The sequence below is a fragment of the Nerophis lumbriciformis genome, linkage group LG13 (assembly GCF_033978685.3).
Source record: "Nerophis lumbriciformis linkage group LG13, RoL_Nlum_v2.1, whole genome shotgun sequence".
Lineage (NCBI taxonomy): Eukaryota > Metazoa > Chordata > Actinopteri > Syngnathiformes > Syngnathidae > Nerophis > Nerophis lumbriciformis.
Window position 1 is genome coordinate 37628531 of NC_084560.2, and position 288358 is coordinate 37916888.

A 288358-nucleotide genomic window follows, 5' to 3' on the forward strand; every position below is an offset into this window, starting at 1 on the left:
AGATGTAAATATAAACGGAATACAATGATTTGCAAATCCTTTTCAACCCATATTCAATTGAATGCACTACAAAGACAAGATATTTGATGGTCAAACTCATAAACTTAATTTTTTTTTTTTGCAAATAATAATTAACTTAGAATTTCATGGCTGCAACACGTGCCAAAGTAGTTGGGAAAGGGCATGTTCACCACTGTGTTACATCACCTTTTCTTTTAACAACACTCAATAAACGATTGGGAACTGAGGAAACTAATTGTTGAAGCTTTGAAAGTGGAATTCTATCCCATTCTTGTTTTATGTAGAGCTTCAGTCGTTCAACAGTCCGAGGTCTCCGCAGTCGTATTTTACGCTACACTACTGAAATGCTCTTACATACACTACTGAAATGCTCTTATAAACACTACTGAAATGCTCTTATAAACACTACTGAAATGCTCTTACATACACTACTGAAATGCTCTTATAAACACTACTGAAACACTCTTATAAACACTACTGAAACACTCTTATAAACACTACTGAAATGCTCTTATAAACACTACTGAAATGCTCTTATAAACACTACTGAAATGCTCTTACATACACTACTGAAATGCTCTTATAAACACTACTGAAACACTCTTATAAACACTACTGAAACACCCTTATAAACACTACTGAAACACTTTTATAAACACTACTGAAACACTCTTATAAACACCACTGAAACACTCTTACAAACACTACTGAAACACTCTTACATACACTACTGAAATGCTCTTATAAACACTACTGAAACACTCTTATAAACACTACTGAAACACTCTTATAAACACTACTGAAACACTCTTACATACACTACTGAAACACTTTTATAAACACTACTGAAACACTCTTATGAACACCACTGAAACACTCTTACAAACACTACTGAAACACTCTTACATACACTACTGAAATGCTCTCACATAAACAACTGAAATCTTTTTCTCTCACACACCCTACTGAAACACTCTAATACACACTACTGAAATGCTCTTACATACACTACTGAAATGCTCTCACATAAACAACTGAAATATTTTTCTCTCACACACCCTACTGAAACACTCTTATACACACTACTAAAATGCTCTTATAAACACTACTGAAATGCTCTTATAAACACTACTGAAATGCTCTTATAAACACTACTGAAACACTCTTATAAACACTACTGAAACACTCTTATAAACACTACTGAAACCATACTTGCCAACCTGAGACCTCCGATTTCGGGAGGTGGGGGGTGGGGGGCGTGGCCGGGGAGGGGCGGGGGCGTGGTTGGGGGCGTGGTTAAGATATATATATATAAGAAATACTTGACTTTCAGTGAATTCTAGCTATATATATATATATATATATATATATATATATTTTTTTTTTTATTTTTTTTTTATTTTTTTTTTAATTTATTTATTTATTTTTTTTATTTATTACATAGCTCTAATTTGGGAGTCTGAATTAGGATCAGAAGTTCCTATATAAACATTGCGCACTCACGTCGCCTTTTTGTATTGATTACTGCAGCTGTGCACTGGATTCATTCACAAATACAAACTACAACTCACAAACACTTTAGAGTTAGGCTCCGCCATCAGAATGTGTACTTAAACTTATAAAGATCACATGGATATTATTCAGTGAGTTGATTCACCAAAACTAACCTGTTATACAGGAGGAAAAAGCACACAGGACGTTTCAATTGTTCACAGACTGGTCGCTCTCATCAGAATGACAAGACACTTCCGGTCTGCAGGTGATAGCATTCAATTGGGAAGAAATGCCCTACTGCCCCCTACTGACCAATGTGAATACTGATAAATGTGTAATGACAGCTCCAAAAACGATTTCAAACCACAAAATAAAATAAATAAATCAACACAAAAATGTGACACATTATGGGTGGGTCACATATGCATGTACAGTAGATGGCAGTATTGTCCTGTTTAAAAGTGTCACAACATTGCTGTTTACGGCAGACGAACTGCTTTATGGTAGACGAAAACTTGACTGCTGTTGTGTGTTGTTACTGCGCTGGGAGGACGTTAATGAAACTGCCTAACAATAAACCCACATAAGAAACCAAGAACTCGATCATTAGCTGTTTATTTTGTGGGAAAGCGGACGCGTGAACAGGCTGTCAACACGTCACTCAGGTCCTCATGGAGCTGGAGGGGGCGTTGCCTCCAGCTCCGCCTGAATTTCGGGAGATTTTCGGGAGAAAATTTGTCCCGGGAGGTTTTCGGGAGAGGCGCTGAATTTCGGGAGTCTCCCGGAAAATCTGGGAGGGTTGGCAAGTATGACTGAAACACTTTTACATACACTACTGAAACACTTTTATAAACACTCTGAAACACTCTTATAAACACTACTGAAACACTCTTACAAACACTACTGAAACACTCTTATAAACACTACTGAAACACTCTTATAAACACTACTGAAACACTCTTACAAACACTACTGAAACACTCTTACATACACTACTGAAACACTCTTATAAACACTACTGAAACACTCTTACAAACACTACTGAAACACTCTTACATACACTACTGAAATGCTCTCACATAAACAACATTAACGGATTTCACCTGTGTGTATGTGTGCTTTTTACACGTGCGTGTGTAAACGCGGGGGCGTGGTTGGGGGCGTGGTTAAGATATATATATATAAGAAATACTTGACTTTCAGTGAATTCTAGCTATATATATATATTTTTTTTTTTTTTTTTTTTTTTAATTTTTTTTTTTTTAATTACATATATATATATATATATATATATATATATATATATATATATATATATATATATATATATATATATATATATATATATATAAAAGAAATACTTGAATTTCAGTGTTCATTTATTTACACATGTACACACACATAACACACATTGTTGAGTTAAGGGTTGAATTGTCCATCCTTGTTCTATTCTCTGTCACTATTTCAGAACACACACATTATACAAATAAACATTATAAAATCAATAAGAAAACGGGAGCTCTAATTTGGGAGTCTGAATTAGGATCAGAAGTTCCTATATAAACATTGCGCACTCACGTCGCCTTTTTGTATTGATTACTGCAGCTGTGCACTGGATTCATTCACAAATACAAACTACAACTCACAAACACTTTAGAGTTAGGCTCCGCCATCATAATGTGTACTTAAACTTATAAAGATCACATGGATATTATTCAGTGAGTTGATTCACCAAAACTAACCTGTTATACAGGAGGAAAAAGCACACAGGACGTTTCAATCGTTCACAGACTCATCAGAATGACAAGACACTTCCGGTCTGCAGGTGATAGCATTCAATTGGGAAGAAATGCCCTACTGCCCCCTACTGACCAATGTGAATACTGATAAATGTGTAATGACAGCTCCAAAAAACGAATTCAAACCACAAAATAAAATAAATAAATCAACACAAAAATGTGACACATTATGGGTGGGTCACATATGCATGTACAGTAGATGGCAGTATTGTCCTGTTTAAAAGTGTCACAACATTGCTGTTTACGGCAGACAAACTGCTTTATGGTAGACGAAAACTTGACTGCTGTTGTGTGTTGTTACTGCGCTGGGAGGACGTTAATGAAACTGCCTAACAATAAACCCACATAAGAAATCAAGAACTCGATCATTAGCTGTTTATATTGTGGGAAAGCGGACGCGTGAACAGGCTGTCAACACGTCACTCAGGTCCGCATGGAGCTGGAGGGGGCGTGGCCTCCAGCTCCGCCTGAATTTCGGGAGATTTTCGGGAGAAAATTTGTCCCAGGAGGTTTTCGGGAGAGGCGCTGAATTTCGGGAGTCTCCCGGAAAATCTGGGAGGGTTGGCAAGTATGACTGAAACACTTTTACATACACTACTGAAACACTTTTATAAACACTACTGAAACACTCTTATAAACACTACTGAAACACTCTTACAAACACTACTGAAACACTCTTATAAACACTACTGAAACACTCTTACAAACACTACTGAAGCACTCTTACATACACTACTGAAACACTCTTATAAACACTACTGAAACACTCTTACAAACACTACTGAAACACTCTTACATACACTACTGAAATGCTCTCACATAAACAACATAAACGGATTTCACCTGTGTGTATGTGTGCTTTTTACACGTGCGTGTGTAAACGCGGGGGCGTGGTTGGGGGCGTGGTTAAGATATATATATATAAGAAATACTTGACTTTCAGTGAATTCTAGCTATATATATATATATATATATATATATATATATATATTTTATTTTTATTTTTATTTTTTTATTACATATATATATATATATATATATATATATATATATATATATATATATATATATATATATATATATATATATATATATATATATATATATATATATGTATAAATAAATAAAAGAAATACTTGAATTTCAGTGTTCATTTATTTACACATATACACACACATAACACACATTGTTGAGTTAAGGGTTGAATTGTCCATCCTTGTTCTATTCTCTGTCACTATTTCAGGACACACACATCATACAAATAAACATTATAAAATCAATAAGAAAACGGGAGCTCTAACTTGGGAGTCTGAATTAGGATCAGAAGTTCCTATATAAACATTGCGCACTCACGTCGCCTTTTTGTATTGATTACTGCAGCTGTGCACTGGATTCATTCACAAATACAAACTACAACTCACAAACACTTTAGAGTTAGGCTCCGCCATCAGAATGTGTACTTAAACTTATAAAGATCACATGGATATTATTCAGTGAGTTGATTCACCAAAACTAACCTGTTATACAGGAGGAAAAAGCACACAGGACGTTTCAATTGTTCATAGACTGGTCGCTCTCATCAGAATGACAAGACACTTCCGGTCTGCAGGTGATAGCATTCAATTGGGAAGAAACGCCCTACTGCCCCCTACTGACCAATGTGAATACTGATAAATGTGTAAAGACAGCTCCAAAAACTAATTCAAACCACAAAATAAAATAAATAAATCAACACAAAAAAGTGACACATTATGGGTGGGTCACATATGCATGTACAGTAGATGGCAGTATTGTCCTGTTTAAAAGTGTCACAACATTGCTGTTTACGGAAGACGAACTGCTTTATGGTAGACGAAAACTTGACTGCTGTTGTGTGTTGTTACCGCGCTGGGAGGACGTTAATGAAACTGCCTAACAATAAACCCACATAAGAAACCAAGAACTCAATCATTAGCTGTTTATATTGTGGGAAAGCGGACGCGTGAACAGGCTGTCAACACGTCACTCAGGTCCGCATGGAGCTGGAGGGGGCGTGGCCTCCAGCTCCGCCTGAATTTCGGGAGATTTTTGGGAGAAAATTTGTCCCGGGAGGTTTTCGGGAGAGGCGCTGAATTTCGGGAGTATCCCGGAAAATCTGGGAGGGTTGGCAAGTATGACTGAAACACTCTTACATACACTACTGAAACACTTTTATAAACACTACTGAAACACTCTTATAAACACTACTGAAACACTCTTACAAACACTACTGAAACACTCTTATAAACACTACTGAAACACTCTTACAAACACTACTGAAACACTCTTACATACACTACTGAAATGCTCTCACATAAACAACATAAACGGATTTCACCTGTGTGTGTGTGTGTTTTTTTACACGTGTGTGTGAGAGACAACAATTTCAGTAGTATGTGTGCAAAGATTTCAGTTATGTGTATAAGAGCATCTTACCAGTGTGTATGCAAGCATCTTACTAGTGTGTGTGAGCGATGTTGCATTCCGGTTCCGGTCACCAATAATCCCCGCCCCTTTTCAGACAAGTTTTTTGTTTTTGTTTTTGTTTTTTTAAAGCCAAGTTACAATATGTCTGCCTGACTGCCGACAAGTAGCTTAACCGAGTCAGGAGCTCTACTTCATAATTTGAGGGCTTCAGCGGAGAATATAAGAACACTTTCAATGCAACAAGGGTCGGGCTGCCGCCATGGCTGGCCCCTGCAGGACGCGGCACCTGAGAGGCCACACAGCGGTGCCCTTCTCCTCCCGACAATCAACAATGTCCCCACAAAGAAGGATAGCGTACGAACAACTTAAATAGTCTTGATTGCCAAAAAAAATCAGGTGCGGGCAATAGCACTTAAAGGAAGGCGTGAAGCTGCTACAGGAGAACACCAAAAAAAACAGGAAAAGTCACCAAAATAACAGCGCAAGACATGAACTAAAGCACTACACACAGGAAACAACAACAAACTCAAAATAAGGCACGACAACCTGGTGGAGTTTCATTTTTTAACCTTTTCTGCTGGTGGTGTGCCTCTGTATTTTTTTAATGAAAAAAATGTGCCTTTGCACCAGGTACACATGTCTTTGTGGCTTTGGACATGATTTCCACACAAATGTGATGAGTAATAATGAATGTATGTAAAAAGGATAAGAAATCACAGGATATTAATAATAATATTTACCATGACATTCTCAACAAACCATGAGATATGTTGATTTTACACAATGAAGTCTGGCCATTTGTTTCTTCATAACATGTGTCATGGAATGCCCTTCCAAGAAATACAAAAGTACATGTCATGATAGTTTATTGAGGTGCAGCAACTGTCAACAATTACAACATTTTATATTTCCTATCAATGGTAGTGTTAATGGCTTTATTTGTTTCAAACATTTATTTAAGATATGTCATATTTACATTTGCACAATTCATAAAATGATTAAATATTACTCATTTCATTTAAGGAAAACAAAAAGAAGATAGAAAGTGTGACAATACATATTGCAGATGACTTATGGAGTGATGTAAGGGGGGAAAACATGTTAAATTATATACATGAATTTGGAAATTAGTAAGCACAATATTAGTAATAATATTGATAATAATAAATAGTTCATTCAAAAGAATATATAGGATTGAATAGAAAAGCACATTTAGAAGTAATTCAAGGATATAGACCAAGCCATGAATTATTAAATGGGATAGAAATACATTTAATCAGAAATCATGATTCTCAGCGTTCTTCTTCCATTTATACATTTTGTCAACACCATATGTAAATGTCAATGACTTCATCTCAGGATTGCAAGGAGAAAGAAGAACTTCAATGTGTGATCATATTCTTTTGTTCACCAGTTGACAAAACAATCTCTTGATGTGTTTAGAGATTTCCTTCATTTTCACTCCATATATGATTGGATTGAAGAGAGGATTATACACAAGTATTTGTAAAGTCATTATTAAACGCTCAGTTTTTTGAAAGTATGACTCCACTCGAGCTAAGATGACGTCAAACAGACACAAACCAAAAATGCCGAATAAAACCATCAGGTGAGGTAAACATGTCTGTGCAGCTTTTTTCCTGACTTCTGCACAACTGTAATACGTTATTATAAATATCTTTATGTATGTAAAAAGGATGAAAATCACAGGAACAACAACAGCAATCATCATGATAAACAAACCATAAATTGTAAGAAATAGTGATGTTACACAGTGAAGCTTGTATATTCGATTGTTACAAAAAATTCCCTCTGTTGTGAAACTACAAAGTTTTTGTTTGGAGTTAATTACAACAGTAATTACAAACTGGCATGCAGGGAGAAACCAGGCCAAAATCAAGAGGACAATAACAGTTTTTTTCCCCATGATAGTTGGATACTGCAGAGGTTTGCAGATAGACACATACCTGTCATAAGCCATGGCTAACAACAGTAAGTAGTCCGAACCGCCGAAAGAATAATAAAGAAAATATTGAAACATACAAGCAGAATGAGAAATCGTCTGTTTTTGAGATAAGACGTCAATTAAAAGTTTAGGGTAGAGAACAGTGCTAAACAAAAGAGAGTTGAGTGACAAGGCTGCAATGAAAATGTACATAGGCTCATGAAGGTTCCTGTGGATGCAGATTAGATATATAATGGTGCAATTAGAGAAGAGGATGAGAACATATAATGTCAACAAGATGACAAAGTACACATATCTGTATTTGTCCATTTCTACAAAGCCACCAAGAGTTATAAATGTTCCATTGAATTCAGCATCCATGACGTTAGTCCACCTAAGAAAGCTGTGTCAAAGCAAAGAAGAGACTTACATGGAGATAACATTGATTCATGTGCTGGTAGCTGATCTTCCTCTTCCTCTCCACGATGCACACTGTGAAGTGTTGACGCAAGATCACATCTTTTAATAGACTTGTTCACCCTCCATGGATGTCATGACGTAGTCCAACAAGAGTTGCTGTCATGTCAACAACCCCTTCAAGTCTTTAGGGCCTCCTGTCACTCAACATTTTTCACCTTGTTTATGCTATTTGGTCTTAAATTTACACGTTAGCACATCACACATGTAACCACTAAGATGCAGATTGCAGCGAGCACCATGTACAATATAATGCTATTTCCTTATATTTATTTTTTTCAATATTTCAATTCCATTTCCATTTTATTTGTAATTGTTTTTCATATCATGTGTAAACATATGTGATATCTCTATTGCTTGGATTTTGGATTGAATATGCGTGGTGGTCAAGCCAGGGTCCGTTCTCAATGGGTACTAGGCGCCATGTCAATGGTCATCATGTCGATATTCCAATGCTCAGAATGGAAATGTTAAATACAGGTAAGTCAATAAGTCAACATGTTAATGGTCAACATGTCAATGGTCATCAGGTTAATTGTCAAAGTTTCAATGGTTCGCTTGTCAATGGCCCTTATGTTAATGGTCATTATTACAACGGTCAACATGTCCATTGTGATCATGTCAATGGTCATCATCTCAAAATCAACATGTCCGTGGTTATCATGTCATTTCCCTCATGTCAACTGTCACAATGTCAATGTTTAAAATGTCATTGTTATAATGTATATTAATTGTCATCAAATCCATGGTCCTCAGGTCAATGGTTCTCATGTCAATAATCTTCATGCCTAAGGTCATTATGTCAACGGTTCTTAGATAAATTGTCAAAAGTCAAGGGTTCTCTGTCAAGGTCATCATGTCAGTGGTCAGAAGTTCAATGGTCATCATGTCAATGTTTGAAATGTAAATGATCATCATCTCAATGGTCCCAATGTAAATGGCCCTCATGGTAAAGGTCATCAAGTCAATGGTCATCATGTTAATGTTCAAATTGTCAATGGTCAATATGTCAATAGTCCTCTGGTCAATGGTGCTTATGTCAATAGTCAACACGTCAATGGTCAATAGGTCAATGGACATCATTTCAATGTCAATGTGTCAATGGTCAACATGTCATTGGATATCAGGTCAATGGTCAACATGTAATTGTTAAAACAAATATATTTCCAAAATATGAATGATACTACTGTCAATAGTCAAGGTGTCAACAGCGAATAGGTCAGTGGTTAACATGTCAATGGTCGACATGTCATTGGACATCAGATTCATGGTCAAAATGTCAATGGTCACTATGCCAATGGTCCATAAGTGATCATCATGTCAATGGTGAACATGTCAATGGTCACCAGGTCAATGGTCAACATGTCAAAGGTCCTCATTTAATGGTCAACATTTTTAATTACAAAATATCAATGTGTGAATTGTCAACATATCAATGACTAACATGTCAGTGGTCAACATGTCAAAGGTCGTCATATCAATGTTTTTTCTATATCAATGGTCCTCAGGTCAATGGTCAATATGTCAATGGTCATCATTTAATTGATCCAAATTTCAATGTTCAAAATGTCAAGAGTCAACATCCATCCATCCATTTCCTACCGCTTGTCCCTTTTGGGGTTGCGGGGGGTGTTGGACATGTCAATGGTTATTGTCTCAATGACCTACATTTCAAAGGTCCTCATGTCAGTGTTTTTTATGTCAATGGTCATCATCTCAATGGTCCCAATGTAAATGGCTCTCATGGTACTGGTCATCAAGTCAATGGCCATCATGTTAATGTTCAAATTGTCAATGGTCAATATGTCAATAGTCCTCCGGTCAATGGTGCTCATGTCACTAGTCAACACGTCAATGGTCACTATTTCAATGTCAACGTGTCAATGGTCAATAGGTCAGTGGTCAGAATTTCAATGGTCATCATGTCAATGTTTGAAATGTAAATGATCATCATCTCAATGGCCCTCATGGTAATGGTCATCAAGTCTATGGCCATCATGTTAATGTTCAAATTGTCAATGGTCAATAGGTCAATAGTCCTCCGGTCAATGGTGCTCATGTCAATAGTCAACACGTCAATGGTCAATAGGTCAATGGTTACTATTTCAATGTTAACGTGTCAATGGTAAATAGGTCAATGGTCATCATGTCAATGGTCAACATGTAATAGTTTAAAAAATATATTTTCAAAATATGAAATGGTACCACTGTCAATAGTCAACGTGTCAACAGCGAATAGGTCAGTGGTCAACATGTCAAAGGTCCTTATATCAATGTCACCATGCCATGGTCCATATGTGGTCATCATGTCAATGGTCAACATGTCAAAGGTCCTCATTTAACGGTCACCATGTTATTGGTCAACATTTGTAATTACAAAATATCAATGGTCACGATGCCATGGTCCATATTTGGTCATCATGTCAATGGTCAACATGTCAAAGGGCTTCATTTAACGGTCACCATGTTATTGGTCAACATTTGTAATTACAAAATATCAATGTGTCAATCGTCAACATATCAATGGCCAACATGTCAAAGGTCCTCATGTCAAAGGTTTTTATATCAATGATCCTCAGGTCAGTGGTCAATATGTCAATGGTCATCATTTAATTGATCAAAATGTCAAGAGTCAGCATGTCAATGGTTATTGTCTCAATGGCCAACATGTCAATGGTCATCATGTCAAAGGCCAACATGCAATTAGTCTTTTTTATTTTAAATATCAATGTTTTATATGGCTATTGTCAACATGTCAATGGTCCTTTTGGCCTGCCAGGTCTGTCCGGCATCAGAGCCAGCTCACCACCAGGTGGCAATCGGTAGAAAGCTCTGCCCCTCTCTTCACCCGAGTGTCCAAAACATGAGGCCGCAAATCCGATGACACAACTACAAAGTCGATCATGGAACTGCGGCCGAGGGTGTCCTGGTGCCAAGAGCACATATTCCAATGGTCTTTGTATCAATTGTCAGCACGTTAAGGGTCCTCAAGTCAAGCTCATCATGTCAATGGTCAAAATTTCAATAATCATGGATGGATCACGTCAATGTTTTCGTCATCACGTCAATGGTCCCAAAGTCAATAGTCATCATGTCAATGTTCAAATTGTCAATGGTCAACATGTCAATGGTCCTCAAAGAATGTTCTTATGTCAATGGTCATCATTTCAGTAGGCAAGGCCCGCTTGTCCTAAACCAGGGGTCACCAACGCGGTGCCCGCGGGCACCAGGTAGCCCGTAAGGACCAGATGAGTCGCCCGCTGGCCTGTTCTAAAAATAGCTCAAATAGCAGCACTTACCAGTGAGCTGCTTCTATTTTTTTAATTTTATTTATTTACTGGCAAGCTGGTCTCGCTTTGCTCGCCTTTTTTAATTCTAAGAGAGACAAAACTCAAATAGAATTTGAAAATCCAAGAAAATATTTTAAAGACTTGGTCTTCATTTGTTTAAATAAATTCATTTATTTTTTTACTTTGCTTCTTATAGCTTTCAAAAAGACAATTTTAGAGAAAAAAATACAACCTCAAAAATGATTTTAGGATTTTTAAACACAAATACATTTTTACCTTTTAAATTCCTTCCTCTTCTTTCCTGACAATTTAAATCAATGTTCAAGTATTTTTATTTATTTTTTATCGTAAAGAATAATAAATACATTTTCATTTAATTCTTCATTTTAGCTTCTGTTTTTTCAACAAAGAATATTTGTGAAATATTTCTTCAAACTTATTATGATTAAAATTCAAAAAAATTATTCTGGCAAGTCTAGAAAATCTGTAGAATCAAATGTAAATCTTATTTCAAAGTCTTTTGAATTTCTTTTAAAATTTTTGTTCTGGAAAATCTAGAAGAAATAATGATTTGTCTTTGTTAGAAATATAGCTTGGTCCAATTTGTTATATATTCTAACAAAGTGCAGATTGGATTTTAACCTATTTAAAACATGACATCAAAATTCTAAAATTAATCTTAATCAGGATATTTTGATTTCACAAGACTGTCTTAGAAGTGATCATTTGAAATTGTTCAATTTGAAAAATGTGCGCTTAGAGAAAATATAAAAATAAAGTGTTACATATTGATATTTATCTGTTTCTATACATATTTATTGTGAGAAATCATTAAGATGATCAGTGTTTCCACAAAGATAAATATAATTAATTATTAATAATAACGTAGAGTTAAAGGTAAATTGAGCAAATTGGCTATTTCTGGCATCTGAATCAGCACCTCCAAGTCCAAGTCCATGGTTCTCGCCCAGAAAAGGGTGGAGTGCCATCTCCGGGTTGGGGAGGAGATCTTGCCCCAAGTGGAAGAGTTCAAGTACCTCGGAGTCTTGTTCACGAGTGAGGGAAGAGTGGATCGTGAGATCGACAGGCGGATCGGTGCGGCGTCTTCAGTAATGCGGACGCTGTATCGATCCGTTGTGGTGAAGAAGGAGCTGAGCCGGAAGGCAAAGCTCTCAATTTACCGGTTGATCTACGTTCCCATCCTCACCTATGGTCATGAGCTTTGGGTTATGACCGAAAGGACAAGATCACGGGTACAAGCGGACGAAATGAGTTTCCTCCGCCGGGTGGCGGGGCTCTCCCTTAGAGATATGGTGAGAAGTTCTGTCATCCGGGGGGAGCTCAAAGTAAAGCCGCTGCTCCTCCACATCGAGAGGAGCCAGATGAGGTGGTTCGGGCATCTGGTCAGGATGCCACCCGAACGCCTCCCTAGGGAGGTGTTTAGGGCACGTCCGACCGGTAGGAGGCCTCGGGGAAGACCCAGGACACGTTGGGAAGACTATGTCTCCCGGCTGGCCTGGGAACACCTCGGGGTCCCACAGGAAGAGCTGAACGAAGTGGCTGGGGAGAGGGAAGTCTGGGCTTCCCTGCTTAGGCTGCTGCCCCCGCGACTCGACCTCGGATAAGCGGAAGAAGATGGATGGATGGATGGCTATTTCTGGCAATTTATTTAAGTGTGTATCAAACTGGTAGCCCTTCGCATTAATCAGTACCCAAGAAGTAGCTCTTGGTTTCAAAAAGGTTGGTGACCCCTGTTCTAAACAAAAGGACCAAAGGTCGAAGACATAGGGTAAAAAGATCAGGTGAGCTACTGATATCGTTTGTATGCGCATGTTTAATGTGTTTTACATAAAATATTTAGAACATGTTTGCTGTTTAATTGAATTAAAATGTACTTTATTTGTCATCATACAGGTCAGCATCTTGGTATGTGAGGTGTGCATGTGTAGGCGAGCCTGGGGTCGAAGTGGGTGAGGTGTTTTGTTCGAGTGACTGGGATGGAGGATGTTTGATTCAAACAAGAAACCCTATGCTGCCTTGTTAACTCAGTCTATAAGTGATCTGCAAAAACGTAGGCCAATTTCTACTTGTGGTTCCTCCGTCTGAGAAATATAAGTCTTCATGATACACTTCATTCATTTTCTACGTAGCTTAAGCCTGGTGCACACATTAAAGTCATATTGGTCTATTTCATTTGTGTTTGTTTTCTCCAACTAAATCATCTCCTACAACAATGACACTTCTTACTGTCCACAGGTCTATTCAAGGTCAAGAGGTTATTGTGGAAAGTGTTGTTGGTGGTTATCTTCTCAGAAATGTGAAAGAAGCAGCGGGTCCCGCTGTGGTTAATTAGTAGTGATACTGTAACATGAGGTGAGCAACAAGGCATGTCTCGGGGGGAACTAATTATGAGCCGGTGGTCACATTGAGGCGACCTGATGAGACAAACAAGCACATTCCCCTGATGACACCATCGCAATAATGATGTTTGCCGTGGTCCGAAGCTCCTTTGTGTCAAATTCAACAGGGGAAAAGAGTGAAACCTGGACAGTGTTGCTATGAGACTGCATTGTCAAAACAAAAACAGAAAAAGACTTGGTTTTCCCCAAGACCATCAGAGCAATAATATAATAAAGACATATCAAAATGAAAATAACAATGTCTTTTTTCTAAAGCTACTTAAATTATGCAAGCCAGTAACTTACCGTAATTAATCATGATTTATCAATATTCAAAAGGGTGATTAATCGGATTTAAAAAAAATGATCGTTTGGCAGCATTACTTGGGGCTCAACCCGAATAAGATGACCGACATTTAGGCTGAGGGTGAAAACAAAATGAATCAGTTGAAATCAAATCTTTGTTGAGCATTTGTGAGTCGGTGAGAATCAAGTCTTTGTTAAGTGCCCATCAGTCAGTGAAAATCAAGTCTTTGTCAAGCATCCGTGAGTCAGAGAAAATCACGTTTTTGTCGCGCAACCATGAGTCAGTTAGACTCCAGCCATTCTCGAGCACCTGTGAGCTGGTGACAATCAAGTCTTTGTTGAGCACCTATGAGTCAGTTGAAGTCAAATATTTGTTGAGCATTTGTGAGTCAGTGAAAATCAAGTATTTGTTGAGCACATGTCCGTCAGTGAAAACAGAGTCTTTGTCAAGCATTTGTGAGTCAGTGAAAATCAAGTATTTGTTGAACACATGTCCGTCAGTGAAAACAGAGTCTTTGTCAAGCATTTGTGAGTCAGTGAAAGTCAAGTCTTTGTTGAGCACCTGTGAGTCGTCAAAAATCGAGTCATTGTCAAGCATACGTGAGTCAGAGAAAATCACGTTTTTGTCGCGCAACCATGAGTCAGTTAGACTCCAGCCATTCTCGAGCACCTGTGAGCTGGTGACAATCAAGTCTTTGTTGAGCACCTATGAGTCAGTTGAAGTCAAATCTTTGTTGAGCATTTGTGAGTCAGTGAAAATCAAGTATTTGTTGAGCACATGTCCGTCAGTGAAAACAGAGTCTTTGTCAAGCATTTGTGAGTCGGTGAAAATCAAGCCATTGTCGAACACCGGTGAGTTGGTAAAAATCAAGTCTTTATCAAGCATCCATGAGTACGTGAAATTAAACTTTCTGTTGAGCACCCATGAGTCGGTGAAAATCAAGTCTTTGTTGAGCTCTTATGTGCCAGTTGAAATCAAATCTTTGTTGAGCATCTGTGAGTCGGTGAAAATGAAGTATTTGTTGACCACACATCAGTCAGTGAAAACAGAGTCTTTGTCAAGCATCCGCGAGTCTGTGACAATCAAGTCTTTGTTGAGCACCTATGAGTCAGTTGAAGTCAAATCTTTGTTGAGCATTTGTGAGTCAGTGAAAATCAAGTATTTGTTGAGCACATGTCCGTCAGTAAAAACAGAGTCTTTGTCAAGCATTTGTGAGTCGGTGAAAATCAAGCCAATGTCGAACACCGGTGAGTTGGTAAAAATCAAGTCTTTATCAAGCATCCGTGAGTACGTGAAATTAAAATCTCTGTTGAGCACCCATGAGTCGGTGAAAATCAAGTCTTTGTTGAGCTCCTATGTGCCAGTTGAAATCAAATCTTTGTTGAGCATCTGTGAGTCGGTGAAAGTGAAGTATATGTTGACCACACATCAGTCAGTGAAAACAGAGTCTTTGTCAAGCATCCGTGAGTCAGTTGAAGTCAAATCTTTGTTGAGCATTTGTGAGTCAGTGAAAATCAAGTATTTGTTGAGCACATGTCCGTCAGTGAAAACAGAGTCTTTGTCAAGCATTTGTGAGTCGGTGAAAATCAAGCCAATGTCGAACACCGGTGAGTTGGTAAAAATCAAGTCTTTATCAAGCATCCGTGAGTACGTGAAATTAAAATCTCTGTTGAGCACCCATGAGTCGGTGAAAATCAAGTCTTTGTTGAGCTCCTATGTGCCAGTTGAAATCAAATCTTTGTTGAGCATCTGTGAGTCGGTGAAAGTGAAGTATATGTTGACCACACATCAGTCAGTGAAAACAGAGTCTTTGTCAAGCATCCGTGAGTCGGTGACAATCAAGTCTTTGTTGAGCACCTATGAGTCAGTTGAAGTCAAATCTTTGTTGAGCATTTGTGAGTCAGTGAAAATCAAGTATTTGTTGAGCACATGTCCGTCAGTAAAAACAGAGTCTTTGTCAAGCATTTGTGAGTCGGTGAAAATCAAGCCAATGTCGAACACCGGTGAGTTGGTAAAAATCAAGTCTTTATCAAGCATCCGTGAGTACGTGAAATTAAAATCTCTGTTGAGCACCCATGAGTCGGTGAAAATCAAGTCTTTGTTGAGCTCCTATGTGCCAGTTGAAATCAAATCTTTGTTGAGCATCTGTGAGTCGGTGAAAATTAAGTATTTGTTGACCACACATCAGTCAGTGAAAACAGAGTCTTTGTCAAGCATCCGTGAGTCGGTGACAATCAAGTCTTTGTTGAGCACCTATGAGTCAGTGGAAGTCAAATCTTTGTTGAGCATTTGTGAGTGAGTGAAAATCAAGTATTTGTTGAGCACATGTCCATCAGTGAAAACAGAGTCTTTGTCAAGCATTTGTGAGTCGGTGAAAATCAAGCCATTGTCGAACACCGGTGAGTTGGTAAATATCAAGTCTTTATCAAGCATCCGTGAGTACGTGAAATTAAAATCTCTGTTGAGCACCCATGAGTCGGTGAAAATCAAGTCTTTGTTGAGCTCCTATGTGCCAGTTGAAATCAAACCTTTGTTGAGCATCTGTGAGTCTGTGAAATTGAAGTATTTGTTGACCACACATCAGTCAGTGAAAACAGAGTCTTTGTCAAGCATCCGTGAGTCGGTGAAAATCAAGTCTTTGACGAGCATCCATGAATTGGTAAAAATCTAATCTTTGTCAAGCATCCAGGAGTCGGTGAAAATTAAGTCTTTGTTGAGCTCCTATGAGCGTTGGTTAGAAGGCGATCGCCGAATTCGTCCTCGCTTTCTCCCGTGTCGCTGGCTGTCGTGTTGTTTTCGTCGGTTTCGCTTGCATACGGTTCAAACCGATATGGCTCAATAGCTTCAGTTTCTTCTTCAATTTCGTTTTCGCTACCTGCCTCCACACTACAACCATCCGTTTCAATACATGCGTAATCTGTTGAATCGCTTAAGCCGCTGAAATCCGAGTCTGAATCCGAGCTAATGTCGCTATAGCTTGCTGTTCTTTCCGCCATGTTTGTTTGTGTTGGCATCACTGTGTGATGTCACAGGAAAATGGACGGGTGTATATAACGATGGTTAAAATCAGGCACTTTGAAGCTATTTTTAGGGATATTGCGTGGTGGGTAACATTTTGAAAAAAACGTCAAAAAATAAAATAAGCCACTGGGAACTGATTTTTAATGGTTTTAACCCTTCTGAAATTGTGATAATGTTCCCCTTTAAACAGTTTACTTACAGACTTATCTTTTCCAAGGCTTGTAAGAGCTAACACAACTTGTCTACTTCTCAATTGTCTCATTAACTGAACTGACATCGTCAACCCGGAAGTGCCCAAACCAATGAAGCGTAGTATTTTCATATCGCCACAAGGTGTCTACAATCAAATGAAGTCTAGATGGAACAACACTGCTGATCCAAAAATAAGTATCATAGTATATGATTGATAGTAGTGATTACATCAATAATTTTGAACAAAATCTTTTTTGGGGGGCGTTTTTGTCAATGTTTACAAATTCAGGGAATCCTGCAAACAGGTGGACTTTGAGGGCAAAAAAACAAATTTATTAAATGATGGATTGTAATTGTATCTTTTGTTTAGTTATTCTGTACTATTGACTAAATAGTACAAAAATCGGCAAAGAAACTCACCAAAGAGACCATTGCTACCTATAGCAATGGTCTCTTTGGTGAGTTTCTTTGCCGATTTCCTTGCCACCATCTCATGGACTTGAGCGGTGTATGCCACTCGCCACTCTGGTTCTTTCTTGAGCTGCTTCTCTGTTCGCAGGAAAGTGGCCTGAACTGCACTCCTGTTGTTGGGCAGCGAGGTTGGATCTTCAATCCAGGGATATTTCGTGTCCCAGTGTGGTTCGTCACTATGTACATCTGCTTTGACATAGGTGAGGCCTTTCCTTATGATTTCCAGCTCTTTTTCCTCTTTTATAGTCATTTGTTTTCCTCCTGGTTGACAGTTGCCGCACCGGCATCCCCCACACTTGGGTTCGCAGGCGGCTCCAATGCCTTCCCATTTCCACCAGTCTAAGAACTCTCTGCCAGCTCTCGTCATCTTGGTTTCAGCAATTTCCTGATATTTCACTGCTGTAGTTCTCATAGACCGGGCAAAGTGTGTTTTGGATCTATGCATAGCCACATCCACTTCTTCAAAGAGGTTTGGGTGTGTCGAATAGTCGAATAGTCGAATAGGTGAATAGTTGAATAGTTGACTATTCTACTATTCAGCTATCTACTATTCAACTATTCCACTATTCATTCTGTTCATCCATTCATTTACACCGATAACCCACTTTATTTTACTGCTTCAAATCAAACATCAATAAATCACAAGGAAAAAGGATCGAGTGGTCCCTTTGAGTCCTTCCTGAGTCCAACTGGCCCTTTCAAGTTTGGGCACGGCTGTGAAAAAACCTGGAGAACTTGACAACTATCTTTTGCTTAAGAAAGGAAGGAAGGAAAAATGCTCAGTAAACCTAAATATTTTCAAGTAAAAAGCATTGGTATCAGTTTTGGTACGGCCAATACTGCCCCTGTAACTACAACGTATTGGATCGATACCTACATTTATGGCTCACTAGTTAACATCCTAAAAAGTGAGGTGATTTTGTGGTTCCTTTTTCAGATATTATAGTCAATAACACTCACCATAAATAAATCAGGAAATGTACAGTTAATAGATGTGATTGAGGAAGATCGTAATTGGCAGAATAAAACCACAGTATATGCCACAGGGCAGCACGGTGGTAGAGGGGTTAGTGCATCTGCCTCACAATACGAAGGTCCTGAGTAGTCTTGGGTTCAATCCCGGGCTCGGGATCTTTCTGTGTGGAGTTTGCATGTTCTCCCCGTGACTGCGTGGGTTCCTCCCACCTCCAAAGACATGCACCTGGGGATAGGTTGATTGGCAACACTAAAACAAATTGGCCCTAGTGTGTGAATGTGAGTGTGAATGTTGTCTGTCTATCTGTGTTGGCCCTGCGATGAGGTGGCGACTTGTCCAGGGTGTACCCCGCCTTCCGCTCGATTGTAGCTGAGATAGGCTCCAGCGCCCCCCGCGACCCCAAAGGGAATAAGCGGTAGAAAATGGATGGATATATGCCACAGTAGAAAAAAGGTCCATGTAGGTTTGTACGGTATAATAAAGTACCGCAATATTAATGAATTAAAACAATACTATACTACTTCTGAAAAATACAGGTATTTTCTTTCAACGGACATGATGACGCACCGTCTTCACGTTGTGACATTGCTGGTAAAACGAGCAGACTGCCGCATGTTAAGCTACGCATACGTATAGTGCAGGGGTCGGCAACCTTTACCAGTCAAAGAGCCATTTTGACCAGTTTCACAAATTATAGAAAACAATGGGAGCCGCAAAAATTTTTGAAATTTTAAATGAAATAACACTGCATACAAAGTTTTTTTTATTGCTTTGTGCTATGTATAAACCAGGGGTCTCAGACACGCTGCCCACACCTTTTATGGAATTTTTAAGCTGGTGCGGCACGCGGGTTTTATGAATATTGGTTGTCAACGACGTGCGTGTCGTGATGATACAGCATATAGCGCCCACTACAGCCAGCGTGCCTGATCAGCCACATGTTGAATGGGGCTTCCGCTTGCTCACGTGGGTGACAGCAAGGCATACTTACTCAACAACCACACGTTACACTGACGGTGGCGGTAAAAAAAAAACTTTAACACTCTTACTAATAATGCGCCACACTTTGAACCCACACCAAAAAAGAATGACAAACACATTTCGGGAGAACATCTGCACCGTAACACAACATAAACACAACAGGACAAATACCCAGAATCCAATGCAGCCCTAACTCTTCCGGGCTACATTATACACCCCTGCTACCAAACCCCGCCCACCTCAACCGATGCACAGAGAGGGGGGGTTTGATGTGTGAGGGAGCAGGGTTGGGGTGGGGGCGGGGTTTGGTGGTAGCAGGGGTGTATAATGTAGCCCGGAAGAGTCAGGGCTGCATGGGATTCTGGGTGTTTGTTCTGTTGTGTTTATGTTGTGTTAAGGTGCGGATGTTCTCCCGAAATGTGTTTGTCATTCTTGTTTGGTTTTGGTTCAAAGTGTGGCGCATTATTAGTAAGAGTGTTAAAGTTGTTTTATATGGTCACCGTCAGTGTAACCTGTGTGGCTGTTGACCAAGTATGCCTTGCTGTCACATATGTGTGCAAGCAGATGATGTATATCGTAAATGAAGTGTTGGACTGGCACGCTGTTAATACAGATTGTAGAGGGCGCCAAATGTCGTACCATCATGGCACGCCCTTATTATAGCTGTAAGGGTGAAAATCGGTGAATAATAATCCCGGAAGTTTTCTGCGAGAGGTACTGAAATCCGGAAGTCTCACGGGAAAATTGGGGGGGTCAGCAAGTAAGCTGCTGAGCCGCATCAGAGTGATCAAAGAGCCGCATGCGGCTCCGGAGCCGCGGGTTGCCGACCCCTGGTATAGTGTAACTACTTGGTATGGGATTGGTAGCAGAATTTGTGGTATCACCCGAAACTTATGTAAAGTACCCAAACAACTAGAAGAATAAGAGATTATTACATTTTAACAGAAGTGTATACAGAAACAGAAAGCAAGCAGACATTAACAGTAAATGAACAAGTAGACTAATAATCAATTTTCTACAGCTTGTCCCTCATAATTTTGCCAAAATAATAGAATGATAAATGACACAATATGTTACTGCATACGTCAGCAGACAAATAAGAGCCTTTGTTTGCTTACTTACTACTAAAAGAGTAGTTGTCTAGAATGGTCACTATTTTGTTTAATACCAAAATTGTTCTTTGATTGCAAGAAAAAAAACATATGTTTAATGTAGGAGTGTCAAACGTACGACCCGCGGGCCGGATAAGGCAGGATGAGTATAGTATAAAAGTGAGCTGAAAGTTTTGAATGAAAGAAACTGCTCTTTTAAAAGTATGCTGAAATAATTTGTATATTCTTCGAACTGTATGTGTGATTAACTAAATTAGTCCAAATTTAAAAGTTTTGTTGTAGATGATGCTACATGCGTACAGAATAAACTATATGACGTTTCTCCGTATGATGTACATACGGAGAAAATCCATGATGATCGGTTGGTGTTCGTATGATGAGTCACAATTGGCTACGATTACGGACTGGCCAATCAGAGGCAAGAAAAGGCAGGTCATCGAAACCAAGACGGAGTCGGAGACAGTGGGATGCTTCAAGCTGACCACTCAAAAAAAAAGAACAATATTGAAAACGGCAGAGGGATTCTCTCCCGCAGATTAGATTTTTCCTTTAGTAAGGAAGACAATGTGCAGGAAACCCACAATAATGCGTGTCCTTGGCCATATTTACACCCATTCATGCGTTTAGAGCAGTGGTTCTTAACCTGGGTTCGATCGGGTTTGGCAGAAGGTCAAGACACACCCGACTCATCGTGTATTGTGGATACTCCCAAACAATGTTCCTTCTAATTTCCATCTGATTTGCAGGTGTGTAATTTGTTGTGAGTTCATGCACTGTGTTGGTTTTGTTATTTGAACAAGGTGATGTTCATGCACGGTTCATTTTGTGCACCAGTAATAAAACATATAACTTTGTCTTGAATTTGAAAAAATATATATTTTATTTTTCACTAAAGAAGGGTTTGGTTAATGTAAATATGAAACTGGTGGGGTTCGGTACCTCCAACAAGGTTAAAAACCACTGGTTTAGAGAAAGCAACGCCCCAAACCTTGGATTTTAGTTTTTTACTATGTCTTCATCGAAGACGTCCAACACAAATTTAGGAACACACATTAAGGTGAGTTTGTCATGATCCGTTGCCCAGATCATGTGTTATTTTTCTCCTGTTATGGCGTGGTCGCATGTTTATGCGTGGATCGTTCTCCCAGGATGCAGACGGAAACTCCGGAGGCAAGGTGCAGGTGAGACAATGATTTATTCTCATAAATCATACAGGATCCAAAACAAACAAAACAAGCGTGCCGATAGCACGGGAAGCAAAACTAATAGCCAGCGCGAAAGCTTAGCATTGAAACAGGCAAACCAAATGGCGAAGCTTAGCTCAGGAGTGAAATAAGGTCAACCAAGTCACTGTTGCACATACTTGCCAACCTTGAGACCTCCGATTTCGGGAGGTGGTGGGGGTGTGGTCGGGGGTGGGGCGGGGCGTGGTTGGGGGCGTGGTTAAGAAGGGAGGAGTATATTGACAGCTATATATATATATATATATATATCTACATCCTGAAAATATGCAAACAAAACTGTGTTTAGAGAATTGATACTTCAAACTTGCATAAATAAATCTTAAGGAATATAACATAACTTGGCTTCTGAGAGCTTCAAAATGTAATGAATAAAATGCTAAAGTTGTTGATAAACAAGCAATTATTTTTAATAATTAAATATGGTCATTTTAAATTAATTATTATGATAATTTAAAATTAATTATTTCAAATATGTTTATCAATCAATCAATCAATCAATGTTTATTTATATAGCCCTAAATCACAAGTGTCTCAAAGGGCTGCACAAGCCACAACGACATCCTCGGTACAGAGCCCACATAAGGGCAAGGAAAAACTCACCCCAGTGGGACGTCGATGTGAATGACTATGAGAAACCTTGGAGAGGACCGCATATGTGGGTAACCCCCCCTCTAGGGGAGACCGGATGCAATGGATGTCGAGTGGGTCTAACATAATATTGTGAGAGTACAGTCCATAGTGGATCCAGCATAACAGTAAGAGTCCAGTCCACAGTGGGGTCAGCAGGAAACCATCCCGAGCGGAGACGGGTCAGCAGCGCAGAGATGTTCCCAACCGATACAAAGACGAGCGGTCCACCCCGGGTCCCGACCCCGGACAGCCAGCACCCCATCCATGGCCACCGGACCTGTGTGTCTCCCCCTCCACAGGGATAGGGGGGAGCAGAGGAGAAAAGAAAAGAAACGGCAGATCAACTGGTCTAAAAAAAAAAAAAAAAAATAAAATAAAATAAAAAGTATATACATTATAGTCTATACATTATTTTAATGCATAGATCTATGGCTGGATGTAATAAGGAGTCAGAAAAAATACAAATAAAAATACAATTAATTTTGATGTTTTTAGCAAAATATAGTAAACATTTTTATTTTTTTATTTTTTTTTTAAATTAATAAATATATTTATTTTTAGGTAAGATAAACATAATAATACAATTTATCCCTAGTCTGGATGATTTAGTTCTTGTCACCCTGGTGTCCTCCCGTAGGGAAAAAAGGCTGTCCTCACTCAGGTATGCATGGAGCTGGAGGGGGCGTGGCCTCCAGCGCCGGCTGAAAATCGGGAGATTTTCGGGAGAATATTTGTAATAAGGAGTCAGAAAAAATACAAATAAAAATACAATTAATTTTTGATGTTTTTAGCAAAATATAGTAAACATTTATTTATTTATTTTAATTTTAAATTACTAATATATTTATTTTTAGGTAAGATAAACATAATAATACAATTTATCCCTAGTCTGGATGATTTAGTTCTTGTCACCCTGTTGTCCTCACTCAGGTATGCATGGAGCTGGAGGGGGCGTGGCCTCCAGCTCCGGCTGAAAATCGGGAGATTTTCGGGAGAATATTTGTAATAAGGAGTCAGAAAAAATACAAATAAAAATACAATTAATTTTGATGTTTTTAGCAAAATATAGTAAACATTTTTTTTTTTTTTTTTTAATTAATATATTTATTTTTAGGTAAGATAAACATAATAATACAATGTATCCCTAGTCTGGATGATTTAGTTCTTGTCACCCTGTTGTCCTCACTCAGATATGCATGGAGCTGGAGGGGGCGTGGCCTCCAGCTCCGGCTGAAAATCGGGAGATTTTCGGGAGAATATTTGTAATAAGGAGTCAGAAAAAATACAAATAAAAATACAATTAATTTTGATGTTTTTAGCAAAATATAGTAAACATTTTTTTTTTTTTTTTTTTTTAAATTAATAAATATATTTATTTTTAGGTAAGATAAACATAATAATACAATTTATCCATAGTCTGGATGATTTAGTTCTTGTCACCCTATTGTCCTCACTCAGGTATGCATGGAGCTGGAGGGGGCGTGGCCTCCAGCTCTGGCTGAAAATCAGGAGATTTTCGGGAGAATATTTGTCCCGGGAGGTTTTCGGGAGAGGCGCTGAATTTCGGGAGTCTCCCGGAAAATTCGGGAGGGTTGGCAAGTATGCTGTTGCAAGAAGCAAATAAGACCGCCAGACTGAGTGTGGCGAAAAACAGGAATAAGTAGCTTTCTGATTAGTGCCCGGCGGCAGGTGAGCGTCCCGACCACTAATCAGAGGCAGGTGAAACCAATCTACACCCATGGCAACTAAACCACAAACCCAGGGGTGCTCAAAACAGAACTATGGGAGTCAAACTAAAATAACACATGATCCAGGCACCGGATCATGACAGAGTTCATGAAAAGTTTTACTGCACATAACCAATAACAACTGCTCCCAAACAACACACACGTCATTGTTGGGTTTTTTTTTGTCAACCTATAGATACAGTAGATGCATTTTTCTTACTGTAGGTAGAGAAAATAATAACATTATAGGGGTGGGCCAAAGAAAAGGCAAACTAAATAAGTTGACAGATAGTTAACACTCTCAGTGTCATTAACATTTAAATTATACATGTGGGACCATAGATAGAAAAGCTCTTAAATTTAGCAAGCTACTTTTGCTGTGTATCTTGTAGTGTAGCTTGCTACATTTAATCGACAGTAACTTGTCGCTTAGCTTACAACATTTTGCAAGTAGCTTGCCCATCAATGCAATTAAAATCTGTCTTACCTGCACGTGGTCCTCCTGTCACCTGCATCTTGGGCTCTCAACTACCTCAGCCATGCGAGTGCGTGACAACAACTCCAGGCTGAGACCGAGCTTCTTTCCTGAGGCGGTCAAACCTATTGTTCTATTTGTTTATCTTGCTGGCTGTCGTTTCTTTATCCGGTGCCAAACTTCCAATTTCATTCTGAAAGATACTCTGGCTGGATTGAATAAGAAACAAAATGGACTTGTCTCTGATGCTTGTTGTACTCCACTATACTTCAATTCTGTCTTGGTTGTGGAGGACCTAGAACATGACATCACTTCCTGTTCTCTTGGACTTGTGATGCTCTCATTTTTATTCATTTTCCGTTCATGTCCTGCCTATCTACTAGGGGTGTGGGAAAAAAATGTATTCGAATTCGAATCGCGATTCTCATGTTGTGCTATTCAGAATCGATTCTCATTTTAAAAAAAATCAATTTATTTTTGTATTTTTTTATTATTATTATTATTATTATTTTTATTAATCAATCCAACAAAACAATACACAGCAATACCATAACAATGCAATCCAATTCCAAAAGCAAACCCGACCCAGCAACACTCAGAACTGCAATAAACAGAGCAATTGAGAGGAGACACAAACACGACACAGAACAAACCAAAAGTAGTGAAACAAAAATGAATATTTTCAACAACAGTATCAATATTAGTTACAATTTCAACATAGCAGTGATTAAAAATCCCTCATTGACATTATCATTAGACACAATAGTGTCACAGTGGCTTACACTTGCATCGCATCTCATAAGCTTGACAACACACTGTGTCCAATATTTTCACAAAGATAAAATAAGTCATATTTTTGGTTCATTTAATAGTTAAAACAAATTTACATTATTGCACTCAGTTGATAAAACATTGTCCTTTACAATTATAAAAGCTTTTTACAAAAATCTACTACTCTGCTTGCATGTCAGCAGACTGGGGTAGATCCTGCTGAAATCCTATGTATTGAATGAATAGAGAATCCTTTTGAATCGGGAAAAAAATCGTTTTTGAATCAAGAATCGTGTTGAATTGGGGAAAAAAAATCGATATTGAATCGAATCGTGGGACACCCAAAGATTCACAGCCCTACGATCTACCCAATTAAGAAATGTAATTGTTTAAACACAGGAATTGAACACATTCTCAGCAACAAAATGTAAATGTCAACATGTTAAAACACACGGCGAGAATGAATTATTAGCAAGAGACATGGAGAAGGGTTATATAATTAAATATTATCTTCCTATACTTTCTTCAGACATTTTAAATTGTGCTAAAGTAAACACATGTTCCCTAATGTAACCATGGCCATATTGCACGGGGGTGAAATCAATCATGTTGACTCACTTAGTTGTATTTTCCTCTTTTTTACTAACACAACCTTCTCATTCATCCACTGCGTGCATAGATGAATGAATGAATGCATTCCAGCAAATAACATCACGTGTGGTACATTGTATTGTTGTTTTTACCGACTTAACTCTTAAGAAATACTGTATGTTGTCGTCAATCACAAGCTGCAGGGTCTACTTTTGTCCAGCAGATGGGAGTGTTGCATCGTGAACGGAATGAGCACTGGCGCAAGCCCATTAATATATAGTAGGACTATATTAGTATTTATGAATGACTATGCTAACTATAATATATATATATATATATATATATATATATATATATATATATATATATATATATATATATATTCGTGCGGGGGGTGTATAATGTAGCCCGGAAGAGTTAGGGATGCATGGGATTCTGGGTATTTGTTCTGTTGTGTTTATGTTGTGTTACGGTGCGGATGTTCTCCCGAAATGTGTTTGTCATTCTTGTTTGAATAATTGTGGTATAATATAATATTATAATTACAGGCCCTGACACATGGGACCACCACCAATTTCATGACATGACAGTGAGTCGTTTTACTGTATTTCAAATTGAACACGTCACAATTGTACTTCCTCTTCCACTTGTACGACAGTTAAGAATGTTAAAATGTGATGGCGTAAAGATCACTTTGATTGTCTTTTCAGCCATCCCTCCCATTCAATCATCCACCAAAGGAATGAATGAATCCATTTTAGTCAATAACAGATATCTGTCTGCACAGTCACAGCCTGTTTCGTGGCAGGAAAGTGCCACGAAAATAAACAAACTCGTTTTTTTATCCCAATGCGGCCCCTGGGTCAAAAAGTTTGGGGACCCCTGCATTACACTGTCAATAAATTAATTATTCTGCCTTTGCTACTTGTTTCCAGCGTGTGCAGCTAGTTAACAGTATGAAGAATAAGAAGCTCCAGTTTTTGTTGAGGATCGATGTTCCTTCCTTAGTTTTGTTTCCTTACAATTCTTCCTTCATTTATGTTTGTAAGACTGAAAATGTAAACATAAAATAAACATAACAATAGTATAACGTCTATTGTGTATTTTACATAAATAAAATCGAATATTTAGTGTGATATATGAAAGCAATAAATTACAAACGTTTACACATTTAGGAAACTACACAACATTCACACTAAACATTTTATGTGACTTATTAGCGTTGTCGCCCTCTACTGGTCAAATGTAGCACTACATGTATTAAACGAGGCTTGGTCGTTACGCTCAGACAAATAACAATACGACTACGAATACAAACTACATCACAATTTTCAAGACAAAACAAATACATATAAAATATATTCATGCACAATATCTACTTACAAATGTTTGACCAAGTTTCGTGAGGAAGCTTACACGCTGGGGTTTCTACCATTGTTGCTGCTTGTCTGGAACAATGTGTCCGTCACTTAAAAGTTCCGCCAGGAAACAATGACTCGAGCACTCGCTCGGAGTAGAACATTCACATTTTTGTTGTCCAGTCGTTGTTAAAAGTCGGATTTTTGCAATTTATTTCGATTATTTTAGAATAGTCTTCTTCTACTCACTTTACTTCTGCTTCTCTGTGACACATGCGTTTCGCTGTCGCCCTCTGCGGGGTGGCGGGAGTACTGCATACATGATCCAACTCCTGTTTTAATGGTTTCATCAAGTATTTGGGGCATGTTCGGCGGGCCAAATGAAAAGCTTTGGCGGGCCACCAGTTGAATAGGCCTGTAAATATTATATGCTTCTTCTTTCTTTTTTTTTTTTTTAGACATGTTAAATTGTGAAAATGTAAACATATGTTCCTTAATGTAGCCATGACCATAATGCACGGGAGTGAAATAAATGATGCTGGCTCACTTAGTTGAATATATTCCTCTTTTTTAGTAGCGTAACCTTTTCATCCATCCACTGCATGCACATATGAATTAATACATGAATGAATGCATTACAGTAAATAACATCACAGCGCATTGTTGTTTTTACTGACTTAAACTCGTCAGAAATACTGCATGTTGAATCAACCACAAGCTGCAGAGTCTACTTTTGTCCAGCAGATGGGAGTGTTGCATCAGAAACTACATGAGCGCTGATGCAAGCCATGTAATTAGTAGTGGTCTATAATTATGACTATGCAGGGGCGCCGCTAGGGATTTTGGGCCCCATGAAAATAATCTTTACAGGGCCCCCAACACAGTGTCATTATTTTTTCTGTATTATAATTTCATCATCATTAGGGGCCTCTCTGGGCCCCCTCCATAATGGGCCCCTAGAATCCGTCTGCTTTACACCTCCTTTTCGGCGCCCCTGTTAATAAGTATAATAAATATATATACTAATGTAAATACGTGAGACCACCCCCCAACTTCATGAGTCGTGTTACTTTATTTAACTTTGAACAAGTCACAATTGTACTCCTTCTCGGCCCTTAGATGGCAGCATATGTTGTTCCAAAACCTGTATGTACCTTTCAGCATTACTGGTGCCTTCACAGATGTGTAAGTTACCCATGTCTTGGGCACTATTGCACCCCCATACCATCACAGATGCTGGCTTTTACACTTTGCGTCGATAACAGTCTGGATGGTTTGCTTCCCCTTTGGTCCGGATGACACAATGAGTGCCAAGCAGGGAAGAATGCTGGTATGAGTTTTTAAACATAACCCGTTAACTGCTGCCAATCAAATGGTGAATAAGATACTCTTTAGGGTTCATATGTTTGTAAATCTGACTGTGATGAAGTCAGTGCCTCACCAGTCATGAACCTCACCGCACGTCACTGCTGTGCACCAGTGCACAAAGCAAGGTCCATAAAGACATGGATGACAGAGTCTGGTGTGGATGAACTTGACTGGCCTGCACAGAGTCCTGACCTGAACCCGATAGAACACCTTTGGGATGAATAAGAACGGAGACTGAGAGCCAGGCCTTCTCAACCAACGTCAGTGTGTGACCTCACCAATGCGCTTTTGGAAGAATGGTGGAAAATTCTTATAAACACACTCCGCAACCTTGTGGACAGCCTTCCCAGAAGAGTTGAAGCTGTATTAGCTGCGAAAGGTGGACCGACATCATATTGAACCCTAGGGGTTAGGATGGGATGGCACTTCAAATTCATGTGAGTCAAGGCAGGTGGCCAAATACTTTTGGCAATATAGTGTATATATGAAGTTACTGGTCAATCCCAAGTTCTTTTGATGACATATATGCTGAGTAAGAAGGACCCTCAAGACAGAATTGGAATATTTTCAAGTTTATACTAAAGCTTTAAGAGTTCAACATCACCAATACATTCATATCGGCTGCTCTAGTTGATCTGCCATTCAAACGGAAAGAGCCTACTTCTTGAATCCGCAAACAGTCCCCCCATAAAGGAATGCCTTCCTTTCCCCAACACTGATAAGATAAGGAGGGGGATGCATCTTTCTCACATTCAAAAGTTGAGACAGAAACCAGACAATCTGAAGACAAAGGAATAGTACTTGCTACTCTAAACATGGCTATATAAAAAGAAAGAACTCTGCATCCTTCCACAATATGTATGTGTACATATATGTATATACACATATATGAATATATACATATATGTATATATGCGTATATATATATATTGTACATATAATTATATATGTATATGTATATGTATATATATATACTATATGTGTATTTATGTATATATACCTCTACGTATATTTTTTTAATAGATTTTAATCGATTAACAATCGCTACAAATAAGAATCGTAATTTGGTTAAAAAAAATAAACTCTTTGGACACCCCTAATAATAATAATATGATGCATATAATAGTGACATACAGAAGAAAAGGGATTCATATGGCCCCATTCTTGGGTGGATCTCGCGTAAGAGGAATGCAGTCTGCTGAAAATGATCAAAAGTGTCACTCTACACAGCAACTGATGCTGTGGTCAAAGATAGAATTGCCACAAAACACCTTTTAAGATATTCAACACCCTACTGCCATCTGGCAGCTAAAGTGGATAGCGCATGTCGCGAATTCGTCACGTTTCACGTGTCGGGTAAACCGCCATGAATGGGGCCATATGAATCCCCTCCCTACCGTATAGTTATGGTATAATGATAGGATAAACACCAATCAGATACTTGTGATTGTCAGGTGAACAGTCCGAAGGGATAGGCTCCGCCCACAGCACTAAAAAAAAAATCACGACCGAGCTCGTTTTGACGATTTCCTCTTTAATAAAAAAAATCTCCGTATTCATCAAAAGCAAAACACAAAGATTTTAAGCCTTTGACTGACGTTAGAACAGAAAAGAAAAACATCCACCAGGATTAAGACATGAAAGTAGGCGGAGCTTGATGCCAAAAGTCCCCAATACAAGATTCTCATCAGTAGGAAAACGCAGTCTGTGTTGGCGTGACATCACACACACCCCTGCAGGTCACGGAGGTCCCCGGAGGCGGTGAACGTTCACCACCTTAGTGTCAACGTGAGCGTCGCCCACTGCGTCAATCACTGTGTGCGTGAGTGTGTGTGTGTGTGTGTGTCTGTGTGTGTGTGTGTGTATCCTGGGTCATCCCGAAGTGAGGCTGTCAAACCCACAGAACTTCCAGCGTTTCTCCAAAGTGGCTCCTACGCCGCTCAGCTCCTGCCTGAACATAAGCGGCAGTCGAACCATGAGGCGCTCCAGTTGCCCCGCCGACACCTACACACACAAACACACACACACACACACACACACACACACACACACACACACACACACACACACACACACACCACTGTGCACCAAGAACATCACTTTTAAGGAGGAGTGTGTGTATACCTTGGAGTCGAGTCTCTGCATGTAAGACCACAAGTACTCCAGGTTGGCTCCGAATGGGTGAACATGGAGGAAGGTCGAAATCACACCTGAAGTCGGGCAGGATAGGAGAGGAGAACATTGTTGAAATGTTTTTGATGATTTTTAAGCCGCGCACGCTTTTGCACAATGAGGCGTTTGAATTTATTTGACTTTTAAAACCTGTGTTCTGATGTTCACACAGTGACACGCTCACGATGGACACAGTTTGACCCTGAAGAAGACTTTGCAACCGTGATAATGAACGCAATGACATCATCACTCACCCAGAAGCAGGGCCTCTTTTTCAGAAAGGACGACGTTTCTTCTCCTGCCCATGCTGAGGTACACTGATGGGGGACACCCGCTGACCCCCTGAAACACATACAATGAAGTCAATCACAATATAACACATGGAGCAGCTCTAGGGCGGAGCCCTGTGGAACGCCAGTGTTTTAGGAAGAAGAAAACAAAGAGAAAGAAGGAAACAAAGAGGAAGAAGAACAAAAAATAATAAAAAATAAAAAAAAATAGGAGAAAGTAGAAAAGAGTGGAGAGAAGCGGATGAGGACAACGGAAAAGAAGAGGAGGAAAAAGAAAAAGAAGAAAAGCAACAATGAAAAACAAGACGAAAAACCAAAAGAAGAAGGAAAAGAAGAAAAACTAAAAGAAGAAAAACAACAACAAAAAACAAGACAAAAAACAAAAAGAAGAAAAACAAGAAGAAGAAAAAGAAGAAAAACTAAAAGAAAAAAGAAAAAAAACACAAGACAAAAAAAAGAAAAACAATAATAATAAGAAGAAAAAGACGAGAAACAAAAAGAAGAAAAACAAATAGAAAAGACAAAAAAGTAAAAGAAGAGCAAAAACAAGAACAAGAAGAAAAACAACACAACAAAAGACAAACAAAAAAACAAGAATAAGAAGTAAAATCAATCAATCAATGTCAATCAATGTTTATTTATATAGCCCTAAATCACAAGTGTTTCAAAGGGCTGCACAAGCCACAACGACATCCTCGGTACAACGCCCACATAAGGGCAAGGAAAAACTCACCCCAGTGGGACGTCGATGTGAATGACTATGAGAAACCTTGGAGAGGACCGCATATGTGGGTAACCACCCCCCCACGCCCCCTCTAGGGGAAACCGAATGCAATGAATGTCGAGTGGGTCTGACATAATATTGTGAGAGTACAGTCCATAGTGGATCAAACATAATAGTAAGAGTCCAGTCCATAGTGGGGCCAGCAGGATAGAAAAGATAAATGATAATAAATAAATGGGTTATACCTGTATAGCGCTTTTCTACCTTCAAGGTACTCAAAGCGCTTTGACACTATTTCCACATTCACCCATTCACACACACATTCACACACTGATGGCAGGAGCTGCCATGCAAGGCGCTAACCAGCAGCCATCAGGAGCAAGGGTGAAGTGTCTTGCTCAAGGACACAACGGACGTGACTAGGATGGTAGAAGCTGGGGATTGAACCCCAGTATCCAGCAACCCTCCGATTGCTGGCACAGCCACTCTACCAACTTCGCCACGCCGTCCAAAGATAAGAACAATAACAAGAAGAATAGAAATAAGAAAAACAAGAAGGAAAATGATAATAACAGGAAGAAGAACAACAGGACATAGAAGAAAATGCATAAGAAAAAGTAGAAAGAAAAGGAGGACGAGAAGAACAAAGGAGAAAAAGAACAGTAACCAGAACACGAAGAAGAAGAAAAAAAGTGGGAGAAAAAAAGGAGAAGACGAATAGGAACAAGTATAGAAATAAAAATAAAAGAAGGAAGAAGACAAATAAGAAGAAAAAGACAAAGAAAAATTAGAAGAGAAAGAGGAAGACGAAAAAAACAAGTGAAGAAGAAGAAGAAGAAGATGAATAATAATAATAATAATAATAAGAAGAAGAAGATAAGCAAATCAGAACAAGAAGAAGAACATTGATAGAAGAAAATGACAGAGAAGAAGAAAAAGAAGAAAAAAGCGAAGAAAGAGAAAAGCTAGTAGAAGATAAAAAAGCAGAAGAATAGGAATAAGTGACAGAACATGTAGAAAAGGAAGAAGAAGAAGAAGAAGAAGAAGAAGAAGAAGAAATACAGGATTCAGTTCACCTTGTCTTGGAGCGAGAGCACCTCCCCTTCCAGGAAGTGATGCTCCTCTCTCGCTTGCTCTAACTCCGCCTCCTTGCTCGCCAGCTGCTCCTGCAGTCTGTGGAGCTGCTGAGAGCCAAATACACACATTACCATGACATCGCAGGTGTGTGTGCGTGTGCGTGTGTGTGTGTGTGTGTGTGTGTGCGCGTGCGTGCGTGTGTGTATGACATTACATTTCTAAATATAATGGGGTATCGACTAATCCAAATAGTTCCTTCAACCTCCAGCAGAGGGAGACATTTCAGCTGTGTAAATACTGTATGCATACCGTTTAAATACAGTGTAAATACCGTATAAATTATGTATTAATACAATTTAAATACTGTATAAATACCGTATAAGTCTTGTATAAATATCATATAAATACTGTATTAATACTGTTTAAATACTGTATGAATACTGTATAAGTCTTGTATAAATACCGTATAAATATTGTATAAGTACTATATAAATACAGTATAAATACCATATAAATACTGTATTAATACAGTTTAAATACTGTATAAATATCCTATGAATACTGTTTAAATAGCGTATGAATACTGTATAAATACTGTATAAGTCTTGTATAAATACTGTATAAATACTGTAAAGGCACTGTATGAATACTGTATAAATACCCTAGGAATACTGTATAATAAAGTATAAATACTGGATTAATACTGCACAGTACTGTGTAAATACCGTTTAAATACAGTATAGTACTGTGTAAATACCATATAAATACTGTATAAATACCGTTTAAATACAGTATAAATACTGTGTAAATACTGTACAAACATCGTATGAATATCGTATGAATACGTTATATACACCGTTTAAATACAGTATAAATACTATGTAAATACTGTATAAATACCGTATGAAAACTGTATATTGTATGAATACCGTATAAATACTGTATGAATACCGTATAAATACTGTATGAATACCGTTTAAATACAGTACAAATACTGTATAAATATTGTATAAATACTGTTTGAATACAGTTTAAATACCGTATACTGTATAAATACTGTATGAATACCGTATAATACTGTTCAAATACAGTATAAATACTGTGTAAATACCGTATAAATATCGTATGAATACTGTTTAAATACTGTACTAAAATTGTGTAACTACCGTTGGAATACTTTTTAAGTACTGTATGAACACTGTATAGTACTGTGTAAATACCGTATAAATACTGTATAAATACTGTGTAAATACTGTATAAATACAGTATAAATACTGTATGAATACCGTTTAAATACAGTATAAATACTGTGTAAATACAGTATACTGTATAAATACAGTATGAATACTGTTTGAATACAGTATAAGTACTGTGTAAATACTGTATGAATATCGTATAAATACCATTTAAATACGGTATTTAAACTGTATGAATACAGTTTAAATACCGTATAAATACTGTGTAAATAAAGTACCAATGATTGTCACACACACACTAGGTGTGGTGAAATTTGTCCTCTGCATTTGATCCCCTTGTTCACCCCCTGGGAGGTGAGGGGAGCAGTGGGCAGCAGCGGTGCCACGCCCTGGAATAAAATACCGTATAATACCGTAGAAATACTGTATAAATACCGTTTAAATATTGTGTAAATACTGTATAAATACCATATAAATACTGTATGAATACCATTTAAATACAGTATAAATACTGTGTAAATACCGTATAAATATTCTATGAATGCCGTTTAAATACTGTACTAATATTGTTTATATACCGTTTAAATACTTTATAAGTACTGTATGAATACTGCATAGTACTGTGTAAATACTGTATAAATACAGTATAAATACTGTATAAATACCGTATGAATACTGTTTAAATACAGTATAAATACTGTGTAAATACTGTATGAATACCGTTTAAATACAGTATAAATACCATTTAAATACCGTATAAATACTCTATGAATACAGTTTAAATACTGTATAAATACAGTTTAAAAACAGTATAAATACTGTGTAAATACTGTATAAATACCGTATGAATAACGTATAAATACTGTATGAATACCGTTTAAATACAGTATAAATACTGTGTAAATACCACATAAATATCGTATGAATACCGTTATAATACTGTACTAATATTGTTTAAATACCGTTTAAATACTTTATAAGTACTGTATGAATACTGTATAGTACTGTGTAAATACCGTATAAATACTGTATAAATACCGTATAAATACTGTATGAATACCGTATACCGTATGAATATAATATAAATACAGTATAAATACTGTTTAAATACCGTGTAAATACCGTACACATATCGTATGATTACCGTATAAATACCATATAAATACCGTTTAAATACAGTATAAATACTGTGTAAATACTGTATGAATATCATATAAATACTGTGTAAATACCGCATAAATATCATATGAATACCGTTTAAATACTGTACTAATATTGTTTAAATACCGTTTAAATACTTTATAAGTACTGTATGAATACTGTATAGTACTGTGTAAATACTGTATAAATACTGTATGAATACCGTTTAAATACAGTATAAATATTGTATGAATACCGTATAAATACTGTTTAAGTACAGTATAAATACTGTGTAAATACTGTATGAATACCGTTCAAATACAGTATAAATACCATATGAATATAATATAAATACAGTATAAATACTGTTTAAATACCGTGTAAATACCGTACACATATCGTATGATTACCGTATAAATACCATATAAATACCGTTTAAATACAGTATAAATACTGTGTAAATACTGTATGAATATCATATAAATACTGTGTAAATACCGCATAAATATCATATGAATACCGTTTAAATACTGTACTAATATTGTTTAAATACCGTTTAAATACTTTATAAGTACTGTATGAATACTGTATAGTACTGTGTAAATACTGTATAAATACTGTATGAATACCGTTTAAATACAGTATAAATATTGTATGAATAACGTATAAATACTGTTTAAATACAGTATAAATACTGTGTAAATACTGAATGAATACCGTTTAAATACAGTATAAATACCGTATGAATATAATATAAATACAGTATAAATACTGTTTAAATACCGTGTAAATACTGTACACATATCGTATAAATACCACATAAATACAGTTTAAATACAGTATAAATACTGTGTAAATACTGTATGAATATCATATAAATACCATATAAATACTGTGTAAATACTGTATGAATATCATATAAATAGTGTGTAAATACCGTATAAATACCGTATGAATACCGTTTAGATGCTGTACTAATATTGTTGAAGTCCTGTACAAAGACTTGTAAATGAGTGTAGAAGAAGAAGAAGAAGAACCTGCTGCAGCAGCTGCAGGGAAGTGTCCGGGAGGTTCCACCCGACTGCGTCCTTGTTGTTGTCCTCTCTGCACGCCTCCTTCCTGGCGAGCTCCGCCTCCTTCACGTAAGCCTCCAGCTGCCATCGCAGGGAGACGTTCTCCTCACGAAGACACGCCTCCCTCTGATCTGGGGGGGAGGAGTCAAGGCCAGACGGGGCGCGGTCAGGCGCCGTACACGCCCCCGCACGCCACGCCGTGTTTTCTAACGTACCGTTGTCCTCACAGCGCATCTTCTTGCACGGGCTTTCATCGGAGTCTTCATCCGACATCTCCATCTCCTCTTCGCGTCGGAATCCCACGATCTCGTCACCGTGGACTTTGGTCAGCTCCTGGAACGCCATGAACATCATCACCGTCCACGGAGAATCGCTTCTTACTATCACTTCTGCACACTTCCTCTTCTGCAGCACTGTTGCTATGGCGACAGGTCCTCCATGTACACTTACCAGCGCCAGCATCATGCCTGCTTTCTCATTACAGCGTGTCTACTTCCTGGCCAGCTTTGTGTGGGCGGAGCCCCACAATGACCACGGACTGGGCACAAAACTCTTTGGACTGACTTCCTGTGGGAGTGGACAGCGGACAGGAAGAAGGCGTACCAACCTCGCACTGCTTGCGCCAAATGTCTAGGTTCTTGCGCTGAGCTTTAGAGAAATGGTCCCACGCCTTTTGTCTGCTGGCGGCGGCGAACACGGCTGAGATCTGCTCGACTTTGGGGTCAGCCGGGGAGGGGGGTGAGGGGGTGGGGGGGCGAGGAGGGGAATCGAGACACAAAAGAAAACATTTTTATGTGTTTGTGTGTGTGCCGTGTGACTCGGACCCAGGACTAGCTCGGCTGGGGTGGGAGGAGTCATGTCATGGCCTGGTCCCGCCCCTTGTACGTACATGTACGCAGACGGCGTGGCGCTGTTGGGAGAGTGGCCGTGCCAGAAAACCTGAGGGTTCCTGGTTCGATCCCCAGCTTCTACCAACCTCGTCACGTCCGTTGTGTCCTTGGGCAAGACACTTCACCCTTGCTCCTGATGGGTGGTGGTTAGGGCCTTGCATGGCAGCTCCCTCCATCAGCGTGTGAATGTGTGAGTGTGAATGGGTGAATGTGGAAATAGTGTAAAAGCGCTTTGAGTACCTTGAAGGTAGAAAAGCGCTATACAAGTATAACCTATTTACCAAGGTCGTACTTACACATGTACTTGCATTGTACTTACACATGTACTTGTGAAGTGAATTATATTTATATAGCGCTTTTCTCTAGTGACTCAAAGCGCTTTACATTGTGAAAGGCATGGTACTTGCATTGTACTTACATTCTACTTACACATATACTTCAGTGTACTCACACGTGTACTTACATTGTACACTGCAAAAACTGAAATCTAAGTAAGATGAAATATCTCAAATAAGGGTGATATTTGCTTATTTTCTGTCTGATAAGATAATTCTTCTCACTAAGCAGATTTTATGTTAGAGTGTTTTACTTGTTTTAAGTGTTTTGGTCCTAAATGATCTCAGTAAGATATTACAGCTTGTTGCTGAGATGTTATGACCTATATTTGTCAGGTTTGTCCCTGACAGTTTGACTGTGTTTTAGTTTTTCCTCTGCGTTTGTCTTAGTTTTCTGTCAGCGCTTTTATTTTGTCTTCATTTCCTGATTGTCTCCCTGAGTGCTGCTTCCCCTCAGCTGTGGCTGATTAGCACCTGGCCACACCTGGTGTCAATCAGCCAGCTGCTATTTAAACCTGCCTTCCCCTCCAGTCAGTGCTGGATTATTGTCATTGTCGATGTCACTACTACCTGTCATAATACTTGTTGTTGTAGCTCTGTCTACTTTTGTTCACTCTGCTCATGTCATAGTTCCTTCGTGTCACAGTAAGTGTTTTTGTTTCTTGTCGACAGTTAGCCTTTGTGCTATTTTAGTTCATAACCAAGTTTGTTCTCCGCCTTGTGCGCGCCTTTTGTTTGTACCCTTTTGTTTGTTTTTTTGCTATAGTGGTAAATTAAATCATGTTTTCCTGGACAAAGCCTGCCATCTCTGCATCTTGGGGTTCGTCACCAACATACTCTGACAATATTTAGTAAAACATGCTTGAAACTAGAATATCAACTGTTGCAAAGCTGTGTCGTCAACACTCACAAGTATAAAACTACTTTTTTAAAGTAATCATTTCTTATTTCAAGCATGAAAAAAAAAACATTTAACATGTGACATTTCAAACAATTTTGAACAGAAATAGTTCATGCACATTCAGATAAATTCTTCAAAATTACAATTAAACAATTTTTGGCCGGGCTGTTTATATGCGCACTAATTGACTGAAAGAGCACGCACTTGGCGCGATGATGTCATGTTATCAATGGAAAAATGCATTTTTAGACAATATGATTTGCCTGAGCGGCTAGGAGACCCAGAGAGTAACAAGCGGTTGCCTTGTTGCTTTTCCATTAAAGGGGAACATTATCACCAGACCTATGTAAGCGTCAATATATACCTTGATGTTGCAGAAAAAAGACCATTTATTTTTTTAACCGATTTCCAAACTCTAAATGGGTGAATTTTGGCGAATTAAACGGCTTTCTATTATTCGCTCTCGGAGCGATGACGTCACAACGTGACGTCACATCGGGAAGCAATCCGCCATTTTCTCAAACACATTACAAACACCGAGTCAAATCAGCTCTGTTATTTTCCGTTTTTTCGTCTGTTTTCCGTACCTTGGAGACATCATGCCTCGTCGGTGTGTTGTCGGAGGGTGTAACAACACGAACAGGGACGGATTCAAGTTGCACCAGTGGCCCAAAGATGCCAAAGTGGCAAGAAATTGGACGTTTGTTCCGCACACTTTACCGACGAAAGCTATGCTACGACAGAGATGGCAAGAATGTGTGGATATCCTGCGACACTCAAAGCAGATGCATTTCCAACTGGACTGGACAGATCAGCTTTCAGGAAAAGAGCGGATGAGGGTATGTCTACAGAATATATTAATTGATGAAAACTGGGCTGTCTGCACTCTCAAAGTGCATGTTGTTGCCAAATGTATTTCATATGCTGTAAACCTAGTTCATAGTTGTTAGTTTCCTTTAATGCCAAACAAACACATACCAATCGTTGGTTAGAAGGCGATCGCCGAATTCGTCCTCGCTTTCTCCCGTGTCGCTGGCTGTCGTGTCGTTTTCGTCGGTTTCGCTTGCATACGGTTCAAACCGATATGGCTCAATAGCTTCAGTTTCTTCTTCAATTTCGTTTTCGCTACCTGCCTCCACACTACAACCATCCGTTTCAATACATGCGTAATCTGTTGAATCGCTTAAGCCGCTGAAATCCGAGTCTGAATCCAAGCTAATGTCGCTATACCTTGCTGTTCTATCCGCCATGTTTGTTTGTGTTGGCATCACTATGTGACGTCACAGGAAAATGGACGGGTGTATATAACGATGGTTAAAATCAGACACTTTGAAGCTTTTTTTTAGGGATATTGCGTGATGGGTAAAATTTAGAAAAAAACTTCGAAAAATAAAATAAGCCACTGGGAACTGATTTTTAATGGTTTTAACCCTTCTGAAATTGTGATAATGTTCCCCTTTAAGAACAATAAATTAGTTTTTAGTATAAGTTTGCTGGTTTCAAGAAATGTAATGCCGAGCGCATATCATTATGTCAAGATAATGGCACTAGCATTTACTTCATTTAAGAATATTTTTCAACATATTTGAGCAAAAAGGTCTCTTTTTTTTTTACCAAGAAAAGTCCACTTGTTATTAGTGAGAATATACTTATTTTAAGGTATTTTTGGGTTCATTGAGGTTAGCTAATTTTACTTGTTTTGGAAAGTCTTGACAAGCCAACATTTCTTGTTCTATTGGCAGATAATTTTGCTTAGTTCAAATAAAATACCTCAAATTTTTGTATTTTTTTTCTTGTTTTTGAACACTGATTTTTTGTACTTACATAGTATTTACACCTGTACTTACATTGTACTCACACATGTACTTACATTGTACTTACGTTGTACTTACGTTGTACTTACATTGTACTTACGTTGTACTTACATTGTACTTACATTGTACTTACATTGTACTCACACATGTACTTACGTTGTACTTACATTGTACTTACATTGTACTTACGTTGTACTTACGTTGTACTTACATTGTACTTACATTGTACTTACGTTGTACTTACATGTGTGTTTGCCCCCACATGCAGGTGGACTTGCTCCATGGCTGACACGTGATGTCACAGGTCACATGATCACATCATCATATTTACATTTCAACTTGTTTTTGACTTTGGACCAACCTCAGTGGAGGAAAGAACATCCACGGGTTTCCTTTTCAGAGACTATGGTTGGATGCTTGGGCGGGTGGGTGGACCATAGATGGAGGATGGGTTGGATGAGTGGGTGAATAGACAGGTGCATGAAAAAAAATGAATGGGTGGATGGGTGCACTGGAGAATGGATGGATGAATGTGAAATGGATGGCGGATGTATAGATGGATGGATGACATAGGCTGGATAGAGGATGACGGATGGATAGGTGGACGGTGGGTGGATGGAGATGGAGGACGTATGGATGGATGGTAGATAGATGGAAATGGATAGATGATATATAGATGGATGGATGGATGGATGCCTGGATAGATGGATGCATATATGGATGATAGATGAGATATAGATAGATGGAGGGATGATGGATGGAGGGATGACAGATAGATGGATGGATAGATGAAATATAGATAGATGGATGGATGGATGCCTGGATAGATGGATGGATGGATGGATGTATAAATGGATGGATAGATGATATATAGATGGATGGATGCATGGATGCCTGGATAGATGGATGGATGGATGGATGTATAAATGGATGGATAGATGATATATAGATACTGTAGATGGATGGGTGACACATATATAGATACACTGATGAATGGATGATAAATAGATAGATAGATAGATAGATAGATAGATAGATAGATAGATAGATAGATAGATAGATAGATAGATAGATAGATAGATAGATAGATAGATAGATAGATAGATAGATAGATGGATAGATAGATAGATAGATAGATAGATAGATAGATAGATAGGTGGATGGCTGGATAGATGACACATATATAGATGAATGGATTACACATAGATAGATGGATGGATGACACATGTATGGATGGATGGATGGGTGACACATAGATAGATGGATGGATGGATGGATGGATGGATGGATGGATGGATGATGGGTGACACAGATAATGTATGGATGATGGATGGATGGATGGATGGATGCATGACACATAGATAGATGGATGGCTGGATGGATGGCTGGATGGATGGGTGACATAGATAAATAGACGGATGGATGCATGACACATTGATAAATGGATGGATGGATGACACATAGATAGATAGACGGATGGATGGATGGATGACACATAGATAGATAGACGGATGGATGGATGGATGCATGACACATAGATAAATGGATGGATGGATGACACATAGATAGATAGACAGATGGATGGATGGATGCATGACACAGATAGATGGATGGATGGATGACACATAGATAGATACACTGATGAATGAATGATAAATAGATAGATAGGTGGATGGCTGGATAGATGACACATATATAGATGAATGGATTACACATAGATAGATGGATGGATGACACATGGCTGGATGGATGGATGGATGGATGGGTGACACATAGATAGATGGATGGATGGTTGGATGGATGATGGGTGACACAGATAATGTATGGATGATGGATGGATGGATGATATATAGATAGATGATGATGGATGGATGGATGGAAAGATGGATGGATGATGGATGGATGACACATGGATGGATGGATGGGTGACACATAGAAAGATGGATGGATGGATGGATGGATGATGGGTGACACAGATAATGGATGGATGATGGATGGATGGATGGATGCATGACACATAGATAGATGGATGATGGATGGATGATATATAGATAGATGATGATGGATGGATGGATGGATGGATGGATGAATGGATGGAAGATACATGGATGGATGGATGGATGGGTGACACATAGATAGATGGATGAATGGATGGATGATACAGATAATGGATGGATGGATGGATGACACAGATAGAGAGATAGATGGATGGATGATGGATGGATGCATGACACATAGATAGATGGATGGATGGATGACACATAGATAGACGGATGGATGGATGGATGATATATAGATAGATGATGATGGATGGATGGATGGATGGATGAATGGATGGATGGATGAATGGATGGATGGATGCATGACACATAGATAGATGGATGGATAGATGACACATAGATAGATAGACGGATGGATGGATGGATGATATATAGATAGATGATGATGATGATGATGGATAGATGGATGGATGGATGGATGGATGAATGGATGGATGGATGGATGCATGACACATAGATAGATGGATGGATGGATGACACATAGATAGATAGACGGATGGATGGATGATATACAGATAGATGATGATGGATGGATGGATGGATGGATGAATGGATGGATGGATGGATGATGACACATAGGTGGATGGATGGATGAATGGATGGATGATGACACATAGGTAGATGGATGGATGATGGCTGGATGACTGGTTGAAAGGTTGTAATCCACGGTTGTGACAAGGAAGGACTTTCAAGATGCTTACATTGTGTCAAGATGGCCACCAGGGCGCACTTGAAGGCCTCCTTGGCGCGCTCCATCTCCTCCTCGTGCTGCGCCTTCTCGCTCATCAGCCGGCGCACGTGACCGTTGGCCGACTGGATCATGGAGTAGAACTGGTTGGCGGTGCGACGGTTGACCTCGCCACGATCCATCCAGGTGAGGAGCACGGCCGTGGCCTGGCTGAACTGGTGGTTGTCTGCAAAGAGGGGCATGCATGTTCATCAGGATGTTGCAAAGAGGAGCATGCATGTTCATCAAGATGTTGCAAAGAGGAGCATGCATGTTCATCAGGATGTTGCAGGAAGTGATCAAAGAGGAGCATGCATGTTCATCAGGATGTTGCAGGAAGTGATCAAAGAGGAGCATGCATGTTCATCAGGATGTTGCAGGAAGTGATCAAAGAGGAGCATGCATGTTCATCAGGATGTTGCAGGAAGTGATCAAAGAGGAGCATGCATGTTCATCAGGATGTTGCAGGAAGTGATCAAAGAGGAGCATGCATGTTCATCAGGATGTTGCAAAGAGGAGCATGCATGTTCATCAGGATGTTGCAGGAAGTGATCAAAGAGGAGCATGCATGTTCATCAGGATGTTGCAGGAAGTGATCAATGAGGAGCATGCATGTTCATCAGGATGTTGCAGGAAGTGATCAATGAGGAGCATGCATGTTCATCAGGAAGTGACCAATACTGATTCATCCTGCAGCTCCACACAAAGTCACTGTGCTTCTCTTCCTGCTTCCTGTTTCCTGCTTCCTGCTTCCTCTCCAAAGAGCAGGCGTCACCAGGATTGGATGTGAGCGTTCCTTCATGGGACCTTTAGCGCCCAGTCAGCCTAAACCAACGGCGGCGTCCAAATTGTTCCCCAGACGTCACAGCTGAGAGGCGCGCCGCCACATTACACGTCCGTCACTTGAGAGCGCTCCGTCTTATTTCAATGACAATGGGAGCGCGGGAGCACCGAGGCGAGGACGTGAGTGAATTAGTGAGCGTTTAAAGGCGCTGCGGCGCAGATGAAAAGCTTCTGGAGCGGCAGATTAAAGTCACATTACACGACGTCGCACAACGACACTCGACAATAATAACCGCTATTTTTTTTTTTTAGTTTACGACAAAGACTCTACAAAGGAAACACCTTCAGCTCGTGTTGCCGTTGGCGACGAGCCGCCGTACGGCGCCACAAACAGATGTCAGCGCGCACGCCGCCGACCGATAGCGATCTTAGCATGAAACGACGGTGACGGATGGTCCGTGGGTCATACTTGCCAACCTTGAGACCTCCAAATTCGGGAGATTTGGGGGGGGGTTTGAGGTGGGTGGGGCCGGGGGGCGTGGTTAAGGGGGGGAGTATATTTATAGCTAGAATTCACTGAAATTCAAATATTTATATATATATATATATATATATATATATATATATATATATATATATATATATATATATATATATATAAATAATTGACTTTCAGTGAATTATATATATATATATATATATATATATATATACATACATACATACATACATACATACATACATACATACATACATACATACATACATATATATGTATATATATATATATATATATATATATATATAATTGACTTTCAGTGAATTCTATATATATATATATATATATATATATATATATATATATATATATATATATATATATATATATATATATATATATATACATACATACATACATACATACATACATACATACATACATACATACATACATACATACATACATACATACATATATATATATATATATATATATATATATATATATATATATATATATATATATATATATATATAAATAAAATAAATACTTGAATTTCAGTGTTCATTTATTTACACATATACACACATAATACTCCTTTCTACTCATTGTTGTATTTGAAAGTGCAATGCTTTGCAGCCAGTAGCACAGCCTTTGAAGGAGCGTAGGTATGGGCAGTGTAATATTCTGGGTTGGAGTCAATAACCAAGCGAGGTGATGAAGTTACGTCTCTTTACTTCATACTTCAGAACCGACTCCCACACTTGCCGTCAATACAACGTAAACCGTTGGCCAACCAAAAAGTAACCACAGAACACTATACGGTATAGTGTTCTGTGGTTACTTTTTGGTTGGCCAAGCGGACGTGACGACAGGCTGTCCTCACTCAGGTCCGCACGGACCTGGAGGGGGCGTGCCTTAAGTCCGGCTGGAAATCGGGAGAAATTCGGGAGAATGGTTGTCCCGGGAGATTTTCGGGAGAGGCACTGAAATTCGGGAGTCTCCCGGAAAATTCGGGAGGGTTGGCAAGTATGCCATGGGTGCGCACTACCGTCAACGTGTGGTCTGGTGTCTGCATTGCATTGTTTTCGCACCCAGGAGCAACTTTGCCAAAAGACCAGAAAAATGCAATAAAACTAAACTGAAAATGCGTAATTACGGGAAAAGTAGAAATGGTGGAGTGTGGAAAATATATAACCTGTGTTAGAATGGTTGGAACCATTGAAGATGTCAGGCTTGTCCCTGACAGTTTGACTGTGTTTTAGTTTTTCCTCTGCGTTTGTCTTAGTTTTCTGTCAGCACTTTTATTTTGTCTTAATTTCCTGATTGTCTCCCTGAGTGCTGCTTCCCCTCAGCTGTGGCTGATTGGCACCCGGCCACACCTGGTGTCAATCAGCCAGCTGCTATTTAAACCTGCCTTCCCCTCCAGTCAGTGCTGGATTATTGTCATTGTCGCTAATACTTGTTGTCACTACTACCTGTCATAATACTTGTCATTGTAGCTCTGTCTACTTTTGTTCACTCTGCTCTTGTCATAGTTCCTTCGTGTCACAGTAAGTGTTTTTGTTTCTTGTCAACAGTTAGCCTTTGTGCTATTTTAGTTCATAGCCAAGTTTGTTCTCCGCCTTGTGCGCGCCTTTTGTTTGTACCCTTTTGTTTGTTTTTTTGCCATAGCGTTAAATTAAATCATGTTTTCCCGCACAATGCCTTCCGCCTTCTCTGCATCTTGGGGTTCGTCACCAACAAACTCTGACAGAAGAAATATCAAAGTAGTAGGAATTCTTGAGATCAAAGGGAATTTGTGTAATATATAACAATATGTATAATATATAAATAGTCTAATTACTAATTTTGAGGATCAGTCATAGACTGTTTAGAGTGAAAAGCAAATTTTATTTTCACTCTCATACAAAACGTTCTAACTTGGATTGTTTCCCTGGCTTCGAGACTCTCCCGGAGGACAGTGTGGCGAAGACACAACAAACTCCCTTCTCGTCTCTCATGGACACACACCTGTTGTTGTTGACTTTGGACTAGCGACTGCACGACATCAAGGCCGCGGAACAGGGACACGCGGCAGGCTTACACACACACACATGCATCCACAAAAATATACGCCACACACACATACCCTACCCCCCATCCAACGCCCTTGATGTGAATCCCTTAGGGGTGATGGACGGATGGGCAGCGCCTTAAGAGCTGCACCCTGCCACCGTGGCCCCCATTCCCTCCCCTCTGTTGCAAGTCTCGAGATGGATGTTGTAATATGTATATGTGCTTTGCAGACTGGGCCCCTCGGCAGGTGCGACTTATACTCCAGTGCGACTTATACTCCGAAAAATACGGTAAATAAATTACTGGAAATGTGAAATTTCAGGAATTTAGGAAACAAAATAAAGAAATATGACTAACACTAGCATAGTGTCATGATCCTTGGTCCGGATCATGTTTTTGTGTTTTCTGTTAGTTTTGGACTCCTTTAGTTCCTGTTTGTGCAACTCCTGAGTTTGTTTTGGTTGCCATGGTTGCTCATTATGTTCACCTGTCTCTGATTAGTGTTCAGCCGCTCACATACTTGCCAACCCTCCCGGATTTTCCGGGAGACTCCCGAAATTCAGTGCCTCTCCCGAAAACCTCCCGGGACAAATTTTCTCTCGAAAATCTCCCGAAATTCAGGACGGAAGCCACGCCCCCTCCAGCTCCGTGCGGACCTGAGTGACGTGTCAACAGCCTGTATTCACGTCCGCTTTCCCACAATATAAACAGCATGCCTGTCCAAACACGTTATAACTGTAGAATGATCGAGGGCGAATTCTTGGTTTCTTATGTGGGTTTATTGTTAGGCAGTTTCATTAACGTCCTCCCAGCGCGGTAACAACACACAACAACAGCAGTCATGTTTTATTCTACCGTAAAGCAGTTCGTCTGCCGTAAACAGCAATGTTGTTGTAATATATTGAGTTGGAGGCAATAAACAGGCGAGGTGATGAAGTACGTCTCTTTACTGTAGGCTTCAGAACAGACTCACACACTTGATGTCAGGTGCGCAACACCACGTAAATCGTTGGCCGACCAAAAAGTAACCCCAGTACGCTATAGCCAACATTCACCAGGAGATGGCAACAGACAAACATAGCACAGCAGCTCAATTAAAAAACTGTACTTAAGCCACATTCTTTTTTTTTTTTAGTACTGAACTCTTAACCCTCATTTGTAAACAATAACATGCTTATTAAACAAACAGTATTTGTACACCTTTAACACAGATTTTTATACTGTCTTCAGAGATTCAGTTTTTTTGGTGGTACTCGAAATCTTTCTGGGTAACTGCGAAAGGGTGTTCAGCATGGTTAGAAAAATAGTGACAGAGAATAGAACAAGGATGGACAATTCAACCCTTAACTCAACAATGAGTAGATGAGTGTTATGTGTGTGTATATGTGTAAATAAATGAACACTGAAATTCAAGTATTTCTTTTATATATATATATATATATATATATATATATATATATATATATATATATATATATATAAATAAAATAAATATATATATAGCTAGAATTCACTGAAAGTCAAGTATTTCTTATATATATATATATATATATATATATATATATATATATATATATATATATATATATATATATATGAAATACTTGACTTGGTGAATTCTAGCTGTAAATATACTCCTCCCCTCTTAGCCACGCCCCCGACCACGCCCCCGCCCCACCCTGACAACCTCTAGGACGTAGAACAAGTGTCAGCTGGAATGTTTCGATGCTGGGGGGGACATGGGACTTTTGAGAATGTGGAAATTAGGTAGACTGACTGCTTCGTAGGAAATTATTTGACTTGGTTGAGAAATATGGAAAGGGTCAGAGAACCTAAGACCAAGGTACATTTGAGTTATGGTAAATGTGTGATTTCGAGAAAAGTGGGAATTTTAGGGATGTTGAAAAAAGTTAGTCAGAATCTCATGAATGTCCTCAACATTGGAATGTTTTGAATCATTAGAGAAATGTGTGACGGTCTTAAACATTAACAATAAACAAAATGGCTTCTCACCTTTCAGCCCCTCCGCCAACATGGCCGCCTCGTGCTCAGAGAAGTGCACGACAGGCGCCGGAGACGGCGGCTGCAGGCAGTCCTCCCAGAGTGTCCGGCGGTGTCGTTCTTCTCTGGCCAGAAGCCGCTGTTGACACTCCCACTCGTACAGGTCGTCTCGTGCCTGAGCAAAGTCCACATGGATCTTCCCCGAGTCCTTCTTGTCCGTGCTGGACCCGATACGCATCCGGTATCCTGGGAAAACATTGGCTCATAGTACTTTGCTATTATGAGACCATATCAATTGGGTGTAGCACCGAGCACTGGACTCAACAGGAAGCAGAATACAAGAAGTATTGTCCTCAAGTCTGTCAATGCCTCTAGTAGTTTAGTATTCTAGTCGTATGGCATTCTAGTGGTCTGGTCCCGTAGCTGTCAAGTCTTCTAGTCATGTAGTTCTCTACTCCTCCAGTCGTCCAGCAGCCTAGGCCTTGTTCTCTTGCCCTATAGCTGTAGGTCTTATACACGTCTGGTTCAGAATCTTTCTAGGCTGTAGCTGTCTAGTCTTGTCGTCTAGCCCTGAAGTTCTCTAGGCCTCTGGTCGTCTAGTCAGTCCCAGAGACAATCCAGTCCCAGAGCCCCAAAAAAGGCTGCAGGCTCTAGAGTGTTTTCTTTTCGGGCTCCAGTACTTTGAAATGCCCTACCGGAAACAGTTAGAGATATCACCTCGGTAGAAGCATTTAAGTGCCACCTTAAAACTCATCTATATACTATAGTTTTTAAAATAGACTCCGTTTTAGACCAGTTGACCTGACGCTTCTCTCTCTTTTTTGCCCTGCTTACCAGATGGCCACGGATAATCCCTGGAGAGAGACCAGGTGGTGCTAGCTGTTCTAAGTCATGACCTAGTGTGGACCACTCCTCTATGACCTGGATGGAGACCTCCTATGACCCTCATCTTGACCCCAGTGGACTGGACTCTCACATTATCATAAAAGATGATTGATAGTCCTCGTTCTTTAGTCCTGTAGGAGTCTAATCTTCTTCTTGTCTAGTCCTGTAGTCGTCTCGTCCTTGTTATGTAGTTCTGTAGCATTAAAGTCTTCTTGTCTTCCACTCCTGTAGTCCTCTAGTCATCCAGTCGTTGTTCTCTATTCCTGTAGAAGGCTGGTCTTCTTGCTGTCTAGTCCTGTAGTTCTTTTGTCATTTAGTTGTGCTCTCGTCATCTAATCACATAGTGGTCTAGTCTGTCCGTGTCTCACCTGACAGGTAGATGGCTTTGTCCACCATGAACTGTTCGCTGAAGCGAATGTGGCAGAAGTTCTTCTTGCTCTTGCGGATGGCGATGATCTCGCCACACGGGCCGAAGACCTCCCTGATGATGTCGTCGGTGGCGTTCTCTGGCAGACCCCCCACAAACACCGTTCTGCACCCGGGAGGCCGCTCGCGGATCGAAGGAGGGGGCAGGTCTGCGGCACAGTGACGTCATGAAAGTGAAATACCTGCTAGTGGTTCTAGAATGTTCTCCAGTGATCAAGTCAATGTCATTATGATGATGACTAAATGGCTGAGGGTAGAATTTGGACTTCTTACTCGGATTCTGAGGGAAGAGAGTGCAGCTCTTGCAGTGGATGATCTCCTTGGCCGGCTGCATGTCGGGGGGCATGATGGGGTTGACTGGTACCATGAGGTCCAGCGGGGACTCGAACCCCTGGATGCACAGAGAGTCTGCAGGAGACCAGGAGAGTCTTACTTTAAAACACACTATGGTTATCTTAATCTGTGCACTAATGGACGTGATAAGGGAAAAAGGCTCCAAAAGGAAGATAAAGAAGCAACGTCTCAGCCGCCAAGCTGGGGGTGGGGGCAGAAGCCGACTAAGGGGGCAGTCAGATGTGACCAAAAAGGAAGTCAATAATCAAACGTCGCAAATTGATCAAATTAGCTAACTGCTGTCAGCATGACATGCTAACAACATTCTAGCTCAACACTGCTATTCTAAACTAGCTGCTAACGTTAGCTCACCTTGGGCTCTGCCTGCTCTTCACGTTGTTTTTGTTTGATTTGCATTCATGTTCATTTCAGACGAGTCCAAGGCAATGAAACAAAAACAAATGAGTCGTCATCAAAGAAAGTCGCCATGAATAATTTCCGTCTAATGTGTGTCAGCTTTTATCTGCTAGCTACAGCGAGGCGTGTTTGGTCACAGAAAAACAAGGAAAGGCGAGTGTGAGCGCTTAGCTTTTAGCTCTTTGGAGAAGCCATTAAAGTGGTGTGTGCGATAACCCTGACAGCTAAATTACACTTGTTGGCGCCGCACATTCATCACAGTCCAGCCGGGCCGCTTTTGCTGGCGGCCGCCATGACTCACGCCGCCTTCACTCTGTGCCGGCGAGACCAATGTGTGTTTATTTCTTTATTTTCTTTTACCAGACCCAAATACAATGTTTGATCCTTTGGCAACCTTTTGACTCATCAGACGGCGAGCGGCACGTCAGGATGTGTGAGGTCAGCGCCGCTACGTGAACAATTGTGCCTCTTTGTGGAACGCAACATGGACAGAAGTTCTGGGACGTCTTGTCATCCATAAATTAGGAGCTGCGTCCGAGTACTTTGGTCTTTTTGCCAAGTTCTACATGATGACCTTGGTATAATGTGCATACCTTTGTGTATATGCGGTGGACAAATTATATTTTGTACCATTAGAACAGCTAAATACTAACTTTCTAAGATTGACGCATTAGTGTTTTTGTTTAATGAAATTACTTTCCCATCCATTTTCTACCGCTTGTCCCTTTCGGGGTCGCGGGGGGTGCTGGAGCCTATCTTCCCGTCAGACGACATCCCAGCGAGAGTGGAAATATTACAGTAAGTGTTTGTTTTATTATGGTTTAAAATGGTTAGTTTGTATGTTTAGCAATGCTATAGTGTTAGAATTAAGCTACATCCCTTTAGCACTCGGCTTGTAAAACTTATTGCTCATCCTCTTTGTGTTCGGGCTCAAAAATATAAGGTCCTAGATCAAAATTTTTCAAAAATTAATATTTTTTTGCTCTCACAAACTCTGCTTGATTAGCATTGTTGCTGATGGAGAAGGGATCTGTGGTTCCTAACGCTTCCTCATTAACTCTAAAAAGGGCTTGGGAATCTCCGTGAAATTGACACTATTTTGATCATATCTGTTTGTTCGCAAACTTTGGAAGACTTTTGGTGTCATAATCAGGACATATCTAATGATAGCTTCAATGTAGAGGCAACTTGTTTTTCCACTCTACTGCTACTTTAAGTCTGTGGTATAAAACAAGTAAAAATTCATAAAATCACAAGTTGATTCAACGTTACTGAAAAAATAAAATCACAACTTTCTGAAAAAACGCCGCAAATTCAGGCATTTTAGGCAACAATCGCGGAAAAAAAAGCCTGTAAAATCCCAGAGGTTTTTTTTCAAGTGTTAGTGGTATGAATTGTCCTCTGTTTTTCTAAAATTGGCCTTGAAAAGCTTTTAGCTAATGTTCTCCCGGTTAAGTGGATGTATAGCATCCCAGCAGGCACCAGACATTGATACAACGTTGATTATACTTTATACCTTTAACACTAACTTCGAAACAACGTTGCAAAATAGTTGTATTTGTAAATTGAGACAACGTTGATGTCCAACGTTGGGTCCACGTTGTTGGTTGGGAAATTACCAAAATTTCAATGTTCAAATCAACCTCAGAACCTAACATTGATTAAACGTCGTCAAAAGCATGTTGTTTCAACAATGTATTTGTGTTGTAGAATATTGGTTGGGAAATGACCAAAATTCTATGGTCAAATCAACCTCAGAACCAAACATTGATTAAACGTCGTCAAAAAGCATGTCGTTTCAACGTTGTGTTTGTGTTGTAGAATATCGGTTGGGAAATTATCAAAATTCATTAGTCAAATCAACGTCAAGGCCCAACATTGATTAAATGTCATCAAAAAGCATGTTGTTTCAATGTTGTGTTTGTGTTGTAGAACATTGGTTGGGAAATGACCAAAATTCAATGGTCAAATCAATGTCAGAACCCAACATTGTTTAAACGTCGTCAAAAGCATGTTGTTTCAACGTTGTACTTGTGTTGTAGAATATTGGTCGGGAAATGACCAAAATTTAATGGTCAAATCAACCTCAGAACCTAACATTGATTAAACATTGTCAAAAGCATGTTGTTTCAACGTTGTATTTGTGTTGTAAAATATTGGTTGGGAAATGACCAAAATTCAATGTTCAAATCAACCTCAGAACCCAACATTGATCAAACGTCGTCAAAAAGCATGTCGTTTAAACGTTGTGTTTGGGTTGTAGAATACTGGTTGGGAAATGACCAAAATTCAATGGTCAAATCAACCTCAGAACCCAACATTGATTAAACGTTGTCAAAAAGCATGTTGTTTCAACGTTGTATTTGTGTTGTCGGATATTGGTTGGGAAATGACCCAAATTCAATGGTCAAATCAACGTCAGAACCCAACATTGATTAAACGTGGTCAAAAAGTAGTTTTTTCAACGTTGTATTTGTGTTGTAGAATATTGGTTGGGGAAATGACCAAAATTCAATGGTCAAATCAACGTCAAAACCCAACATTAATTAAACGTAATCAAAAAGCATGATGTTTCAATGTTGTGTTTGTGTTGTAGAATATTGGTTGGGAAATGACCAAAATTCAATGGTCAAATCAACGTCAGAACCCAACATTGTTTAAACGTCGTCAAAAAGCATGTTGTTTCAACGTTGTACTTGTGTTGTAGAATATTGGTTGGGAAATGACCAAAATTCAATGTTCAAATCAACCTCAGAACCCAACATTGATTAAACGTCATCAAAAAGCATGTCGTTTAAACGTTGTGTTTGGGTTGTAGAATACTGGTTGGGAAATGACCAAAATTCAATGGTCAAATCAACCTCAGAACCCAACATTGATTAAACGTTGTCAAAAAGTGTGTTGTTTCAATGTTGTATTTGTGTTGTCGAATATTGGTTGGGAAATGACCAAAATTCAATGGTCAAATCAACGTCAGAACCCAACATTGATTAAACGTGGTCAAAAAGTAGTTGTTTCAATGTTGTGTTTGTGTTAAGAATATACGTTGGGAAATTACCAAAATTCAATGTTCAAATCAACCTCAGAACCCAACGTTGATTAAACGTCGTCAAAAAGCATGTTGTTTCAACGTTGTACTTGTGTTGTAGAATATTAGTTGGGAAATGACCAAAATTCAATGTTCAAATCAATCTCAGAACCCAACATTGATTAAACGTCGTCAAAAAGCATGTTGTTTCAACGTTGTATTTGTGTCGTTGTATTTGGTCGGGAAATTACCAAAATTCTATGGTCAAATCAATGTCAGAACCCAACATTGATTAAACGTCATCAAAAAGCATGTTGTTTCAACGTTGTGTTTGTGTTGTAGAATATTGGTTGGGAAATGACTCAAATTCAATGGTCAAATCAACGTCAGAACCCAACATTGATTAAACGTGGTCAAAAAGTAGTTTTTTCAACGTTGCATTTGTGTTGTAGAATATTGGTTGGGGAAATGACCAAAATTCAATGGTCAAATCAACGTCAAAACCCAACATTAATTAAACGTAATCAAAAAGCATGATGTTTCAATGTTGTGTTTGTGTTGTAGAATATTGGTTGGGAAATGACCAAAATTCAATGGTCAAATCAACGTCAGAACCCAACATTGTTTAAACGTCGTCAAAAAGCATGTTGTTTCAACGTTGTACTTGTGTTGTAGAATATTGGTTGGGAAATGACCAAAATTCAATGTTCAAATCAACCTCAGAACCCAACATTGATTAAACGTCATCAAAAAGCATGTCGTTTAAACGTTGTGTTTGGGTTGTAGAATACTGGTTGGGAAATGACCAAAATTCAATGGTCAAATCAACCTCAGAACCCAACATTGATTAAACGTTGTCAAAAAGTGTGTTGTTTCAACGTTGTATTTGTGTTGTCGAATATTGGTTGGGAAATGACCAAAATTCAATGGTCAAATCAACGTCAGAACCCAACATTGATTAAACGTGGTCAAAAAGTAGTTGTTTCAATGTTGTGTTTGTGTTAAGAATATACGTTGGGAAATTACCAAAATTCAATGTTCAAATCAACCTCAGAACCCAACGTTGATTAAACGTCGTCAAAAAGCATGTTGTTTCAACGTTGTACTTGTGTTGTAGAATATTAGTTGGGAAATGACCAAAATTCAATGTTCAAATCAATCTCAGAACCCAACATTGATTAAACGTCGTCAAAAAGCATGTTGTTTCAACGTTGTATTTGTGTCGTTGTATTTGGTCGGGAAATGACCAAAATTCTATGGTCAAATCAATGTCAGAACCCAACATTGATTAAACGTCATCAAAAAGCATGTTGTTTCAACGTTGTGTTTGTGTTGTAGAATATTGGTTGGGAAATGACTCAAATTCAATGGTCAAATCAACGTCAGAACCCAACATTGATTAAACGTGGTCAAAAAGTAGTTTTTTCAACGTTGTATTTGTGTTGTAGAATATTGGTCGGGAAATGACCAAAATTCAATGGTCAAATCAACGTCAAAACCCAACATTAATTAAACGTAATCAAAAAGCATGTTGTTTCAATGTTGTGTTTGTGTTGTAGAATATTGGTTGGGAAATGACCAAAATTCAATGGTAAAATCAATGTCAGAACCCAACATTGATTAAACGTCGTCAAAAAGTATGTTTTTTCAAAGTTGTATTTGTGTTGTAGAATATTGGTCGGGAAGTGACCAAAATTCAATGGTCAAATCAACGTCAAAACCCAATATTAATTAGACGTAATCAAAAAGCATGTTGTTTCAATGTTGTGTTTGTGCTGTAGAATATTGGTTGGGAAATTACCAAAATTCAATGGTCAAATCAACGTCAAGTCCCGACATTGATTAAACGTCGTAAAAAGCATGTCGTTTCAACGTTGTATCTGTGTTGTAGAATATTGGTTGGGAAATTACCAAAATTCAATGGTCAAATCAACGTCAAAACCCAACATTAATTAAACGTAATCAAAAAGCATGTCGTTTCAACGTTGTGTTTGTGTTGTAGAATATTGGTTGGGAAATGACCAAAATTCAATGTTCAAATCAACCTCAGAACCCAACATTGAATAATTGTCGTCAAAAAGCATGTTGTTTCAACGTTGTACTTGTGTTGTAGAATATTAGTTGGGAAATTACCAAAATTCAATAGTCAAATCAACGTCAAGGCCCAACGTTGATTAAATGTCATCAAAAAGCATGTCGTTTCAACGTTGTGATTGTGTTGTAGAATATTGGTTGGGAAATTACCAAAATTCAATGTTCAAATCAACCTCAGAACCCAACGTTGATTAAACGTCGTCAAAAAGCATGTTGTTTCAACGTTGTATTTGTGTTGTAGAATATTGGTAGGGAAGTGACCAAAATTCTATGGTCAAATCAACCTCAGAACCCAACATTGATTAAAAATCATCAAAAAGCATGTTGTTCCAACGTTGTGTTTGTGTTGTAGAGTATTGGTTGGAAAATGACCAAAATTCAATGGTCAAATCAACATCAAGACCCGTTATTGATTAAACGTCATCAAAAGGCCTGTTGTTTCAACGTTGTGTTTGTGTTGTAGAGTATTGGTTGGGAAATGACCAAAATTCAATGGTCAAATCAACATCAAGACCCGTTATTGATTAAACGTCATCAAAAAGCATGTTGTTTCAACGTTGTATTTGTGTTGCAGAATATTGGTTGGGAAATGACTCAAATTCAATGGTCAAATCAACGTCAGAACTCAACGTTGACGTTAAACGTCGTCAAAAAGCATGTTGTTTCAATGTTATGATTGAGTTGCTCTACGTCAGGACCTAATTCAACAAGTTCTCAACGTGGTTTCAATGTCTTGTGCCCGCTGGGTATGTGTGTATCGATACGTGCGTCGCATAGCAGTTACCATAGCAACCATACTGGGGGCTGTAGGTTAAGGTGTTAGGTGGTATGAATATTCATGACTCTTTACAGGCTCATTAGCATTCGCACCGTCACGCTGACAGCTACGTTTAATATTTTGGTACAAAATGATGGTCAATACGTATTGATAAAGACGTTATTGACATCATAATGGACATCATAATGGCTGCTTTGTCACGTGATCGCCAGACCGGAAGTTACCTGAGAGGAGCTGCTGCCCGCCAACGCCCAGCGGCACCACGGTCAGGTTGGTCCAGGCAGGCCGCTCGCTGGTCTGCTGGCCGCCGTCAGCCGCTGAGGAAGCAACGCTGGCCATGATTGTCGTATCAACACCACCTGAACCAGGCTGGCGGGGCGGGGCCCGGGTCAGACGACCTCATGGAGGCGGGCCCTTACTGAGACAGGAAACAGCGGGGTTAGCGAAGTCATGTCACAATGAGTTAATTAGACTTGTTGTATGAATATTCTTCACACATTCATGTATGTCATCCTGACATTTAGGATAGCCACCGCAGAGACCCCAGGGGGGCCAGTAGAGGTACTGCAGGAGGGGTTTTGGTTGTTTACACTCTTTTTTTCATATATATATTTAAGTTGCAGTTTTTCCACAATTTTAAATGTCTTTAAAAATCCAAATGACCATTGATCCAACACACTGTAGTAACGATATGGACATTTCATTACACAGTTATCATGACCAAAATGACTGTTGTATTGTTGAATGTGCTCAAAAGGTTACATAAACACACACTGAAATGTTTTGACCAATTTTTTTTTTTTGTAAATAACTAAAATAAATAGACACACTGTTAGAAAAGCCATTCTTTTGTATGCTTTGTGTTTCTTTACGATTCACTGGAAGTGTTTTAGTTTGAGTATTTTAGGGCTACACTGCAAAAAGTCAGTGTTCAAAAACAAGGAAAAAAAATACAAAAATGAGTGGTATTTTATTTGAACTAAGCAAAATTATCTGCCAATAAAACAGGAAAATTTGGCTTGTCAAGACTTTCCAAAACAAGTAAAATTAGCTAACCTCAATGAACCCAAAAATACCTTAAAATAAGAATATTGTCACTAATAACAAGTGCACTTTTCTTGGTAGAAAAAAAAGAGACTTTTTTTGCCCAATATGTTGAAAAATATTCTTAAATGAAGTAAATGCGAGTGCCATTATCTTGACATAATGATATGCGCTCGGCATTGTCACGCCAAATTTCTTTTCCCTACAAAAACCTTCCCCCCCATTTACTTCCGGGGTCATTTCCTCTTACGTCATTGACAGCGATCGATAGAATCCAAATCTCCTGAAAATGGTGGTGTCACTGAATGACATTTGTCTTTATCTTTCCCAGGGGACTTATGTCAAACACCAGCAGGCTTCGAAAAGTTCCAGGCGGAGTGTTAGAGAAAATTCCAGGCGGAATGTTAGGGCCGCTGCTGGGAACTTCTGTCTTCGTGGTAACGTGCAAAAAATATTAATTAGTATATAATATTGTTAAATGTCTGTACTTTAAATCAACATTATTGTTGAAACCATTTCACTAATATTAATTAATATATAATACTGTGAAATGTCTGTACTTTAAATCAACATTATTGTTGAAACCATTTCACTAATATTAATTAATATATGATACTGTTAAATGTCTGTACTTTAAATCAACATTATTGTTGAAACCATTTCACTACAATATTGTGTGTGCTGCTGTCCTGCGTCAAAGCCGAAGTGTTATCGATCGCTGTCAATGACGTAAGAGGAAATGACGTAAGTTAGAGGAAATGACGTAAGAAGAAATGACCCCGGAAGTAAATGGGGGGGGAAGAAATTTGGCGTGACAGCATCATGATTTTTTTTTTCATGCTTGAAGTAAGAAATTATAAGAATTGCGATTAATCTTTTTCACACCCCTCGTCATATGTCAGCAGCCAAAGTAAAAGCTTTTGTATAGGGATGTCCGATAATGGCTTTTTGCCGATATCCGATATTCCGATATTGACCAAACCCTTAATTACCGATACCGATACCGATATCAACCGATACTGACATATACAGTCGTGGAATTAACACATTATTATGCCTAATTTGGACAACCAGGTATGGTGAAGATAAGGTCCTTTTAAAAAAAATAAAAAATAAATAAATAAGATAAATAAATTACAAACATTTTCTTGAATAAAAAAGAAAGTAAAACAATATAAAAACAGTTAAATAGAAACTAGTAATTAATGGAAATGAGTAAAATTAACTATTAAAGGTTAGTACTATTAGTGGACCAGCAGCACGCACAATCGTGTGCTTACGGACTGTATCCCTTGCAGACTGTATTGATATATATTGATATATAATGTAGGAACCAGAATATTAATAACAGAAAGAAACAACCCTTTTGTGCGAATGAGTGTGAATGAGTGTAAATGAGGGAGGGAGGTTTTTTGGTTTGGTATACTAATTGTAAGTGTATCTTTTTTATGTTGGTTTAATAAAAAAAAAAACGATACCGATAATTTAAAAAAAAACATACCGGTAATTTCCGATATTACATTTTAAAGCATTTATCGGACATCTCTACTTTTGTAACATGTAACTGTATTGGTCCGTTTTTTCATTATAATTTACATAGCAATAATTCTATAGCGACAACCGGTTTGAATCGAGAGTTGTGTTGAATCGACAATCGATTTTGAATCGGATCTACACACCGAGAATCGACATTAAATTGAATCGTGAATTGTTTTACATCACTATTATGCCAAATATTATCATTCGTACTCCTGTTCCTGTTGCGCGCGCACACACACACACACACACACACACACACAGACGTGCATGATAACATTTACTGAGATTTGATCCACGTGAAGCTCAGCTCACTTTCACGCATCATCAAATATTCATCACGGAATGCTTGTCCTGCTTCATTATTCATGAGCACACACACATCCATCGTCAAGCTGCTGTCTTTTTCTGCATCACATGACCTTGTAGAAAACAGGTCTCTAAAGTGCAGCCTGGGTGCCATTTTTCAGCCCGCAGCTCGTTTTCTATTGGCCGCTTGCATATCGTAAAAAATTATATAAGTATTAATGAGATATAGCAAAAGAATTTGCAAGTCCGGTTAGGAATTGCGTGTGAATGCCCTACGTGCCGGCATGAGTGGAACTGAAATGCTTGAATGTCCAGGGCGAGTGGAGTGTGTGGATGTTGGAACGGTTCAAATCGGATGAGGAATGTGGGATGTGCAGTCGATTGTATATTTCCCTTTCATTGTCAATGGGGAGAAAATTCTGGGAAATTTCGGGAAAACCAGGAATTTGGGGAAAGAGAAAACATGTTTTGCGATCGATATATCGGAAGAGTAGTGTGGGTGGATGGTTGAAAGGTCGGAATCGGGTTTAAAAATGGCGCAAAACTATGAATATGTCCATTCATTTGAATGGGAATTTCCTGGAAATTTGGAAATTTCAGGAAAACCGGGAATCTTTGAAATTATTGATACTGGCGCAATTGTCCTAGAATTTTTGGAATTGGTTGAAAAATGTTTACGTAGGAACAGTTTGAATTTAGAATGGGTATTTCGGAATTTCTGGAAAACCCAGAATTTGTACGGGGAAAAAACTAAGAGGAATGTTTTAGTCCCAACTAAGAGGACTGTTTTGAAAGCGGAAAGGTCAAAAAACCGGTTGAAAAATGTGGTCTGTGAAAACTTTCCAGGAAGAATTGAAAATAGGGCTTTGGAATACTGGGAAATCTGGGAATTTCTGGAATAGTTTTGAACTTGTAGTTTGACTGTCCAAGGTGAGTGGAGTGTGGAGTGGAACGGTTCGAATGTGGGATATGGAGAGGTTTGTATATTGCCCATTCATTGTCAATACAGGGAAATTCCTGGTAATTCCGGGTAATAAGGGAATTTTAAAAACCAGGAAAACATGTTGGCTTGATTGTCTAGGGCGAGTGGAGTGTGTGGATGTTGGAACGGTTCAAAACGGATGAGGAATGTGGGATGTGCAGTCGATTGTATATTTCCCTTTCATTGTCAATGGGGAGAACATTCTGGTAAATTCCGGGAAAACCAGGAATTTGGGGAAAGGGAAAACATGTTTTGCGATCGATATATCGGAAGAGTAGTGTGGGTGGATGGTTGAAAGGTCGGAATCGGGTTTAAAAATGGCGCAAAACTATGAAGATGTCCATTCATTTGAATGGGAATTTCATGGAAATTTGAGAATGTCGGAAATTTTAGAAAATATTTGTTAGAATAACTGTTTCTAAATTATCACAAAAACTTTGTATTACCTTGAGTTCATGACAAGAAGACAAAAGCTGTCTTTGAAAGCTACCAAGAGTAAGACTCGTAAAACTCCACTGTGTGGGGGGGAAGCAAGATGAATGTGTTCCTGTGTTCTTTCATGTATGGTAATCAACAGAAGGATGTTGTTCTGGCCCAAGGACTTCAAAGCGGAGAAATGACAGGATCTGCCCAATTTCCAGACGACCTCTTTTTGAAGTATTTTATTAACTCTTTTTGAACTATTTTATGGAACTTTTTTTGAACTGACCTTTCCTATGTATTGTTTACGACCTTTTCTGTGAACTTTTTGCGACCTTTGTCCTTTGGAAACAAAGGTGGCCATGTGGTCGGGGAGCGTCCAAAATAAAAGAAGAAGGAGTGCAATCTTTTGGCAGAGTGTGCTGGAGACTGTACAAGAGTACAGTGTGTCCAGGCGTGTCTCCTCAATTGAGTCCAAATTGAATTCTGTCTCTGTTTAATTCTTTGCCTCTTGTCTTGTTTAATAGATGTCATCAGTGTTTCAACCTGACAATATTGATACCAGCAGAATTGTCCTAGATCAGGGGTGCTCATTACGTCGATCGCGATCTACCGGTCGATCTCGGAGGGTGTGTCAGTCGATCACCAGCCAGGCATTAAAAAAATAGTCCTAAAAATGAGCGATCATAAATCTTCACTATGACGTCACTTTCGTCACTTGATTGACATTCACGGCACCCGAGGGTCTTCTGAGATGACGCTGGCTGCTGCCAGCTCATTAAAATTACCGACAGGAAGGCGAGAAACACTTTATTTCAACAGACTCTGGCGCCGTACCTGTCGTCAAAACTCCAAAGACCGACTGCACAGTTGCACAATAAAAGCTCTGCTTCATCCTGCCTGCGCTACCAAAATAAGAGTCTCAGAAAGCTGGCGTGCACAAGCTAGCAAGCTACGGAGTTTGCCGACAATGTATTTCTTGTAAAGTGTATACAAAGGAGTACGGAAGCTGGACAAATAAGATGCCAAAAACCAACCACTTTAATGTGGTATTGGACAGAAAGGAGGACTTTTTTTCTCCTACATTCGAAAATGCGGACGTTATCATCACCACTGTCTGATTCCTATCAATGCAAGTCATCACAATCAGGTAATACACCAATTTATATTATTGTCTTCATGAAAGAACGGAATCTATATGTGTTAAACATGCTTGTATTATCTTTAACCACCTTTAACTTGTTAACAATATTAACTATATGTGTTAAACATGCTTGTATTATCTTTAACCACCTTTAACTTGTTAACAATATTAACTATATGTGTTAAACATGCTTGTTTTATCTTCAACCACCTTTAAATTGTTAACAATATTAACTATTTGTGTTAAACATGCTTGTATTATTTTTAACCACCTTTAACTTGTTAACAATATTAACTATATGTGTTAAACATGCTTGCATTATCTTTAAACACCTTTAACTTGTTGACAATATTAACTATATGTATTAAACATACTTGTATTATCATTAAACACCTTTAATGTATTAACAATATTAACTATATGTGTTAAACATGCTTGCATTATCATTAAACACCTTTAACTTGTTAACAAAAACATATATTTCATAAATAAGTAAATATAAATTATATATATGAATGAGGTAGATCCCCACGACTTGATCAATTGAAAAGTAGCTCGCCCGCAGAAAAAGTGTGAGCACCCCTGTCCTAGATAATATGAATGGGTTGGTGTTGGAATTTTTGGAATTGGTTGAAAAATGTTGACGAATTGAATTGAGAATGGGAATTCCGGAATTTTGGGAAAACCCAGAATTTGTACGGGGCAAAAAACTAAGAGGAATGTTTTGAAAGTGGAATGGTCAAAAAAGGGTTGAAAAATGTGGACTGTGACAACTTTCCAGGAAGAGGTGAAAACGGGGCTTTGGAATACCGGGAAATCTGGGAATTTCTGGAATAGTTTTGAACTTGTAGTTTGACTGTCCAAGGTGAGTGGAGTGTGTGGACGGTGGAACGGTTCGAATGTGGGATATGGAGAGGTTTGTATATTGCCCGTTCATTGTCAATACAGGGAAATTCCTGGTAATTCCGGGTAATCAGGGAATTTTACAAACCAGGAAAACATGCTGGCTTGAATGGAACGGTTAGAATTGGCTGAGAAGTGTGGGAGTTGTGCATGTTTAAAACTGGCCCATTCATTTTCAATGGGACTGCAAAGACAAGATACTTAAGTTTGGGGAGCTCCCGATTCCCGGTCGAGTCGAACGTTTTGGAATGGAAACTGTGAGGCTGTGGAGCGCCAAAGTTTTGTGGCGGATAACCCTGAACAGATGATGCTATGATGTAGAACCTTCTACGTGTGAACGAACGTTATCTGAAGCCACTTTTAACGTACGGACGTGGAGTAGCACAAGATCAGTCGCGTTCTCTGGCCCGCCCCGCATGTAGTCCACCAGGACGCCTGCCACCGCGTCTCTTGAAAAGCATCGCAAACCATCAAAGCCGCTCCGCTCGTTCAGAGAGAATTCCGGAACGTTCCCCGAAGAGAGACGTTCAAAGACGACACTTTCCAGGCTAAACGCTGACACGTTCTCTGGGCGGCCGGTCGGAGGAGACGCTCCGCTCCAGAGGAAGAGGAGAGCGAGACAACATGGCGGCACAGTTCTTCGCCTTCCTCTCTGGCGCTGTCAGCTTGTGTTTGTCCTCCTGCGGGCCTTTGCCGCGTCAACGTCGGGTCGCCGCCCGGCGGCTCACGGCCATTAGCCGCCACCGCCGCCGATCAGCGGCCAGAAGGCGACCGTCAAGTCCTAATTGTCGCACGATGAGGAGGGCACCCCGGGCCTCGTGTGTGTGTGTGTGTGTGTGTGTGTGTGTGTGTGTGTGTGTGTGTGTGTGTGTGTGTGTGTGTGTGTGTGTGTTCTTGTATTTCTACCCTTCTTGAGACATCAAGAAGGAAAAGTACCTTCCATATGAGGACCGGTGAACAAGTTAGGACCAAAGTCATGGTCCCAATACGGAAAACCATTGCATCTAATAGAGCAGTGATTTTCAACCACTGTGCAGCGGCACACTAGTGTGCCGTGAGATATTGTCTGGTGTGCCGTGGGAAATTATGCAACTTCACCTAATTGGTCCAAAAAAGATTTTTTGCAAATCAATAATCATAACAATGTGCCGTTGTCTAGTGCCTGTGCTGTGTAGAGCTTGGCAGGGTAATCTTGTAATACTCCATACCAGTAGGTGGCAGAAGGTAGTTCATTGCTTTGTAGAAGTCGGAACGCGTCGAGGATGGTTTGTCGTGATCCCAATATGCAGAGCACAGCGGGAGACAGCGTGCAGGTAAAAAGGTATGTAACGCTTAAACCAAAAAAATAACAAGGCAAGTCCCGCTAGGAAAAGGCACGGAAGCATAGGAATGGCTATGTAAAACAAAAGTAAAACTGAACTGGCTACAAAGTCAACAAACACAGAATTCTGGACGACAGCAAAAACTTACAGCGTGTGGAGCAAAGACGACGTCCACAAAGCACATTCAGTACATGACATGACAATCAACAATGTCCCCACAAAGAAGGATAGCGTATGCACAACTTAAATAGTCTTGATTGCAAAAACAAAGCAGGTGCGGGTAATAGCACTCAAAGGAAGGTGTGGAGCTGTTACAGGAGAACACCAACAAAACAGGAAGGGTCACCAAAATAACAGCGCAAGACAGGAACTAAAGCACAACACACAGGAAACAACAACAAACTCAAAATAAGGCACGACAACCTGGTGGAGTTTCATTGTTTAACCTTTTCTGCTGGTGGTGTGCCTCCGTATTTTTTTTATGAAAAAAATGTATCTTGGCTCAAAAAAGGTTGAAAAACACTGTAATAGAGAATGTCTCATTTGCACCCCTGGTGGTGAAATCGATCAAAATATAGGGTGGTCCCATTGCATTCTCTATTAGATGCAATGGTTTTCCGTATTGGGACCATGACTTATGTCCTAACTTGTTCACCGGTCCTCATATGGAAGGTACTTTTCCTTGTTGATGTCTCAAGAAGGATAGAAATACAAGAAACACACACACACACACTACACAATTGTACACTAAAGAGAAGGTATACTGTGACTGTACAGTCAAAATGATATGATACAGGCCAACTGTGCAAACAGTGGTTGCTAGTAGCCGTTAGTGCTGTTAGCTTGCAGGCCTGATGGCGGCCTATCATGGCGCCAGGACCGGCGGGCGACACGGTGAGAAAATGAGTGTTGTTTTATGTGGCGGCTAAACGAGCTGATTGACGGAGGCATCGGGCCGCGGCGGCGCCGTCTGTTCCCATCCCGTCTAATTAGGATGATGAGGAGGCGGCGCGGGCGGGATTGGGGAGCTCGCAGCCCCGTGGCGTCTCGCATGACCGCCGCCGACCTGCGTGTCACCGAACCCGCTGACACGCTCCGCTTGCCAGGCCCTTCGTCTTCGCACGCGCCTCCCGGACACTTTTATGGCGCTTGCAACGTTGCCGTGGCAACAGCCGCCTGTTGGATTATGATCGTTGGTGCTGCGACCCGCTTGCTTGGCCAGTCACGTCCGTTCTGCTGCCAGTTCTGATTGTGTGGATTATTTCCATTCTCAGTTTCACGTCATTATTTCTACTGAGCAAGACAGCCGCTGTCATTCATCGCTCGTGTGAGGAGCAATCGCATGAATCAAACGACACCTCTTTAATACGCACACAAATCTAGCTGTGGTGGGTGGATGCTGTCAATAATCAATTGAGAGAGGAGCAATCGCAAGGATCAAACAACAATCTAGCTGTGGTGGGTGGATGCTGTCAATAATCAATTGAGAGAGGAGCAATCGCATGGATCAAACGACACCTCTTTAATACACATACAAATCTAGCTGTGGTGGGTGGATGCTGTCAATAATCAATTGATAGAGGAGCAATGGCATGAATCAAACGATACCTCTTTAATACGCAGACAAATCTAGCTGTGGTGGGTGGATGCTGTCAATAATCAATTGAGAGAGGAGCAATCGCATGGATCAAACAACAATCTAGCTGTGGTGGGTGGATGCTGTCATTAATCAATTGATAGAGGAGTAATCTTATTAATCAAACGACACCTCTTTAATACGCACACAAATCTAGCTGTGGTGGGTGGATGCTGTCAATGATCAATTGAGAGAGGAGCAATCGCATGGATCAAACAACACCTCTTTAATACATGACACAAATCTAGCTGTGGTGGGTGGATGCTGTCAATAATCAACTGAGAGAGGAGCAATCGCATGAATCAAACGACACCTCTTTAATACGCACACAAATCTAGCTGTGGTGGGTGGATGCTGTCATTAATCAATTGATAGAGGAGCAATCACATGGATCAAACAACACCTCTTTAATACGCACACAAATCTAGCTGTGGTGGGTGGATGCTGTCAATGATCAATTGAGAGAGGAGCAATCGCATGGATCAAACAACACCTCTTTTATACGTGACACAAATCTAGCTGTGGTGGGTGGATGCTGTCAATAATCAACTGAGAGAGGAGCAATTGCATGAATCAAACGACACCTCTTTAATACGCACACAAATCTAGCTGTGGTGGGTGGATGCTGTCATTAATCAATTGATAGAGGAGCAATCACATGGATCAAACGACACCTCTTTAATACGCACACAAATCTAGCTGTCGTGGGTGGATGCTGTCAATAATCAATTGATAGAGGAGCAATCACATGGATCAAACGACACCTCTTTAATACGCACACAAATCTAGCTGTCGTGGGTAGATGCTGTCAATAATCAATTGAGAGAGGAGCAATCGCATGGATCAAACAACACCTCTTTAATACGCACACAAATCTAGTGGTGGGGGGTGGACACTGTCATTAATCAACTGAGAGAGGAGCAATTGCATGAATCAAACGACACGTCTTTATTACGCACAAACATGTAGCGTGGGCTCATGTTGTCATTTAGTCATTGTAATAATAACCAAGTAATATTTATTCATCACCATGCTGGCTAGCAAGGTGGATGATGTCATTAACCACTTGCAAGAGGAGCGATCGCGTGAACCAACCGAGGCATCTTGACTACGCACACAAATGTAGTCGCGGTGGTGGATGGATGCTGTCAATCAATTGATAGAGGAGCAATCGCATGGATCAAACAACACCTCTTTAACACGTGACACAAATCTAGCTGTGGTGAGTGGATACTGTCAATAATCAATTGAGAAAGGAGCAATCGCATGGATCAAACAACACCTCTTTAATACGTGACATATTTTTAGTCTTTGTATCCCCCTTTTTTACATTTCTAATGGCGTCGGTTATCGTTAACAACCGGCGAGGAGCGATCACGTTTGTGACAAGCAACACAATTCAAAATAGAAATAAAATACAAAGACTCAAAATAATCCACAACGCTGCAGCAAACGAATGCTCCATTAAGTGCGTTACTACATCCATGGGGAGCGGGGGCGAGGGAGGGTGGTTAGTACCTCAGAGGACGCCTGAAGGTTGAAGCTGATGAATTATTGATCTCACACACACACACACACACACACACACACACACACACACACACACACACACACACACACACACACACACACACACCCTAACCTCATTAGAACAGAATAGTCACAAAGTAGTCAAAGAAGTGTTTGTTCTCGCTTTGCTTCCTGCAGCCGACCCAATACTTATGTCCTCACCCAACGGAAGGAACATCTTTGATTTTGTGTTCTTCACTTTATTGTGAATAAATGATCTTTGTCGCTCCAAGATGAATGCGACATCCTCAAACTCCTGCTCTTCCTCAGCCTTTGTGGCGCTACCACTTCCTGACACAGCCTCGCTCGCCTCACACTGGCTTTTTCTGCTCACGCAAACATGCACACACACACACACACAAACACACGCACACACACACACGCGCATGCACACACACACACACAAACACACACACTGTGATGTAGTGGCCAGTGAGCGCGTTGCATAGCTAACTTCCAACATCATCCATCAGCGCTGCTCTGCTGCATGCAGCGGATGCATCAACATGATCCTCCTGTGGGGGAGGGGCTGTTGTGTGTGTGTGTGCATGTGTGTGTGTGTGTGTGTGTGTGTTCATGAATGTGTGTGTGTGTGTGTGTGTGTGCGTGTAGAGGGAGGAGTGGGACAGCAGAAGACGAGCTGTAGAGAAAGAGAACATTGAGGATGAAGGAAGGAAGCTGACTGCATGATGACAACACTCATTCATTTTAACACAAACACACACACACACACACACACACACGCACACACACGCTCATAAAAGAACGGCCATCTGGGCAATGCTGACCTTTCAAAGTAAAGGTCTACGTTCACACGCACAAAGGCGGTGAGAGTGTTTTTCCTGTTCACACTGGCAAGAGCGTGGCTAACCTATATGCTACTGAATGAATACATGAATGGTGAGATAAATAGATGACTAGGTAACCACATGAATAGATGATTAGATGGGTTAGTAACTATATGAATAGATGACTAGATGGATAAGTAACTACATGAATGGATGACTACATGGATATATCATTTGATGACTGGATAACTACATTAATAAATGATTACATGAATAAGTATTTACATGGATGAATAAAAACATGAATAAGTAACTCCACCAATATGTGACCACGTGAATAGGTAACCACATGAATAGATTTTTTTGATAATTAGGTAATTACACGAATAGATGACTAGATAAATAGGTGACTACATTAATAGATGACTATATGAAAAAGTAACTACATGAATAGATGACTAGATGATAGGTGACTACATTAATAGACGACTATATGGATAAGTAACTACATGAATGGATAATAGATAACTAGGTAACTACATGAATAGATAATTAGATGGATAAGTAACTACATGAATAGATGACAGGTGACTACATGAATTCTTTATTTGATTTGATAACTACATGAATAAAGTATTAGATTAATAAGTAACTACATGAATTGATGACTACATGAATAGATGACTAGATGACAGGTGACTACATGAATTCATTATTTGATTAGATAACTACCGGTACATAAATAACGTATTAGATGAATAAGTAATTACATGAATAAATGATCACAGGAATAAGTAACTCCACCAATAAGTAACTACATGAATAGGTGACTACATGAATAGGTGACTAGATCATAGGTGACTACATGAATACATTATTTGATGACAAGATGACTACATGAATAAAGTATTAGATGAATAAGTAATTACATGAATAAATGATCACAGGAATAAGTAACTCCACCAATATGTGACCACATGAATAGGTGACAACGTGAATAGACTTTTTGATGATTAGGTAATTACACGAATAGATGACTAGATAAATAGGTGACTACATTAATAGATGACTATATGAAAAAGTAACTACATGAAAAGATGACTAGATGATAGGTGACTACATTAATAGACGACTATATGGATAAGTAACTACATGAATGGATAATAGATAACTAGGTAACTACATGAATAGATAATTAGATGGATAAGAAATTACATGAATAGATGACTACATGAATAGATGAAAGGTGACTACATGAATTATTTATTTGATTCGATAACTACATGAATAAAGTATTAGATGAATAAGTAATTACATGAATAAATGAACACAGGAATAAGTAACTCCACCAATACGTAACTACATGAATAGATGACTACATGAATAGATGACTAGATGACAGGTGACTACATGAATTCATTATTTGATTAGATAACTACCGGTACATAAATAACGTATTAGATGAATAAGTAATTACATGAATAAATGATCACAGGAATAAGTAACTCCACCAATAAGTAACTACATGAATAGGTGACTACATGAATAGGTGACTAGATCATAGGTGACTACATGAATACATTATTTGATGACAAGATGACTACATGAATAAAGTATTAGATAAATAAGTAATCACATGAATAAATGATCACAGGAATAAGTAACTCCACCAATATGTGACCACATGAATAGGTGACAACGTGAATAGACTTTTTGATGATTAGGTAATTACACGAATAGATGACTAGATAAATAGGTGACTACATTAATAGATGACTAAATGAAAAAGTAACTACATGAAAAGATGACTAGATGATAGGTGACTACATTAATAGACGACTATATGGATAAGTAACTACATGAATGGATAATAGATAACTAGGTAACTACATGAATAGATAATTAGATGGATAAGTAACTACATGAATAGATGACTACATGAATAGATGACAGGTGACTACATGAATTCTTTATTTGATTCGATAACTACATGAATAAAGTATTAGATGAATAAGTAATTACATGAATAAATGAACACAGGAATAAGTAACTCCACCAATAAGTAACTACATGAATATATGACTACATGAATAGATGACTAGATGACAGGTGACTACATGAATTCATTATTTGATTAGATAACTACCGGTACATAAATAACGTATTAGATGAATAAGTAATTACATGAATAAATGATCACAGGAATAAGTAACTCCACCAATAAGTAACTACATGAATAGATGACTACATGAATAGATGACTAGATGACAGGTGACTACATGAATTCATTATTTGATGACAAGATAACTACACGAATAAAGTATTAGATGAATAAGTAATTACATGAATAAATGATCACAGGAATAAGTAACTCCACCAATAAGTAACTACATGAATAGGTGACTACATGAATAGGTGACTAGATCATAGGTGACTACATGAAGACATTATTTGATGACAAGATGACTACATGAATAAAGTATTAGATGAATAAGTAATTACATGAATAAATGATCACAGGAATAAGTAACTCCACCAATATGTGACCACATGAATAGGTGACAACGTGAATAGACTTTTTGATAATTAGGTAATTACATGAATAGATTACTAGATAAATAGGTGACAAGATGAATATACTATTTGATGATTAGACAACTACATGAATAAATGATTAGATTAATAAGTAATGACATGAATAAATTATCACATTAATAAGTAACTCCACCAATGTGACCACATGAATAGGTGACCACATGAATAGATTTGTAGATAATTAGGGAATTACTTGAATAGATGACTAGATAAATAGGTAACTACATTAATAGATGACTATATGAAAAAGTAACTACATGAATAGATGATTAGATGGATAACTAACTACCTGAATAGATGACTAGATGATAGGTGACTACATTAATAGACGACTATATGGATAAGTAACTACATGAATGGATAATAGATAACTAGGTAACTACATGAATAGATAATTAGATGGACAAGTAACTACATGAATAGGTGACTATATGAATAGATTACTAGATGATAGGTGACTACATGAATTTATTATTTGATGACTAGATAGCTATAAGTAATTACATGAATAAATGATCACACAAATACGTAACTCCACCAATATGTGACCACGTGAATAGGTGACCACATGAATAGATTTGTTGATAATTAGGTAATTACATGAATAGATGACTAGATACATAGGTGACTACATTAATAGATGACTATATGAATAAGTAACTACATGAATGGATAATATATGACTAGGTAACTACATGAATAGATGATTAGATAGATAAGTAACTACATGAATATATTATTTGATGACTAAATAGCTACATGAATAAAGTATTAGATGAATAAGTAATTACATTAATAAATGATCACAGGAATAAGTAACTCCACCAATAAGTAACTACATGAATAGGTGACTAGATGAATAGATGACTAGATCATAGGTGACTACATGAATACATTATTTGATGACAAGATAACTACACGAATAAAGTATTAGATGAATAAGTAATTACATGAATAAATGATCACAGGAATAAGGAACTCCACCAATATGTGACCACATGAATAGGTGACAATGTGAATAGACTTTTTGATAATTAGGTAATTACATGAATAGATTACTAGATACATAGGTGACTAGAGGATAGGTGACTACATGAATATATTATTTGATGATTAGATAACTACATGAATAAATGATACGTAATCACATGAATAGATGACTAGATGAATATGTAATAAGATGAATATTTAGTTACATCAATATGTAACTACATCAATATGTAACTACATGAACAGATGACTGAATGAATATATGACTAGACTATATGAATGTATGAATAAATAACTGATTATATTAACATATAAGCACATGAATATACAACCAGATGAATGGGTAACTATATGAATAAATAAGTGACCATATTAACAGATAAATGCATGAATAGATGACTAGATGAATAAGGAACTGCATGAATAGTTGACGAGATAATAGATGACGAGATGAATGGATGACTACATAAATAGATGAACGCATGAATACATGACTAGATAATAAGGAATCCCATTGAGAGATGACTAATTAATAGATGACTACATATATAGGTGACTACATTAATAGACGACCAGATAATTAGGTGACCAGATGAATAGATGAGTACGTGAATAGATGACTAGATGAAGAGGTGACTAGGACTAGATGACTACATGAATAGATGATTATATGAGTAGGTGACTAGATGAATAGATGACTCCCTGCTTGGCACTCAGCATCAAGGGTTGGAATTGGGGGTTAAATCACCAAAAATGATTCCCGGGCACGGTAACTGCTGCTGCTCACTGCTCCCCTCACCTCCCAGCGGGTGATCAAGGGTGATGGGTCAAATGCAGAGAATCATTTCGCCACACCTCGTGTGTGTGTGTGACAATCATTGGTACTTTAACTTTAACTACATGAATAGATGACTAGATGAAGAGGTGACTAGATGACTACATGAATGGATGAAGACATGAATAGATGGCTAGACGAATAAGTGAATACATGAATAGGTGACCACATTAATCGGTGACTAGATGAACAGAGGGCTAAATGAATGAAGAAGTACATTATCAGGTGACGAGATGAATAGGTGACTACATGAATCATTGGCTAAATAGGTGAAAAGACACGATGAAGGTAATGACATAAATGATGATGGTGATGATGAAGGTGACTTTGAACGTGTGACGTCACTGAGAGGTCAAAGGTGAATGTTATGCTAATGTCTTACAAGCGTTAGCAGGGTGATTTTTCAAAATAAATGTCAGCGGCGTTGTTAATTCTTATTGTGTGTGTGTTTGATGCTATTTGTTTGCGTGACCATCAATCACTTGGGGGCAGGTGGGGGGGTGGGGGGGGGGGGGGTGTCACACCACTTGACATGTGGTGCTCAACTCCCCCCCACCCCCCCATACATCTCCATCACGAGGGGGAGGGGCCACGCTCAGGATGGCCTTTATTTGGTCTGACAGCGACGAACACGACACAACGTTACACAAACACAACATTACAGTGAGTGTGTGTCCATGGCTGGGGGAGAGAGGAGGCGAGGACAGAGGAGGCGAGGAATGAGGAGGTGAGTTTTTCCTTCGGTGCGACGAGGAAGGGCAGAGGACGCGATTGGTCGAGACGTGTGAGGTGGGGGGAAGGGATGCAGGGTGTTGGCAGACCACACTTCTAATAAAGTGAAGCTCCGCCCACAGTGACACATACTTCCTGTTTATCATCATTATTATTATTATTATTAACATGTAATTAAATGTAATTACACACTAATCGACTTTACTCAAATATATTTAGTCTTTTGGAAATGTTGGCCTCAAATTGAATTATGAAATCATCTTTCTGACTTTTATGGTTAGTGAGGAGCGCTGCCATGGAAACATTATTACATGAGAACAAAGAGATGTCACGCCGTCTCTCTCTCTCTCTCTCTTTCATACACACACACACACACACACACACACACACACACACACACACACACACACACACGCAAAGAGGATTATAGATTGTGCATCCGAGTGTTTCCTATGAAATGAATAATTTCAACCATCCTGACTCAAACAGAGTATCACTGCAGTGCACGGACAGCATTAGCGTGCACGTGGAAAAGGAACTGTCTGCATGCTGGGATGATGACCACACACACACACACACACACACACACACACACACACACACACACACACACACACACACTTGATGTGCTCCCGTCAAATAGAGGATCTTGGACAATATACTGTATATATATTTTTTTTTAAGGAGATTGGTTAAAAACGGCAAAGCGCTCTCATATAGAGGATCACTGACAAGCCTTTTTAAAGCAGGTTATTAAAAAGAGCAAAAGCTCTCCTGTCATATAGAGGATCTTTGACAAGCATTTTTTAAAAGTAGGTTGTTAAAGGGGAACATTATCACAATGTCAGAAGGGTTAAAACCAGGGGCGTCACTAGCTTTTAAGGACAGGGGGGGCTTAGCCCCCAGGAGATGCACAGGACGCGAGCGAACGTAGCGCACGAGCACAAAACTTCACAAACGGCTAACAAAGACTTAGAAATCATTCATTGTTATTATTATTATTTAAAAAATGCACGGGACGAAATGAAATGCTCCCCGGGACGATGGCTTTTAACCATTTTTTTTCTTTTTCTTTTAATGTATTTATTAATTTGACATTTTATATTAAATGTCTTGGTTTTTCCTCCCTCTGAAAATCCTATGAAATGTTTACCAAGCCATTCAATAACAATACAACAGCTATTAATGTAACAATACAATAAAACTAATATATTTAATGTTTTTTTCATTGTTTTAACATTAGACTAATGTATATTACTTTATATAGATTCTACAAGAGTGATGTGGGCATTTTCTGTATGAACAAGTCCAAGGACCGCAAGCAAGGTCGCAGAGAAAATGCGGACTGGATTTTGAGTGATGTGGGCATTTTCGGGGGGCTTGAGCCCCCCTAAAATAGGCCTAACAACGCCAATGGTTAAAACCAGAGGTGTGGACTCGAGTCACATGACTTGGACTCGAGTCAGACTCGAGTCATGAATTTGATGACTTTAGACTCGACTTGACAAAATGTAAAAAGACTTGCAACTCGACTTAGACTTTAACATCAATGACTTGTGACTTCACTTGGACTTGAGCCTTTTGAATTGACATGACTTGACATGACTTGCTACTTTCCCCAAAACCCAAAGATGAAAAAGTTATTTGGGAGCGCTCCGTATTTTTCATTGTGTACTTGTCTATCAGCGTTGCGTGTGTCAGCTGGTGTGGTCTCAGTACAACAGCCAATCAAATTAGATCTACTTTGTTTTCATCACACAGCATTCATCCAATCAAATTGCAGGACAACCAACGAAGAAGACATGTCCAAACCACACGCCAGTGAACAAAAAATGATACCTAAAATAATTTTGTTTGGGTATAAAAATTACGAGGTGGTCAACACAAAACGGTTTGCAGTATGCAACACATGCGGTTCGAAAATTACTGATGGAGAGGCAACAACTTCCAACTTCGTCTGGTATTTGAAGTTGCACATAGAACGGTAAGTTTTCAATGTAAGATAACGTTTATTGGCTAAGTAACGTGACTTTTATTTGCTGTGTAGTTAAATCAGTGAGGCTGTAAACTCACTGCTAACGTTATAACGTTATTGCAAACACGGGAATCTGTTGCAGTTCACTACCTTATTCATACTTTTTGTTCAGTGATTTTTTTCAAGCAGGGTTACGTTAGTCAATATATCACACGTAACGTTAGACGGCGGTCAGCAGCACCGCGTATTTTAGCCACCTAAAAAAAGACAAAAATAGTAAAATAAAGGTCAGTTAAAATGTATACTATACTATGAATATGTGTACCGTTTTAGCTAGCTTTCTGACATACTGTTGGTTGTTTACCTCAGTGGTCCCCAACCACCGGGCCGCGGCCCGGTACTGGTCCGTGGATCGATTGGTATCGGGCCGCACAAGAAATAATTTTTTTTTCTTTTCTTTTTTTAATTAAATCAACATAAAAAACACAAGATACACTTACAAGTAGTGCACCAACCCAAAACAACTCTCTCCCCCCTTTTGTTCTGGGCATTGAACATGAAGACTCTTCCTTCACTGTTCCGAGTGGCCATGAGAGTCTTGGCAGTGCCTGCCTCCAGTGCTCCAGTGGAGCGAGTTTTCAGCCATGGTGGCATCATACTACGCCCCCATCGTGCACAAATGACTGACAGACTCTTGGCTAATTTGGTCTTTTGCAAATGCAATGCAGCATAGGGCCCTGACATATAAAAAGTACAACTTTTTTGTTATGTTCACGTATATGTCATGTTTTTTCAATGTTAACACTTTTGTACAAATAAGTACATTTGCACTTTATTTTTCAATGTGTTTGTTCTGTAAAGGAATGAGTTAATGTTTAAAATGACTGGTTAATAGTGCTATTATAAAGTGCAATGTCAGCACAATTTTCTTTCCTGCAATTTAAAATGCACTTGTTTTAATAAATAAATACAGCGTTTGAAAAGCATACACAATCTGTGTTAATATATTAGTCTGTGGTTAAAAGGACTTGAAAGGACTCGAAACTCAAAATGCAGGACTTAGGACTTGACTTGAGACTTTCCAGTCTTGACTTTGGACTTGACTCGGGGCTTGCCTGTCTTGACTCGGGACTTGACTCGGACTTGAGGGCAAAGACTTGAGACTTACTTGTGACTTGCAAAACAATGACTTGGTCCCACCTCTGGTTAAAACCATTAAAAATCAGTTCCCAGTGGCTTATTTTATTTAAGTTTTTTTCAAAATTTTACCCATCACGCAATATCCCTAAAAAAAGCTTCCAAGTGCCTGATTTTAACCACCCGTCCATTTTCCTGTGACGTCACATAGTGAAGCCAACACAAACATGGCGGAAAGAACAGCAAGCTATAGCGACATTAGCTCGGATTCAGACTCGAATTTCAGCGGCTTAAGCGATTCAACAGATTACGCATGTATTGAAACGGATGGTTGTAGTGTGGAGGCAGGTAGTGAAAACGAAATTGAAGAAGAAACTGAAGCTTTTGAGCCATATCGGTTTGAACCGTATGCAAGCAAAACCGACGAAGACGACACGACAGCCAGCGACACGGGAGAAAGCGAGGACGAATTCGGCGATCGCCTTCTAACCAACGATTGGTATGTGTTTGTTTGGCATTAAAGGAAACTAACAACTATGAACTAGGTTTACAGCATATGAAATACATTTGGCAACAACATGCACTTTGAGAGTGCAGACAGCCCAGTTTTCATCAATTAATATATTCTGTAGACATACCCTCATCCGCTCTCTTTTCCTGAAAGCTGATCTGTCCTGTCCAGTTGGAAATGCATCTGCTTTGAGTGTCGCAGGATATCCACACATTCTTGCCATCTCAGTCGTAGCATAGCTTTCGTCGGTAAAGTGTGCGGAACAAACGTCCAATTTCTTGCCACTTTGGCATCTTTGGGCCACTGGTGCAACTTGAATCCGTCCCTGTTCGTGTTGTTACACCCTCCGACAACACACCGACGAGGCATGATGTCTCCAAGGTATGGAAAACAGTCGAAAAAAACGGAAAATAACAGAGCTGATTTGACTCGGTGTTTGTAATGTGTTTGAGAAAATGGCGGATTGCTTCCCGATCCGAGAGCGAATAATAGAAAGGCGTTTAATTCGCCAAAATTCACCCATTTAGAGTTCGGAAATCTTTTAAGCAGTTTGTTAAAATAAGATCTTTGACGAGTGTTTTTTTTTTTTTTTTAAGTAGATTGTTAAAAAAATAAAATAAAAATAAATAAAAAAGAAGCACAGAGCCCCTTCTAATGTAGAAGATCCTTGACAAGCTTTTTTTTTTTTTTTTTTACAATACGTCCTTAAAGACAACTGAGCGCTCCTGTCACATAGAGGATCTTTGACTCGCTAACTATCTTCGACTGGATACTCTTCAGCATTCACACGGAGACGACAGAAAAATGTCACGTCATGAGTACTTTCACTTTCATTCTGCAGAGGAAGTGTCCTCGGGCCAACACTGAACACACAACGACTACACAACGACTACAAAGCGGTCGTGTGTGCCTCACATTTTTTCCTCCTTAAAGAAAAAAAAAAAGTCTCCTCTCTCCTGTCAGTGTTTGCGGGTCAGTGAGGATCATGTTTACTCCAACACACACACACACACACACACACACACACACACACACACACACACACACACACACACACACACACACACACACCATACTTGCCAACCTAGAGACCTCCGATTTCGGGAGGTGGGGGGGCGTGGTTAAGAGGGGAGGAGTATAATTACAGCTAGAATTCACCAAGTCAAGTATTTCATATATATATAAGAAATACTTGACTTTCAGTGAATTCTAGCTATAAATATATATTTATTTTATTATATATATTTATTTTATTATATACATATATATATATATATATATATATATATATATAGATAAATACAAGAAATACTTGAATTTCAGTGTTCATTTACACATATACTTGTTGAGTTAAGGGTTGAATTATCCATCCTTGTTCTATTCTCTGTCAAACCAAGAACTCGCCCTTGATCATTCTACAGTTATAACGTGATTGGGCAGGCACGCCGTTTATATTGTGGGAAAACGGACTCAGGTCCATGAGGACCTGAGTCCGCCTGAATTTCGGGAGATTTTCGGGAGATAATTTGTCCCGGGAGGTTTTCGGGAGAGGCGCTGAATTTCGGGAGTCTCCCGAAAAATCCGGGAGGTTTGGCAAGTATGATATATACATATATAAAATAAATACTTGAATTTTAGTGTTCATTTATTTACACATATACACACACATAACACTCATCTACTCATTGTTGAGTTAAGGGTTGAATTGTCCATCCTTGTTCTATTCTCTGTCACTATTTTTCTAACCATGCTGAACACCCTCTCTGATGATGCATTGCTGTGTGGCACGCACAAAAGTGCTTTCATCAAATGCACTAGATGGCAGTATTGTCCTGTTTAAGAGTGTCACAACATTGCTGTTTACGGCAAACGAACTGCTTTACGGTAGACGAAAACGTGACTGCTGTTGTTATGTGTTGTTACCGCACTGGGAGGACGTTAATGAAACTGTCTAACAATAAACCCACATAAGAAACCAAGAACTCGCCCTCCATCATTCTACAGTTATAACGTGATTGGGCAGGTACGCTGTTTATATTTCGGGAGATTTTCGGGAGAAAATTTGTCCCGGGAGGTTTTCGGGAGAGCCGCTGAATTTCGGGAGTCTCCCGGAAAATCCAAGAGGGTTGGCAAGTATGACACACGCACACGCACACACACACATTTTCTTGTATTTCTTACCTTCTTGAGACCTCTGAAAAAAAGGCCTACCTCTTTAGGACCACCCTTTCTAGATATATAAAGATTTGTATTTATATCATTAATAATATATACATACTATGCAAATATAAAAAAGCTTTTTGTGAAAAATGTGTTGGAATTTCACAAGAAAAAGGTCACAATTTCACAAGAAAAACTTAGACTTTTCGCAGTATCATAATAAAAGTCGTAAAAATCAAAATTTTACAAGAAAAACTGAACATTTGTGCAATATTATGACAACATTTGGAATTGTACTCAATAACAGTCACAATTTTACAAGAAAAGCTTACAATTTTGCCAATTTTATGAAAAGAGTCGTAATTTTACTCGACAAAAGTCACAATTTTATAAGAAAACTTAACATTTTTGGCAATATGATAATAATCGGAATTTTACTTGGCAAAATGATGACAAAAGTCATCATTTTACTCAAAAAACGTCACTATTTTTCAAGAACAACAAAAAAAATTGGCAATATTGTGATAAAAGTCAGACAAATGTCACCATTTTGCATTAGAAAATAATCACTTATCATGGAAAAGTAATAATTTTACGAGACAGAAAGAATACGAGAAATTGTTCCCAATTTTATAAGAAAAAAGTTGACACATTGAGAGAAAAATACTGCTTTTAGTTAATTATTTTTTGTTTGTTTGTAATTGGCTTTTAATCTTCATTATTTACTTAAAGTTATTAGAGTATTTCTCATATTTATTTTATTTTTTTTATTCAAGGGGGCGCATTTAAATTTTTTACACACACATGTTGCCCAGAGGGGGAGGACTTTTAAAACCGACACACAGTCAATTTGTAAAATCCCTCCTTTTTGAGACCACCCTCATTTTGATAGATTTCACCAGCAGGTGTGCAAATGAGACATTCTCTATTAGATGCAATGGTTTTCCGTATTGGGACCATGACTTCGGTCCTAACTTGTTCACCGGTCCTCATATGGAAGGTACTTTTCCTTGTTGATGTCTCAAGAAGGGTAGAAATACAAGAACACACACACACACACACACACACATTTTCTTGTATTTTTTACCTTCTTGAGACCTCCGAAAAAAAGGCCTGCCTCTTTAGGACCACCCTTTCTAGATATATAAAGATTTTTACTTACAACATTAATAATATATACATACTATGTAAATATAAAAAAGCTTTTTGTGAAAAATGTGTTGGAATTTCACAAGAAAAAGGTCACAATTTCACAAGAAAAACTTAGACTTTTGGCAGTATCATAATAAAAGTCGTAAAAATCAACATTTTACAAGAAAAACTGATCATTTGTGCAATATTATGACAACATTTGGAATTGTACTCAATAACAGTCACAATTTTACAAGAAAAGTTTACAATTTTGCCAATTTTATGAAAAGAGTCGTAATTTTACTCGACAAAAGTCACAATTTTATACGAAAACTTAACATGTTTGGCAATATTATAATAATAATCGGAATTTTACTTGGCAAAATGATGACAAAAGTCATCATTTTACTCAAAAAACGTCACTATTTTTCAAGAACAACTTAAAAAATTGGCAATATTGTGATAAAAGTCAGAATTGTATATGACAAATGTCACCATTTTGCATTAGAAAATAATCATTTATCATGGAAAAGTAATAATTTTACGAGACAGAAAGAATACGAGAAATTGTTCCCAATTTTAAAAAAGTTGACACATTGTGAGAAAAAGACTGCTTTTAGTTAATTTTTTTTGTTTGTTTGTAATTGGTTTTTAATCTTCATTATTTACTTAAAGTTATTAGAGTATTTCTCATATTTATTTTATTTTTTTAATTCATTTTGGCCAAAGGGGGCGCATTTCAATTTCTTACACACACACTTCTTATTACATATGTTGGCCAGAGGGGGAGCACTTTTAAAACCCACACACAGTCAATTTGTAAAATCCCTCCTTTTTGGGACCACCCTCATTTTGATAGATTTCACCAGCAGGGGTGCAAATGAGACATTCTATATTAGATGCAATGGTTTTCCGTATTGGGACCATGACTTCGGTCCTAACTTGTTCACCGGTCCTCATATGGAAGGTATTTTTCCTTGTTGATGTCTCAAGAAGGGTAGAAATACAAGAACACACACACACACACACACTACACAATCTGTGTGACCAAGCCAACAATACATGTCATGATTCAAAAGCACACTTGGATTCTGGACCACTAAAGTCCTCCTGAACACATCTATATGACCTCCTCCAAGGCACACACTTGTTCCTGTGAGTCTGCTAATTAACAATACAACAATACATACTGTAGTGTGTATTGTGTACATCATGTAGTGTGTAGTGGGTATTGTGTACATTGTGTGCAGTGAGGTGGCAGGAAACAAACGAGAGCGTGAACATCATTAAAACTTGAATTAATTGTAGAAATTCATGTTCCGTCTGTCACAGTGACGAGGCGACATGACAACATGAGCACAACATCAGCATGCATCATTACACACACACACACACACACACACACACACACACACACACACACACACACACACACACACACACACACACACACACACACACACACACACACCTACCTGGCTAACCGTCTGTGTTTATTAGGTACTCAAAGTGCAAAAAGTAATCAGATTACATCACGATTCCTCATGTGTTCACCTTCTAAACTTTCCCAATGAGACCGAGTGGGGGGATGTGTCTAATATTTCATGTGAACACCTGCCTCGATGATGACATGAACCGTATGGCTACATTAAAATGTGCATACATGGTTACATGTAAATATATGAATAGGTGATTATATGACACGAGCAGATAACTATGAATTGATGATTACAGGAATCCAATAACAGATGATTATATAAATGTAGCCATGTCATTACATGTCGACTCGATGAACAGATGACTTCGTGATTGGATGAGATCTTGACTAGTCCACCACATTAGAACGTGAATTGATGATGACATGAATTTTCATATACACATACAAAAAGGTGATCGTGTGACTGTATGAATACACGGATGGATGAATACCTTAATTGTGTAAAGGTGACTAAGTGAACAATAGATGACTGTATGAATACATGAGTACACAAATAGGTGACTATTATCATGTGAAAAGATGAGTACATTAATATACATCCTGTTTATAAATATAGATTATAGATGATCTTATGACTGCAGATGAGGACATGAATACATATAAATACATTAATACATGAATAGATACCAACAAATGGATGATTACATGAATACATTAATTATATGATTATATGAATGGCTATTAAAAACAGCAAAGCACTTTTTTAATAAAAGGGATCTTTGAACAAGCAATTTTAAGTATGTTGTTAAAAACAGTAAAACACTCCTCTCATATAGGGGATCTTTAACATGCATTTTGTTCTAAGCAGGTTGTTAAAAACAGCAGAACAGTATAGAGGATCTTTGGCAAGCATTTTTTTTTTTTAAATAGGTGGTTAAAAACGGAACACAATCTCTCATATATATGATCTTTGACAAGCATTTTGTGTTTTCAAGCAGGTTATCAAAAACAGCAGAGCGCTACTGTCATATGGAGGATCTTTGATTAGTGTTTTTAAGTACATATTAGATGGAGGATCTTTGACAAGCATTTTATTTTCAAGCAGGTTGTAAAAAACAGTAAAGCACTCCTGGCATATAGAGGATCTTCGACAAGCATTTTTTCCAAGCAGGCTGTTAAAAACAGCAAAGCACTTTTGTTATGTAGAGGATCTTTGACAAGCATTTTTTCAAAAGTAAGTGGTTAAAAAACGACAAAGCACTCTTTTAATATAGGGGATCTTTGACAAGCAATTTTAAGTATGTTGTTAAAAACAGCAAAGCACTTATGTCATATAGAGGATCTTTTACATGCATTTTGTTTTAAGCAGGTTGTTAAAAACAGCAAAGCACTCATGTCATATAGAGGATCTTTTACATGCATTTTGTTTTAAGCAGGTTGTTAAAAACAGCAGAACAGTATAGAGGATATTTGGCAAGCATTTAAAAAAAAAAAAAGGTGTTAAAAACGGCAACACGGTCTCTCATTTACAGGATCTTTGACAAGCATTTTGTGTTTTCAAACAGGTTATTAAAAACAACAGAGCACTCCTGTCATATGGAGGACCTTTGATGTGTGTTTTCTTAAGTACATTTTAGGTGGAGTTACATGGTGACTAGATGAATGGACTACATGACTAGATGAGTACATGAATAATTGAATACATTAAAATGTGAATAGATGACGACATGAATATAAACACAAATATGAGTGTATGGCTGTATGAATACATGGATGGATGAATACATTAAATGTGTAAAGATGACTACATGAATATATGTACATACATGACTAGATGATTGTATGGATACTTGAATAGGTGAGTACATAAATAGGTGACTATTAAAATGTGAATAGATGAGTACATGAATATATATCCTGTCTATGGATATAGATGATGATATGACTGTAGATGAGTACATTGATACATATAAATATATGAATAGATGATTGTATGACTTGCATACATGAATAGATACCTAAAACGGATGATTACATTAATAGATGATTATATGAATGTAGCCATGTCACTACATGAATAGACAACTCCATGATAATTGACAACATTAAATCGTGAATAGGTGACAACATGAATATTTATGTAAATATATGAAAATATGATTGCATGACTGTATAATTACATGGGTATACGCATACATTAAAATGTGTAAAGATGACTACATGAATATATGTAAATATATAAATACATGAATGTTGGACTGTATGAATACATGCATAGATGACTACATATACAGGTGACTATTAAAATGTGAATAGATGAGTACATGAATATATGTCCTGTCTATGAATAAATGATAAATGATCATTTGACTGTAGATGACTACATGAATACATATAAATACAAACATGTGTAACTGTATGCATACATGAATAGACAGATATGAGTGGATGATTACATAAATACAATATTACGTGATTATATGTATGTAGTAATGTTATTACGTGGTGACTATGAATGGATGACACCATAATTAGAGGGGTGCATGAACAGCTGATTACATGAATATTTATACATCTACAAAAAAATTGTTGAATGACAATTGATAGATGAATACATTAAAAACAGTACTACATGATGTGTAAATATATGAATAAATGAATGTATGACTGTATGAATACATGAATAGATGAGTACTGTATATAAATAGGTGACTATTAAAATGTGAATAGATGAGTACATGAATATATATACTGTGTATGAATAGATGATAGATGATCATATGACTGTAGATGAGGAAATGAACACATAAATATATGAATAGATGATTGTACGACTATATGAATACATGACTAGATGACTACATGAATACTGTGTATACATGTATTAATAGATGACACCATGAATGGATGATGACATAGCTTAAGAGATAATTAGATGAATAGGTGACTACATGAATTAATAAATGTACTAATAGATGATTATGTCACGTCATGACACGGTGACCAGATGAATTGATGAAGACATGAACAGATGATTCCATGAATACTTTCTGCAGTAGAGCAACGTTAGAAAGCAGTTGCGTGGATGATGGCATGAAAACACAAACATTTCCATTCATCGCCGTGGCGCAAAAAGTGCTCGACACAATCACGTATTCACACAACAGCCAAAAGGACTTTTTTTTTTTTTAATTTTTTTTTACCTCCGCCAAGGAGACGCGACGATGACGACCACGAGCTGCACGCGCGCCTTCCTGCCTGCCTGCCGCTCAGCCAACTGGAGTGCGCGTGCACGCACTCGAGGACGCGCCCGTGCGTGTGCACACTCTCGCAGGTCCTCAGCCCAGTGGACACTCCATTAGGTACACCTAATGACGTGTATATACAAAGATTATAATTGAAAGAAAGCAATAATGAACAATAACATCATGACTGTCGACGTATTCAGTGTTTTGACAATAAATTGCGGAAAAATAGTTGTTAAAGTGCATATTTGATACCTTCATATACAAATGAACCTGTAAACTGATTGACGTGGTCTGGCGTCCTCTGCTGGTAAACATGACGAAGTGTCGCAAAATAACTCACGCTTCCTACTTATATGTCCAATAAAATATCATATTTTGTGGACTTTGTTCATGTTGGATACAATTTGTAATTACTTCCGTCTTTGCGTGAAGTCGAACTTCTCACGTGCCGCCGCGGTCACGCGTTCACTGCCCGAGTGGGCGGGGCGTGCGCGCAAACAGGAAACGGGGCCTCACGAGCGGCTTCATTCCAGGGCCCGAGGATGTGCGCGGTCGTGCTGCTGGATCTCGCGCACGCCTGCCGGTGCGGGTGCACCGACCGGCTGCTGCGCGAGGAGTCCGCCGTCGCACACGCGCACGTGTACGTGTTGTCCGGTGCCGGCCACGTCGCGGACGCGGCGACGCTCGCGTACGGGAGCGCGCACCGGCTGGACTCGCGCTCGACAGCCGGGTGCGTGTACGAGCTCAAGCGGGCGGCGGATGACCTGGACGTGCGCGCGCTGCGCGTCATCACGAGTGTGCGGGGACGAGAGCGGCTCCTTCGGTACCAGCAGCTGCTCTTTACGGACTTGTACACCTTCACCTACAGGCTGGGATGCCCCCGCCCCACCCCCACGCACTCACCTGAAGTGGAAGTGGAGGATGACGTCAGTAACTTTTTGCACACACTTCCGGCGCTGGGCGGGCCCGTCAGATTGCTGACGTCATCGCTGTTTCCAGGTGACTTCAAAACAAAACAATGACATAGTATCATTATAATATCTCATAGTAACACTGTACACATTTGTGACAAGATTAGGGCTGTGAATCTTTGGGTGTCCCACGATTCGATTCAATATCGATTCTTGGGGTCACGATTCGATTCAAAATCGATTTTTTTTTTTTCAATTCAACACGATTCTCGATTCAAAAACGATGTTTTTCCCGATTCAAAAGGATTCTCTATTCATTCAATACATAGGATTTCAGCAGGATCTACCCCAGTCTGCTGACATGCAAGCAGCCCTGCAAAAAATGTTCTATAGAATCTCTATAGAAATATATAGAACGCTATAGAATTTCGTCGGAATTTCTTTAGAACTGAAGATTCTATAGAATATGTATTCAAAATTCTATAGAAATTCTATAGACATCAGCTTCATGTGCTGGAAGGTCTTTTCACTGTTCTATAGAGCTGGGAATTCTATAGAATATCCTATAGAAATTCTATAGACATTACATTATCTGATGAAAAGTCCATAGATTGTTCTATAGAACTGGGCATTCTATAGAATGTCTAACAGAAATTCTATAGACATTACTTTATCTGCTGAAAGGTCTATAGATTGTTCTATAGAACTGGGCATTCTATAGAATGTCTAACAGAAATTCTATAGACATTATCCTTTATCTGCTGAAAGTTCTATAGATTGTTCCATGGAATAAAATTCTATAAAATGGCAGCAGCGCTATCACCATAGCATTGATTAATCTCATTAAGTTGATTCACCAGACTTGAGCTTGTTTTTTGAACAATGCAGGATGTCTCCCTCAATTATGAAAATGTTAATTTTGTATCATTCAAAATTGTGAGGTGTCATTTCAAGGCGGACACCCAGAACTTCGGCAGACTTTATTTTTAAAAGTATATTTATTCCAATAAATCAATTTATTTTTATTTTTAGAGTTTTTGAGTTATCTATAAGTAAAAAGTGTGAATATTTTCGTAACTTACTTTTTTATGTGATAAAATTAATTTTATTGGACTTCCAACATAAATTGATTTAGCAAAACTCAGTTCAAAGGTTTAAATCAGACCTAAAACGTCAGGACCCGCCCACGTACCTGCATGCAGCTGTGGAAGAACAAGCCCAGACACGTTTCTTCACGGAGCCCAATAGGAAAACACTTTACCGAACTCATGTAAGTAACAATTTATATTGTTAAAAGTCAGTATTTGCCAGGATTTAAATGTATACATTTTCAAAAGCATGGTGCAATGTTATATTTAGTTTACTACTTTTCCCGCCGTAACATTACAAACCCCCCCCCCCCCCCCCCCCCAAACACGATAGATAGAACTGCTCTCGTTTTGTTATAAAATAACAAAACTGTTTTAAGGCTGCAATCACAACCAAATTCATGTATAGTTGGTAATAATCGCGTTGTATCAATGTTTCTCATATCCGACACTAATAAGTGCGAATATGTTTCAAATCAACTTTTTTTTTAAATTATTTATTTTTCCCCTTCGCGCTTGCCGTAGTTGCAAAGCAGATTTCGCGGGCAGTTTGAGTTGGTGATGGCGGCCACAACGTCCATGTTGACTTCACTCGCTCTTTCTAAGCTGCCCAAGTCACGTCGGAGTTCATTGACGGTAACTTTGTTGGCTTAAACATCACATTTAGGTTTAGGGTCTTCTAGGCGCGATGCGAGACGTCACAAGCGGGCTAACGTTGAGCCAAACAGCAGCTTCGAGGCACGGGCGGAAATGGTGAGCTAGCAAAACTAGCCTCATTTATTATTATTATTATTATTATTATTATTATCATCCCTCCATTGTTTGTAACGTCAGGCTTGTGTGATCACACAGAGAAGGAGTTTGGCCCCCAGTCAGGTCGCCAAACGGAAGCAAGGGGAGGATGATCATCGAGACGAAATATAGTATATTAACCACGAGCGGTTCTCGAGAGAAGATGAATGGAGAAAATTGGGACAGTGATGAAGAAGTCCAAGTTCCATGGCCACTCAACAAAGCAGGAGGAAGGAAGCAGTCACAAACCAAATACGTGGCAAGAATTCTGAGATTTGGTGGTAATTAATAAACAGTTGAAAACTTTTCAATTCAATTCAGTAAAAAGTATACGTTTTACCAGAAGTACATATAAATATAGATATATTTAATATAGATATATTTAATGTACTTCTGATTTTACACCTTGAACTTTCGACTTTGTTTATGTAAAGTTAAATTTAAATAATATAATTTTTTTTCTTCCATGATTGATAGTAATTTCTCATCAGTGCAGCCCTGGTATACTGAATGTTTCAATCTGCAATGCTGAGGTGATTGTCATGATAGTACAGACTTAACCTTGACAATTTTTTAATATGGCTGTAAGCCTGTAAATAAGGGAAAGTAAGGTGAAATTTGTTTCTCGCTGAGGTGAATTTCTGAATCATCAGAACTGTAGGTATACCAAAGTAATTTAGTGATAACAATCTGCTGCTGAAATGTATGACTAACTGTACAGTTTAATTTAGCTTAATGTGGCACATATTTGTTTTTACACAGAAGACACACGTGAACTGACGCCATATTTGAAAGCCGCTCAGGATGGCAAGGATGTACCCCTTACTGGTGATTTGGAATATGGCAGAGGCAAGAGAAACAAACAGCCAAAGTCTTGGTCATCAGACAGTGAGAGCAAGGATGAAAGTGTTGAGGAGACTATCTGACAGACAGCAGGTACTTTTATTTCAGTGGTGTTGTCGCGATATGACCGAAATAGTGTTGAAAGCGACGTTAAACGTTAATTCACTCACTCACTATTTCAGTGGTGTTTCAACTGTGTGAGGTTTTGTAGGATTCAATCCCATACTTTTGAAGTACCTTGTCAGTTTTTCTTTATCATAAAAGTTAATCAAATCATGTTTCATTGTAGGCTTTAAAGTTATTGAATATTTTGATTCAATTCGACCAACTCAGACAGAATAATATTCAAGACAAATTGAGGTGTTGACAGACTTTCTGCATGTACTCGAAAATCTATCATTTCTGCAAACATATTTCTTCACTTCAATGGCATATAAAAGAACTGAACACGTTTTCTTGTTAATCTTGATTTTTCAGAAGAAAAAGAGGAAAGTAAGCCGTACAGCTGTGGGATATGATGCTCGGGCACAATTGAAGGCCCAACTTGCTGCTGTGAGTACATGAATAGAATAGAATAGGATTTTATTGGTTAATCAAAGCACCCTCTCGAGGCAAACAATCACAAGTACCTAGCATTCATTTGAAATCGAGGACGTAAAAATTGCATCCCTGGCAACTGGTTTAAAACACAAGTTTATACTTATATGAAAATAACACTACAAATACCTGATGAACAGTGCCTACTGTGTGAATGGCTTACTGCTACATGTACATGTAGCATATTCAAATTAATGTGCCTACAAGGTTGCTTATACATGTAAAACTTATATGGTGCTGTCAGGGCCGTATCCAGGACAAATTGCTTCCGGAAAACATATGAGCGCCCAAATTAATCATAATACAAATTATTTCATTTGATTTACTATTTTGACATTTTCAGCTGGGAAGAACTTCACCGAAAGATACATGTACAGAAATGGAATCCCTGAAGAAGGAAGTCCTCCAGTTGAGAGAGGAAAACAAATCCCTTCGAGATGCATTGAGGGTTGTTGAAGGTAGGTTTTCTTATTCTAGAAGTATGTTATTGTAATTATCATAGGTTGATGGAAAATATGCTTACATGTCGATGTATGAAATAACTTTCTTATTACTGTATTTTCATCTAACTTTGGCCTACGGGTATTGTCGTCATGTACGGCTGTCCATCCGTCACCGCAATATTTACAGAATCGTTTCATGTACGGAAACCAAACTTGTTACATCTATTTATCTTAGTGTAACAAGAAGCCTATCGAAAATGAGTCGTCTCGGACAATATTTTCCAGAGTTATGCCCCTTTTTTCCAATAAAAATCCATTTATGATTTGGGATAATTTCAGAACTGTTGCATATACAACATCCTAAGTTGTGATGTCCTCCCCTCTAAATAAGGGGAGGACATATGGTACTTGTTTGTTTGTCTGTCTGTCCGTCCGTTTTTGTGTGTTTCTCTTATATTAGCAAGAGTTACGTCCCTTCCTTCTTGATATTTTGTCTCAGCTGGATATCTGATTAATACTTGACCGACAAATATTAAATCTTCGCGTGGTCAGGATGAATTAATATATATGGTTATATATATTTTTCATCTTTGATTGCTTCCTTACCATGTTTCCCTTGACTTGAACAAGATTCCTATCAAAATACCCTTACATTATGATAGCTGGGGTTAGAGCCGAGCGGTTTGGATATCGCCAGCTTCATGTTATTAATGTATTTTTTTTTTTATTGTGTCTGCATCACAATGTACTTTTTTCTATTAAAGGACTTCCTGGCCTGCTAATGAAGATGGACGACTTATCACGTCAGGCAACAATACTATCAGCTCGACGTCCTGCTGTCGCTCTGCCAGAGAGGAGCTGGCCAACAGCAGCTTGACAGGAAAAAAATCCAATGCTTTTAAGGATAAGCATGAGAAACCAAAACTGGATGACAAGAAAGTGTCTGCTATTATTGGTGAGTATAAGTTAAATCAATCTGATTAAAACCATATCCACATCAGGGAAGTGGATCTGACCCTTTTCCTATCTCCAAGTCGTTCCGTGATCGTTTGGCATGAAGTATAGATATCCATAGCTTCCAGTCGGCTTGGTCCATGAATTGACTGCGAGATGTTCGTTTTGACAGATTTATAGGCATGGGTGGTCACATTAGCTTTGATCTCGTCGGAAACCAACATCAAGTGACAAAGCAAAAACCGCAGCGCACGGATATCTACACCTTTTTCTCGTTTGATATCTTATATCGGCATTCTCCGCCTTACTATTTAACAACTAGCGTCGGGAATTTCCGTGAGTTCTGCTGCAAGTTGAGAAGTGAACGACTTTTAGATAGGGAATGTGTCAGATCCCCTTCCCGATGTGGATATGGTTTCAATCAGATTGAAGTTAAATATTTTTATTAGAATTCTATTAATGCACTTTCGTGATTGTTCGAACGCCATTGGGGACACCCATCAGGTACACAACAAGATTCACAAGAAAGTGAAATCCTGAAAATAATTTGAAAAATATTTCACACACTGAATGGATTTTCTATATAGCTAATGAATAGTGTACATGCACTGTCAGAATTTGATACAGATTTGTTGCAGTTCGTAAAGCCTGGCATGATTGCACCACATATGATTTTGTGTGCGTCAAGCAGTGCAAGTGCCTTACAGCATAGAAACGCGTGATATGCAATGTATGCAGTGTGTTGACTATCCATTGCATTGATTAAATGATAGACATCACTCTCTTTATCGAGCTGAAAAATGCCATAGTGTAACTCATTGCATGACAGCTAGTGTCTTGGTGTCTGCAGACACTAATTCTGGTATATTTTATTGATCTTTCAGATTTTGTGAAGAAGCTCCATCCCTCAAGTGAAGCAAATGTGATAAAGAAAATCATTGGAGTGAAACTGAACATTGCGCAGAAAATGGGAAAAAAAGAAGGCCTCAGAAACAAATTCTGCTGGACGTCTAACCGTCTCTAACAGTCGGGGAAGCGCGGTGATCATGTTGATTTATGCTGCTGACATTTATTTATTACGTCAAGATTTGAGTTACATGTATATAATAAATACAAGTCAACATTCATTCAACTGCAATATTTGTCTTTCTCCATTGCCAGTGTTAGACCACAGATTTTGTAGAATGCCTGCCCAATCATTTCTACATCATTCTGAATCGTATTCCACAGAAAGCCATTCCATAGGAGCCTGTTCTATAGAACTACTCTTTAGAACTTTCTTCTATAGCACTATTCTTTAGAGGAGATCTATAGAACCATTCTTTAGAACCCTGTTCTATAGAACCATTCTTTAGAACCATGTTCTATAGAACCATTCTTTAGAACCCTGTTCTATAGAACCATTCTTTAGAACCATGTTCTATAGAACCATTCTTTAGAATCCTGTTCTATAGAACTTCGGTCCTAAAGTTCATTAGAAATTCTATAGAGATATTCTTTAGAAATTCTATAGAACTTCGGTCCTAAAGTTCATTAGAAATTCTATAGAGATATTCTTTAGAAATTCTATAGAACATTTTTTGCAGGGAGAGTAGTAGATTTTTGTAAAAAGCTTTTATAATTGTAAAGGACAATGTTTTATCAACTGATTGCAATAATGTAAATTTGTTTTAACTATTAAATGAAGCAAAAATATGACTTATTTTATCTTTGTGAAAATATTGGACACAGTGTGTTGTCAAGCTTATGAGATGCGATGCAAGTGTAAGCCACTGTGACACTATTGTTCTTTTTTATTTTTATAAATGTCTAATGATAATGTCAATGGACATTTTTAATCACTGCTATGTTGAAATTGTAACTAATATTGATACTGTTGTTCAGGGCCGGCCCGTGGCATAGGCCGTATAGGCAAATGCTAAGGGCGCCGTCCATCAGGGGGCGCCACGCCAGTGCCACAAATGTTGGAGAAAAAAAAAAAGAAAAAAAGTTGGTACTATTATTTCTAAATACAAAAAATAATCCCACGTTAATTAAAATGCAAAGTAAAGCCTATTTAATAGAAATATTATTTGTTACAACATTACGCCCCCCCCTCTCCCCCCGCACGGTGCGCCCCCTCCCTTCCCGTATCATGACTCTTTTTGGACGTCACCACATCAAAAAATCAACACAAGATGTCAAAACGGCCAAAACTGTCAGGTGCCCAGGGAAGAAAAAAGAGAAAAGAGGAGGAGGAGAAACGAGAAAAGACAGAGGTAGCAGGTAGGTAACGTTAGCCTACATGAAATTATTTGTCTGTTACAGAATGTGATAGTAGCTGGCTTTTTAGCATTAAGCTAATGTTACATGATTCGGCAATTGCTAATCAATAAATAGCTAGTTTTGTTTTAACGTCGGGTTAATATTGTTGGAGGGGGCTAAATTGTTATGGAAAATAATAATTTAACGTTAGGTAATTACAGTACTCCCACCTTACATTCCTCAGGGACATTTGTATTAGATCTTTTAAGCAGGTGTTTTTTGTTTACATTGTTTTTGCCTTCTGGTTAGCTAATGTTTGCCCTGCAGGTAATAGTCACTTTTCCACCCCTTTATATATTAGGTATAGTTGTAAGTAAAAAAAAAAAAAAGGTCAAAGACAAAGCTATTCAGTTTCTTGTGAGTATATACACTTCACTGCCGATGTGGGGGGGCGCCACCTAAAATCTTGCCTAGGGCGCCAGATTGGTGAGGGCCGGGCCTGCTGTTGTTGATAATATTCATTTTTGTTTCACTACTTTTGGTTTGTTCTGTGTCGTGTTTGTGTCTCCTCTCATTTGCTCTGTTTATTGCAGTTCTGAGTGTTGCTGGGTCGGGTTTGGTTTTGGAATTGGATTGCATTGTTATGGTATTGCTGTGTATTGTTTTGTTGGATTGATTAATTTAAAAAAATCAAATAAAAATAAATAAATGTAAAAAAATCGATTTTTAAAAAATGAGAATCGATTCTGAATCGCACAACGTGAGAATCGTGATTCGAATTCGAATCGATTTTTTCCCACACCCCTAGTAATTACACAAGTTAGTAATACTTGTGTTACAACATTGTAACAATACAATGTAGTAGAGATGTAACGGGGGTGTATATTGTAGCGTCCCGGAAAAGTTAGTGCTGCAAGGGGTTCTGGGTATTTGTTCTGTTGTGTTACGGTGCGGATGTTCTCCCGACATGTGTTTGTCATTCTTGTTTGGTGTGGGTTCACAGTGGGGGGCATATTTGTAACAGTGTTACAGTTGTTTATACGGCCACCTTCAGTGTGACCTGTATGGCTTTTGATCAAGTATGCATTGCATTCCCATATGTGTGTGCAAATGCCGCATATTTTGTGTGACTGGGCCGGCACGCCATTTGTATGGAGGAAAAGCGGACGTGACGACAAGTTGTAGAGAACGCTAAAGGCAGTGCCTTTAAGGCACGCCCCAATATTGTTGTCGGGGAGGAAATTTCGGGGGAATGGTTGTTCCGGAAGATTTTCGGGAGCGGCACTGAAATTCGTGAGTCTCCCGGAAAAATCGGGAGGGTTGGCAAGTATGCCCTAGGTTCGTGTTTTACCGGATATGTACCGCTCCGTACAGCGCGGTTTTAAAAAGTCATGAATTCTACTTTTTGAAACCGATACCGATAATTTCCGATATTACATTTTAAAGCATTTATCATGTATACATCTCTACAATGTAGCAATACTAATGTGTTAACAGTACAATGTAGTATGTGTTACAACATAGTAACAATATAAAGTAGTAATATTTGTTTGTGTTACAACATAGCAAAAAATACTAGAGTAGTAATACAACAAGAACAATACAGTGTAGTGATAATTATGTTTTTCAACATACTAACAAAACAATAATAATACATGCTGTCTTATTTACCTGCAGACTGTTTCGGCCACGGTTTCAGCACGCGTTCAGGGGGCATCTCCTACATTCCCACCTTGTCCTCCTTGAACTTGTTCAGCAGCGTCAGGAGGCGCGACCCCCCCGCCGTGGTGGAGGAGAACAGACGCCGACTGGCGCTCCACGCCGGGTTCCACCCGCATCCCTTCCACCTGGCCAAGGTGTGTCATTGCGTCGAGACGGTCAGGCTTGCCCCTGACAGTTTGGTTGTGTTTTAGTTTTTCCTCTGTGTGTGTAGTATTTCCTGTCAGCGCCCTGTTTCCTGTTTGTCTCCCTGAGTGCTGTGTCCCCTCAGCTGTGGCTGATTGGCACCTGGCCACACCTGGTGTCAATCAGCCAGCTGCTATTTAAACCTGCCTTCCCCTCCAGTCAGTGCTGGATTATTGTCATTGTAGCTAATACTTGTTGTCACTACTACCTGTCATAATAATTGTTGTTGTAGCTCTGTCTACTTTTGTTCACTCTGCTCTTGTCATAGTTCCTTCGTGTCACAGTAAGTGTTTTTGTTTCTTGTCGACAGTTAGCCTTTGTGCTGTTTTAGTTCATAGCCAAGTTTGTTCTCCGCCTTGTGCGCGCCCTTTTGTTTGTATCCTTTTGTTTGTTTTTTTGCCATAGTGTTTAATTAAATTATGCTTTCTCGCTCAATGCCTGCCGTCATCTCTGCATCTTGGGGTTCGTCACCAATATACTCTGACAGAGACACCTCGACTGCGCCCGTCTTCTAACGCATACTTGCCAACCCTCCCGGATTTTCCGGGAGACTCCCGAAATTCAGCGCCTCTCCCGAAAACCTCCCAGGACAAATTTTCTCCCGAAAATCTCCCGAAATTCAGGCGGACTCAGGTCCTCCACAATATAAAAAAAGCGTACCTGCCCAATCACTTTATAACTATAGAATGATGGAGGGCGAGTTCTTGGTTTCTTATGTGGGTTTATTGTTAGGCAGTTTCATTAACGTCCTCCTAGCGTGGCAACAACACACAACAACAGCAGTCACTTTTTTGTATACCGTAAAGCAGTTCGTCTGCCGTAAACAGCAATGTTGTGACACTCTTAAACAGGACAATACTGCCATCTAGTGCATTTGATGAAAGCACTTTTGTGCGTGCCACACATCAATGCATCATCAGACAACATGTTCAGCATGGTTCGAAAAATAGTGACAGAGACTAGAACAAGGATGGACAATTCAACCCTTAACTCAACAATGAGTAGATGAGTGTTATGTGTGTGTATATGTGTAAATACATGAACACTGAAATTAAAGTATTTATTATATATATATATATATATATATATATATATATATATATAGCTAGAATTCACTGAACGTCAAGTATTTCATATATATATATATATATATATATATATATATATATATATATATATATATATATATATATGAAATACTTGACTCGGTGAATTCTAGCTGTAAATATACTCCTCCCCTTTTAGCCACGCCCCCGACCACGCCCCCGTCCCACCCCGACCACCCCCACCTCCCGAAATCGGAGGTCTCAAGGTTGGCAAGTATGCTCTAACGGGACACGCGCTCTCTGCTGCCGCAGGTCGAACATTCCAGCCAGGTGTGGATCGTGGGTGAAGCCGAGCCAGAGAGCTATGACGCCATCGTTACCGATAGGCCGGGGTTCGTCATCGCCGCTCCGGGCGCCGACTGCATCCCTATGGTCTTTGCCGATCCTGTGACGAAAGTGGTCGGCATTGCTCACGCAGGTACGTGACACGCCATCACATGGGCGCGTGACGCAACTTTTTGCTTTGTGGTCCTCAGGATGGAAAGGAACCTTGATGGGTGTCGCCATGGCAACAGTGGAGGCCATGGTGACGCACTTTGGTTGCAGCTCCAAGAACATCCTGGTGGCCCTTGGACCGTCGGTGGGGGCGTGTTGTTTCAAGCTGGCGCGAGCGCACGCATCTAACTTCCATCCGGTTTGCATCACAGACCCCCAGTCAGCCATGCCCCACGTCAACATCCGCTTGGCCAACAGGTGATGCCGCCGCTCTTAATTCCCAGCGTTCACATCCGCTTCGAACCCCTGCAACTAACCCTCTGTGTGACTGGGTGATTGGTTGTCACAGGCTCTTGCTCCAGGAGGGCGGAATTTTGCCGGAGCACATCCACGACGACACGGTGATGGACAGGTCACACGTGACGCCGTGCACTTCCTGCCATCCCCGAGACTTCTTCTCCCACGTACGAGACGGACCTAACTTTGGCACCCAAGTGGGCTTTGTGTGGATCAGGGAGGAGGGAACGCCCCACTGACAGAGAAGGACATTTTCTATTTAGGACATGGGACTGTCGAGCAGAACAGATGAAACCAATTTTGTACAAACCTTCACATGTTTTATTCTCATCAATGACCAAATATTTCTGCTCAGATAATAAAACTGAGATGATCTGCTGAGTCATGTTTAGTGTCTCTAATTAGTCATACTTGCCAACCCTCCCGATTTTCCCGGGAGACTCACGAATTTCAGTGCCCCTCCCGAAAATCTCCCTGGTCAACCATTCTCGCGAATTTCTCCCGATTTCCACCCGGACAGCATTATTAGGGGCGTGCCTTAAAAGCACTGCCTTTAACGTCCTCTACAACCTGTCGCTTTTCCTCCATACAAACAGTCACATAAAATAGGCGGCTTTTACACACATACAAGTGAATGCAATGCATACTTGATCAATAGCCATACGGGTCACACTGAGGGTGGCCGTATAAACAACTTTAACACTGTTACAAATGTGAACCCACACCAAACAAGAATGACAAACACATTTCGGGAGAACATCCGCACTGTAACACAACATAAACACAACAGAACAAATACCCAGAATCCTTTGCAGCACTAACTGTTCCGGGACGCTACAAAATACACCCCCGCTATCACCAACCCCCCCCCCCCCCACACACACACACACACAAACACACACTGTAGCGTCCCGGAAGAGTTAGTGCTGCAAAGGGTTCTGGGTATTTGTTCTGTTGTGTTTATGTTGTGTTACTGTGCGGATGTTCTCCCGAAATGAAATAGGCGGCTTTTACACACATACAAGTCAATGCAAGGCATACTTGATCAACAGCCATACGGGTCACACTGAGGGTGGCCGTATAAACAACTTTAACACTGTTACAAATATGCGCCACACTGTGAACCCACACCAAACAAGAATGACAAACACATTTCGGGAGAACATCCGCACCGTAACACAACATAAACACAACAGAACAAATACCCAGAATTCCTTGCAGCACTAACTCTTCCGGGACGCTACAATATACACCCCCGCTACCGCCAAAACCCGCCCACCTCAAACGCCCCCCCATCTCCCGAATTCGGCGGTCTCAAGATTGGAAAGTATTATTTAGCTTTTAGCTAAATAAATAATCAAGTGTCTGGGGTTGGTATTGTCCACCTCCCTTTGGACTTCCATGTGAGACAGCAGAAGGTCTGGGGTCATGGCTGTTGTAGTGCCTCATATAGTCTTATAGTTCTCTGCGATTGACAGCTGATCAGTACAGAGTGACCGCTGGCATAGGCTCCACCCACTTCACGACGATGAATAGATCCCAACATTTGTCCCACGCTAAGGACAGACAATAAGACAAAGAACACTGGACGGTCGTCGGAACGTTGGGTTTGAGGTTAGGGTGACAATCGTTGATATAGCAATTGATTAAAAAAGGGTTTAGAGTCTTCAGTAATGCGGACGCTGTATCGATCCGTTGTGGTGAAGAAGGAGCTGAGCCGGAAGGCAAAGCTCTCAATTTACCGGTCGATCTACGTTCCCATCCTCACCTATGGTCATGAGCTTTGGGTTATGACCAAAAGGACAAGATCACGGGTGCAGGCGGCCGGAATGAGTTTCCTCCGCCGGGTGGCGGGGCTCTCCCTTAGAGATAGGGTGAGAAGCTCTGTCATCCGGGGGGAGCTCAAAGTAAAGCCACTGCTCCTCCACATCGAGAGGAGCCAGATGAGGTGGTTCGGGCATCTGGTCAGGAAGCTACCAGAACGCCTCCCTCGGGAGGTGTTTAGGGCACGTCCAACCGGTAGGAGACCACGGGTAAGACCCAGTACACGTTGGGAACCCCTTTGGGATCCCCCGGGAAGAGCTGGACGAAGTGGCTGGGGAGAGGAAAGTCTGGGCTTCCCTGCTTAGGCTGCTGCCCCCGCGACCCGACCTCGGATAAGCGGAAGAAGATGGATGGATGGATAGATGGATGGGTTTAGGGGTGGTGGGTTTGTGGCTAAGGTTAGAATCGTTGATATGGCTTTGTTAGTTGAAAGGGTTCGGGTTTAAGGGAATCGTCAATATGGGTATGTTGGTAGGGTTACAGTCCCAAGACATTCAAGTATTCTGGCTAGTGCAGACTCACATGCAAAAACAAAATACCATCAGAGAGCACGGCAATCTTAAAGCCACTTGATTGGTTGTCCTAGAACAGGAAGTGGTGAACATGTCTGCCCAGTGCAATTAGTCACAAAAAATGTGGCCGCAGTGGCGAGCAGCACTGTTTAACATTAGTCCCGCCCCTTTTCATACTTCATACAGGTAACTGACCAATGAGAAGCCACTTCCTGTTGTTTTCAAGACAACCTTTTTTAGGAAGAAGACTTTGGAATGTGTTGAGTCAGCTGCCTTACTGAGGAAATGAGATCAGAAAAATTGTTCTTTGACGTTGAAGTCGCGGCGTCACATGACTACTTCTGCTTACGTGGTCACTGTGAAGATCAGCAGCCTACATGGAAAAGTCTTCATGCAATCACACGTTGTGCCCCTGAGGAGGAGCACTTTCAGCATGGCCGACATCCTCTGGCGTCTTTGCTCTATCGTCATCACCTTCTGATGTGCCCGTTTTCTCCACTTGTTCCTGCTGCAGGGCGGCAAAGCGCTCCAGCACGCAGGGCGCTGTCAGCCGGGCCTCGGGGTCGTGATCCCAGCACTCCCCCACGGTGGAGCAGAAGACGTCCATTCCCTGAAGTCATACACAACCCATCTAAAATCTAAGTTTGTCCTGAAAAGACTTGTGAGAAGGGTCTTTATAAAGGGGAACATTATCACAATTTCAGAAGGGTTAAAACCATTAAAAATCAGTTCCCAGTGGCTTATTTTATTTTTCGAAGTTTTTTTCAAACTTTTACCCATCACGCAATATCCCTAAAATAAGCTTCAAAGTGCCTGATTTTAACCATCGTTATATACACCCGTCCATTTTCCTGTGACGTCACACAGTGATGCCAATACAAACAAACAGCAAGGTATAGCGACATTAGCTCGGATTCAGACCGGGATTTCAGTGGCTTAACACCGTCTGATAAGATAATGACTAACAACTATGAACTAGGTTTACAGCATATGAAATACATTTGGCAACAACATACACTTTGAGAGTGCAGACAGCCCATTTCAGGCGCGCTAAGAACATATATTTTTCCACGATTTCAGCACTCAGGTTAACCATACCTAAATAGACACAAAATACTGCATTACACAAGACTACCCGAATGTACTTGAATGATTGAAAAAAATTAATGTTTTTAAGCTAAATTATTGGTAAACACAGTTTATGTATAATAATTTACGTAAAACCGCGAGTAATGAATAAAGTTTTCATCAATTAATATATTCTGTAGACATACCCTCATCCGCTCTCTTTTCCTGAAAGCTGATCTGTCCAGTTACGGATGTATTGAAATGGATGGTTGTAGTGTGGAGGCAGGTAGCAAAAACGAAACTGAAGCTATTGAGCCATATCGGTTTGAACCGTATGCAAGCGAAACCGACGAAAACGACACGACAGCCAGCGACAGGGGAGAAAGAGAGGACGAATTCGGCGATCGCCTTCTAACCAACGATTGGTATGTGTTTGTTTGGCATTAAAGGAAACTAACAACTATGAACTAGGTTTACAGCATATGAAATACATTTGGCAACAACATGCACTTTGAGAGTGCAGACAGCCCAATTTTCATCGATTAATATATTCTGTAGACATACCCTCATCCGCACTCTTTTCCTGAAAGTTGATCTGTCCAGTTTTGGAGTTGATGTCAGCAGGCCAGGGAAGCTAGAGTCGATATTCTTCTCTTGATCATCTTCGGTGGCATAAGGGACGGTGTGAGCCAAGACATCCAGGGGGGTTTAGCTCGCTCGTCTGCGGGAACAAACTGCCGCCATTGCTTGCCGTGCTACCGAGGTCCTTTGTCCCTGAATAGCTCACACACTCCGGCAGATTCAATGGGGGTCTTCCGGCAGATTTCTTTGACTTTATCGTTGGAAATGCATCTGCTTTGAGTGTCGCAGGATATCCACACATTCTTGCCATCTCTGTCGTAGCATAGCTTTCGTCGGTAAAGTGTGCGGAACAAACGACTGACCATTTCGTCGGCTTTCCCCACACCCTCGTATTTTGAACAAATTTCGTCCAATTTCTTGCCACTTTCGCATCTTTGGGCCACTGGTGCAACTTGAATCCGTCCCTGTTCGTGTTGTTACACCCTCCGACAACACACCGACGAAAGTCAGAAAATGGCGGATTGCTTAACGTGACGTCATCGCTCCGAGACCGAATAATAGAAAGGCGTTTAATTCGTCAAAATTCACCCATTTAGAGTTTGGAAATCGGTTAAAAAAATATATGGTCTTTTTTCTGCAACATCAAGGTATATATTGACGCTTACATAGGTCTGGTGATAATGTTCCCCTTTAAGAGATAGATGACAGACCTGATGCTGCGTCCAGGCGGTCGGCATGTCGGGTCGTCGTCGGTCTCTCAGCACAAGATCTCGCATGCTGTCCACGCAAGGGTGCTCGCACCCTTTGGAGCCAAACGCCGGCTCATAGCTTCTCACCTCTACATACATGCACAAACACACACACACAGTTTAGTGGGTCTTGTTGCCATAGGCCCCGGCAGGGACTTATTTCGCCTACTACCTCCGACGGCGCTGCAGCGGGAGGCCATTTCCCACAGGACCAAAGCCATGGAGTACACGTCCATCTGCTTGAAGGCCTCCACATCGTCCAAGTTGACTCTGGACTCCAGTACCTCAGGAGCCATGTAGCGGGCCGTGCCCACCTGGAATGTACCACGTGGAAGGATCAGGTTCTCAGCGGCATTTTCCCAAGATACTGTTTGACTTTACCTGTCCGCTGTTGGCGTAGTCGTCTACCGTGAGGGAGAGGTCCAGTTTGAGTGCCAGGCCAAAATCGCACAGAACACATTCCCCGTTCTTCTTCAGCATAATGTTGCTACTCTTCACGTCCCGATGAGCCACCGGCAACTGCGAGGGGCGCGTTAGCTTAACTAAAATCTTAGTCTCACACTTACATCCATCCATCCATCTTCTTCCGCTTATCCGAGGTCGGGTCGCGGGGGAAGCAGCCTAAGCAGGGAAGCCCAGACTTCTTTCTCCCCAGCCACTTCGTCCAGCTCTTCCTGTGGGACCCCGAGGCGTTCCCAGGCCAGACGGGAGACATAGTCTTCCCAACGTGTCCTGGGTCTTCCCCGCGGCCTCCTACCGGTCGGACGTGCCCTAAACACCTCCCTAGGGAGGCGTTCGGGTGGCATCCTGATCAAATGCCCGAACCACCTCATCTGGCTCCTCTCGGTGTGGAGGAGCAGCGGCTTTACTTTGAGCTCCTCCCGGATGGCAGAGCTTCTCACCCTATCTCTAAGGGAGAGCCCCGCCACCCGGCGGAGGAAACTCATTTCGGCCGCTTGTACCCGTGATCTTGTCCTTTCGGTCATAACCCAAAGCTCATGACCATAGGTGAGGATGGGAACGTAGATCAACCGGTAAATTGAGAGCTTTGCCTTCCGGCTCAGCTCCTTCTTCACCACAACGGATCGATGCAGCGTCCACATTACTGAAGACGCCGCACCGATCCGCCTGTCGATCTCACGATCCACTCTTCCCTCACTCGTGAACAAGACTCCGAGGTACTTGAACTCCTCCACTTGGGGCAAGATCTCCTCCCCAACCCGGAGATGGCACTCCACCCTTTTCCGGGCGAGAACCATGGACTCGGACTTGGAGGTGCTGATTCTCATCCCAGTCGCTTCACACTCAGCTGCGAACCGATCCAGTGAGAGCTGAAGATCCTGGCCAGATGAAGCCATCAGGACCACATCATCTGCAAAAAGCAGAGACTTAATCCTGCAGCCACCAAACCAGATCCCCTCAACGCCTTGACTGCGCCTAGAAATTCTGTCCATAAAAGTTATGAACAGAATCGGTGACAAAGGGCAGCCTTGGCGGAGTCCAACCCTCACTGGAAACGTGTCCGACTTACTACCGGCAATGCGGACCAAGCTCTGGCACCGAGCATACAGGGAGCGGACTTCCACAATCAGACAGTCCGATACCCCATACTCTCTGAGCACTCCCCACAGGACTTCCCGAGGGACACGGTCGAATGCCTTCTCCAAGTCCACAAAACACATAATAATCACATCACATAATCACACTTACATAATATCATTATATTGCTAGAGGCATCACCTTGGGCACCCCGGTGGGTGTGGTGTCACTGTGAAGGTGAGCCAAGCCACGAGCAAGGCTGGTTGCCATGGTGACCAGCTCCTCCCAGCTGAGGACGTTGGTCACGAGGAAGTCTTGCAGGTTTCCTAGGTGGTAATACGTCAAGACCAGCCAATATGTGGTCATAGCATGACCTGCTGGACCTCGGGCTTCAGCTGCGCGGAATCCGACGACGTTGTCATGTTCCAGCTCGGGGTCGGACAAGATGGCGCTCTCGTTTCTCCACGAGGCGTATTCCGCGGCGAGAAACACTTTAACTGCAACCGTGTCTTTCGGCAGCAATCGTGCCCTCCAGACCTCTGCAAAGCGTCCTTTGCCCACCAGCACCTCCAGTTTGACGGGAAGCGGCACGCTCGCGCCACTGTGAAGGGACGCCACCTTGGCCGTCGACTCCTCACTTTGAACGCTACTCTCCCGTCTGCCCCCGCAAGGACGGTTACCGTTGGTCTTGGCGGGCCACCGGAGTCCGACGGGACGGCCGTGTTTACCTTGGCGGCGCGTGCGGTGGAAACAGAAGGCGGCCGTGGCGATGGCAGCCAGAAAGAGGGGCGGCAGCAGGCTGACGGCCACCACGGGGGCCACGTCCTTGCTGTGCAGCCTAGAGAAGCCTGATGGTCAAAGAAAGAGTCACATGGGCGTGATCATGTCACGTGACCGCGCTGCCTGAATGCACTCACTGTCGGTGAAGATCAGCTTGTCGTTGCATTCATGTTCGCCGCGGCAACCGCACACCATAGCCACACCCACATCTGCTGGCTGCCACACCATGTGACACTCTCTGGAGGTGACATTGCGCAGTAGCCCCGCCTCCACGCCCTCTAGCGGTAGCGCGGGGTCGTGACACATGGTTTGCACTGTTGTTGTGTCGTTCATCTTTCTCCTGGGAAAGACAAAATTACATCATCACAGTCTTCTCTGATGCTTTTGACCATAACTACGTTTCAGGAAGTGGGTGCGTGTCCAAGGTCGCAATCAGACCGAATTAAGTCTATCCTCAATGCAGTGTCAGTTCTGTTTTAATCCAGAGTCAGCTCACTTAGGTCGAGTGTATTGGTCACGTCAATCATGTTCCAATACTGTGTCAGTCAGCTTCATACCAGTTTCAATCCATTGTCTGTCAATTTAGGTCTTGTGTTAATACTGTCAAACCTGTTCCAATCCAGTGTCAGTGTGCTTCAGGTGTTTAAATCCAGTGTCAGTCTACTTAGTTGTAATGTCAGGCCATGTGGACTGTAGTGTAAATGCTGAGTCATTCTTGTCTTCTGTAGTCTAGTTTCAGTCAATTTACATCTAGTGTCAATCCAAATGTAAATCTAGTGTCAGTCCACTTAGGTCTGGTTTCAATTCAACCAGTCAATTTAGGTTGATTGTCAAAACGGTATCAGCCTATATACAGTAAATCTAGAATCAATCCAGTGTCAGTCCACTTGGTCTGATTACAATTCTGCGTTCATCCTCTTAGGTCTGGCGTAAATGCTGTGTCATTCTTGTTTCAATCCAGTGTTAGTCTTCTTAAGTCTAATGTAAACATTAGGCTTGTATCAACTCTGTTCTGATCGAGTAAGTCTTCTGTAGTCTAGTGTCAGTCAACTTAGATCTAGTGTCAATCCAAGTGTAAATCTAGTGTCAGTCCACTTAGGTCCGGTTTCAATTCAAACTCAGTCGATTTAGGTTGATTGTCAAAACAGTATCAGCTAATATACAGTAAATCTAGAATCAACCAGAGTCAGTCCACTTGGTCTGATTACAATTCTGCTGCCATCCTCTTAGGTCTGGCGTAAATGCTGTGTCATTCTTGTTTCAATCCAGTGTCAGTCTTCTTAAGTCTAGTGTAAACATTAGGCTTGTATCAACTCTCTTCTGATCCAGTAAGTCTTCTGTAGTCTAGTGTCAGTCAATTTATATCCAGTGTCAGTCTTCCACGTACCAGTGTCCATCCAGTCTCAGTCTGTTTTAGTCATTTTCAACTGGTGACCGTCTACATAGGTCTTGTGTCAGTCCACTTAGGCCTAGTGTAAATGTTGTGCCAAACATGTTCCAATCCAGTCTCAGTCTGTAATGGTACAGTGGCCAAAACATTATATACATTTGGTAAATAAAGCATCTGCAGTTTTTAATACATACTTTGGCCTATTATGCTACTGTATTTTAACATTGGTCATTATGGTGGTACTTGGGGGGGTTTGAGAACCACGTGTCTAGTGTAAATCTAGTGTCAGTCCATTTATGTCCAATGTCATTCTAATTAGGTCTTGTGTAAATCGAGTGAGTCCACTGTTCCAATCCAGTGTCAGTCTGGTTAATGGCAGTTTCAATCCAGTGTTAGTCTTCTTAAGTCTAATGTAAACATTAGGCTTGTATCAACTCTGTTCTGATCGAGTAAGTCTTCTGTAGTCTAGTGTCAGTCAACTTAGATCTAGTGTCAATCCAAGTGTAAATCTAGTGTCAGTCCACTTAGGTCCGGTTTCAATTCAAACTCAGTCGATTTAGGTTGATTGTCAAAACAGTATCAGCTAATATACAGTAAATCTAGAATCAACCAGTGTCAGTCCACTTGGTCTGATTACAATTCTGCTGCCATCCTCTTAGGTCTGGCGTAAATGCTGTGTCATTCTTGTTTCAATCCAGTGTCAGTCTTCTTAAGTCTAGTGTAAACATTAGGCTTGTATCAACTCTCTTCTGATCCAGTAAGTCTTCTGTAGTCTAGTGTCAGTCAATTTATATCCAGTGTCAGTCTTCCACGTACCAGTGTCCATCCAGTCTCAGTCTGTTTTAGTCATTTTCAACTGGTGACCGTCTACATAGGTCTTGTGTCAGTCCACTTAGGCCTAGTGTAAATGTTGTGCCAAACATGTTCCAATCCAGTCTCAGTCTGTAATGGTACAGTGGCCAAAACATTATATACATTTGGTAAATAAAGCATCTGCAGTTTTTAATACATACTTTGGCCTATTATGCTACTGTATTTTAACATTGGTCATTATGGTGGTACTTGGGGGGGTTTGAGAACCACGTGTCTAGTGTAAATCTAGTGTCAGTCCATTTATGTCCAATGTCATTCTAATTAGGTCTTGTGTAAATCGAGTGAGTCCACTGTTCCAATCCAGTGTCAGTCTGGTTAATGGCAGTTTCAATCCAGTGTCAGTTCACTGAGGTCTAATGTAAATGTCATGTAAATCCAGTTCTAATACATTGTCAGTCTGTTTCATTCCAGTTTCAGTCAACTTGGGTCTTGGGGCGGGGGACAGCCAGTGTCACTCCCTGACAACTCCAAGAGTAGGCTGCCAGCTCGGGATTTTAGCCCAGTGGTCAGCATACGAACAAGCAGGATTCGTGTATCATTTGCGGGATGGGGTAAAAATGCACGGGGCCGAACAAGCTGGGTACAGCGGTGCTGAGACCCGGACTGAGGTTTAGAAGGGTGAGTGTAACGGGAAGTGTACGTTAGTTAAACCTCACTCCGTGACTACTTCAAGAGTAGTGTTGGTTGGTAGGTTGCCAATAAACCAGTGGTCAGCGCGCTCGCCTCTAATACGAACTACCATGATTCTCTACCCCGTGCGGAATGGGGTAAAAAGGCACGGGGCCAAACCAGCTGAGTTACACCAATACCGTCAAACCTGTTGCGATCCGGTGTCAGCCTGCTTCAGTCCAGTGTCTCTTTCCCAATTCACTGACAGTCTACATAGGTCTTGTGTCAGTCTACTTAGGCCTGGTGTACCCTTGTCGCGGGTCAACTTGGGTAGTGACAAGAATGAGTTGTACGTAGGAGCTTAGCATGTTAGTGTGTTATCTCGCCATATGGAGACGCAGATCTCCTCCAGGTAGGTGCAGAAGGAGGACAAGGAGCAGTTGGAGAGGCAGACGTCGTCCTGGCACACCGGACTGGACGCTTCGCACCACTTGCACACGTTGAAGTTGAGATGGCTCAGCGACGCCACCGCCGCTGGCAGGAGAAGACAAGGGAGGAGAGGAGGAGATGAAGTCAGCACTTCAGTCCTCAACATAATACTTGTCAGCTAACGTTCTCGCCACTTATTTTTACACTTGCAAGACACGAGCATGGTCAAAGCTAACAATTGTACTCAATGGCGGTGCATTGTATCACTCTAATACTTTGTCCGACTTTAATGACACTACATTTTTGTACACACACACACATCTAGGCTTTCTTGCCGGAGAGGACAGCGACTGTCACTGCAACAACGTGTGTGTGTGTTTGTGGTAATAACAACAGTGACACACACGCAAACACACAACAATGCAGTCACTTAAAAACTGATCACCAGGGTTCACGGCAGAGGCCATTGCTCTCAGACTGCAAGGGAAGTTCAGCTTCCCCTAAAATGTCCAAAAATAAGTGATTAAATATGTAGTGTTGAGTGTACGTGTTATTGACTAAATATGCGCTACCACGCGCTCTTTTGTTCAGAATCAGCTTCTTAAACAGTGTAGACCAGGGGTGTCAAACTCAAATACAGAGTGGGCCAAAATTTAAAACTGAACAAAGCCGCGGGCCAAGGTTGAACAAATTAACCTTTTAATAGGGACCCAAACACGTTTTGCATTGAATATTGAACAAGCAAGGCTTATATAACTTTATAGTGACATGCAAAATCGAGTTTCAAATAATAATAATAATAATAATTAAAAAATATCAATTGCATATCAAATACAATTTAAATAAAAATTGAATGCCTCTTTTCTATTTGCAGCCTTCTGAGGTAAATATCAACATTAACTTTTCCCACAGGCTAATACATTTGAAAATAAAATAATAATGAACAAAACAACCATTCAGGACTTTAAACTGCTCAGTTTGCAACACAAAGATCTAATCTGATGTGTCCAAGCCAGATACCTGCCATCTTTTCTTGGATGCTAGTTCATTAATGTCGGAGCTCGGGCTTTGAGCTGAGGCAACCCTCATTATCGAACGAAGGTGTTCATCAGTCATTATATATCGTAGTCCATCCGACCACAGTCTTGGGGGCGTGCCTTAAATGCACTGTTTTTAACGTACTCTACGAGCTATCTTCATGTCGTTCAGACCCAGTCACAAGATACGTGCGGCTTCTGTACGCACACACGAGTGAATGCAACGCATACTTCATCACCAGCAATACAGGTTACACTGAGGGTGCCAGTATAACATTTTTTTTAACAATGTTAGAAATATACGCCACACTGTGAATCCACACCAAACAAGAATGACAAACACATTTCGGGAGAACATCCGCACCGTAACACAACATAAACACAACATAACAAATACCCAGAATCCTTTGCAGCACTAACTCTTCCGGGACGCTACAAAATACATCCCCGCTACTACCAAACCCCCCCACCCCACACACACACACCTTGTAGTGTCCCGGAAGAGTGAGTTGCCCAGACGTGAGCAAATTAAGGCCTGGGGGCCACATGCGGCCCATTTAGCTTTTCAATCTGGCCCCCCGAACATTCCCAAAATTTTTTTTAGATCTTTAGATGGAAAGTGTAGCTGCCATTATGATGTGCAGTGATGTTTTCTAATGACCGTAAGTCTTCAACTATACAAAGTATTTCAATGGTTGGAATCTGCGCTTATGGATGATTTGCCAGTTACTATGGTAATCTAATTAGTTACTATGGTCATCTAATTAGTTACTATGGTAATCTACGTCACAGCAGCTCAGATGAGGCACCAAGCAGTGTGGGCGGGAAGCGTTTCCACAGACGCGGAAGGAGATTTTCACAACAAAGTTCTAAAGCTTAGTGATATATAGAATAGAATAGAATAGAAAGTACTTTATTGATCCCTGGGGGAAATTCAGCAAATATCAGATATATCAGATTGTAGGTGGGTTTATTTTGTTCATATTTCACTGTTTTGTTGCGTTTCACTTGATTGTAAAATATGTCGATCGAAAGGGGGTGTGGCGTTCATATTTTGTCAATATTCAGTGTTTTATCGTTCATAGAAAAATGTAAAATTCCATTACGTTTTTTAAGGCGGTCTGCCATACCGTTTTTAGCATTCAATCAAGACATTACTGTGAGGTTTTGTAGTAGTGATCCTAAAAATAGATATACCGGCCCCAGACACATTTTTTTCTCTAAATGTGGCCCCCAAGTCAAAATAATTGCCCAGGCCTGCTCTAACCAATAGGCCACTGAGTAGGTCATGCCAGCCTCACGCCAGTCCCTAGCAGGCTGCTTATAATGGCAGATAATTAGAATGTTTTTTTTTTGGTTTTTTTTATTGAACAAAAGACATATATTTATAATACACACAGGTGTACAAACTATTGCCATTAGTGACAAAGATTGGAGCTACATCTGCAGGTCTAGAGAGGAGCTTCTCCTGTTTAAAGCAGCTCAAGTCTTACACCCGCAACACCATGGGCCAAGACCATTTAAGCAGCCTAGCTCTGCTGGCCATTGAGAGGACACTTGTCAAATCCCTGGAAAAGACGCCTTCTTGGTACGACAGGGTCACAGATCACTTTCTTAAAAAGGAACGGAGGGTAGAATTTACGTATAAATAAACCGACACATTTTATGATGTAGGCCGAAATTGAGCTTCCCCTCCCTGAGAGACAAGCTTCCGCCACTGGTTCACGGTTATACCATCACTTCCTGTTTGTGTCGAGAAAATAAAGATACAATGATGCCATAGCGCAGTGGTTCTTAACCTTGTTGGAGGTACCGAACCCCACCTGTTTCATATGCGCATTCACCAAACCCTTCTTTGGTGAACATTTATTTTATTTTTTTCAAATTCAAGACAAAGTTTTATGTTTTTGGTAACACTTTAGTATGGGGAACATATTCTAAGTAACAAAGACTTCATTTAGAGTTATTTGGTTAGGGTTAGAGCAGGGGTGCTCATTACGTCGATCGCGAGCTACCGGTCGATCTCGGAGGGTGTGTCAGTCGATCACCAGCCAGGCATTAAAAAAATTGTCCTAAAAATGAGCGATCATAAATCTTCACTATGACGTCACTTCCGTCACTTGATTGACATTCACGGCACCCGAGGGTCTTCTGAGATGACGCTGGCTGCTGCCAGCTCATTAAAATTACCGACTGGAAGGCGAGAAACACTTTATTTCAACAGACTCTGGCGCCGTACCTGTCGTCAAAACTCCAGAGACCAACTGCACAGTTGCACAATAAAAGCTCTGCTTCATCCTGCCTGCGCTAACAAAATAAGAGTCTCAGAAAGCTGGCGTGCACAAGCTAGCAAGCTACGGAGTTTGCCGACAATGTATTTCTTGTAAAGTGTATACAAAGGAGTACGGAAGTTGGACAAATAAGATGCCAAAAACCAACCACTTTCATGTGGTATTGGACAGAAAGGAGGACTTTTTTTCTCCTCCATTCAAAAATGCGGACGTTATCAGCACCACTGTCTGATTCCAATCAATGCAAGTCATCAGAATCAGGTAATACACCAACTTATATTCTTGTCTTCATGAAAGAAAGGAATCTATATGTGTTAAACATGCTTGTATTATCTTTAAACACCTTTAACTTATTAACAATATTAACTATATGTGTTAAACATGCTTGTATTATCTTTAAACACCTTTAACTTGTTAACAATATTAACTATATGTGTTAAACATGCTTGTATTATCTTTAAACACCTTTAAGTTGTTAACAATATTAACTATATGTATTAAACATTCTTGTATTATCATTAAACACCTTTAATTTTTTAACAATGTTAACTATGTGTTAAACATGCTTGTATTATCATTAAACACCTTTAACTTGTTAACAATATTAACTATATGTATTAAACATGCTTGTATTATCATTAAACACCTTTAATTTTTTAACAATATTAACTATATGTGTTAAACATGCTTTCATTATCTTTAAACATCTTTTACTTGTTAACAATATTAACTATATGTATTAAACATACTTGTATTATCATTAAACACCTTTAATTTTTTAACAATATTAACTATATGTGTTAAACATGCTTGCATTATCATTAAACACATTTAACTTGTTAACAAAACATATATTTCATAAATAAGTAAATATAAATTATATATATGAATGAGGTAGATCCCCACGACTTGATCAATTGAAATGTAGCTCGCCTGCAGAAAAAGTGTGAGCACCCCTGGGTTAGAGGGTTAGGGTCAGAGGGTTAGGGTTATAATAAGGCCATGCCGAGTAAGGCATTAATAAGTACTTAATAATGACTAGTTAAGAGCCAATATGTTACTAATTTGCATGTTGATAAGCAACTAATTAATGGTGAATATGTTCCCCATACTAAAGTGTTACCATGTTTTATTACTGGTGCACAAAATGAACCGTGCATGAACATCACCTTGTTCAAACAACAAAACCAACACAGTGCATAAACTCACAACAAATTACACACCTGCAAATCAGTGTGACTTCTGCTGTTGCCGTATCCGTAATACGCCGATGGGGAGAAGTTTTTATTTACACGATGAGTCGGGTGTGTCTTGACCTCCGCCGAACCCCTGAGCACGACTCACCGAACCCCTAGGGTTCCATCGAACCCAGGTTAAGAACCATTGCCATAGTGCTAGGGCGACATGTTTACATTTTTTAAATCAAAAACATCCATCCATCCATTTTCTACCGCTTATTCCCTTTTGGCGTCGCGGGGGGCGCTGGAGCCTATCTCAGCTACAATCGGGCGGAAGGCGGGGTACACCCTGGACAAGTCGCCATCTCATCGCAGGGCCAACACAGATAGACAGACAACATTCACACTCACGTTCACACACTAGGGCCCATTTAGTGTTGCCAATCAACCTATCCCCAGGTGCATGTCTTTGGAGGTGGGAGGAAGCCGGAGTAACAGAATACTTTTATTTACATTTTGGACAGAAAGATGAAAAACATGAGCGACTTGAACACGACTATTATGATGATGAAGTAGTTTTCCCCCCCCCATTTTACATTGTGGTTAATGGTGTTATTTAGCCAGTTTGTGTTGTTGGTAATGAAACGTTAATATTTGCAATACAAATATGATCAACATTCACTTGAAGTAAGTAAAGAACACGTCGTCACAAACTTTTGGACTTTTTCAAACTTTTCCACCCCCTCCCTGACTCCCCCTCTCCCACACACACACACACACACACACACACACACACACACACACACACACACACACACACACACGCACACACGCAGAGTCACTCACCAACGCTCAGGAGGACCACGGCGTTCTGCATATTCCAGAACCGGGCCATCGTCCTCGGACACGCTGGGGCCGTCGCTCGGTATGAGTCTGGTACCGGGGTCCGTTTGCGGGGAAAGTCATGGACGCGGACCGAGCGCTCCAGATGTTTTTCATCCAGATGCGGGGTAGCAAGCCCCGCCCACCTCCGTTTCTGCTACTGCGCCCGTGACGTCATCGTGTGTGGGCGCTTAAAACACGAGCGAGCAAAACTTTCGGGTCAGCACGTCGTCGACGCAGGTCACTTTATTCGGTACACTTTTCCAACGTCACGCGTTAGTTTACGATTTGATAACTTTTTGATGCCCCTACTTGTGATTGGTCTATCGCTGACTCCTCCCACTCAGGATTTAGCGACTCCAGTCACGTGACTTCCGTGTGGGAGACAGCTGAGACGGTCGCGATGAAGAGTGGGAGACTTCTGCTGGTGTCCAACTCCACGCTGCATGGCAGCGGCTACCTGGACCACTGTCACGAGCACATCGCGCGCTTTCTGGGCAGGTACGAGCGTGCACGCGCACTTTTGCGTGCTTGTGGCGACTATAAAAAAAAAAATTCTGACAGAAACTTCGCCATGACGTCATTATTATGAGTGTTTCTATAATGACTGTCACGTGACTATGACCCGCACACTTTGTAGAAAGGTGAAGAGGGTCTTGTTCGTCCCGTACGCGCTCCACGACAGGGACGCCTACGCCGAGACCGCTCGAAAGAAGTTGCGGACTCTGGGTGGGTGAAGTGTTGTGCTCGTTTTACGTGGCGAACGAATGACAACCAAAAGTGACGTTTTTTGGGTTTTTTTGCTCAAAATGTGCTTGCAGGTTACGAGCTCGACAGCGTCCACGACGCCGCCGACCCCGTTGATGCCGTCAACAAGGCGGAAGCCATTTTTATTGGTCAGCGGTTGTAGAATTGACTTGTCAGTCCACTTTAGTATCAAGTCCTGGGTACATCTATTGTCAAACCACTTATGTCTACTGCAGTGACTCTCAAACTGTGGTACACGTACCATCAGTGGTATCTAGTGGTACGCCAAAGAATCACTTGATTAAAGTATAGTATTTTATTTTCCGGGTTTCAAACACAGTGTTACTGTTCAAACTGTGTGTAATGGTACAGTGGCCAAAACATTATATACATTTGGTAAATAAAGCATCTGCAGTTTTTAATACATACTTTGGCCTACTATGCTACTGTATTTTAACATTGGTCATTATGGTGGTACTTGGGTGGGGGGGATATAGTTTGAGAACCACGTGTCTAGTGTAAATGTAGTGTCAGTCCACTTTAGGGCTGCAACTAACAACTAATTTGATAATCGATTAATCTGTCGATTATAACTACGATTAATAATCGGATAAAAGAGACACACTACATTTCTATCCTTTCCAGTATTTTATTGGGGGGAAAAACAGCATAATGGCACCGTACTTATTTTAATTGTTTCCCAGCTGTTTGTAAATGTTGCAGTTTATAAAATTAAAAAAAAGTAGCCTCTGCGCATGCGCATAGCATAGATCCAACCAATCGATGACTAAATTAATCGCCAACTATTTTTATAATCGATTTTAATTGATTAGTTGTTGCAGCCCTAGTCCACTTATGTCTAATGTCATTTTAATTAGGTATTGTGTAAATCGAGTGAGTCCACTTATATCTAGTGTCAATCCAATTATTCAGTGTGAATGTATGGTTAGTCTTTTTTCATCAGGTGTCAGTGGATTTATACTTAGTGTCGGTCCAATTAGGTCTAGTGTAAATCAGGTGTCAGTACACTAATGTCTATTGTCAAATTAGTCAGGACTGACACCTGATTTACACTAGAACTAATTGGACTGGCACTAGATTAAAACTAAGGCTAATTGGATTAACACTGGACATAAATGGACTGACACCTGATATACCAAAATATATCAGGTGAACATAAATGGACTGACACCTGATATACCAAAATATGTCAGGTGTCAGTCCATTTATGTCCAGTGTTAATCCAATTAGCCCTAGTTTTAATCTAGTGCCAGTTCAATTAGTTCTAGTGTAAATCAGGTGTCAGTCCACGTATGTCCAGTGTTAATCCAAATAGCTATAGTTTAAATCTAGTGTCAGTCCAGTTTGCATCAGGTGTCAGTCCCATTAGGTCTAGTGTATATCAGGTGTCAGTCCACTAATGTCTACTGTCAAATTAGGTCTAGTGTAAATCAGGTGTCAGTCCACGTATGTCCAGAGTAAACCGAATTAGATCTGGTGTAAATCTAGTGTAAATCCACTTAGGTCCTGTCTTAATTTAAATTCGGTCTATTTAGGTTGAATGTAAACCAGTATCAGTCTACATTAATCTGGTATCAGTCTACTTGGTTTGATAACAATTCAGCATCAGTCAATTTAGGTCTAGTGTAAATGTTTAGTAAATCCTGTTTCAATCCAATGTCAGTGTGCTTCAGGCGTTTAAATCCAGTGTCAGTCTACTTAGTTGTAATGTCAGGCCATGTGGACTGTAGTGTAAATGCTGAGTCATTCTTGTCTTCTGTAGTCTAGTTTCAGTCAATTTACATCTAGTATCAATCCAAATGTAAATCTAGTGTCAGTCCACTTAGGTCCGGTTTCAATTCAGCCTCAGTCAATTTAGGTTGATTGTCAAAACAGAATCAGCCTATATACAGTAAATCCAGAATACATCCAGTGTCAGTCCACTTGGTCTGATTACAATTCTGCGTCCATCCTCTTAGGTCTGGCATAAATGCTGTGTCATTCTTGTTTCAATCCAGTGTCAGTCTTCTTAACATTAGGCTTGTATCAACTCTGTTTTGATCGAGTAAGTCTTCTGTAGTCTAGTGTCAGTCAATTTAGATCTGGTGTCAATCCAAGTGTAAATCTAATGTCAGTCCACTTAGGTCCGGTTTCAATTCAAACTCAGTCGATTTAGGTTGATTGTCAAAACAGTATCAGCCAATATACAGTAAATCCAGAATCAATCCAGTGTCATTCCACTTGGTCTGATTACAATTATGCATCCATCCTCTTAGGTCTGGCATAAATGCTGTGTCATTCTTGTTTCAATCCAGTATCAGTCTTCTTAAGTCTAGTGTAAACATTAGGCTTGCATCAACTCTGTTCTGATCCAGTAAGTCTTCTGTAGTCTAGAATCAGTCCACTTAGGTCCTGTTTCAATTACACCTCAGTCAATTTAGGTTGATTGTCAAACCAGTATCAGACTGCATAAATCTGTCCGGGGTCAGTCTAAGGTTTTGGGTCAAGCCAAAGCCCGTCTACTAGTTTCAATCCATTGTCAGTCTTATAAGGTTTAATGTAAACATAAGGATTGTGTCCACTCTAAGCCTTCTGTAGTCCATTCTACTTAGGCCCAGTGTAGGGACGGCGTGGCGCAGTGGAAGAATGGCCGTGCGCAACCCGAGGGTCCCTGGTTCAATCCCCACCTAGTACCAACCTCGTCATGTCCGCTGTGTCCTGAGCAAGACACTTCACCCTTGCTCCTGATGGGTGCTGGTTAGCGCCTTGCATGGCAGCTCCCTCCATCAGTGTGTGAATGGGTAAATGTGGAAGTAGTGTCAAAGCGCTTTGAGTACCTTGAAGGTAGAAAAGCGCTATACAAGTACAACCCATTTATCATTTATGTGGCCTGTCTCAATCCTGTTCTGATTTAGTCAGTGTGCTGCAGTCCAGTGTCAGTCCATTTAGGTCTGGTGTAATCATGTCAATCCAGTGTCAGTCCACTAAGTTGTCATATGCGTGTCTTACAGGTGGAGGCAACACTTTCCGGCTGCTGAAGTGTCTCTATGACAACCATCTGCTGACTGAGATCCGGAGAAGGGTTCTGGAGGTGGGCTTTTGACCTAAAGTTAGACAGACGTCAAGGCGGTCTTTATTTCAAATTCATGTGTTCCTTTCTTGTCCGGTCCAGGACGGCGTGCCGTACATGGGCTCCAGCGCCGGCACCAACGTGGCCACTGTCAGCATCAGCACCACCAACGACATGCCCATCGTCTTCCCGCCTTCTTTCGCCGCCATCGGCCTCGTCCCCTTCAACATCAACCCACACTTCTTGGACGCCGACCTTAACAGTCGCCACATGGGGGTGAGTCTCAATCGCTGACGCCATCGAGTGCTCCTTATCTCGTCTTCTTCGTGCACTTTGACACCTTTCGGCTGATTAGACTACTCAAACAAGGTGTGTCATTAAGATCAAACATGATCAGCCCGGTCTTATCAGGCGCCGCAGAGCGAGGCCCAAAGGTCTCTGGTCACATGACCACAGAACGGGTCAAAGTAGCAGTCAGCTGACATGACGATGATGTTGGCTCATGCAGGAGACGAGAGAGCAACGCATCGCTCAGTACCACGAGGAGCCGGATACGCCGTCGGTTCTGGTGAGACCACGCTGACATTACGCGGGGCAGACGGTTCTGTCCGGCGTGCGATCATGTCTACGTCTGTCCAGGGTCTTCGTGAAGGTTCTATGCTGCTGGTGGAGGGCCAGCGAGCAACTCTGTTGGGAAGCACCAAGGCGCGACTCTTTACCAGGTAAGCGCCAACGAGCACGCTACTGTGACACGACGCCTCTTAATGACTGCGTGGCGCCCGATAGGGGACAAGCGGCGGTGGAGTACGAGCCAGGAAGTGACCTCAGCTTCCTGCTGACAGAGCTTTGACCAATCAGAGGGAAGCAAAGTTGGATCTCAGGGTTTTTTTTCCCCCTTCAAATAAACTGATGACATTTTTCTTGAGCAGCGCCCCCTTCCTTCTTTCAGCCCATGTGATGCTACCCCCTGCTGGCCAGAGGGAATGTCGGCACCATACTTGCCAACCCTCCCGATTTTTCCGGGAGACTCCCGATTTTCAGTGCCCCCCCCCGAAAATCTCCCGGGGCAACCATTCTCCCGATTTTCACCCGGACAACAATATTGAGGGCGTGCCGTGATGGCACTGCCTTAAGCGTCCTCTACAACCTGTCGTCGCGTCCGCTTTTACTCCATACAAACAGCGTGCCGGCCGAGTCACATGTCGTATGCGGCTTCTGCAGACACGTAAGTGACTGCAAGACATACTTGATCAACAGCCATACAGGTCACACTGAGGGTGGCCATATAAACAACTTTAACACTGTTACAAATATGCACCACACTGTGAACCCACACCAAACAAGCATGACTAACACTTTTCGGGAGAACATCCGCACCGTAACACAACACAACAGAACAAATACCCAGAATCCCTTGTAGCCCTAACTCTTCCAGGCTACAATATACATACGCCCCCCAATCTCCCAAATTCGGAGGTCTTAAGGTTGGCAAGTATGGTTGGCACGTGTCGAACATTGTCAACGCCTCACACAAACGTGTTGACAAAGTTTATTTTCATTGAAAAGGTGAAATCACAAAAGCGTGAAGGAATACATCAAAAGTGCGCACACGTGAACGCTAATTTTAATACTTGGTTGTTCAGAGTGGGCGCCGTGTTGCCACACTTGTTCTACCTCCGCCAAGACTCATTTGTTAAAAAAATATGTCACGGGAAGTACTGCATTATGTGGAGTTGCGGCAACGGTGCCCCCTGGTGAACAACACGGAGTGATGATTAATCAATTAAAACATGTGGAATGGAAACCCAATATGGGTTTTTAGATTTACAGATTCGGGGGGGAAAAAAAAGGATTAGCAATCGTAAAAAATTAGAATCGGGTCTGCAAACTGCATTATCAAATAAAATTTAAAAAACACATCACAGCAAGTGAATGCACCGAAGCCCCACCCCTCCAAGTCGCTTTTCGGTTTCCTTGGCAATAGTAGATTTGTTGACTTCAGTGCGAATCCGAGCGTTGCGTGCAAATGTTTGATTCTGTCAAAACAAGCACGATTTAGCGACTTTCTATTTTGTTAATGAAGCTCAAACATTAGCCTCGCTAGTTAGCCAAGACAGGGTTACACTACAAATATTTTTAACAGAAAATAAAATGACAAACACATCAGCCAAGTGAAACATTAGTTGTAAACGCTGACAAAAGTGAAATGAAGTGAATTATATTTATATAGCGCTTTTCTCTAATGACTCGAAGCGCTTTTACATAGTGAAACCCAATACCTAAGTTACATTTAAACCAGTGTGGGTGGCACTGGGAGCAGGTGGGTAAAGTGTCTTGCCCAAGGACACAACGGCAGTGACTAGGATGGCAGAAGCTGGAACCCTCAAGTTGCTGGCACCGCCCCTAAAGCAGTTAGCTAACACGCGGGAGTCATTGCTTTACAATTAACTTGGGAGTGTGCGATGGTGCTAGCTAGCTTACCAGCTAGCTGTGCTTTAAACACTAGCCTCATCAGGGCTAGCAGTCACGAGCGTTGATTGGAAATAAAAGTAAAAGTCATTATTGGCCTCGTAAATCTGAGCCACTTTTCGTAAATAATTAACGACGGAGTGTGCGTTGGTGCTAGCCGGCTAACTAGCTAGCTGTGCTTTGAACACCAGGTTGGCAGCCAGAAGCATTGATTGGCACTAGAAGTGAAAGTAATTATTGGCTGTGTTGAAATTGTTTCTGAAGTCAAAACCACTCCAAGCAGGAGGCAAAGTGCAAACGCTGGTTAGAATATCGATACCACTCACACGTGTGGGGATTTGTGCTAAGCTAAGGTGGCGTGCACGTGGGAGTGGTATCAAAGTTCTGGTCGATGGCTGCTATGATAAAGAGCCATCTTCTTTCCTGGCATTGGAGTCGCAGTGCCCAGTGTGACCACTAGGTGTCAGTGTTGCCATTCTCCTCGGGCTGCAGCTGCTCCTTCTCCATGGAGTCCTCCTGGGGGGGTCGCACCCTTTTGAAGAAGCCCAACTGAAGAAGAAGGAGGAGGAGTTTTTGCGTGTGTGTGACCTGTTGACAGTGGAGGACATTTTGCTCACCTTGTACATGATGAAGATGAGCAGCGCCAGCAACAAAAGTCCCGCCAGCACGGCCAGCGCCACCACCCAGCCTGGCACCGACTGGGGGGTGTCGGCCACCCACAGCACCGACACGCTAACCTGTTCCACGCAAACAAAGAACTTGAAGCGCCCTCAGCGTGTGAGCTAGCTGCTAGCACGTGTGTGTGCTTTTGTATTTCTACCCTTCTTGAGACGTCAACAAGGAAAAGTACCTTTCATATATGAGGACCGGTGAACAAGTTAGGACATAAATCATGGTCCCGATACGGAAAACCATTGCATCTAATAGACATACTTGCCAACCCCCTTGAATTTCAGTGCCCCTCCCGAAAATCTCCCAGGGCAACCATTCTCCCGAATTTCTCCCGATTTCCACCCGGAAAACAATATTGGGGGCGTAAAGGCCTACTGAAACCCACTACTACCGACCACGCAGTCTGATAGTTTATATATAAATGATGAAATCTTAACATTGCAACACATGCCAATAAGGCTGGGTTAGCTTACTAAAGTGCAATTTTAAATTTCGCGCAAAATATCCTGCTGAAAACGTCTCGGTATGGTGACGCCGGCGCGTGACGTCACGGATTGTAGAGGACATTTTGGGACAGCATGGTGGCCAGCTATTAAGTCGTCTGTTTTCATCGCAAAATTCCACAGTATTCTGGACATCTGTGTTGGTGAATCTTTTGCAATTTGTTCAATGAACAATGGAGACAGCAAAGAAGAAAGCTGTAGGTGGGAAGCGGTGTATTGCGGCAGACTTCAGCAACACAAACACGGCCGGTGTTTCATTGTTTACATTCCCGGAAGATGACAGTCAAGCTTTACCATTGGCCTGTGGAGAACTGGGACAACAGAGACTCTTACCAGAAGGACTTTGAGTTGGATACGCAGACACGGTACCGTGAGTACGCATGCAGCTGCGGCTTCCAAACATTTGATCGCTTGCCCGTACGTGCGTGCCGCTATGTGCATGTCACGTACGTAACTTTGGGGAAATATATGTGCTGTATGAACTTTGCGGAGGTGAACAGTACTTTGCGCTGTGGGATTGAGTGTGTTGTGCGGGTGTTTGAGTTGTATTGGCGGGTTATATGGACGGGAGGGGGGAGGTGTTTGTTATGCGGGATTAATTTGTGGCATATTAAATATAAGCCTGGTTGTGTTGTGGCTAATAGAGTATATATATATGTCTTGTGTTTATTTACTGTTTTAGTCATTCCCAGCTGAATATCAGGTCCCACCCGCCTCTCACAGCATCTTCCCTATCTGAATCGCTCCCACTGCCCTCTAGTCCTTCACTCTCACTTTCCTCATCCACGAATCCTTCATCCTCGCTCAAATTAATGGGGAAATCGTCGCTTTCTCGGTCCGAATCGCTCTCGCTGCTGGTGGCCATGATTGTAAACAATGTGCAGATGTGAGGAGCTCCACAACCTGTGACGTCACGCTACTCGTCTGCTACTTCCGGTACAGGCAAGGCTTTTTTATCAGCGACCAAAAGTTGCAAACTTTATCGTCGATGTTCTCAACTAAATCCTTTCAGCAAAAATATGGCAATATCGCGAAATGATCAAGTATGACACAGAATGGACCTGCTATCCCCGTTTAAATAAGAAAATTGCATTTCAGTAGGCCTTTAAGGCACTGCCTGTAGTGTCCTCTACAACCCGTCGTGACGTCCGCATTTCCTCCATACAAACAGCGTACCGGCCAAGTCACATAATATAAGCGGGTTTTACACACATATAAGTGAATGCAACACATACTTGATCAACAGCCATACAGGTCACACTGAGGGTGGCCGTATAAACAACTTTAACACTGTTACAAATATGCACCACACTGTGAACCCACACCAAACAAGAATGACAAACACATTTAGGGAGAACATTCGCACCGTAACACAACATAAACACCACAGAACAAATACCCAGAACCCCTTGCAGCACTAACTCTTCCGGGACGCTACAATATACACCACCAAACCCCGCCCACCTCAATACTGCCGCCCCCCATCTCCCGAATTCGGAGGTCTCAAGGTTGGCAAGTATGCTAATAGAGAATGTCTCATTTGCACCCCTGGTGGTGAAATCTATCAAAATTAGGGTGGCCCCAAAAAGGAGGGATTTTTCAAATTGACTGTGTGTCGATTTTAAAAGTGCTCCCCCTCTGGCCAACATATGTAATAAGAAGTGTGTGTAAGAAATTGAAATGCGCCCCTTTTGGCCAAAATTAATTTAAAAAAATAAATATGTATATAGAGACATACTGTAATAACATGAAGTAAATAATGAAGATTAAAAACTAATTACAAACAAAAAATTAAACAAAAAATAAATAAAAGCTTACCGGTACCTTTTTTATATTTGTATATGTGTACAGCTCCACTAATGGACATTGGAGTGTTACTTTCAAAGGCAAAATTAAAGTATTGCTAGAAACAATTTTATATGGGACTTTATTGTATTATATGTATAGTACATGTTCCAAAAAGAAAAAAGCATAAAACACAGTATATTTAAATATACTAAATGTAAAAAAGGGAATAAATATTCAAAATAATCTAGTTTGGTTACGCCATCATGAGCGCAACACAAGGTTGTAAAAGTTTCAACTACAATTCTAAATAAGATGTCAAAAGCAAACTGAAATCAAATACACACAGCTTAAAGATTGATCAATACCTATTTATGATTTATCAAAATATAAAAGAAATATACCTGAACAGAACGCTCATGATGGTTACACCAAAAAGTAACGCTATGAATCACGTTTTTCCAAGTTTTTGGGGCATTTTTATGCTATTTCCAAGCATCTCCTTTTTATTATCGTTGATTTTAAATGATCAAACTAATGCATATTATATATGCATGCCCTAGTAAACACAAAAAAAGTCATTTATTTTGATTATTACATTTTGAAGTACATTTGTGCAGGTGGGTGCGAATGTACCCATTAGCAGAGCTGTACACATAGATTATTAATGTTGTAAATAGAAATCTTTATATATCTAGAAAGGGTGGTCCTAAAGAGGTAGGCATTTTTCGGAGGTCTCAAGAAGGTAACAAATACAAGAACGTGTGTGTGTGTGTGTCTGTCTCACGGTGGTGCTGTTGGATGGCAGTTCAGACTCGAGGTTCTTGTACGGCATCTCGATGACACTGAAGGACGCCGTAGACCGGATCACATACGAACGATTCTGATTCTCAGCCTGAACACAAGGACAGTTGTGTAGCATTGTGTGTGCAATTGTTGTTTTGTGTTACATGCGTGTGTATCAGTTGCGTCGACCATGTTTGTGCGTGGATGCATGAAATTGTTGTTGCCTAAAATTGCATGTGTGTGAAACTTGCGCAGGACTGTGTGCGTGTAACTAGTGTAGTACTGTGTGCGAGTGTAGCACTTGTGTGTGTTTGTGTGCATAAAACTATTGTATAGCTTTGTTTGTAACTGTTGATTGCTTAAAACTGTTGTGTAGCTTTTTGTGCTGTGTAGAATTAGCACTGTGTGTAACTGTTTTGCAGATGTGTTTGTAATTGTAAGTCTGGGCTTCCCTGCTTAGGCTGCTGCCCCCGCGACCCGACCTCGGATAAGCGGAAGAAGATGGATGGATGGATGGATGTGTAGCACTGAGTGTGTAACTGTTATGCAGATTTGTGTTTGTGCAGGTGTTTGTAAAACTTCTATGTAATTGTTGTGTAGAATTTGTGGAACTGTTGTGTGGCATTGTGTGTATTAAACTATTGTATAGCTTTGAGTGTAACTGTTGTGTATTTGTATATGTTTTTTTAAAACTGTTGTGTAGTACTGAGTGTGTAACTGTTAAGCAGATTTGTGTCTGTGCGAGTGTGTGTAAAATCTTTTGTGTAGCAGGATGGTGTGTGTGTATTAACTGGTATCCATAATTGTGTGCAGCTGTTGTGTAGAATTTGTAAAACTGTTGTGTAGCACTGTTATGCAGATATATTTTGTGCGCGTGTGTGTAAAACTTCCATGTAGCAGAATTGTGTGTGTGTGTGCGTGCATGCAGCTGGTATGCCGAATTGTGAATAACAGTGTAGAATTTGTGTAACTGTTGTGGAATTGTGTGTATGAAACTATTGTATAGCTTTGTGTGTAACTGTTATGTATTTGTGTATGTGTTTTTAAAACTGTTGTGTAGCACCGAGTGTGTAACTGTTAAGCAGATTTGTGTCCGTGCGCGTGTGTGTAAAACTTCTATATAGCACAATGGTGTGTGTGGGAGTGTTAACTGTTGTGTATTTGTTTTTAAAACTTTTGTGTAGCACTGAGTGTGTAACTGTTAAGCAGATTTGTGTCTGTTGTTTGTATAACTGTTATGTAGCATTGTGTGTGTGACGGTAGTGCAACACTGTTTGTCTAATTCCCGTGCACCATTGCAGCCGCAGTATAGCGTTGTGTGTCTGTTGTGTAGCATTGTGCAAGTACCGCGAGGAAGTTGTTGACATCTAGTCTGGAGTAGATGAAGAGGATGGCGTTCTTCTTCCTCTCCAGACGGCCGACCTGACATCTCAGCTTCAGACACTCTGCTGTGCTGCAGTCCTACACACTCGCACGCACACACAGACACACACACACACACAATCCATCATGAAGTCATGTGACCACATTGCTTCTTAGGTGTACGTCACACTGAGGTACAAGAGACCTCACCAGGCTTAGCAGATCGTTCTGGGAGTCTCTCGTCTCCAGGTCTCGCTTGCGGACATGGTTGCGGTTGCGGCCCTCCGACTCGCGGTCCCTGGGCGCCACGCCGCTGGCGTTCTTCGCCGACGTCAGCGGACTCTACAAGATGAAAAAAGAAGAAGCAGGCAATTAGCCCCAGGCTAACAGGGTCCGTGTGTAAATGTGGAAAAAAAAGTAAGGTCAGTCTTTAGCTTCCTGTAAAATTAAAGTCTTCCCATTTCTCGGTGCTGAGCAGCAGTTACCATATATGGACTTCCTAAAGGTGTGACATGACACATTCACACAATCTCGTCAAGTTCTCGTAACCAAAGACTATAAAAATGGGACCCATTACCTCCCTGCTTGGCACTCAGCATCAAGGGTTGGAATTGGGGGTTAAATCACCAAAATAATTCCTGCTGCTGCTCACTGCTCCCCTCACCTCCCAGGGGGTGAACAAGGAGATGGGTCAAATGCACAGGACACATTTCACCACACCTTGTGTGTGTGTGACTATCAGTGGTACTTTAACTTAACCGAAGACGAGATTTCAAATGGCATAAAAATTAAAAGCAGGGATACGTTAACCCAGTGTTTTTCAACCTTTTTTGAGCCAAGGCACATTTTTTGCGTTGAAAAAATGCGGAGGCACACCACCAGCAGAAATCATTAAAAAACGAAACTCAGTTGACAGTAAAAAGTCGTTGTCGCAATTGTTGGATATGAACTCAAACCATAACCAAGCATGCATCACTATAGCTCTTGTCTCAAAGTAGGTGTACTGTCACCACCTGTCACATCACACCCTGACTTATTTAGAGTTTTTTGCTGTTTTCATGTGTGTAGTGCTTTAGTTCTTGTCTTGCGCTCCTATTTTGGTGGCTTTTTCTCTTTTTTTTGGTATTTTCCTGTAGCAGTTTCATGTCTTCCTTTGAGTGATATTTCCCGCATCTACTTTGTTTTTATCCTTCTTCGTGGGGACATTGTCGATTGTCATGTCATGTTCGGATGTACATTGTGGACGCCGTCTTTGCTCCACAGTAAGTCTTTGCTGTCGTCCAGCATTCTGTTTTTGTTTACTTTGTAGCCAGTTCAGTGTTAGTTTCGTTCTGCATAGCCTTCCCTAAGCTTCAATGCCTTTCCTTAGGGGCACTCACTTTTTGTTTATTTTTGGTTTAAGCATTAGATACCCTTTTACCTGAATGCTGCCTCCCGCTGTTTCTGATATCTACAAAGCAATTAGCCACTGGCTGCCACCTACTGATATGGAAGAGTATTACACGGTTACTCTGCCGAACTCTAGACAGCCCCGACACTCAACAACAACACTTCATTTGCAGATTATAATTATTGGTTTGCAAAAAATATTTTTTTTACCCCAAATAGGTTAAATTAGATAATCTCCCACGGCACACCAGACTGTATCTCACGGCACACTTGTGCCGCGGCACAGTGGTTGAAAAACACTGCGTTAACCCACAGGTATCAAACGCAATGCCTGGGGGCCAGGTGTGGCCCGCCACATCATTTTATATGGCCCTTAAAGGCCAGGAAAAAATATGAGTCAATAAGGTACCATATCTTTGCTTACTAAATGTATTTGTTATTTTCGTTTGGACAGAAAAAAATGTACGTACTGCATGAATATGCACAATTTTTCAACTTTAATATTAACCACTATTGCCACAAATATTGTATCGTCATACTTTCCAAACAATTTTTGGGGTTAAAGTAAAAACAAAGGCTGTAGATATCTTGCTTGAACTATGATTTCAAAGCAAGTCCATCCATCCATCCATTTTCTACCGCTCATTCCCTTTGGGGTCGCGGGGGGCGCTGGAGCCTATCTCAGCTACAATCGGGCGGAAGGCGGGGTACACCCTGGACAAGTCGCCACCTCATCGCAGGGCCAACACAGATAGACAGACAACATTCACACTCACATTCACACACTAGGGCCAATTTAGTGTTGCCAATCAACTTATCCCCAGGTGCATGTCTTTGGAGGTGGGAGGAAGCCGGAGTACCCGGAGGGAACCCACGCAGTCACGGGGAGAACATGCAAACTCCACACAGAAAGATCCCGAGCCCGGGATTGAACCCAAGACTACTCAGGACCTTCGTATTGTGAGGCAGATGCACTAACCCCTCTTCCACCGTGCTGCCCTTCAAAGCAAGTGAACCATCAAATTGTTCAATTTAGATTTTAGCAGTTACATTTATGGTGTTTTTTTTTTAGAGTATATTAACTTTAAATAAAAAAAATAAAAAAAACTTGTTTTTATTACAGTAAAATTCTGTCTACTACGCTTGTTTTTACCGTGTATTACTGTAAACGGAAAAAGAGTCGCACATTTTTTGACGGTAAAAAACTGGCAGCGCTGTTGCTAGAATAAAAAATAAAAAAACAGTGGGTCCGTTTTTCCTATTTACAGTAAGACGTAAAACCACAGTACATTTTACTGTAAAATTCTGGCCACTAAGCTGACAGTTTTTCCATTTACTGTAAAATGTTGTAAAAAAATGAGTGAGTTGCCAGTTTTTACTGTAAAATATACAGATTATTTTTTACAGTGTGCATAAAAAAATATATAATATTCAAATGTTTAGGCAAATTCATATATGAGGGCTGCTGTGACAAGCGGCCCTCTAAAGGCCTACTGAAATGCGATTTTCTTATTTAAACGGGGATAGCAGATCCATTCTATGTGTCATACTTGATCATTTCGCGATATTACCATATTTTTGCTGAAAGGATTTAGTAGAGAACATCGACAATAAAGTTCGCAACTTTTGGTCACTGATAAAAAAGCCTTGCCTGTACCGGAAGTAGCAGACGATATGCGCGTGACGTCACAGGTTGTGGAGCTCCTCACATCTGCACATTGTTTACAATCATGGCCACCAGCAGCGAGAGCGATTCGGACCGAGAAAGCGACGATTTCCCCATTGATTTGAGCGAGGATGAAAGATTTGTGGATGAGGAAAGTGAAAGTGAAGGACTAGAGGGCAGTGGGAGCGATTCAGATAGGGAAGATGCTGTGAGAGGCGGGTGGGACCTGATATTCAGCTGGGAATGACTAAAACAGTAAATAAACACAAGACATATATACTCTATTAGCCACAACACAACCAGGCTTATATTTAATATGCCACAAATTAATACCGCATAACAAACACCTCTCCCCTCCCGTCCATATAACCCGCCAATACAACTCAAACACCTGCACAACACACTCAATCCCACAGCCCAAAGTACCGTTCACCTCCCCAAAGTTCATACAGCACATATATTGCCCCAAAGTCCCCAAAGTTACGTACGTGACATGCACATAGGGCCACGCACGTACGGGCAAGCGATCAAATGTTTGGAAGCCGCAGCTGCATGCGTACTCACGGTACCGTGTCTGAGCATCCAACTCAAAGTCCTCTTGGTAAGAGTCTTTGTTGTCCCAGTTCTCCACCGGCCAATGGTAAAGCTTGACTGTCATCTTTCGGGAATGTAAACAATGAAACACCGGCTGTGTTTGTGTTGCTGCAGCCACCGGCCGCAATACACCGCTTCCCACCTACAGCTTTCTTCTTTGCTGTCTCCATTGTTCATTGAACAAATTGTAAAAGATTCACCAACACAGATGCCCAGAATACTGTGGAATTTTGCGATGAAAACAGACGACTTAATAGCTGGCCACCATGCTGTCCCAAAATGTCCTCTACAATCCGTGACGTCACGCGCCGGCTTCATCATACCGAGACGTTTTCAGCAGGATATTTCGCGCGAAATTTAAAATTGCACTTTAGTAAGCTAACCCGGCCGCATTGGCATGTGTTGCAATGTTAAGATTTCATCATTGATGTATAAACTATCAGACTGCGTGGTCGGTAGTAGTGGGTTTCAGTAGGCCTCTAAGGACAGCCCTAACTGCAATGTGGCCCTTGAGGAAAACAAGTGTGACATAATGTGGATTTTACACAGAAAAATATACTGTACATAAGTCTGAAAAGTTGCAAATGTAGGATGAACATCTATCTGCGTTAGGGCTGGGCGATAAACGATATCAATATAAATCGCCATACACACAAAATTGATATCAATAAAAAATGCATTAAATATTTATTTTTTTCTGTCGGAAGAAACCACAGGTTGGTTCCGCCGTGTTGTTGTCTGGCTGTTGATTCTTTGCATGGAGTGAGAAGAGAAAGTCAAAATGAAGAAATTGTGGATAAAAGACAAAAAGTCACAGTATGGCAGTTTTTTGGGGATTTTTTCGAATGGACCATAATCAGACCAATGTGGTCTGTAAATGACGCAAGGTGCTCGTCCCCACCAAGACCGCGCTCACCCTTTAGAGCACAGTCGTAACTTCCTGGCACTGAACCTGCAGAAAATAGTTCCCAGCTTTCCTCTGTTTACATTTTCACACTTTGCACTATTTTGTTACACTTTATTAAGCATTTGTTACATATTCCTTATTTTGCACCTTCATTTTAAAAGGTTATTGTTAAGCATTTGATTTTACAATTTTGTTTACATTGCTTGTTTTCCATGCTTGTGTTGACATTTCCTTTCCTTTATGCCTCGATAGCTGAGGGATTATAATCAGTGGAAGGTTACATTTGAAATAAAAATGTTTACGTTTAATATTTTTTCTCCTGGTCATTATTTTCAACAGGTCATATACCAAATATCAATATAGCTCCATATAAAAAAACACTACAGTTTCCAGCCATATCGCCCAGCCCTAAGCGGTGTGTTCGTCGTCCCTGTCAATGGCGGTTGTCCGTGCATGTGCGAGCGTGCGTCTCACCGACACGTTGCGAGGGTTGATCTCCACGTCGGTGGTGCAGTTGATGGGTCCTTCGGTGTCGAAGCTGGTGATGTAGAGCAACGATCCGTTCTTGTAGTGGTACGGCCAATCCACCTCCAGCGACGCCTTGCTGAACGTACTTGGACCGTTGTTCAGCAACTTCACCGTCAAACAATCACTGATCAATAAGCAACCCTTCACTCGTCACGCCAACATCATCTAGCGAGCACGTCCCAAGGCAAAGACAAACTTTTCCTTTCAATATCTATCTCTTTGTATGTTTATAATCTATCAGGGGTGTAACGGTATGCCACAATCACGATTTAATTATTATTTTTTAAATAAGAAAAAATCCTACAACAATAATTAAAATTACGATTAGGAACTTTTTTCTTGAAAAATGTGCTATTTTTTTGCGAAAGATTACAACTTTTTCCCTCATAATGCATCACATTGTCTTGTTAAATTGCAATTTTTTTGGGGGTAAAATTCAGATTTGTTTTTCAGAATACTTTTTACTGCTTACATTTTTGAATTGTTCTTATGAAAAATTATTACTTTTTCTCTTACTTTTTTCACACAAAATCACTCTTTATTATAAAATTGAAATAATTACATGTAAAATTTAGATTTTTTTTGTGAAGTATTCTGACTTTTTACCCATGACTTTGCAGTAAATATTACTACATTTTAGTGTTGAAATATAACTTTTTACAATTAAAATTACAACTTTTTTCTCAGATTTTATTGTAGCATTCTGACTTATTATTGGTAAAATTGCAGTAAATTGTCTTGTTTGGTAAAATTCAGATATTCTTTTTAAAACTCAAAGCATTTTCCCTATGAAAATTATTTTTTTCTCTTACAACTTTTTTTCTCGCTGTATGACAATTTTAGTCCTGTAAAATTTAAATTATATATTGTATATCCAGATTTTATTGTAGCATTCTGACTTTTTATTGGTAAAATTGTAGTATTCTGACTTTTTACGCATGAATTTGCAGTAATATTACTAAATTTTAGTGTTGAAATTGAACTTTTCACACTTAAAATTACAACTTTTTTCTCACTGTATGACAATGTTTGTCAAATTTAAATGATATATTGTATATCCAGATTTTATTGCAACATTCTGACTTTTTATCGGTAAAATTGCAGTGAAATGTCTTGTAAATTTAAATTTTTTTGGGGAAAATTAAGATTTATTTTTCAGAATATTATTTTTAAATTTCAAAGCATTTCCCTATGAAAATTATTACTTTTTTTTATCTTACAACATGACAACTTTTGATTGTAAATCACAATAATGTCCTCTAAAATTTTGATTTTCTTTTGATATTTTGCCTTTTTTTGACTGTAACATTGCAGTAAATATAACTAAATTTTAGTGTTGAAATACAACTTTTTTCTCAATGTATGACAATGTTCGTCCTGTAAAATTCAAATTACATGTAGATTCAGATTTTTTTGTAGCATTACGAATTTTTATCTGTACAATTGCCATAAAATGTAATATACCGGTAAATGTAAAATTGGATACATCTTTTGTAAAATTCAGATTTACTTTGCGCAATCTTTTTACCCCTCAAATTAAATTATTTTTGTAAAAAAAGATGACCTTTTCCTTTACAACTTTCTTTTGTGAAATTGGAATCATTTCCTGTAAAAAGTATTTTTTGGTAATATTCAGATTTTTTTTTTTACCTGTAACATTGCATTAAATATTACTACATTTTAGTGTAGAAGTAAAAAACAAATTACAATTTTTGCTTACTATATGACAATGTTCATCTTGTAAAATTAAAATCATATATTGGAGATCCAGATTTAATTGTAGTATTATGACTTAATAAGTAAAATTGCAGTATTTTTAAATACAAGTCAATACTTTTTTAGTGGAATAACTTTTTTTTCTTGTAAAATGACTTTTCTCTTTTCTTTGTCTTGTAAATATTGCAACATTTTCTTAAAAAATCATTTTCGACGTGAAATTACACTTTTTGCTGCAATTTTCTGAATTTAATCTGGTAAATTTCTCAAATTAAAAAAAAAAACATTAAATACATGTACCATTACACCCCTACGAAATATCTTATTTTTATAAATATCATCTATGGAGCAATATTTGTTGGCCTCTGCTTAATCTTTTTTTACAGCTTAAGACTCAAATTACACATTTGGTTCTCCCTTGGGCTCAAACACAGTACATTAAATACGTATGTTTAATGAGTGTGTGTTGCGGACACGTGTACCTCGTAGACGTGCACTATTTGCGGTCCGATGTCGTCTCCAGTGACAGGGGGTACCTTTGGTTTCCAGTTGGCAATAGGGAGCAGCACCTGGCCTGGAGACGAAGTGCTGCAACAGACAAAACAGTTCAAATGCGCGATGCTAGCAGGTAAACATACGCCTTTTACCCTCGGATGGAGACTCTGGCCAGAACAACCAGTTTGGTGATGCTGGACACTCGTGCGCTGGTGTTGTTGAACTGATTGGAGCTACAAGAAAAAAAAAGGCTTGTTAGAATGATGGCAGAGGACAGTGACGATCGGTAACTACATTTCCACCCTAGTGATCAAGATGCAACACTGCACATCAGACATCAGCTGTGTTGTATGTGTGACAGTTGCCATGGAAACCGTTGAGCATACCTGACCATCTGCAGATCAAACTGGACCGCGGTGTCCTCCTCCGAGAGCTGGTGCACGCTGAAGCGCAGCTCAGCCAGCACCTGTCCAATCACAGCACAGAAAGTGGAGCAAAACGACAAACCAGGAAGCAGAACTTAGGCCACACCTATTACTTACTCCTTCAACGTGCATGGTATGGCCGGCATTAATCATTTAATTTTGTTCTAGAGATTACAGCGGCTCCGTAATTTGAAATTTAACCACAGTTTTTAGAATAACTCAAAGTTATGTGAATTTAGCGTTCAAAACAGTAAGAATCCACAACCTATACCGGTATATATCATCCCATGTTAAGCAAATGTATACTAATTGACAACTATGACATAAATTTGATCAAAATGCTTTTGAAGGGTCAAACTTTTTTTTTTTAAACCCATTACATTTGGTATTTTTGTTTAGGGCATATACTGGGAAAATAAAAGTAAAAAAAAAAAAAAAAGATTCCAAAATGTTTTTAGGCCCTTTAAAAAATGAATGACCTTCATTCATGTCTTGCTTGACTTTGGGATATTGTGGAATAACTGCCAGTGACAAGATTGAAACATTGAAATTTAAAAACGTATCACACACAAAAACATTTATAATTGAGGAACACAATAAAAAATACAGCAAAAAATGACAGAAAGTACAAACAAGTCAGCCTTTGTCCCCTAAGGGTTAAATATCTTCTATTTGACTTTGTGGAATAATTCAGTGTTTATTATGACTCTATTATATTATTATGAATGAATGAATATTGTGTGTGACCTTAAAACAGGGGTGTCAAACTCATTTTAGCTCAGGGGCCGCATGGAGGAAAATGTATTCCCAAGTGGGCCGTAATGGTAAAATCATGGCATGATAACTTTATAATAAAGACAACTCCAGGTTGTTTTCTTTGTTTTACTTTGGCCAAAAGTAGAACAACCACATTCTGAAAACATACAAATCACAAATAATCCTCTGGACAAAACACTTCAAGTTTGTTGAAAATTCTGAGGAAATTGGTGCAGCTTCAAAAACACAATGACCTTAGACTTCGTCTCAGTGTATCTACAAAGCCAGGATTAAACTTTAAATCACAGACTTTCTGGGATCGAACAAAAAACTCAACATGTAAACTCTTCGAGGTATCAAATACCTTCTTAGTCATGTCCATGTATCAATCCAGTGTTAACTCAACAAATTGTAAGAAACGGAGGTAAAAACTATTCAAAAGGGTTAAGTTTTCTCTTTCACACTTTTCTCGTGTTTGACAGAGACATTTTGGGGGAGTAAGGGTGCCAAATAATGATGTGTTTGAAGCAGAAGACATAAAACGGCAGGTTTTAAGTTTGATGTGGGTCGAGGGGGGGAACCTTTTACTGTGTACCTCCTGCTTGGCCTCGGTATAAACCGTTTGCTTGCCTAACAGAATTGCTATTGTGACATCCAGTGGACACATTTAGAACAGCAGTTTATTTCATTAAAAAAAGCAGCTAATTGTTATACTTAGCAAACTCATCATGCGGGCCGGATAAAACCTGTTTGCGGTCATACTTAAAAGTTCCTCGGTGCTCAAACTTCCTATTTTCCCATTTTGAGGACAAGCTCTTTAAAGGCGTTTCCTACAAACATTGTGTATTTTCATCTCTTGGAAAAAATCTGTCAGGAGTCGTCTGCACTGACCTTAGTTCCTCCTTTCATGGGGTTTCCCAGGTCACACACCACCATCTTGGTCTGGTTCTCCTTCTTGTAAGCGCACGACAGTCGGCTGAGCGCCTGTCGAGCACACACGCAGGTCTTTCGTCACATGACCTACTCCGTTCGGACCGTGAGGCGGCGAGGGGTCGGCGGTCACGTCACCTGACTGCGCACCACACCGGTGAAGTCGGCCTGTTGTGGCGGGAAGACATGGAGCTCGGCCTCGTAGGCTCCTTCGCCGCGGTTCTCAGCGCTGATCTCCAGCGTCAGAGCGTTGTCGTCGCCGATGGCGATCTGCTCGCGGTCGCTGGAGCATTGAAAGAGACATGATGGCGAGTGGTTTGGGAAAAAAAACAAAAGAAAACAATAAAAATAGTCAACTTTATTCTTGCAAAAATAACTTTTTTTTTGGTCAAAAAAAAAAATTAACTATTCAAGGATCTGCAGGATTTTTTTACCAACTTTTATTCTCAGACAAAAGACAACTTTCTTCCTACAAAATACTATACATAACACAATTAAACGTTTTAATCGAAAAAATATTAAAGTGTAATCTAAAAATATTTTTGTAAAAAACGATAACTTTTCTAATAAACATCCATCCATCCATCCATTTTCTACCGCTTGTCCCTTTCGGGGTCGCGGGGGGTGCTGGAGCCTATCTCAGCTGCATTCGGGCGGAAGGCGGGGTACACCTTGGACAAGTCACCACCTCATCGCAGGGCCAACACAGATAGACAGACAACATTCACACTCACATTACACACTAGGGCCAATTTAGTGTTGCCAATCAACCTATCCACAAGGTGCATGTTTTTGGAGGTGGGAGGAAGCCGGAGTACCCGGAGGGAACCCACGCAGTCACGGGGAGAACATGCAAACTCCACACAGAAAGATCCCGAGCCCGGGATTGAACTCAGGAACTTCGTATTGTGAGGCACATGCATTAACCACCGTGCTGCCTATTTACATAACTTACAAAAAGATTCTCTCAAAAATATACAACACTTAACAATATTTTACACTATTTTTGTCACGTAAACATTTTTTTCATAAAAAATATATTTGTAATAAAACAAAAAGATTTGTGTCAAAAATATACAACTTTTCTTGCAAGATTCCAACTTTTTTTTTCAAACAAAATCCAACTCTTGTCATGAAAATATACATAAATACCGTATTTTTCGGACTATAAGTCGCAGTTTTTTTCATAGTTTGGCCGGGCTCCTGTGTGACTTATATATGTTTTTTTCCTTCTTTATTATGCATTTTCGGCAGGTGCGACTTATACTCCGAAAAATACGGTAACTTGATATGTTAGTTTTGAAAGGTTATATTTTTTTCCCTAAAAAAGAGTCAACTTTATTCTTGCAAGTTTACAACAGCTTTTCAAGGATTTGCAGGACTATTTTTCTCAAAAAAAAAAAAAAAAAAAAAAAAAAAAAAGATACTCAAAAATATATAACACTGAATACTTTATATTGTTCTTATAAAGTTGACGAAAAAAACTAATAAAATGTATTCTTAAAACAACTTTTTTGTAAAAAAAATATACAACTTTTCTTGTTACGTTCCGACTTTTTTTCTTGAACAAAACACTTTTTAAACAAAAATATACATATATAAATCATAGTTTTAATATACTAGTCTTGTAATATTATACAGTACATGTTTTCATAAAAAATAGTCAACTTTATTTTGGCAAGATTACATCTATTTTTTGTAAAAAAAAATTACCGGTACCGTAAATTCCGGAGTAAAAGCCGCTACCTTTTTAGCTATAGTGAAAATTGTTTTAATGTCTGTGCTAAGGCGTCATCTATGGCTCACTGGAGGTGCTGCGGTGCCCTTCCATTTACCGGCAGTGCATTTTTTTCCCACAACCAAAGTGTCATTCAGTCTTCTAGCCGCCCATAGCGATTTTACTCGTACGGATCTTCATTCATCACTCTAACAACATTTGTAAGTCTTACAATATAACTAAAACTGGTTATACTTACTAAGCCGTCCCTGTGTGATGTCGGTAAGAGTGTTTTCTTGCATATTAGTACGCACTATCTTAGAAAAATCTTTGTCCCCGAGGGGCAATTTGGTTTGCAGACGTAGTCATTAAAAACAAGGTTCAACAGTAAAACGAGGTACAACAGTAAAAAACAAGGTACAACAAGGTACAACAGTAAAAGGTACAAATACATCAAATACATACAACATACAAACCATCATGAAGGCATTGAGCTAAAAACTAAAAACATTTGTAAAACTATAAAAACTACCGGTAATCATCACACGTCGCTTCCCACTTAAGTGACTGCATTGCAGCTAAGATGGTTTAAGATGCTCATTTATAAAGGCAACAGCTGAGGGAACAAAGGATCTTATGAATCTGTTGTTTTTGGCCTTTCTATTAGTAGGGGCGTACCTGCATCCTGAGTCTAAACTCTGAGAAGAGAGGGTGCTGAGGGTTGACCAGAATGGCCTTTGCCTATCGTAATGTAATGATGCTGGCATCGTTCGCTAATATACTAACATGTTTAAGAGTGTCTGTGTTAGTATTATTAACTTACAATGGCATTCTTTTTGTATTGTTTCAGTTTCACAAATTTCTCAGTATATTTACCAAGATGTCACGGAGGAGTTATTGAGTCTGTTTAGCTGATTGGAGCGCTAGCTTCCACAGCTAGCGGGTCGATGACTTCTGTTTTGTTTGATCAGTCGTTTTACTGCCGTGTTACAGGCATTTGGAAACAATTACGGTAGGTAAATAACCCTTTAGAGAACCTTAATGTGTAAATAACTCGTTTCGCAACATATATATTTGCGGCTTACAGTGCGGTGCGGCTAATATATTAAAAAAAAGGTTTCTTTTAATATTTACTGGGTACAGCTTATATCCCAGTGCGCTCTATCGTCCGTATAACATGGTACTAACTTTTCCTGTAAGATCACTACTATTTATTTCTGACAAAATACAACTTTTTTCTTCCAAAATACAGCATATAACACATTTTTAAATCAAAAACATTAAACTTTAGACTGGTAAAATTCTAACTATTTTTGTTAAAAAATATACCGGTACAACTTTTATTGTAAGCTTTCGGCTATTTTTCTCTTTTTTTTTTTAATTATACTAACTTATTGTTCTCCTACAGGTCGTCCTTCCTTTAAAATACACAACTTACTACTTTACATCAATTTTGCCCCATTGCAACGTTGTTTCATCAAAAAATAATTCTGGGAAATGTGGGATTTCGAGAAAACCAGACATTTTTGGAATAAACATGAACATTATTTTGTTAGAATGGTTGATAAAAACAGAAGTAGCAAAACAAATTTGTGTTGTGGAGAATACGAAATTCGGGATAAATAGTAATTTGTTTGGGTTGTGTAAAATAAAACTGAAATAACCTAATGTAATTGGAGACTCCAAATTGTCCTTTGGTTTGAATGCGAGTGGGAATGTTTGTCTATATGCGCCGTTTGATTGACTATGAACCAGTCCTAAGTGTCTAGCCCAGGATCAGCTGGGATAGACCATAGCTCACTTGTGACCCTAATGAGGACAAGATGTACAGAGGATGGGTGGTTAACTTGAATTAATCTGTTGAGACATCTGGAATGTTTTCATTTATTTTTAATGGGAATTTGAATTGTGGAAAATATGGAATCGGAGAAAATGTGGGAATTATTTTGCACTAAAGTATGTCAATAGGTAAATCATGTGTCCTCTATGAGCTGGACATTTTGATGTTAGAATGGTTTGGATCGGTTGAGAAATGTGGAAATAGTTGAGCATGAAAAAACGTGGCAGTTTAAGAACAATGTGTGAAAGCGGTTTAGAATTTACACGAATACACCTAACTAGTGTTCAGGAAAATTACTTTTAAAAAGTAATTAATTATTGTGTTAGTTTCTTGTTACTTTACCATAAAAATAATTGAATTACTAACAGAACAACTCTTTAATCAATGTGACTAATTACTAGGTAAAGTAATTAATTTGTTACTTAAAAAAGAAAAATTCAAACATCTGGCATATGCAGTGGAGAGGTTTCACGAGAGCAGAGTGTGTGTGTATGCCCTTAAAAGGCGGTGCGTGTTGCCAAGTGATGTGTGACGTCAACGAGAGTGCTCTCAGAGCAAGATTTTAGCTCAGCTGTATTTGTTAGCTTAGTAGCAGCAATTTGCCAGCAGTGACGGCAGCTCTGTTAAATCTTTTCACTGGATTGTGTTAGCGCTAGTTCATAAAGAGATTGAATGTGCCTCAATAGCTGTCATTTCTCCTTGTCCACAAACGGGGAATTATAGTATTGCAAGCTTGTCACTTTGATAATTGATTTGTTGTTCATTATTCCCTCGTAGCAGTGGTAGTAGGAGTGTGCGCGCGTGTGTTCTTGGTCTACATGTTGTTTGCGGTGTGATGTTGCGTCTAACTATTTAATGTCAAAGGTTTTTTTTGTGTGGTGCTGGTTGTTGCTTTCATTAGTAAAAAGTTGCTATACAACCACATCAAAAGTAGCGTGCCACGCTACATCAAACGCATTGGTAATGGCTTTGTAACATATGTAAAATTAGATAACTCGATTACTTGTTACTAGTAAAAGTAACACAGTTTACCTAAAACTGCATATAACACAGCAGATTTACATTTTGGCTACTAAATATGTCCTAAAGTGTGGTGTGTTTGTTTGATAAACATTTGTGCTTCTGAATAAAGCTAATTGGACACTCCAGGTTTTCAGGAAACATCAAGGGCATTAAAAAATAATGGTATACAAAATAAATAAAGTAAAAATTCAAAGAAATAAAGGTCACCTCTTCACAGACAGCCTCAGGTCAGGTTTGCAGATGTTGTCGTCGCCGCAGTCCAGCAGTATGTGAGCCTGACAGGAACGAGGAGGACGTCAAAAGACGTTGGTTAAAGGTGGAGGCGTCAGCGTTACCTGTTTGGTGACGTTAGGCGGCGCCGACATATCTAGGATGGGCAGCAGTCCGTTTTTATCCGCAGCCAGCTGGTAGTCCAGACTGTACTCCATCACCACAGAAATAGGCGTGATTTTATCCCTGAACTCACGGTCGTCCTGGAAGAGGACACACACCTTGTTTCCTCCAAATCAAACGCTGTTAGGACCTGAGTCTAAAATGTGGTTTTACTCGAAGGAAGACGGGCTGCTCCTCGCAGGCCGGGCCGCCGCCGTTGGCCGTGGTCATGTTCTTGGAGTACTGAAAGGTGCGACTGTGAAAGAAGAGGACGCGCTTGGTCGCCTCTTTCTGCTTCAGGCGGTCCAACAGCAGGTCAACGCGGAACGCTTCGGGAGAAGTCGAGACATCACTGCTGAGCGATGGCAGTGGTGCCAGAAGGCCAGACTTTTTACTCACTTAGAGACGAAGGAGCTCCTCTGCCGCTCGCCTTCAGGCAGTATTTCACCTTAAAACTACACAAAGAGGAAGACCAGGTCAACCACGGCATTCTTAGAGACCATTAGGGGGACGGTCCTTGCAAGACTCACCAGGACACAGGCGTGCCGGATTCAGGAAGCGTGCAGGTCTTCTCCAATGGGTTGATAATCGGAGGGGTGATGTCCAACGTGGCGTTCACACTGATCACTGGGCGTGCTCTGGCATGCACGTTAACAACAGGAAGATTGTTACAAAGTAGACCACAGAGCTCTGGCAATGCCAACATGTCTGTCTGATGTGGGGCGAGTGGCTCAAGTAGGGCTGAGAGATAAAACAATACCAATATATATCGCGATATACACATATTTTATATCAATAAAAAAATGCGTTTGATAAAACGTTCTGTATTTTTTTTTTCTTCTTCGTTGGAAGAAACGGGAAGTTGCCAAGCAAGGTTGGTTGCATGAACAAAGGCATTAGCGCTCTAGTAACCGAGCAATGCCGGAAGTGATCACTAATCAGTTGGAGTGACACGCTCACAGCCAATCAGGTAACAGTATCAAATATCAGTTGGGTTGCGCCATCATGTTGTCTCGTGGTTGACTCTTTACAGGGAAGGAGTCACCTCGACAGTATGGCAGTTTTGGGGATTTTTTAAAAGGGACCGTAGCAAAGTGCTCGTGCCCACCAATACCACACCACCTCTGCCGCGCTCACTTTTTAGACCACAGCCGTAACTTCCTGCCACTAAACTTGCAGAAAATAGTTGTTCTCAGGTTTCTCAATGTTTACATTACACACTTTACTAAGCATTTATTTTTGCACCTTAATTTTAAGAGATCATTGTAAAGTTTTCAAAGTGATTTTACAATTTTGTTGACATTGAGTGTTTTCCATGCTGGTTTTCAGTAACTAACCCAACACTGGTGATAACTAAGCAGCGTGGTAGTTGTCCTATTTTACCGTCCCCAGTTATATTTTGTAATACTGTATTTTATTTCTTCCATGTGTTCTATGTATAGACTGATTGAAATAAGTGTTAATTCAGATATAATTTAGGTATAAGAAGGCCTCCTGTATATATATCAAATCCATTACTATTATTTAAACATAGGTGGCACACAAAGCATGCTTTTCTTACTTTCTCTTTCCCACTGCAGCTTCATCTGATGGATCTATTGGGTCAATGCACTGGCAAAAAGTCAAATTAAATTCCCCGGAAGTGCAAGAAATTGTTGTGGCTACTTCCGTGGCTCATCATACTCGACACTATGATGGAATATAATAAGCGGCATGACTAAAGACTTTGGATCTGAGTGCATCTGTATGGTTTAGCTCGCTTTGATATCAGGGGAGGTCTCGTTCGGTAAAGTACCCAGTCAGCAGCCTTAAAGATGGCCCAGCAGGGAGCCTGCACATACAAACACATAAACACACTTACCTGTATAAAACAGCTGTGTCAGCACCAAACACTCCAACTAGTAAATCTGTAAGACACAAACTTCAGCTGTTTCCATTGCAAGAAAGACACACCTGATGGTGTGTGTGTGTGTGTGTGTGTGTGTGTGTGTGTGTGTACCTGGATAACCATTGCGGTCTATGTCAGTGCTTCCAATCATGGAGTAGCCAAAGCTCGCAGGCATGTAGTTGGATGCCCATTTACCCTGAAGGACCTGGTCGATGACAGTCAAAATACTGTTTCATAATAGTTTTGTGGTCATCAGCCAGTTCTTAAGCTCTGTTGTCATGGCAAATAACTTTCTCTTCAAGTTTACACTGACCCCGGTTGTGGTCTTGGGACAGTAAGAGCTTTGGAGGGGATTCAGCATACACTAATCATCTACTAAAAAAAACACTTGGAGAGCGCAGACCTCCACTATTTCCCTAATCGTGAAAAAAATCCTGAATCCAGACAGAGATCCGCCTCAAAATGTTAAATCACTTGTTAAATCCCATTTCTGACATTTCCGAAAAGGTAAATGAAAATCCACCCATTGTTTTTTGATCTATCAATAGAAGCATGAAAGAAACGGTGTGAACTCTTTTGTTTGTCTCCACTATCTTTCTCTCTGCAAGTTTGCATGATGACCAGCACATACATGGATATCCAATCAGTTGTTTCTTACCCTATTTGAAACATTTACTGAAAGTTGCATGAAAATCTCCCCACACCTTTTCGAGTGATTTTGCTAGCTGACCAACTAAGTGACTGACATACAGATATTTAAACCAAAGGCAACAATTACAGTGAGCGCATCCGGAAAGTATTCACAGCGCTTCACTTTTTACACATTTTGTTTTGTTAAAGCCTTATTCCAAAATGGAATACATGTATTTTTGCCCTCAAAATTTTACACACAATACCCCATTATGACAATGTTAAACTTTTTTTTTAATAAATTAGAAAATTTATTAAAATGAGAAAAATACAAAAATCACATGTACATAAGTATTCACAGCCTTTGTACAATATTTTGTTGATGCACCTTTGGGAGCAATTATAGCCTCGAATCTTTTTGAATGCGATGCCACAAGCTTGGCACACCTATCTTTGGGCAGTTATGCCCATTCCTCTTTGCAGCACCTCTTAAACTCCAGCAGATTGGATGGGAAGCGTTGGTTTTCATCCAGGATGTATCTGTACATTGCTACATTCATCTTTTTTCATGCATTATTCATGCGTTCGTTACGTCTCGTCTCGATTACTGAAACGTATTATTTTCGGGTCTCCCTATGTCTAGCATTAAAAGATTACAATTGGTACAAAATGCGGCTGCTAGACTTTTGACAAGAACAAGAAAGTTTGATCATATTACGCCTATACTAGCTCACCTGCACTGGTTTCCTGTGCACTTAAGATGCGACTTTAAGGTTTTACTACTTACGTATAAAATACTACACGGTCTAGCTCCATCCTATCTTGCCGATTGTATTGTGCCATGTGTCCCGGCAAGAAATCTGCGTTCAAAGAACTCCGGCTTATTAGTGATTCCCAGAGCCCAAAAAAAATTCTGCGGGCTATAGAGCGTTTTCTATTTGGGCTCCAGTACTATGGAATGCCCTCCCGGTAACAGTTAGAGATGCTACCTCAGTAGAAGCATTTAAGTCCCATCTTAAAACTCATTTGTATACTCTAGCCTTTGAATAGCCCCCTTTTTTTTTAGACCAGTTGATCTGCCGTTTCTTTTCTTTTCTCCTCTGCTCCCCCCTATTCCCTGTGGAGGGGGAGACACGCAGATCCGGTGGCCATGGCTGTCCGGGGTCGGGACCCGGGGTGGACCGCTCGCCTGTGTATCGGTTGGGAACATCTCTGCGCTGCTGACCCGTCTCCGCTCGGGATGGTTTCCTGCTGACCCCACTAAGGACTGGACTCTTACAATATTATGTTAGACACACTCGACATCCATTGCATTCGGTCTCCCTAGAGGGGGGGGGGTTACCCACATATGTGGTCCTCTCCAAGGTTTCTCATAGTCATTCACATCGACGTCCCACTGGGGTGAGTTTTTCCTTGCCCTTATGTGGGCTCTGTACCGAGGATGTCGTTGTGGCTTGTGCAGCCCTTTGAGACACTTGTGATTTAGGGCTATATCAATAAACATTGATTGATTGATTTTTCCTCTATCCTGACTGGCCTCCCAGTTCCTGCCGCTGAAAAACATCCCCACAGCATGATGCTGCCACCACCATGCTTCACTGTAGGGATGGTACTGGCCTGGTGATGAGCGGTGCCTGGTTTCCTCCAAATATGATGCCTGGCATTCATGCCAAAGAGTTCAAGCTTTGTCTCATCATACCAGAGCATTTTGTTTCTCATGGTCTGGACTGGTCTGGCCACTCTACCATACAGGTCTGATTGGTGGTTGTCCTTCTGGAAGGTTCTCCTCATTCCACAGAGAAATGCTGTAGCTCTGACAGAGAGACCATCGGGTTCTTGGTCACCTCCTTGACTAGACTAAAACCAATGCAGCAATGGACAGAGACATCCTGGATGAAAACCAACACTTCCCATCCAACCTGATGGAAAGCATGATAGGTGCTGCAAAGAGGAATGTGCAAAACTGCCCAAAGTTATGTGTGCCAGGCATGTGGCATCGTATTAAAAAAGTCTTGAGACTTTTAATAAATTTGCAAAAAAAAATAATTAAAAAACCTTTTCACATTGTTATTGTGGGGTATGGTCTGTAGACTTTAAGACAAAAATGAATTCATTCCATTTTGGAATAAGGCTGTATAATACCAAAATATGGAAAAAGTGAAGCGCTGTGAATACTTTCCCTCAGAGGTAATAATACAGGAATGACAGTTTCCAGTAAAGGTTGATGATTACGCACAACGAGCTTTTAAAAGAATTTCAAAGAACCTGGGAGGGTGTCTGCTCAGGTCCCTGGGAACGCCCATTGTGGATGTAGACCAGGCCGTTGTGGTCTGGGCCTCCATAGGGTGCAGAGATGGCCACATCTGGGTCGAGACAAAGCACATGATAAATCAGCAGACAAGATGGTGGACGACTGTGTGTACGTGTAAATGGGCGATTCGCTTGCCATTGTAGCCGTCCATGTCCAAGTCTCCCAGCGCCGCGATGGACGAGCCGTACCTGGCGTAGACCTCTGACCCCGTAAGCATCTGTGGAGGGTGGAAGGAAAATCCTCCCCGACCCATGAAGACAGACACCTGGAAAACACACATGCACACAGGCAGTAAATAAAAGCGGGACGCAAATATGGTGTGCGTCTGTGTGTTTCCTACCTGCCCCACCTCCCTTAGCTTGCCATCGGACCCCCTGTCCATGAAGAGAGGAGCACCCACCAGCAGGTCCATCAAACTGACAAATTGTGAATTGGGCGACAGCATTAGTGATGTAAGCAATCATGACCCGACATTGACAATAAGTCTAACCCAGGGGTGTCCAAACTATGGCCCGCGGGTCAATTGCGGCCCGCCAGCGTCTTCAATTTGGCCTGCAAGATGGCACAAGTTCAACAAGCAATCTGGCCGGGCATATTAAATTCAATATTTGGCTGATTAATTTATGCTTATTTGTCAACACTTGAGTGACTCAAGCCAGTGCCCATGCAGTATGCTTTCTACAATAGCATACACAGCTTTTACTTATATAACCCAATCCAAACAACCTTCCCTGATCATGGCGTAGGAAAAAAAAATCAAGTAGCACAAAAAGTAAAAACACATGTCACACATAACAACCTGCTCATTGAACTTTGTGGATATTATTAAAAAAAAACAGCAAATCACCATAAAAAAATGTTAAAGGGGAACATTATCACAATTTCAGAATGGTTAAAACCATTAAAAATCAGTTCCCAGTGGCTTATTATATTTTTCGAAGTTTTTTTCAAAATTTTACCCATCACGCAATATCCCTAAAAAAAGCTTCAAAGTGCCTGATTTTAACCATCGTTATAAACACCCGTCCATTTTCCTGTGACGTCACATAGTGAAGCAAACACTAACAAACATGGCGGACAGAACAGCAAGCTATAGCGACATTAGCTCGGATTCAGACTCGGATTTCAGCGGCTTAAGCGATTCAACAGATTACGAATGTATTGAAACGGATGGTTGTAGTGTGGAGGCAGGTAGCGAAAACGAAATTGAAGAAGAAACTGAAGCTATTGAGCCATATCGGTTTGAACCGTATGCAAGCGAAACCGACGAAAACAACACGACAGCCAGCGACACGGGAGAATGCGAGGACGAATTCGGCGATCGCCTTCTAACCAACGATTGGTATGTGTTTGTTTGGCATTAAAGGAAACTAACAACCGTATTTTCCGCACCATAAGGCGCCCTGGGTTAAAAGCCGCGCCTTCAATGAACGGCATATTTCAAAACTTTGTCCACCTATAAGCCGCCCGGTGTTGTAAGCCGCATCTAACTGCGCTAAAGGAATGTAAAAAAAAACAGTCAGATAGGTCAGTCAAACTTTAATAATATATTAAAAACCAGCGTTCTAACAACTCTGTTCACTCCCAAAATGTACGCAAATGTGCAATCACAAACATAGTAAAATTCAAAATAGTGCAGAGCAATAGCAACATAATGTTGCTCGAACGTTAATGTCACAACACACAAAATAAACATAACGCTCACTTTCTGAAGTTATTCTTCATTCATAAATCCCTCGAATTATTCTCCTTCGTTGTCCGAATTGAAAAGTTGGGCGAATGTGGGATCCAAAATGTCGTCTGGCGCTGTCTCCCTGCCTCCCTGTCTTGGTGAACGTCACGTGTGTTCGCCTTCTGTCATCCACTGTTCCCACGCAGTTAGCAGTCTAGCTTCGAATGCCCTGTTGACACCAATATCTAGCGGCTGGAGGTCTTTTGTCAATCCACCCGGAATGACGGCGAGTATTGAATTAAGCGCGTAAGCGTGTCTCTTAATGTGATGTTATGAGCTAGCAAATATAACAACTACACTACCCAGCATGCAACGATAGTGACGAGCATGCGCGGTAGCCCTGAGAAGCGTTGTTGTATGCTGGGAGTTAGAATGTGGTTATGAGCACGCTGTGAGTAAACGTTGAGAACTCAGTTAACACGCCTCGTCTGCATTATTTATAATTAGACAGACAACACACTTAATAGGAGCCATTTTGGGGTCTTTACATAAACACACAAATGGAAATGAAACGTCACATATCCCAGCATGCACCGCGCGCTTCTTCTACGGGGAAAAAAGATGGCGGCTGTTTACCGAAGTTGCGAGACCGAAACTTTATGAAAATGAATCTTAATATTTATCCATATATAAAGCGTACCGGGTTATAAGGCGCACTGTCAGCTTTTGAGAAAATTTGTGGTTTTTAGGTGCGCCTTATAGTGCGGAAAATACGGTAGGTTTACAGCATATGAAATACATTTGGCAACAACATGCACTTTGAGAGTGCAGACAGCCCAATTTTCATCAATTAATATATTCTGTAGACATACCCTCATCCGCGCTCTTTTCCTGAAAGCTGATCTGTCCAGTTTTGGAGTTGATGTCAGCAGGCCAGGGAAGCTAGGGTCGATAGAGGGTTTAGCTCGCTCGTCTGCGGGAACAAACTGCCGCCATTGCTTGCCGTGCTATCGAGGTTCTTTGTCCCTGAATTGCTCACACAATCCGGTAGATTCAATGGGGGTCTGGCGGCAGATTTCTTTGACTTTATCGTTGGAAATGCATCTGCTTTGAGTGTCGCAGGATATCCACACATTCTTGCCATCTCTGTCGTAGCATAGCTTTCGTCGGTAAAGTGTGCGGAACAAACGTCCAATTTCTTGCCACTTTGGCATCTTTGGGCCACTGGTGCAACTTGAATCCGTCCCTGTTCGTGTTGTTACACCCTCCGACAACACACCGACGAGGCATGATGTCTCCAAGGTACGGAAAACATTCGAAAAAACGGAAAATAACAGAGCTGATTTGACTCGGTGTTTGAGAAAATGGCGGATTGCTTCCCGATGTGACGCCACGTTGTGACGTCATCGCTCCGAGAGCGAATATTAAAAAGGCGTTTAATTCGCCAAAATTCACCCATTTAGAGTTTGGAAATCGGTTAAAAAAAAATATATGGTCTTTTTTCTGCAACATCAAGGTATATATTGACACTTACATAGGTCTGGTGATAATGTTCCCCTTTAAATTACACCCATTTAAATCCATTACAAGGCATAATGGGAAAAAACCCCAAAACACTCTATACTTTTTGGCTTTCGGACTCTCGCAAAAAATTTTCAGCCCAATGCGGCCCCCCAGTCAAAAAGTTTGGACAACCCTGGTCTAACCCAAAATAATCAAAAGCTATTTGTGCTGAAATGCCATATTGTAGTGGAAATGCAGTGAGGTCAGCTTGTCCTTATAAGGACTCAAAAACATCAACAGCATCCCCTTGGCGACTCACCCGTCCTTGTTCACGTCGGTCGCAGCCACAGAGTGTCCGAAGTAGGCGGCCATCTTGCAGAGGCAGAGAGGAGAGATAACATCATTGCACTGCTTTAAAGCATTCGTAAAAAGAGGCTCGGTCCTGGTCTCAAAAAGTGACGGGCTCTGCAGGAATGCTTCTCATCGCTTTGTGCCGCGTTTCCTGAGCGCTGACATCATCACTTTATTGCCTGCCAAGGCCCGCAGGAGGGTCAAGCCAAAAGTTACCATTCCTACTTAGGTAAGAATGAGCTCTTTTTTCCCCGTATATTTTATCTGCAGACACAGTCAAGAGTAAGATGACGCAACCAGCTCGAATATAGCTAGTTAAATGAGATGAACTATGGACCCCACAATGCCTGTTTATGCTGTCTCTTTCAAAGTCAATTATAACATATCCAAACTGTACAAAATGGGAGGAGAAAAATCTTAATTGTGTTACTGCAGGGGTGTCCGAGGGCCATTTGTTGCCAATAAATAATCCACACATAATACTAAACACGAAACATTATGAAGGAGTATTAGGGCCATGTTAAAAAGAGAAAAAAAGTAAACTATTGAATGTTTGACAAGACATCACACTAACCAGTGTTTACTATAAATTTATGTATTCATTTTACTCATATTTTTTTAAATAAAGCATCATCTGTGAAGAATGATTTATGATTTTCCACATTATTGTGGAGACTCTTATTGTGAAATATTTTGCCTTGAAAGTATCACTTCCGCTTTCAGATTTGTGGGGTTTGCGGATCGGTAATGCTTGTCTCCTGCCTTCCAGTCATCGTTTTCTTCCGTGTGTGATATTTTATAGATGTTTTGGTATCCTTGCCGTATTTTTCGGACTATAAGTCGCAGTTTTTTTCATAGTTTGGCCGGAGGTGCGACTTATACTCAGGAGCGACTTATGTGTGAAATTATTAACACATTACCGTAAAATATCAAATAATATTATTTAGCTCATTCACGTAAGAGACTAGACATATAAGATTTCATGGGATTTAGCGATTAGGAGTGACAGATTGTTTGGTAAACGTATAGCATGTTCTATATGTTATAGTTATTTGAATGAATACCATAATATGTTACGTTAACATACCAGGCACGTTCTCAGTTGGTTATTTATGCCTCATATATCCACCCATCCATTTTCTACCGCTTATCCCTTTGGGGTCGCAAGGGGCGCTGGAGCCTATCTCAGCTTCAATCGGGCGGAAGGCGGGGTACACCCTGGACAAGTCGCCACCTCATCGCAGGGCCAACACAGATAGACAGACAACATTCACACTCACATTCACACACTAGGGCCAATTTAGTGTTGCCAATCAACTTATCCCCAGGTGCATGTCTTTGGAAGTGGGAGGAAGCCGGAGTACCTGGAGGGAACCCACGCAGTCACGGGGAGAACATGCAAACTCCACACAGAAAGATCCCGAGCCCGGGATTGAACCCAAGACTACTCAGGACCTTCGTATTGTGAGGCAGATGCACTAACCCCTCTTCCACATAACGTACACTTATTCAGCCTGTTGTTCACTATTCTTTATTTATTTTAAATTGCCTTTCAAATGTCTATTCTTGGTGTTGGGTGTTATCAAATACATTTCCCCAAAAAATGCGACTTATATACGTTTTTTTCCTTCTTTATTATGCATTTTCGGCCGGTGCGACTTATACTCCGAAAAATACAGTAATAGTCGGAAAGACAGCTGTGTTCACTAACGAGCATTTGACTGCTAAATAGATGAGCTATTGTGGCAAACCTGCACAGGGTACGATTTAAGTGACACTACTTATATGCAAGTATTGGAGTTGTACAGTATACAGGTACTAATAAAGTACTACTCTACTAATTAATTAAAAAAGTTACTATACTGCCTTAATAATTGACATATTTTGCCTTAAAAACTAACAAAAAAGTTGGATCCATAAACACCGAAGCATTTTTAAAACATCGCTTAGTAGCGGCTAACGTCCATCCACAGTTAGCTGCTTGACTAGACAAACTAGACAACACAAACTACGATTCTTACAAGTATCATCCCTGCAGGACGAGGAATAGCTAAACATCCTTCACTACACACCGTAAGGGGATACAATAGCTAACCGCTAACAGCAAGCTAGCACTCCTCAATGTAAACAAATGGGTGGATCTATAGAAATATCAACTGCAACAAGAGCTTTATATAGTCAATGTTTACACCAATATTTATAATCACAAAATCTTTTGTCATTTTTCCTGTTGTTCATAAACTCAGGAAATATGTCCCTTGACACAAGAATAATTTATTATGACCAATGTATGACCCTGTAACTACTACACATTTGTAGTATCACCCACAACTTATGTAAAGTATCCAAACAACAGAAAAATAAGTGCTTATTACATTTTAACGGAAGTGTAGAAAGAACATGTTAAAACTGAAAGTAACCAGTCATTTAATAACAGTAAATGAACAAGTATATTAATATTAAGCCAAAATGCCTCAGTTCTCCCTTTTCTGTCTACACACATTGTCTGCTTGTAAGTACTCCGTGATTGTGTGCCGCCGAACATGCTCGTCTGCTCGTGAATCCAGCAATGTCAAGACGTGACTTTGACGCGGGCTCGGGACCGGTACGTTTCAGAGACGGTATCGTACCGAAAATTATTAATTAGTATCGCGGTACTATACTAATACCGGTATACCGTACAACCCTAATATATATATATATATATATATATATATATATATTTATATATATATATATAGGCTAGGAGACACAGAGAGTAACAAGCGGTAGAAAATGAGTTAGAAAGGACAGATTTAAAAAAATAATAATAATAATAAAAATTAACGGTATGGCATCAGAGGGTGGGTCTTGAACTGGGTAAGAAGTTACTTAACCACCAGGAAGCAATACATGAAGCTAGGCAAACATACATCTACAACGCTAAATATAACCTGTGGCGTACCACAGGGATCAATACTGGGACCAAAATTGTTCAATCTTTATAAAATGACATTGGTAAAGTTACAAAAGTTAGTATTATTTGCATTTTGTTCAAAAGAACACGCAGAAGCTAACACAAATTCTAACAAAAGAAATTAATACATTAAAGAGATGGTTTGACAAAAACAGACTATTCTTAAACTTCAGGAAAACTAAAGTAATGCTATTCGGTAACAGTAGAAGAGAAAGTCAAACATAAATACAAATAGACATCGAAACAGTAAAATAAATCAAATTTTGGGTGTAATAATTGATAATAAAATGAACTGAAAACCTCATAAAAATATACTACATAAAGTGACAAGAAATACATCAATGATGAATAAAGCTGGACAAAATATGTATTGGACAAAAAAAATTACTCCATATTCTCTACTGCTCGCTAGTGTTACCATATATGAGTTATTGTGCAGATATATGGAGAAATAACTACAAAAGAAAGTTTCAGTCACTAACCGTGTTACAAAAAAAAATCTGAATAATACATAATGTTGTTCATTGAATCAAAATTAAATTCCACAACATAGTGAATTTGCAAACTGCTAAACTTGTGCATAAAGCAAACTATAACCTGTTACGTTACCCAAGAACGTACAACAATTCTTCTCAACAAGAGGAGAAATATAAACTCAGAGAAAAATGTGACTCAAAGCATCTGTATGCACGTAGAACACTTAAAACCTTTAGCATATCAGTATGTGGAATTAAATTATGGAATGGATTAAGTAGAGGAATCAAACAATGTACTAATATGATCCAGTTTAAGAAACGGTTCAAACTCAAAGTGTTCACAAAGTACCAAGAAGGAGAAGAAAAATCATGATAAACATTTTGAACTAATTGATAACCTTAGTAATCGCATATGAAGTAAAACTTGCTTGACTATTTATTTATCTTTAATTGTATTATTTATGGAGTATATTGTGAACAAATAGAGAACAGGGAGTGAACAAAACTGTACAAAAATTGCTATGTAATTGCTCTGCTTCTCCCTACTCCTTTTCTAACATGTTGAAAAGAGAAACTGGAAATTGTGGCGTATAATGTTGTAATTGTATGCATGTTTGAAATAAGCTCAAAAATATTTTCCCGAATATTTACCTTGTTTTGGAAACCCCCAATGTCCATAAAAATAACGTAATGCCAATTATGCAAATTAGATGGCATCATCTACCCCCTACTGCCACAGACAGATTGCAGTCCTGTTGGTTGCGCTGCTAACAGTAGTAATTATTGAAAAACATACAGAACATTAGCATTTCTGACCTACACGGTTTAATAAAAGTATTAAAAAAACAAAAAAAAACGTAAATAATATCAAAGTGGCCCCAGCATGGGCAAATAACATTTCAAACATGAAACACTGGATGAGCTTGTGGACTGACGTGTTGGCAGCATGTCACTGATAAAACGACACGAGTCACTGCCTCACTGACGTGGTCAGAGGAATGAGACGGAGACAGAGATGAGAAGTGTCATTGTTCCAACTTAAATCCTGAGAACGTGGGCCTCAAATAAGAGAGGAAACAGGAAGCAGATAAAAGTATGACTGCTGCTTTCAGATGGCAGCTAAAGGAGGACAGACAGGAAGTGAAGAGCTCATTAAGGCCCATAACTTCTCTCTACACCCGCCTTAGGGACCTTTTACAATCCAATCGCTTATTTCTTCATTGTATTCAAGTATCTTTTTAACCATTTCATAATTGTCATTTTAGACCAATAGACAGTGTTATTGCATATAAACAACGACGACAGCTCACCTGAGTTCCTGTGAAGTTGACCACGGACTCCATGTTGAGGCCATTGAAGATGTTTACCTAAAATGTTAACGACATTAGCCCCGCTCCTTGTGCTGCAATAATCACAGTGAGAAGTTTTTGGCACTTACGTAACCGAGTGCCTTGTCCCCCCTCGGCACGCCAGTAACGTAGTCTAGGAGAGGGAAACAACAGACGTGTTACTGGTACACAGGAAATAAACAAAAAGCACCTGGGGAACCCCAAATGTAACTGCAGAGGAAGGATCACATTCCAGGGCACAGCTGTAAAGCGAGGGGGAAACGCTACATGTGGTTGTCCTAAATCAATTATTCTTAAATGCAGTTTGGCGAATGAGTGCGTCATGAGTAAGTCACATTCAAGCGTGCAGTAGAAATTACCTTCTTTTCCATCGTCGTTGAAGTCTCCGACTGTCACAGAGTATCCTGGAGGACAAAAAAAGTGGAATTACGCAAGGAACAACATTTTTTAGGGTGTGATTGTTAGATTTTTTGGGGGGGCTAAAACACAGAGAAAATGTATTTTAAACTTGTCCTCTAACTAATTGGCTATATTCGCAGATTTTTTCTCTCCCCTACATTCAGAGAGTGTCTAAGTGCTACTGACACTGACAAACTGGAGTTCTAAAGTAAGGATTAGGTGTTCTAATGGGGTGTCCTGTTTAGAGAAAGTTGGTCACACCTAAGGAAGGGTGTCGTTCACATTTGACCCGATACGGTACAGATTCCCAGATACCGGTACATTTGTGCGTGTTAAAAAATATTAATTGTTTTAGACAATAAAATCTCATTTTTTATTGCAACATTTAAAAATGAGCTGATTATGACAACTGCTGTCTAGTTGTAATATCTTGTTTTATTATCACATTTCTCAGTATCATTTACAAGTATGACAATACAGTTGCAAGTTTAAGACGTTAGATGGCAGTAGTGTATAGTTTATGGTGTGTTTTGAAGCCAAACAGCTACATTTTTGTTTCATCTGACCACAGAACTTTCATCCAGAAGGTCTTATCTTTGACCATGTGATGTCAGATGAAACTAAAATTTAGCTGTTTGGCCACAATACCCAGCAATATGTTTGGAGGAGAAACGGTGAGGACTTCAATCCCAGGAACACTATTCCTACCGTCAAGCATGGTGGTGGTGGTATTATGCTCTGGGCCTGTTTTGCTGCCAATGGAACTGGTGCTTTACAGAGAGTAAATGGGACAATGAAAAAGGAGGATTACCTCCAAATTCTTCAGGACAACCTAAAATCATCAGCCCGGAGGTTGGGTCTTGGGCGCAGTTGGGTGTTCCAACAGGACAATGACCCCAAACACAGGTGAAAAGTGGGAAAGGAATGGCTAAATCAGGCTAGAATTAAGGTTTTAGAATGGCCTTCCTAAAGTCCTGACTTAAATGTGTGGACAATGCTGAAGAAACAAGTCCATGTCAGAAAACCAACAAATGTAGCTAAACTGCACCAATTTTATCAAGAGGAGTGGTCAAAAATTCAAGCAGAAGCTTGTGGATGGCTACCAAAAGCGCCTTATTGTAGTGAAAATTGCCAAGGGACATGTAACCAAATATTAACATTGCTGTATGTATACTTTTGACCCAGCAGATTTGGTCACATTTTCAGTAGACCCATAAAAAATTCATAAAAGAACCAAACTTCATGAATGTTTTTTGTGACCAACAAGTATGTGCTCCAATCACTCTATCACAAAAAAATAAGAGTTGTAGAAATGATTGGAAACTCAAGACAGCCATGACATTATGTTCTTTACAAGTGTATGTAAACTTTTGACCACAACTATATATATATATATATATATATATATATATATATATATATATGTTATAATTTAATGGATATATAATTAATATAATTGGTTATTAAGAGTATGTGAAAATTCGACCCCTGCCTTTTTTACTTCCGTGACGACCTCCTTAAAGTTTAATCAGAACTATCAAGCAGCTAAAATGCGCCAAACATGGATACATGTGGAAAAGAGTGTTTTGCATGTTCCCATCATCTCTTGTAATGAATATAAATTGATGTAGTTTTAATTTTTATATGCGGAATGTATATTTTTTTATAATATCCACAAAGTTCAATGAGCAGGATGTGTTGTGTGATCTTGTTTGTTGAATGTTTGTGCTGGTTGAAATTGTTTTCTGCACCTTGACTAGGGAAGGTTGTTTGGTTTGGGTCATAGAAGTAAATGCTGTTCACATATCCACATTGAAGTACAATAATGTGATACTTTTGTTGGCCACCAGATGACGACAAAATGGCAGCTATTGGATTGCTTATTATTTGTATATTATATGTAAACACTGCGCCCGGCCAAATTGCTTATTGGATTTGTGCCGTCTCGCGGGCCAAATTTAAGACGCCCGCAGGCCTTAGTTTGGACACACCTGCACTAGATTTTTGCTAACATAACTGGACTATCAGCTGGACTGTTGGAACAGCAACAGGTTAAATATACCAATCTGAGTTGTTTTAAAGCGAACAGAGGGAATTAGTCGCAGACTATTTTGACGGTTGAAACGGACAACATTTGAATACACCCTAAAAGCGCTGGTGAGCGAATCTGTCATTACCTAGGTAACTGTCGTCATACTGGGCGCTGGCCGACTTGGTTGCCAGGGTGTTTCCATACGGGGTGATGTAGTTGTTGTCGAGTCTGGTAAAGATTTCCGATACATCATCGGATATCAGTTGACCTGCAAAGATGGAGTCAAGTCAATCCACAAAAGCAAAAAAAATAAACTAACCAAAAGGAAGGCTTATCATTGGAAATTAATACTTTAAAAAGACTGCCTTCTGCGAGAGGAGCCTCAATTGTGTTTACGAGATAAGAATGTTATATTAAAGAGTCTGGTGGCTTGTGTGCGCTCCAAAAAAGCAGGGAATACTAAGTCTGTCCAACCATGACTCAGCGTTTAGGCTCTGCCACATCCTCTTTGTCAGACAAGCACACAGACACGCCTGGACCTGACTCAAGCACACCCTGTTCACGTTTGAAAACAAAAAACCCTCACTTTTACTCTGGAAACAGCTGGCAAACTTTGACAGCCGAAACAGTTAACCAGACCACGGAGAGCCTTGTTAAGAGGTTCTAACAGCTATCTAATCACACAATGACATAGTTCAACTTGTTAACTAAATAACTCGCTTTTGAAACATGAAAAGTCTAATTACATGAATGTAAAAGTAGCACACACATACACAACACAATGTCAGCCAGTCTGAGGCGCATTAATATAAACAGGTTTTACTGTATTGTGAAATCTTTTAAAACACGTAAACCCCTTTTTTCAGACTGCCAATTCCAAATCAAGGTTATATCCAATGATTGAAAACCTGATTGGGACACCTGGTGTATTCCTGCATCAATCTCAATATCAGGTCATATGAACACCTAGGGCTGGACGGACAATTATGACAAAAATAATAATCACCATTATTTTTGATTGACATTAATAACACAATAAATCATTGATTTGAAACGTTTAATTAAATTTGATAAAAGAACAACGGATATAAATTAGTAACAAATAAACAATAAGTAACATAGTAATACGAGTAACAGCAAAACTTTTAAAAAAAACAATTGCAATATAAAAAAACAATACAATTAAGTGTTTTTTTTTTGTTTTGTTTACAATTTTTTTTGTTTTGTTTATAATTCCTTTTTTTTTTTTTACCTTTTACACTTATTTTACCACTATAGTATGCGCTTTCAGAGTCATAAATACAATGTAATAAGATTTTTGTTAATTTATTGCAAAAAATCCTCAGATTTGTTGGTGCGAAAACATTTTTGAAATTTTTTTTACCAGTATTTTAAGCCAAAGCATAATAGTTTTGTAAACGTATCAATAATTGTTTAAGTAAATTATTCTGGTATAAGGTACTTTTTTGAAACTTTTGTCAGCGCACTCAGACCGGATGTTGCACACAGCGCTAATATTGTGAAGGGGGGTGGGTAGCCTGACGAGTTTGGAGACGACTTGAGGCCGTTTAAAAAAATAAAAAAATAGCCAGCCTCAAGTTGCGACTGCTGTTTGTACTTTGATCTTACATCCATGATGTCGTTCACAACAACACCAGCAGTTTGTATTGTTCTTGCTAGCTTTAGCTTTAGTTTAGTCGCTGTTTCAAGTGGCCGGCTCCACATCATTTACTTCAGCACGCAGCGGTTGAGTATTTCAGGGGTGAATGAGCGTTATCGGATTATTTTCCCAAACAAATGATTCTTCTCCTCACAAGACAGCCTTCACTCACATTTATGTCAATGTGATGATATTTAGCGTTTAACAGCTGATTCTGTTTTATTGGCCAATTGTGACTCCGTTCGGGTTACGTAAATGCCAAAATCATATGGCCTTACTTTTTTTTTTTAGTTTAGTGATCATTCATTAAGCATACTAGCGCTATGTCAAATAAAAAGTAGCAACCCTGCAAACATTCCAAACTTGTAGCAGAAGTGTTTTTTAATTCACTCATCCCTTTCATCTTTGCCAGTTCTGGAATTTGCAAGCACTTTGTGCGGCCCATTATTAGATTTTTCAAATTATAATATTTTATGATTGTGAAAAAACAAAATCAGAATTTCAAAATTGGATTAATTGTCCAGCTCTATGAACACATTGATGGGAAATTGAAGCCAAGTGAAATATTAAGTGGTTGTTCGGCATGCTCACAGCTCAGATGCTAAGAGTGTCCAGCCTGGCATGGAACGGAGGCTGTAAAAGTTTACACTTGGTAAAAACTTCAATATTATGGAGGGCATTGATGGGTGTAAGCAAGCATAAACTCTCTGTGCAGTTGTTTGCGGCCTTAACCACTAGCAGCGACGTTAGGTACCGTCATGGATCCCTGACGCATTCAAATCTGAAAGGACGCAGTAAACTCTCTTTCCATGCGTCCTACAGAGGCACTTCACTTTTCCATGAAAAACAATACATTGTGAACAACTCGTGTTTAGAACAATTTGTTGACGTTGTCAACACAAATTGTTCAAATGAATTTGTCGATAATAGTTTGTGTCGTCATCGCTAGTGCTTTTCCGAAAAGAAACAAACATGCAAACACAATCTTCTTCAGAGTTCTGTCGTTGCGACCTGTCGCCGTCTCACCTTGCCAGTAGAAGCTTCCTGGTCCGCCCACCACCACTCGGTTGTTCTGCTGCAATACAAAAAGAAAGTCGGACAAATTCACTCCGCATGTTCTCCACCTGTCAGTCAGAAGCAATTGGGACGTGATGCCTCGTAATATTGAAGCCACGCCCACACATACATGCTCTTCTACCTTGAGAAAGTCGGCACTGAAGCCTGCCTGGCAGAAGCCTTGCCCCTCGGGTGAGTTGGCTCCTGGGCAGAAACAAAACAGCAGGGGCTTATTGGCTCACTAAACCACTAAAATAGAACGTCAAAAGAAGACAGGAAAATGACAAAAAAATGAGGAAGTTTGGATAGATGTTGGATATAAATGTGATCATGTGATTACAGGTAAAAGCCAGTAAATTAGAATATTTTGAAAAACTTGATTTATTTCAGTAATTGCATTCAAAAGGTGTAACTTGTACATTATATTTATTCATTGCACACAGACTGATGCATTCAAATGTTTATTTCATTTAATTTTGATGATTTGAAGTGGCAACAAATGAAAATCCAAAATTCCGTGTGTCACAAAATTAGAATATTACTTAAAGCTAATACAAAAAAGGGATTTTTAGAAATGTTGGCCAACTGAAAAGTATGAAAATGAAAAATATGAGCATGTACAATACTCAATACTTGGTTGGAGCTCCTTTTGCCTCAATTACTGCGTTAATGCGGCGTGGCATGGAGTCAATGAGTTTCTGGCACTGCTCAGGTGTTATGAGAGCCCAGGTTGCTCTGATAGTGGCCTTCAACTCTTCTGCGTTTTTGGGTCTGGCATTCTGCATCTTCCTTTTCACAATACCCCACAGATTTTCTATGGGGCTAAGGTCAGGGGAGTTGGCGGACCAATTTAGAACAGAAATACCCTGGTCCGTAAACCAGGCACGGGTAGATTTAGCGCTGTGTGCAGGCGCCAAGTCCTGTTGGAACTTGAAATCTCCATCTCCATAGAGCAGGTCAGCAGCAGGAAGCATGAAGTGCTCTAAAACTTGCTGGTAGACGGCTGCGTTGACCCTGGATCTCAGGAAACAGAGTGGACCGACACCAGCAGATGACATGGCACCCCAAACCATCACTGATGGTGGAAACTTTACACTAGACTTCAGGCAACGTAAAGCCTGTGCCTCTCCTGTCTTCCTCCAGACTCTGGGACCTCGATTTCCAAAGGAAATGCAAAATTTGCATGGTTGGGTGATGGTTTGGGGTGCCATGTCATCTGCCGGTGTCGGTCCACTCTGTTTCCTGAGATCCAGGGTCAACGCAGCCGTCTACCAGCAAGTTTTAGAGCACTTCATGCTTCCTGCTGCTGACCTGCTCTATGGAGATGGAGATTTCAAGTTCCAACAGGACTTGGCGCCTGCACACAGCGCAAAATCTACCCGTGCCTGGTTTACGGACCATGGTATTTCTGTTCTAAATTGGCCCGCCAACTCCCCTGACCTTAGCCCCATAGAAAATCTGTGGGATATTGTGAAAAGGAAGATGCAGAATGCCAGACCCAAAAACGCAGAAGAGTTGAAGGCCACTATCAGAGCAACCTGGGCTCTCATAACACCTGAGCAGTGCCAGAAACTCATCGACTCCATGCCACGCCGCATTAACGCAGTAATTGAGGCAAAAGGAGCTCCAACCAAGTATTGAGTATTGTACATGCTCATATTTTTCATTTTCATACTTTTCAGTTGGCCAACATTTCTAAAAATCCCTTTTTTGTATTAGCCTTAAGTAATATTCTAATTTTGTGACACACGGAATTTTGGATTTTCATTTGTTGCCACTTCAAATCATCAAAATTAAATGAAATAAACATTTGAATGCATCAGTCTGTGTGCAATGAATAAATATAATGTACAAGTTACACCTTTTGAATGCAATTACTGAAATAAATCAAGTTTTTCAAAATATTCTAATTTACTGGCTTTTACCTGTATGTGTTCAGAGTAGATAAAAATAAGTATGTCAAACTACAACATCGTAACGTGCATTTTATTTTACAGCGAAAGTTTGGAATGTTGGCCTCTGATCCTCGCTCAAATTTGGGCCCACTTCCCCTCCTTCGACACGATTGGATGAGATAGTCTAAGGTCCTGCACCATTCCATGCACACGCGTTATTCAGACATGCAACATAGCCACGTTATAGAACGACTGTAATGCCATTGTTATTTGCAGGTAATTGATGACAACCAACACAATCCACTATTAAAATTAAATACCGACTCAAAATAATCCACGTCAGAGGCTTGCTCATCCTAGACTACACGTGTGCGCAATAAAGACGCTAAAGAAGGACATACTTTTGGATTGCCACAAATAGACACTATGCTACCTGTTCACCCATATTTAAAAAACATTTTTTGGTCTACCTGGAGACATTTACATGAAAGCTCCTCTCAACGGGCAGCATGTGCTGCTGTGGATCACTTCCTCCTCAAAAGCTCTCACAGTCAGTCTTGTTTGTGATAGTGACAAAAAGAATCGACAAAATAAAGTTTGTTTGTATTCATAAACATGTTTCACCAATTCTTTGCCTCCCTCACAACGTTATTCCTCTCTCCTTGAGCGCCCATTACAATTTTTTTTTATTTTTTTTGTCCTGTCCTGCTTCTCAGGCAAATCATATAGTTGATGTAGATGCCCATATCGGCTGTTCAGATTTACTTTACAAAAGTGTAAGATACTTCTCTTGTTGCCTTATTTGTATTTGCCTTTATTAAATGTATTTATATTATCATTTGGTGCAGCCAGGCCGGAGCAAGAGGGGATAGAAAGAGAAAAAAAGGAAGACAGAGGGAGAAATTGTGGGGACAAGAGGGGGATTAGACAGAGCGCCCATTACAATTACCGTACATGTGCATGCGTCATTGCCAATTATGCAAAAAGGGATGATTGCATTATAAAAACCTGAGTATGACAAGTGATATTTAATGTGTTCAAACTAAGAAGACAAGAAAAAAAAAATCTGAAAACTAACTTGATCTACAGGGCGAATATTCCACCACCTGCGTGCCTTTCTTCAGGAAACACGTTCCTACTGGCTCTCGCTCCGAGACCCCAAAGGTGGACCACTGGTACAGAGGAGCGCAGGCCTGGACACATCAACAATTAGGTCATTTTCACAAAGACATTCCTTAACAGTGGCTATGGGACAGACGCACAAGCCACAACATTCAATTGGTTAAATTCTTATTTTTATAGGAATTCAGATGCATATTAATGCATTGATAAACATTTTTTAAAATAGTGTGGCCTAAGTGGAGGTCTGCATGGTTGTAGCTCAACATCCAACGGCTGATAGGATGTTTGTCCCCTTTTTTGGCCAACATACTAATTCACAAGGCATCTACTGGTTGCAACCAAGTATACCACTCCTCAAACTGTTACTCTCTGCGTTGCTGCGCTTTATTAAAAAATAACATTCTTAAGTTGTTTTTTGTGTTAAATGGGGAAAAGTCAGCAAAAAAACTCTGCTTCTACAAGAAAAAGTAAATATGACAAAATACAGCAATTGTGTGAGAAAAGTAATATTAAGAAAAACAAAATTTCACAGAAGTTGTTGCAATCTTACATGACGAAAGCGGCAATGTTAAAAGAAAAAGTCAGAATTTTTGCAAAAAAAAGTATACATTTCTAGTTACCGTATTTTTCGGGCTATAAGTCGCAGTTTTTTTCATAGTTTGGCCGGGGTGCGACTTATACTCAGGAGCGACTTATGTGTGAAATTATTAACACATTAGCGTAAAATATCAAATAATATTATTTATCTCATTCACGTAAGAGACTAGACGTATAAGATTTCATGGGATTTGGTGATTAGGAGTGACAGATTGTTTGGTAAACGTATAGCATGTTCTATATGTTATAGTTATTTGAATGACTCTTACTAATATAATATGTTACGTTAACATACCAGGCACGTTCTCAGTTGGTTATTTATGCCTCATATAACCTACACTTATTCAGCCTTTTGTTCACTATTCTTTATTTATTTTAAATTCCCTTTCAAATGTCTATTCTTGGTGTTGGCTTTTATCAAATACATTTCCCCAAAAAATACGCCTTATACTCCAGTGCGACTTATATATGTTTTTTTCCTTCTTTATTATGCATTTTTGGCCGGTGCGACTTATACTCCGGAGTGACTTATATTCCGAAAAATACGGTAGTTAAGTTTAGGGATGATGTTCGTTAAGAAATTATCGATGTCGATGCCATTATTGAATCCTCTAATCGAACCGATTCCTTATCGAATCTCTTATCGAATCCAGCTAGGTTGTTGTGTGTGCACTGAGTTCCAAAAGCCGTAGATGTTATGTGACGGGGCCGGCACGCTGTTTATATGGAGGAAAGGCGGACGTGACTGAGGACAGCATGTGACGTTAAAGGGTGAATGTTTCAGGTGAGAGAGGACGCTAAAGGCACGACCCCAGTGAGCATATAGTGCTGCTATGTGCGTTGTAAATAAAAAAAAATGCCCACAAACACATCACCAACATGGACGAGGTGCTGCTCACTTTCGACATCCCGGTGAAGCACACTAGAGAAGATGGGGACCAGCACGGTAGCGAATCGATACGCACACAGGGCAAGAGAAGTTGGCTTTTACTGTTGTGCTAGCTTGCTATGCTAATGGACAACGAGATTGACTTAGAAAATGAGGAGAGGGAATCTGGTGTGTTTGATGGAGAACTTGCCCAGCTGTTCATTTCGGACACAGAAGATGAGGACTTGATGGATTAGGATTGATCAAAAAATAATGTGAGTACATTGATAAATACTTCAATAAAGTACAACCCAACTCAGCTTTGCTCCTGTTGCCTTTTTAAACAGCGTCCATGCATGCTAGCATATGTTTTAAGGTAGCGTATGTTTAACCATGCCTGCGTCCAAAAATACGCTGCGCCTTATTTAATAAATAGAAATAGCACCCGTAACTAACACGGCGCATTTTAATACGGTGCGCCCTATGGTCGCGAAAATACGGTATAGTGGCTTCGATAACGGGAACCTGTTCTCAAAAAGGGATTCGAATCCATGGAATCGGTTCTTTTCTTATTGAAGCATCGGGAGAACCGGTTTTCGAACATCATCCCTAGTTAAGTTATAATTTCACAAGATGTTATTTATTGGAGAATAATCTGATTGTATGTTTTGCTTTAATAAACCATTAAAGCCATTAATAAAAACGCTTAACAGCTTTTTGTGTTTTGCATTTTTTACCCTCACTGTGACCAAAATCGAACAAAACGTGATCTTAAAACAAAGGTGCGTTCCGAACTGTAATTATGTGGTACTGGTGCACAACTAAGGAACTTACCAGGATGTGCTCGCCATCGGATCGAACCGAGGCCCCGAACCACTGCTTGGACTTAAACTCCATCTGATCCCCATCTGCATTTTTCCTGTCGCCTGCAAAGATGTTCATATTATTACAAATAAAGATGACCTTAAAGGGGAACTACACTTTTTTGGGGTATTTTGCCTATCATTCATAAACATTATGAAAGACATGACAAATTGATTTATTTTTTTTAATGCATTCTAAATATTAAATAAACAAATAAAAGTCAGCTTACAGCGGAACCAATGGGAGCTCCACTATTCCGCCCATAAAACACAATAAATAACCATTGAAAAAGCGCCAACAATACCCAATTTACATTTCGTGACTTGAATATTAACCAAGTATTAGTGATATTGTTATTTTAAGCGCTAAAGCAGACAAACTCTAGTGGCGATGTAATAATCACTTCAGTGTGTGCCTAAGTTTACATCATCGAGTGGCCTGCTGTTTCCTCGCTTCCTGTGAATTTATTGTAGATCATTATTCATGCATCTCACCTAGAAAGCAGATGGCTGAGAATATAATCCGACAAGTTGGGGCAACACTTAATTGGCCCTAGTGTGTGAATGTGAGTGTGAATGTTGTCTGTCTGTCTGTGTTGGCCCTGCGATGAGGTGGCGACTTGTCCAGGGTGTACCCCGCCTTCCGCCCGATTGTAGCTGAGATAGGTTCCAGCACCCCCCGCGACCCCAAAAGGGATAAGCGGTAGAAAATAGATGGATGGGAAGTTGGGACACTTTGACCGCCATTTAGGACCTGGAACTGGCGAGAACGACACGAAAAACGCTTGTCCACCCGCCGCCCTTCCACCCTGTTTCGCATCCTTATGACAGCAGACCTTGTACGGTAAGTGATATTTTATTATGCTTGTTGGCTGTCATAAAGTCTGTAGTGAGCAGAAATCAGTGATGAAGGGGAAAAAAAAGCAAACTATGTGATGCAATTTTGAAATTAATGTGCTGCGTATGCTTAAAATGATCAAAATACGTAAATATGAAATGTTATTATAAATGTGTCTGTTACTACATTACATATATACTTACATTGTGTATATAAAACCGTAATGGAGGTGTTTGGATGTTTTTTTAAGGGCTCTATAGGCAGAATTGAACGGCTCCCATAGGCTCCATTGCAAGCTGACTTTTTATCGAATTTATTTAATATTTAGAATGCAAAAAAATTATAATCCATCCGTCGTCATCTCTTTCATAATGATTGTGAACGATAGGCCCAATTAAAAAAAAGTGCAGTTCCCCTTTAACCTTGTGCCATCAAACATATGGGAAGTTGTAAGCAAAATTCCCTGATAAGTCGACTCAAACTTGCTTTTTTGTAGGATTTTTTTCCCCAGCCACCGGTTTGAAGGGCCAAAAAATACTGTAGAAGGCATATTAAAATATACTTAACAGTTAATATACAATGTAATGATATGTTAAAAAGTAATATATTTTCATCAATTATATGTATATTTTTTTATCATTAAGTATAATTGTTCTTTTTCCAGTAATTAATGTTTTCAATTATTTTTCATTTTTCAATTTGCTGATTAATTATTGGTCTACAGCAGGGGTCTCAGACACGCGGCCCTCGGGCAAATTGCGGCCCGCGAGACATTATTTTGCGGCCCCCACCTTAATATGAAAGTTTAATGTTAGTGCGGCCCGCAAGTTTTATATGAATGGCGCTATGGGTCGGCATAGCTCGGTTGGTAGAGCGGATGTGCCAGCAACTTGAGGATTGCAGGTTCGATACCCGCTTCCGCCATCCTAGTCACTGTCCTTGGGCAAGACACTTTACCCACCTGCTCCCAGTGCCACACACACTGGTTTAAATGTAACTTAGATATTGGGTTTCACTATGTAAAGCGCTTTAAGTCACTAGAGAAAAGCGCTATATAAATATAATTCACTTCACTTCGCTTGACAGCGTTGTGTGCGGAGCTGAAGGAATCTACTAATCACGGTGTGGTATATGGCTCTCGAGGGCCGAACATTGACGTCACTTGAATCTGACGTTCGGGGCTAATTGTGCTACCGTAACTGTAAACTCCACGGCAAGAGTTTTTAACTTATTAACTGCCTTTTATCCAACAAACTGCTCGTAAGATCATTTTTATCTGCTCTTTTTTATACACACACACATATATTTTATATATATATATATATATATATATATATATATATATATATATATATATATATATATATATATACACACATATATTTTATATATATATATATATATATACACACACACACAGGTAAAAGCCAGTAAATTAGAATATTTTGAAAAACTTGATTTATTTCAGTAATTGCATTCAAAAGGTGTAACTTGTACATTATATTTATTCATTGCACACAGACTGATGCATTCAAATGTTTATTTCATTTAATTTTGATGATTTGAAGTGGCAACAAATGAAAATCCAAAATTCCGTGTGTCACAAAATTAGAATATTACTTAAGGCTAATACAAAAAAGGGATTTTTAGAAATGTTGGCCAACTGAAAAGTATGAAAATGAAAAATATGAGCATGTACAATACTCAATACTTGGTTGGAGCTCCTTTTGCCTCAATTACTGCGTTAATGCGGCGTGGCATGGAGTCGATGAGTTTCTGGCACTGCTCAGGTGTTATGAGATATATATATATATATATATATATATATATATATATATTGTGTGTGCGTCTGTTGTCGTTACAGTAGCAGCGCAGACAAAATGGCAATAAAAAGGTCAAAGGGCATAAGGAAGACAATGAGAGAACGACACTTGTCTTTCCCAAGCAACAAATGTGAAACCATTTGTCACTGGCCCATCATGCACCACGCCAACCCATCTAGGCAACTACTAGTTACAACAAGTCTGCACTAGTGATGTGGCGAGATCTGACACTCTCCTCTGTTTAATGCACACACATCCCAGATAATTCAGTTGTATGTAGAAGCTTTGACTCATGAAGCTACAAAGGCTTTTATTGTGGAAAACACACACGCACACATTTATGGCATTTCAAACAGTGTAACATGTTATCGCCATGTGACCCCTGCAACTACCACGTAATATTACATTGTTTGCCTTTGCCTAGATTTTTGCCAAATTGCTACTTTTAGAACGGTGCTGGTGCTTAAACGCCCGGCAGACAACTGTTCATTCTTTCTGAGTTCCCTAACATTCCAGCATTTGTTCTGACACGAGGAGCTAGCGGCAGGCCCTTTCTGGGCCAGGTAAGCGCCACGCTTTGCTGTTACCATTAGCACGGCAGGCAGACCAGACATCGTCTTCATGACTTGTTTTGACAGTTAGCAACTGTTTGAAACCCACATTACAGAACTACAGGATTTAGAACAACATCCACCTTAATGTTTTGGCTCTAGTTTTAACTGCCACTTTGTATTCCATGCAGTGTTACCTAGCATAACAAAAGACTGAATCAACAGTGCCTCTGCTTGCTGCAGCAAAGTAGTGCACTCCAGACGCCACCAAATGTGTGTCATACTGAATTGAACCAAACTAAAGACTCAAGAGGCATCCAGCTAAATATGTGCCAATCGATAGCCTTCTGATCCGTATCGGACGATTTTCCTGAAAAAGTATGTGATTGCCGATCATATATATCAGTGGTTCTTAACCTTGTTGGAGGTACCGAACCCCACCAGTTTCATATGCGCATTCACCGAACCCTTCTTTAGTGAAAAAAAAAAAAAAACAATTTTTCAAATTCAAGACAAAGTTATATGTTTATATGTTTTTGGTAACACTTTAGTATGGAGAACATATTCTAAGTAATAAAGACTTAATTTAGAGTTATTTGGTTAGGGTTAGGGTCAGGGTTAGAGGGTTAGGGTTATAATAAGGCCATGCCGAATAAGGCATTAATAAGTACTTAATAATGACTAGTTAAGAGCCAATATGTTACTAATTTGCATGTTAATAAGCAACTAATTAATGGTGAATATGTTCCCCATACTAAAGTGTTACCATGTTTTTTTACTGGTGCATAAAATGAACTGTGCATGAACATCACCTTGTTCAAAGAACAAAACCAACACAGTGCATAAACTCACAACAAATTACACACCTGCAATACGGTCAGCTGTTGCCGTATCCGTTATACGCCGATAAGGAGAAGTTTGTATTTACACAATGAGTCGGGTGTGTTTTGACCTCCGCCAAACCCCTGAGGCCGACTCAGTTAAGAACCACTTATATATATATATATATATATATATATATATATATATATATATATATATATATATATATATATATATATATTTTTTTTTTTTTTAAAGCAAAAATATGATTTATTCGATTACCTGATTAATCGATCGAGATATTCGATAGAATACTCGATTACTATAATATTCGATAGCTGCAGCTCTAGTTGAATCGTTAAGTGCCCAAAGATCCGCACCCCTATTATTTGGTATTGGAATTATAATAATGAAACGTTTACAAAACAGGTTGCAGGCTAGGAAAACTCCTTCTGGTTGCATGGAGATGGCCTAAAAACTTATTTTAAAAATGTGATTCTTATAAAAAAAATAAAAATTATAATAATAATTAAAAAACATATATTTTACTTAATTTTTTTCTTAATCGATTTCTGAAAATTGTGAATTGATTTAGAATATGGATTTTTTGGTTCACCTCTGTTAGTTGTGTATTTTTGACTTTCTTTGCTCAAACAGTATGTAATAAAATAAAATAAGGAACTAGTTTAAATATTGTGTTGATATTGTTAAACTGTCAATAGCGCTCACCAAAAGTACAGTGAAAAATGTACGGTTAATACATGTGATCAGTATGACGCATGGATGCTCGGTATTGGAAACGGCAGCAGAGTCAAACAGCAACTCAATCTGTCCGAGCCCGTCTAGAAGAGGTAGTAGAAAACGGCCGGTAAACAGAAAATTGCATTTTTTACCTGACGAGTCGAACTGTAGCTGCTGGCAGGGGGACGAAGTTTTCCACGGGCAGCTGTACACGGCTCCTCTCTCCACGACGTCGTTCAAGGACGACGTGTTGGCCCGGGGCGCTCCAATCAGAACGTCTGACCTGTGCGGGCAAGAGCAGCACTACTAAGTGACAACTCGACTCAATTAGCTTGAGACACTCTCCATAATCTCCAACTTGAAAAGCAGTACAACTATGCTGCCATTTATACATGCCTGAAGGGGAAAAACATGGAATAGTAAAGGGAATTCTTGGTTTACAATGTTTTGTGGTTACATTGTTTGGCGGTTCACTTCATAAATGTGAGGCTCACTTGAGAACTAGTTAGGTGCATGCAGAGCCGGTTTTGTTCTTTTGAGGTAACTTTTAGTTGTTTTTAGAGCTGCCAAGTCAAGGACACACTATTTGTGTTCCTTTATTATTTAGGATAATCAAAAGTTCTTGACCTTTCAATTACGAGGATGTGAGCACACTGAGAAAGAAGAACAAAATTGAGGGGGGGAAAAAAAGGAACATTTCTATCAGCACAAAATGCTGCCACGCAAACAGCGTAAATTTTGGTATCGATCCAATGCCAAGTAGTTACAGGGTCCTAATTACAGTTCTCCTGTGTTCAGAGACATATTTTCTGAGTTTATAAACAATAAAAAATGACAAGATTTTGTGATAATAAAAAATATAAATGTATATGTATCAACTATATACAGCTCTTGTACTTGATACAGTCGATATTTGTATACCCTTTTGTTTACATTTAAGAGTGCTAGCTTGTTGTTAGCGGTTAGTAGGCCTGCGCAATATATCGATTTCATGATAAATTTTAGTTTTTTTTGCAGACAATTTGAAAAATTAAAAAGTCAATGTTTATCTCCTTTTCCTCTGGCATATACGTTTTGCCCCCATGAGCTTTTGTAGACCCTGTCCGCCCCTTTACTTCCTTAGCCGAGATTAGCAAAACATGGCTAACGCTAATGTCCATAAACTGTGCACTTCTAGGGATTACTTTTCCGCAGAACGGACTCTGATATTAACAAAATAAACAATAATGTAATACAAAATTATGCCTGTCTGTAAATAAATAAATTTAATAAAAATAAAATTGTGCTATCGAGAGCGAGACATTTACTCCAAAGAAAAGAAAAGTGTTGCCTGTGCTTTAGAATAGCGGCAACAGGCGTGGAACAAGCGACTGCACGTTGCAGGGTTTATTCAAAAAAGCCAGCAGCACAACAAACGTATTCCAGCTTCTGAAACAGCATCAAGCCGAGTGGGGGAAGTGCTACTCTTTATGAGGCGAAGAAGACGCAACAATAACAAACTCCACCTGAGAAGCAGCTTACTGTGTTGGAACATGGTACACAAGGTACCACACACAAGGTACCATGTTTGATGAGAAAGGAGAATAATGCACACAGTGATAACTAAAGCAGTCGCCTTGTAGATCAAAACCGGACAGCCCGTACTTCTGCTAATTCTCCTGGAATTATACCACATTTTATCATCAAAATAGTGATATATTACATGTGCAATGAAGTGTACATTGTCTAACTTGAATTCCTTCTAAGTCTATAACAAGATCTGATAGCTCAGTTACAGCTTTTGTTATTACCAAATCTGTGTTATATGTGTTTTATGTTGCACGATTGCACCAAGAAAAATTCCTAGTTTGTGAACCCATTCTCAAACAATGGCAATAAAACGATTCTGATTCTGATTTGATTTAACATCAGTACACACTAACAAGGAGCCCAGGATACTTCATGGAAGGGCCTGCGTTTATTCACTTACTAAAACTATATAGTCATCCAAAATGTTTTATTTGATTATTTATTTACATACAATGTACAAAAATACATTTTTATTTACAAAATTATTGTATTTAAGACAGAAGTCTTAAGTATGCACTTTATTAATCTGATTGATTTTTATTACTATTTAATGATTATTGGTACCGTTATATGATTTATTGGAGTTTATTTATTTGCATGCAATGTACAATGCTACATTTTTGTTTCAATAAGTATTTCATTCAAGCAGAAGTATTGCTTCCCAGAGAAAGCTCTTAATTTTGTTCTTTGAAGATTATTGCATAAAAAGTACAATTGATGTCCGGTCTAAAAAGTACAAAATTATACACATTTGAATTTTGCTAAGAGTAAGATGCAGCGTATGTAGTATCATGTCAAACCACTAGTTTCTTCCATCCATCCATTTTCTACCGCTTATTCCCTTTGGGGTCGCGGGGGGTGCTGGAGCCTATCTCAGCTACAATCGAGCGGAAGGCGGGGTACACCCTGGACAAGTCGCCACCTCATCGCAGGGCCAACACAGATAGACAACATTCACACTCACATCCACACACTAGGGCCAATTTAGTGTTGCCAATCAACCTATCCTCAGGTGCATGTCTTTGGAGGTGGGAGGAAGCCGGAGTACCCGGAGGGAACCCACGCAGTCACGGGGAGGACATGCAAACTCCACACAGAAAGATCCCGAGCCCGGGATTGAACCCAAGACTACTCAGGACCTTCGTATTGTGAGGCAGATGCACTAACCCCTCTACCACCGTGCTGCCCACCACTAGTTTCTGATCAAATAAAAGAAAAACTTGTTTTGAATTATCTCTGTCATTTGTATTCATTGGTTTCTTTAAAAAGTAAGGGCAACATTAACATTTAACAAAAAAACGGAAAAAAATCTTAAATCAAATATTTTGTGAAAAAAATCAGATTGTGCTTTTAGGCCATATCGCCCCTGCTTCACTATACAAAGTATAGTGAAGCAGGTTTAGCTATTCCCCGTCCTGCAGGGATGATATTTGTAAGAAAGGTTTTTATTTGTCTGAATGGCGGCGAGGATTAGTGATTTAGAAGTGGCTAAAACGGATTAGCCTGCTATGTTTTGTTAATTGCTTCACTTATATCAATAGTTTTAAATCCAAAATACATCCATACTCCCTACTATTTTCTGCTTGCAAGTTGGTCTGTGCATGTGTTGACTCGCGACATGTGCCTGAGCGCACAATTAGGCGCATTAAAAAAAAGTAGTGTTTTTTTTCAAAGGCCGTATGGCACCTTCTTTAAAATTCATTAGTACCCCAGTGCTTTATTAGTAGCGGTATACCGTACAAACTTACTTGGAACCATCATCAAGAATAAAGATGGTGACCAGGCTTGACTATGTGAAAAGCTCTGCTCCTATGAAATCGGCAGTGATGACTGAGCAGCGTAGCTGTCTCATTATTGAGAGGTTACACGTGGTTTGGATGGAAGCCCTGGATTTCCTGCCAATTCTACTCACGATAAACCCGTCTCTCAACGCCCCTTCCAGTGTACAAGGCACCCACAGAAATAAAGTTAATAGTTTTCTTGTTTACAATTATTGTTTTATTTAATTAATTTTATTGCAGTATCTTACATGTCCCACATGCAGTCTGAGTAAAGTTTGAGTGGTCTTCTAGGCCAGTAGGCCAGAATTTAAAGGAGAACTGTACTTTTTTTTGGAATTGAGCCTATCATTCACAATACCTCTGTAAAACAAGAACAAATATGTTAAAAAATGTATGCATTCTAACTTGTAATATACGGCAAGTATGAGGTGGCTAACAGTGCAGCTAACGGTAGTACTCTATTGCGCCCTTAGAGACCTCTCAAAAAGACATTCAAAAACCGTCAACAAAACTGCATTTACATGTCGTGACCTGATTATTAACCAAGTGTTAGCGATTTGGTTATTATAAGCGCTAACTCAGACAATCTATTTTTAGCGGCGCATTGATCCCAGAGAGCTGACAAGCTTTTGCTGCTATATTGATATTTTGAGCCGGTGAGCTGCTACTGCTGACTGAGCTAACTGAGCTGGTGAAAGTTAATTCTGGAATATAAATCATGCCTCTCATCTGTTTAGTAAAAGGATGTGGTAATAAACGGTTTATTACCACAGTTAATGCCAGTTATCCTGTCAACATTTCACAAGACTTCAATTTGTTAATTGAAAGTATAAACTGTATAAACACTTTTACAGTAAACAAATGGTAAAACAGTACTAAACAATTCCATTAAAAAAAAAATTGGTGTCATTATTAACTTTCTGTCCAAGTTTGTATAATCTACTGCCTTGTTCAATTGTAAAAAATATTCTGTGCCTAAAATTCACATTTCTTCATGACATCGGCGATACTTTTTGAGGATTCTGTTCCAAGACACTGAATAATGTTTGATGTTTTGGTTCGACCACATCCATATTTTTTGGCGATTTTCGAGTCGGGAAACATTTTCCGAAATAACTGTCCCATGTGATCAGCCAGTGCGATTGGAAGTCCATGCTCAATTATTGCCTCCGTAAATAAAACATCGGCATTTATCACATCCAAAGAATCTGTTTGGGCGACGAAAAACGTTGAAAGTTTTCCACTTGTATCGCTAGCAACGGCATTAGACTTGTGTTTTTTTGTCCCAACGTGGTCTTTTACATCGCTAATTCCTCCGTGTCCGATTGAAAAATCTTGTCTGCACAAGGTGCAATTCGCATAGTTTCCACCCTTTTTGGAACGGATAATTATTCCCGGATAGGCTTTTGAATATTCTTCACGGAATGACTGCAGTTTTCTTTTCGGTTTAAGACTCGTTTGCGATTTTTCTCCGGCTGATTCCATGATCGTTCGCTCGTTTGGAAACAATGGAAACTGGTGCCTCGTGCTTGGCAGCGGTGCTATAAATAGCCTCGCGCATGGCATTCGGAATGGCTCGATAGGAAGTTACGGGAAGCAGTGTCGATTGTCATTGTTGTTACGCGATTTCGTGAATAAAACTTTAAAAAAAAAAAGTTTTTTAATTAATGAAAAACCGTATTTTTTATCACTGCAACCGTAACCCGGAATAGGTTGATGAAAACCGTACTAATTACGGGAAAACCGGAGTAGTTGGCAGGTATGTAAACCCAGATGTTGGTTAATGTTGAAATCCACCTTAGACCCGGAGATGGCCAGAAAGACACGAAAAGATGCTTATTTGTGGCAACTTTTTTTCTAAACCTTCTTGAGGGTTATAACTGACTTCCTTTTTATTGACTTATAAAAAGGAAGTCAGTTATGAGTAATTTTTTTATCTAAACAGGAAGATATGAACATCTCACCAGTCAGCATCCCAGTCAGTACGTGTCAATGCACTAAATTAGTCCGAATTCTCAAATAGTTCGGCTCTAAATGAGCTTCCTGTAGCCCATGGAAACACCTAAATCTGACCGTGTTCGGTTTTTCAAATGTCGGACTAACACACCTGGATTATGCGATTGGAAACCAGATGTCTCTAGGGAGGGCTTGCGGTCGAGGGGAGCCTTCGTGTCGCGAATGCGCCAGCCTCAAAGCTCGGGATATAACGCGAAAGCAGATATAATTAAATAAAATCAGCAACAATTGCAATGAAGGAGAAGACTGTTTATTTGCTTCTCAAATTAAAAAGAACAGAATATTTTCAAGTGTATTGTTGGTAAAAAAAAATTTAAAAAAAAGAAACAAAGATTTTCAAAATATGAAAAAGAATGAAGCACGTATTACAAATTACAAGGAGAATAAAAAAGCGTACAAAAACCTCTTCTTGCCGCATTCCAAACTGTTTAACAATAACTATGTGTTTCACACAACTGGCAAAATAGTCCATAAAAATAGCAATTAAGTTAATCTGCAACTGTATCCAGTTGGGGCACTAACGCTCTTTTCCTTCAGATTTAAAACTCCTTCCATCAATCCACGGAGCCTTTGCTGCCTTTAACTCCGAGACATTCAAAAGTTTTGTTTTCATGATTCTCGGTCCAAAAATTCCTTTGAAAAAAATCTCCCTGCTGTCGGTCTTTCTTTACTTCGGACCTGCCTTTGCTCCGATACATCATTGGTAGTAGTGTCATGGTCGTAGCGCAATCCAAGATAATTTGTTAATGCTGCTTGCTATTTAACATCAGCATAGCCATTAAAAACTTAATATTTGTAATTGGTGTCAATATTACAGCGGACATCACAACATAGCGAGGCTCTTAACTTATTAGAAGCCACAGATGTGGCTAGTGTGACGTCAGGTAGATCAACCAGATAATAAATCAATTAACCGCGCTAAAAGGAAATAAGCACCCCTGACTGTAAGCATCGTGCAGCAGTATTGCTAAGTGCTGAACAAGATATGCAAACTACAAAGATAATAAATAATCACTTATTGTACAATGTCTGCTCTCAGTCACTACGTTTCCATTCACTAATTTATTCTGATTTCTCACACATTTAGGTTTTTTGTATTTTCACACCTACGTGTGATGTTCAAGTGTCCATGCACTTTCTCTCTTGCGACTATTGGTCAAACGCAGTGTGCCTCCCATACTCTGGGGGGCGCTACTTCCTTTCAGCGCGGTTAAATTAATTCATTTTCTGGTTGACCTATGACAACACACTAGCCTTTTGCGGATCCTTACAACTTGTTTTAACTGATGTCTGCTGTAATATTGACACTGATCACAAATGTTACGTCTCTGACGGCTGTGCTAATGTTAAATAGCAGACAGCATCAAGAAATTATCTTGGATTGCGCTACAAACATGACGCTACTACCAAGAATATATAGAGGCGGATGCAGGTCGGATGCAATGAAAGACCGGCAGAAAAAGGAATTTTTGAACGAAAATCGTGGAAACAAAACTTTTGAGTGTTTTAAAGGGGAACATTATCACAATTTCAGAATGGTTAAAACCATTAAAAATCAGTTCCCAGTGGCTTATTATATTTTTCGAAGTTTTTTTCAAAATTTTACCCATCATGCAATATCCCTAAAAAAAGCTTCAAAGTGCCTGATTTTAACCATCGTTATATACACCCGTCCATTTTCCTGTGACGTCACATAGTGAAGCCAACACAAACAAACATGGCGGAAAGAACAGCAAGCTATAGCGACATTAGCTCGGATTCAGACTCGGATTTCAGTGGCTTAAGCGATTCAACAGATTACGAATGTATTGAAACGGATGGTTGTAGTGTGGAGGCAGGTAGCGAAAACGAAATTGAAGAAGAAACTGAAGCTATTGAGCCATATCGGTTTGAACCGTATGCAAGCGAAACCGACGAAAACGACACGACAGCCAGCGACAAGGGAGAAAGCGAGGACGCATTCGGCGATCGCCTTCTAACCAACGATTGGTATGTGTTTGTTTGGGATTAAAGGAAACTAACAACTATGAACTAGGTTTACAGCATATGAAATACATGTGGCAACAACATGCACTTTGAGAGTGCAGACAGCCCAATTTTCATCTATTAATATATTCTGTAGACATACCCTCATCCGCGCTCTTTTCCTGAAAGCTGATCTGTCCAGTTTTGGAGTTGATGTCAGCAGGCCAGGGAAGCTAGGGTCGATAGGGGGTTTAGCTCGCTCGTCTGCGGGAACAAACTGCCGCCATTACTTGCCGTGCTACCGAGGTCCTTTGTCCCTGAATTGCTCACACACCCCGGCAGATTCAATGGGGGTCTGGCGGCAGATTTCTTTGACTTTATCGTTGGAAATGCATCTGCTTTGAGTGTCGCAGGATATCCACACATTCTTGCCATCTCTGTCGTAGCATAGCTTTCGTCGGTAAAGTGTGAGGAACAAACGTCCAATTTCTTGCCACTTTCGCATCTTTGGGCCACTGGTGCAACTTGAACCCGTCCCTGTTCATGTTGTTACACCCTCCGACAACACACCGACGAGGCATGATGTCTCCAAGGTACGGAAAACAGTCGAAAAACCGGAAAATAACAGAGCTGATTTGACTCGGTGTTTGAGAAAATGGCGGATTGCTTCCCGATGTGACGCCACGTTGTGACGTCATCGCTCCAAGAGCGATTATTAGAAAGGCGTTTAATTCGCCAAAATTCACCCATTTAGAGTTCGGAAATCGGTTAAAAAAATATATGGTCTTTTTTTCTGCAACATCAAGGTATATATTGACGCTTTCATAGGTCTGGTGATAATGTTCCCCTTTAAAGTTCATCCAAAAGGCTCTGTGGATTGATGGAAGGAGTTTTAAATCCGAAAGAAAAAAACGTTCATGCACCAACTGATATCCAGAGGAAGGTTGCTATTGTTCTGGACTATCTTGCCCATTGTGCGGAAAGTGAATCAGTTGTCTTGCACAAATGCAGCGTGAAAAGGTTTGTGTACACTTTATTATTCGCCTTTAATATACCTGCTTCATTCTATTTCATCTCATTCGTATTTCGTTTAAGCCGGCATTCTACATTTATTCAACACCCTTTTTAAATAAATCTCTCTTTCTTTTTTCTACCATCGATGTACTTCACAATGTTCTGTTCTTTTCATTGGTGAAGCAAATAAAAAGTATCCTCTTCATGACAATTGTTGCTTATGTTTTTATAGAATGGTATCTGCTTTCGGGTTGCTTCCCGCGCCTTGAGACGGGCGCATGCGTGATAAGTTGGGTCCTCTCTTGCCGAGATCTAGTTTCCAATCGCATAATCCAGCTGTGTCAGTCCGACTTTTCAAAAACCGAACATGATCGGATTAAGGTGTTTCCACGGGCTTTAAAAGACTTATTTAGAGCCGAACTATTTGAGAAGTCAGACTAATTTATTGTGTGGACACGTACTGAGTGTTTCACTAAAGCTGAAACTGTTTTGCACACAGCTTATAAAACTTGTAGCTCATTCTCTGTATATTCAGGTTTAAAAATATAAGGTTCTGGATCATCATCTGTCCTAAGGTTATCTTTGTTGTCTCTCACGCAGTATGCCATGAGTAGTAGGTTTGTTGTTGTTGTTGAGGGGAAATGCAAACGTTTTGACACGTCTGTGAAATTGGTATAAAGGTGCCTGTTACTACATTACATATATTTACAACATGTACAGCAGGGGTCACCAAAGCAAGTCAGAAACATTTGTAGTTTTTTGTGTAACAGGGTTCCTGCCACCCTACTCAATGTCGCTAAGTGCTAGCAAAAGCGATACAGACCCCCTCAGGCCATGACAGAGGTGTCATTCAACTAGTTGTAAATCCATGTATCATCCTAAAAGTTGTGAAAATATTTTATGAAGGTTGAAAAGTTACTTAGTGCTGCTTCTATTTATTTAATTTTAATAAGGTATCTTACATGTCTCACACAGACCTCGAAAACTGAGGACTTCCTGTAAGTTGACGAGCTGCTGCAGTAAAAAGAACATATTAAAGTTTGTCTTGTGTTATTATAATAAACAATCGAGTGGCGACAAGTTTTGATAGTCGAACAAATGGAAGGCAATCAATGGAAGTCTTGGACCAAAACCATATCAACGACATTCTTATTATTCATTTGTACGTTTAATGGGAAGGGTTGGACTTTGAGTAAGGCGTTTGTTTACAGGTATAAAGCAATAATTTAATTGAAATAATATGTTGGCAAGGGGATACAAAGGAGGAAAAACAAGTAAAATGTTCTTTATCCAGGTTAACTGTGTCATTATTACAGAAGTGGACTTACCGTTGGTTTATGGGAGATTTGAAAAAGTCCACCGAAAAGCCGAAGTAGCTTCCTGGGGGGCCGCTGAACACCGAGGGTCCCTCGGCGTCCAGGTTGAAGGAGGCGCCGCGGTGGAGGAACAAGCACACCAAGAGCAGGAACGCATGACACGGCCGACCTACCGCCATGAACACCACGGCTGCTCCGGCTATCGCCCGAGAACTCGCGAAAGTAGTAGACGGGCAGGGGACGATGCCAACTGGCTAGCCGCCGAGCTAGCTTGCGAACACAGCGACGCTACTTTTACGGCCGCCTCAGCACAAAAAAGTTGTGTCCCGGAGAGCTGTGAAAACACAGAAGCCACCTTCTGAGAGGCGTAGCTCGGACAAGAAAAACGGCCGTTTCACCAGTTGGCGAAAAGGAAGCCGCCGGGGGGAGAAGCCGTCAATGTCGGCGTTGATGGAGTAGTGTCACGGTAGGATGGCCTGCCACAGCCCCGAGTCCCAACAAGCTAATTTGTGCTCCATCGTAACCCACACAATATCCGATTATTTCTCACCAAAATAAAAGACTAATCGGTATTAGCCTATGCTGGATACTTTATTATGGTAACAATTTAAATTTATTTCCGTCCAGTTGGAGCTTGTCTCTGAAGACTTTATAACTTTATCCTTATGGTATTTTAACTTTATTGTCGTTATAGTACACATTTATTCTTTTAACATTAAGACATTATTCGCTAAGTTCACTAAGTATTCTCCCATCTACTATTGTAGCTGTTTTCTAAAAACTTCCCATGCTCCATGTCATAATGCACCACAGGTTTGTGCGTGACTTGTTTTATTGTTTTTTGTTCTGCAGCGATGCATGCAATATGGATGGACTGCATTTAATTGTTTGCAAAGTTTGCAGCTTCGCTGTTTTCGGATTTTCAATAAAAACATATACATATAAATATATATGTATATATAGGCAAGGCCAATTTAGTGTTGCCAATCAACTTATCCCCAGGTGCATGTCTTATGTTGTCTGTCTATCTGTGTTGGCCCTGCGATGAGGTGGCGACTTGTCCAGGGTGTACCCCGCCTTCCGCCCGATTGTAGCTGAGATAGGCTCCAGCGCCCCCCGCGACCCCAAAGGGAATAAGCGGTAGAAAATGGATGGATGGATGGATATAGGCAAGGCAAGTTTATTTATAGAGCACAATTTGTATTCAAGGCAATTCAAAGTGCTTTACATAAAATTAAAAGACGGCAAAAAATAATGTATTTATGTATATATGTGTATATATTTGTTAATTAATTAACTAATTATTATTAATTAATCATGATATATATATATAAATATAAATATATATATATCATGATATATATTAATTAATCATGATATATATATATATATATATATATATATATATACACATACATATATATATATATCATGATATATATATATATATATATATATATATATATATATATACTGTATGTATATATATATATATATATATATATATATATATATATATATATATATATATATATATATATATATATATATATATATATATCATGATTAATTAATAAGTCCTTCTTTAGCTGCTGCCCCGTTTTATCATACATTACTACCTTTGCATAAGTCAATGTTTACTTTTGCATGCACAATAAAATAACACAAAATCCGTACTTTGGAGCAATGTTCTCGACTCTACTATTTGGTTTGTTAGCTTCATGTCGCAGGCGAGCGATGACGGTCGTGGTTGAAGGAAGAGTTGTTTGATGTTGGATACTAGAAAATGTCCAATGCGTTGCGACAATCAGCCTTATTGCATTGTTGCAGTTTGATTATTTTTGCACTTTTGCTTGACGAGCGGGTGAAGTGTGCGGCCGTGCTCGGGGTGTGGCCGCGGTGTCTAGAGCGGATGAGAGGCTTAAGAGAGGAAGGCAGAGGCGTGCGGGCGTGTTCAGGGGTCAAAGTGCTGGCCTGGGTCTGTTCTCTGGGTGAGGTTGTCACTGATGTCATATTAATACTTTTTTTTCAAATAGGATCCCAAAGATCGACTAGTACATTGCCTTTGACGGGTTGGCGACCCCTGTTTTAAAGCAATACTGTTAAGGCACACGCGCATTCTGCCTTTCCCTCCGCTGCGGGAGCACCTACAGGCTCTGCTTTGAGCACAGCAGGACATGCCCCCGCACGCAGACCACGGCCACACACCTCCACAGCAGGAGGAAATCTGCAATCAGCGCACCTGGACTTGATGAAGAGCAGCAGCATAAAGGCTCACTCAGCAGGCTACCCTATGCTGGAACGTAGCCTCTGTCTCAGTAAGCGTCGTGTCTATGGCTACTCTCCTGTGTCTGCTCTCCTTGTTCCCAGTACTTACCTGTCCCTGTTGTTTCCTGTTCCCGCAGTTGTCTCCGTTGTCTCAGAAGTGAGCCGTGCGCCTTACTCTCTGGATCCCCCCCCCCTGGACCTTGACTGCCTTCCTCGATCCCTGACTACCCCCGCTTTCGGACCCGGACCTCAGGACGTCTCTCTCCAGCCCCACGGACATCGCTTGGATCATGCACCTCTTTTGCTTAGCCCCTTTGGACATGTTTGCCTCCGCAACCAACACGCACTTACAACAACCTCCGGTAAATACTATCTGGTTAAATTCTACACATAATCTCGCATGCGCACACATAGCAGCATACACACTCCACGTATTCATCAAGAGCTTAATAAAACCCATTGAGCTACACCTCCTGTTGTCGTGCCGTCTCCTTCCCCCTAGTCTACTTAACAAATACTTTAGTACTTTTACTTAAGTAATATTTTTGACTACTCTATTTTTATTGGTAGTGAAAGTATATTTGCACTTTTTCTAAAGTAATTTACTTTGTACCTCAGCTATACACAAAACAGTCAGGTATTTTACCATAGCTTTGTATTTTATTTTAGTTTTTGGGTGCATGGATGAATAGTGGCAACACCATGTTGCCAAGACAACAGGAAGTGGTGTCTGCCACAGGAAGGACATTGTGGTTATGTATATAAGGTTGACCAGCAGCACAGAATGCATTTTTCAAGCTGACGCACAGCATTGTGTGTCTTGTGTGATGATTAATTAGCAGTGTACTTCTACCATAGATATAGCCCTTTGCTGACAGGTCATTTCCCTCCACCATGATACAATATGTTTACTATTGGACAGTCAGACACAAGGTTCACTATCGGCTTCATAGAAAAACAAATTCAGCCTCTAAACGAAATTCCCATCAGGTCCTGGTCTGGAATCATTCTGAAGGTTCACAAACTTTTAGTCGCTACGGAAACATCCTGAGAAGACAAACAAAACAAGGATTAGGTGATCAGACCTGATTAGTCTCAGCAGCAGAGGCGTGGGTTACCTAATTGGACCAGGACATGCTGATGAGGGCGGGGCTTTCATCAACATATTCAGACCTGGCAGCCCTGCGTCTCCTTCTCCTAGCAGCGCCACCACAACTCTGAGACAAAGTGTTGGGATAGGTCAGGATGTTTGGTTTGGGAAATGGAGGGTGTTTATGATTATAAAAATATGGTAGGGTTGAATGAACAGAGGTGTGTCTTGATTGGGGTAAGGTGATGTGAGTATGGTGTTATCAAGACTGAAAGATGGTGTCTTAATTTTAATTCTACTTTGTCATTAGTGGTCAGGGTTCAAGACAAGCATTGGGCTTTAAATCAAGACGTCAAGCAAAGTACCGGCTGGCAGTCTCCACTCTGGTTGGGGCACAGTTCAACTTTGCAGTGTAAGTAGACCTCATAGCTTCCTCCAGTGAAGTGGAACATGTTGAAGGAGAAGCTGTTGGACACTGCAACGCCATTGTACATCACGTTCACTGAGGGCTCCACAGGGCTCGGACAACTTCCCGGAAACAGGAAAATACATGTTGCAGATCTGATTTTCTGGTCTGCTTGATTAACTAAGAGAGCTGGAAGTAACTTTAACTGATACATTTCCAAGCAGTAGTGCCACATCATCTTGTCTCACCCATCAGAGATCAGGTCGTATCTCAGACCCTCATTGGGCAATGAGCTGTTGGTGGCCCAACAGGAGTTGGTCACCAAGTAGACCAGGTTGTCATCCAGACCTTCCGTCATCAGCTCCACCCAGACCCTCTGGTTCAACTGAATTTCTGTATCTAACGTCACAGGTTGTGTGTGTCGGTCGTCCTTGTAGGCTGTCATCTTCAGAGTGTAATTCCAGGAATCAGATACCACCTGCTGGAAAACAGAGCTGCACATACACACACACTCTAATCTTTATGTTGTAGTTTTCAAAAGCAATTGATGAAAGTCAGATGTATCAAACTTACTTGTCTTTGATTCTAAAGCTCATACTCTGGATGTCCGGCTGGTTGTGGTAGCAGGAAAAGTTAACATGGAATTTGTCAAAGTTAGCAACAATTTCAGAGGTGTTCAATCCAGTGACTGTGTTCTTGTACAGAACCACGCTGTCATTGGCCTGCAGGGTCATGGACATTCAAGAGTTCAACACGTGGATCACAAACAGTACGAGTGTCAGGACAAGAGAGACGCCCACCGTGACCACCGTCCCACAGGCGTTGCTGTCACTAAAGTTGAAGGTCACCATGTGGTCCATGTCTCTGTAACCTCTACACGAATCGTCATTGAGGTGCAAATCCGTGTATCTGAAGCCTTTTTCTTCCAGGAGACAACCAACCAGAGTGATTGAACCAGTGTTGTCCATGCAGACCGCCGGATCACCTGAAGATCAGAACACCTTTGTTTTGTCACTTCTTCATACCTGCCAACTTTTGAAATCAGAAAAACCTAGTAGCCAGGGTCCAGGGGCCGCAGGCCCCGGTAGGTCCAGGACAAAGTCCTGGTGGGGGGTTCAGGGGGGCGGATCCCCCCGACGCAAAATGATTATTAGCATTCAGACAGGTTAAAATGTTGCTAAAACCATCACTTTTCTATCAGTCACAGTGACTTTTCAAAACAAAAATATTACAGCAAAAATCATATGGGTTGATTGACATGTTTATTCTGTAAGCTAACTTCAATAGTTTGAAATTATTTTATATCGAACACAAATGGGGTACAGTTTTACATCGTCATAATCGGTGCTGCCGTCAGTCGACATGCTAAATGGTTCCGTCTTCATGACATCGGCGATACTTTTTGAGGATTCTGTTCCAAGACACTGAATAATGTTTGATGTTTTGGTTCGACCACATCCATATTTTTGGGCGATTTTCGAGTCGGGAAACATTTTCCGAAATAACTGTCCCATGTGATCAGCCAGTGCGATTGGAAGTCCATGCTCAATTATTGCCTCCGTAAATAAAACTTCGGCATTTATCACATCCAAAGAATCTGTTTGGGCGACGAAAAACGTTGAAAGTTTTCCACTTGTATCGCTAGCAACGGCATTAGACTTGTGTTTTTTTGTCCCAACGTGGTCTTTTACATCGCTAATTCCTCCGTGTCCGATCGAAAAATCTTGTCTGCACAAGGTGCAATTCGCGTAGTTTTCACCCTTTTTGGAACGGATAATTATTCCCAGATAGGCTTTTGAATATTCTTCACGGAATGACTGCAGTTTTCTTTTCGGTTTAAGACTCGTTTGCGATTTTTCTCCGGCTGACTCCATGATTGTTCGCTCATTTGGAAACAATGGCAACTGGTGCCTCGTGCTTGGCAGCGGTGCTATAAATAGCCTCGCAATGGCATTCGGAATGTCTCGATAGGAAGTTACGGGAAGCAGTGTCGATTGTCATTGTTGTTACGCGATTTCGTGAATAAAACTTTAAAAAAAAAAATTTTTTTTAATGAATGAAAAAACTTATTTTTTATCACTGCAACTGTAACCCGGAATAGGTTGATGAAAACCGTACTAATTACGGGAAAACCGGAGTAGTTGGCAGGTATGCTTCTTGTTCCATGTGGGACAAATCCTCACACAGTCTTACCTAAAGTGTCATTGGACCTGTAGTCGGAAGCAAAAATGGCTCGACAGAAGCAGTTGATTTGACCGTTGATGCCGTCAGCGCAGAACTCGTGATCAACACAGTGTGTGTCATTGCAGAAGGCCTGAGGGGCAGCTGGAACACAAACACATCAGCACCATTAAAACCATGAGTCTTTCTGTTGTGATTTCACTTGACAAATTTGTTCTAATGAGACAGGGGGTTTACGGCAGTTGGCATCCGTTCTCCAGTCGTCCAACATGTGGTCCTGTTTCAGGCTGCAGGCGTGGGCGTAGGCTTCCAGAAATTCACACCTGAGGCCGTCCACATCTGGATAATGACACAGCGTATAGTTGCAGGCGGCAATGTACGGCACGGGGTCAATAACCATGTGACAGTCGGTGAGGTCAGGGCCGTTTAGGACTTGACAGCTGAAATGAAGGTAGAAGGAGTCCAGGTCACGACAGAATAGAAGCTGCTTGTGTTGTGGAGTGTTTCTGCTCACTGTTCAGTCACTGTGGTGCAGTTGATGGATTCGTCAGCAGGCTCACTGTACTGCATCTCACAGCTAGGTAGAGAACACACAGCGGGGGGGTGGTTACAAAGAAACACACACATTTGATAATCATGATTTTGCAGTCAGCAGGATGTTGTAGTGACGAAATCTCACCCCGCGGAGCTGAAATCATTCAACTTCATGACACTCAAAGCCACGCTGGAGTTGACGCAAAGTCCGTCGGAATTTTCAGTTATGTTTTTTTCAGTTTCTGTTGACCCTGAGAAGTTTGAAAGGAGAACACTTTGAACTGAGTCACTAAAAAGAAAAGTCAACCTTTTCAAAAGTTCTGTCTGGTTATTATTGGTTGGAAGACTAAGGGCCTGATTTACTAAAAGTTTGCGTGTACTAAAACACATGCAAACATGATATCACATGCTAAGCTGATATATTAAACGTGTGCAAAGTGGATTGCGTCTGTTAAGTGCGCAGAATAAGGCATGCAATACATTTTGCGTCTCGGTCTTCATTAATATGCAGAATATATGCTGATCATCAAAACGCTCACAATACTGGTAGGAAAAAATGCAAATATTACTATTGAGCATGCTCAATGTGATTTATCAACACTCATCCCAATCATTTGCGAGCACTATTTTGGGTTTTATTTAGCACATGTGGGAAGGACGTGCGCATTGACGATTCCACACACGGCTGCAGATTTAGTGCAGCCAGAATCCTCCGTCCTACGTGTGAGTGTCAACATTTTGGACTGACAGTAATAAAAAATATTAGACATATTGTCTATTCAGCAATTTCATTTCATAATATTATTGCTGCTGGCTGACTTCAAGTACCAGTAGGGTGGAAAAAGTAGTTGCCTCTGTATTGAAGCTATTATCATATATCTCTGCTTTATGACACCAAAAGCCTTCCGAAGCTTGCAATTAAATAGATATGATCAAAATAGTATCAATCTCACGGAGATTCCCAAGCCATTTTGAGAGTTAATGAAGAAGCCAGTCACGTCGTCCGTGACGTAGCAGGAGGAACCACACATCCCTTCCCCATCAACAACAACGCTAATCAAGCAGACTTTGTGAGAGCCAACAACGATTACTTTGGGAAAAACTATGACCCAGAACCTCATATTTTTGAGCCCGAACACAAAGAGGATGAGCGCTATTTTTACATACTTTGCGGATTGTAAATACAACTGGATATGGTTGAATGGATACAATGAAACACAAATAAGCATATACAGTCAACTTGTTTTGCACTCATACTTGCCAACCTTGAGACCTCCGATTTCGGGAGGTGGTGGGGGGGGGGGGCGTGGTTAAGAGAGGAGGAGTATATTTACAGCTAGAATTCACCAAGTCAAGTATTTCATATATATATATATATATATATATATATATATATATATGTATATACATATATATATATATATATATATATATACGTATATGTATATATATAAATCTACATCCTGAAAATATGCAAACAAAACTGTATTTAGATAATTGATACTTCAAACTTGCATAAATAAATCTTAAGGAATATAACATAACTTGGCTTCTGAGAGCTTCAAAATGTAATGAATAAAATGCTAAAGTTGTTGCTAAACAAGCAATTATTTTAATAATTAAATATGGTCATTTTAAATGAATTATTATGATCATTTAAAATTAATTATTTCAAATATGTTTATTTTAATGTATAATTCTATGGCTGGATGTAATAAGGAGTCAGAAAAAATACAAATAAAAAAATACAATTAATTTAGATGTTTTTAGCAAAATATAGTGACATTTATTTTTTTTAAATTAATAAATATATTTATTTTTAGGTAAGATAAACATAATAATACAATTTATCTCTAGTCTGGATGATTTAGTTCTTGTCACCCTGTTGTCCTCCCGTCTCTTCCCCAAGGATGGCTCCATGAGCTGGGCAAACGCCTGGAGATGCCCTACGTCAACAACGCGGTCGGAGGCCCGTCGGTGCGCAGCTCGTACATCGCCGCCCTCCACTTCACCCTCAGTAGCCTGACCAGCGTCGGCTTTGGCAACGTGTGTGCCAACACGGACGCCGAGAACATCTTCTCCATCTGCACCATGCTCATCGGCGGTATGTCGGACGCCTCATATGGAATAACGTGATTGGGCAGGCACGCTGTTTATATCGTGGGAAAGCGGACATGAAAAAAGGCTGTCCTCACTCAGGTCCGCATGGAGCTGGAGGTGGCCTGGCCTCCAGCTCCGGCTGAAAATCGGGAGATTTTCGGGAGAATATTTGTCCCGGGAGGTTTTTGGGAGAGGCGCTGAATTTCGGGAGTCTCCCGGAAAATTCGGGAGGGTTGGCAAGTATGGTCACAACATTGCTGTTTACGGCAGACAAACTGCTTTACGGTAGACGAAAACGTAACTGCTGTTGTTGTGTGTTGTTGCCGTGCTGGGAGGACGTTAATGAAATTGCCTAACAATAAACCCACATAAGAAACCAAGAACTCGCCCTCGATCATTCTGCAGTTATAATGTGATTGGGCAGGCATGATGTTTATATTGTGGGAAAGCGGACGTGAAAACAGGCTGTCGACACGTCACTCAGGTCCGCCTGAATTTCGGGAGATTTTCGGGAGAGGCGCTGAATTTCGGGAGTCTCTCGAAATTAGAATGTCATACCTCATTCTTAGCTGCCGGGTGACGACATGCAACAACACTTTTCGGGGCTACCGCGCATGCTCTTCACTCCCGTTGCATGCTGGGTAGTGTAGTTGTTAAATTCCCTAGCCTAGCTCATAACATCACATCTTTCCCCCTATAAAGAAATAATGTTAACTCAATAAAGTCTATTTCTTTTTTTAGCTTTAACTTTTCATTTTTTAGCATTGTAACCACATTTGCAAACAACATTTCTCTTCATAGAATTTTCTTTCAATAAAGAAATAAAGTGCAAAAATGTCAAAGCATCATAACAAACATTTATGTCAAATAGCAGCAGAAGTGCTCTTTTTGGAGAGCTGTATTATTTTCAGTTTTGTGCCCAAGGGACTGATTTTATTTAACACTATATGTCACGACTTGGACTATGGCGTGGTTTGTTCTCCCGTGGTGCAAATGAACATTTGGACCAGACATGGCGTGAAGGTGAAGACATTATTTATTTTACACTAACAAAGGAACAAAAAGCGCGCTCAAGGCGGAAGTACAAACTTGACTAACGAAACAAAAAGACTTGCACGTGGGCAAAAAACTATGGACATGAACAAAAGTCGCTAACTGTGGCATGAATAGAAAAAACTTACTTGACATGGCATGAAGTGCGCAGAGGTAAACAGAGTGAGAAGCAAAAAGTCAGGGGTATGATGTCGCCAGGGAGACTTCCTGGCAACAATGGGTTTAAATAATAGTGACATGATTAAAGACAGGTGCGTGAGTCGTGAGGGCAGGTGAAAACTAATGGGTTGCTATAGTGACAAACAAGAGTGCACAATGATTCCAAACGTGGAACAGGTGAAACTAATGGGTAACCATGGAAACAAGACAAGGGAGTGAAAAGCCAGAAACTAAAGAGTCCAATAACTAAACAAAACAAAACATGATTACACAGACATGACACTATATTATTATTTATACACCTATAGTGATCACAGAGACAGGTTGTTTTTGTGTTACTGTATATATTTGTTTTTCTGAAAAATCCCACTTAATATACTTTGGGTAACAACAGTCAATTTTATTTTTTAGGGGGGTAACAGTCAATATTTATTTATTTATTACATTTTATTTTTTTCTTATATAATAAAAGTGAGCTTTTGTTAAACCAAATATTGTGTGTTTTTTTTTCATATACAACAACCTAACTGGACTCGATTAGGTCACTGCTATTTGCAGATGATGTGGTCCTGATGGCTTCCTCCGGCCAAGATCTTCAGCTCTCACTGGATCGGTTCGCAGCCGAGTGTGAAGCGACTGGGATGGGAATCAGCACCTCCAAGTCCGAGTCCATGGTTCTCTCCCGGAAAAGGGTGGAGTGCCGTCTCCGGGTTGGGGAGGAGATCTTGCCCCAAGTGGAGGAGTTCAAGTACCTCGGAGTCTTGTTCACGAGTGGGGGAAGAGTGGATCATGAGATCGACAGGCGGATCGGTGCGGCGTCTTCAGTAATGCGGACGCTGTATCGATCCGTTGTGGTGAAGAAGGAGCTGAGCCGGAAGGCAAAGCTCTCGATTTACCGGTCGATCTACGTTCCCATCCTCACCTATGGTCATGAGCTTTGGGTCATGACCGAAAGGACAAGATCACCGAGTGGCGGGGCTCTCCCTTAGAGATAGGGTGAGAAGCTCTGTCATTCGGGGGGAGCTCAAAGTAAAGCCGCTGCTCCTCCACATCGAGAGGAGCCAGATGAGGTGGTTCGGGCATCTGGTCAGGATGCCACCCGAACGCCTCCCTAGGAAGGTGTTTCGGGCACGTCCGACCGGTAGGAGGCCACGGGGAAGACCCAGGACACGCTGGGAAGACTATCTCTCCCAGCTGGCCTGGGAACGCCTCGGGATCCCCCGGGAGGAGCTGGACGAAGTGGCTGGGGAGAGGGAAGTCTGGGCTTCCCTGCTTAAGCTGCTGCCCCCGCGACCCGACCTCGGATAAGCGGAAGAAGATGGATGAATGGATGGATGGATAACTGGACTCGATCAGAGAATCGATAAGGAATCGGTTCGATAAGAGCATTCGATAATAGGCTCGAACTCGATAATTTCTTATCAAACATCATCCCTAGTAATAATACATGCTATTTAGTTTTTTTGCACACGCTGTTTAGAGCTGGGTATTTGGATCTTAGTAAATCAGGCCCTCAAAGCTGGAAATGAGGAGAAACTTACCTGCCAACATCCATGGATGTGTTAGGAGGATCTGAGCTGTGTCTCCGTTAAAGAAGACAGTAATGTTGTAGTCGGACTGATAAATGGTGACTGTGACTCCAGTCTGGTCCTGATGGAGGTCCAAACCTTCAAGTTCTTCAACCACACTGCTGATGTTCACATAGGTGTTGTTCACCTGCATCCCAAACACTGGCTCAAACACACTCAACATCCTCTCTTCACAGCGGAGAAGCCGAAACTTTTATGACCAGTTATCTGCCGACTTACCAGAACCTTCACACCTGGTCCCAGTTGAATGACGTAGTCATAGTCCAGCAGCTCGATGACGACACGGTCCAAAAACATGACGTCTTTTCGACGACGTTCCTTGAAAACGCCCACCACGTGGACGCTTGAATTGGAGAACAAAGTGTAGGCGCAGCGATCGTCCACGGAGGTGGAGTTGTCCGAGTAATCGATGATTGTGGAGCCAGTCACAGTGCAGATGGCACCTTGCACACAGCTGACAGGCAGGGGCGATACAGCATGATTAGCAACAACGTAACACAGTCATGGCAAAGGCAAAAGAAAATGGGAAATAAAGTAATTACTAGTCGTTTATTTGAGGGATGGCGTTGAGGTGTGCTGTTGCGTTACAATGAATGAAGTTTCCTTGGGAGTCACAAGTAGTGGTGTTCGGGGAGTAAAACACATCTGGAAACCACACACAAGAGTGAGTTAGATCATGGTTCTCTGATGATGCTAAGAGTTCTCAGCAATGACCATCACTATCACCTTCATATCTGCAGCCACTCAAATCCCCGAAGATTGGAGTTGAACCTGTGAGGTTAAAGCTATCCATTTCCACTCCGTTTAGCAAGGTAAATGCACGTTCGCCCTGCCGGGAAGGTGTGGGTGAGTTAACCAACCATGTAGGACCAGCCAAATAATTACTTTGAGGTCGTTTTTCATCACGTCCATGTCCTTACCGGGTTTGCTGTCTCATCAAGAATAAAACGGACAGTTTGTTGATCTCCAAACTGCCGGAAAATGATCCTGTTCTAAGGTAAGATATGTGATCGTTAGACTCCATCCATGACAATATTTTACTCCTGCTTGCGACAAAGATACAAAAGTGTTGGATTGTGAGCATACTTGTCAACCTTGAGACCTCCAAATTCGGGAGATTTTTTATTGGGGGGTATATTTATAGCTAGAATTCACTGAAATTCAAGTATTACGGATACGGCAACAGCAGAAGTCAGACTGATTTGCAGGTGTGTAATTTGTTGTGAGTTTATGCACTGTGTTGGTTTTGTTCTTTGAACAAGGTGATGTTCATGCACGATTCATTTTGTGCACCAGTAATAAAACATGGTAACACTTTAGTATGGGGAACATATTCACCATTAATTAGTTGCTTATTAACATGCAAATTAGTAACATATTGGCTCTTAACTAGTCATTATTAAGTACTTATTAATGCCTTATTCGGCATGGCCTCATTATAACCCTAACCCTCTAACCCTGACCCTAACCCTCTAACCCTAAACCTAACCAAATAACTCTAAATTAAGTCTGTGTTACTTAGAATATGTTCCCCATACTAAAGTGTTACCAAAAATATATAACTTTGTCTTGAATTTGAAAAAAAAACATTTTATTTTTCACTAAAGAAGGGTTCGGTGAATGCGCATATGAAACTGGTGGGGTTCGGTACCTCCAACAAGGTTAAGAACCACTGCATTAACTAGAGATGTCCGATAATATCGGACTCAACCAATAAATGCTTTAAAATGTAATATCGGAGATTATCGGTATCGGTTTCAAAATTATCGGTATCAGTTTCAAAAAGTAAAATTTGTGACTTCTTAAAATGCCACTGTGTACACGGACGTAGGGAGAAGTACATAAATCTTAAAGGCACTGCCTTTGCGTGCCGGCCCAGTCACATAATATCTACGGCTTTTCACACACACACAAGTGAATGCAATTATACTTGGTCAAAAGCCATACAGGTCACACTGAGGGTGGCCGTATAAACAACTTTAACACTGTTACAAATATGCGCCACACTGTCAACCCACACCAAACAAGAATGACAAACACATTTCGGGAGAACAAATACCCAGAACCCCTTGCAGCACTAACTCTTCCGGGACGCTACAATATACACCCCCCGCTAACCCCTACCCGCCTGCCCCCACCTCAAAAAACCCCGCCCACCTCAACCTCCTCATGCTCTCTCAGGGAGAGCATGTCCCAAATTCCAAGCTGCTGTTTTGAGGCATGTTAAAAAAAAAATGCACTTTGTGACTTCAATAATAAATATGGCAGTGCCATTTTGGCATTTTTTTTCCATAACTTGAGTTGATTTATTTTGGAAAACCTTGTTACATTGTTTAATGCATCCAGCGGGGCATCACAACAAAATTAGGCATAATAATGTGTTCATTCCACGACTGTATATATCGGTATCGGTTGATATCGGAATCGGTAATTAAGAGTTGGACAATATCGGAATATCGGCAAAAAAAGCCATTATCGGACATCTCTAATATTAACAGTATTTCCAGGAAGTGGCAGGGCAACAGCTTGGAGGATCCTCCAGGCTACCAGTGAGTACTGTTAATCTACATGCTCTCAAGGCTACTATATTGGGTTAAACGAGTGTAAAGGTGACTATATGGGTGTTATTTCCTAGTTAGAGCGCTCTGAAAACAGTTTTTCATGCTCTAACTATGAACGTATTTAATTCATCGATAATAACCTACTTTGCCAAATTTTTTTTACCATGGTCAAGACTGGAACCAATTGGCCGCGATAAACGAGGGACGACCGTACGGTATCGTTGTCAGTGTACTCACCAGGTTGTCATTTTGGTCGTTGCGTACGCGCACAAGTACAAAGCACGTTGATATCCCCGTTAGAGTTGGCAGATTATCCAGAAACGCATTCGATGAAGATGTTGCGCTATCTGCGTTGACCCTTGTGCCACCTCGGATCGCATCTGCTCGATTAATAATCAGACAGTCGTTTGGTTCTCCATCGACGTAATGGCCCTTGAAGCAGAGCGCGGCTCGGCCGTTCGTGATGTTCACCTGTTGGAAAGAAAAAGAAGTGGTGCACAGGGCTGAAAATGGATGAATGTTAAGAGTTATATCTGCCAAGATATAAGAATTAATTTTTTCATTCAACTTTTCCAGTGTTTGATGACAGCCGTCACTTGTCTACTCACAAACAGCGTGGTGTAATTCGTTCCGTAAAACTTGATGGGACACTCGGTGGTGTCCAATGTCCGTACAAATTGGGCAGTCACACCTGCACAAGGAGACATGTTTATTGTTTATTGAATGGATCCCCATTAGCTGACGCCAAGGCGACTGCTAGTCTTCCTGGGGTCCATATAGGAGCATACAAAATAAAAATACAAAGAATACATGCATTACCAGACATTATACAAAGGAAAAATACAACGTAAGATAAAAAAGCTAGTTAAAACCATTATTAAAAATTCACGTCATGTAGGCAGGTGCAATAGGTGTATCTTCAAAGCTGTCTTGAATGACAATTTACTTTGTAAGAGATTAATGTGAGATGGAAACCCATTCCAGAATCGCAAAATTCCACAGTATTCTGGACATCTGCGTTGGTGAATCTTTTGCAATTTGTTCAATGAACAATGGAGACAGCAAAGAAGAAAGCTGTAGGTGGGAAGCGGTGTATTAGCGGCCGGCTGCAGCAACACAAACACAGCCGGTGTTTCATTGTTTACATTCCCGAAAGATGACAGTCAAGCTTTACCATTGGCTTGTGGAGAACTGGGACAACAGAGACTCTGTACAGTACTGGAAATGGAAAAAAGACAGGCTGCATGTGTCCTTTGCCATTTTTAAAGAAAGCCTGTTTTCCTTTCAGATGACTGTAAAAGCAGAAATGAATATATATCTATCTCAGATTATATCTTCTAACTATAACAACCCCAGAGTTCTGTTTAAAACTATTAACACTGTCATTGATGCTCCCAAATCTGCTGGTTTTGATGCTTCTTTTGAATTCTGTGAAAATTGTCTCCATTTTTTCACTGACAAAATTGTGTCAACTAGAGCCAGTCTATCTCAGCCTTCATATGACCCTTCTGTTCCTCTGCATTTCTCTTCTGTTTTCCATCAGTTTGAGCCGGTGTCCTTTTCTTTTTTAAGTGACACAGTTAGTCATATGAAGCCCTCTGGTTCTCCTGCAGATGCCCTCCCACCTCGCCTGTTTAAAGAGGTACTTGCTACTATTGGATCAAGTGTCCTTAACATTATCAATAGTAGCCTCTCTTCTGGAATAGTTCCAGTAGAGTTTAAACATGCAGTGGTACGACCTCTACTTAAAAAACCCAGCCTCGACCCCTCTCTCCTCTCTAACCTCAGACCTATCTCTAATCTTCCATACATTTCCAAAATATTAGAGAAGGTTGTCTACAGTCAGTTGTTGCCCTTCTTAGAGGATAATGGTATCACTGAGCTGTTCCAGTCCGGTTTTAAAGCCCTCCACAGCACAGAGTCAGCGCTTTTAAAAGTTTTTAACGATATCCTCCTGTCCACTGATTCTGGTAAATATGTTGTCCTGGTGCTTTTAGATCTGTCTGCTGCGTTCGACACCGTCGACCACGCCACCTTAATCACTCGTCTTGAGAACTGTGTGGGCATTAAGGGCGCCGCCCTCAACTGGTTCCGGTCGTACATAACCGACAGGAGTTTTTGTGTAAAAGTAGACAGTTTTATGTCGTCCACAGCTCCTTTACCACATTGGGTCCCCCAGGGCTCAATCCTTGCCCCAATTTTATTTGCGCTTTACCTTCTCCCCCTTGGTTCTATTTTTAGGAAATACAGTATTGCATTTCATTTTTACGCCGATGATTGCCAGATTTATTTTCCCATGGCACAAAATAACACGGTTCAACATCTTACTGACTGCCTGCACGACATCAAAGTCTGGCTTTCAGCTAACTTCCTGAGCCTAAATGAAGACAAAACAGAAGTTATGTTGTTCGGTCCAAGTCGCTCTCCCTCCCCCAATGTTGACCTCGGCACTCTGACCCCGTATCTCAGCGACTCTGTCACAAACCTGGGGGTAAAGTTTGACTCAGATTTTAAATTCGAAAAACAAATCAGCAGCGTCGTTCAAAAAAGCTTTTATCAATTACGCCAAATAGCGAAAGTGAAACCGCTTCTATCAAGTCATGATCTTGAGAAATTAATCCACGCTTTTATCTCGACTCGTCTTGATTATTGTAATGCCCTGTATGTTGGCATTAGCCAGGCCTCCCTCGCCCGCCTGCAGCTCGTGCAGAACTCTGCTGCTCGTCTGCTAACACAGACCCGCAGACGTGAGCACATCACCCCTATTTTAGCGTCCCTTCACTGGCTCCCTGTGCGTTACCGAATCAATTTTAAACTCCTTTTATTTGTTTTTAAATGTCTAAACAACCTCGCGCCAACCTATCTCTCCGACCTCCTTCAGCCTTACTGCCCCACCCGATCCTTAAGATCAGCCGATCAGCTGCTGTTGACAGTCCCTGACACAAGGCTGAAGCTTAGAGGTGACAGAGCTTTCACCGTTGCTGCTCCCAAGCTCTGGAACGACCTACCCCTGAGTGTTAGACAAGCCTCCTCTCTTCCTGTTTTTAAATCTCTCTTAAAAACATACTTTTATTCCATGGCTTTTAACACTGAGTGATATCCATCCTGCAATGGCGCCCCATAATACACCTGCTGTGATCCTGTTTTTATGTTTTTATGTTTTTATTAATTCTATTTTAATTATTTATTTTTTATCGTGTTCTGTTTGTGTTGTGTTGTGTTTGCTTGGTACTCGTTTTATCTTTTAACCTGTTCATTGTACAGCACTTTGGCTACCCCTGTGGTAAATTTTAAATGTGCTTTATAAATAAAATAAATAAAATAAAGTTGATTTGACTTACCAGGAGGACTTTGAGTTGGATGCGCAGACGCGGTACCGTGAGTACGCAGCTGCGGCTTCCAAACATTTGATTGCTTGCCCGTACGTGCGTGCCGCTATGTGCATGTCACGTACGTAACTTTGGGGACTTTGGGGAAATATATGTGCTGTATGAACTTTGGGAAGGTGAACAGTACTTTGGGCTGTGGGATTGAGTGTGTTGTGCGGGTGTTTGAGTTGTATTGGCGGGTTATATGGACGGGAGGGGGGAGGTGTTTGTTATGCGGGATTAATTTGTGGCATATTAAATATAAGCCTGGTTGTGTTGTGGCTAATAGAGTATATACAGTTAGGTCCATAAATATTTGGACATTGACACATTTGTCAGTATTCCAGCTCTGTACAACACCACAATGAATTTGAAATGAAACAATCAAGATGTGCTTTAAGTGTACACTCTGAGCTTTAACTTGAGGGTATTTACATCCAAATCAGGTGAACGGTGTAGGAATTACAACACATTTTATATGTGCCTTCCACTTTTTAAGGGACCAAAAGTAATTGGACAAACAAACATAATCATAAATCAAATTGTCACTTTTTAATACTTTGTTGCAAATCCTTTGCAGTCAATGACAGCCTGAAGTGTGGAACACATAGATATCACCAGACGCTGGGTTTGGTCCATGGTGATGCTCTGCCGGGCCTCTGTTGCAGCGGTCTTCACTTCCTGCTTGTTCTTTGGGCGTTTTCCCTTCAGTTTCGTCTTCAGCAAGTGAAATTCATGCTCAATGGGATTCAGGTCAGGTGATTGACTTGGCCATTGCAGAACATTCCACTTCTTTGCCTTAAAAAACTCTTTGGTTGCTTTCGCAGTATGCTTGGGGTCATTGACCATCTGCATTGTGAAGCGCCGTCCAATGAGTTTTGAAGCATTTGGCTGAATATGAGCAGATAATATTGCCCCAAACACTTCAGAATTCATTCTGCTGCTTTTGTCAGCTGTCACATCATCAATAAATATAAGAGATCCAGTTCCACTGGCAGCCATGCATGCCACTACCACCACCATGCTTCATTGATGAGGTGCTATGCTTTGGATCTTGAGCAGTTCCTTGCCTTCTGCATACTCTTCTCTTTCCATAATTTTGGTACAAGTTGATCTTTGTCTCATCTGTCCATAAGATGTTGTTCCAGAACTGCACAGGCTCTTTTACATGTTTCTTGGCAAACTCTAATCTGGCCTTCCTGTTTTTGAGGCTCACAAATGGTTTACGCCTTGTGATGAAGCCTCTGTATTTCCTCTGGTGAAGTCTTCTCATAATTGTTGAGTTGGACACAGATACACCTACCTCTTGGAGAGTTTTCTTCATCTGGCCAACTGTTGTGAAGGGCTTTTTCTTGACAAGGAAAGGTATTTGTCTGTCATCCACCACACTTGTTTTCCGTGGTCTTCCAGGTCTTTGGGTGTTGCTGAGCTTAGCAGTGCGCTCTCTCTTTTTAAGAATGTACCACACCGTTGATTAGCCACACCTCATGTTTTTGCTATCTCTCTGATGGCTTTGTTTTGATTTTTCAGCCCAATGATGGCTTGCTTCACTGATATGGACAGCTCTTTGGACTTCATATTCAGAGGTGACCTCCCCAGATTCCAAACTAATATACCACACTTGAAATGACATCTAGGCCTTTTATCTGCTCTTTGTAAATTAAGTAAATGAAAAAAACAAGGGAATAACACACATCTGGCCATGGAACAGCTGAGTAGCTAATTGTCCAATTACTTTTGGTCCCTTAAAAAGTGGAAGGCACATATAAAATGTGTTGTAATTCCTACACCGTTCACCTGATTTGGATGTAAATACCCTCAAATTAAAGCTCAAAGTCTGCACTTAAAGCACATCTTGATTGTTTCATTTCAAATCCATTGTGGTGTTGTACAGAGCTGGAATACTGAAAATTGTGTCAATGTCCAAATATTTATGGACCTAACTGTATATGTCTTGTGTTTATTTACTGTTTTAGTCATTCCCAGCTGAATATCAGGCCCCACCCGCCTCTCACAGCATCTTCCCTATCTGAATAGCTCCCACTGCCCTCTAGTCCTTCACTCTCACTTTCCTCATCCACAAATCTTTCATCCTCGCTCAAATTAATGGAGAAATCGTCGCTTTCTCGGTCCGAATCGCTCTCGATGCTGGTGGCTGTGATTGTAAACAATGTGCAGATGTGAGGCGCTCCACAACCTGTGACGTCACGCTACTTCCGGTACAGGCAAGGCTTTTTTATCAGCAACCAAAAGTTGCGAACTTTATCGTCGATGTTCTCTACTAAATCCTTTCAGCAAAAATATGGCAATATCGCGAAATGATCAAGTATGACACATAGAATGGACCTGCTATCCCCGTTTAAATAAGAAAATCGCATTTCAGTAGGCCTTTAAGTAGCAGTCTAGCCGCTCTGTTCTGAACAAGTTGCAGTTCTTTCAGGTCAGACTTAGTCGTAGCGGACCATATTATAGGACAGTAATGAAGATGACAGAAAACCAAGGACTGTATGACCCATTGTTGAGGATGTCAAGAAGGTGGAGCACTTCCTGACCATGGCTAAACCTCTTCCCATTTTCATTAAAATGGGACCATGACAGTTGACTGTCTAATAGCACAACAAGCAGTTTTGCTTTTTTAACCTGCTCAATAGGTACATTGAAATATGAAGCTGTGGGTCATCAACAAGCATATGCCTGCATCCAAAAAGAATGCTTTTTGTTTTGTCAATATTCACAACAAGTTTACTATCATTTACCCGGCGTGACACTCTCTCCACGTCCTGATTGAAGTTATTTTCTAGGTCATTTAAGGTAGTACTGTACAGAGTTGTGTCATCTGCATACATAACCATATTGGTGTTTGTTGTAACACAGGGAAGATCATTAGTAAAAATAATAAAAAGTAAAGGACCTAAGCAGCTTCCTTGAGGCACGCCGCAGTAATTGTACTTGCGTTCAGATAGGCTACCATTAAAACACACTCTCTGTGATCTTCCTGATAGATAGCTCAACATCCAAGAAAGTGACATACTATTAAAACCATATTTTCTCAGTTTGGAGATCACTATGTTGTGATCTACGACATCGAACGCTGCACTAAAGTCAATCAAGACAGTACCAACCATCTTCTTGACATCCATTTGTGACAGCCAGTCATCAGTCAGCTGAGCTAGAGCAGTAGATGTTGAGTGACCTGGTGCTGGGAGCACCACATCAGTTCGTTCATGTTCAAGTCACCGCGACCAAGCGGTCAACAGGCCTTTTCTGTCTGGTAAGCTTACAATCTTGGGTTGCGGTCTCGTCTCGATGTAAAACCTCTTTTGCACGATCCGCCTTTTCATACAGAGCTAAAAAGGAATTGAACGACCTCACAACAGAACTGAAAAGTCAAACGGACTATTCTCCATTGACAGCGGAACTTCAAAAGTGGCTTTGGAGCAATTGATGTTGCTCAGAGTGTGGACGCTATGTTTGACCCACGCGACAACGTAATGTGTGTTGTGTTCATGTGTGAGAACGTTTTATTATGAGCTGTGAAATGTATGTGTTGAATTCATGGTTAGTTTTTACGAATGATGACAGATGTCAATGAGAGGATGTATTGTCTACGTGTAACGATGTAAAGGAGAAGTGGCTTTGTAACGTACAAGCACAGTATGATGCTGTGTGTGTGTGTGTGTGTGTGTGTGTGTGTGTGTGTGTGTGTGTGTGTCAGTGGTGATGAGAGTGCATTTTCTGGCTCTTCTTAATTTTAATGCTATAGTATATTTCTGTTCCACAAGGCTCGGTATTGGGACCTAAGTTATTCATCCATCCATCCATTTTCTACCGCTTATTCCCTTTGGGGTCGCGGGGGGCGCTGGAGCCTATCTCAGCTACAATCGGGCGGAAGGCGGGGTACACCCTGGACAAGTCGCCACCTCATCGCAGGGCCAACACAGATAGACAGACAACATTCACACTCACATTCACACACTAGGGCCAATTTAGTGTTGCCAATCAACTTATCCCCAGGTGCATGTCTTTGGAGGTGGGAGGAAGCCGGAGTACCCGGAGGGAACCCACGCAATCACGGGGAGCAGGGCCGGCCCGTGGCATAGGCCGTATAGGCAAATGCTAAGGGCGCCGTCCATCAGGGGGCGCCACGCCAGTGCCACAAATGTTGGAGAAAAGAAGAAAAAAAAGAAAGTTGGTACTATTATTTCTAAATACAAAAAATAATCCCACGTTAATTAAAATGCAAAGTAAAGCCTATTTAATAGAAATATTATTTGTTACAACATTACGCCCCCCCTCCTCCCCCCGCACGGTGCGCCCCCTCCCGTATCATGACTCTTTTTGGACGTCACGACATCAAAAAATCAACACAAGATGCCAAAACTGTCAGGTGCCCAGGGAAGAAAAAAGAGAAAAGAAGAGGAGGAGAAACGAGAAAAGACAGAGGTAGCAGGTAGGCAACGTTAGCCTACATTAAATTATTTGTCTGTTACAGAATGTGATAGTAACCTGGCTTTTTAGCATTAAGCTAATGTTACATGATTCGGCAATTGCTAATCAATAAATAGCTAGTTCTGTTTTAACGTCGGGTTAATATTGTGGAGGGGGCTAAATTGTTATGGTAAATAATAATGTAACGTTAGGTAATTACAGTACTCCCACCTTACATTCCTCAGGGACATTTCTTTCTTTCTTTAGTTTATTTGGAACATGAACACACTTACATCATAATACATCACACAATTTCATATCATTTCATTTGACATCATGCCCGAAAAGGAGTAGGAAGAAGCAAAGCTTATTTAATCCTACCCCTTTCCCACTTCAAAGCGTTTACAAATATTTAGAATCATTTACTGACCTTTTTATATAATAAAATAACATCTACGAATTAGTATACAACAGTTTTGTAATATGTAATTCATTCATTAATTCAGTCATTATTTTACATACTGAGATGAAGAATATCTTATTTTCAATAAGGTTGAAAGTATTCCTCATAATTCTTCTTCTTTGTACTCTGTAAGCACTATTATTTTGAACAACCTGGATCATATCAGTACGATTTTTAACTTCTTTACTTAATCCATTCCATAATTTAATTCCACATACTGATATGCTAAAAGTTATAAGTGTTGTACGTGCATATAAATGTTTGTATTAGATCTTTTAAGCAGGTGTTTTTTGTTTACATTGTTATTGCCTTCTGGTTAGCTAATGTTTGCCCTGCAGGTAATCGTCACTTTTCCACCCCTTTATATATTAGGTATAGTTGTAAGTAAAAAAAAAAGGTCAAAGACAAAGCTATTCGGGTTCTTGTGAGTATATACACTTCACTGCCGATGTGGGGGGGCGCCACCTAAAATCTTGCCTAGGGCGCCAGATTGGTTAGGGCCGGGCCTGACGGGGAGAACATGCAAACTCCACACAGAAAGATCCCGAGCCCGGGATTGAACCCAAGACTACTCAGGACCTTCATACTTTATTTAAATGATACTTGTTCAGTATCTAATACGTTTTAATGTATTATGTTTGCAGATGATACAAATGTATATTGTTCAGGAGAAGACTTGAAGGAAGTGTTGAGGATAATAGAGGTTGAGTTGCTTCAGCTAAAAAAAAAATGGTTTGATATTATCATTAAATGCTAAGAAAACTACATTTATGGTGTTTAGTGGTGCAAAGACAAATTGTGAAGCAAAATTAAAATTAAATCAAGTGGAAATTGATAGAGTATATGAAACTAAGTTCTTGGCAATAATACCAGCCATCCATCCAGCTCTTCCCGGGGGATCCCTAGGCGTTCCCAGGCCAGCCGGGAGACATAGTCTTCCCAACGTGTCCTGGGTCTTCCCCGTGGCCTCCTACCGGTCGGACGTGCCCTAAACACGTCCCGAGGGAGGCATTCGGGTGGCATCCTGACCAGAAGCCCAAACCACCCCATTTGGCTCCTCTCGATGTGGAGGAGCAGCGGCTTTACTTTGAGCTCCCCCCGGATGGCAGAGCTTCTCACCCTATCTCTAAGGGAGAGCCCCGCCACCCGGCGGAGGAAACTCATTTCGTCCGCTTTTACCCGTGATCTTGTCCTTTCGATCATAACCCAAAGCTCATGACCATAGGTGAGGATGGGAACGTAGATCGACCAGTAAATTGAGAGCTTTGCCTTCCGGCTCAGCTCCTTCTTCACCACAACGGATCGATACAGCATCCGCATTACTGAAGACGCCGCACCGATCCGCCTGTCAATCTCACGATCCACTCTTCCCTCACTCGTGAACAAGACTCCAAGGTACTTGAACTCCTCCACTTGGGGCAGGGTCTCCTCCGCAACCCGGAGATGGCACTCCACCCTTTTCCGGGCGAGAACCATGGACTCGGACTTGGAGGTGCTGATTCTCATCCCAGTCGCTTCACACTCGGCTGCGAACCAATCCAGTGAGAGCTGAAGATCTTGGCCAGATGAAGCCATCAGGACCACATCATCTGCAAAAAGCAGAGACCTAATCCTGCAGCCACCAAACCAGATCCCCTCAACGCCTTGACTGCGCCTAGAAATTCTGTCCATAAAAGTTATGAACAGAATGGGTGACAAAGGGCAGTCTTGGCGGAGTCCAACCCTCACTGGAAACGTGTCCGACTTGGCAATAATAATTGATCATAAGTTATGTTGGAAACCGCAGATTGAATATATAAAGAGAAAAATATCCAAATCCATTGCTATTCTTTATAAAGTAAGGCACATGCTGAATAAGAAATGTCTGCATATGTTTTGTTATTCTTTTATTTTTGCATATCTAACATATTGTGTTGAAGTTTAGGGAAATGTTTATAGAACAAACATAGACGCAATAATTAAATTTCAAAAAAGGGTCATTAGAATAATACACAAAGCGTGCTACTATGAACATACCAATCCATTATTTATAAGTTCTAATGTGTTAAAATGTTCAGATACTGTGTTTTAAAAAAAAAAGGAAATTATGTTTGGAGTAAAAAACAACAGCCTTCCAGTTTGTATTCTTAGGTTATTTCAATTAAGAGGAGAAAACTATAATTTGCGGGGATGTTGATTTTTTAAATATGTAAAGCAAGAACGAATATAAAATACACATTTATTTCAGTTTTAGGAGTTAAATGGTGAAAGACATGTAGTTCTTTGTTAAGGTTTAAGAAAGCCTTGAAAGGTGAAATAATGGAAAATGATAAAATATAGTAACAATTACTTTCATCCCATTGATTTTTTTAACGATGTTCCAGGCAATGTAATTTTCAGTGAATGTATCGGATAGACCAGGGGTCGGCAACCCAAAATGTTGAAAGAGCCATATTGGACCAAAAATACAAAAAAAAATCTGTCTGGAGCCGCAAACAAATTAAAAGCCATATTACATACAGATAGTGTGTCATGAGATATACATTGAATTAAGATGACTTAAAGGAAACTAAATGACCTCAAATATAGCTACAAATGAGGCATTATGATGCAATATGTACTTATAGCTAGCCTAAATAGCATGTTAGCATCGATTAGCTTGCAGTCATGCAGTGACCAAATATGTCTGATTAGCACTCCAACAAGTCAATAACATCAACAAAACTCACTTTTCATGCACAACCTTATAAGTTTGGTGGACAAAATGAGACAGAAAAAGAAGTGGCATAAAACACGTCCTAGAAAGTTATACATGTAAACAAACTACGGTGAGTTCAAGGACCGCCAAAATTAGTAGGACAAAACGGCGCTCGCCAAATACTCGAATCAGTGAAGCATGTTTATTATAAACAGTGTGCTTTATAACAATTAGGGAGGTTTGTGTCATGTTTGTCCTCCTACAGAAACCATATTAAAACAAAAAATAGATTGTTTTCCCCTCATCTTTTTCCATTTTTCATACATTTCTGAAAAAGCTCCAGAGAGCCACTAGGGCGGCGGGTTGCCGACCCCTGGGATAGACAAATATAAGCCTTGGCTTCAGCCTATTTTTTTCGGTCATTCTTTTTCTTTTTGTGTGTGATTGTTAAATATGTATAATCTGTGCTGTTAAATTGATCACACAAAATGGGTGATTATATGACCAAAATAAACTAATTTCATTGTTGTAATTTGATTGCATGATATTTTGTATTTTAATTCATGTAAGCAGGGACCGCAGATGGAAACTATATTTTATTGATATTATTTTTTAATTTTTCCCCTCCCTCAGGGGGGGGGGCTCGGTGGGGCGGTTGCTGGTTGTTCCATCTCCATCGTTGGGGTCCCTGCGGGTGGGGTGGGTGGTTCCCGTGGCCCTGTGCCTGGGTGGTCCTGCGGCGGCCGGTTTGGGTGGGGTGGCCGGGGGCTGGCCTCGCCGCGCTCTCCGGGGGTGGGGGGTGGGCTCGTGGGGGCCCGGTTGCCGGTGGGGCGGGGGCGGTCTTCCCGTCCGGTTGCGGGGAGTCTCTGGGTCCCTCGGGCGGGGCGTCTCGCCTTTCTGCCCGTGTGGGGTGTGGTCTCCCGCTGGCTTGGGGTCTGGCTGTCCCCTGCTTTTCTCGTGCCCTGTCCTCTGCCGGGTGCGTCTGTCTGCGGCCTGCTGCTGGCCCTTGTGGGCAGTACGGTGGGTCGGGCTCTGGGGTTCCTGTCGCTGGCCGGCTTGGCTGCGTGGGGGCGGTGGTCCCTGGTTCCCTGGGCACCACGCCTCCTGTTTGTGGGTTGGGCTCTCGGGGGTGATGGGGCCGTGCTCTGGCTCCCACGCACTCTGGGAGTCGAATGTATTGTACATGCAAATTCACATATGCTCACATACGTACATAGGTACCTACGCTCCCACATACATACACAAATACAGTACATATTTACCTACCTAATGTTCGTACATCCACACGCACATTCAATATACAAACATACACATACACATACTGTACATATACATTCACTGTACAAACACATATACACATTCTGTACATATACATTCATTGTACAAACACATATACACATTCTGTACATATACAAGTACATATGCATACTTACACTCATGCACATAATCACGTTTCATCAAACATATATTAACGTTGTTGCCCTAGGGTAAACTGGGTGTAACACATGGCACACTGACAAAGCTTAACCTATTGTGACTATAACAATCTACATGGTTAATGTAGGTTGTATCTCTTTCTCCCCCTCCATTTTTCTGCATTCTTTCGTATCTCAAGTTATCATTACGTATATGTATTGTTGCATTTAAACAACTGTATTGTTGATAATAAAGGTAAATTATTGGTATTGTTCATTATCAATAGCGCTATTTCTATCGGTATTTGTATTGATCCATTTGTAGTGTAATAATGCTCATTGTCATTTCTGTATTATTTTTTATTTTTCGCTAACTGCTTATTTGCTATTACTTTTACCATCATATTTGTACATGTCATATTTGCTGATGTTGCTCTATTGTTGTTGTTGTTTGCTGTTGTTGTTTTTGTCTCTCTGTCTAATCCCCCTCTTGTCCCCACAATTTCCCCCTCTGTCTTCTTTTTTTTTCTCTTTCTATCCCCTCCTGCTCCGACCCGGCTGCACTAAATGATAATATAAATACATTTAATAAAGTCAAATACAAATAAGGCAACAAGAGAAGTATCCTACACTTCTCTTTTGTAAAGTAAATCTGAACAGCCGACATGGGCATCTACATCAACTATATGATTTGCCTGAGAAGCTGGACAGGACACAAAAAAAACAAAAAACAAAAAACAAAAAAAAAAACAGTGTGCTTTATAACAATTAGGGAGGTTTGTGTCATGTTTGTCCTCCTACAGAAACCATATTAAAACAAAAAATAGATTGTTTCCCCCTCATCTTTTTCCATTTTTCATACATTTCTGAAAAAGCTCCAGAGAGCCACTAGGGCTTCAGCCTATTTTTTCGGTCATTCTTTTTCTTTTTGTGTGTGATTGTTAAATATGTATAATCTGTGCTGTTAAATTGATCACACAAAATGGGTGATTATATGACCAAAATAAACTAATTTCATTGTTGTAATTTGATTGCATGATATTTTGTATTTTAATTCATGTAAGCAGGGACCGCAGATGGAAACTCGCTCTTTAGCTATAATCTGGTGCAGAACATATTTGTCTTTGAGCTTCATGTCTCTGTGCGTTGTCATTTCAAATAAAGACTAAACTCAACTAACTCGTGCTTTTCACACCCCAAAGCAAGTCTCCCCTCAACTGACTATGGCCACCAGACCAGCGAATCCTCTGCCTGGCTCCCTAATTCTTCTGCCCTTGCGTCTTGCCCTGATTGGTCCTCTACAAGCTGAACAAAGCGATGTGAAGTGGCCGTGCTTACCTGGCAGCAGGCTAACTGCGGTCGTGAGAACCAGGAGGAGAAGGAGCATGTTGGAGACGAGCAATCCCAGAGACCTGCCAGACAAATGGGACATTTCGGAGTCTTCAGCAAGGCGAGAATCATGGAAACCAATGGAGCTGTAAATGTTGAACTTTAAAGTGGACCTGTTATGCAAAACCATCTTTTCTTACCTATTGGTAGCTGTTTTTTGTGCATTTGGGATCTGTATAAGTGTCGAAAATGTGAAATCAAACCATGGAGTCAAGGCGCAGATATTTATAAAACTATCTTCCTTCAAACAAGCCAAATTAGTAGGAGTTAGAGATGCGCGGTTTGCGGACACAACCGCGGAGTCCGCGGGTCGGGCGGGTAAAAATAGATTTTAAATAGATGCGGGCGGTTGGCGGTTGAACCAATTCGGAAATATATATACATAGTTAAATGTTGTTACCCACATACGAAAAACGAGCAGCACTCTTTGAAACAGTCAATTATTCATCAGGCAACAAGTGGCGCAAGTGAGCGCTCCTTCAGCGCAGCAGGGCGCATTTTAGAGGCCAGGCGCTCTCGCATGAATCCTGGCACTGTAGATGCCATTTTATTCCTTAAAAGCATCGTTCTGCTTGCTGCAACTGCGCACACAAAGTGTGAGGAACGCACTCCTGATCTGAGGGCATTGGCAACAATAGTCAACACTTTCTTAATGGAAATGACAATAATATTATAATAATGATAAATAATATTATCACTAATATCTCTTAGCCACTAATGCGTGGCACGTATTGAATGTCTCTGCTCCATTGGATCAGTCTCCTTTCTTTAACAGGCAAAAGCTTTCTAACCTCACTAATGCCTAGCATCGTCTATATTAGATATATAACAACGGGCGGGTGCGGGCGGGTGTGGTTTTGATAAAATGTTGGTTCGGGTGGATGGCGGATGGTTGACGACTTTTGTGATGCGGTTGCGGATGAAATAATTGCTTATCCGCGCATCTCTAGTAGGAGTGTCAAAAAAAATTTGATTTTCAGAATAATCGCGATTTTCTTCTCATTCTAATCGCTTAAAAAAAATTCAAAATACTTTTTTTTTTCCTAATCTGTCCTGTCCAGCCACTCAGACCACCAACCACTTCTAATACAAATTAACGTATAGTTCGAATTTATATCTGCCAGCAGACTCCATATGGAAGCGCTAAAAACTACAACATGGATGACGGGGAGAAGAGGCTGTTGAAGTGAAGGCACGTAAATAAGACCGCCCACAAAACGGAGCATTTTGACGAGACGGTCAGAAAGCGGCTTGAAGACGGTCTGTAAAATATACATACTTGCCAACCCTCCCGAATTTTCCGGGAGACTCCCGAATTTCAGTGCCTCTCCCGAAAATCTCCCGGGACGACCATTCTCCCGAATTTCTCCCGATTTCCAGCCGGACTTAAGGCACGCCCCCTCCAGGTCCGTGCGGACCTGAGTGAGGACAGCCTGTCGTCACGTCCGCTTGGCCAACCAAAAAGTAACCACAGAACACTATAAGTCTGTGGTTACTTTTTGGTTGGCCAACGGTTTACGTTGTATTGCGCACCCTGACGGCAAGTATGGGAGTAACTTCGTCACCTCGCTTGGTTATTGACTCCAACCCAGAATATTACACTGCCCATACCTACGCTCCTTCAAAGGCTGTGCTACTGGCTGCAAAGCATTGCACTTTCAAATACAACAATGACTAGAGAGGAGTGTTATGTGTGTATATGTGTAAATAAATGAACACTGAAATTCAAGTATTTATTTTATTCATATGTATATATATACTGTATTTTCCGCAATATAAGGCGCACCGGATTAAAAGGCGCACCTTCAATGAATGGCCTATTTTAAAACTTTGTTCATATATAAGGCGCACCACATTATAAGGCGCACCGCATTATAAGGCGCTTAGAATAGACGCTACGGTAGAGGCTGGGGTTAGGTTATGCATCCCGTAGTTGCGAGACCTGTTATGGCTCAATATTGGTCCATATATAAGGCGCACCGGATTAAAAAGCGCACTGTCAGCTTTTAAGAACATTTTAGGTTTTTAGGTGCGCCTTATAGTGCGGAAAATACGGTAATAAAATACATATATGCATATATATATATAGCTAGAATTCACTGAAAGTCCAGTATTTATTTTATATATATATATATATATATATATATATATATATATATATATATATATATATATATATATATATATATATATATATATATATATATATGTATTAGGGATGTCCGATAATGGCTTTTTGCCGATATCCGATATTCCGATATTGTCCAACTCTTTAATTACCGATACCGATATCAACCGATATATACAGTCGTGGAATTAACACATTATTATGCCTAATTTGGACAATGGTGAAGATAAGGTCCTTTTTTTTTTAATTAATAAAATAAAATAAGATAAATAAATTTAAAAAAAATTTTTGAATAAAAAAGAAAGTAAAACAATATAAAAACAGTTACATAGAAACTAGTAATTAATGAAAATTAGTAAAATTAACTGTTAAAGGTTAGTACTATTAGTAGACCAGCAGCACGCACAATCATGTGTGCTTATGGACTGTATCCCTTGCAGACTGTATTGATATATATTGATATATAATGTAGGAACCAGAATATTAATAACAGAAAGAAACAACCCTTTTGTGTGAATGAGTGTGAATGAGTGTAAATGGGGGACGGAGGTTTTTTGGGTTGCTGTACTAATTGTAAGTATATCTTGTGATTTTTAAGTTGATTTAACTTTAAAAAAAAAAAAAAAAAAAAAAAAAAAAAAATACCGATAATAAAAAAAACGATACCGATATTTTCCGATATTTAATTTTAAAGCATTTAATCGGCCGATAAATGCTATATATATATATAAGAAATATATATATATATATATATATATATATATATATATATATATATATATATATATATATATATATATATATATATATATATATATATATATATATATATAAAAGAAATACTTGAATTTCAGTGAATTCTAGCTATAAATATAATCCTCCCCCCTTAACCCCGCCCACCCCGCCCTCGCCCCCAAATCTCCCGAATTTGGAGGTCTCAAGGTTGGCAAGTATGAAAATATACTGAACAAAAGTATAAACGCAACACATTTCAACGTAAGCCTTTTAGTGGGTAGCCTAAGGCACACCTGTGCAATAATTATGTTCTTTAATCAGCATCTTGATATGCCACACATGTGAGTTGGGATGGATCATCCTGGCAAAGAAGAAGTGCTCACTAACCCAGATTTGGACAGATTTGGGAACAATATTTGAGAGGAATAGGTCCATCCATCCATCCATCAATTTTCTACCGCTTGTCCCTTTCGGGGTGGCAGGTGGTGCTGGAGCCTATCTCAGCTGCAGTCGGGCGGAAGGCGGTGTACACCCTGGACACCGCAGGGCCAGGAATAGGTATAGGAATATATAATATAGGAATATGTAGGAACAATTATAGCAGGAATAGAAATAGAGAGGAATAGTTATTGTGTGTATAGTAAAAGTTTTAGATGTTTGAGTTCAACTCATGAAAAATTGGAGCAAAAACCAAAGTGTTGCGTTGGTTCAGTGTATATACGATGCTATATTTTGACCAAAGAACCACCGTTACATGTTATGTGGACCACAAATAAGTGTTTTAAATGAAATACGACCCCTTTAAGTGACGGCCGAGATAATCACTGTCATCATTTCATGCATGCTGGTTTGTTTCTGTGAGCAACGCTCATGTCAGCGTCATTGACACGAGACATCCACTTGAGCCGAAAATACACTTGTTTGCAAAGTTCCGGTCTGCGACCTGTCCAAAAATGTTGAGCACCATCATCTTTAAAGGGGAACATTATCGCCAGACCTATGTAAGCGTCAATATATACCTTGATGTTGCAGAAAAAAGACCATATATTTTTTTAACCGATTTCCGAACTCTAAATGGGTGAATTTTGGCGAATTAAACGCCTTTCTAATATTCGCTCTCGGAGCGATGACGTCACAACGTGTTGCGCATCGGGAAGCAATCCGCCATTTTCTCAAACACCGAGTCAAATCAGCTCTGTTATTTTCCATTTTTTCGACTGTTTTCCGTACCTTGGAGACATCATGCCTCGTCGGTGTGTTGTCGGAGGGTGTAACAACACGAACAGGGACGGATGCAAGTTGCACCAGTGGCCCAAAGATGCGAAAGTGGCAAGAAATTGGACGTTTGTTCCGCACACTTTACCGACGAAAGCTATGCTACGACAGAGATGGCAAGAATGTGTGGATATCCTGCGACACTCAAAGCAGATGCATTTCCAACGATAAAGTCAAAGAAATCTGCCGCCAGACCCCCATTGAATCTGCCGGAGTGTGTGAGCTATTCAGGGACAAAGGACCTCGGTAGCACGGCAAGCAATGGCGGCAGTTTGTTCCCGCAGACGAGCGAACTAAACCCCCTATCGACCCTAGCTTCCCTGGCCTGCTGATATCAACTCCAAAACTGGACAGATCAGCTTTCAGGAAAAGAGCGCGGATGAGGGTATGTCTCCAGAATATATCAATTGATGAAAATTGGGCTGTCGGCACTCTCAAAGTGCATGTTGTTGCCAAATGTATTTCATATGCTGTAAATCTAGTTCATAGTTGTTAGTTTCCTTTAATGCCAAACAAACACATACCAATCGTTGGTTAGAAGGCGATCGCCAAATTCGTCCTTGCTTTCTCCCGTGTCGCTGGCTGTCGTGTCGTTTTCGTCGTTTTCGCTTGAATACGGTTCAAACCGATATGGCTCAATAGCTTCAGTTTCTTTTTCAATTTCGTTTTCGCTACCTGCCTCCACACTACAACCATCCGTTTCAATACATGCGTAATCTGTTGAATCGCTTAAGCCGCTGAAATCCGAGTCTGAATCCGAGCTAATGTCGCTATAGCTTGCTGTTTTTTCCGCCATGTTTGTTTGTGTTGGCTTCACTATGTGACGTCACAGGAAAATGGACGGGTGGTTAAAATCAGGCACTTTGAAGCTTTTTTTAGGGATATTGCGTGATGGGTAAAATTTTGAAAAAAACTTCGAAAAATATAATAAGCCACTGGGAACTGATTTTTAATGGTTTTAACAATTCTGAAATTGTGATAATGTTTCCCTTTAACAGCATCTCCACATGGCAATGAAGTCTAAGCAGGATGCAATTTCTCAAACCTAGGTCAAAAACAGACAGTGACTATGTGTACTAGAGATGCGCGGTTTGCGGGCACAACCGCGGAGTCCGCGGATTATCCGCGGATCGGGCGGATGAAATTTAAAAAAATTAGATTTTATCCGCGGGTCGGGTCGGGTCGGGTCGGGCGGTTGAAATAAAAAAAAATTAGATTTTAAATAGATTCAGGCGGGTGGCAGTTAAACCAATTCGGAAATATATATACATAGTTAAATGTTGTTACCCACATACGAAAAACGAGCAGGCACCTGCAGCATATGCCACAACAGAAGAAAAAAAAGAAAAAGAGATGGACACTTTTACGGAGCGTAGAAGGCTCCCGACGCCTCGCCGGGGTCCTGGACCAAGGCCCCTTCCCCCGAGAGGGCCCCACCGGGAGCCGTAGCTGAGGCGATCCGCGAGAAGGGCCCGACGCACGTCCAGGGTCACCACCGCGCCCACCGCACCGACACCCCGCCTCGTCCGCCTTCGCCGCGGCCGGCGTCACGCGCAGCAGGTAAGCAGCTTACCTGCCCGCCACCCCCGTGGCCGGGGGCTCGTAACAGGGGTCACTCCGCGCGCTCCGCCCGCGCAGCTTACCTGCCCGCCACCCCTGTTGCCGGGGGCGCGTAACAGGGGTCACTCCGCGCGCAGTGCGCTCACGAAAGGGGTGGGGCTCACCCTGGTTGATATAGACAGCAGGACGGTGGCCATGGACGTCGGAACCCGCTAAGGAGTGTGTAACAACCCACCTGCCGAATCAACTAGCCCTGAAAATGGATGGCGCTGGAGCGTTGGGCCCATACCCGGCCGTCGCCGGCAGCGAGACGCGCTTGGAGGTGCGCTCAGCGCGGCTCCCATATGATTGCGCACTGGTGTGCGTCTGGGTCGTGACAGCGTGGCACGCAAATGTCTGTGCTGCATTGGATCAGTCTCCTTTCTTTAACAGGCAAAAGCTTTATAACCTCACTAATGCCTTGCATCGTCTATATTAGATATATAACAACGGGCGGGTGCGGGCGGATGGCGGGCGGGTGCGGTTCTGATCAAATGTTACATCGGGTGGATGGCGGATGGTTGACGACTTTCTGATGCGGTTGCGGCTGAAATAATTGCCTATCCGCGCATCTCTAATGTGTACTAATCATATGTAGTAGAACCTGAGGTCCATCCATCTATTCTGTAGTTTCAGGCCGCCGAGACATAATCGGTCCAACAAAAATCAACTTGCAAATCAAGAGCTTTGCCTTCTGGCTCAGCTCTCTTCACCGTGACGGACCGGTAAAGCAACCACTTTACTGCGGATGCTGATCTAAGGCAGCTATCGTTCATCACTCACGAACCCCAGATATTTAAACTCCTCCACCTGGGGAAAGTATACAAGGAATGCAAGAACCTGATTGACAATTTTTCAAATAAGCACAATAATATGCCGACAGAATAAGAACATTGGGCTTGCCAAATCTGTATTTTACTCGTTCTTTTCTTTTTGAACTCGATTTGAGATATGTAATCTTGCCGAGATTCCCAAGAGCGACAGAACATGAGACTTACCTTCAAGCAGAGGATGAAGTCAACTGAAGAAAAAAGGTTTCAGCCTCATACCTTTATGACTGTGACGGGGGGGGGACCTGGCTTCCATTATTAGGAGAGCAACTTGTCCGACTGGTTTGGCATCAGAACATCAGACACTGATGTTTGACGCCACTTCAAACAACTTTCTGTTGCTTATAGGGAATCTGTTTTTAAAGATTTAGCTGGAAATGTTCCACAAGTTTCCTGGTGGTCAAGGAGACCGCCTGTAAACCAAAGGTCACTGCAATGTTTAGGGACAGTCTTAATGTGGGCCATGCACCTTGGATGCATGGGAAGAAAAAGGTCAAGTGCAATTAGGACCGATTACCAGGAGAAAAATACCAGGGATAAATGGAAGAGGAGCAGTCTAAAACAAAGCAGGGGTGGGCGATTATTTGATTGATGAACGTGGTTAATTTGAGTTTGACCACGGTGATCAGCTGTTAGCATATATTACCACGATCAAACATGGCGCATATGCAAATACTGCAGTATAGTTGGTATTCCGGTGGTCAACCAAGCAGCACGCAAATTATCTGGGTACAAAAGAGGCTTAAATCTTCCTGCAAAAAGCAGATACAAGCAAAATATCAAACTATACCAGGGGTCGGCAACCCGCGGCTCTAGAGCCGCATGCGGTTCTTTAGCGCCGCCCTAGTGGCTCTCTGGAGCTTTTTCAGAAATGTATGAAAAATGGAAAAAGATGAGGGGAAAACAATCTATTTTTTGTTTTAATATGGTTTCTGTAGGAGGACAAACATGACACAAACCTCCCTAATTGTTATAAAGCACACTGTTTCTATTAAACATGCTTCACTGATTCGAGTATTTGGCGAGCGCCGTTTTGTCCTACTAATTTTGGCGGTCCTTGAACTCACCGTAGTTTGTTTACATCAGGGGTCGGCAACCCAAAATGTTGAAGGAGCCATATAGGCATACTTGCCAACCTTGAGACCTCCAATTTCGGGAGGTGGGGGGTGGGGGCGTGGTCGGGGGTGGGGCGGGGCGTGGTTGGGGGCGTGGTTAAGAGGGGAGGAGTATATTGACAGCTAGAATTCACCAAGTCAAGTATTTCATATATATATATATATATATATATATATATATATATATATATATATATATATATATATATATATAAAATCGACATCCTGAAAATATGCAAACAAAACTGTGTTTAGATGAATAATTGATACTTCAAACTTGCATAAATAAATCTTAAGGAATATAACATGTAATGAATAAAATGCTAAAGTTGTTGATTAACAAGCAATTATTTTAATAATTAAATATGGTCATTTTAAATTAATTATTATGATAATTTAAAATCAATTATTACAAATATGTTTTTTTTAATGTATAATTCTATGGCTGGATGTAATAAGGAGTCACGAAAAAATAAAAATAAAAATACAATTAATTTTGATGTTTTTAGCAAAATATAGTAAAAATGTATTTCGTTTTTTTTTTTAAATTAATAAATATATTTATTTTTAGGTAAAATAAACATAATACTACAATTTATCTCTAGTCTGGATGATTTAGTTCTTGTCACCCTGTTGTCCTCCCGTCATGAAAAAAGGCTGTCCTCACTCAGGTCCGCATGGAACTGGAGGGGGCGTGGCTTCCAGCTCCGGCTGAAAATCGGGAGATTTTCGGGAGAATATTTGTCCCGGGAGGTTTTCGGGAGAGGCGCTGAATTTCGGGAGTCTCCCGGAAAATTCGGGAGGGTTGGCAAGTATGCATATAGGACCAAAAATACAAAAACAAATCTGTCTGGAGCCGCAAAAAAATAAAAGCCATATTACATACAGATAGTGTGTCATGAGATATACATTGAATTAAGAGAACTTAAAGGAAACTAAATTACCTCAAATATAGCTACAAATGAGGCATAATGATGCAATATGTACATATAGCTAGCCTAAATAGCATGTTAGCATCGATTAGCTTGCAGTCATGCAGTGACCAAATATGTCTGATTAGCACTCCACACAAGTCAATAACATCACCAAAACTCACCTTTCATGCACAACCTTAAAAGTTTGGTGGACAAAAGGAGACAGAAAAAGAAGTGGCATAAAACACGTCCTAGAAAGTCGGAGAAAGTTATACATGTAAACAAACTAAGGTGAGTTCATGGACCGCCAAAATTAGTAGGACAAAACGGCGCTCGCCAAATACTGGAATCAGTGAAGCATGTTTAATATAAACAGCGTGCTTTATAACAATTAGGGAGGTTTGTGTCATGTTTGTCCTCCTACAGAAACCATATTAAAACAAAAAATTGATTTTTTTCCCCTCATCTTTTTCCATTTTTCATACATTTTTGAAAAAGCTCCAGAGAGCCACTAGGGCGGCGCTAAAGACTCAGAGCGGCTCTAGAGCCGCGGGTTGCCGACCCCTGGTTTACATGTATAACTTTCTAGGACGTGTTTTATGCCACTTCTTTTTCTGTCTCATTTTGTCCACCAAACTTTTAAGGTTGTGCATGAATGCACAAAGGTGAGTTTTGTTGATGTTATTGACTTGTTGGAGTGCTAATCAGACATATTTGGTCACTGCATGACTGCAAGCTAATCGATGCTAACATGCTATTTAGGCTAGCTATATGTACATACTGCATCATAATGCCTCATTTGTAGCTATATTTGAGCTCATTTAGTTTCCTTTAAGTCCTCTTAATTCAATTTATATCTCATGACACACTATCTGTATGTAATATGGCTTTTAATTTTTTGCGGCTCCAGACAGATTTTTTATTTTTATTTTTGGTCCAATATGGCTCTTTCAACATTCACAAAAAATTGTCGAGTGATATTAATGACTATATGTCTGTCGCGTTCCCAGAAATATCGAACTATTGTGCTGCAGACACCATTCAATAGGACAAAACAAATGGAAACTTGGAAAAGCATGGATGTCTACAACTTCTTTGTGTGTGGCTGGGTCAAGGACATTGCTATCAAGACTAAATATGCATCCTTTTTGCTTGGGTAAGGTTGCATGTCATGATTTAACTTTGTGTCCACTGCCATGTTTGTTGTTGTTGCATGCCCTGTTTTCCCCCCGTCTTTATCAAAATATAACTACACATGTCAACATTGTGCATACTTGCCAACCCTCCCGAATTTTCCGGGAGACTCCCGAAATTCAGCGCCTCTACCGAAAACCTCCCGGGACAAATATTCTCCCGAAAATCTCCCGATTTTCAGCCGGAGCTGGAGGCCACGCCCCCTCCAGTTCCATGCGGACCTGAGTGAGGACAGCCTTTTTTCATGACGGAAGGACAACAGAGTGACAAGAACTAAATCATCCAGACTAGAGATAAATTGTAGTATTATGTTTATTTTACCTAAAAATAAATATATTTATTAATTAAAAAAAAAAAAACTAAATACATTTTTACTATATTTTGCTAAAAACATCAAAATTAATTGTATTTTTATTTGTATTTTTTCGTGACTCCTTATTACATCCAGCCAAAGAATTATACATTAAAAAAAACATATTTGTAATAATTGATTTTAAATTATCATAATAATTCATTTAAAATGACCATATTTAATTATTAAAATAATTGCTTGTTTATCAACAACTTTAGCATTTTATTCATTACATGTTATATTCCTTAAGATTTATTTATGCAAGTTTGAAGTATCAATTATTCATCTAAACACAGTTTTGTTTGCATATTTTCAGGATGTAGATTTTATATATATATATATATATATATATATATATATATATATATATATATATGAAATACTTGACTTGGTGAATTCTAGCTGTCAATATACTCCTCCCCTCTTAACCACGCCCCGCCCCACCCCCGACCACGCCCCCACCCCCCACCTCCCGAAATCGGAGGTCTCAAGGTTGGCAAGTATGACATTGTGTATGTGCTGAAAGACTCCTTTATGATTGCTGCCTTTGGTAAAAACCAAACTCTTTTAGGTTTAGACTCGCTGAGTTGGTGCTTTACGAAACACTGTGTTTAAGAAATACAAATAATATCAAGATAATACAAACCTCGTTTCTATATGAGTTGGGAAATTGTGTTAGATGTAAATATCAATCAATCAATGTTTATTTATATAGCCCTAAATCACAAGTGTCTCAAAGGGCTGCACAAGCCACAACGACATCCTCGGTACAAAGCCCACATAAGGGCAAGGAAAAACTCACCCCAGTGGGATCGTGAAGCCCCACGCACAGCACGTGTTTCGCGTTTAAGGGCGGGGGCTGGTTTGATCTCTGTGAACAGAACCTGACTGGCATGACTGCGGTATCATACCGACAACCTTTCACATCAATTTCAATCAGCTGATACCAACATTAGTTACGTTACTAGAACATACTTGCCAACCTTGAGACCTCCGATTTCGGGAGGTGGGGGTGGGCGTGGTCGGGTGGGACGGGGGCGTGGCTAAAAGGAGAGGAGTATATTTACAGCTAGAATTCACCAAGTCAAGTATTTCATATATATATATATATATATATATATATATATATATATATATATATATATATATATATATATATATATATATATATATATATATATAAGAAATACTTGACGTTCAGTGAATTTTAGCTCTATATATATATATATATATATATATATATATATATATATAAAATAAATACTTGAATTTCAGTGTTCATTTACTTACACATATACACACACATAACACTCATCTACTCATTGTTGAGTTAAGGGTTGAATTGTCCATCCTTGTTCTATTCTCTGTCACTATTTTTCGAACTATGCTGAACCTCTCTGATGATGCATTGATGTGTGGCACGCACAAAAGTGCTTTCATCAAATGCACTAGATGGCATTATTGTCCTGTTTAAGAGTGTCACAACATTGCTGTTTACGGCAGACGAACTGCTTTACGGTATACAAAAAAGTGACTGCTGTTGTTGTGTGTTGTTGCCACGCTGGGAGGACGTTAATGAAACTGCCTAACAATAAACCCACATAAGAAACCAAGAACTCGCCCTCCATCATTCTATAGTTATAACGTGATTGGGCAGGTACGCTTTTTTATATTGTGGAGGACCTGAGTCCGCCTGAATTTCGGGAGATTTTCGGGAGAAAATTTGTCCCGGGAGGTTTTCGGGAGAGGCGCTGAATTTCGGGAGTCTCCCGGAAAATCCGGGAGTGTTGGCAAGTATGCACTAGAATTCCATGTCAACGTTATGTCGACAGCACATTTCAGGTCGGAGGATGTTTCAAGTAAAAGTGGACTTGATTGCGGTACGTCGTTGTGTGGTGTTGTAACTGGCGGTGCATGACTAAAGATTGTATATTGAGAGGTGATGGCGATGCACAGCGCACACGATGTCCTATACAAAGATCATTTGCAGTCAGTCATATCATCTTCTTTTTGTAGTTACTTGATGACAGTAAACGCACATTCTATGTCCTCAGAGCACATCGTTTATGCGTCACATTCTAGGCGGGCAACATTCCTTAAATTGCCTTTCATAATGACAATTATAATTATCTCTGAGATGTTAATAATGTCAGCGTGTTGACAGGAAAATGGTTGTTGTTATTCCGGTCGATGTAGGATCTGCTTAACAAGGCAGAGCGAGTCTGCCATGACGCATTTGACTATTCCACTGCAAAAGTCAATAGCAGTTTATTCCTTTGGTTATTGGGCGGGATGATCTGACCCTTCTATCTATCTATCTATATATATATGCATATGTGTATATATATATATATATATATATATATATACATATGAGCTTCAAGAGGTAGTCACCTGAAATGGTTTTCACTTCACAGGTGTGCTTGAAGCTCATCGAGAGAAAGTGTGAGAGTGTGCAAAGTAGTAATCAGAGCAAAGGGTGGCTATTTTGAAGAAACTGGAATATTTAAAACATGTTTTCAGTTATTTCACCTTTTTTTGTTAAGTACATAACTCCACATGTGCTCATTCATAGTTCTGATGCCTTCAGTGACAATCGACCATGTAAATAGTCATGAAAATAAAGGAATTGCATTAAATGAGAAGGTGTGTCCAAACTTTTGGCCTGATGTGTTTATTCTCCCAGTCGGGACCAATACAGTAGTTCAGTCACAAAGACCTTCGTTGAGGGCAGGATTACTGGTGAGCTGCAGCAGACAGTGAGACTAAAGTCGGTCAAAAACAGCTCACACTCCAGTCCAAGGGAGCAGAGTCGAAGAACGCACGAGTTTGCAGTGGTCACTTTGTTAAAGGTTTGCCTGATATACTTTTAATGTTTATTATTTCCCATTGAAGTACAAACCCCGTTTCCATATGAGTTGGGAAATTGTGTTAGATGTAAATATAAACAGAATACAATGATTTGCAAATCATTTTCAACCCATATTCAGTTGAATATGCTACAAAGACAACATATTTGATTTTTTTTTTTGCAAATAATCATTAACTTTAGAATTTGACAAAGAAGTTGGGAAAGGTGGCAATAAATACTGATAAAGTTGAGGAATGCTCATCAAACACTAATTTGGAACATCCCACAGGTGAACAGGCAAATTGGGAACAGGTGGGTGCCATGATTGGGTATAAAAGTAGATTCCATGAAATGCTCAGTCATTCACAAACAAGGATGGGGCGAGGGTCACCACTTTGTCAACAAATGCGTGAGCAAATTGTTGAACAGTTTAAGAAAAACCTTTCTCAACCAGCTATTGCAAGGAATTTAGGGATTTCACCATCTACGGTCCGTAATATCATCAAAGGGTTCAGAGAATCTGGAGAAATCACTGCACGTAAGCAGCTAAGCCCGTGACCTTCGATCCCTCAGGCTGTACTGCATCAACAAGCGACATCTGTGTGTAAAGGATATTACCACATGGGCTCAGGAACACTTCAGAAACCCACTGTCAGTAACTACAGTTGGTCGCTACATCTGTAAGTGCAAGTTAAAACTCTCCTATGCAAGGCGAAAACCGTTTATCAACAACACCCAGAAACGCCGTCGGCTTCGCTGGGCCTGAGCTCATCTAAGATGGACTGATACAAAGTGGAAAAGTGTTCTGTGGTCTGACGAGTCCACATTTCAAATTGTTTTTGGAAACTGTGGACGTCGTGTCCTCCGGACCAAAGAGGAAAAGAACCATCCGGATTGTTATAGGCGCAAAGTGTAAAAGCCAGCATCTGTGATGGTATGGGGGTGTATTAGTGCCCAAGACATGGGTAACTTACACATCTGTGAAGGCACCATTAATGCTGAAAGGTACATACAGTTTTTGGAGCAACATATGTTGCCTTCCAAGCAACGTTACCATGGACGCCCCTGCTTATTTCAGCAAGACAATGCCAAGCCACGTGTTACATCAACGTGGCTTCATAGTAAAAGAGTGCGGGTACTAGACTGGCCTGCCTGTAGTCCAGACCTGTCTCCCATTGAAAATGTGTGGTGCATTATGAAGCCTAAAATACCACAACGGAGACCCCCGGACTGTTGAACAACTTAAGCTGTACATCAAGCAAGAATGGGAAAGAATTCCACCTGAGAAGCTTCAAAAATGTGTCTCCTCAGTTCCCAAACGTTTACTAAGTGTTGTTAAAAGGAAAGGCCATGTAACACAGTGGTGAACATGCCCTTTCCCAACTACTGAAGTTAATTATTATTTGCAAAAAAATAATAAAGTTTATGAGTTTGAACATCAAATATGTTGTCTTTGTAGTGCATTCAATTGAATATGGGTTGAAAAGGATTTGCAAATCATTGTATTCCGTTTATATTTACATCTAACACAATTTCCCAACTCAGATGGAAACGGGGTTTGTATTTCAATGCTCAATCGCTAACATTTATTTGCATCAACAATAGAAATATTCTTACAGAGGCACTCTAGACTGTTGGCAACACCATCACCAAGCTCAGAGTGTTGAAGTATAAATATTTGGGGCTTTGGCACCAGCCGCTAGACTAGATCGGAACAATCTATTGTCTAAGATTAGATCTGACCAATCTGAGTCTGTGAGCATGAACTGATGAAGCCTACTGGGATGAGAGGCGAAACGTCTACTAAGGCAAACTAAACAGTCCAGTTGCGATCGATAGAATGCCCTGAGATGACAATGACCTGGTTGAATGAGAACATTCACAGACATTTTGCCTTGATACAGAGCTTCTCAATTTGTTTCTGTTACGCCACCCCTAGGAAAAATAATATATTTTGTGCCCCCCTCCACTCTCCAATGTGACTATAAATAGTATAATTTGTCTCTAAAGTTATTATAACTATACCTCTGCATAACATACTTGCCAACCTTAAGACCTCCGATTTCGGAAGGTGGGGGGTGGGGGCGTGGTCGGGGGTGGGGTGGGGCGTGGTTAAGAGGGGAGGAGTATATTGACAGCTAGAATTCACCAAATATTTCATACATATATATATATATATATATATATGTGTGTATATGGTAATGATAATTATCATATATATATATGTGTGTGTATATATATATATATATATCCATCCATCCATCCATCCATCCATTTTCTACCGCGTATTCCCTTTTGGGGTCGCGGGGGGCGCTGGAGCCTATCTCAGCTACAATCGGGCGGAAGGCGGGGTACACCCTGGACAAGTCGCCACCTCATATATATATATATATATATATATATATATATATATATATATATATATATCTACATCCTGAAAATATGCAAACAAACTGTGTTTAGATGATTGATACTTCAAACTTGCATAAATAAATATTAAGGAATATAACATAACTTGGCTTCTGAGAGTTTCAAAATGTAATGAATAAAATGCTAAAGTTGTTGATAAACAAGCAATTATTTTAATAATTAAATATGGTCATTTCAAATGAATTATTATGATAATTTAAAATCAATTATTTCAAATATATTTATTTTAATGTATAATTCTATGGCTGGATGTAATAAGGAGTCACGAAAAAATACAAATAAAAATACAATTAATTTTGATGTTTTTAGCAAAATATAGTAAAAATTTATTTAGTTTTTTTTTTTTTTTAATTAATAAATATATTTATTTTTAGGTAAAATAAACATAATAATACAATTTATCTCTAGTCTGGATGATTTAGTTCTTGTCACCCTGTTGTCCTCCCGTCATGAAAAAAGGCTGTCCTCACTCAGGTCCGCATGGAGCTGGAGGGGGCGTGGCTTCCAGCACCGGCTGAAAATCGGGAGATTTTCGGGAGAATATTTGTTCCGGGAGGTTTTCGGGAGAGGCGCTGAATTTCGGGAGTCTCCCGGAAAATTCGGGAGGGTTGGCAAGTATGCTGCATAACATTGTAAGGTCTTTCCTTGTCTCCCACTGTGGTTACAGTGAAGCCAAGTGCAACATACGCTTCATCATATTCTGGTACGGCAAAAAAAGCTTGTTCCCCGAGGTCACACGCGCCCCCAGGGGAGCCCACCCCACAATTTGAGAAGGACTGCCGTAATTAAATTCTGTGCTGAACAACACATGTTGTAACCGTGTGAATAGGGGGCAGATATTATTAGTTTATGCTTCCTTCTGCTCCTTTTCATTCGTGATTTATTAATATCATATTGATTGTTGTTTGTTTTTACCAGTGACGTGCAGTCAGGGGAGGCAGGTGAGGCGGGGCCTCACGTGCCATCATGGAAAGAAAAAAAATGTAAAAAGAAAAAAAAAAATTTTTTAATTGTTATATGTATCCAGTGATTATACTATAAAGTTATTTTCCATTTAACTTCACCAGTTTTTGTCAAGACTTGGTCCTGGGTGTTTGCTTTTCCGGGATGCAACGGAAAGTTGGCTCGGGCGAGACGGGAATGTGAGTACATTTTTATTTAAACTACAAAAAAAGGAAGTAAACAAAAGGCGCGCACAATGGCGGAGAACAAACTATGAAACCAAATACTTGCACAAAGCCAAAAACTATGAACAACAAAAAACACTAACTGTGGCAATAATAAACAAAACTTACTTGGCATGGACAAAAAGGAGCAGCGTAAACGATGGACATGAAAAAAAGAGTCAGAACTGTGCAGAGCATAACTGTGGGGATGTCGTCAGAACGACAAACTGAAAACAATGAACTTAAATACTATAGACATGATTAACGAAAACAGGTGCGTGACTCAAAATGTGAAACAGGTGCGTGACGTGACAGGTGAAAACTAATGGTTGCTATGGTGACAAAACAAAAGTGCACAAAAAGTCCAAAAACAAAACCGAACATGACCAAAACAAAAACATGATCACACAGACATGATAGTTTTAGATTATTTTTATTCAAAATCGCTGAATTTTCACATTTGCCGTTCAAATACTGAGAAGAGACTTGCGGTGAGTCACCAGCCAGTTGAGCCTCGCCATGGATTGCGCAATGACTGCTGTGCAGTGAGACCGTATTGCTATATGAATTATATTATACATTTCCATAGTTTAGTTAGCTGAGGTATATAATGTACAGTGTATTTTGTCAACAACTGTATGTGTGTAACGTATTTCTTGTGCTGAGCGATCATAAAACGGCTGCAAAGACGCACTGGCTGAGGCTCGCAGTAATCCCGCCTCCTGGTGGTAGAGGGCGCTAGTGATCCCAGGGATCATTCTTGCGACTACTCGGCTGCAGAAGAAGTGACAACAAGCAGCAACAGTTAGCAGCGATCGTTTATTTTTTCCTTCACCTGGCCTTTTAACATGGAGGATTACATATCTAAAATAAAACAGTTTTCTAAACTGGACTTTCAATCGAAGCAGGAGGAAGATCTCCATCGAGACAGAGAGACTTTTAAAACTGAAGAAAGATAAGGAAGACTTCCATAAACAAGTTATCGATGCTTTTGTTCAGACGGAGCGGCGCATGGACTTCATTTATAAGTAAAGGTAAGACTATAATAACGTTTTTTTTTTAATTAAATGTGCTTTTTTGTGTGCTACAGTTTGTATGTGTAAAGTTAAAGTTAAGTTAAAGTACCAATGATTGTCACACACACACTAGGTGTGGTGAAATTTGTCCTCTGCATTTGACCCATCCCCTTGATCACCCCCTGGGAGGTGAGGGGAGCAGTGGGCAGCAGCGGCGCCGCGCCCGGGAATAATTTTTGGTGATTCAACCCCCAATTCCAACCCTTGATGCTGAGTGCCAAGCAGGGAAGAATGCTGGTATGAGCTTTTAAACATAACCCGTTAACTGCTGCCAATCAAATGGTGAATAAGATACTCTTTAGGGTTCATATGTTTGTAAATCTGACTGTGATGAAGTCAGTGCCTCACCAGCCATCAACCTAGGAACTTACAAATTCTAAATTCCCGGTACAAATGGAACGCAACCTAAATGTAAAGAGTTTTACTGCGGTTTATGATTACCGCCGGTTGTCTTTATCATCCCTTCAACTTTGTTGTTCAGTGTGAATTGTGTGACACCATCCCTCAGATATCTGCATAATTGAGGAGGAATCATGATGTCGGAATGTTGACAGTCTAATATGTCATCTTTTGTAACAGTAGTGGTATTCGGGTGCGGTTTTACCCATGCTAGATAACACACACCTATAATTATGATGATGATAAATACTGATCGGTATTCATATCACCTATAATTATGATGATGATAATTACTGATCGGTATTCATATTGACGTCCACAATTTCATATTGGCTGCCACAACCTGATTTTGCTTTTACGTTGAGGCAGAAATCCACCTGGCCTGACCTAAAACAAAAACCTGCTGTGACGCTGTTAAAATTACCTAGAAATGTACGCATGAAATCCTGCTAATCAGGTTTTTCATGTCGCTCAACCTCCAACATTAATTTTGGGATCCAGCGGCAAAAACAACATTAATTATTGTTTTTATATTAAAGTAATAGCAAATAGTGATTTGATCCTGAGTTGATTGTGCATCTTACTTGTTTTGCAATAATGTTTCAGAAGGTTCATGGTAGCTTAATTGAAACAATGTAAAACAACTAAATAAAGGTTACCAAATAGTGCATACAGTGGTACCTCGGGGCTCAAGTTTATTCTGTGACGCAGCTTTTACCTTGAAAATCTCGTGCTGTGGAACAGCGTTTATTGGCTTCTCACGCAACCGGACTGTTCAGTTTGTTCTAGAAGATGTTTTGCCTCTCCTTCAAGTAGGCTTTATCGCGTCATGATCATAGACTTAGAACGGCCAGATACAGTTTTAGACTTAGATTGGTCAGATCTAGTCTGACTGCAAATACTCGTCTTGTGCAGGTCTATGGTTTCATCCCCCTCAGCTCTTTGAATCTGCCCATGATGAGAGAGATGCTTTAATGGAGGAGTGTTTGTGTGACAGGTGTATTTTGTCCACATGAGTTGAGATACGGAGTACCTTCATAAAAGGGACAGTACAGAGTCTTCATAGTGTGGGAAAAAATCGATTCGAATTCGAATCGTGATTCTCACGTTGTGCGATTCAGAATCGATTCTCATTTTTAAAAAAATCTATTTTTTTTTTTGTATTTATTTATTTTAAAAAAAATGTTTTTTTATTTTGTTCAATTTATTTATTTATTTATTTATTTTCATTTTAATTAATCAACCTAACAAAAAATACACAGCAATACCATAACAATGCAATCCAATCCCAAAACCAAACCCGACCCAGCAACACTCAGAACTGCAATAAACAGAGCAATTGAGAGGAGACACAAACACGACACAGAACAAACCAAAAGTAGTGATACAAAAATGAATATTATCAACAACAGTATCAATATTAGTTACATTTTCAACATAGCAGTGATTAAAAATCCCTCATTGACATTATCATTAGACTGTCAGGCTTGTCCCTGATCCAGCCTAGTACGAACCTCGCGGAGATTTCCTTGGCGGAGAGGCTTAACAAAGCGTTATCATTGATGGCTGGATTATTCTGTCAGAGTGTGTAGGACACGAACCCCAAGATGCAGAGAAGGCGGAAGGCATTGTGCAGGAAAACATGATTTAATGTCCATGAAATAAAGACAAAAAACACAAACCAGGAACAAGGAGGACAAACTGGAAACAGGGAACAGGGATCCAGCAAACAGGGATTAGGAACAAAAAGACAGTAAACTACAAACAGCTACAGAATATAGCTTAAAAACTGGCTGATTGACACCAGGTGTGGCCAGGTGCCAATCAGCCACAGCTGAGGGGAAGCAGCACTCAGGGAGACAATCAGGAAATTAAGACAAAATAAAAGCGCTGACAGAAAACTAAGACAAACGCAGAGGAAAAACTAAAACACAGTCAAACTGTCAGGGACAAGCCTGACATAGACATTTATAAAAAATTAAAAATGAACAATATTGTCACAGTGGCTTACACTTGCATCGCATCTCATAAGCTTGACAACACACTGTGTCCAATATTTTCACAAAGATAAAATAAGTCATATTTTTGGTTCATTTAATAATTAAAACAAATTTACATAATTGCAATCAGTTGATAAAACATTGTCCTTTACAATTATAAAAGCTTTTTACAAAAATCTACTACTCTGCTTGCATGTCAGCAGACTGGGGTAGATCCTGCTGAAATCCTATGTATTGAATGAATAGAGAATCCTTTTGAATCGGGAAAATATCGTTTTTGATTCGCGTTGAATCGAAAAAAAAAATCGATTTAGAATCATGACCCCAAGAATCGATATTGAATCGAATCGTGGAACACCCAAAGATTCGCAGCCCTACATGAGGAATGTCCTTTGTGTTCTTTGATGTTACACAAATGTTTATGTGTGCTATAGCTATGAGGTTTTCCTTGGCCTCAGTCTGGACCCCCTCTCTAGGGGCCCAGGCCTAGACTGAATTTTTTTTTTCTCACCTTTTTTTGTAAAGGGCGCCGGATGTTGGCAGACCCGTCAGCGATCCTGTTCTGTCTCTCTGTAATGTTTGTCGGCTCTTGAATGGGATTGTGCTGAAAACCTTAATTTCCCCTCGGGGATTAATAAAGTACTTCTGATTTTGATTCTGAAAAGGGTGTATATGTATTATTTTGTGGTTACTGTTGTATTTGTATACACAAATAAGTGTTTTGGGGAAAAACTTACAGTTTTTTACCCTTCAAAATATTTCCTGTTTTTTGCTGATTATAATCATTATCAAGATAATAATAATAATAATAATAATAATAATACCTGGGATTTATATAGCGCTTTTCTAAGTACCCAAAGTCGCTTTACATGTAGAACCCATCAATCATTCACACCTGGTGGTGGTAAGCTACTTTCATAGCCACAGCTGCCCCCAGATACTAAGAAATAGCTATTTTCCAATCAAGACTTTCAGCCTCCGATTTGATTTTTTTGGCCTCAGATCCGATCCGATTTCGAGTCCCGATCCAAGACTTTGACGATAGATTATAGTACTAAAAGTGTCTTATAGCAAGTAATTAAAGTAAACACTGGAACACATTTTTATAAAGCTTATCTTATTCAATTTAGAATTTGCTGATATTGTTGTTTGTCATGTCTGTGTGATCATGTTTTTGTTTTGGTCATGTTCGTTTTGGTTTTTGGACTTTTTGTGCACTTTTGTTTTGTCACCATAGCAACCATTAGTTTTCACCTGTCACATCACGCACCTGTTTCACATTTTGAGTCACGCACCTGTTTTCGTTAATCATGTCTATAGTATTTAAGTTCATTGTTTTCAGTTTGTCATTCTGACGACATCCTCACATTTATGCTCTGTACATTTCTGACACTTGTTTTCATGTCCATCCTTCATGCTGCTACTTTTGTCCAAGCCAAGTAAGTTTTTGTTTATTAATGCTATAGTCTTTAGGTTTCATAGTTTGTTCTCCGCCACTGTGCGCGCTTTTCGTTTGTACTTTTTGTTTGATATATTAAATAAATCATGTACCTTCATTCCCGTCTCGCCCGAGCCAACTTTCCGTTGCATCCCGGAAAAGCAAACATCCAAGACCAAGTCATGACAGTTGTTATTGTTTGTGATATTAAATGCAACCTCCAAATGTTTTTAACAAAAAAAAAAAGTACACAATAACTAAACAAAAGCAATACCAACTGTTGGCTCCAATTTCAATCATTTGGGTTTTGCCCTCAAAGCCTTCCTGTAACCAGAGACTCACTCCCTGAAAATGTAAACAATAATAAAAAGAACCCCCAAAAATATTTTGTAATAATAACATCAGAAACAATTTTGATGTAATCAATTTAGTTTTGTTACTATAATGATACTCTGCTAGGTATCGGTAGTATCGACATCTGGATCGATCATCCCAACTTTACATTGAAACTTTAGTGGTTAGCTTCTCGTGCCCTCCTGCTTGGTGTGTGTGTACCGTAAGTGTAACATGCTTAGCCATTCCTTTTTAACTCTAGTCCTCCAGTGATAATGTACATGGAAGAAACATATTTTTTTCATCACCATGGTGGTGAGGATTTGTATCTTAGTCTTACCCTCCTGGAATTCCCCTGCACGTGTGTAAGAAGTGTTACGGAAATGTAATTGTGTCACCTTTAGTGTGCAACCCTTTTGAAGGAACCTTTCACGTGTGTACAATATTTAGCACAGCTGTGATAAATATCAGTTAAAAATTCGATCCCTAGCCCAGACGCAGATGAGGAATAATCTCCCTTTTATTTATTAGTATTATTTTATTCAATTTTTATTTTATTATATATTATTATTATTATTATTACATTTTTATTTTTATTTTATTATTATTATATATTTTTTTATATATATATATTTTTTTTTTCTCCCTCTCTCTCCTTTTCATCCCGTCTGTCTGTCTCTGGCCTCGTATGTGTGTGTGAGAATGTGTCTGTCTTTGTCGTCTTACTTGTTATATAATTGTGCCATTTGTCCCTCGTTGGTGGGACCTGAGTGGGGTGGGAGGGTGGGTGGGTGGTTTGGGTTTTAAGGGAAAGGGTGTGAATAATTTACTGACTTTAAAATTGTACTGTTTCGACTGGCACTATTTTCTGTCTATTTGAAAATGCCAATAAAAAAAGTTGGAAGAAAAAAAAAAAGAAAAAAAATTTGATCCCTAGTAGATGAGCACTTTTTCTTTTCTTTTGGAGGCAATGAAACAAACATGTCAATGAATTGATGAATGCATATTTATTTATATTTATATATGCCGTCGTCCACAACCAAGACAAGAATGAACTAGTCAAGTTTGACTTGAGTAATGGTCAGCACGCTTGAGTGATGATTTGTTTGCACTGTAGATAAAGCGGATAAAGTAATTTTCCCTTCACCGTGTTACAATAATATAGCAGCTGTTGGACAGACAGAGCCTTCAAACTCTCAATGCTTCCAGTCAAAAGTGGCTTCATAACAAAGCTAACTCTGCTTCTAAAAGACATTCCCATCAGGACACAGTCATTGTGACGGTTTTTGCACTCTTTGAGTCGCCATGGACACAACCTGGGAAGACAAATCGAAGACGTGTTGACCGTGGACCAGTTGTCATGAAAGTTGAGAGCTTTAATGTGTTTCATTGCTCCTCACTTCTCTTCTACTTCAGTTGACATTGAGATTATGCGTCCTCACCTATGTAGTCAAGGCCATGCTGATAAGGCTGGGATTTTCGTTGACGTACTGCGGCTTGAGAGACCTACGTCTTCTCTTTGAGCCGGAGCAGTTCTGAAACAAAAGTGTCGACAGAGAGAAGCAGATGATGCACACGTTTCCAAGCAGTGGATAACGAGGCTATTTTATCTATCGAGCACAATTCGTACACAAGGCAATTCAAAGTGCTTTACGGAAAATTAAAAGAAGGCAAAAATAAAGATACAAAGTCATAATTCAAATTAAAATCAGAAAATACAATCATCTTAAAACATCCATCCATCCATCCATTTCCTACCGCTTGTCCCTTTCGGGGTCGCGGGGGGTGCTGGAGCCTATCTCAATCTTAATTAATTAAAGGGGAACATTATCACCAGACCTATGTAAGCGTCAATATATACTTTGATGTTGCAGAAAAAAGACCATATATTTTTTTAACCGATTTCCGAACTCTAAATGGGTGAATTTTGGCGAATTAAACGCCTTTCTATTATTCGCTCTTTGAGCAATGACGTCACAACGTGACGTTACATCGGGAAGCAATCCGCCATTTTCTCAAACACCGAGTCAAATCAGCTCTGTTATTTTCCGTTTTTTCGACTGTTTTCCGTACCTTGGAGACATCATGCCTCGTCGGTGTGTTGTCGGAGGGTGTAACAACACGAACAGGGACGGATTCAAGTTGCACCAGTGGCCCAAAGATGCGAAAGTGGCAAGAAATTGGACGTTTGTTCCGCACACTTTACCGACGAAAGCTATGCTACGACAGAGATGGCAAGAATGTGTGGATATCCTGCAACACTCAAAGCAGATGCATTTCCAACGATAAAGTCAAAGAAATCTGCCGCCAGACCCCCATTGAATCTGCCGGAGTGTGTGAGCAATTCAGGGACAAAGGACCTCGGTAGCACGGCAAGCAATGGCGGCAGTTTGTTCCCGCAGACGAGCGAGCTAAACCCTCTATCGACCCTAGCTTCCCTGGCCTGCTGACATCAACTCCAAAACTGCACAGATCAGCTTTCAGGAAAAGAGCACGGATGAGGGTATGTCTACAGAATATATTAATTGATGAAAATTGGGCTGTCTGCACTCTCAAAGTGCATGTTGTTGCCAAATGTATTTCATATGCTGTAAACTTAGTTCATAGTTGTTAGTTTCCTTTAATGCCAAACAAACACATACCAATCGTTGGTTAGAAGGCGATCGCCGAATTCGTCCTCGCTTTCTCCCGTGTCGCTGGCTGTCGTGTCGTTTTCGTCGGTTTCGCTTGCATACGGTTCAAACCGATATGGCTCAATAGCTTCAGTTTCTTCTTCAATTTCGTTTTCGCTACCTGCCTCCACACTACAACCATCCGTTTCAATACATGCGTAATCTGTTGAATCGCTTAAGCCGCTGAAATCCGAGTCTGAATCCGAGCTAATGTCGCTATAGCTTGCTGTTCTATGCGCCATGTTTGTTTGAGTTGGCATCACTGTGTGACGTCACAGGAAAATGGACGGGTGTATATAACGATGGTTAAAATCAGGCACTTTGAAGCTTTTTTTAGGGATATTGCGTGATAGGTAAAACATTTTTAAAAACTTCGAAAAATAAAATAAGCCACTTGGGAACTGATTTTTAATGGTTTTAACCTTTCTGAAATTGTGATAATGTTCCCCTTTAAAATCAATCAAATACTGTACATAAAATACTTTCAGTTGTTGTATGTACAATTAAATTAAAGTGATTTCAGCTTGGATTTGAACATTGCCAACTTTGAGGCCCGCCTCGCATCTTCATGGAGACTATTCCAGATTTTAGATTTTAAAACTGAAATGCAGTTTCACCATGTTTGGTTCTGACTCTGGGCACCAGCAGGAGACCACTGACTGACTTTCTCAGAGCTCGAGATGGTTTGCATGGCTCTAACGTGTCAGCGATGTACTTTGGCACAAGACCATGATAAGACTTGTACACAAGGAGAGATGTTTTAAAGTATATTCTCCGAGCAACGGGAAGCCAGTGCAGTGACCTAAGCACTGGACTAATGTGATTGTATTTTCTGGTTCTAGTCAGGACTCGAGCAGCAGCATTCTGGATGTACTGCGGCTGCTTTACAGCTTGTTTAGAGAGCCCAGTGAGAAGGCCATGACAGTAGTCTAACCTGCTGGAGGCAAATCTTAAATTCAACATACCGGGCTGCAGATCTGGTTTGCCTTCAGACACAGGTGGATTTTGCAATGCAGATAGATGCTAAAGCGATCCTCGTAGAACTGGAACATGTTGAAGGAAAAGGAGCTGGTTGGGCCTAGTCCGTTGACATCCACTCTCACCGTCTCATCCTCTGAGTTTGCACACCTGCTCACAAACCGACATCAACCGATAGATGAGTAATTCCTGAATCACAGGATAGATCCCCTGATGCTTTGTTGACTTATGACTTACTGTCTGAAAATGCTGCAAGCTGTTTTAAGTGTGAAGGATCACTGACCTAAACCTCGCTAAGAGTTTAAACTGGTCCACATGAAGATGGCTTTGGAAATACACTGTTGTTTAGACCAAAACCTGCAGAATCTAACTCTTGCAGTCAGAAATACAATCCAGTGGAGTTTAGGTTTACTCATTATTTTATTCAATGGAATTGTCTTAATACAGAACGGTCCATCAGAATTGAACAAGGCAACAGTGCTAATTAATCGTTAGTGTTGGACCGCAAATGTCCTCTTAGAGCTGACAAAGTGATGAAACATGCTTATAGCAGGACCAAGCTTCATTTGACAGGTTTTTATACCAGGTTTGTTCATTCACAAATGGAACAAATTGAGACATGTCAAATCTCCTCACCCATCAATGATCAGGTAGTACATGGGACTCTCGGTGGGCGATGGCCCGCTCGTTGCCCAGCACGAGTCAACAACCACAGAAATTAGGTTTTCGTCCAAGCCGGCCGTCATCAGCTTCACAAAGACGGTCTGGTTCAGTAGGATTTCTGTGTCCGCATCCAGTGCCTGAGTGTGGTTGGAGTCCAGGTAGGTGGTCATGTTCAGGATGTATTCAAAAGATCCAGACATGACTGTCTGGACCACAGAGCTGTAGAAAGAACACAGTTTGATGAATTCATCCTCATTTTTCTATCCCACCTTGCTCCACTGTCCTGGCCTCAGCTCAGATATCTCCCAAGGCTCACTCCTATGGCCAAGGCTTATATCTCCTATCTCCTCTCACTTGTACACTAAAGACCTTTAACATGTCTGACGTGATCGTCTTGGAGGCTCCAGTGTGTCACTCAGTGAAGAATAAAAGTAATGCCCTCCATGCTACTTCTTGAACATGTCAATCATCGTTCTGATGTAGTCCTTTGCCTCGTGGATAATCGCCAAGTGGAGAAGCCGTACTATAGGACAGCAAACTCACTAACCTGCAGTAATTCAGTTTTTAAGGACATTCCTTAGGGCAGTGTTTTTCAACGACTGTGCCGCGGCACATTAGTGTGCCGTGAGATAAAGTCTGGTGTGCCATGGGAGATGATCTAATTTCACCTATTTGGGTTAAAAATATTTTTCGCAAACCAGTAATTATAGTCTGCAAATGATGTGTTGTTGTTGAGTGTCGGTGCTGTCTAGAGCTCAGTAGTGTAATACTCTTCCATATCAGTAGGTGGCAGCAGGTAGCTAATTGCTTCATAGATGTTGGAAACAGCGGGAGGCAGGGTGCAGGTAAAAAGGTATCTAATGCTTAAACCAAAAATAAACAAAAGGTGTGTGTCCCTAAGAAAAGGCATTGAAGCTTATGGAAGGCTATGCAGAACAAAACTAAAACTGAACTGGCTACAAAGTAAACAAAAACAGAATGCTGGACGACAGCAAAGACTTACTCTGGAGCAAAGACGGCGTACACAAAGTACATCCGAACATGACAATCAACAATGTCCCCACAAAGAAGAAAAACAACTGAAATATTCTTGATTGCTAAAACAAAGAAGATGCGGGACATATCGCTCAGAGGAAGACATGAAACTGCTACAGGAAAATACCAAAAAAAGAGAAAAAGCCACCAAAATAGGAGCGCAAGACAAGAACTAAGACACTAAAAAACTCAAAATAAGTCAGGGTGTGATGTGACAGGTGGTGACAGTACAGCTACTTTGAGACAAGAGCTATAGTGATGCATGCTTGGTTATGCTTTAAAGTCATATCCAACAATTGCGACGACGACTTTTTATCGTCAATATCGGCTGCTGAGTTTCAGTTTTTAATGATTTCTGCTGGTGGTGTGCCTCCGCATTTTTTCTATGAAAAAAAATGTGCCTTGGCTCAAAAAAGGTTGAAAAACACTGCCTTAGGGGATATATAAAGTACTTAAATTAAATTGACTTGAATTGAATTCAGTTGATGGTAGGAGTCCCTACTCTCAAATATAACAACATTTGGCTGAATTAGTTGTGCTTGTTAAGTCCATGTACACCAGACCTGAAGTACCAGTGTGCTAGGATTTGAACCTTGGAGCCTCTGAGGGAAAGTCCTTAAAAACTGAGCTAGTGATGATGCCTCTTCTGGAGGGATCCGACTGCCACTAACCCTCCTCCCAACAGTAATCAATCAACTCACTTATCCTTGATTTTGAAAGTCATGCCATTGATATCTGGCTGTTCTAGGAAGCAGGAGAAGTCCAAATGGAAGGAGTCGTAGCGCATGATGCCATCAGGTGTAGCCATGCTCTCTCTCATGACGGTGTTCTTGTAAAATATTTTGCTGTCGTTCACCTGCATGATCACGGAGATCAGAGATTATTCATGAAGTTTTGAACAGTACAAGTGTCAGGACCAGAGCGGCACCCACCATGACCACTGCCCCACAGTTATTGCTGGTGTTGAAGTAGAAGTTCACCATGTTGTACATGTCCTTATGACCTCTACAGGACTCGTCATTGAGGTGCAGTTTAGTGTAGTCGATGCCCCTTTCCTCGAGAAGGCAACCGGCCACAGTGAGTGTAGCATTGTTATCTACACAGACTGACTGATTACCTGAAGATCATGAGCAAAATTAATGACCTGGCTATTCGAGGAGAACTTCAAGCATGGTAGGAGGAATGACTAGAAATCCATACAAGCTGTAAAAACCCAGTTTCTTACCCACAGTATCATTCATTTTGAATTCAGATAAGGCACGACAGAAGCAAGCGGTTTGACCATTGATGTCATCAGCACAGAACTCGTGAAACAAGCAATTATTGTCCGGACAGAAGATCTCATGGGCAGCTGAAGAAAGGGAACAAAGACGAAGATTAGAAACACGACAAAACACTTTAGTGCAATTTGTTTGTGTCTTACGGCATTGGGCATTGGACCTCCAGCCATCCACCGAATGGTTCTTCAGGCTGCATGCTTTAGCATAGGCCTCATGGAACATGCACTTGACACCGTCCAGATCTGTGTAGTTGCACCTGGTCTGGATGCAAGCAGCGATGTACGGCTCCGGGTCGACGTGCGCGTGACAGTCGGCGAAGTCGGAGCCGTTCATGACATGACATCTGTAATGAGAGATGAAAGGATGGAATGCATGTCAAAATCGAAGAGGAGCTTTTTTTTATGTTTCTGCTCACTGTTCAGTCACTGTGGTGCAGTTGATGGACTCGTCAGCTGGCTCGCTGTACATCACCTCACAGCTTGGGGGCAACAAGCAGCAAAAGGGAGTTGATAGATACACACACAGTAGAAAATGATGAATCTGCATTTTTTTTAATAAAATTTACAAAATCTTACTCTTCCAAATAAGACTTTGCTTCACCCAAAGTCAAGCTTTCGTTGACACACAGACCGTTCAGATGTCCAGCAAGGTCCTCTGGTTGAGGATAGAACACAAGTCAGTGTATTCAAGAACTTTGAAGACCCACGCTGGCACTTAATCATCTAGTACCTATGTGTCAAAGTCAAGGCCCGTGGGCCAGATCTGGCCCGCAAAGGATGATATTTGATTAGTATTACAACCGGCTCGCAGGCCACAGCCGCCTGCTGCTGTTTTGCACGCACCAATACTCCATCAGTGTTGGTGCTAGGAATTTTCAAGTCATAAAAACGGGGCCCCACAGTAAATTTTTGGGGTCCCACGTTTTTGTAACCGTTTTGAAAACAAATTATAAATGTATGCATTATCCTGTTATATCTCACATTCTATAGTGTTTAAAAATAATAATACAAAAGAAAACACATTTTTATGCATATGTAAATGCATTCAATTATAAACATTCATTCACATTCTTCTTTCCTTCATGGATCTAAACTTTACCGGTATTTTTTTCTATATTTTTATTGTAATATTTTCAGAATGTGTTTGTTCTATTTTTGGCCAATGTAAGACAAAGAAAACAATCTGAAGTTGTCTTTATGATGGTTTTAATAGTCCGGCCCGCGTGTGCACAGATTTTCCTCCATGCGGCCCCTGAGCTAAAATGAGTTTAACACCCCTTATCTAGTAGGTAAGTCATAACCCCGCACTGCCCGATGGTGGAAACCTGTCACTGTTTTTTTGCGTCTGTATTAGAATTCCCCGAAAGTTCGGCTTTATCAGTGTTGCATGTATTTTTACACTTTGAATACTGGTTTGTCGCGTTTGTTAAACGTTCACGTTCAATCTGGTATTCAATAGACAATTGTTTTATAACCATAGCGAGTGGACAAAGAAAGTAAAGCTCAACCAGTTCAAAACAGAGGGCTCAGGATCAGACTCATGCCATTCATCTCTCATGTGGGATGGTATGACAATAAAGTTATGTGAATCCTTGAATGAAAGGTATGTAAGAAGATTACTTATCAATTTATCACTGCCCATGTGAAATTTACTGCGAAATATAGATTTGTTTATAGGTCTTAAAGGGGAACATTATCACCAGACGTATATAAGCGTCAATATTTACCTTGATGTTGCAGAAAAAAGACCATATATTTTTTGAACCGATTTCCGAACTCTAAATGGGTGAATTTTGGCGAATTAAACGCCTTTCTAATATTCGCTCTCGGAGCGATGACGTCACAACGTGGCGTCACATCGGGAAGCAATCCACCATTTTCTCAAACACCGAGTCAAAACAGCTCTGTTATTTTCCGTTTTTTCGACTGTTTTCCGTACCTTGGAGACATCATGCCTCGTCGGTGTGTTGTCGGAGGGTGTAACAACACGAACAGGGACGGATTCAAGTTGCACCAGTGGCCCAAAGATGCCAAAGTGGCAAGAAATTGGACGTTTGTTCCGCACACTTTACCGACGAAAGCTATGCTACGACAGAGATGGCAAGAATGTGTGGATATCCTGCGACACTCAAAGCAGATGCATTTCCAACGATAAAGTCAAAGAAATCTGCCGCCAGACCCCCATTGAATCTGCCGGAGTGTGTGAGCAATTCAGGGACAAAGGACCTCGGTAGCACGGCAAGCAATGGCGGCAGTTTGTTCCCGCAGAAGAGCGAGCTAAACCCCCTATCGACCCTAGCTTCCCTGGCCTGCTGACATCAACTCCAAAACTGGACAGATCAGCTTTCAGGAAAAGAGCGCGGATGAGGGTATGTCTACAGAATATATTAATTGATGAAAATTGGGCTGTCTGCACTCTCAAAGTGCATGTTGTTGCCAAATGTATTTCATATGCTGTAAACCTAGTTCATAGTTGTTAGTTTCCTTTAATGCCAAACAAACACATACCAATCGTTGGTTAGAAGGCGATCGCCGAATTCGTCCTCGCTTTCTCCCGTGTCGCTGGCTGTCGTGTCGTTTTCGTCGGTTTCGCTTGCATACGGTTCAAACCGATATGGCTCAATAGCTTCAGTTTCTTCTTCAATTTCGTTTTCGCTACCTGCCTCCACACTACAACCATCCGTTTCAATACATGCGTAATCTGTTGAATCGCTTAAGCCGCTGAAATCCGAGTCTGAATCCGAGCTAATAGCTTGCTGTTCTTTCCGCCATGTTTGTTTGTGTTGGCTTCACTGTGTAACGTCACAGGAAAATGGACGGGTGTTTATAACGATGGTTAAAATCAGGCACTTTGAAGCTTTTTTTAGGGATATTGGGTGATAGGTAAAATTTTGAAAAAAACTTCGAAAAATATAATAAGCCACTGGGAACTGATTTTTAATGGTTTTAACCATTCTGAAATTGTGATAATGTTCCCCTTTAAAGATGTTAAAACTATGGATATTCATCACATTTTCATACCAGTAATTTAATGTTTACAAGAGTTTAATATTTCAGGTCAATTAAGATAAAAAGGTTCTAAAGTTTTTTTATCAAATGCAAAAATGTAAAAAGTACTGACAATTTTGCTGCTAACCCAGCAGGCACAGGACATAAAAACCAGGAACCAATTTTGGTGAAAAAGTTGGTAGCTTACATTTTCCTTTTAATTATCGTCTTAAAGGGGAACATTATCACAATTTCAGAAGGGTTAAAACCATTAAAAATCAGTTCCCAGTGGCTTATTTTATTTTTCGAAGTTTTTTTCAAAATTTTACCCATCACGCAATATCCCTAAAAAAAGCTTCAAAGTGCCTGATTTTAACCATCGTTATATACACCCGTCCATTTTCCTGTGACGTCACATAGTGAAGACAACACAAACAAACACGGCGGAAAGAACAGCAAGCTATAGCGACATTAGCTCGGATTCAGACTCGGATTTCAGCGGCTTAAGCGATTCAACAGATTACGCATGTATTGAAACGGATGGTTGTAGTGTGGAGGAAGGTAGCGAAAACGAAATTGAAGAAGAAACTGAAGCTATTGAGCCATATCGGTTTGAACTGTATGCAAGAGAAACCGACGAAAACGACACGACAGCCAGCGACACGGGAGAAAGCGAGGACGAATTTGGCGATCGCCTTCTAACCAACGAACTAGGTTTACAGCATATGAAATACATTTGGCAACAACATGCACTTTGAGAGTGCAGACAGCCCAATTTTCATCAATTAATATATTCTGTAGACATACCCTCATGTCAGCAGGCCAGGGAAGCTAGGGTCGATATTCTTCTCTTGACGGTGTAAGCCAAGACATCCAGGGGGTTTAGCTCGCTCGTCTGCGGGAACAAACTGCCGCCATTGCTTGCCGTGCTACCGAGGTCCTTTGTCCCTGAATTGCTCACACACTCCGGCAGATTCAATGGGGGTCTGGCGGCAGATTTCTTTGACTTTATCGTTGGAAATGCATCTGCTTTGAGTGTCGCAGGATATCCACACATTCTTGCCATCTCTGTCGTAGCATAGCTTTCGTCGGTAAAGTGTGCGGAACAAACGTCCAATTTCTTGCCACTTTGGCATCTTTGGGCCACTGGTGCAACTTGAATCCGTCCCTGTTCGTGTTGTTACACCCTCCGACAACACACCGACGAGGCATGATGTCTCCAAGGTACGGAAAACAGTCGAAAAAAACGGAAAATAACAGAGCTGATTTGACTCGGTGTTTGTCCGAGAGCGAATATTAGAAAGGCGTTTAATTCGCCAAAATTCACCCATTTAGAGTTCGGAAATCGGTTAAAAAAAATATGGTCTTTTTTCTGCAACATCAACGTATATATTGACGCTTACATAGGTCTGGTGATAATGATCCCCTTTAACATTTTAAACAGCAACACTTATGTAAAACATAATTCGACAGTAAACAAGACATGGTAACGTAATTCAATGGACTCCACTATCGAGTTACGCTATCGGTTGCTTTTTGCGAGGAAGCAGTCAAATTCGACAGAACACCGGTACCAAATGTCTTTTAATGGCTCACAGTTACCTTTTAGAACCCAGCCAGGACCCACAGTGTAGAGCACAGCAGAGTTGCCATCAAAGTAGAGCTTGGTGTGGTACGTGTCGTGTGTCAACATGGCGGAGACCCCAGTTATGTCCTTATAGAGCTCCACGCCGCTGTGGATCTCAGAAACATTTCCGAGGTCCACGTACTCAGCATTGACCTGCATCAACCACATGTTTGACTGCAGTAAAGAGATTCAATTCAGTTGGCAGTGAGTGGGTGGATGCCGAACTCACCTGAACTTTCCCGCCTTGGCCCAGGTTAATGACGGCGTCACCCAGGTCGATGAGCACATATTCCAAAAACATCACGTCTTTGCGGCGGCGCGCATTGAACACGCCCACCACCTGCATGTCCAGTTCTTCCACAAGATCGTAGGCACAGTGATTGGGGATGGAAGTGGAGCCACCCCGGTTGTTAATGACGGTGGACCCGCTCACCGTGCACAAGCTGGCATCCCTTACACAGCTGGGGGTTGGGAGTGCGGGGGTGTGGGGTTGGTTAGCATTGTTAGCATTAAACAAAACATTTGTTAACAGATGTCGTTTTGAGTCTTTACTAGTCATTAGGCTGAGGAGCGAAGTCCAGGTAGGCCGAGGCATTGCACTTTATAAAGCTGCCCATGGAGTCGCATGCCCTTGTGTCAGGAAAATGAAGTTGATCTGGAAACAACACAACCATCAACCAACAAGCGGGGAATGACGGGGAAAACCATGAGGACCAGACACATTCCATGTCTTTCACAAACCTTCGTGTCTGCAGCCGCTCACCAGAAAGTGGTTTGTGCTTTCAACGGACTCCCAGTGGTCCACTACCAAGCCGTTCACCTGCACTTCTGCATCCTACACACCAACCCGAGCCCAACATGTACAGGCGCACAGAACGTTAAATATGTTGTCCGTATGGTACACTCGCTTACATCAACAGTAAATTAAATATGATGTAAATATGATTACACATTCCAGCTGGTACAGCTTTGCAATAGAACGTTGGTAAGCCTCACTCCCTGATGCCTTAAGAGTCACGCTGGACAACAAGCCGGCGGCCTGGTTTTGAGCCCAGGGAAAGACGCAAGAACTGGACCAGGTCGGTTAAACTGGTGGCTAGGGATGGACGATATGGCCTAAAATCTATCTCACGATATACAAAACCCAAAACCAGTGAAGTTGTCACGTTGTGTAAATCGTAAATAAAAACAGAATACAATGATTTGCAAATCCTTTTCCACTTATATTCAATTGAATAGACTGCAAGGACAAGATATTTAATGTTCCAACTGAGAATTTTTTTTTTTTTTTTTACAAATAATCATGAACTTAGAATTCAATGGCAGCAACACATTGCAAAAACGTTGTCACAGGGGCATTTTTACCACTGTGTTACATGGCCTTTCCTTTAAACAACACTCTGTAAACGTTTGGGAACTGAGGAGACCAATTTTTTAAGCTTTTCAGGTGGAATTCTTTCCCATTCTTGCTTGATGTACAGCTTAGGTTGTTCAACAGTCCGGGGTCTCCGTTGTGGTATTTTAGGCTTCATAATGCGCCACACATTTTCAATGGGAGACAGGTCTGGACTACAGGCTGGCCAGTCTAGTACCCGCACTCTTTTACTACAAAGCCACTCTGTTATGACACATGCAGAATGTGGCTTGGCATGTCTTGCTGAAATAAGCAGGGGCGTCCATGATAAAGACGTTGCTTGGATGGCAACATATGTTGCTCCAAACCTGTATGTACCTTTCAGCATTAATGATGCCTTCACAGATGTGTAAGTTACCCATGCCTTGGGCACTAATACACCCCCATACCATCACAGATGCTGGCTTTTGAACTTTGCGCCTATAACCATCCGGATGGTTCTTTTCCTCTTTGGTCCGGAGGACACAACGTCCACAGTTCCCAAAAACAAATTTGAAATGTGGACTCGTCAGACCACAGAACACTTTTACACTTTGCATCAGTCCATCTTAGATGAGCTCGGGCCCAGCGAAGCCGGCGGCGTTTCTGGGTGTTGTTGATAAATGGCTTTCGCTTTGCACAGTAGAGTTTTAATTTGCACTTACAGATGTAGCGACCAACTGTAGTTACTGACAGTGGTTTTCTGAAGTGTTCCTGAGCCCATGTGGTGATATCCTTTACACACTGATGTCACTTTTGATGCAGTACCGCCGGAGGTATCGAAGGTCACGGGCACTGCCGCTTACATGCAGTGATTTCTCCAGATTCTCTGAACCTTTTGATGATATTACGGACCGTAGACGGTGAAATCCCTAAATTCCTTGCAATAGCTGGTTGAGAAATGTTGTTCTTAAACTGTTTGACAACTTGCTAACGCATTTGTTCACAAAGTGGTGACCCTCGCCCCATCCTTGTTGGTGAATAACTGAGCATTTCATGGAAGCTGCTTTTATACCCAATCATGGCACCCACCTGTTCCCAATTAACCTGTTCACCTGTGGGATATTCCAAATAAGTGTTTGATGAGCAAATCCTCAACTTTCTCAGTCTTTTTTGCAACACGTTGCAGGCATCAAATTCCAAATTAGTTAATATTTGTAAAAAATAAAGTTTACCAGTTCGAACATTAAATATCTTGTCTTTGCAGTCTATTCAATTGAATATAGGTTGAAAAGGATTTGCAAATCATTGTATTTTGTTTTTATTTACCATTTACACAACGTGCCAACTTCCCTGGTTTTGGGTTTTGTATATTGCAGCCTTTTGTGATTGCAAAATAAATTACCATATATTTTTGGTATGTAAATGAAAATAGAATATTTTCTAAATAGGTTGCAAAGACCCGATATGTGGCTGCTGACATATGCAGTACCGTCATTTCCTTTGTATTATTTTGTCAAAACTATTATTAATCTACTTGTTAATTTACTGGTTACTTTCTGTTGTAACATGGTTCTATCTATCCTTCTATGAGAATGTAATATTCACTTGTTCTTCTGTTATTTGGATACTTGACATTAGTTTTGGGTGGTACTAGAAATTTGGATATGGATCCGATACCAAGTAGTAACAGGGCCTACCAATGCTGATACTGATACTTCACATTTTCAAGATCATTGAATGATTAGAAAGGTAATCAGAAAAAAAACACAGGATGGCGGTGTAACAATACCAACTGAATATTGAAATTATTTCCCTTTTATTACATACGATATTTCAAGCAAAATAAGTAAACACAAGCAAAAACTACTATTGGATCGGATTTACGTCCTTTGGTTTCTGCTCTTAAAATACAGGGATTAATTTCCTGAGTTTGTAAACAACATCCATCCATCCATCCATCCATCTTCTTCCGCTTATCCGAGGTCGGGTCGCGGGGGCAGCAGCTTAAGCAGGGAAGCCCAGACTTCCCTCTCCCCAGCCACTTCGTCCAGCTCCTCCCGGGGGATCCCGAGGCGTTCCTAGGCCAGCCGGGAGACATAGTCTTCCCAGCGTGTCCTGGGTCTTCCCCGTGGCCTCCTACCGGTCGGACGTGCCCGAAACACCTTCCTAGGGAGGCGTTCGGGTGGCATCCTGACCAGATGCCCGAACCACCTCATCTGGCTCCTCTCGATGTGGAGGAGCAGCGGCTTTACTTTGAGCTCCCTCCGGATGACAGAGCTTCTCACCCTATCTCTAAGGGAGAGCCCCGCCACCCGGCGGAGGAAACTCATTTCGGCCGCTTGTACCCGTGATCTTGTCCTTTCGGTCATAACCCAAAGCTCATGACCATAAGTGAGGATGGGAACGTAGATCGGCCGGTAAATTGAGAGCTTTGCCTTCCGGCTCAGCTCCTTCTTCACCACAACGGATCGATACAGCGTCCGCATTACTGAAGACGCCGCACCGATCCGCCTGTCGATCTCACGATCCACTTTTCCCCCACTCGTGAACAAGACTCCGAGGTACTTGAACTCCTCCACTTGGGGCAAGATCTCCTCCCCAACCCGGAGATGGCACTCCACCCTTTTCCGGGAGAGAACCATGGACTCGGACTTGGAGGTGCTAATTCCCATCCCAGTCGCTTCACACTCGGCTGCGAACCGTTCCAGTGAGAGCTGAAGATCTTGGCCAGAGAAAGCCATCAGGACCACATCATCTGCAAATAGCAGAGACCTAATCCTGCAGCCACCAAACCAGATACCCTCAACGCCTTGACTGCGCCTAGAAATTCTGTCCATAAAGGTTATGAACAGTATCGGTGACAAAGGGCAGCCTTGGCGGAGTCCAACCCTCACTGGAAACAGGTCCGACTTACTGCCGGCAATGCGGACCAAGCTCTGACACTGATTATACAGGGAGTGAACTGCCACAATAAGACACAAACCGTTGTGCCGTTGTTGTAAACAACAAAAATGACAAAATGATTTGGTGATAATAGTATTGACCATATAGTACGGAGCCCCTAAAGGGACATGCTGTTCTATGCGCCATGTTTGTTTGTGTTGGCATCACTATGTGACGTCACAGGAAAATGGACAGGTGTATATAACGATGGTTAAAATCAGGCACTTTGAAGCTTTTTTTAGGGATATTGCGTGATGGGTAAAATTTTGAAAAAAACTTCGAAAAATAAAGTAAGCCACTGGGAACTGATTTTTAATGGTTTTAACCCTTCTGAAATTGTGATAATGTTCCGCACTAGAAAACTGTCTGACAGCTCAGGATTTTAGCTTGATGATTAGCGCCCCTGACTTTCAATCAAGGGACTCTAGTTCGAGCCCAGGGCAGGAGAATGGAGCTGGACCATGCAGCTTACAATAGTCCAGTGATTCTCAAACCACTAACAGTACGCGGGCTCTATCTAGTGGTGCGCCAAATAATCACTTAACTAAATATTTAAAGACGGCTTTACTGTTCAAACTGTGTGCAATGTTACAGTGGGCAAAATATTACATTTACTTGTTAAATAAAACGTCTGCCTTGTTTTTATTGAATACTTAGTCCAGCTATGCTACTGTAGTTTAAAGGGGAACATTATCACAATTTCAGAATGGTTAAAACCATTAAAAATCAGTTCCCAGTGGCTTATTATATTTTTCGAAGTTTTTTTCAAAATTTTACCCATCACGCAATATCCCTAAAAAAAAGCTTCAAAGTGCCTGATTTTAACCATCGTTATAAGCACCCGTCCATTTTCCTGTGACGTCACATAGTGAAGCAAACACAAACAAACATGGCGGAGAGAACAGCAAGCTATAGCGACATTAGCTCGGATTCAGACTCGGATTTCAGCGGCTTAAGCGATTCAACAGATTACGCATGTATTGAAACGGATGGTTGTAGTGTGGAGGCAGGTAGCGAAAACGAAATTCAAGAAGAAACTGAAGCTATTGAGCCATATCGGTTTGAACCGTATGCAAGCAAAACCGACGAAAACGACACGACAGCCAGCGACACGGGAGAAAACGAGGACGAATTTGGCGATCGCCTTCTAACCAACGATTGGTATGTGTTTGTTTGGCATTAAAGGAAACTAACAACTATGAACTAGGTTTACAGCATATGAAATACATTTGGCAACAACATGCACTTTGAGAGTGCAGACAGCCCAATTTTCATCAATTAATATATTCTGTAGACATACGCTCATCCGCACTCTTTTCCTGAAAGCTGATCTGTCCAGTTTTGGAGTTGATGTCAGCAGGCCAGGGAAGCTAGGGTCGATATTCTTCTCTTGATCATCTTGGGACGGTGTGAGCCAAGACATCCAAGGGGTTTAGCTCGCTCATCTGCGGGAACAAACTGCCGCCATTGCTTGCCGTGCTACCGAGGTCCTTTGTCCTTGAATTGCTCACACACTCCGGCAGATTCAATGGGGATCTGGCGGCAGATTTCTTTGACTTTATCGTTGGAAATGCATCTGGTTTGAGTGTCGCAGGATATCCACACATTCTTGCCGTCTCTGTCGTAGCATAGCTTTCGTCGGTAAAGTGTGCGGAACAAACGTCCAATTTCTTGCCACTTTCGCATCTTTGGGCCACTAGTGCAACTTGCATCCGTCCCTGTTCGTGTTGTTACACCCTCCGACAACACACCGACGAGGCATGATGTCTCCAAGGTACGGAAAACAGTCGAAAAAACGGAAAATAACAGAGCTGATTTGACTCGGTGTTTGAGAAAATGGTTGATTGCTTCCCGATGTGACGTCACGTTGCTCCGAGAGCGAATATTAGAAAGGCGTTTAATTCGCCAAAATTCACCCATTTAGGGTTCGGAAATCGGTTAAAAAAATATATGGTCTTTTTTCTGCAACATCAAGGTATATATTGACGCTTACATAGGTCTGGTGATAATGTTCCCCTTTAATGTTGGTCACTATGGTGGTACTTGGAGAGCCAAGTGTTTTCTGAGGTGGTACTTGGTGAAAAAAGTTTAAAAACCACTGCAATAGTAAATTACATGTGATGTAAATATAGTACACTAAATATGATGTCTGGCCAACTAACGGACATGTAAATAATGTTAATGTTGTGTATCGACAGTTGTTTACTTGTCATGACTGGTTGGATGTTTTCAGGTGTGATACCAGGCGGACAGAAAAACTCACCAGGTTGGCTTCAAACAGGTTGAAACGTATACTTCCTTGCTGGCCGAATGTACGGAAATAGATGGCAAACTGAAATGCGAGGGAATCTGACATGAGGATGTGTCGTCTTAGCGGTGAGTAAGTGTGGACCACACAGGATGTGACTTACCACGCCATCGCCGGTGTCTGTCGTCATTTCCAGGACCGTGTAGCACGGTGACGTCCCAGTGAGCTCTGGCAGCGCGGTATGAAACTCTGACCCAGGCCCCGCTTCCACCATGAAGGACGACACGGCTCCATTTTGCGGCCCGGTGTGCGCGATGTGGAAGCAGTTCAAGCCGTTGTGTTCATCGAAGCAAACATTCACCATGCCACCGACAATGTCCACCTGTTGTCAAAGGACCGAAGCACTCTGCTGATTGGCTGAGTTGGTCTGCCTTCAGGTGTGGAGAGGAGGGACACTCACAAAAAGGGTGTTGTATGTTTGTCCGTAGAAGTTGATGGGACAGCTGCTGGCGTCAAAGTCTGCCATGAATTGAGCGCTTGCACCTGTGGACAAGGAGACACCTTGAATAAAAGGAAGATGGAATTCTGATCTTTCATTGCCACCGTTAGCTTAGTAGACTATGTGACGTCCAGTTTTTCAAGTATACACGCTGGAATTTCAGACAATCACACGGCTGTGATGCTTGCTGTCAATCTGTCATTTATGCATTTGCTCTAACTCCACTGACAAGGAGCCTTTTAACGAAGGCTGGCTCCACCAGTTCATCTCCTTCACCTTTATGTTCTTTGAAGAAAAGTCCCTTGACTGGCCTTTGTCCTCCACGCTGACACCAAGACATCATTTGTATACTATACCCTTTAAATAGTCACCCATTCTAGACCAGTTGATCTGCCGTCTCTTTTCTTATGCGCTCCCTCTCCTGCGTGGAGAGGATATCAGGTGACCACAGATGAGACGCTAGCTGTTCAAAGTCGGGACCCGGAGTGGACCACTCCTCTGTGCATCATTGGGGGCGTCTCTGCGCTGCTGACTTGTCTCCATTCAAGATGATCCCCTGCTGGCCCCACTATGGACTGGACTCTCACACTATTAACTAGATCCAATCGACATCCATTGCATCGGTCGCCCAGGGGCGGGGTCCCCACATCTGAGGGCCCCATCCGAGGTTTCTCATTGTGCCCATTGGGTTGAGTTTTTTCTTGCTCTGATGTGGGATCTGAGCCGAGGATGTCGTTGTGGCTTGTGCAACCCTTTGAGAAACTTGTGATTAAGGGCTATATAAATAAACTTTGATTGATTGATTGACATTTAACTGTTGACCACGACATTGAGTTGAGTTGAGTTTATTTCGAACACGAACATACTTACAATATGATACATCACATAATTTCATATAATTTCTCTTTACAACCTGTCCGAAAAGAATAAAAAAGAAGAAAAGGTAATTTAATCCTACCCCTTTCCCACTTCAGAGCACTTATTAATACATAGGTTCACTCCTTCTTTTTGGAACACAGTGAAATATTAGTACAACAGTTCTTGTAATAGATAATTAATTTCAGTATGATTAACATACTGAGATGAAGAATATCTCGTTTTCAATAAGGTACAAGGTATTGCTTAAAATTCTTCTTCTTTGTACTTTGTAAGCACTTTTAATTTGAACAGCCTCTTAATCTGGATCATATTAGTACATTGTTTAACTTCTTTGCTCAATCCATTCCACATACTGATATACTAAAGGTTTTATGTGTTGTACGTGCATACAAATGTTTTAAGTTGGTTTGTCCTCTTTTGTTGAGAAGAATTGTTGTACATTCTTGGGTAGCAGATTATAGTTTGCTTTGTACATAATTTTAGCTGTTTGTAAATGCACCAAATTGAAATGTAATATTTTTGATTTAATAAATGAAGGGTTTGAATGTTGTCTATATCCAACATTATCTTTTTTGTAAAAAGGTTAAATGGTAAAAGGATTATATTTGTATAGAGCTTTTCTACTTTCAAGGTACTCAAAGTGCTTTGACATTATTTCCACATTCACCCATTCCCACACTGATGGCGGAAAGCTGCCATGCAAGGCCCTAACCACGACCCATCAGGAGCAAGGGTGAAGTGTCTTGCCCAAGGACACAATGGATGTGACGAGGATGGCGGAAGCTAGGATCGAACCTGTACCCCTCAAGTTACTAGCACAGCCGCTCTACCACCCGAGCCACGCCACCGGTTAGTAACTGAAGCGTCATTTTGTAGTTAATTCCCCATATTTCTACACAAAACTTCAGATATGGTAACACTGGCGAGCAATAGAGAATATGGAGTGATTTTTGTCCAGAACGTATTTTGCTATATTTATTATTGAAATATTTCTTGCTGCCTTATGTATATGTATATGTTTTATATGAGATTTCCAGTTCTATTTCTCATCTATCATTACTATTTCTATTATGGTTTCTTTTACTCTTTCAATGTCTACTCCGTCTATTTGTATTTGTGTTTGACTTTCTCTTCTACTGTTACCATTGACACAAACTTTATCTGACTGGGCTTTGTCCTCCACATTGGCACTAAGACATCCAACTTTTGACCATAGTATTGACACGGTTGTTATAGGACTGGCCTTTGTCCTCCATGTTTAAACAAGGACGTTATCTGACTAGCCTTTGTCCTTCACTTTGATAGTAAGACATTATTTGTCCTTCGTGTTGAGACTAGGACTTAACCTGAATGGCCTTTGTCCTCCACATTGACACTAAGACATCCAACCTTTGACCATGACATTGACAAAGGTGTTATAGGACTGGCCTTTGTCTTCCACTTTGATAGTAAGACATTATCTAACTAACCATTGTCATCCATGTTGACACTGGGACATAACCTCAATGGCCTTGGTCCTCCACGTTGCCTTTAAGACATATGTTTGGCCTTTGTCCTTCACGTTGTCACAAATACATCTGACTGGCCTTTGTCCTCCACAATGACACAAGGACATTATCTGACTGGTTTTTGTTCTTCATGATGACACTAAAACGTTTTCTAACACAATTTTGTCCTACACAATGACACTCAGACCTTATCTGACTGGCCTTTGTCCTCCATATTGCCATTAAGACCTTATCTGACTGACCTTTGTCCTCTACCTTGACACTAAATCATAATCCAACTAGATTATGTCCTACACATTGATACTCAGTCCTTTTCTGACTGACCTTTGTCGTTCACAATGACACTAAGACCTTATCTGACCGGATGTTGTCCTCTACATTGACACTAAGACCTTATCTGACTGGACTTTGTCCTCCATATTGACATTAATTAAGACCTTATCTGACTGGACTATGTCCTCTACATTGAAACTAAGACCTTATCTGGCTGGACTTTGTCCTCCATATTGACATTAAGACCTTATCTGACTTACCTTTGTCCTCTACCTTGACACTAAGTCATTATCCGACTAGATTTTGTTCTTTACTTTGACACTAAGTCATTATCTGACTGGACTTTGTCCTCCACATTGACTGTCAGATGTCCAGAAGGTGAGGATAAAGTCAGGTTACCTGGCAACAGGCTGACGGCAGTCGTTACGACCAGGAGGAGGAGCATGCTCGTGATGAGCGGTCAGCTGACAGAGATCTAGAAAACACATCAGACATTCATGAAGGGAAGTTCAGCCCACCAGCATCATGCATTCATCATAAATGTCAGTCAAGGCAGTTAAGATGCATGTTGATATTTAACTCGCAGGTGCTAGAAGTTAGCAAAGATGACATATTCAAGTCAAACAGGACATACTGGATAATCACTTGTCTTCTTCGATGTGGCTGAGAGGATTGTGGTATAAAGTATGGTATTTATTACAGCTTTGAGTGATGAGAAGACAAAACCTGCCAGGAGCTAGTCGTGACAAACGAGCTAAACCAGACTGAGGAATTCCAGCCTGGTGGATATGTACTTGCATCCCCTACACATTGTGTGCATTATACATTTCATAATAGCAGTCGAAACATTCACCCTTGCAGGACTTTAGGGTCTTCCATAAAGCCAAGTGAGAACCACACAGAGGTGACAAAGTTCAAAGGACCTGCTCAACAGTTTTACCAAAAACACTTTTCAGACCTTTTACGATGATTTAAGCATTTATATTCAGTTTTGAAGACCAGGATGTGGTCCAAACAACATGCCAAATATTAGCCAAATCCTGCCCGAGCTAATAAAACCTTCTGGATCCAATCAATCAAACAAAGTAAAAGCAATTTTAGAAATCTGAACAAAGTCTTTGATTTCAAACACAAGACCTATTAGGTGTTGTTAAGGTTTTAAGTGTTTAGGTATTAAAAGAGGGAAGTGGTGCTTACATGAGGCAGACGTCCTTGAAGTTCTGGATGGAGATGCTCCTTCTTCAGTCTTTGGCTGCCCCAGAAACAAGCTAGACCTTTGCAATGCTGCCTTTTTAAGGCCGCCAGCTCTCATCTTCTCAAACTGGTTTATCCTCAGAACATTCCAGCGATTTGTGACATTTGAGCAATTTGGTAACGTCACAGTTTGTGATGTGCAGGGAAAAAATGAATAGACGTCAGCAGTGTTTCATGCCAGAGATAATCATAGAGGGTGAAGACACAACGTGAGGCTGGTGCATTCCAAACACATCTTGAAGAGCAAAAAAAGTCTGTATCTTTTGCTTTTGTAGTGTGAGAAAGATAGATGAAGGTACCTTGTCATTCTTCATGTGAGATACTTTCCCATAACTTGGACCTTACATTGGAGGCTAAATGTCCTTTAACATCATGTGCTGGATGTCACAGAGCCAAACATATGCTTCTCACCACCAAACATTGTGGTGGTACCTCAAGTTAGCTACAGTACGCTACTTATGGCTTCTCAACCCTGGATTCTTTAAGGATCAATGGAATAACTAATGAAGTCTAGTTCTTTCATTCAAGGCTCGTCCACCGCTAGCAAAGCAAAACCATTGTGTACCACAACTGTGATGAGAGAGCTGATAAGGTGACAGTTTGACCATTGGGATGTCCCTCATGTATAGACACAAGCTAAATCTTCACAGCCAGTAGACGTCAGTTGAACTTAGCAGATCCTTCTAGAAGTTTAAAAGCTCGATGAACAGGAAAGCGCTTTTCATAGTGAAACCCATTGTCCACATCTTTAAGCTACATTTAAACCAGTGTTGGTGGCACTGGGAGCAGATGGGTAAAGTGTCTTGCCCAAGGACACAACAGAAGTGACTAGGATCGAACCTGGAACACTTAAATTGCTGGCACGGCCCCTCGATCGACTGCCCCAATACATAGCACTTAGCAACTGTTTACCGGCAGTTGCCATTTTGTTCTTCAGCACAAAGTCTCACCATGGCCTTCCTGTCTAAAGGCCCTTTTCCACAAAAAATTCTGGACTTTTTAGTTCCTAAAACTATAGGTTCCTGTAGACCTGTGTAGTTTTTTATTTTTACTGCATTTAAGGGTTCAGGGTAGTTTATACAAATCTGATAATGTAAGAAAACGTGGCGCAGGGAATAATTTCACCACACCTAGTGTGTGTGTGACAATCATTGGTACTTTAACTTTATAGTACATTTCTATATGATAACATGTAAATAAATATAACATATTAAGTCATACTTATTTTATTAAAGTGTAAGTAAATACAAATACAAAGCAATAAGATAGAAAACTATATGATTAAAAAACTAAGTGTACCGAATTTTACACAATAAGTCAGGCTTTTGTCCAAGTTCCTGCGCTGAAAAACAGCCTAATATTATCTTTTGCCTTCTTATTATCTGGTGACTTGTAAGATTGGTGTTTCGCTAGGATTTTGTTTAAATCACCTTTTTGTGTACCTATCTGGCCTTGTGGCTTTCATCAATCCTGCAACTTTTAGCTTTCTTCTGATCTTTTTCCTACCGTAACGCCACCATTCCCTTCTCTCTGCATCCTGGGTCCACCCTTCAAACAATCCTTGACAGTTTGTCTGCACTTTGCTTTCTATAAGTGTGCCAGTGGAAAAGTGCTACCAGATGATTATACTGTCTAAAGAACCTATTCTGCAATGCACTTCCCTGAACACTATGTTGTATCTAATCCATACTTGCCAACCCTCCCGGATTTTCCGGGAGACTCCCGAAACTCAGCGCCTCTCCCGAAAACCTCCCGGACAAATTTTCTCCCGAAATTCAGGCGGAGCTGGAAGCCACGCCCCCTCCAGCTCCATGCGGACCTGAGTGACGTCAGGTGCACAACACCGCGTAAATCGTTGGCCAACCAAAAAGTAACCCCAGTACGCTATAGCAAACATTCACCAGGAGATGGCAACAGACAAACATAGATCACTATTACATCCATCCATTTTCTACCGCTTATTCCCTTTTGGGGTCGCGGGGGGCGCTGGAGCCTATTACATTCCTCCCCTTTTAGAAATGTATAGAAGTTACTCAAAATAAATAAACAACCCAACCAAAAAATGCAGCAGCTCAATTAAAAAACTGTACTTAAGCCACATTCTTTTCTTTTTTTTTTTTAGAACTGAACTCTTAACCCTCATTTGTAAAAAATAACATGCTTATTATACAAACAGCATTTGTACACCTTTAACACAGATTTTTATACTGTCTTCAGAGATTCAGTTTTTTTGGTGGTACTCGAAACCTTTCTGGGTACCTGCGAAAGGGTGTTCAGCATGGTTGGAAAAATAGTGACAGAGAATAGAACAAGGATGGACAATTCAACCCTTAACTTAACAATGAGTAGATGAGTGTTATGTGTGTGTATATGTGTAAATAAATGAACACTGAAATTCAAGTATTTATTTTATTTATATATATATACATATATATATATATATAGCTAGAATTCACTGAAAGTCAAGTATTTCTTATATATATATATATATATATATATATATATATATATATATATATATATATATATATATATATATATATATATGAAATACTTGACTTGGTGAATTCTAGCTGTAAATATACTCCTCCCCTCTTAGCCCCGCCCCCAACCACGCCCCACCCCGACCACGCCCCCCACGCCCCACGCCCCACGCCCCACCTCCCGAAATCGGAGGTCTCAAAGTTGGCAAGTATGATCTAATCGTGTTCAAAGGCCTAAAGTGATGAGGACGAACTTATCTAGAGATTTTTCTGTGACCTTTTAGAAGCTTGACCAACAGATGGCAGTGTTGCAGTGTCGACAGAGAGAAGACACATTGTACTGATCAACATTCAAGCATAGAATAAGAAGAAGAATCATAAAATGTGTAAACATTATATGATGTGATAAACAGAGTTGGGTTGGTTACTGAAAAGCAGTAACTAGTTACAGTTACTAGTTACTTCATTTCAAAAGTAACTCAGTTACTAACTCAGTTACTTACACCAAAAAGTAATGCGTTACTGTGAAAAGTAACTATTTAGTTACTTCTTTTTTTCTTTTTTCTTTTTTTTAAAGCTCCCATTAATGCCCTTTTAGCCTTCATTTCAGTACTGTTATTGCACTGGAGAATAATACAATCTGTTGATCAACTTGACATGCATTTGCATCACTGAACTCTGCTAAGCAATGTGGTCTACATACAACACACAAAGACAAAGATATGTTACAAAGACCAATTTGTTTCTGGCCAGAACAAATTGACAAAACTATTTTAAATAGCTGCAACATAACGTACATAAGTAACAAACAGCATAATAACAGCATAGATGTAAACCAAGAAAGGCACACACTACATACACAAAGCCTAACCAGGCATTTTCTTCCTCAAGTAATTCTGATACAAAATCATGTCTGAAGCCCAGAACACTCTCCACATTTCCCCAGTTTTAGATTAGAGATAAGGAAAAATCGGCCTGGCCCACTAGGATCCCTCTTTATGTTTGTGAACTTTATAGTCTATACATTTAGAGTGATGTGATAATCAAACACTCTAGAAGTCTAGAATGAAAGAGTATATAAGAGAATTGACAGCAACGTTCCCTCTCAGGAGCGCGCCTGTGCAATTGTGCACTGCTCAAGCGTCCTCTGCGCACGGCAAATCTATGCCACGCACAAAATCAAATAAAAAAATAAGCGCATAACAATTTTCGACACGACACGGACATGACAGAGAAAACCGTTTTCGTCATCATTGTTCAAATATTGTAACGTCTGTCGAGACGCTTTGAGGACATGAATTCCATGCATCACTTTACTGAGCAAAACTCTTTATTGTCGGCCATAAACACATCACCAAAACATTAGTAAAAAAAATGATATCTAGCAAAAGTGGTCATTTTCTGCAGGACAAACCAGACCAAAAGTAACTTTGTTTTATCAACAGCAGCCGCTTGCTCTTTCTCACGTGCCCCAACACTTGCACATATGGCACTGAGCCAGTGATGCGTTTACAGCCACACAAAAAGTCGGACAACTCCAACACCACACATAAAGTGTAATTCCAGGTCGTTACACTATGATTTACCAATCAAATGTGTGCTTATTCTAGTGTCATTTATTAGGAATCTTAATTTATAAATATTAATCATTAAATGCTGTTAGTATATTAAATAAATACTAATAAAAATATATTTTTTACAAACAGGAAGTTGCAGGAATGTACACATGATCCCCTGCTTACATCTCATTGTGCAACATGTGAATGTTTTAATGGGAACTAAATGCAATGTCTGAAAGGGGTACAAATTATTTCCAAAGCAGGACCTCCACCCAGACAAACAATACAAGTACACAGTTCATGAAAAACAATATTTGTTGTTATTGTCATTGTAAGTGGGCCTAAACACTTATATTATAGAAATGGAAATGACTGCTGTCATTTGATTATAATAATAAGAGAATGTTGTCTGTCTATCTGTGTTGGCCCTGTGATGAGGTGGGGACTTGTCCAGGGTGTACACTGCCTTCCGCCCGAATGCAGCTGAGATAGGCTCCAGCGACCCCGAAAGGGACAAGCGGTAGAAAATGGATGGATGGATGGAGATTGAACTTGTTATTTAGTCAGTTTTGGGACAGGTGTGCTGCTGGTGTAGCCACAGTGTGCACGTCTAAAGTTGCTCACATGGGCTCCACTCAATGCTCAGGGCGTTTTTGCGTTTGCTCACACACATGAACAATTAGAGGGAACATTGATTGACAGTGTGTGTACCTTCAGCGGTGAATGATGCGCGGAGGCAGACTTAATCCTTAAGTGGTGGAGATGAAGTGGCATCAGAGTCTCTATCTCTCTTTACTAGCTTCGTCAAAGCATGTTGCTTATGTAGCTTGTTTCAGCAGATTTGAATTGCTGTTTTGGGCAGTAGATGGGATCTTTGATCCAAAGCACAATTTACATTTAACTAAAATGTTCTTTTCTTTGTGCTCGACAAAAGAAAAGTAGTGAAAATATCTCCATGTTAGTAAACTCGTCTTCTGGCTCCGCCATGATCAGACACGCCCCCCTCTCCTCCCTCCCCCCCTCCCCACACTCACACACACCCACACCCAGAGCGCATGTCTCTCTCTCTTCTCCGGCTTGTGACACAAGAAGAATCAGAACGATGACACAGCAGCGCTCCGATAAAACACACTTTATACTACATAAAAAGTAACGTAAAATAATGCAGTAACGCATCATGTAGTAACGGTAACTGAGTTACTGAATATAAAAAATAACGCGTTAGATTACTAGTTACCGCCAAAACTAACGGCGTTACAGTAACGCGTTACTTTGTAACGCATTAGTCCCAACACTGGTGATAAAACATATTGTCTTTTGCTCATAATGTGTTTTTAGAATGTAGGACAATAAAATCATGACTCATTTTAGGACAGTCCCTGCGTTCTGCCAATATATCATGAGGTACTTTGACCTGTTGGTGAATTCACCTTGGCAAAGCGGATGTCATTTACATTACAATGCAGGTATTTAGAATCAAGCCTTCAACGGTGTGCAACTGAATTGTTCGTATTGCAGTTATTGATGAACTAGGGACAGACAGCATTTTTTTCTCTGACATGCAGACAATACCAACTTTCAAGGATGGTAAACACCTGGGTGACGGCTAGCTTTCCCCACAGCGCCTGGAGGTGTTGCTCAACATGAACGACAGAGACCAAACACCCTTACTACATTCCTTACAATGTACTGTCATTGTTTTCTAGGAATTGCAAAAAAACTTCTGAAAATGTTGACTCAAAAGGAAAAACAAACAACAATTGAAGGGTTCAGATGCAAAAACAGATATCTCCATTTTTCTTGTTTTGAGTAAATCAAGGTTTTTTGTGGCGCTTTCAATGACATCCTGCTGTTGCAATTGGATCGTTACGAACAACCAAAGTGAAAGTCCCAATTTGAAAAATACACATCTATTACAAAAATGTATTTGTTTTACAATTTTGTTTACATTTTTCAGCAAAAACAGATATTTCCAAACAATGTTTTTTTTTTTCCCAATGCAAAAACAGACTAGCGGTAATCCTATATGGTGCCAGCCTGGCCCTTTAAATGAGGGAAAACAGATCAGTTTTTTCAGAGGAATGCTTATTCAATCACTCTAATGAATTACAAACCCTGTTTCCAAATGAGTTGGGAAATTGTGTTAGATGTAAATATAAACGGAATACAATGGTTTGCAAATCATTTTCAACCCATATTCAGTTGAATATGCTACAAAGACAACATATTTGATGTTCAAACTGATAAAACATTTTTTTTTTTCAAATAATCATTAATTTTAGAATTTGATGCCAGCAACACGTGACAAAAAAGTTGGCAAAGGTGGCAATAAATACTGATAAAGTTGAGGAATGCTCATCAAACACTTATTTGGAACATCCCACAGGTGAACAGGCAAATTGGGAACAGGTGGGTGCCATGATTGGGTATAAAAGTAGATTCCATGAAATGCTTAGTCATTCACAAACAAGGATGGGGCGAGGGTCACCACTTTGTCAACAAATGCGTGAGCAAATTGTTGAACAGTGAAAGAAAAACCTTTCTCAACCAGCTATTGCAAGGAATTTAGGGATTTCACCATCTACGGTTCGTAATATCATCAAAGGGTTCAGAGAATCTGGAGAAATCACTGCACGTAAGCAGCTAAGCCCGTGACCTTCGATCCCTCAGGCTGTACTGCATCAACAAGCGACAACAGTGTGTAAAGGATATCACCACATGGGCTCAGGAACACTTCAGAAACCCACTGTCAGTAACTGCAGTTGGTCGCTACATCTGTAAGTGCAAGTTAAAACTCTCCTATGCAAGGCGAAAACCATTTATCAACAACACCCAGAAACGCCGTCGGCTTCGCTTGGCCTGAGCTCATCTAAGATGGACTGATAAAAAGTGGAAAAGTGTTCTGTGGTCTGACGAGTCCACATTTCAAATTGTTTTTGGAAACTGTGAACGTCGTGTCTTCCGGACCAAAGAGGAAAAGAACCATCCAGATTTTTATAGGCGCAAGGTTGAAAAGCCAGCATCTGTGATGGTATGGGGGTGTATTAGTGCCCAAGACATGGGTAACTTACACATCTGTGAAGGCGCCATTAATGCTGAAAGGTACATACAGGTTTTGGAGCAACATATGTTGCCATCCAAGCAACGTTACCATGGACGCCCCTGCTTATTTCAGAAAGACAATGCCAAGCCACGTGTTACATCAACGTGGCTTCATAGTAAAAGAGTGCGGGTACTAGACTGGCCTGCCTGTAGTCCAGACCTGTCTCCCATTGAAAATGTGTGGCGCATTATGAAGCCTAAAATACCACAACGGAGACCCCCGGACTGTTGAACAACTTAAGCTGTACATCAAGCAAGAATGGGAAAGAATTCCACCTGAGAAGCTTCAAAAATGTGTCTCCTCAGTTCCCAAACATTTACTGAGTGTTGTTAAAAGGAAAGGCCACGTAACACAGTGGTGAACATGCCCTTTCCCAACTACTTTAGCACGTGTTGCAGCCATGAAATTCTAAGTTAATTATTATTTGCAAAAAAAAAATAAAGTTTATGAGTGTGAACATCAAATATGTTGTCTTTGTAGCATATTCAACTGAATATGGGTTGAAAAGGATTTGCAAATCATTGTATTCCGTTTATATTTACATCTAACACAATTTCCCAACTCATATGGAAACGGGGTTTGTAATTGCATCCAAACAAACATATTTTTTGGGTGATCCTTGGACACGGGGGTCCAGGGCTTACATTGATTGCTGCATCATGACATTGTTACATTGACAGCTACATCACAAGACAACAACAGCAGAGTAAACACACAATTCAGTTCATCATTCGAGAGAGTAGTGGCTACACACGAATCCTGTACATTATGTACACAGGCAATAGACAGGATTTTTCCCACCGCAAGGACCGCTCAGACTTATCAGGACAGCGTCTCTCTCCGTGCTGAGTAAATATACTGTATATATATATATATATCAGTGATGTGCGGTGAGGTTGATGGCTGGTGAGGCACTGACTTCACCACAGTCAGATTTACAAACATATGAACCCTAAAGAGTATCTTATTCACCATTTGATTGGCAGCAGTTAACGGGTTATGTTTAAAAGCTCATACCAGCATTCTTCCCTGCTTGGCACTCAGCATCAAGGGTTGGAATTGGGGGTTAAATCACCAAAAATGATTCCCGGGCGCGGCGCCGCTGCTGCCCACTGCTCCCCTCACCTCCCAGGGGGTGAACAAGGGGATGGGTCAAATGCAGACGACAAATTTCATTACACCTAGTGTGTGTGTGACAATCATTGGTACTTTAACTTAACTTTAACTTTACACATACAAACTGCAGCACACAAAAAAGCACATTTAATTAAAAAAAACGTTATTATGGTATTACCTTTACTTATAAATGAAGTCCATGCGCCGCAACTAAAGCCCTCACTTAAACTTTCCACGTGCAAGATTGAATCTATTTAAAAAAGTGTAACCGAGGGTTTATAAATGTCGCCTATACTGTATGAAACTACAAAATAACAAACACGGAGGCTCCAGTTTACACGAGGACCACTTTATTTACCTTCTTTCAAAAACCTCCGCAACGTGACATCACTTCTGCTCTTAGCGCCTTCAAAATAAGAGCTCAAGGCATATACTGTATAACAGCGCATAACAGGAACTTAACATCACAAAGAGGAAAGCCCATAACAATAGGTTACAAAAGGTATTTAATAAGAAGCCAAAAAGTGCAAAAACAATAATGTTCGTGTTGGAGGAGTTGTGAATTAGGTACACCTGCAGTCTGCAGGTGTACCTAATGTTGTGGCCCTGCAGTCATTCACAACTCCTCCAACACGAACATTATTGTTTTTGCACTTTTTGGCTTCTTATGAAATAACTTTTTTAAATAGATTCAATCTTGCACGTGGAAAGTTTAAGTGTGGGCTTTAGTTGATACAACACTCCCGTCAGGGGGTGCATTCTACGGCGGGGGTGCAGGAGGCGGGATTACGGCGAGCCTCAGCCAGTGCGTCTTTTGCAGCCGTTTTATGATCGCTCAGCACAAGAAATACGTTACACACATACAGTTGTTGACAAAATACACTGTACATTATATACCTCAGCTAACTAAACTATGGAAATGTATAATATAGTTCATATAGCAATACGGTCTCACTGCACAGCAGGCCAGCAGTTAGCCGAGTCCGCAATCCATGTTGAGGCACAATTGAGTGACGTGCCTCAAATGGCTGCTGACCACCGCACTGTCTCTTCTCAGTATTTGAACGGCAAATGTGAAAATTCAGCCATTTTGAATAAAAATAATCTAAAACTGGTGAAGTTAAATGGAAAATAACTTTATAGTATAATCACTGGATACCTATAACAATTTAATTTTTTTTTTTTCTTTTTACATTTTTTTTCTTTCCATGATGGCAGGTGAGGCCCGCACGTCACTGATATATATATATATATAACAAGAGGGTATTGGCTCAAGTATCGCTTTTTTATTGAAACTTTAGCAAACTTAAATGTCAACACACACAGACAGACGCACGTACGCACACACACACACACGTTGGCACGCTCCAAAACTTTAACCACCATGTCACTACACTGTTGAACACTCTGGGTGTTTAGAAGTTATAAAAGAGCAGTGGCGATCCTTCATCGGCTTGTGTCCCGGGAGTGCCTTCTCCTTCGTTGCAATAGAGGTCCACTGTGGCATCTTTTTCGGTCTCATCGCTACGTTAAAAAAATCCTCGAAGTGAAGGCGCTCCAAGCCGGAGGCTAAGTAGCTAAAATGCTAGTTCAAAGCAGTTGCCACACAACCTGAAGCTATACACCGAGACTGCGAGAGTTTGGACACATTTAAAGCGTTTCTGATCTCTAAGACAGGCTGACACAGCTTTGACAATTGTGGAAATAAACTCGTCAGAAGTGTTGCTCGCCGTCAAAGCTCTTTGAAATAGCCGCACCCATGTGTACAGGATGTAAACAGGATGTAACGTAGAGGGCCCGTCTCTTCAAAACGGCCGTGCCCGCGAGTACATGAAGTAATGTCATCAAAATGGATTCAAGCGGCAGGCAAAATGAATGAATGAAGTGGTCGTGCGCCGAGGCAAATTTTGCTCAATGTAAAGGTTTGTGCCTCGAAAATGTCGCAAATAGAGGCGTTCATAAATGGAGGTTCCACTGTGTGTAAGTGTCATGGATGCCAGCTAGCTTAGTACGTTAGGTAAACCCCCCTCGCTGCAGCGTTAAAAAGCGGCTTTGGATAGCGGGTTGTCAGCCCGGGTTTTGGCTTAATGGATTGTCCTCTAGACTCATAGACTGCTTTGAGCCTGAGCACAAGGTGTCCATTGTTATATAAAAAGGGATTGAAACGTTGATGACATCGGCCAAATTTCTTCTTCTAAATGTTTCAGCCGTCCATCCATTTCTAGCATCTTCTTTTATTAATGCTTTTTTCCATTTCCAAACGTTTCAATTCCTTTTATTTGCTTTTAGTTGGATTGCACTGTGCCAACATCAATAAAAGATGAAAGAATCTCCAAGTTACACACCCACCATCAACTTTCTTTCTAAACACAAACATACTCAGGATTTGTGCTTTAATGTAATCTTATGTTCTTACATTTTGTTTGTTTTGATGCTTTTATCTTATGTTTCAATATTTTCACTGCCATGATTTAAAGTTGTTTGTATTGGGGCTTTTTGTGGTCATTTTGTGGGTTTTTTTTTAATGCTTTTTTTGTTGGTCTTAATGTGTTTGTCATTTTTATATATTTTATACAGTATTGTTTTTATTTTATTTTATATGGTTTAATGTGCTTTTACTGTTTGTTTTGTTTCAATAGAATTGTGTATTTTTATTTTGTTTTGATTGTATAAGGTTTTTGTTTTTACTTGTATTTTAAAGTTACTTTACTTAGTTTTATTTGGTTAGAATGTCTTAATTTATGTTTAAATTATGGTCATTTTGTGATTGTTTTACAGTTTTTTTGTTGTTGATCATTGTGTGTTTTGTTATTGTTTTTTATATACTTTAATGTGCTTCTATGCTTTTTTGGTGGTTTTTGATTTGTTTGTATAGCTTTAATTGTGTTTTTATTTTGTTTTGATTCCATGATGTTTGAGTTAGTGTTTTAATGTTTTACCCACCGCGACCCCGACAGGGACAAGTGGTAGAAATTGGATGGATGGATGATTTTAGTATTGTTTTTATTTGGTCAGAATGTTTTTCTTTTCAATGTTTAAATTTGGTCATTTGTGTTTTTTAATGCTTTTTTTGAAAGGTTTTTGTGTGTTGTGCATAACATTTTTATATAATTTCATTGCTTTTATATGGTTTAATGTACTTGCATGCTTTTATTTTATGTATTTTTTCTTGAAGTTATTGTTTTGCCTGTATAGATTTTAAAGGTGTTTTTATTTTATTTTTAATTTATGATGTTTTTGTTTGTGTTTTAATGTAGCATTTAGTACTGTTTTTATTTGGTTAGAATGTTTTTCTTTTCAATGTTTAAATTTGGTCATTTGTGTTTTTTAATGCTTTTTTGTAGGTTTTTGTGTGTTGTGCATAACATTTTTATATAATTTCATTGTTTTTATATGGTTTAATGTACTTGCATGCTTTTATTTTATGTATTTTTTCTTGGAGTTATTGTTTTGCTTGTATAGATTTTAAATGTGTTTTTATTTTATTTTTCATTTATGATGTTTTTGTTTGTGTTTTAATGTAGCATTTAGTACTGTTTTTATTTGGTTAGAATGTCTTTCCGTCCGATTGTAGCTGAGATAGGCTCCAGCACCCCCCGCGACCCCAAAAGGGACAAGCAGTAGAGAATGGATGGATGGATGGATATTTTTTTTCATGTTTAATTTGGGTCATTTTGTGTTTAATTCTGTTTTGTACGTCTTCATGTAGATGCCATTTTTATATTATTTTTGTTGTTTCTATATGGTTTACCATTGTTTCAGGTTTTTCTTTAGTTTATACAAATTTTAACAATGTTTATATTTTGTTTTGTTTATATAATGTTTTTACTTGTGTTTTAATGTTGGTTTTAGTGTTTATATTACATTAGAATGTTTTTTTAATGTTTAAATTGTCATTTTGATTTTTAAAATGCTTTTTTGTTGGTCTTTGTGTGGCCTGTCTTTCTTATATTTGTATATGGTTTATTGTCCGTTATGTTTTTTTGTTATGGTTACATGATTCTTGTTTTTTCTTGCATTTTATTGTTACTTTTTTTGTGATAATTTTTTTTTTGGCTTTCCGTGTGTTTTGTATTGTACTTGTTTATTGTTTTTATATAGTATAATGTACTTTTATACTTTTATTTTTGTTTAGTTTAAACACATTTTAACGGTGTTTTAAATGATGTTTTTTTAATGTTGAAAACTTGTTCATTTTGCACTTTAAGTTTTTAATGCGTTTTCATTCTTGTGACTTTAATGTCTATTTTTTCACCCTTATTTGTTTAGGGGTTTGTCAATATGATTTAACGTTGTTAAAAGTTTTAATAGATTTTTAGTTTCACTTGTATTATTGTGGTTATTGTTTTTATTATTGTTCTAATCCAGTGGTTCGCAAACTTTTTTCACCAAGTATCACCTCAGAAAAAAGTACCACCATAATAACCAACATTAAATCCCAGTAGCGCAGTATGCCTAAGTATTCATTGAAAACAAGGCAGAGGTTTTATTTAACAAGTATATTCAATATTTTTTGCCACTGTAACACAACACACAGTTTGAATAGTAACACTGTGTTTAAATGTAGGAAAGTAAAACACTGTACTTTAATCAAGTGATTCTTTGGCGTACCACTAGTGGTACAGTACACGTACCACTGTTAAAGAATCACTGTTGTAATCTTTATAATTAAAGGTGTGATGTTTGCATGTTTTCGTGTTGCGTTTATTTTGTTGGGTTTTTAAAAGTCTATGTTATTAAGATTGTGTTTTTATTTTTTTACCTGTTTAATATTATTGTATTTATAGTTTTCAGCATGTTGTATTTTTACTCACTGCTTTGTTTTATAGCTTTCATGCTGTTTTGTATGTTGCCCATCGGGTTGTTGTCCGGGAAGTAGTCGGTGTCCGTGTTACAGTTGGACTGGGAAAAAAAAAAAAAAAAGCATTAAGTGAAGCAGCGTTGTTGTTGTCATCGTCATTGAACACATGAAAAAGTCATGTTTGTGTTTATTTCGGTGGCTGCTAAAAGATTCAGATGTTTTCTCTCCAATTCAACTGGTGGACAAATGGAAAAAACAAGTCAGGTGGAAAAGTTTCCAAGTGCTTTTTTTGAGTCGTTCTCAGAGCTTCTTTTTTCTTCCTCGATCAACATCTTAGCTTGGAAAGCGTAGCGTGAAAGATGACTACAGCATGGTGAAAATTAGGGATGTCCGATAATATCGGGCTGCCGATATTATCGGCCAATAAATGCTTTAAAATGTTATATCGGAAATTATCGGTATCGGTTTCATAATTATCGGTATCGGTTTCTAAAAGTAAAATGTATGACGTTGTGTACACGGACGTAGGGAGAGGTACAGAGTGCCAATAAACCTTAAAGGCATTTCCTTTGCGTGCGTGCCGTCCGAGTCACATAATATCTACCGGCTGTTCTCATCACGAATTAATGCAAGGCATACTTGATCAACAGTCATACAGGTCACACTGAGGGTGGTATAAACAACTTTAACACTGTTACAAATATGCGCCACACTGTGAACCCACACCAAACAAGAATGACAAACATATTTTGGGAGAACATCCGCACAGTAACACAACATAAACACAACAGAACAAATACCCAGAATCCCTTGCAGTACTAACTCTTCCGGGACGCTACAATACAAATCCCCCCGCTACCTCCTACCCCAACCCCGCCCACCTCAACCTCCTCATAGTCTCTCTCAGGAAGAGCATGTCCAAAATTCCAAGCTGCTGTTTGGATAGATAGATATAGTACTTTATTGATTCCTTCAGGAGAGTTCCCCCAGGAAAATTTAAATTCCAGCAGCAGTGTACAGAATTGAGATCGAATTTAAAAAGTAAAAAGTAAATAATGGGGGTATAAATGGAAACAGAATAGAAACATATTACAATAAGAATAAAAATAAAAAGCAACAATGAGAATAAAAAATATAACAGTAAAATAAGAATATAACAAGAGAAACTAGGCAGTAGTGACCATGTTATGAAAAAGTATTGCACTGTTATTGTTTTGAGGCATGTTAAAAAAAATAATGCACTTTGTGACTTCAATAATAAATATGGCAGTGCCATGTTGGCATTTTTTTCCATAACTTGGGGTTGATTTATTTTGGAAAACCTTGTTACATTGTTTAATACATCCAGCGGGGCATCACAACAAAATTAGGCATAAAATGTGTTATTTCCACGACTGTATATATCGGTATCGGTTGATATCGGTATCGGTAATTAAGAGTTGGACAATATCGGAATATCGGATATCGGTAAAAAAGCCATTACTGGACATCTCTAGTGAAAATTAAAGTAAATAGAGCTTGCATATAGCTTATTTAGCAACAGGTCACATGACAGATAAAACAGTAGCTAAACTAATGCAAATTAGCATTAGGTGAAATATGTTACTAATCTCAAATATTTTAATTAACGAAAGGGAGCTTTAGCATTGAAATACTTGAATGCTAGCTGCAAAGAAACATTGAGTAGCATCACACTAAACTCACCTTGTATGCAGTTTTGTGCTAGCAATTGAGTTTAATGTACCGTAATAGACGCTAAACCACATCAAATACAGACCATAGTTTGGGGACCCCTGGCGTAGCACAATGATAAAACCAAAAAACAGCATTTGTGTTTCCTTGCAAGGTTAGCATCAATGTTAACAGACAACAGAGCAAACCCAGACAATGTAACAACAAACATTCGGGATCATTAGCCTGATGTTCAACTTGCACCGCTGCTAGTGACCAAAATGAGTCATCACTTTCAGTGACCAGATGTGACGTGAACACGAATGTTCTAAATAGAGTACCCACTAACGTTTGAAACCCCATTCAATCATTAGAATTGTCAAAACGTGTTGAAAATCAATCAATCAATCAATCTTTATTTATATAGCCCTAAATCACAAGTGTCTCAAAGGGCTGCACAAGCCACAACGACATCCTCGGTACAAAGCCCACATAAGGGCAAGGAAAAACTCACCCCAGTGGGACGTCAATGTGAATGACTATGAGAAACCTTGGAGAGGACCGCATATGTGGGTAACCCCCCCCCTCTAGGGGAGACCGAAAGCAATGGATGTCGAGTGGGTCTGACATACTATTGTGAGAGTCCAGTCCATAGTGGATCCAGCATAACAGTAAGAATCCAGTCCATAGTGGATCCAACATAATAGTAAGAGTCCAGTCCATAGTGGGGCCAGCAGGACACCATCCCGAGCGGAGACGGGTCAGCAGCGCAGAGATGTTCCCAGCCGATGCACAGGCGAGCGGTCCACCCCGGGTCCCGACTCTGGACAGCCAGCACTTCATCCATGGCCACCGGACCTGTGCCCCCCCCCCTCAAGGAAAAGGGGAGCAGAGGAGAAAAGAAAAGAAACGGCAGATCAACTGGTCTAACAGGGGGGCTATTTAAAGGCTAGAGTATACAAATGAGTTTTAAGATGGGACTTAAATGCTTCTACTGAGGTAGCATCTCTAATTGTTACCGGGAGGGCATTCCATAGTACTGGAGCCCGAATAGAAAATGCTCTATAGCCCGCAGACTTTTTTTGGGCTCTGGGAATCACTAATAAGCCGGAGTTCTTTGAACGCAAATTTCTTGCCGGGACATATGGTACAATGCAATCGACAAGATAGGACGGAGTTAGACCGTGTAGTATTTTATACGTAAGTAGTAAAACCTTAAAGTCACATCTTACGTGCACAGGAAGCCAGTGCAGGTGAGCCAGTATAGGCGTAATATGATCAAACTTTCTTGTTCTTGTCAAAAGTCTAGCAGCCGCATTTTGTACCAATTGTAATCTTTTAATGCTAGACATAGGGAGACCCGAAAATAATACGTTACAGTAGTCGAGACGAGACGTAACGAACGCATGAATAATGATCTCAGCTAGTGGATAAAATAGAACGAATTTTAGCGATATTGCGGAGATGAAAGAAGGCCGTTTTAGTAACACTCTTAATGTGTGACTCAAAGGAGAGAGTTGGGTCGAAAATAATACCCAGATTCTTTACTGATTCGCCTTGTGTAATTGTTTGGTTGTCAAATGTTAAGGTGGTATTATTAAATAAATGTCGGTGTTTAGCAGGACCGATAATCAGCATTTCCGTTTTCTTGGCGTTGAGTTGCAAGAAGTTAGCGGACATCCATTGTTTAATTTCATTAAGACACGCCTCCAGCTGACTACAATCCGGCGTGTTGGTCAGCTTTAGGGGCATGTAGAGTTGGGTGTCATCAGCATAACAATGAAAGCTAACACCGTATTTGCGTATGATGTCGCCTAGCGGCAGCATGTACATACTAAAGAGTGCAGGGCCAAGAACCGAACCCTGAGGAACTCCGCACGTTACCTTAACATAGTCCGAGGTCACATTATTATGGGAGACGCATTGCATCCTGTCAGTAAGATAAGAGTTAAACCACGACAAAGCTAAGTCTGACATACCAATACATGTATTGATACGCTCTAATAAAATATTATGATCGACGGTATCGAAAGCAGCGCTAAGATCAAGAAGCAGCAACATAGATGACGCGTCAGAATCCATCGTTAGCAGTAGATCATTAGTCATTTTTGCGAGGGCTGTCTCCGTAGAGTGATTTGCCCTGAAACCGGATTGAAAAGGTTCACAGAGATTGTTAGACACTAAGTGTTCATTTAGCTGCTGTGCGACAATTTTTTCGAGGATTTTCGAAATAAAGGGAAGGTGGGACACCGGTCGGTAGTTTACCATGAGGTCAAGATCAAGGTTAGGTCTTTTGAGCAGAGGATGAATAACCGCTTTCTTGAATGCTAGGGGAACAGTGCCAGAGGAAAGTGATAAGTTTATAATATTTAGCACTGATGGACCTAATAATACAAAAAGCTCCTTGATAAGTTTCCCAGGAAGTGGGTCAAGTAAACATGTTGTTTGTTTTATCCCACTTATACGCTGTAATAGTTCCTCTAATGTTATTTCATCAAAAAGAGAGAGACTATTTTGTATTGCAGTATCCGTCGTAGATACAGTTGTATCTGTGTTCATAGAACCCAGTTGTAGCTGGGATGCGTTGTCTTTAATCTCCTTTCTAATGAGTTCAATTTTCTTATTAAAGAAATTCATAAAGTCATCTGCCGAGTGGGTGGAGCTATTGGGAGGAGTCCCTTGTTGGGTTAGCGATGCTACTGTACTAAACAAAAATTTAGGGTCGTTTTTGTTGAGGCGGATGAGATTTGAGTAATATTTAGCTTTAGCTAAGGTAAGCATGCGTTTATACGATATTAAACTATCACTCCATGCTTGATGGAAAACCTCAAGCTTGGTCGCGCGCCATTTGCGTTCCAACTTTCTACATGATAATTTATGAGCTCTGGTTTCTTCTGTAAACCATGGGGTGCGCCTTTTAGGGGCCCTTTTTTGTTTTAGCGGTGCTATACTATCAATGGTTTTGCGCAGGGCATTGTCAAAGTTGTTAGTGAGGTTATCAATAGAGCCGACATAATTTGGGAATGGTGCCATTACCGAAGGCAGTAGGTCAGCAAGAGTCATCGTTGTGGCAGCATTAATGTTGCGGCTGCTATAGCAGTTATTATTATTATTAGTTTGTTGACAATGAGTCAGATCTTCGAATTTTATAAGGTAATGATCGGACATTACTTTAGTATACGGGAGTACCATAACTTTGGAGGTGGTGACACCCCTGACCAGCACTAGATCTATCGTATTGCCGTTGCGATGCGTAGGTTCATTTATTATTTGTGTAAGACCACAGCTATCAATTATAGTCTGGAGCGCCACGCACTGAGGGTCCGATGGGGTATTCATATGGATATTAAAGTCCCCCATTATGATTATATTGTCTGCGTGCGTCACTAGATCAGCAACGAACTCTGAGAATTCATTAATAAAGTCCGAGTAGGGCCCTGGGGGGCGGTAGATAACAGCCATATCGAGAGGCAGCGGTGCGACAGACCTCATAGTAAGCACCTCAAACGATTTGTATTTATTATTTAGGTTAGGGGTAAGGTTAAAGTTTTCATTGTATATTAGTGCAACCCCCCCACCCCTTTTAAGGGGACGGGCGATATGCGCATTCGTATAGTTAGGAGGAGATGCCTCATTTAGCGCAAAAAAATCGTCTGGTTTGAGCCAGGTTTCGCTAAGACCAATGACGTTAAGATTGTTGTCTCTAATGACCTCATTAACTAATAACGTTTTGGGAGACAATGATCTTATGTTTAAAAAGCCCATATTATAAGTATTGGGCTGTTTTGACGAGTTTTTGTTTAAATTATCTGCAGTAGAAATATTAATAATGTTGCGTTTATTATACGTAGTGCACTTTAAATAGTTTCGACCATATCTAGGAATTGATACGACGGGAATTTTCAGATTGTTTGCTTGATGCTGCGATCGACTGAACGCATCATGATTTGCCACCTCAGTAGAATGCATATCTACCCCGGACACATTCACAACAGAAAACACATTATGTGAGTTGTGTGTTATTCTAAGAAAATTGCTATGCGTACAGGAATTATCCAGCCTGGTGCTGGCTAGTTCTAGCTTAACTGACTCCTCACCCGGACTAGCAGGCTCTGTAATTGCCTGTGACCGGGCTTGCTCTAGTGTAGTTAGTCAAATGTGACTTAAACAGTAGTCTATGTTCTTAGACAGGATGATGGCGCCTTCCTGGTTAGGGTGAAGGCCGTCCCTCATCAGCAAGCCTGGTTTGCCCCAGAAAGAGGGCCAATTATCAATAAACGTTAGTCCCTGTTGTCTACAGAAGCTAGCCAGCCACTTGTTAAGCGAGACTAATCTGCTATATCTCTCATCATTGCCTCTCGCAGGCAGCGGGCCAGAGACAATTACTCGATGCCTGGACATCTTTCTAGCGAGATCACAAGTCCTGGCTATGTTTCTCTTTGTAATCTCTGACTGTCTCATTCTAGTGTCATTGGAGCCAACGTGTACAACTATATTCGCATAACTGGTGGTGCGATTAGCCTGTCGTACGTGTTTACTAGGCCTGTTGCGAGATAGCTCCCTAAGAGTAGCCTCAATGTCAGGTGCTCGGGCCCCAGGGATGCACTTAATTGTGGCTGGTTTGCTAAGCTTTATGTTTCGGGTGATGGAGTCCCCTATGACTACATAGACTGGGGTGTAGGACTAGCTAAAGAGCTAAATCTATTATGCGTCTCAACCGGTACACCATAGCTTGTAGGCCGCTTAGGACTACTACAGGCTGGGCTAGTTAGCTCGCTACAGCTAACGCTAGCAGATGTGTCCGCAACATCTAAAGTTACGAGATTACTCTGCTCTAACTGGCGGACACGGCCCTCTAGCAGAGCCAGCCTCTCCGTGAGTAAGGTGCAAGACGCGCAGGAAGCCATACTCACGGTGTTTTCTGTCACCGAGTGAAGTTCCTGCTGTCTTCCGAGAAGTCCTGGTCACGGTGTGCAGGAGTAGATTCCTTCTGACCGGCGACCGGCGCCGCTTTTCTCCGCGCTAGCTTCGTTAGCTTAGCAGCTAGCTGCTAGCTAGCTGCGGGAGGGGTGGAGAGACAGAGATCGGGTGATTTGCAAGTTAAATAGTACTACTAAATATGTTGAGAAAGTAATAAAGAAAGCTGCAGAACAATTAAAAGCACACAAATAGAACGATACTTAGCTTTTTCGAAACAGCGAGCAGTCAGCGAGCAGTCACGCACGGAAAATGACCTTTCAAGGCAAAAAAATTATATTTGGAAATTCGCTAGCTTACCTGACACGACTGGCATTTTGAAGGACATTTACCCCGAGTCACATGACTGTCACATGATAAGCATTTAAACATGCTTTCCACAATGGTTTAATCAAAGTCAAACATACAGATGTACATTTTAGGACAGTGGTTTGTCCACCAAGTACCACAGCAGAAAACACTTGGCTCTCCAATTACCACCATATTGACCAACATTATAATAATGTAGCATAGTAGGCCTAAGTATTCATTAAAACATCACAGCAAGTATATTTAAAGGGGAACATTATCACCAGACCTATGTTAGCGTAAATATATACTTTGATGTTGCAGAAAAAAAAACATATATTTTTTTAACCGATTTCCGAACTCTAAATAGGTGAATTTTAGCGAATTAAACGCCTTTCTATTATTCGCTCTCAGAGCGATGACGCCTTGGAGACATCATGCCTCGTCGGTGTGTTGTCGGAGGGTGTAACAACACGAACAGGGACGGATTCAAGTTGCACCAGTGGCCCAAAGATGCAAAGTGGCAAGAAATTGGACGTTTGTTCCGCACACTTTACCGACGAAAGCTATGCTACGACAGCGATGGCAAGAATGTGTGGATATCCTGCGACACTCAAAGCAGATGCATTTCCAACGATAAAGTCAAAGAAATCTGCCGCCAGACCCCCATTGAATCTGCCGGAGTGTGTGAGCAATTCAGGGACAAAGGACCTCGGTAGCACGGCAAGCAATGGCGGCAGTTTGTTCCCGCAGACGAGTGAGCTAAACCCCCTGGATGTCTTGGCTCACACCGTCCCTTAAACTGGACCGATCAGCTTTCAGGAAAAGAGCGCGGATGAGGGTATGTCTACAGAATATATTAATTGATGAAAATTGGGTTGTCTGCACTCTCAAAGTGCATGTTGTTGCCAAATGTATTTCATATGCTGTAAACCTAGTTCATAGTTGTTAGTTTCCTTTAATGCCAAACAAACACATACCAATCGTTGGTTAGAAGGCGATCGCTGAATTCGTCCTCGCTTTCTCCCGTGTCGCTGGCTGTCGTGTCGTTTTCGTCGATTTCGCTTGCATACGGTTCAAACCGATATGGCTCAATAGCTTCAGTTTTTTCTTCAATTTCGTTTTCGCTACCTGCCTCCACACTACAACCATCCGTTTCAATACATGCGTAATCTGTTGAATCGCTTAAGCCGCTGAAATCCGAGTCTGAATCCGAGCTAATGTCGCTATAGCTTGCTGTTCTTTCCGCCATGTTTCTTTGTGTTGGCTTCACTATGTGACGTCACAGGAAAATGGACGGGTGTTTATAACGATGGTTAAAATCAGGCACTTTGAAGCTTTTTTTAGGGATATTGCATGATGGGTAAAATTTAGAAAAATTTAGAAAAATATAATAAGCCACTGGGAACTGATTTTTAATGGTTTTAACCATTCTGAAATTGTGATAATGTTCCCCTTTAATATTTTGGCCACTGTAAAATTACACAGTTTGAACAGTGACACTGTGTTTGAATATTTTTAAAAAAACACACTAATGATTGACTCGTAGCTAGTGATTCTTAGGCGTATTACTACATCAGGGGTCGGTAACCCAAAATATTGAAAGAGCCAAATTTGGACCAAAAATACAAAAAAAAATCTGTCTTGAGCCACAAAATTAAACGCCTTAAATAAGTGTTATAATGAAGGCAACACATAATGCAAGTGTCTATATTAGCCTACTATCAAATAAAATTTGTGACGCAAATCTTTGTTGACATAAATGTTGACATTTTAATATTTGTTCTACACATTTTTTACAACATTGGAAAATATTAGTGAAATGAAGGGTTCTCAGAGGGTGAGATAACGCCTGGAAATTACTGGCTTAGAATAGCCAAAGGTTAAAGGAAATGGCAGACTGTCTTCCTCTAATGGATGTATTAAAATTTTTGCAAGCTGGGTAACGTTTGCTGTGGTCTGGAACAATATGGCACATGCACAACTATCAGAAATGCAGCCAATATTATATACAGACAATATGTCATGAGACATGCAAATATCACAGAGGACATATGTAAAGGAAATTAAATGAGCTCACATATACAGTACAGGCCAAAAGTTTGGACACACCTTCTCATTCAATGTGTTTACCTTATTTTCATGACTATTTACATTGTAGATTGTCACTGAAGGCATCAAAACTATGAAAGAACACATATTGGGTTAATAACTGAAAACATGTTTTATATTCTAGTTTCTTCGAAATAGCCACCCTTTGCTCTGATTATTGCTTTGCACACTCTTGGCATTCTCTCGATGAGCTTCAAGCACACTTGTGAAGTGAAAACAATTTCAGGTGATTAGTTCTTGAAGCTCATCGAGAGAATGCCAAGTGTGTGCGAAAAAGTAATCAGTTAAAACATCCATCAATCCATCCATTTTATACCGCTTGTTCCCGTCAGGGTTGCGGGGGGCGCTGGAGCCTATCTAATGTTTTCAGTTATTTTACCTTTTTTTTTTGTTAAGTACATAACTCCACATGTGTTCATTCATAGTTTTAATGCCTTCAGTGACAATCTACAATGTAAATAGTCATGAAAATAAAGAACATGCATTGTGTAGCTTGCAGTCAGGCACTGACCAAGTATGCCTGATTAGCACTCCAACAAGTCAATAACATAAACAAAGCTCACCTCTGTGCATTTTTTGTGTTTGGTGGACAAAATGAGAAAAAAAAGCAGGGCATAAAACACAAGTTGTACATGTACACACACTATGATGAGTTCAAAGACCGCCAAAGTTAGTAGGACTAAACGGCGCTCACCAAATACTCTCCTTAGTGAAGCATGTATAACATAAACAGTGGAATTTCTAACAATTAGGAAGGTTTGTGTCATGTTTGTCCCCCTACAGAACTAATATTAGAACAAATAATATATTTTCCCCCATCTTTTTCCATTTGAGTACATTTTTAAAAAAGCTTCAGGGAGCCACTAGAGCGGCACTAAAAAAAGTCAAAAGTACCAATGATTGTCACACTAGGTGTGGTGAGATTATCCTCTGCATTTGACCCATCACCCTGACCCCCTAGGAGGTGAGGGGAGCAGTGAGCAGCAGCAATGGCGACGCCCAGGAATCATTTTGGTGATTTAACCCCCAATTCCAATCCTTGATGCTGTGTGCCAAGCAGGGAGGTAATGGGTCCCTGGGTATCACTAGTAGTACCCGTATCACAGTTTGAGAATCACTGCTTTAGGGCATTTGCTCATTATCTCGTGCTGCTGCGGACGACCGGTTAGCACGTTTGTTTGTTCGTTCGTTTCCCCTTTAAATGCCAAAAATCTTGCATATTTTCTACAGGCAATGTTATCTAGTAATAAAATGTAAAAGTGTTTAACTATACTAGGGGTCTGCAACCCAAAATGTTGAAAGAGCCATATTAAATTAAAATAAAATTAAAAGCCATATTACATACAGATAGTGTGTCATGAGATGTAAATTGAATTAAGAGGACTTAAAGGAAACTAAATGACCTCAAATATAGCTACAAATGAGGCATTATGATGCAATATGTACATATAGCTAGCCTAAATAGCATGTTAGCACCGATTAGCTTGCAGTCATGCAGTGACCAAATATGTGTGATTAGCCTCCAACAAGTCAATAACATCAACAAAACTCACCTTTCATGCACAACCTTAAAAGTTTGGTGGACAAAATGAGACAGAAAAAGAAGTGGCATAAAACACGTCCTAGAAAGTCGGAGAAAGTTATACATGCAAACAAACTGGTCCGCCAAAATTAGTAGGACAAAACGGCGCTCAGTGAAGCAGGTTTAATATAAACAGTGTGCTTTATAACAATTAGGGAGGTTTGTGTCATGTTTGTCCTCCTACAGAAACCATATTAAAACAAAAAATAGATTGTTTTCCCCTCATCTTTTTCCATTTTTCATACATTTCTGAAAAAGCTCCAGAGAGCCACTAGGGCGGCGCTAAAGAGCCGCATGCGGCTCTAGAGCCGCGGGTTGCCGACCCCTGAACTATACCAAAGTTTGCAAGGAGTATCAAAATACAAAAATATTGAACTTTACTGATGTTATTCAGGGGTATTAGAATATAAAAATTATACTTATGTTAACGAGAAGTATAAAAAATGAAAGTAAAAGTTTAATGAATGTTGACAAGGCGTAAATAAAACAGTAAATGTAACTAAATAACAGGTGCATTAAAATGTACAAGTTTTTAGGTGTCATACAAGTGTAAAAATAAATGAAGCAGGATATTAAAGTTCACAAGTGCTGCTTTGATTGTGAGACATGTGACTTCCGGTCCTTTTTGTCCGGCCGTCAGCGTAAAAAGCCAAAGAAAAAGCCACGTGTTCGGCAGTTGTGACTACATGAGGAAGCCAGCGTACTTGTCGACGTCAACAACTCATTTAATTTTAATGTGAGTGTGCATGTGCGTATGAGTGTGCGTGAAATGCTGAAGAAGGAGGCGGAGGAGGTTCAGTGAGGAAGAGTGTCGGTCACTGTGAACAGAAGACTGAGCAGAAGACGAGGATGATGATGTTGGCGTTGCAGGGTATCATCTGGATTGACGTGATCGTCAGCGTCGCCTCTCATTGTAAGTATCGTATCTTTCTCATCTTCATCACTCTCTTTGTGTCTTCAACCATAACTATCCACGCACACTGTATACTACTTCAGAAGCTTTGGAGACTTTGTGCACCCATATTCTGTAAATAACTGAAATGTTGAGTTATTATTATTATTATTATTATTATTACTATCACATTGTTGCTAATTTGCCTGAAAAATGTCTTTCACTTATTTGCATTCAAAATGTGCGGTTAGCATTAGCATAATCATAGTATCCTAAACCAAAACTAAATATACAAAGCAGTGACTGTTTTTATTGTGGTGGGACAGTTAACAATTAATGAAGAATGGATGCCGTGTTGTCCCTCTTGTGTTAGACAGCTGCAACGCTCCTCTGGCATCCGCGCTGCCTCGGTCATCTTTCAGCAGCTCGTCGCAGTTATCACCCGGCGACGCCGCACACTTTGCCAAAATGGACACGAGAGATGGTGGGTCCCACACACAAGGACCAATTGACGTGATAGTTACAGCCACCATGTTGTCCAGAACATGCAGGATGGTCTCCCGCAGAGATGGACCCCGGCCCCTGGTTGCAGGTGGACCTCATGGAACCAATGGAGGTGACGGCGGTGGCCACGCGGGGGTGTGTCAGCAAGTACCGCCTCCTCTATGGCGACACGCCGCAGCACCTGAAGGAGTACACGCATGGCGATGTCCACTTCCTGGCATGTGACACACGAGCCGGGTGGGAGGAACTTAGTCAAATGTTATTCTGTCACATCCTCTCCTGACTTTTGACCGTGTGTCTGCAGACTAACGTGAATGGACGGGCGGCCGTCCTCGTCAAGCTTTTGCCGCCGCCAAGGGGTCGCTTTATACGCTTCGTCCCTCTGGAATGGACCACTAGCAACGGGCCCGGCCTGCGGGTAGATGTGTTTGGCTGCTTCTACAGTAAGCCATGCCCCCTTGCCATGTGACACAATCAAGCTAATGATCAGCTGTTAGCCATATCCCTGATGGATCGGTCGCTTGCAGAGTCGCATATGGCTGACTTTGACGGCCGAAGTGCTCTACTGTACCGCTTCAAGCAGAAATCTGTGTCTACGGCCAAAGATGTCATCTCACTGAGGTTCAAGAGCCGGCAGGCCGATGGCGTGCTGTTACATGGTGAAAGCCGGCGTGGCCACTTCATCACCCTGGAGCTGCGTGACACCAGACTGGCTCTCCACCTAAACCTGGGTCAGCTCAACGATGACTTCACAGTCCTTAGCTTCTCATCTCTCTCTAATGTCTTCTCATTCTCTTTTCGCACTCTCACATCAATAACCTCGCTGCTATCAGATGACACTAGCGGGGGTGGGGAGGCAGTGATGGTGGGCAGTCTTCTGGACGACGAGAAGTGGCACTGGGTGGCGATGGAGCGCCTCAACAAGCAGGTAAAGGTCAGCGTTGACCACTACACTCAGTCCTTCCAGACCCAAGGCCATGGGGAGTCGCTGGAGGTGGACTACGAGGTCAGTCCACGCCGACAGGGGTTCTGTAGGAAACAGGGTCATTCTGCTTATGTAAACGCGGTCTTCATGTGTCTACATGTAACAGCTGAGCTTTGGCGGCATCCCCCTGCCTGGCAAGCCCGGAACATTCCAAAGGAGGAACTTTGAGGGCTGCATGGAGAACGTCTACTATAATGGTGTCAATGTCATCGACCTGGCTAAAAGACGCAAGCCTCAAATGTACAGCGTGGTAAGATTGCGCTCGCTCTCCCCACTTTTCATGAGCCCTGGAAGCCAACCTTCACATCTCCCGCATCTTTCAGGGAAACGTCTCCTTCTCATGCACGCGGCCCGAGCGGACGGCGTGCACCTTCATCAGCTCCAGCAGCAGCTACCTGTGGCTGCCGGCGGCTCCCCACACCATTGTTGATCGGAGGTACTTCTCCATCCGCTTCCAGTTTAGAACATGGAACACTGACGCACTGCTGCTTGTCACCGGGATTGGACCAATGCATCGGGAGCTGCGACTGCACATCTCCGACAGTCGACTGCTCCTAGGCAACGCTGCCACAGGTCAGTGAGTGCGTAATGGCGCTTTTATGTTGGCGGGGTGGCTGGACAGCAGTGTTGGGACTAACGTGTTACAAAGTAACGCGTTACTGTAACCCCCTTATTTTCGGCGGTAACTAGTAGTCTAACGTGTTATTTTTTATATTCAGTAACTCAGTTACCGTTACTACATGATGCGTTACTACGTTATTTTATGTTATTTTTTATGTAGTATCGGCTAGAAACAGAAGATCTGAGTGTGTTTTGTTGGAGGGTTGCAGTGTCGTCCTTCTGAATCTTCTTGTGTCACGACGGGAAGAAGAGAAGAGGCGCGCTCTGTGTGTGTCTGGGTGTGGGTGTTGGGAGGGGAAAGGGGAGGGTGGGCGTGTCTGTGTTTACTAACAAGACATCATGGCGGAGCCGCAGTCGAGTTTCTTAACATGGAGATATTCTCACTACTTTTCTTTTCTCGCGCACAAAGAAAATAACATTTTAGTTAAATGTAAGTTGTGTCTTGGATCAAATATCCCATCTACTGCCCAAAACAGCAATTCAAATCTGCTGAAACAGCTACAAAAGCAACATGCTTCGACGAAGCTAGTAAAGAGAGACACAGACTCCGATGCCAATTCACCTCCACCTAAGGATTTTAACGGAGGCACTGCGAGCCAGGACAACATTGATAGAGCCATTGCAGCGTATGTGCTAGAAGACATGCAGGCTATTTCTACAGTGGAGTCACCCGCTTTCAGGCAGCTAATGGCACGGAAAACATTTTCACGTACATGGACAGTGAGGACAAACATGGAAAGCGAGCTAAAGAAAACACTCCAAACTCTGCCTCTGCTCATCATTCAGCACTGAAGGTACACACACTCTGTCAATTCTCTAATATATTGTTGCTCTTTCATTCTAGAATTTTAGAGTGCTTGATTATAACATCACTCTAAATGTATAGACTATAAAGTTCACAAACATAAAGAGGGATCCTAGTGGGCCAGGCCAATCTTTCCTTTTCTCTAAACTAAAACTGGGGAAATGCGTAGTGTTCTGGGCTTCAGTACAGTGTTGATCTCCTGAAGACATGATTTTATTTCACAATTCCTTGAGAGAGAAAAAACGCCTGGTTAGACTTTGTGTATGTCATGTGTGCCTTCCTTGGGTGAATCCAGGTTTACAGCTATGTTGTTATTATGCAGTTTGTTACTTATGTATGTTATGTTGCAGCTATTCAAAATATTTTGTCAATTTGTTCTGGCCTGAAATAAATTGGCCCTTTGAAACGTATCTTTGTCTTTGTGTGTTGTATGTAGACCACATTGCTTAGCAGAGTTCAGTGATGCAAATGCATGTCAAGTTGATCAACAGATTGTATTATTCTCCAGTGCAAAATAATGTACTGAAATGAAGGTTTAAAGGGCATTAATGGGAGCCTTAATAAAAAAAGAAGAAAAAAATAAGTAACTAAATAGTTACTTTTCACAGTAACGCATTACTTTTTGGTGTAAGTAACTGAGTTAGTAACTGAGTTACTTTTGAAATAAAGTAACTAGTAACTGTAACTAGTTACTGGTTTTCAGTAACTAACCCAACACTGCTGGACAGGCTGTCAATCACATTCATACCGCAAATCAAACTTCCTGAGTCTCTTTAGAACACCTTTCTGGATGTCCCGTTCTGTGAAGCAAACCACTTTAGGAACACCTAGTGGCACTTATGATGACTCATGTTTTTTTTCTTATTTGGAGCTCTTGTGAACAGAGTCAACAGAGTCTTATTACTTACGTACATTCTCATTTCTGTGGACGCTCTCATTTATCCAGATTATTGTATTCTCAGGGCATTAGATCAACTGGACTCTCAGAGCATTCAGTCAATCGCAACTGGACTGTTCAGTTTGTCTTAGAAAACATTTAATCTGTCATCCAAACAGGCTTCATGCTCATGGACTAAGGCTCAGTTGAAATACTCTCTCCTCCTCTCTTGTACTTGAACCCCGCCAGCCCCCCAAGCAGAATATTGTGCATGAAGCCAATATTTACATGCAGTAGCAAAGGTTTGAAGTCTAACTATAACCACAAGTGTTACTATTGTGAAAATCATTAATTACACTTATTACTTACATTTGTATGCCTCCCTGGATTTATGGTCTGCCATCTTTCTCCTCGCACTCTACAGTGTAGGGATTTCTGGGCGCTCATTTCGCTTTGAGAGTACTTCGCCCTTCCCCCCTACCTGACGGATAATTCTAACGCCCCTTAGTTAGCGTGAATGCGCAAAACCAAGGTGGGGAGAGAGACATTCAAATTGAGCCTTAAATTGGTCAGATCTAGTCTCAATGCTGGTGTCAAAGCCCTAATTATTTATACTCCAACAAGAAGAGAGCAGGCTCAGGCAACTCAGTCAATGATCGTGAACTAATGAAGCCGACTCGGATGAGAGGCAAAACCTCGTTTAAGACAAATTGAACAGTCCACTTGCGATCGATTGAATACCACTAGAATACAGTCATTGTTCCAATCAAGATCTTCTTGGGTGATGTTAGCATGCTAACAGTGTCCGTCTCAGCTCAAGTCCAGCCTGTAATTGTAGTAACCAGTAGAAACACTGGAGAGCGTGGTCCTCGGGTGAACGACGGACTGTGGCACTGGCTGAGTTTGGACTACAGGGGCCTGCAACTGGTTCTGAGTCTGGACCACCAGCCCATCGCCACCGTACGACAGCTCCACCCACTGGAGCCCAGTGGAGGCTTCTTCTTCGGGGGTAGGTGCCTGCCGACACGCTGCAGGAGGACAATGCCATGTGCCAATGTGTTTTTGTGCGTATGTCCGGCAGGCTGCGGGGCATCAGACTGCCACAGCTGGAGCTCGTCATTCCAGGGCTGCATGAGGCTGCTGTCCATCGATCGGTGGCCCATCAAGCTGCGCCTTGTGCAGCAAGGCATGCTGGGAAACTTCTCGTCTCTGCTATTTGACGCATGCCACATCAGAGACCGGTCAGCGCCACGTCACTGCTCCTTTCCACACGAGGTGGCGCTCTGGCCAGAAGTGTGTTTATTTATGTTGTGTACACATGTACGTAGCGTTTTCTTGTGATGTTGCAGGTGTCTTCCTAACATGTGCGAACATGGCACCTTGTGCACGCAGACGTGGGACCGCTTTAACTGCAACTGTTCTGGAAGCGGATACGCAGGAGCCACTTGTCACCACTGTGAGTTACTTATATTAAATATAATGTCACGTACATAATATCACGAGTACTACGTGATAAGAGCTTATCATGCTACGTGCGCTCTTGCAGCCATCTTTGAGTCGTCCTGTGAGTCGTACAGACTCAGCGGAGGCTCGTCTGGCTTCTACTCAATTGACCCTGATGGCAGCGGCCCACTGGGGCCCACACAGGTGTACTGCAACATGACAGGTGACTTGCTAACTCACTCATCTACAGTAGATCACTATGACGGCCAACATATAATGAATCCTTAAATCATTAAATAATTACTTAAAATGCCATTAATTAATTGTAATTAGAAAAAATATGTTATTAAATCAGTTATTTTTTATATTTCATGATTTAATTATTGATGTCATTATTGCATTATTTATTATTTATTTAATGATTTATTGAATAATTTCATGATCTTATTAATTATTTCATGATTTTAATAATTATTTCACGATTTACTTAATTATTAATTTCATAATATATTTAAATAATGACACATTTAAGTAATTATTTAAATATTTATTTATTTATCCCATTTGGCCCTTGGCGCTTCATGGATTTATTTTATCCGTCAAACTCAGCCCTCAATGTCAGTGGGCGGATCCATGTGCAATAAATACTCTAATCATGAAAGAAAGAAAGAAATCAATAATTGATTAAATTGGGAAATAAGGAAATCAATACATAATTAAATACACTTAGACATTACATACATGACACATTTGAACACATGTATGTATTTGATTCTAGTTATTAATGACACATTTAAGTAATTATTTAAAGATGTATTAATTTATTTAACTTTGTCCCATTTGGCCCTCCATAAATCACTGCTTATTTGCCAGCTTAAATTAAAGGAAGGTTTAATGGTGTTGTCTGTATGCTGAGGAAAAAGATGCTGCAGCTGTGAATCCTGGGGTGGCTGTTTCACAGGTCAATTCACTCGACATTTGCTTTGTCAGGACGAGATGTTAGCTTGACAATAATTGTTTCTCAATGTGTAAATGTAAAATTTACTTGCTTTTTTTTCACCATTTGCGGGCTGTCTTAAAACGTAACCCCGCGAATAACAGGGATCTACTGTATTCATACTTGCCAACCCTCCCGGATTTTCCGGGAGACTCCCGAAATTCAGCGCCTCTCCCGAAAACCTCCCGGGACAAATTTTCTCCCGAAAATCTCTCAAAATTCAGGCGGAGCTGGAGGCCACACCCCCTTCAGCTCCATGCGGACCATAACGTCCTCCCAGTGGGGTAACAACACACAACAACAGCAGTCACGATTTCGTCTACCGTAAAGCAGTTCGTCTGCCGTAAACAGCAATGTTGTGACACTCTTAAACAGGACAATACTGCCATCTGCTGTACATGCATATGTGACAATAACATCTACGGCTTTTAGAGAGTGCAGTGCACAACTGCGCACACAACAAGGAGACGAAGCAGAATGCATCATCAGAGAGGGTGTTCAGCATCGTTAGAAAAATAGTGACAGAGAATAGAACAAGGATGGACAATTCAACCCTTAACTCAACAATGAGTAGATGAGTGTTATGTGTGTGTATATGTGTAAATAAATGAACACTGAAATTCAAGTATTTCTCTTATTTATTTAATATATATATATATATATATATATATATATATATATATATATATATATATATATATATATATATATATATTAAAATAAATATATATAGCTAGAATTCACTGAAAGTCAAGTATTTCTTATATATACTTGGTGAATTCTAGCTGTAAATATACTCCTTCCCTCTTAACCGCGCCCCCAACCACGCCCCTCACCTCCCGGAATTGGAGGTATTCCATTTACAAAACACAATCAATGATGCCGTCATGTGACATCTTTGCGTTTCAGACGACAAAGTGTGGACCCTGATCAGTCACAACGTCACGCTTCCTGTCCGAGTAAGCGACTCATCTAAACACGAGACTCATGTCATGAAGTTTGACTCCAGCGCCTCGTCCCAACAACTACGTGCCATCGTGATGGCATCTGAGCAGTGTCGACAGGAAGTGGTCTTCACCAGCAAAAGGTCCCGCCTCCTAAAGGCTGATGGTGAGTTGCTATTCTTCAGTCTGTTATCACATGACCTCCACTCGTTGACCCATGGTAAACGATTTGTGAAGACTACGCGACGTAAATGTTACCTAATGTTTACGTCCTGTGTGTTTTTGTGGCAGAAAGACACCCATTGTCCTGGTGGGTGGATCAGCATGGGGAAAGGCGAAACTACTGGGGCAGCTCCAGCCACGCATGGTAGCATCCTTACGGTCATAGCCAGCAATTAGCACAGTCAAAGGTCAAGACAGGACTGTTTCCTGCGCAGGTCCAAGGACTCGGGGTTCCTGTCTGGGAAAGAGCATCTCCCACTCAGTGTACTAGTTGAGGACTCTGAGGCCGTCCACAGTGTGGGCCCTCTGCTTTGCCATGGAGACAGTGAGTGCAGCTGACACCGTATGACCTGCACCAAATATCCCCTCAGCTCTTCCTCACCAACAGAGCGTCTTTGGAACGTGGCGTCCTTTAACCAGGAGGGGGCCTACCTCAGTTTACCGCCCCTGCAACCTGAGCAGGCATTTGACCTCACCTTCTACTTCAAGACTGACGGTCCTTCTGGTGTCTTTCTGAATTCTCTGGGCCAGAGAGACTTCATTCACTTGGAGCTCAGCTGTGAGTTGACCACATTAAGAGACCCCATTAGCTCAGCTCTTAATCTTGATTGCTAATGCTAATTTACTAGCGTCATATTTTTTTATCTACTTTGATCAGTGAATTAAAAAATCTGCAATAATTAGCTGTGCATTAGGATTTGATCCTAAATGACCTCACATAGCTATTATTAGCCAACAAAGTTAGCTTAGCTTAATAGCTCTGATATGTGTTATAGTAAAATAAGCTTAGCTTCGAGGTTTTAGTCTATTAACATGATGCCTTTGACATCCATTTCTTTGTGATTTCAGCTCATTGTTTGTGCGCATTTATTGGCTTTAAGCCTCAATGGGCAAAGCTTAGAATCCCCAAAGAAGCATGCATGAACATTGTGTGTGTTTTTGTGCACGACTTTCCAGCTCCTTCCGTCGTGATGTTGTCGTTCAGCGCATCAGTGGTGTTGGTCAAGTCCCACCTCCCCCTAAATGACAGACAATGGCACTATGTGAGGGTGGAGCGTAACGTTAAGGAGACGTTGCTGCAGGTGGACCAACTTCCCGTCGGCGTCCTGGAGGCCACGCCTGATGCAGCCGCACACCAACGCCTTGGCGGCCAGCTTTTCGTAGGTACGAATGTGCCATAGTGGCTGAAATGGTTTGTTTATAAAATGACATTGTGTTGTACCCCAGGGGGGGTACCTTCCGGCCTGCGAGGTTTCTTGGGCTGCATCAGGTCTCTGACAGTCAATGGCTTAACCTATGACCTGCAAGAGAGTGCCAAGACGGCACCCGGTGTGAGCCCCACATGTCCCGGTTACTGTGACGGGCCGAGCGTTGTCTGCCACAACCGAGGGCGTTGCTTTGAAAAGAGTGACGGATTTGCCTGCGACTGCTCACGCTCGGCGTACGTCGGGCCTCTGTGCAAAGACGGTGAGAGTTACAGGCCGCCGCTATTTGCCGTTCAGGGTAAGCCGTGCTTAACGTGTACTTTGTGCGGCATCTGTGTCCGCAGAAGTGGCTCTTGCCTTTGATGAAGAGACATCGGTAACCTACACTTTTTTGCCAGGCCACCACCAAAAGTCGTCTGTGTCCAAACATGGTGGGGGCAGGACCAGAGAGGACATGACCTTTAGCTTTGTCACAATGCGGAGACCCGCCATGTTGCTAAGCGTCAAAACATTCAAGACGTACTACATGGTTGTCCTACTTGCTGGCAACGGTACTACCATGTAACTTCACTACATCAGGACATTACGACATGGCGACTGTTCTCAAACTGTTTTGCAGGAAGTCTGCACGTGTGGTACAACTTGCAGAGTGACAGGAAGCCCGAGGTCTTTAGCCCCGAATCCAGCAGCCTGGCGGACGGAAGATCGCACCAAGTCAGAATCCTCCGCGAGAGCAACACTGTCTACGTGCAGGTGAGAGCCTACTGTTGTGTGGTGGATGCCCGCACCCCTGTAACATGTGTGGTGACTGGCAGGTGGACCAGCAAATAGACAGGAAGTTCACGTTGGTGTCGGATGCTGAGCCGATCCCAATCACGACCGTGACTCTGGGAAAAATCACAAGTACGTTACAAGCCTGGTCACATGTGGCGACAGAAGGGGGCATGTCCTGTGCTGCTGCTGATTGACAAATGGCTCTTTAATGCTACGTCAAGGTGGTCAGTTGCTTTCATGTCTTTAAACAGTAAATGAGTCCCTCCCTCTTGAGGTGGTCTCGGCGGGCAAGGCGGGTTTTGTGGGCTGCCTGTCTGCGGTCCATGTCAATCATGTGGCACCCCTGAAAGTGGCGCTGTTGCAGCAAGGCATCTCTTCGGTTGGCGTCCGCAGTGCGCTGGCGCAGTCCAGATGCTCTGAAGTGTCGCACGATCTGACAGGTGACGCTTCGCTTTTTCTTTGGCCCTCTTGTACCTTTGACATTCGCGTCTTCACCTTGTCCCTGTGAGCAGGACAGACCAGCACCACGACGGCAAGCAAAGATGGCAGTCAAAAGGGGGCAGGGATAACCATAGGTTTGTCCTTCACTTTGTAGAGTTGCTGCTCGTGCCTTGACAAGAGAGATGATGAGAGCTCTGATTATCACACTACCTATTGTAAGCTTCTGCTAACTTCTTGTACCTGCTCCCCAGGCAGCGCCACAGCACTCGTTCTTACCGCCGCATGCCTGGTTGCTGCTATGACCTGCCTGCTCTACCGCTGCCGCCCCCAAAGTTAGCAGGAAGTGGACTTTAGGGGCAGAGCTTTACATGCACAACGGAAAAGATAACATGAAAGACTACATCACTAAGAGCTGCAGAACATTCTGAAAGTTCATATGTGGGCGTTTTGAAAACCAGTGTGTGTGTGTGTCAATTTCATATTTCTACCACCAACGATCAGCCTCACTATGCTAATGCTAGGGAAGTTAGCATGGACTTGTTTTGGTCTTCCTCCTGATGACATGACAAAATAAAATGAGACAATTGACCTCTTGGTGATGTGTCACATGTTCTTAAGCATGCACAGCGTGACAAGAATGCTGTGTATTTTTAGTTGCTGCCATTCAGCTAAGGCTCGTGTTACACGCACAGGAAGACAGAGCCAAACAGCAGTAGACCTTTTCTACACGTCCTTTTAGAACCTTCTCCTACAGCTGGGCGTTCGTTGACGGCGTTCATGCTAGCCGGCAGAAAGTGGCGCCTACGTGGCGACGACAGCTAGAAGCCAGCCGTAAAGGCCGAGTCATGACGAGCAGCATCGAACCGGAGGTGGCGACGCTCAGAGGACATAAGGACACGGGGGAGACGAAGACAGACAATGGGAAGTCTTTCACGACTCTCAGCACCATCGCAATTCAGGCTGGCCAATCGCAGCTGGTCGTGTCTGTAGTCAAGGTGCGTGGTTGGGTGCTCATTAGCATTGAGCGACTATAGCTTAGCCTCCACATATTTGATTTTGTCAATTCGGTTTATAAAGTATGTAATACACCTGTAAAAATGTCTTTCCCACATATTTTAGAAACATGCTAATGACTATTCAAGACAAAATCCACCTACAAAATATTTACTTCTCTCTCTTGCTGTGTGTGTGTGTGTGTGTGTGTGTGTGTGTGTGTGTGTGTGTGTGTGTGTGTGTGTGTGTGTGTGCCCTCAAGTGTCATGTGTCCATTTTATGTCAGCTAGGGACACAGGCTCAAATGTGCGCCAACACAAACACAACAGCTTATTGGCCTCAACAACAAGAAATAAGTCAACCTTCAACTTTTTTTTAATACGGATCACCAAACACACAAACAATGTGTTGATGCTAACAGCAGCTCTATGCTACAGCCAAGATAACTGAAAACATGAAACAATAACCAGCTGACTAGACCTAGACGCTAGACTTTAACACTAACTAAACCACAAAGTTAATTCCTAGACGTTAATTCGACCTGGAAGCTAGCTAGAATGATATGCTAACCCCAGGCCAGCCCCTGGCCCTGGCATAAACACTCTACTGTATGTGTTGTTTAGGGTCACAACATGATTATAACGACTAATCACTCCAGTAGCTTTATCGTTGTTTGACTAAATGCCTCATGGTTACAACTATACTTTATTTCTGCTAAATTTCAATTCAGCAGTGAGTCTTTGTAGTTTTAGTTCCATTTGGCAGTGTCCATTCAAAAGCCCATTGAATCGTGTAATCGCTGTAATCGTGACAGATTTAGGACCGTATTTTTGAAACGACTATTACATTTTATATTGTAGCCTAATCTTTTTACTAAAAATAGAGTGTCTAAAAATACAGATTTTTTTTTGTTTTTAAATAGTTGTTGCCCATTTATTGAGTTTTGTTTACTTTTTCAATTAATACTGAAGTGACATAGCAGTTTTGAATTGGCTTCACTGTGGTAGGAGATATCATGTTTGTTGATGCACCTTTGGTGGCAATTACAGCCTCAAGTCTTTTTGAATACGATGCCACAAGCTTTGGACAGCTATCCTTGGACAGTTTTGCCAATTCCTCTTTGCCCATTTCACTTCGCAGCACCCCTCAAGCTCCATCAGGTTGGATGGGAAGCATTGCTGTGCAGGCATTTTCAGATCGCTTCAGAGATGTTTAATTGGATTCAAGTCTGGGTTCTGGCTGGGCCACTCAAGAACATTTAAAGAGTTGTCCTTGAAGCCAATCCTCTAATATCTTGGCTGTGTGCTTAGGGTCATTGTCCTGCTGAAAGATGAACCGTCGCCCCAGTCGGAGTTCAAGACAGCTCTGGGTTTTCATCCAGGATGTCTCTGTACATTGCTGCATTCATCTTTCAATCAATAATTCAAAGTTCACTTATATAGCCCTTAATCACGAATGTCTCAAAGGGCTGCACAAGCCACAACGACATCCTCGGCTCAGATCCCACATCAGGGCAAGAAAAAACTCAACGCAATGGGCACAATGAGAAACCTTGGTCGGCTGGTGCAATGGATCTTTCCCTCTGTCCTGATTAGTCTCCCAGTTCCTGCCACTGAAAATCATCCCCACAGCATGATGCTGTCACCACCACGCTTCACTGAAAAATACAAAATCATACAAAACCTTGTTAATGACCACAAAAAGCCCTGCGCTATCCAAACCCAGATAATGACAACGTTCTTAACATTGTAAACTTTAGAGAAAGTGTATTTTAACCAATTAAATTATTTTATGAAAACCCAAAATCTGAACAAAACATTTCAGTCTTGTTTTCAAGTGAATCACAGTACTGCCCTCATCCGGTTTTAAACAATCTCCAGGTCAACATAGACATCAGAAAACTTCCTGATCCTTCTGGATTTAAGAGCAGCATTTAAGACAGAAGACTACAATCTGAGGTGTACTCCAGCTCCCCTATGACCTCAATCATAACACTCTGGATAGATAAATAAAAAATAAAGCTAGTCTGATGCTAACAAGAGCTAGAAGCTAATACTGCAAACACATTGAGCAAAAAAAATATTTTGTGCTGCAGAGCGGCTCGCTGGTCCACCTTGAGCTGATCCAGGTCCAGCCTGACCCCTGTGAGATTGGCTCAAACCAGGAAGAAAACAGGACACTCTTGCAAGAACATAAGAAGTTGATGAAGACAATGAAGGTAAAAAAAAGACTTCAGGTCCAATTGGTCAACTTGTTTACTTGACATTTTAGTGCGGCTCGGCAGAAACACCAGCAAGAAGTTGTGGAGGCGGCAGGGGAGATTGGAAGGAAGAGGAGGAGGCAGAAAGAAGATCAGGAAGTGTACGAGGCTATGGGGGCGTGTCTGAATGAAGGCTGGTACAATTTGCTCCGCGTCCTGGAGAGGCGACAGGAAGTGCTGACGCTGGCCGCAAGCTTTTACCAGGCAGCGTCGCAGGTGTCGTTATATGCTAAACTTTCTCCTGATTAGCTCAAATGACAGTTGTCATGCATCAATAAAGTTTTCAAATAAATTTGCTGATCAATCTAATTACAGTATGTCTCATGTAATTGCAATGATAATGCTAACTAACATGTTAACATGGCATTTGTGCTAAGCTATGCTAAATCCTTCCTGTTTGCATGCGTCTACAGTTGTTGCTTGGAGTTGACAACGTCGAAGATGCTCTGTTACGAGTGGACGTCGGGTCTGCTGACGCTACACTCGCTTTGGATGCCATGAGGAGAGGTGGCATCATCAGTTAGAAAGCAATTAGTTAGCGCACTCCAAAACTTAGGTAAATGTTGTTTTAATTGCAGATGTACTAAGAAGTTCTCTGAAGGTTCTGTTGAGCGGCGGCCAGCTTCTTCGTGAGCTCGAACTACTCCAGCGTACTGACAGCCTCCGTGGGGCATCAGTGGTACTGCAGCAGCACATGTCACGATCTTTAACCTGTTCAACAAGGCTCAAATGGGGTCTTGCCTGCCCCGCTTTGTTGAAATCCTTCCTCCTATGTGGTTATGGAAAATGTAACAAAGCCAATGTAATGTCACATGTTCTTCCCAGAATTCCAGACCCAGCCAGCAAGTGGTGGTGAGGGTGGAGTTGCTGCTGGAGTCTCTGCAAGACCGCAGAAGGACAATGGAGGAGGTGCTCAGACAGCGACTCAGTCCACAGGAGCGTGACATCACAGTCAGCTCAGATATAAGGCCTGATTTCGGATTTAATGTAGAACAAAGCGGAATGCAAAGAAACTTTTCGATTCTCGAATGTAAAAGCAGTCTAGATCCCAAGCCTGGTTTTAGTCCTGATCCAAATACTGAGTATAGATTCAATACGAGGCTACCATCTCAATCAGATATGAAGTTTAAGGCTGAAGCCAGAGGAGCAAACCCTTATCCAAAACCTGAAATCCAATCCAATACTGAATCAAAATCTGTTCTGAATCTAGAGTCATGTGACCCAAATACTAAATCCAGGTCATACCAGAAGCTTGCGTCCACATTGGATGAGACCAGAAACCACATACCAGATCTGCACAGATCAGTTGTAAGTCCGAAATTGGAACCAGGTGATGTCAGAGACCTGAAGCAGGTACTAGAATCAAAGGTAAGATCTGAAGGGAAACATGCTCACAGTTTGTGTCTGATCTGAGTTTCCTTCAGGTCTCGTCTCTTAAACAGCGACACCAGAAAGTCTTGGAAAATGAATGTTTGACATCTATCAGGTCAGAACACTTCCCCTGTTCATGTTGTCTCATCAGCTTCATCTTCTCATCTTTCTGTTGGACAGTGGGAGGATGCCAGACCTTCAGAAGTGTTTAGGAAACAGGGGGGGACAGAACAACATGCACAGTGATGCCCACCGCACTCTTCCGACCAATTACAATCAACCACTGCTGCTGATGTGTCAACAACTGCTTGACAAGGTGACTTCTTGCCTTCTAGCTGGAACTTTGTATTGTATTTTATGTGTGGCTTTATGTCAGTGTGCTTGGTTGTACTGACTGTAGTGTGTGTCATGTGGAAATAACAATGTGAAGGTGTCCAAATGGGTGGAACAAAGTAGCCTATTGTTGTCGAAGCATCGGGAAATGGGACCTCAGCTGTGGGAGGCAGAGGACCTTCTTGACCAACACCTTCTGTTGTGCACACAGGCTGAGGTACACACATTGTATACTGGCAAAAAGTTTGGCATCTCGGTGCGAGTATATTATTTTGAATCTTGTCTCTTGTCATTGTCTTTCCAATAAAGGCTGCCGGTCATAACGCCAACAAAGTAATGCAGATCCTACAACGTCTGCAAGTTCCGTGTACAGGGTCCCAAAACATAATTGGACTAGAGGTCCCCAATGGACGTATCTCTCATTTGTCCCGCTTGAAGTCTTTGACCGAGCAGTTGAAATGTGGAGACAGAACCAGGACAGTCACCGAACTCCAGCTAGCTGCTCAGGTCTCCGCAGTCTTAGACGAGATGAAAAAGCTGAACAAGATTGTTGAGTGTAACGTACGTGTGCTACAAGGCTATGTGTCCTTCCTCAAGGCGGCGCAGCAGGTCAGCTCAGTGACATACTTTAACGTCAGCACTTATTAATGCAGCTATGAGCCGATATCTGCTTGTTGTTGTTGTTGTTGTTGTTGTTGTTCAGCTGGAAGAAGACATAAAGATCCACAGGCGCACACTGGAGGGCAAGAAAGACGGGGAAGATATTATTATCAAGGCCGGAACTTCCTGGTTGGAAACCATGCAAATGGTCGTCACAATCCAGAAAGAGGCCAGCGACTTCATAAGCAACATTGCCAAGGTAACCAGAGGAGTCTATGGGGACCATATAATTCTAAACTTTACATAACAATCACATGACTTCAA

At 40.6% G+C, this 288358-nt stretch overlaps 10 protein-coding genes across 13 annotated transcripts in view; 4 read left to right on the top strand and 6 right to left on the bottom strand.

The window, feature by feature from the left end:
- Window positions 1–7152: 7152 nt before the first annotated feature.
- Window positions 7153–8085, bottom strand: LOC133613948 (olfactory receptor 10J4-like). Its single transcript, XM_061971880.2, has one exon. It carries the CDS (start codon window positions 8083–8085, stop codon window positions 7153–7155), a length of 933 nt encoding a protein of 310 aa, XP_061827864.2.
- A 22067-nt stretch (window positions 8086–30152) lies between these two features.
- Window positions 30153–85780, bottom strand: enox1 (ecto-NOX disulfide-thiol exchanger 1). Of its 2 annotated transcripts, none has more exons than XM_061970866.2 (14): window positions 85456–85780; window positions 85159–85323; window positions 57023–57216; window positions 50422–50556; window positions 50091–50297; window positions 48850–49083; window positions 43468–43680; window positions 37374–37480; window positions 36982–37099; window positions 36731–36897; window positions 33357–33461; window positions 31521–31608; window positions 31219–31304; window positions 30153–31098 (listed from the first exon to the last, which is right to left on the bottom strand). In XM_061970866.2, exons 3-14 carry the CDS (start codon window positions 57135–57137, stop codon window positions 30967–30969), a joined length of 1707 nt encoding a protein of 568 aa, XP_061826850.2. In that variant the 5' UTR covers window positions 57138–57216; window positions 85159–85323; window positions 85456–85780; the 3' UTR covers window positions 30153–30966. The 2 variants fall into 2 exon arrangements, with proteins under 2 accessions (XP_061826850.2, XP_061826849.2); XM_061970865.2 differs by having other exon boundaries at window positions 30154–31098; window positions 33357–33464; window positions 85456–85778.
- On the top strand, window positions 85708–97199 carry lacc1 (laccase (multicopper oxidoreductase) domain containing 1). Of its 2 annotated transcripts, none has more exons than XM_061970867.2 (5): window positions 85708–86202; window positions 94753–94931; window positions 96339–96504; window positions 96563–96779; window positions 96871–97199. In XM_061970867.2, the coding sequence occupies exons 1-5, from the start codon at window positions 85746–85748 to the stop codon at window positions 97055–97057; spliced, it is 1206 nt and encodes a 401-aa protein (XP_061826851.2). In that variant the 5' UTR covers window positions 85708–85745; the 3' UTR covers window positions 97058–97199. The 2 variants fall into 2 exon arrangements, with proteins under 2 accessions (XP_061826851.2, XP_072770630.1); XM_072914529.1 differs by lacking the exon at window positions 85708–86202 and adding an exon at window positions 92485–93096.
- Window positions 97200–98113: 914 nt separating this feature from the next.
- Window positions 98114–112800, bottom strand: tgfbr2l (transforming growth factor beta receptor-like). The gene is made up of 8 exons (XM_061970527.2): window positions 112526–112800; window positions 107131–107278; window positions 104010–104212; window positions 103294–103940; window positions 101935–102072; window positions 101726–101867; window positions 101515–101642; window positions 98114–99764 (listed from the first exon to the last, which is right to left on the bottom strand). Exons 1-8 carry the CDS (start codon window positions 112572–112574, stop codon window positions 99552–99554), a joined length of 1668 nt encoding a protein of 555 aa, XP_061826511.2. The 5' UTR covers window positions 112575–112800; the 3' UTR covers window positions 98114–99551.
- A 98-nt stretch (window positions 112801–112898) lies between these two features.
- On the top strand, window positions 112899–117303 carry LOC133613365 (alpha-aspartyl dipeptidase). The gene is made up of 8 exons (XM_061970863.2): window positions 112899–113062; window positions 113202–113290; window positions 113383–113457; window positions 116320–116399; window positions 116481–116654; window positions 116887–116946; window positions 117018–117100; window positions 117165–117303. Exons 1-8 carry the CDS (start codon window positions 112965–112967, stop codon window positions 117226–117228), a joined length of 723 nt encoding a protein of 240 aa, XP_061826847.1. The 5' UTR covers window positions 112899–112964; the 3' UTR covers window positions 117229–117303.
- A 1451-nt stretch (window positions 117304–118754) lies between these two features.
- On the bottom strand, window positions 118755–176871 carry itgav (integrin, alpha V). Its single transcript, XM_061970864.2, has 32 exons — window positions 176390–176871; window positions 166869–166999; window positions 161913–162004; window positions 159570–159684; window positions 156739–156800; window positions 156567–156615; window positions 154026–154148; window positions 151809–151853; window positions 151539–151582; window positions 151411–151467; window positions 146637–146689; window positions 143483–143558; window positions 143278–143407; window positions 143097–143194; window positions 140313–140406; window positions 140175–140220; window positions 138844–138951; window positions 138713–138768; window positions 138488–138642; window positions 138277–138414; window positions 138149–138216; window positions 133500–133644; window positions 133323–133415; window positions 131637–131716; window positions 131403–131483; window positions 131238–131343; window positions 128986–129144; window positions 124166–124297; window positions 123941–124054; window positions 122595–122702; window positions 119465–119584; window positions 118755–119396 (listed from the first exon to the last, which is right to left on the bottom strand). Exons 1-32 carry the CDS (start codon window positions 176554–176556, stop codon window positions 119304–119306), a joined length of 3138 nt encoding a protein of 1045 aa, XP_061826848.2. The 5' UTR covers window positions 176557–176871; the 3' UTR covers window positions 118755–119303.
- A 2531-nt stretch (window positions 176872–179402) lies between these two features.
- On the bottom strand, window positions 179403–204101 carry LOC133613946 (uncharacterized). The gene is made up of 18 exons (XM_072914384.1): window positions 204008–204101; window positions 190927–191009; window positions 190556–190789; window positions 188678–188749; window positions 188484–188586; window positions 188300–188402; window positions 187983–188211; window positions 187710–187884; window positions 183002–183107; window positions 182837–182899; window positions 182560–182762; window positions 182335–182466; window positions 180942–181126; window positions 180715–180863; window positions 180390–180635; window positions 180101–180263; window positions 179764–179862; window positions 179403–179692 (listed from the first exon to the last, which is right to left on the bottom strand). Exons 1-17 carry the CDS (start codon window positions 204099–204101, stop codon window positions 179764–179766), a joined length of 2439 nt encoding a protein of 812 aa, XP_072770485.1. The 3' UTR covers window positions 179403–179692.
- Window positions 204102–226926: 22825 nt separating this feature from the next.
- LOC133613138 (alpha-tectorin-like) overlaps window positions 226927–288358 on the bottom strand; it is a 72040-nt gene continuing 10608 nt past the window's right edge. Inside the window, exons 2-20 of one of the 2 annotated variants that reach the window (XM_061970524.2) lie at window positions 261151–261238; window positions 247221–247296; window positions 244123–244205; window positions 243826–244044; window positions 243678–243746; window positions 237877–237970; window positions 237688–237790; window positions 237365–237596; window positions 237111–237288; window positions 233097–233175; window positions 232937–232999; window positions 232665–232864; window positions 232467–232592; window positions 232174–232358; window positions 231943–232097; window positions 230180–230425; window positions 229531–229693; window positions 227336–227428; window positions 226927–227209 (exon numbers count right to left, since the gene is read on the bottom strand). In XM_061970524.2, coding sequence (XP_061826508.2) covers window positions 227336–227428; window positions 229531–229693; window positions 230180–230425; window positions 231943–232097; window positions 232174–232358; window positions 232467–232592; window positions 232665–232864; window positions 232937–232999; window positions 233097–233175; window positions 237111–237288; window positions 237365–237596; window positions 237688–237790; window positions 237877–237970; window positions 243678–243746; window positions 243826–244044; window positions 244123–244205; window positions 247221–247266 — 2334 coding nt within the window. In that variant the 5' untranslated portion in view covers window positions 247267–247296; window positions 261151–261238 and the 3' untranslated portion in view covers window positions 226927–227209. The remainder of the gene's footprint in view (window positions 227210–227335; window positions 227429–229530; window positions 229694–230179; window positions 230426–231942; window positions 232098–232173; window positions 232359–232466; window positions 232593–232664; window positions 232865–232936; window positions 233000–233096; window positions 233176–237110; window positions 237289–237364; window positions 237597–237687; window positions 237791–237876; window positions 237971–243677; window positions 243747–243825; window positions 244045–244122; window positions 244206–247220; window positions 247297–261150; window positions 261239–288358) is intronic. The other variant, XM_072914583.1, reaches the window with a different exon arrangement.
- LOC133613945 (contactin-associated protein-like 5) lies at window positions 272599–282989 on the top strand. Its single transcript, XM_072914385.1, has 24 exons — window positions 272599–272680; window positions 273033–273143; window positions 273202–273380; window positions 273468–273606; window positions 273691–273894; window positions 273997–274169; window positions 274255–274398; window positions 274472–274721; window positions 277290–277460; window positions 277533–277692; window positions 277801–277907; window positions 277998–278117; window positions 279801–280001; window positions 280127–280202; window positions 280273–280382; window positions 280446–280616; window positions 281015–281221; window positions 281285–281524; window positions 281607–281813; window positions 281882–282015; window positions 282078–282165; window positions 282288–282476; window positions 282549–282611; window positions 282729–282989. Exons 1-24 carry the CDS (start codon window positions 272617–272619, stop codon window positions 282812–282814), a joined length of 3594 nt encoding a protein of 1197 aa, XP_072770486.1. The 5' UTR covers window positions 272599–272616; the 3' UTR covers window positions 282815–282989.
- The window catches only part of LOC133613944 (coiled-coil domain-containing protein 141-like), a 6683-nt gene continuing 1526 nt past the window's right edge, over window positions 283202–288358 (top strand). The window contains exons 1-11 of the mRNA XM_061971877.2: window positions 283202–283472; window positions 285566–285688; window positions 285755–285946; window positions 286144–286237; window positions 286309–286409; window positions 286556–287083; window positions 287155–287216; window positions 287282–287417; window positions 287532–287651; window positions 287744–288043; window positions 288138–288293. Of these exons, the coding sequence (XP_061827861.2) occupies window positions 283323–283472; window positions 285566–285688; window positions 285755–285946; window positions 286144–286237; window positions 286309–286409; window positions 286556–287083; window positions 287155–287216; window positions 287282–287417; window positions 287532–287651; window positions 287744–288043; window positions 288138–288293 (1962 nt within the window). The 5' untranslated portion in view covers window positions 283202–283322. The remainder of the gene's footprint in view (window positions 283473–285565; window positions 285689–285754; window positions 285947–286143; window positions 286238–286308; window positions 286410–286555; window positions 287084–287154; window positions 287217–287281; window positions 287418–287531; window positions 287652–287743; window positions 288044–288137; window positions 288294–288358) is intronic.

Excerpts from the sequence above, each read along its gene's own strand:
- enox1 (XM_061970865.2), bottom strand. The coding sequence starts at position 57,137 with ATGGCCAGCGTTGCTTCCTCAGCGGCTGACGGCGGCCAGCAGACCAGC. Across the intron at positions 31,609-33,356 it reads TGCTCTCGCTCCAAGACAAG|GGGGTCAGCGGGTGTCCCCC; the intron begins GTGAACTGAATC and ends TATGTGTTTCAG. Across the intron at positions 31,305-31,520 it reads AAAAGAGGCCCTGCTTCTGG|GTGTGATTTCGACCTTCCTC; the intron begins GTGAGTGATGAT and ends GCCCGACTTCAG.
- tgfbr2l (XM_061970527.2), bottom strand. The coding sequence starts at position 112,574 with ATGGCCCGGTTCTGGAATATGCAGAACGCCGTGGTCCTCCTGAGCGTT. Across the intron at positions 101,643-101,725 it reads CCGCTGCAGCGCCGTCGGAG|AGGTGAGAAGCTATGAGCCG; the intron begins GTAGTAGGCGAA and ends GCATGTATGTAG. Across the intron at positions 99,765-101,514 it reads CCGCCTGGACGCAGCATCAG|GGAATGGACGTCTTCTGCTC; the intron begins GTCTGTCATCTA and ends GTATGACTTCAG.
- LOC133613946 (XM_072914384.1), bottom strand. The coding sequence starts at position 204,101 with ATGTCCCATTTGTCTGGCAGGTCTCTGGGATTGCTCGTCTCCAACATG. Across the intron at positions 188,750-190,555 it reads ACGACCAAAATGACAACCTG|AACAGGATCATTTTCCGGCA; the intron begins GTGAGTACACTG and ends ATCTTACCTTAG. Across the intron at positions 188,587-188,677 it reads TTGATGAGACAGCAAACCCG|GGCGAACGTGCATTTACCTT; the intron begins GTAAGGACATGG and ends CCTTCCCGGCAG.
- LOC133613948 (XM_061971880.2), bottom strand. The coding sequence starts at position 8,085 with ATGGATGCTGAATTCAATGGAACATTTATAACTCTTGGTGGCTTTGTA.
- LOC133613365 (XM_061970863.2), top strand. The coding sequence starts at position 112,965 with ATGAAGAGTGGGAGACTTCTGCTGGTGTCCAACTCCACGCTGCATGGC. Across the intron at positions 116,655-116,886 it reads TTAACAGTCGCCACATGGGG|GAGACGAGAGAGCAACGCAT; the intron begins GTGAGTCTCAAT and ends TGGCTCATGCAG. Across the intron at positions 117,101-117,164 it reads AAGGCGCGACTCTTTACCAG|GGGACAAGCGGCGGTGGAGT; the intron begins GTAAGCGCCAAC and ends GGCGCCCGATAG.
- itgav (XM_061970864.2), bottom strand. The coding sequence starts at position 176,556 with ATGGCGGTAGGTCGGCCGTGTCATGCGTTCCTGCTCTTGGTGTGCTTG. Across the intron at positions 146,690-151,410 it reads TCAACTTCACAGGAACTCAG|ATGGCCGCCTACTTCGGACA; the intron begins GTGAGCTGTCGT and ends TGCCTCTGCAAG. Across the intron at positions 131,484-131,636 it reads TTTGATCTGCAGATGGTCAG|CTCCAATCAGTTCAACAACA; the intron begins GTATGCTCAACG and ends TTTTTCTTGTAG.
- LOC133613945 (XM_072914385.1), top strand. The coding sequence starts at position 272,617 with ATGATGATGTTGGCGTTGCAGGGTATCATCTGGATTGACGTGATCGTC. Across the intron at positions 273,144-273,201 it reads CAAAATGGACACGAGAGATG|AACATGCAGGATGGTCTCCC; the intron begins GTGGGTCCCACA and ends CATGTTGTCCAG. Across the intron at positions 274,722-277,289 it reads CCTAGGCAACGCTGCCACAG|TAACCAGTAGAAACACTGGA; the intron begins GTCAGTGAGTGC and ends CTGTAATTGTAG.
- lacc1 (XM_061970867.2), top strand. The coding sequence starts at position 85,746 with ATGTGCGCGGTCGTGCTGCTGGATCTCGCGCACGCCTGCCGGTGCGGG. Across the intron at positions 94,932-96,338 it reads ATCCCTTCCACCTGGCCAAG|GTCGAACATTCCAGCCAGGT; the intron begins GTGTGTCATTGC and ends CTGCTGCCGCAG. Across the intron at positions 96,505-96,562 it reads GGTCGGCATTGCTCACGCAG|GATGGAAAGGAACCTTGATG; the intron begins GTACGTGACACG and ends TGTGGTCCTCAG.